The 288358-nt window shown below is 35.3% G+C and overlaps 11 protein-coding genes across 14 annotated transcripts in view; 9 read left to right on the plus strand and 2 right to left on the minus strand.

Moving 5' to 3' along the window:
• Nucleotides 1-55666, minus strand: part of LOC142335430 (uncharacterized) — a 59787-nt gene extending 4121 nt beyond the window's left edge. The window contains exons 1-3 of the mRNA XM_075383911.1: nt 55626-55666; nt 19986-20329; nt 937-1329 (exon numbers count right to left, since the gene is read on the minus strand). Of these exons, the coding sequence (XP_075240026.1) occupies nt 937-1329; nt 19986-20284 (692 nt within the window). The 5' untranslated portion in view covers nt 20285-20329; nt 55626-55666. The remainder of the gene's footprint in view (nt 1-936; nt 1330-19985; nt 20330-55625) is intronic.
• Nucleotides 55667-84219: 28553 nt separating this feature from the next.
• Nucleotides 84220-104829, plus strand: LOC142334667 (uncharacterized). 2 transcript variants are annotated; one of them, XM_075382881.1, is made up of 4 exons: nt 84237-84595; nt 84989-85095; nt 103824-103910; nt 104164-104829. In XM_075382881.1, the coding sequence occupies exons 1-4, from the start codon at nt 84550-84552 to the stop codon at nt 104677-104679; spliced, it is 756 nt and encodes a 251-aa protein (XP_075238996.1). In that variant the 5' UTR covers nt 84237-84549; the 3' UTR covers nt 104680-104829. The 2 variants fall into 2 exon arrangements, with proteins under 2 accessions (XP_075238997.1, XP_075238996.1); XM_075382882.1 differs by lacking the exon at nt 84989-85095 and having other exon boundaries at nt 84220-84595.
• On the plus strand, nt 86503-147325 carry LOC142334666 (ubiquitin carboxyl-terminal hydrolase isozyme L5-like). Its single transcript, XM_075382880.1, has 7 exons — nt 86503-86513; nt 132329-132565; nt 132901-133028; nt 133204-133378; nt 139254-139414; nt 139746-139799; nt 146980-147325. Exons 2-7 carry the CDS (start codon nt 132339-132341, stop codon nt 147216-147218), a joined length of 984 nt encoding a protein of 327 aa, XP_075238995.1. The 5' UTR covers nt 86503-86513; nt 132329-132338; the 3' UTR covers nt 147219-147325.
• Nucleotides 120995-122918, plus strand: LOC142334664 (integrator complex subunit 11-like). The gene has a single exon (XM_075382877.1). It carries the CDS (start codon nt 121060-121062, stop codon nt 122881-122883), a length of 1824 nt encoding a protein of 607 aa, XP_075238992.1. The 5' UTR covers nt 120995-121059; the 3' UTR covers nt 122884-122918.
• Nucleotides 123727-131919, plus strand: LOC142334665 (methyl-CpG-binding domain protein 2-like). The gene is made up of 4 exons (XM_075382878.1): nt 123727-124046; nt 124976-125237; nt 125748-125884; nt 131244-131919. The coding sequence occupies exons 1-4, from the start codon at nt 123771-123773 to the stop codon at nt 131382-131384; spliced, it is 816 nt and encodes a 271-aa protein (XP_075238993.1). The 5' UTR covers nt 123727-123770; the 3' UTR covers nt 131385-131919.
• A 283-nt stretch (nt 147326-147608) lies between the features above and the next one.
• On the plus strand, nt 147609-170682 carry LOC142334668 (uncharacterized). Of its 2 annotated transcripts, XM_075382883.1 has the most exons (7): nt 147609-148436; nt 149212-149453; nt 150290-150371; nt 159682-159883; nt 163723-163826; nt 164120-164392; nt 170631-170682. In XM_075382883.1, the coding sequence occupies exons 1-7, from the start codon at nt 147789-147791 to the stop codon at nt 170646-170648; spliced, it is 1569 nt and encodes a 522-aa protein (XP_075238998.1). In that variant the 5' UTR covers nt 147609-147788; the 3' UTR covers nt 170649-170682. The 2 variants fall into 2 exon arrangements, with proteins under 2 accessions (XP_075238998.1, XP_075238999.1); XM_075382884.1 differs by lacking the exon at nt 170631-170682 and having other exon boundaries at nt 164120-164554.
• A 1594-nt stretch (nt 170683-172276) lies between these two features.
• Nucleotides 172277-207861, plus strand: LOC142334669 (crooked neck-like protein 1). Its single transcript, XM_075382885.1, has 11 exons — nt 172277-172734; nt 175642-175886; nt 181494-181669; nt 184014-184175; nt 184543-184746; nt 184904-185044; nt 189576-189722; nt 190016-190252; nt 202608-202748; nt 206280-206740; nt 207483-207861. The coding sequence occupies exons 1-11, from the start codon at nt 172340-172342 to the stop codon at nt 207517-207519; spliced, it is 2346 nt and encodes a 781-aa protein (XP_075239000.1). The 5' UTR covers nt 172277-172339; the 3' UTR covers nt 207520-207861.
• LOC142334670 (membrane progestin receptor beta-like) lies at nt 207530-219728 on the plus strand. Of its 2 annotated transcripts, none has more exons than XM_075382887.1 (4): nt 207530-207553; nt 216657-216979; nt 218565-218878; nt 219141-219728. In XM_075382887.1, the coding sequence occupies exons 2-4, from the start codon at nt 216732-216734 to the stop codon at nt 219641-219643; spliced, it is 1065 nt and encodes a 354-aa protein (XP_075239002.1). In that variant the 5' UTR covers nt 207530-207553; nt 216657-216731; the 3' UTR covers nt 219644-219728. The 2 variants fall into 2 exon arrangements, with proteins under 2 accessions (XP_075239002.1, XP_075239001.1); XM_075382886.1 differs by lacking the exon at nt 207530-207553 and adding an exon at nt 207786-207899.
• An 8872-nt stretch (nt 219729-228600) lies between these two features.
• LOC142335431 (dihydroxyacetone phosphate acyltransferase-like) lies at nt 228601-245010 on the plus strand. Its single transcript, XM_075383912.1, has 5 exons — nt 228601-229051; nt 229531-229743; nt 232226-232369; nt 232763-233101; nt 243966-245010. Exons 1-5 carry the CDS (start codon nt 228620-228622, stop codon nt 244917-244919), a joined length of 2082 nt encoding a protein of 693 aa, XP_075240027.1. The 5' UTR covers nt 228601-228619; the 3' UTR covers nt 244920-245010.
• A 1496-nt stretch (nt 245011-246506) lies between these two features.
• On the plus strand, nt 246507-258965 carry LOC142335432 (large ribosomal subunit protein uL16m-like). The gene is made up of 2 exons (XM_075383914.1): nt 246507-247147; nt 258762-258965. The coding sequence occupies exons 1-2, from the start codon at nt 246547-246549 to the stop codon at nt 258938-258940; spliced, it is 780 nt and encodes a 259-aa protein (XP_075240029.1). The 5' UTR covers nt 246507-246546; the 3' UTR covers nt 258941-258965.
• An 18054-nt stretch (nt 258966-277019) lies between these two features.
• The window catches only part of LOC142335433 (uncharacterized), a 58883-nt gene continuing 47544 nt past the window's right edge, over nt 277020-288358 (minus strand). Inside the window, exon 6 of the mRNA XM_075383915.1 lies at nt 277020-277733. Within this exon, the coding sequence (XP_075240030.1) occupies nt 277536-277733 (198 nt within the window). The 3' untranslated portion in view covers nt 277020-277535. The remainder of the gene's footprint in view (nt 277734-288358) is intronic.

Below are 288358 nucleotides of genomic sequence, written 5' to 3' on the forward strand. Positions count from 1 at the left end.
GGGGGGGGGGGGGGGGGGGGGGGGGGGGGGTGTGGTCAACTGTGAGAGACTATTTGGGGGAGAGATCAAAATTTCTCGAAATCACTTTTGAACCTTTTGTAATACCAACAGCTCTTAATTACTATAGATTACAATCTCTGCTAATTAATAACCTGTAGATTCTAAATACTCCTCTTGGCGTCGTAAACACAACTGTAGAATCTCAATACTCCTCTTCGAGTTGTGAAAAGTGTTTGAGCTGGGCTGTGATATTATGTTCAAACACAAATTAACGAGCCTCCTTGTCTGTTAAACGTTTTATTATTGCTTCACTCATCGATTGAAAAATTGTCTGTGATTCTAGACTTGTTAAGCACTTGTTAAAAAGCAACAACAAAATTCCGTTGCATTTGCAGAAAAGACGGCAGTCCGATATAATCAAAATAAGGCTCCTTGAATTTTTGTAAAGCAAATCTAAGATTTTTTGTACAGCTTCTCTTGGCATTAAATGGTTTGTATAATAGAGCTCGAGATTTAGGAAAACAATTTTAAAAAATTTAAGAACTGTAAATTAATTGACTCTGCCTGCCTCATACACAATATAGCTTATTGAGGCAATGCTCTAAAAGTTGGGAGATAAAATAATGAAATTATTGTACAATTTTATACACTACTATTGGGTTGGCCTAACATTGGGAAAAAATATTGAAAAAAAAAAATTATATCAGTAATAAAAACTTTTATTACTGCTGTTAAAAATGATCTATTAACAGAAATTCTAATAGATTATTTCAATGCATTCTTACAATTGAAAGTATAAATGCATAATTTGGGTCGAGGACTTCATCCTGGGTCTCCCAGGCATGTTTTTTCTGAGTTCATCAAATTAAAATTTTAATTTCAGTTGGTTTTCAACTTTATTGGACACGCTTTTTAGTAAATTGTGTGAGATCCTACCTGAGTTTGTATGCGACGTAAATATTGGCAGGAATTATGACGAGAAATGGCACAGCAACATAAAAGACAGCCCAGACGCCCAGAACTGGCAAAAGTACGCGAGACACTGTTGTAGCGCCCTGAATTAGGCATCTTTCCAGACTTTGATCGTAGCTGTGAAGAAAGAAAAAGGGTATATTCAAAAGTGTTGATAGAACAACATTGAACAGGAATAGAATTCCGCACATGCCAGTGTTGTGCATGATGTTGTCTGTGTACCACTGGAATCGAGATACAGCCAGAACTCGGTCGACGTTGAAGATGGCCGTCTGGTTTTGAGTCAGATGGGTGGCGATAAACACCAGCAAGCTGATGAATTTGCAACTGAAGTTGGTACCAGTGGCACTTTTCACGCTGAAACTCCAGTTAGACAGTAAAACATAGTCGTCTGCATTTATGTAGAGCAGTGACACTTAGCTATTCCACGAAGTGACAAAGCAGCCTACTTCCTAGGAAAGTTGGGAGCTTTCTGTCTACGGTCTTCAAAATGCACATTTTTGATCATATCTTGAACTTAAGAAGAGCCAATGTCCAATTAAATTGGGGAGGGGGCGTGCTTATTGATGAGTGGATTCATAGTTTGCAATAATTACGGGAGAATATAGCAAAATGTCAATTTTGGTCCTAATTTGAACGTGTGATTCAAAGCTATAAAAAGTACCGTTAGAATATTTATCAATCAGTCTGTCAATGAGAAAAAATCAGAGACTGAATCAGGCTCTGAATCATTTGAAATCAGAGCGAAAGGTAGCCTTAATCACAGTCTGATTAGAACTGATCGTTTCTGAATTTTATTCCGATTCAGTACTGAATTTGCTTTCGAGTTAGGTACGGGTACAGTTAGGATCGGTTCAGCACTTAATTCAAAGAAAAGTGCAAACGAGATTCAGCATTCTCCGAGAAAATTGCGTTTTTCTTTCGACTTTTTCAAATCTTTAAAAATCAGAAGACATTAAGGAGTTTTAAAACAGATAAAACTTTGCAACTAAACGTTTAAACCTTGTAAGGAAAAAGGACAATATCATTCAGTTCTTTTAAACAATTTAGAAGGTAAAATCCTACACAAACTTTACCAGATTTGCTCAAGACATATTTTCATCACGTGAGGTGACGTAGGGGACTGTGTCTTCGACAAAAATTATATCCGTCTTTCGTGGTGGCTATGAGAGAAATTGAACAAAATTTGAATAACATGTTCAAAATTTGTTCTACTTTACAAATAGGTAGCGCGAAAGAGCACCAAACGCCACGGATTGAAAGTGAGTAAAAAATTTTTAAAAAATTTACCAAATGCAATGTTTTCACCGACTGAAAACAATGCGAAAGTTTTTGTATACCTTAAAATACTTTTTCAATTTTTTTGGGGAAAAATTAATTTTGAGAAATGTATTTTCTTCAAGAGTTGATTGGAATAAAAATTGCTATGGGCTTGTCTCAAATCTTTTTAAGCAAATCTCATTTTTTCATTTTTTAGAGAAATAATCTGTTGTGAAAAAATGAGATTCCGATAAAAAATTGTGATAGTTTAATCATTGATTCAACATCTGTAGAACCAATTTAGAACACTGATCAGAAACATATTTCAACTCATTTTCTATTCGTAATTCGAAAATGAATAATGAGGCTTGATAATGTGCGATTGTACAAAACGTTCGGACCCCGCTTATCCACACTTTTGACATAACTGTGTTCCGAATGAGAAAGAGACTGAGCAGTTTAAAAAATTTACGTTTTTGGATGTTAAGAGGTGTACAAATAAAAAAACTTTTTAAACTCAAACCATTAAGCGAAGTGAACACATCTGGTTTCAAATACCAATTCCATATGCCACAAAAGAGACAAGGCAAACAAGAAAACCAAATAACAAAAATTAGGACCAAATCTAATTGTCCATTTTTTAAAATAAAAACACTGAACAATGTCAGACTAGCATCAGATAAAACCTTAAATTAACAAATAAACTTGTATTTCACTGAAACAGATATGGGATCTTTCTTTATTACTACAGGTAGCAAGTTAAAAATGAAGACAAAAATGGGCAAAGTTAAAATAAAACTTAATTTGAAAAAAGATTTTAATAACATGAAAAACATTAGCTATCAGGGAAAACAATAAATAAGTTCAATTATAACTGCAAAGGAAGCCAATGAGAATGGTGTTTATCCAAGTGATATCATACTACTACCGAAAACGACAAACATATGCAATAGTGAAAAAAAATCCAGCAAACTTTTCTAGATAACGGTGTTAAAGCCGTTAAAAATAATATCTAATCATCGAGATACTTAGATAGGTTCACTGGTGCGTTTTTTGAAGGCCTCTATTCTAATTTTGACCTGTCACAAACGGATACAAACAAAAAGTGATCCTCAAAATGCACAAATTTTGAAAAACAGAAAAAACTGTATGAAAAATCAAAGTCAAAAAATTTTCTTAAGATATGAACAAAAAAGTTGACAAAAACAATAATCTTTCAACAACAAACAATACTATTTTTAGTTTCAATGGATTAGATTGAAATTTGTCATCAGCGAGAATAAGTAATAAGAAATAAGAACAATTAAAATAACCAGATTTTCAAAACAAATTTACATAAACAAAGATAAAACCATAAAAATCATGAGCTTTAAACAGGGTATACAATATATGTCTATTGGGCATGAATTGCCCCTAAATTGGAACTATCGATAATTGAAAAATCCTCTCCGCTCTGAAAATGTTTCTGTAGTTCCACTCAGAAGAAACATGAAGACAAAATAAATTTTAATCACATCGCAGTAAGAAACTCAGAGAATTATTTCTTGTAAAAACCCATAAACTGTCTTAATTTAGCCCTGATAAGGCTGCTCAGTTTTAAGAAAATGGCAATTGCTCCATTGACTTTTGAAAAAATATAATTTGAAAAAAATCGATACATCAGAAACAAATTATGAACTTTGGATAATTTTGAGTTAGATAATTTGAAGCAGGCAGATTTCTAAATCCAGAACACTTTCATACGATGTGATAGCAGTATAAATCAGTATAGAGAGTTTTGGATAAAATTGTTTTGGTTGTTTCCTCTGCTCTGTTTTTACGGCATATTCGAATGGTGCTAATTGTAAAAAGTTAGCCAATTTTTGCCAAAATTTACTCAAAACATTTCATCAACACTTTTTTGTCTTTAAACAGAAAGCAGAGGCGGCAAAAGTTTGGAATAACTGTCTCATAAATTTGGTTTCCGTCTAGAAAAGAGAGAAAGAGAAACAGATATAAGTTAAAGTTATTATCCAAGCCATTCAAAAAGCTATATAAAAAAATCGACGATGAAATCATAAAGCTCAAAATGACTAAAAATAGATTTATTCTGATGACGTTTTTTAAGGTTCTGATATTATACGTAATTGTTTTGTCATTAAATTTGAATTATACTTAATTTATAAAATGCAATTTAATTTTTTTGAGTGAAATTAGTCACGCATGATCAAAATATAATCACGAAAATCACCTCTAAAAATGAGCTAAGGAAAGAGCTAGAAATGACATTACGCTCACAAGCGCTGCTAGCGACATAAACAAGTCAAACAAAATTAGGACTTTTTCTGCTTTGCTCTGTGAAAAAATGTACAACGGAAAAGAGCACGACGGAATAAAAGAAAAAAACAGATCAACTGAATTACCATTCCAAAAACTGAATAGACTGATAGCCTGCAAATTAATAACATTACAACAACATCAAATTAGACACTGTACAGAGTCTTTAGACGTATATGTACAATAAATAACACAAAATCTGTAAACAATGAGAAAAATTATTTTTTTTCCATGATTTAGTGTTTTAAGAATTACTAAAAATAATTACTTTATCAATTATATTACATTCATTAATTAAAATAAATATTTTTCATTTTTTTTAAAATTTACTCTTAGCATAAACACCACACCGTACTATATGATTTTTTTTGTCTAGAGACAGAGCAAAAAGACCGCAAGGAAAAGAAACAAAACGTACAGAACTAAAAAAAATCTTGATTTTTTGTAATTAGAGGATGAAAACAACTTCTATGAAATGCAGCTACAAACTAATTTCCGTTATTCAATTTTATCAAGCGACGAGATCTGTGACTATTGGCATTAAGGTTTAAGACAAAAGGGATTAAGCAATAAGTTCAACAAAAACAGGAAAAATTCAGTTTAGCTTAATTTAAAGCAAAATTGACATTGTGTAGAAATACGGAAAGTGTGACCAAAAATAACTGAAATCAGTCAAATAATCTCAAAACTACAATCCTCGTTAACTCCGTGGAAAAAAAACGAAAATCTTTTTAATTCTTTTTTTTTCTACGCTGGACGGCTTTTCTAATGATAGCAATCACAGCTCTCTACGATAAATATATCGATCGGCCAAAATTGACTGAACAAAGAAACCCCAGTTGAGCATGTTGTTCCTCCCCCACCAAAATGATTCGGACCAAACACTTGGCTTGAAAGAAAGTGATACATTATTTAGAAGTTTTATGTGAAACTGGCTATATGCTTCAGGACTTGTGAATTTTAACTTGATTTCCACAAACAAACGCGAGAAAGAAAAGATCTCCTACGTTTGCACGCAAACATGGAGAATAATTTACAATCGAAAATTGGGACAGGGTGCAGAACTTTATTGACACCATGACGGAATTTCTTTTTAAAGATCAGACCTTTTTTCTAAATTGTTCAATTTCAACGCCAGTTGAAGCAAACTCTTTTGTGGTTGTGTCAAACGGTAATGAACTAAAGGTCACCAACTAAAACAATTTTAATCCTTTTCCCGCCTAATAGCTTACAATAACAAAGTTTTTGGGTTTCCATGAAAACATATCTGGATGAACCCACAACCGTTTTTCGAAAGGTTTACCCGAGGCTTAGTTTATTGCATTGAACAACAAAGACAAACAAAAATGCAATTTCAAAGTTTTATCAATCCGGGAACTGCGATAACCCGAATTTGACAGTGACCAAAAAAAATTTCTTTGATTTCAATAAAAAAAATGCCAGTTTACATTTAAAAAGGTCTTTTTGATACAATAACTTCATTTTTTGCTTTTTTTTACCTTGAAATGTTGATAGTTCATCTTTGAACGGTGATCATAGTAGAAATTTCTTTGAGCTGCCACATATATGACAGTTTATTTTAAAAATAACTACTTTTCTTCAAATTTTGAAAAAAAGGTCTTTTTAATTAGGTTTCAATCATTTTTCGAGATGTTAGAGAAATAAGGATGCTAGGTAATGTGCGTACGCACATAATGTTGCGACACCGCTCATCAACATAAATGCCTTAATTGGCTATCAAATGATGAAGAAATAGAAAACTTTCAAAATTTTACTTGGTCGATAAACCACTAATGGAAAACAATAAAGCCACGCTAGGGGGTCGATGTAATTTATTGTTAATAGGATTACCAGAAAAGGAAAAATCAAAAAACAAACATTAATTACGACCAAGACTCGAGGTCTACGTTAAAAAAAAGTCTTGACGAAATCAAACTTGCTTCAGATAAAACCTAAACAAAACAAATTGACCTACACATTGTCACAAAATCTATTGGAACTGTCCCCAATGCGACAGAGCAACAGGTCCACAAAAAAGAACAAAAAGGAGGCAAAAATCAAAAACACGTTTCTTTTTTCAAAAACAAATAATTTAGAGTGATTAATATATGTTTGTATTATTTAAAATCAATAATATCTCCATATATATCTCCAAAGAAAGCAATTGAGACCTCTCATTTTATTGGCGCTACTTCAAAATTACCTACAAAAGCCATCAGACAGCAAAAAAATGAATATTGAAACTCCCCTTTTAGGATTTGTACAACCCCCCTTTTAGGAAGGAAAAAACCTGAGAAACCAACTCACAGTCATAGCACACGAACAGGGTAACCTGTAATCTATTCATGGACCCAATGAACGTTATGGCATCAGACACACAAGTGTGGCTATTAGCACTTATATGGTGCAAAATTAGCCTTTTTCGATATTTTATTATATATTGTTAAACTACTTCAATTGTTTTTTCTATGATACTTTAGATGTTCAATGAAGGTTCAACACCCTACATTGGAGAACTTCAGAGCTGGGTAATGAACATCCGTGCTCATGTCAACAGAAGCAAATATTGAAGTAATTTGACATTTACTATGTAAATAATGACCTAAATCATTTTACTTAATTAACCAATCAGAAGCAAGTAACAAGATGTTATAAACTATATTTGTTTGGTTATTCAATTTAACCCCATTGTTTTTATGGTTGAAACGAATTGTATTTAGAACCAATAGAAACTGTTATAAAGAGCAGGTGGCTCTCAGATTGGACTAAAATTTGATTCTTCAACAACTTTAGTCTTTTTTTGCTAAATTTTGCTAGATTTTAAATTCTTATGAGTTTTAAGTTTGTTGAGCTTTCTTGACAAAGAGTTAGCAAACATTACTAACACTGACTGAAGCTTTAAAAAGTCAGCAAGAGATTGATTATAGATTGTCACTAAGGATTTTCTTAACTTCTATCAAGAAAAAATTAAATAGTCAATCAAACCCTGTGAAAAACCAGGCCGGTGTAGAACTCAAGAACCAGGCTGTGAAATTTTGATTTCGCTGCGATTCTATAGCAGCCACAGCTTTTGGTCCGCGGACACGGAAAACAACCCGAGCAGAAACGAATCTCGGAGTCAATTTAGTTGATCATTACGAAATCCTCATGATGGCTGGAAAAAGTCCCAGTAGACAGTGATATACAATTCATTTGAAGTCAAGCGGTCAACTCAAGAAGAAAGTGAGAGCAAATTGCCCTACACAAGTTATTCTCCAGATACCTCACCCACCAAGAATGCCACCTGACTTAAAACAAAACAATGACAGCCGAGAGTGCTTATCGATGCTTCTTCGAGACCTACGACAACTTTGAAGACAACAAACAGCAGCAGAGGTTACTATTAAAAGCAATATTTTCCGAAGCTATTGATGATGACATCAAGCGTATGTTAGAAGAAAAGAGTAACGTTATGAGATGGGTAGTTGACAAAGTGCCGGTCATCCGAAACAATGAAAGTTTCCGCACATAACTCGCTTTTGTTGGAAAAAAACGTTTCGAGCATACAATATAGTGAAAACTGCTTATCAAAACTTGAATTAACTATCAAATTTGGAGAAGACGTTGAAAACAGAAAACTTAAGCGACTCCAAAAAGCAGACAATGTGTAATACGGTGAAAGAGTTAGTGGGAAAATCTGATGAATTCTACGCAGAATCGATTCGAACAATAAAACACGAGTATTGCACACGTGAGTTTGTGTAGGTCAGTATTCGTAAGAATTACAATGAGGACCTGATGAAGCAGTACGGGCACGGCAAGGATTGGTGAAACCTAACATCTATAGTGTAATCCCTATCGGCTTGTGATAAGGACCCAAAGGAGACTGTAATTGATATAGGAATTGGAGCAACAGCAAACGTCGAAGGGAAATTTGAGATCTTTTCCAAGCATTCCGCGTCATACCGCAGCAGCAAAAATCCAGTATTGCAAATTCGCGATCATCGAGAAGGCGAGAGATTGATGAAATGGAGCTCGCAAATCATTATAGCTAAAAAAAAGGCAGAGCAACAACTACAAGAACGGCAGTTGGAGTAAAAGTAGGTGCGCGAGGAAATATAACTTTGTCGACCAAAAGTAGAATGGCATTAACAAGAAGACGAATTACATTTGCGACAGCATGAACGAGAGCTCGAAAACAAAAGGAAGAAAGCGGAGGCTGATGAAAAGCAAAGACAGCTGGTGTTTTTGCTGACAAACGGAAACTCATGGGCATCTGATTTGCTGACATACGTATTGAAGAAGTGTTGGATCAAGACGCAAGCTAGAGGGAACGGCAGGCTCGGCAAAATCAGCGGCACAACAGTCTGGCCCTTGTCGATCACTATCTCCTAATCTTGAGATCGACCCTCCAATAAATGTCATACAGGACAGAGCTGACAAACACTTCAGCGACTACCCTAAAATTACCGCGATGTTCACACCGGGCGTAGGCTTTTTCTCAATGCACCTGCAAGGTTCGAGTATTCTCAAGAAACCAGAAATCGCTAAATCAATTAGGTTGACAGAACCACAGACGCTTTTGCCAAAAACGACGTTCCAACAGCAAGGAATGTCAGCATTTCAAAACAAGCAGAAAATCCACTGTCCCAAGCGCAACCCTGGCAACAGATCGTTGGAGAGCCAAAACTAGTCAACAATGAGCAGAACTACCCCACAATTTACCAACCCAGAGGTGACCCAAGAGGTTTATCCAAACTCAAGTTGACGGAATTTTTCGGAGACCACTTGGCGTGGCCCGATTGGGCAGAACTCTTAGATGTTGTTGTGCATCAAAATTAACTGAGCCTTACTGAGAAGATGCAATATTCGGAGATTAGCCGAACTACTCAGGCGAAAGCTGCAATTTCTGGATTAGGTTTCAGCTCACAGGCACATTATCAAGCCTGGGACATTTTATGCAAAAAGTTCGGCAGACCGAGTGCCGTAGTTGAATCTGAACTCAAGAAGACATACACACATCATCCAGTGAGACACGACTACTCCAGTGGCATTATTCGTTTTGAAAATTTAGTCACAAACAAAGTTAACGGTTTGAATCGACTTGGGTTTTTGCTTGACATGGATTTGGAAGTTCTGAGTTCAGCAACCGAAAAACTTCTCCTCAGCTTAAACAGCAGTTGCTATGGCACCGACAAGATCACAGACTAATAGCAGCAAACTTTATTGTCTTCAGAAACTTGTTAGGATCAACAACTTCGATTCAACACGACTTTAAATACTTTCAAAAAGTTTCAAAGCCGCGAAAAGCTTCAAAGTTGTGAAAATCAAAATCAAGTACTTTTGTATCCAATGCTGATGATTCTACCAAGGCAAAGACTTGAGAACGCCCCCTCAAACATGGACAGCACGCCTTTTGGAGTTGCGAGAAATTGAAATCAATGAGGCTGAATGAGCAACAAGAACATGTGCAGAAGCTCAGTCTGTGTTTCAATGGCCTGAGACCTGGATATCGGTCGAAGTATTGAAAAAGTAGAAACTGCAGAATTGATTCGAACAATAAAGCAAGAGTATTGCACACGTGAGTTTGTGTAGGTCAGTATTCGTAAGAATTACAATGAGGACCTGATGAAGCAGTACGGACACGGCAAGGATTGGTGAAACCTAACATCTATAGTGTAATCCCTATCGGCTTGTGATATGGACCCAAAGGAGACTGTAATTGATATAGGAATTGGAGCAGCAGCAAACGTAGAAGGAAAATTTGAAATCCTTTCCAAGCATTCGGCATCATATCGCAGCAGAAAAAAATCCATTATTGCTCATTTGCGTTCATCGAGAAGGTGAGAGATTGATGAAATGGAGCTCGCAAAACATTATAGCTAAAAAAGCAGAGCAACAAATACAGAACGGCAGTTGGAGTAAAAGTAGGTGCGCGGGGAAATATAGCTTTATCGACCAAAAGTAGAATGGCACTAACAAGAACACGAATTACATTTGCGACAGCTTGAACGATAGCTCGAAAACAAAAGGAAGAAAGCGGAGGCTGATGAAAAGCAAAGACAGCTGGTGTTTGTGCTGACAAATGGAAACTCATGGGCATCTGATTTGCTGAAATACGCATTGAAGAAGTGTTGGATCAAAACGCAGGCTAGAGGGAACGGCAGAAGCGGCAAATTCAGCGGCCCAACAGTCTGGCCCTTGTCGATCACTATCTCCTAATCTTGAGATCGACCCTCCAATAGATGTCATACAGGACAGAGCTGACAAACACTTCAGCGACTACTCTAAAATAACCGCGATGTTCACACCGGGCGTAGGTTTTTTCTCAATGCACCTGCAAGATTCGAGTATTCTCAAGAAACCAGAAATCGCTAAATCTATTAGGTTGACAGAACCACAGACGCTTTTGCCAAAAACGACGTTCCAACAGCAAGGAATGTCAGTTTTTCAAAACAAGCAGAAAATCCACTGTTCCAAGCGCAACCCTGGCAACAGATCGTTGGAGAGCCAAAACTCGTCAACATTGAGCAGAACTACCCCACAATTTACCAACCCAGAGGTGACCCAAGAGATTTATCCAAACTCAAGTTGACGGAATTTTTCGGAGACCACTTGGAGTGGCCCAATTGGGCAGAACTCTTAGATGTTTTTGTGCATCAAAATTGGCTGAGCCATACTGAGAAGATGCAATATTCGAAGATTAGCCTAACTACTCAGGCGAAAGCTGCAATTTCTGGATTAGGTTTCAGCTCGCAGGCACATTATCAAGCCTGAGACATTTTATGCAAAAAGTTCGGCAGACCGAGAGCCGTAGTCGAATCTGAACTCATGAAGACATACACACGTCATCCAGTTAGACGCGACTACTCCAGTGACATTGTTCGTTTTGAAAATTTAGTCACAAACAAAGTTAACGGTTTGAATCGACTTGGGTTTTTGCATGATATGGAATTGGAAGTTCTGAGTTCAGCAACCGAAAAACTTCTCCTCAGCTTAAACAGCAGTTGCTACGGCACCGACAAGATCACGGACTAATAGCAGCAAACTTGAGTGTCTTCAGAAACTTGTTAGAATCAACAGCTTCGATTCAACAAGACTTTAAAATCTTTCAAAAAGTTTCAAAGCCGCGAAAAGCTTCAAAGTTGTGAAAATCAAAATCAAGTACTTTTGTATCCAATGCTGATGATTCTACCAAAGCAAAGACTTGAGGACGTCCCCTCAAATATGAAGAGAAGGCCATCTGGAAATGCGAGAAATTCAAATCAATGAGGCTGAATAAACATCAAGAACATGTGCAGAAGCTCAGTCTGTGTTTCAATGGCCTGAGACCTGGATATCGGGCGAAGTATTGAAAAAGTAGAAACTGCAGTCTGCCCAATTTTGGAAGACGACCCAAAAAATCTTCTGCATAGTGACTTCTCAAAGAAGAAATTTACATATGGTGAACTCACTGTAGTACGAATTAAACTGGAAAATGGAAAACACAGCCTGGGCGTACTGGCAATGTGTGGTACAAGATCATCAACTTCGATCTTGGATAAGTCTATTGTATCTACACAGCACACGCAAGCGTCTTTGTTTCTTTGTTAGAGGCAAGAATCCACGGATCACAAGATGTTAAGACAGAAATAATGCCAATAGTGTTTCAGCACACGAAAAGTCTCGACAATTGACAACACTGCAGTTTTAAGTTCCTGAAAGTCTGTATTTGGGTAATCATTTTGTAGATCTGCAAGGGTTGAAAGATCGCGACTCACAATTGAAGGATTTGCCAAACCAGAGCTACAACCTAAACGAAGTTTAAGTAATCCTTGGACACGACTGCTACGACATCCGTTACCCAATAAAATTTAGGAAGTCCGACAATATAAATGCAACGTGGGCAGTGAAATTGAACATAAGATGAGCCATAAGTGGTCCCCTACCTGCGAAGCAAGCAGCACTTCTTGCTACTATAGCAACTTCATCATCAGAGGACAAGTTAGCCAACCAGTTGTGTAAGTAATAGTTCATCGAATCCTAAGCCTCAAAATGTGATGTAACCGGTCAATTAAAAACCGATCAGAGAGCAAAAAACACTGGAGCAAACAATTCGATTCACCGGTAAAAGATACGAAATAGTACTTCTGCTGCGAGAAGATGAAGTGAAGTTACCAAATAACTTCTACTCTGCTATGGGGCAGCTCAAATCCCTAGAACGACGCCTACAGAAAAATGCTACGTTAACAAAGCGTTAGCAGTAAGCTATTGACACTGACGTCAAAAGTGGTACAGTTCGCAAAATCAAATACGTAGATCTGAACGAAACCAGAGATCAGTTTCAATGATATTTGCCTCATCATACTGTCATCAAATCTCATAAACCCGAGAAGGTCAGAGGAGTATGCAATGGAAGAGCATGGTAGGGCCCTGACTGGAAATTTGCTATCTGGACAAGACCTGTTTCAGAGTCTAATCGGTATTATTTTTCGCTTTCAAGAACAACGAATAGCACTTTCAGCCGACATAGAAGCAATGTTTCTTCAAGTTGCTATCCTAAACAATGACAGCGGATAAATAAAATTTTTCTGGCAAAAGCATCCAAACTAGAAGATAGGAGTCTGCGAGTATACACGACACGTTTTTGGTGCAAAAAGGTTGCCGAATTGTCCAACTTTAAGCGCGAAAGACGATGAAAACCTTGTCAAAGCTGTCCAGCTCAACTTCTACATGGACGATTTCCATAACTCTTCATCAAATTTCAATTCAACTTGACAAAATGGATAACGAGTGACAAAGAAGCCTAGTCACAGATCCCAGCGGCAGACAAATCATTGAAGGTTATAAAAAGTTTTCATGTCAAGCCACAATCATTCTCAAAACTTGGACTGAACTGGAAGGTAGATACGGGCAATCCCAAAATCTGTCGTGGAACTGCGCAGGATATTCCAGCAAAAAACTTTAACTTGCTGAGAATTGTGCTTTTTTTGTCTCAACAGTGTTCGTCCCATTTGGGATAAGTTCACCCTTCAATATAGGGATGCGTTTACTATTCAAAAGCATTTGAGCAGCAATGGGACAAGCATGGGACAAAGATTTTTTAGTCGAACACTCAAAAGTATTTAGTGATTGGTGCTCTGAGTTGAGAAGAAAAAAGACGATGTCGATAAATCAACTTTATTTGGAAAACGGATTTAAAAACTTGAGACTCCACGTTTTCACAGATGCATCAGAGGAAGCAATGTGCATCTTGGCATATCTGCAAGATGAGGCCGCGTTAAAACTTATCTATGTGGTATGAAATTGCCTTCTAGCACCTATCAGACACAGGACGTTTATGAAGTAAGAGTTTCAAGCCCCAACCTACAATTCGTCTCAGAATTCAAATATTGGGAGAACATGATGCGAAAAATGACAAAATCTATCTTTGGACAGACTTTTTTACCGTGTTAAAGTCAGCCCACAAAAAACAACAAGTGTTTGTTGCCAACAGGGCAGCAAAAATACTGGAAAACTCCTCCATGGATCAATGGAGACATCTCAAACGCATTGAAAACCCTGCAGATATCGGCAAAAAAGGATGTTCACTGAAGACATCTCTCCAAGTAGTTAAGCGGACCGGCATAGCTCCAGACAAATGAAGAAGAGTGAACAAAGCCGTGGTGCCAAGTGAACGAAGCTTAAGCTAAGCAAGCTACTCTAGCCACAGAAACTGAACTAGAGCAAAAATTCGACTAAAAACAGAGTAGCTTCAACGAAATTACAATCTTTAATACCTACTGCATGACGTTCAAGACGAAGCAGATGGAACCTCTCAGAGCAGCCTGAGACCCACCTCGCAGAACAAATTTTGTTTCGGTTTATTCAAAACAAAGCTTCGAATGTTTCGAACTTGATAACAAGCAGCAAAGAAATCTCAAAAACTCTTATCATAGCCAAATTGTCACCCTTCATAGACAATGATAGAACAATTTGAGCAAAAATTGACTGAAACATTCGAACCTTGATTACAATGCAAAAATCCAATACTACTGACAGCAAAACATACAGACGTACAATTTTCGTTGGAGAGAGCGCATCGTGACAACTTAAAATAAGTCACAGATTACTTAAGAAACATGCTCCAACAACTGTACTGGATCATCGAAAAAAAATGCGTTAATGAAAATCAAGTCCAAATGTTTCAAACGCAGACACAGGAACGCCAACCCAATCCATACACCGATTGCAGATCTACCCCGAGAACGACTTGATGAACATGTTTTCCCATTTACGCATACAAGAGTTGATTACTTCGCATCGCTGAAAACAGTTTACTACGACGTACCTTGAAGAGATGGTGCGGTCACTTCACTTGTCTAACAACCAGAGCAGTACAAATCAAAGTGGCACAATCATGGCACAACAATTCTTGTCTAGCTGCAATGAGAAGATTTATTGCAAGACGTCGCTACCCAAACACCATGTTCGGCAACAACGGAACGGAACGGAGTGGGACAAAGCTAAGATTGAATGTGAGTTAGCTCAGAAACAGATTGTTTGGAAGAAATTCAATCCACCTTGAGCTCTACACTTTGGTGCAATCGGGTAGTGCTCAATGTTGCAAGAAAGTCAAGATTGCTATCTTGGACAATCGAAGCCTCACTGATTAGGTATTCAGCTGCGCAAGGTGTCTTGTAGAGCAAACACTCAACGCAAGACATTTGAAATCAGTAAGTGACGACACCGAAGACCTGTCAGCATTCCCGCCAAATCATTTCCCGCTAGGACGAGAAACGCGACTGCTGGAATCATGCCATCCAGTGAAATCTACCATGACCTGATAAAATTGTTCAAAACGGCTCTAGCAATTGCTCACATGATCTGGAAAAGAAGTGCTCGCGAATACCTTCCACAATGAAACCAAATATCGAAGTGGTTAAACAAACATGTGTGACACCTGAAAGAAGGTGAAATTGTTCGCCTAATAGATGACTCTGTGAAACGCTGAGAGTAAACTCCAAAATTTTGAGATCTTCACTGGGAGGTGCGGTTTTGTGCGCTCAGTGGGAGTCAAAATTGCGGATAGAGAACAAAACCGGCCAGCCGTGAAGTTAGCGCCAGTATATAACGATGGTGCTTCCGAGATCTAAAACAGGGCTGGCAATGTTGGCGCCACTTCAATTCAGCTACAAACCCCATAAGACATCAAAAAAAAAGAAACTCAAAAAACTAAGAACTTGTAAAAACTAAAAAATGGTCAAAAGTAAAAAAAATTTAATATGGGACCGAAAAATTGTATAACACCCCCCCCCCCAACACTCGATGATAGGAACGGAAAACCAGAGGGACCCGAAGTTCACGCACACTGTTAGGAAAACTTCAAAGCTATTCATGGAGCCAATGAACGTTATGGCATCAAGCACACAAGTGTGGCTATTAAAACTTGTATGCTGCAAAGTTGACATTTTTCGTTACTTGGTCTCTTTTGTCAAATTACCTGAATTGTTTGTTCTATGATACTTTAGGAGTTCATTAAAAGTTAATTACCTTTCATTTGAGGCAATTAGAGCTACGTAACGACCATCCGTGCTTATGTCAACAAAAGCAATTACTGCAGTAATTTGACATTTATTATGTAAGTAATGACCTATATCACTTTACTTGATTAGCCGATCAGAAACAAGTAACAAAGATGTTATAAAAGATCTTTCTTTGACCGTTTACTTTAACCAATTGTTCCAGTAATGGATACGGATCGTATTTAGAACCATTAGAAAAGATTATAAGGAGTAGTTAACTCTCAGATTGGACTAAAATTTATTTCTTCAGCAAATATAGTCTTTTTGCTAAGTTTAGGTAGGTCTTGAGATCTTGTGAATTTTAAGTTAGTTGTACTTTCTTGACAAGGAGGTAGCAATACTACTAACACTAGCTGAAGCTTGGCAAATTTCAACAGGAGATTGAAGATAGATTGTCACTAAAGGTTTTGTTAACTTCAATCAACAAAACTAAAATTACGGTCCTCTAATACGTCTGAGCGACTTATTGTTTCGACGAGATTATTAGTCAATCGAACCCTGTGAAGATCCAGGTCGTAACCAGGCAACCTGAAAACCCGAGAACCAGGCTGTGATATTTGGTTCTGCTGAGACTCTTGAGCAGCTGCAACACATTATCCAGTGTAAGTCATACGATTACAAAAAGAAGGACAAATACCAACAAAATTTAAAAAAGTCATTTGAACTATATTGATAAAGCCGTTAAAAACATAAACTTTTTGCTTAGAACATCAAAAAATGTTCAATCGCGCAATGCTCCAAAGCTTATGGGACCAAACTGTAATCTTCTAATTTTGAAAAAAAAACATCCTTCAAAGTTTAAAAATGTTTGAAAATTTCAAAAACATTAAATGAAGTCTCGTAGTAAAGGTAAAAAGAAAGCCGAGGAACAAAGGAATTGATTGAAACCGAAAAATTCTATAAAGATTTAATTAGAGCTCACAGGAAACTCATTATTACCTTTTTTTGCAAAGACCAAGCGACAAATCGACCGAAAAACGATTTGGAATAAGGCAGAGCTCGGAAAATAGAATATGTTTTTAAAACTACAAATTTTGAAAAATCATAAAAGAAAAAACATTTCAAGAAAAAGACAATTAATAGTGGTAGCACCTAAGGAAACCGATTTTGCCTGTTTTTAATGAAACTAAGTCACAAGACTACAAAATAACAAATACAGGCAGAAGCCAAAATTTACAATGGAATTTACATGAGCAGAGGGTTCAAGGGACTACATTTATCAAACATTTTTTGAAAGAATTGTAAATTGTCACTTGCTTTTCAACTGAATATCAACGAATCTTTTTTTTAAACAGACTACGTACAAATGACGACAAAAAACCGAAAATTGAACATTATAGAAATCTCGAGATTTTTGTATGAAACCAAAAGTTCGAAGCCATTAGTCAAAACATATTACCGACCGAGAAAGTACTGTTTGCATCAACAGAAATAGCTAAGACCTCTTATTTTTGAGATTGAGTTCAGAGACAGGCTTATCATTATCAGGTTTATGTCGTAAAACAACAAAGAGAAGACAAGAAGATTGTAACTCTAATTGGGCCCAAAATCATATAATATTCTTAAAAAACAATCAACACATTCACATTCGCATTTTCCAAACGCTGTTTATTTTTTCAACTATGCTGTCTTTCAACTATGCGTTTTCTATCGTGATAAATCGACAAAGAATCAAATTGACCTTAAAAAATGTCCTTTTTTCCTCAAAAATAAAAAACGTTTGAAAACAGGATTCAAAACTATGCACCCTTTATCAAAACATGAACCAAAATTTAAGACCAAGCACCAAGAATCCAGAAGTTGAGAGGAATAAGATAAAACAGTGGTAAAAATTTTAAATGTCAGCGACATTTTCTTTAAAGAAATAAATTAAAAGCAATCAGAGCCATTAGATAACAATGAAAGCACTAGCTAGGTTCTCTTATACCACCTAAAAAACCGATTGAATCTTTGATTGTGGAGACTAAGTCATTGGACTACAAATTGTAACAAATGAAAACAAGTCCGTAAAGATATACGAATTGGTCAGAGCCATAAAAAACATGAGCTTAACAATAAAACCACCTGAAGCCATTAAAAAAAGGTTGTTGAGCTTCATTTTTGTAAATTTTTTTTGTCAATAATTTGAAATCCGCGTCAGCAATTTACATAAAAAATATGAATTCGGAAACGTTTTCAAAAAGGCCGCGCCCATGAAGTTTTTTTACCTTCAGATTCCATTGTGAGTTCAAGATCAGCCCTAATATTTCTGCGTAGCTAAAAAAGACTCAATTTATTAATTGGTTGCAAAATAAACATCAATTTTTAAACAAAAATTTTTCAGTATATTGTAAAAAATTTGTGCTTTTTTATAATTATTGAGTTCAAATTTGCATAAAACTTGCAAAATTAAAATTCCAGAAGACTGTTAGAGCCAGCAGAAGTAAAATTATCTATCTTCCTAAGCTTACAAAGTCTACGATTGCAGAAGTTGTGCTAAAAAAGCATATTTGGACACATTTTTAACGAGAAAAGTGAGTTTTGAAAAATTTAGCATAAATTCTAGCCGAAAAATTCAACTAGAACATTTTAACAACGCTCTTCTATCTTTATAAAATATCAGTAACACTATCGTTTGCAAATTTTACATTTTTCAGCAGAATTGACGAAAATTTGGTCAAAAATTTAAAAAATGTGAATAAATACAACGGAATATCGTCTGCTGTTCACAAAACTGATAACTCCCTGTGAAAAGCGAAAATCAAAAAAACTCTTAATTCCATATTCTACGCTGCACGGGCTTTCCAATGATACCACTCACAACTCTCTACGATGGATGATTGTATCGATCGGCCAAAATTGACCGTACAAAAAAAAACAAAAACAAAATATTGATCGGCCAAAACTGAGTATACAGTTCCTCGCCCCACTAAAGTGGGTGTACAAAAAAGTCATTTTGTTCTGTCAAAGAATTGATTATCAGTTTTCCCGAGAAAAGGGCAAAAATGCAACTTGAACGTTAGATATAATGCTCAAACGTTTGATGATGATATGTTCTATCAGCTGAAAGCTCTCAAAGCGCTATTGTGACCTTGAATATTAAATCGTCCAATTTTATTCAAGAGCTTCTGCAACTAAAAAAGTCTGCTGTTATTACGATGAAACTTATAGCGTCAAAGTTAAAAATTAAAACAAGCAGAAAAAATTAATGAATAGAAGCTAAATGGAAAAAACGTAGACATTCAAATGACCACTTACTTTGATGCTCAATTTCCTGTTTTGAAGTTTTCAAACGTTTGCTTATTTCAACTTTATGGGACAGACTATAAATGAGGCCTCAGAAGGCCACATGAAGAAAATATTTTTGGATTACTAAGCAATAAAAATGAAAAAACATAGCAGGACAAGTCCTGACGTACAATTCAAAAAATTTTCATTGATTAAACAAAAAACTAGACCTAGAATGGACTATGAGTGAATTGTTAAAATCATTTAGAAAAAAACCGATCCAAAAAAATCGAAAAAACAGTAAAAACCAAACTGAAATTGCCGCATGTGAACAAAAAACCACTAGCGAGAAAGCGAAGTTTTGTTGAAACACCGTTTTCTCACTCTACTTTAAATTTAGAGCAAAAGAAATTACGCCGCAAAACCACTCGCTTTTTCGCTTTACTTCCTGTTTCGGCGTGACCGAAATCACCACTCCAATTTGACTTCAAAAATGATGAAAATGTGTGAACAGATCTTAAAAAAAAAGACAGCGCCCCAATACAATTCAAATTCTTTGAATTGTAATAAAGCCGGCAGAGTTCAAATCTGTTAATATTCGCTTGTTGTCAGAAAATCAGTGTATAATTTTAAAACAATTGACAAAAATTTGACCACGTTGGACAAAAATACATTTTCCTTGAAAACTGATGTTTGCTCTTTTCTCACAGTATTAATGTGATGAGTTGAATGAAGTCCGTGAGGGCAACGCACCCCATTAGCACTTTGCAAGCCCTGTCAAACCCCAAGTCAAATACAGTGAACATGATGAAGTAGTTGCAGGATGTAGCCCCGAACACCACCAATGGGAACACTACCCACCTCAGGATTTTATTGGTCATCTCCAGCCAATGGTAGTCATCCTGTTGATCTGATTGTCCATGGCCAGATCTGCGGACTGTAGTGGATACTGTCGCAATCAGTGTGATCAAAAGTGTCAGTGTTGTCACTCTTAGCTTTAGAGCCATTTTTCCATTTTTTAAATCAGGTACAGGCACGGTTTAAGCCATATTCTAAAAAGATGTCCTTGTTTAAAGCAGTATATAAGCAATTTTATTTTTTCTGGCCAATTTTTGATATTTCATGAGTAGATTTGCTTTTCAGCTGAGCACCATTTTCTGTATCAACTACTCCGTTACTATATATTTTTTCCTTTTCTTCTTTCATACCACTGCTTGTTGCTTGTCCAACATCAATTTACGATTAACCTCCGTATTTTCAGGGGCCGAGAAACTCATGCTACCCTGGCTTTCTTGGTCAATTTATTTATGTCAAATATCCTTTCTTTAGAAAATACGTACAAAATGTTTATGAAGCTGAACAGCTCCTCAAAACAGTTTGAAATTACATCACTAAATAGAAATTCTACAGATAAGAAGTAGCTGATAAATTAGATTGAGGAACTGGGTCACGGTATCAGTGCTGAACAACGCAAAAATGTGTACGATTGGCGATGAGTTAATTGAATTTTCGCAAAATCTACGCCAAATAGGTTGAGATAAAATCACCGTTTTTAAACATTGACCTTGCAAAATTTAGCGCTTCCAAGCGTAAAACCTATATAAATTTGGCGTTCATAGTCGCAGATCTTACATAATTTTTGCGTTTCTAAGTAAAGATCTTATACAATTGAGATCTTCTACGCGTATATCTTACTATCTTTCAGCGTTTCGGGGTGTAGATCTTACATAAATTTAGGTTTTCTGAACGTTTGATACAAAACTAAATAAAAGCAATTTAATTAAGGCGATAAATTCAAAGATTTCACTGCATAAATCTGCCACGAATAGGTCTTAAATTTTCGAACTTGACGCAGCTAATTACCATTCATCTTACATACTTTCGCCAAAAAATTTTGTCACAGAGAATATCAAGCAATTTGAAAACATCAGACAGCCCGGATAATAGCAAAATCTAAAACGTGTATCGAGAACTTGCGTTAATATTCGTTCTTTTAAGTACAATTTTTTCAAGCATTGAATAACTTTTTCAGATGATTTCATAAGACATTTTTGTACCACTGATAACAACATAAAATTATTTATACCTCGCTTATTTGTTTGAATTTTGTTCATCAGCCAAATTGTTTTTTCATCATAAAATAGGAAATTTTCTTTTTGTCACGAATTCATCACAAAACATTAAAATTTCTTCTGAGGGAACTTTTACTTGCTAAGGGCCACAGAGGAAAAGATTTTTCAATGACTATGAACTGTGGAGGACAAAAGCTCATCAGACTGCTTTTGTTTCGTTTTTTTCGGAAATCTTTGCAACAACTACAAAATCATTATGCATGTTCTCATAAGTAAACTGTTTCTATAGTATTTTCAAGAGAACTGTGAATACTGCAAAAAAATTTACAAAATGTTGAAATATGTTTTTCTATATAAAATTATTTTTAACTGAAATCTGTACTCGTTATCCAATATTGATGATCAGCACTTTGATCAGACCGGAATAAGACAATTTTCCAGATATTTGTGCGCCTGAAATAGCCTATGATCAAATCATTCCAGACCGAAATTGCCACTGATCAGACCATTTGCTGCATTGCCATACATTGAGGCTCAAACATTTTCATGCTCATTGTCCAGACGTTTGTTCGTTTGAAATTAACTCTGATCAAGCTCTTCTGGGCTCCAGAGTCACTCCTGATCACAAATTTTACTGCATATGTCTGGAATGGATATGCTGTAATTCTTTTCATTTGACAAAGCTAGTTGCCATTTATTTTTCATAGTTTTGCCAAAACTCGTTGTCACCACGGAAAACATCAAGCAGAATAAAAACTTTAGACAGCCAAGAAGATAGCAAAATCAAACCAGAGCTACTTTTCGTTTTTATATCGAGAATTGCAGTAATTTTGGATTTTTTCAGCGTAGATTCTTTTTCAAACAATTAATAAATTTTCCATATAATATCACCAGACATTGAATCAATCTGGAGAATTTTTTGCCAGTGATTATAACATTAAATAATTTTTGCATCGCTTATTTTTTTTTAAAGTTTTCATCAAGTTCGTTAGCCAAAGTGTCCTTTTAACAGAGAAAAATTCTTTTCGTTCGATTCATCAGAGAACATTGACGGTTCTTCAGAGACTATTGTCACATGCTAAGGCGTACAGAGAAAAAATTTTTTCAATGACTATCAGCGGTGGGGGAAAAAACGTTCATCAAGCTGCTTTTGTTTGGTTCTTTATTCAATTTGAGGATAAAAATTTGCAGTTTTGTAGATTAACATGAGGGTGAAATTAAAGTTTTAAGGTGAAAATTGGCTCTTAGCTACTTTATATTAAAGTGTTTTCTTTAGTGTGACAGTCATTTGGTTAATGGTCCAGATTTTTATGCTCTTGAAATGGCCTCTCATCAGATTATTCCAGTCGAAAACTGGCACTAATCAGGCCAATTTCTACATAGTCATAACTTGAGGCTCAAATTTTTTCCTGACTATAGTCCAGGTCTTTGTACGTTCGAAATTAACTCTGATAAGGCTGTCCTGGGATCAAAAGTCACACCTGATCAGACAAAAGTCCTCTAGAAGTTCCTTTTCATAAGACCCAATTGTGCTCCAAATTGCATCTGATCAGATTCAAGCGCGCTCAAAATTATATTATCAGACATCGCATTTAGTTATGAAGAAAACCCCTAATATCACTTTAATATATTCATTTCGAAAAATTCAATGTTTGCAGTTTTTTATTCAATTAAAGAAAAACATATTCTAAAAGTTTCGTAATTGAAAAAATCTTTTTAAAAAAAGTAACTCATTTAGTATGCCATTGGTGTATGATTGTGAATCAAAAAATGAAATAAGACAATTCTCTGCAAAAAAAAGCTTGATCTGCTGTTATTCATGATTATTTTAAAGGGGACTGCAACTTCTATCAACTAGGACCCTTTGTTCTGATTAAAGCCATCAGACTCCTAGATAAGTGTGTGACTAGAACGCCGCTTTATTGTTGCCTCCTGTTGGAGCCACTATCTCTATTCAACATTTTACAAAAGAAAAAACAAGCTCAATTTAGTTTCTGATCATACGAAGTTCCGTTCAAAAGTTTCCTGGTCAACTTATTATGCGGTTAATGTGACCGCGTATCAGACCATTCCAGACGGAAATTACCTAGCTGATCAGACCAAAATGAGAGCCTTTTTCAAAACTTTGTGCGCTCGAGCCAATTCCCAGACAATATAATTCTGGTCTGTAAAGTCAGAGGTCACTTCGGTCTTTGATATGCCCATTTGCTAAAGTCGGTTATTTCTTAATTTTACAATTAATTCAACCTGTAACACAAACAAAAGGAAGTGATACTCTGTATGATTTTTAATACATTAGTCTCTTTGATTGAACTATTTGAGTTTTTGAGAGAGCTTTTAGGGTAAACGGCGCCGAGGTGTCAACGGTGTAAATGCAATATTATGTAAGATTGTTGGTGAATGCGTTGGAGTTATGTGCGATCAACGCTAGAAAATAAATTTTTGAGATTTTTAAATTAGTTTAGCGTTGATCTTACATAATTTTTTTTGAAATCAGCGTAGATCTTACTTTATTTTGCATTTCTAAGTGTAAATCTAATATAAATTTTTGCTTGAAAGTGTAGATTTACACATTTTAGACCAGATGTTACCATTGATCGTAATAATGTTGCATTGAATTTAGCGTAGATCTTACATTTTTTGCGTTGAGTTTAGCGTTGATATTAGCCTAATTTGGGTTCCAAAGCGTAGACTTTACAGATGTTTTCGTTTCTAAGAGCACGTATTCAACACATTTTAGCCCAATTTTCAGCAGTGATGTTGCATGATCTAGCGTTGAATTAGAGATCTTTAGTTTTTGAGAGAGCTTTTAGGGTAAACGGCGCCGAGGTGTCAACGGTGTAAATGCAATATTATGTAAGATTGTTGGTGAATGCGTTGGAGTTATGTGCGATCAACGCAAGAAAATAAATTTTTGAGATTTTTAAATTAGTTTAGCGTTGATCTTACATAATTTTTTTTGAAATCAGCGTAGATCTTACTTTATTTTGCATTTCTTAGTGTAAATCTAATATAAATTTTTGCTTGAAAGTGTAGATTTACACATTTTAGACCAGATGTTACCATTGATTGTAATAATGTTGCATTGAATTTAGCGTAGATCTTACATTTTTTGCGTTGAGTTTAGCGTTGATATTAGCCTAATTTGGGTTCCAAAGCGTAGACTTTACAGATGTTTTCGTTTCTAAGAGCACGTATTCAACACATTTTAGCCCGATTTTCAGCGCTGATGTTGCATGATCTAGCGTTGAATTAGAGATCTTTAGTTTTTGAGAGAGCTTTTAGGGTAAACGGCGCCGAGGTGTCAACGGTGTAAATGCAATATTATGTAAGATTGTTGGTGAATGCGTTGGAGTTATGTGCGATCAACGCTAGAAAATAAATTTTTGAGATTTTTAAATTAGTTTAGCGTTGATCTTACATAATTTTTTTTTTGAAATCAGCGTAGATCTTACTTTATTTTGCATTTCTAAGTGTAAATCTAATATAAATTTTTGCTTGAAAATGTAGATTTACACATTTTAGACCAGATGTTACCATTGATCGTAATAATGTTGCATTGAATTTAGCGTAGATCTTACATTTTTTGCGTTGAGTTTAATGTTGATATTAGCCTAATTTGGGTTCCAAAGCGTAGACTTTACAGATGTTTTCGTTTCTAAGAGCACGTATTCAACACATTTTAGCCCAATTTTCAGCGCTGATGTTGCATGATCTAGCGTTGAATTAGAGATCTTTAGTTTTTGAGAGAGCTTTTAGGGTAAACGGCGCCGAGGTGTCAACGGTGTAAATGCAATATTATGTAAGATTGTTGGTGAATGCGTTGGAGTTATGTGCGATCAACGCTAGAAAATAAATTTTTGAGATTTTTAAATTAGTTTAGCGTTGATCTTACATAATTTTTTTTGAAATCAGCGTAGATCTTACTTTATTTTGCATTTCTAAGTGTAAATCTAATATAAATTTTTGCTTGAAAGTGTAGATTTACACATTTTAGACCAGATGTTACCATTGATCGTAATAATGTTGCATTGAATTTAGCGTAGATCTTACATTTTTTGCGTTGAGTTTAGCGTTGATATTAGCCTAATTTGGGTTCCAAAGCGTAGACTTTACAGATGTTTTCGTTTCTAAGAGCACGTATTCAACACATTTTAGCCCGATTTTCAGCGCTGATGTTGCATGATCTAGTGTTGAATTAGAGATCTTTAGTTTTTGAGAGAGCTTTTAGGGTAAACGGCGCCGAGGTGTCAACGGTGTAAATGCAATATTATGTAAGATTGTTGGTGAATGCGTTGGAGTTATGTGCGATCAACAATAGAAAATAAATTTTTGAGATTTTTAAATTAGTTTAGCGTTGATCTTACATAATTTTTTTTGAAATCATCGTAGATCTTACTTTATTTTGCATTTCTAAGTGTAAATTTAATATAAATTTTTGCTTGAAAGTGTAGATTTACACATTTTAGACCAGATGTTACCATTGATCGTAATAATGTTGCATTGAATTTAGCGTAAATCTTACATTTTCTGCGTTGAGTTCAGCGTTGATATTAGCCTAATTTGAGAGCCAAAGCGTAGACTTTACAGATATTTTCGTTTCTAAGAGCACGTATTCAACACATTTTAGCCCGATTTTCAGCGCTGATGTTGCATGATCTAGCGTTGAATTAGGCGTAAATATTACAAAAATCTTTATTCAAATGAGCGTTGATTGTACATAAGTTTCCGTGAATTAACCGTTGTTTTCACAGAGCAAAGTTGTGAAGAATGTGATTCTTAAGAACACTGTGGTACAAAACCAGCAAGATGTCAGTGGTTCAAGTCCCACAAACACAGCGTCAAACCCTATGTTTTTAAAGTCTACGCTAGAATCAACGCAAATATTTGCAAACTCATCGCCGACTTCCGCGCAATTTTATACAACATCAGTTTTAATATCAACGCACACTTACGTAAAATCTACTCTGATTTACCTTGATCTTACAGAATTTTTCTCTGAAATCAGCGTAGATCTTAGTTTATTTTGCGTTTCTGAGCCTAAATCTAATATAACTTTGCGCTTATCAGTGTAGATCTTACACATTTTAGCCCAAATACTAGCGTTAATCTTACTTGATTTTGCGTTGAGTTTAGCGAAGATCTTAAATAATTCTTTGTTCAGTTGAGCATTGGTCGTACAATGTTTTGCAGTGGTTATAGCGTAGATCTTACACACCTTGGCATTGGAATTAGCGTTGAGATTTTGAGCAGAGATCTTATCTAAATTTTTGTTTCTAAGGCACGTATACTACGCATTTCAACCCAAATTTTAGCGTTGATCTTATATTATATTGCGTTAATAGCCATGTGGTAGAAGCCTACAGGATGTCAGAACATTTACGCTATATTCAGCGCAAAAATATGTAAGATTTACGTTACTACCAACGCAAATTGAAATCGACGCTAATTTCAACAAAAATTTTTGTAAGATATACGCTTGCAAACTCAAAATTATATGAGATTGGCCGTCAATGCGTTGAAATTTTGAAAGATCTAAGCAAAATTCAAAGCATAAATTTGAAAGATCTGCGCTAAAATCAACGCAAATACCAATTAGTTCAACGCAATAGAGCGCAACTTTGTACAAGATCAAGTTTAAACTCAACACAAATTAATAAATAATCTACGCTGATCTACGTTGATCTTAAATAGTTTTTCCATGAAATCAGCTTTGATCTTTTTTTTCTTTGGAGCTTCTAAGCGTAGATCTAATACAAACTGGAGCTAATCAGTTTAGATCTTACAAATGTTAGACCAAGTTTTCCCGTTGATCTTAATTCATTTTGCACTGAATTTAGCCTAGATCTTACATAATTTTTCGCTGAATTTATTGTTAGTTTTAGATTTTTTCGAGTTTTAAATTATAGATCTTACATAAATTTGCGTTTCTAAGACCACGTGTCTTACATATTTTAGCCCGGGTTTTAGCATTGATCTTTAATGATTGTGCATTGAATTTAGAGTATATCTTAAATAATTCTGTGTTTAATCGAGCGTTGATCGTACAAATAGTTCACTTGAATTTAGCTTAGATCTCACAAAAATTTGCCTTAAGTTTAGCATAGAACTTACCTTTTTTGAGTTTCAAAGAGCAGAGCCTTCATAAGTTTTTGTTCCTAAGAGCAAGTAAAAACACATTAACAAAAACATAAAAGCACATTTTAGCCCGAGTTTTAGCGTTGATCTGGCATGATATAGGGTTGAACTCAGCGTAAATTTTACACAATTCCGTGTTCAATTGAGCGTTGATCGTACATAAATTTGCGTGAATTTATAGTTGTTTGTGAAGAATGTGATTCTTAAGAACACTGTGGTACAAAACCAGCAGGAGGTCAGTGGTCCGAGTCTCACAAACAGGGCCTCAAGCCCTAAATTTTTAGGATCTACGCTAAATTCGACGCAAATATTTATAAGCTCAACGCCGAATTCCGAGCAATTTTATACCAGATCAAGGTTAATATCAACGCACAATTAAATAAATTCGACACTGATCTACGTTGATCCTCCATAATTTTTTTTGAAATCACAGTAAGTCTTACTTTATTTTGCGTTTCTAAGCGTAGATCTAATATAACTTTGTGCTTATATGTATAGATCTTACACAATTTAGCCCAAATGTTAGCCTTTGTTCAATTGAACGTGGTTCTTGCATAAGTTTGCGTTGAATTTAACGTTAATTTCTTAAAAGATTTGTGATCCCTTAGAACACTGTGGCAGAAACTCTCAGGAGGTCAGTGTTTGGACTCTCACAAACATCGCCTCTTACGCCGAGTTTTGAAAAAATCTACGCTAAGTTCAATGCAAAGTTATGTAAGATCTACGCAATATTCAATACAAAATTTTGTTAGAATGGCGGTGAATCCGTTGCGTTTTTGTAAGATCTACGCTGAATTTGAAAAAAATGTATGTCAAGTGTACGCTAGAATGAATGCAAAATTAATTGAGACCTATGCTAATTTCAACGCAAACTTATTTAAGATCTAAGTGTAAATTTCAAAATTATGTGAGATGGGAAGTGAATTAAAAGCTAATCCAAAAGCAAAAATTTGTATGATCTACGCTTAAATCAACGCAAAAACAAAAAAAGTTCAAGGCCAGATAGCTCGAATTTATACAAGAACGAGGTTAAATTCAACGCAAACTTATGTAAAATCTACGCTGATCTACGTTGGTCTTAAATAGTTTTTCCTTGAAATCAGCGCAGATCAATCTTCTTTGGAGCTTCTAAGCGTAGATCTATAAATTGAAGCTTATAAGTTTAGATCTTTTGGCCCAAAGTTTTGTTTTGATCTTAAATCATTTGGCGTTGAATTTAGCGTAGATTTTGCTTAATTTTGCGCTGAATTTAGCGTTAACTTTTGATTGTTTTGGGTTTCAAATTGTAGATCTTTCAGAAAATTGCGTTTCTATGAGCACGTGTCTTACACATTTTAGCCCAAATTTTAGTGTTGATTTTTTATGATTATGCGTTGAATTTATAGTATATCTTCGATTATTGTGTTTTTAATCGAGCGTTGATCGTAAAAAGAAATGCGTTGAACTCAGCGGAATTTTTACATAAATTTGCGGTAAGCTTAGTGTAGACCTTACTTCAAATTGAGTTTCAAAGAGTAGATCTTAATTAAATTTCCGTTTAAGAGAACCTGTCCAAAACTTTTTAGACCAAGTTTTAGCGATGGTCTTACATGATTTAGCGTTGATTTAAGCGGATATCTTATATGATTCTGTGTTCAACTGAGCAATGATCTTATAACATTTAGCGTTAAATTTACCTTTGATTTCATAAAAGTTATGAAAAAATGTGACTCTTAATAACACTTTGGTAAAACCCTGCAGGAGGTCAGAAGGTCTAAGCTATATTCAGCGTAAAATTATGTAAGGTTTACGCTAAAATCAACGCAATTTTATGTAGGATCTCGGCTTAGAAACTCAAAATTACACAATATTGTCGATGACTGCGTTGAAATTTTGAAAAATCTCTGCTGAATTAAAAGAAAAAATATTAGGATCTAAGCTCAATTCAACGCAAACACAAATAAGTTCAAATCCATATAGCGCAATTTTATACAAGATTGAGTTTAAATAGAACGCAAACCTATATATAATCTACGCTGGTCTATGTTGATCGTACAAAGTTTTCTTTGAAATCAACGTAGGTTTTCTTTCTTTTTCTTTGGAGCTTCTAATCTTAAATCTAATATAAACTGGAGCTAATAAATATACATTTAAACACATTTTAGCCCAAAATTTTGCGTTGATCTTAATTCAATTTGCATTGAGTTTAGCGTAAATCTTACATAATTTTGCCCTGAATTTCGCGTTAAATTTAGCCTATTTCTAGTTTTAAATTATTGATCTCACATAGATTTGCCCTGAATTTAGCGTTAAATTTAGCCTATTTCTAGATTTAAATTGCTGATCTTAAATAAATTGCCGTTCCTAATAGCACTTGTCTTACACTTTTTAGCCCAAGTTTTTGCGTTAATCTTTTATGATTATGCAATGAATTTAGCGTATATCTTTTTTATTTTTGTGTTTAATCGAGCGTTGATCGTACAAAATTTTGCATTGAATTTAGAATAGATCTTACATAATTTTTTGTTGAGTTTAGCGTAGCTCTTACTTTATTTTGAGTTTCTAAGAGTAGATCTTACTTAAGTTTTCGTTTTTAAAAGAACCTATCCGGAACATTTTAGCCCGAACTTTAGCAATGATCTTACATGATTTAGGGTTGAATTAAGTGGATATCTTACATAATTCTAAGTTCAATTGAGTAATGATCTTAAACCGAAGAATTTACCGTCGATTTCACAACAGTTATGAAAAGTGTGACTCTTAATAACACTGTGGCAGACGCCCGCAGGAGGGAGGTCAGAAAATCTACGCCATATTCAACGCAAAATTATTTAAAGTTTACGCTAAATTCAACGCAAAATTTTGTTAGATCTACGCTATTTTCAAAGCAATTTTATACAAGATCAAGACTAAAGTCATCGAAAACTTAAGTAAAATCTATGCTCAATTCCTTGCAAAATTCCTTGAGACCAACGCTGGAAAAACCCCAAAAGAGGTAAGATCTACGCTTAGTTCATGCATATTTATGTAAATTCTTTGGAACGCTTCGAAACGCAAAATTAACTACCATCAGCGCTATATTCAACGCAAATTCGGGTAAGGTCTACTCTTAATTCGACAAAAAAAAATTATAAATTATCCATGCTAAATTCAACGCAAAATTATGGCAGATTTAGGTTAAATTCAGCGGAAAACTGTGTAAGATCAGTGCTGAGTTCAAAGACAAATTCTGTTAGATCTACACATTAATTTATCTCATTCACCGTTTACATATTGTGCAATTTCACAAAACTTTGCATTTTTTAGCAGTGATAACTCGATTTGGGTAATAATATAAGTTTTGTCACGACATGGTCGAATTTCAAGGGTATATTTGATTTTCATTAACTGCTATGGGTTTGTGATGGTAGTGTTCAATTTTTGACTAGCTATCTCACTTAGAGAAATATTATTTAAATTAGACAGTTTAAAGAACAAGAAAAGGTGCAGGGAGTGGGAAAAAATACTATCCAAACGTTGTGATGGAAATCAAGTGTTGATACGGTGTGTTGCGTTTTCACCTGCGCAGAAAAATAGATTGTGTCAAAACATCAACGCAAACTGTCTTTTCTCTTTCACGACGTCTAAATACAGAACTGAACCATGCTAATGAGTGTTTGAAACTTAGATCTTTTCAAAACTCTAGCACAATAAATATCATTCAAAAACCTAGTTGACTCCTATGATATCGAAAAAAAGCTACTGAAGCCTCAGCTCATCAAATTACCAACCAAAAATTAAATCATTTTAAAAACCTCAACCTTAGAAATACCAAAATTTTTCATACCTTACACAGAACTTAATGATACTCCTGAATTATCCTGAAATTTTCTAAATTTTCTAAAAGTTTTCTGATCTCAAACTTCACTTAAAGCAAGAGAAAAATAGATGTAATATTTCTGGCTAAATCGATTACTCAGTTTGCAAGTTTTGTTCTCCAGTTTACTGAAGTGGATACTAAAAATGATAACTTTTGTTTCATTTTGTGAGGTCGCTGTTCAAATGATAAAAAAAATAATCAGCTACAACAGCTACAGTCGCCTAATTTAACAACAGGAAACACTTTTTTCACTTCATGTTGTTTTGAGTTTATTGCATCATGCAGTTTGGTCTGAATCAGGCCATTGATTAAATTATTCGAGGCTTAAAGTACATCTAAACCCAACTAAGAACCTTTACTTTTTTATTGAGATAAATTTTTGTCCACTTACAAAGCTTTTGTTGATTTGGGAGATATTCCCGAAGACATCAGTTATCAAAAATGTTGAACCAAGTTTTCTGAATCTCTTCGAGACTTCGAGGTTTAATAAATATACTGAAAAACACGAGGTAAAAAATTGGCAGAAGTTCAGCCTAAATGAGAATATTTGGGACAATAGGTAAGATCGCATCATTACTGTCAGTCGAAGGAAGTGTTTGTGAGAGGTGGAGGTTCATATTCACTTTTATTTTGCATGTAAAACTTGAGAATGGATGGCTTGTTTCATGTTCTTAGTCAAATGACTTTTTATGGAGAGAATTTGGAAACTCCTCTAATTGAACTTTCCAATTACCACCAAAAAATGTTTCAAGAGCAGCATCGAATTTTCTTTCAATTTTATTTTGAATGAAATGGAAATGTGACACAAACTTTGTTTTGATACGCGTTGAGATTCAACAACTAAAACACACGGTTGTCCGGAAATTTTGCTTGTCACGGCAATTAATGAATCTGCATATGCAAATCCTTGATGAGATAGTAAACAGAATTTCTGCTAGCTCAAAAAGAACTGCTCTTAACGCTGAGCTTTTGAACAGAAGTACGAAGTTTGGGCATTTTCTGCCGCAATGAGAGACGGAGAAAAGGCACATGAAGTTTTGTCCTGTTGCAGCAGACAAAAGCTCAGTAAGTTGATCAGACATCTGCACTGACAACCTTCATTTTTTACGACAAACTTGAATTTTCAAAATCGAGTGGTTCTGAAAAAGGAGGCAAACCGTTTGCTCAACTGCTGAGCGACCATTGACGAAATGAAATTTTCCGAACAGCAGCTGAAACTTGGAGTATTGTCATCTGGAATTATTTGGAATGCTAGAATGATTGCGTGTTGGGCAGTTTCGTCAAGAATTTTCACCAGTCTGTTGGCAAAACAAATTTGATAACGTATTTAGCATGTTTTCATCTTATGGAGTAATGTTGTACTATCGAACCCTAACAGTTTTCATTTCCAAATCAAGCTGTTTTTCGATTAACAAGCAAGCCTCAGTTCGCCCCAATCACTGCAAACCGAAACTGCAGGTTTGGAATGATCATCTACTTGACCAGAGCAAACCTAGCTCTGGGCTTCACGAACACTGCATCAATAGTTTTGTCCTCATACTCAAATCGTAGTAAAGTAACTGCAACACTTACGAACTCTGAGGCGTCTGCGAAACTATGAAGTATTGTTAGCTGAATTTCTGCCTTCCTAAGTAAAAAACTCTTGGAATGGTGACGGAAGCTCATCCTCAGATGCATGCTCATTTTAATCGAGCAGAGCTTCTTAACATCTAGAGTTGGGTCCAGATTTTCGACCCTGATTCCAAACCCCTCTGAATGTCTTCCTCAAACTGATTCTTTCAGGGGTATAACACCAAGGTGATCAAAAATTCAAGCAACAAATTGCCAAAGTTTCCTCCATATTGTGAAACTGAAATTCGGAAAATTTCCGAAAAGCTTCTTTTCAATATTATATTCTTCAGTTGTGGCCTTAAGCGCTATAACTAGTAGTTTTTGAGGTTGAAAGTTTTGCAGATTGCGCCTCAGAAAATTTCAAGTGTTAATTTCGCACAGTTATTGATTGATTTTTTTAATTAAAGAAGTTATTGCATTTTCTTCTTGAATGAGGCGATATTTCAAAGTGAAAACAGTTTTCTATGCTTACGAAAGATCAACAGTTTGAGCTAATGAAAATTAGATCATGATCATCTGGAATTGGCTGGAGTGATTGCGTGTTTGTCAGTTTTGTCGAGAGTCTTTGCCAGTTTGTTGGCAAGAACAATTTGATTACATATCGTGGGCGTTTTCAACCATTGAAGTACTGGTGTAATATCCAATCACAAAATATTTGGTTTCCAAATCCTTGCTGCTTTTTGATAAACTCTGTGCGCTCTGTGCGCCTCATAAACTGCAACTTAAAAGTGCAGGTTTCGAATAGTCATCTACTTGAGCAGAGCAGATATAGCTTTGCCCATCAATAGTTTTGTCTACATACTCAAATCTCAACAAAAAACTGATAAATATGATTGCGTCTGTGAAACTCCTTCTGTTAACTCAGTCTATGCGTTCTAAGAAAAAAACTCGCGGAACGCTGACGAAAGCTCATCCTAAGATGGAAGCTCATTTCTAAATCGAGCGGAGCTTCTGAACATCCAGAATTGGGTCAAATGTTGAAAGTTATTTCCAGAAATTTTCTACGTTTTCCTCAACCTTATTCCTTGAGGGGTTACAACTAATGTCAAAATACAGGTACCAAATTGCGAAAGTTTCCTCGAATGTTGCGAACTCGACATTCGTGAATTTTGTGGTAAAGCTCCTTTTCAATAATGAATTCTTCAGTGGTGACCTTTTTTGGTGAACCTGGTAATTATTGAGGTTTAAAGTATTGCAGATCACGCATCAAATAAATTTTTCAATCAATAAATTTCACAGTTTTCAATATTTTTATTAAACAGTGTTTGTTTTGTTTCTATATAAAATGAAGCATTAATTTTTAGTAAAAAACAGTTTTCTATGCTTAAGAAGGATCGCAATTTTGAGTATTGCAGAATTTTATTTTTCAGTATAGATGGCAGCTGAATTTTTTTTAATTTTCCTTTTTTGAAGCTAATTAAAAATTTTGTTTTTGAATTTCATAATAATAATAAATCAAAAATTTTGATTTCATTATCATTAATATTATTATTATTATTAATATATTTTTTTATTATTATTATTATTTTTTATTATTATTATTATTATCATTATTATTATTATTATTGTTATTATTATTATTATTATTATAATTATTATTATTATTATTGTTATTATTATTATTATTATTATTATTATTATTATTATTATTATTATTATTATTATTATTATTATTATTATTATTATTATTATTATTGAAATTAGTATTATTATTATTATTATTATTATTATTATTATTATTATTTTTATTATTATTATTATTGTTATTATTATTATTATTAATATTATAATTATTATTATTATTATTATTATTATTATTATTATTATTATTATTATTATTATTATTATTATTATTATTTTTATTATTATTATTGTTATTATTATTATTATTATTATTATTATTATTATTATTATTATTATTATTTTAGCAGGGGACCCAATATGGAGCCCTGCGGGACTCCCAAATTAACAGCTGATGGCTCTGAATAATAATAATAATAATAATAATAATAATAATAATAATAATAATAATAATAATAATAATAATCTTGGTCGAAAACGAACTTTTTTTTCGTTTGGGAACTTTCAATGAGATTCAAGAGTTGTGCACCTATCCCTATTTTTGATTGCTTGAAGAGGAGCAAACCGTTGTCTATCCTTTCGAAAGCATCAGAAAAGTCAAAAAAGAAAACAGAGACCTCCAAAGTTGTTTTTAATAGCTTGAGAAAAATCACAGAGATAAAACACTAGTTGTAGGATAACGGAACTCTGTTCTCTGAATTTAATTTGAGCTTTGTTAATATGATTTTTGAAGAGTGACGATAGATTAAAATAAATATCTTCTTCCAGCTTTTTCGATGATATGATACATATCACCGGCAATCAGTTATGCACATCAGCTTTTGATCCTTTCTTCTTAAATATTGGACTAACGGCTCCTATTTTCAATTCTTAGGAAGAACTAAAAGACGCCAAATATTTCTGAATAATTTATTAATGGAGGTAGCTAACTCAGAATTTCATTTTAAGTAAATGCAGCTGGTAGATTATCCTGACCGCAAATTTTCTTTTGCAACAACTTTGCAAAGTTCTTAAAACATTTTATCCTCCCAAACATTAAAACTATTTAGACACGATGGAAAGTCAATTGCCTTATATTTTGAAGACTAAAAAAGGAACCGTGAAGTATTTTTGAGCTTTGCTTTTTCTTTGTGTGATGACGCCTCAGTAGATCGTCATCTCATTTTTGGTGCCAGCGTATGATCTTTTTCAAAGTTTTTAAAACAACGATACATCAATTATGTGTTTCCTGTTTGGAAAAATGTTGACTGGTATAATTGCTGGTCTTCTTCAAATGACTATGCAAAATATTTTGCTGCATCTTTTCAAACTTCGCTTCTGACGCCATTAAGTGGTCCATGTTGCGGCTGCTCATAAATTTCAGCGGAAACAATTTATCACAGCCAGGTTTTGGGTTTTACGCCTGCCTGGTTCTTCACAGGGTTCAAATGACGAACAATCTCGTCGAAATACATAATCGCTCGGATGTTTTAAGGGACTGTACCTTCAATTTTGTTGATTGAAGTTAAGAAAATCCTCACTGATAATCTACGTTCCATCTCGTTCTGCAGCTTGCAAGTCTTTTGCCGTTAGCTAGTTTTGCTGCTAACTTCTTATAGGAGAACTCAATCAACTTAGAGATCCCAGCACCTTAAGATCTACCAAAACTTAGCAAAAAGACTAAAGTTGTTAAAGAATCAAATTTTAGTCAATCTTGAAGCCAACTTCACTGTATAGGAGTTTCCACTGGTTCTAAATACAATTCGATTTCACTATTCAAACAATTGAGTTAAAGTAAATAATCAAATATTTATCGTTCATAACATCATTGCTAATTGTTTCTGATTGGTTAATCAAGAAAGTGATTTAGGTTGTTGTTTACATGGCAAATGTCAAACTACTGCAATATTTACATTTATTGACATAAGTACGGATGGTGATTACGGGGCTCTAAATCTTTCGATTTTACGGTTTTTGGTTTTTAATGAACACCTATATTATCATACAATAAACAACTTAGGAAATTCAACAATAAATAACGAAATATCAAAAAAGGCCAATTTTGCACCATATAAGTGCTATTAGCCACACTTGTGGGTCTGATACCATATTGTTCAATGAGTCCATGAGTATCTTAGTGGGAACCCTAACTGTGAGCCATAACATCAGGTTGCTCAAGTTTTCCCTCCCAAAAATCGGGGGGTGTACAAAATTTCGGTTCCAAGTTGTAAAAATTTTCAGTTTTGACCTTTTTGAGATTTGACAAATTCTATTTTTTTTCAAATGTTATTTCTTGCTGTCTGAGGGCTTTTGTATCTGTTTACAAGTGGCGCCAGCAACGTCGGCCCTGTTTTCCATCTCGGAAACACCATCGCAGAATACTGGCGCTAACTTCACGACTGGCCGGTTCAGCTCTTCATGTGCCATTTTGACTATCGCTGATCTCACAACACCATCGTTGCCAAATAAAATCTCAAGGATTTGTCCCATTGGAACTCACAGCATTTAACACAGTCATCTAGCAGCCAAACAGGCTCACCTTCTTTCAGATTTCGCACGTGTTCTTTTGAACACTTCGATCTCTCTTCCATTGTTGAAGGTATTCGCGAGTCCAGCTTTTCCAGATCATGTCGGCATATGCTTGAGTCGTTTTGAATAATTTTCTCAGGTCATAGAAGCGTTCATCAGATTGCACTCGCGTTCTCTCGTCCCAACAGGAAGTGACTTGTTGTGAGTACTGTCAAATCTTCTGGATCGTCGCTTTTTGCTGTCAGGAGTCTCGCGTTGAGAGTCTGCTCTACAAGACACAATGTTGTGCTCAATAACTTGTCAGTAAGGCTTCGGTTATCCAGGATTGCAATCTTGACCATCTTGCAACTCTGAACATGTGTCTCCCAGATTCCACCAAAATGTGAAGCTCCAGTTGTATTGATTCTCCAAACGATCTTTTTGTGTGCTAAGTCACTCTGTCTTAGCTTTGTCCAACTCGTTCATGAAGGCATTCAAATTGTTGGCTGCCTCAGCGAAATTTTTTTCATTGTGACTGATGATGGTGTTCGGGTAGCCACGTCTTGAAATGAATCTTGTCACTGCAGCTGGACATGACTAGGTGTCCCATTACTGTGCCACTTGATTGTTACGAAAATGAAGAGGCAGCACCATCCTTTCACAGTGCGTCGCAGCAATTTTAATTCGAAGGGTACGAAATAATCGACTCCGGTATGGATGAATGGGAACACATGTTCATCAAGTCGTTCTCGAAGTTGGTCTGCCATTGGTGGGTTGTTTGGGCTGGCGTTCATGTGCCTGCATTTGATACATCTCGACTGGATTTTTCTTATTGCGTTTCGCAATCTAACAATACCGAACTCTTGTTGAATAATGTTTCTCACATACACTGTGCCTTTATGTAGGTTGTCTCGATGTGCTTTCTCCAACAGAAGATGTAAAACTGGATGTTTCGCTGTTAACAATATTGGGTGTTTCATAGTGTAATCAAAGTTTGAATGCTTCAGTTGACCTTTTACTCTACTTGTTTCATTTTTCTCTATGAAGGCTGACAATTTGGCGATGTTTATTTTTTCAAGAGATTTATCTGCTGTATGCTATTGACTTTGAAACATTCGGGAACAAGTCGAAACAGTATTTGCTCTGCTTGATTAATTTTGCCTGCTTTTAGGGGTTCCCTCAGCGTCCTCTTGAACCTCACGCAGTAGGCAATGAAGTTTATAATTCGGTTAAAGGTACGGCTACGTCTCCATTCAAATAGCTGGTCTAAACTAGTTTCAAGGGCTACAGTACTGATAACTTTCTCGGGTTCGAGTTCGTTCTCTTGGCACCATGGCTTTGGCCAGTTATCATCGCTCCGTTGTAGTCATGCCAGCCCGTTTAGCCACACGGACTCCTCGAGTTCTTTGATGCACATTCCTCGTCTTGCAATGTCATCAAAGTTTTCGAAACCTCTGGCGTGTCTCTTTTGATCCATCGATGAGTTTTCCAGTATTTCCGTTGCTCTTTTTGCAACGAACACTTGCTATTTCATGTCCGCTGCTTGTAGCCAATGCTATTCCGTTGATTAGTTGGTCTAATGATAGATTTTGTCAGTTCTGATGTCAGGTTTGCTGAGGATCTGCTTTCTGAGACGAACTCCGTAGGCTGCGGCTTGGAGTTCTAACTTTGGTATTGTCATGTGTCTGATGGGTGCCACACGACATTTCCCTTTTACATAGGTCAGCCCTAACGTCTCATCATTTTACAGATATTCCACGATGCACATTTCCCCTGTGAAAATGTTAAGTCTGAGGTTTGAACATCCATTTGGAAATAAAGTCGATTTATTGGCATCGTCTTTATTTCACTCAACTCAGAGCACCAATCAATGAACAGTTTCAAGTGGTCTGCTCACAATTCTTTGTCCCATGCTTGCTCCATTGCTGCCCGGATACTTTTAAGTAGAAACTGCATTCTAATGGTGAAGGGTGAACATATCCCAAGTGGGTCGAACACTGGAGAGACAAAGGATAAGACAATTCTCTGATTTATGTTTGCTGGAACTTCTTGCTCAGTTCCACGACAGACTATGAGATTTTCCGTGCCTACATTCCAATTTAGTCCAAGGACTGGAATTGAATTTGGTTTTGCTTCGAAATTTTTTACAACATTCATTGACCTGTCTGTCTCTGGGATCTGTGACTTGACTTCATCGTCACTTTTTATCCATTTCGTCAAGTTAAATCCAACTTTGCTAGAGAGATTTTGAACCTTCTGGTAGATTTAGACTGCTTCTTGAGGGTTTCTGACTGACTTGAGGAGGCCGTCCATGTAGAAGCTTTGCTGAACCGCTCTGACGAGACTTTCATCGTTGACTGCATTATCTTTTGCCACTTGGCGAAAAGCAAAATTTGCACAAGTCGGCCAGCTTTTTGCCCCAAAAACGTGTAATGTGTACTCGTAAAGTTCCATTTTTTTGCTGTGCGTCTTCCCGCCAGAGAATTTGGAGACATCGTTTGACATCGCTTGGGACAGCGACTTGAAGAAACAACGCTTTTATGTCGGCTGATAAAACTATTTGGTGTTCTCGGAAGCGAAAAATAATTCCGATCAGACTCTGCAGCAGATATGGTCCACATAGAAGTTTCTCGTTTGGGCTATGCCTTGATACTTTGATGCTGCGTTGCATACTTTTCTGACCTTTTCAGGTTTATGGGGGTTAATGACAAGATGATGTGGCAAATACCATTGCACTTTGTCTTGGTTTCTTTCAGTTCCGTTTGATTAAATTTCTGAATGTATCCAGCATTGACGTCCATGTCAATGGTTTCTTGGTAGCGACTCATTAGAGTTTAATTTTTCTGCAGGCGCTATTCTTGAGACTTGAGCTTCCCCAAAACAGAGTAGAAGTTGTTTGGCAACTTCACTTCGTCTTCTCGCCACAGAAGTTCAACTTCGGATCCTTCACCGTTGAATCGCGTTTTGATTGCTCGTTGTTCTTATTTCGAGTGTCCGGTGACATTACAAATTGAGGCGTAGAACTGGTTTGCCGTTTTATCATCTGCAATTGATGTGCTGTTGTGGCAAGGGTTGCCGCCTGCTTCACTGGTGGCGGAACACTTACAGCCCGGCCAATCTTTGGTTTTACTGCCCATGATGCAACTTTTTCTTCTGATTTCTTGAATTCGAATGCGTGATGAGCATCGTAACAGTTCTGTTCAAGAATTACCTGAATCTCGTTCAGATTGTAGTTCTGATTTGGCAAAACACTCAGATGAGGTGAACGGTCTTTCAATTCTTGGAGCTCCACAATCTGGTCACCTAACGTCAGTCTCTCGTGCACATAAAACTGGTCGCTTGTCAATGGTCGATACTTCTCATGCGCTGAAACAGCTACCGCCACTTAATCAGTCTTGACATCTTGTGAGCCATGGATCCCTGCTACTGATAAGGACGCTTTTCAGCCCTGAAGTTGAAGTTTAGACACCACTGACTTGTCTACAAATGAATTCGAGGAGAGGATCCTGAATCACACATTGCTAGTACATTTAGGCTTAAGTTTTTGTTTATCAGCCTGTTTCGCACCACTGGGAGTCCTCTTTGAGTGATGTTAGTTGCTACTGCACCGTTGTAGCATCTGAGATATTCTTTGTAGTGTCATTTTCTGTAAAAGACTTTTATGTCGCCATCCACAGCTGAGTACACTACATGTCCTGTTTTTAAAGTCCTTCGAAATGTGACCTGGTCTCGAAAAATTGAAACAAAGCCGGAACTTCTGGACATGGTCTCGTCGATCATTAACTTGCATTGATTTGAGTTTTTCACACGTCCAAATAATGTGTTGTCCATCATTGAAGGGACATTCAATGTTCTTGGGTTTGCTTGACTCTTCAGCGTTTGAAGCACAGTTACTCTTCTTTAGATTATCACGGCTTTGAATCCTATTTCTCTCAAACGAGTTTGACTGTGCTAACATGTTCTCATGAATTACTGCTTTGAAGGCAAGTCTTTCTTTGAAAACAATCAGGTTGCCTCTCAGTAGTTGAAGTTCTATCATATACTGCAACCACTGTTATCTCAGTTGCGGCAAATAGCCCTGCTTCTGCTTCTAGTTCTGATGTGTATCCAAGTTGAATCAAGGTATTCGACACATTTGTAACCACATTTGCAAATTTGACAATGCTTGTAGAATTGTCCTGCCAAATTGGAGGATGAGTATGTACTTTCTTGAATTGCACGTTGACTATGACATCTGATCTGTCATACTTCTCACAAAGTATATTCCAAGCATAATAGTATGATTGTGAGTTGAAGCCCATTCCTTATATTGCCGCTTTCGCTTGACCCGTGAGACTGGTCTTCAGATATTGGATCTTTTCCGTGTTGCTGATTGGCTTTTGATAACAACAACTTCCAATAGACCTGACCACTCTGTCCACTCCCGTGGAGCTCCTAAAGACTCAGTTTTACTTTTGGCAAGCCATTGGCACCACTGTTCGTTACTGGTTGATAAATGACTTGGGGAGTGGTTTGGTTCAGTGGGTGCCTGTTTCTGATCTCGGCAGACCTGTTTTAAGAGTTAATAATGAGACTCTGACTCGTGTTTCTGTCTTGATCTGCTGACGTTCCCTGCTGCTGGAACGACGGCCTTGTCAACGGCGCCTTCATTTTCTTGTTGTTGCATTATTAGGCGTAACTCCTGTTCATGTTGTTGCTGTTGGTGTTGCTGTGGTTGTTGTTGTTGTTGTTGTTGAAGTTGTTGTTGTTTTTGTGGTTGTTGTTGTAAACGTAATTTTTCTTGCTAGCGTCAAAATTCTATTTCCTCACGCTCCTGCTCTAACTCCAACTGTCACTCTCGCTTTTGTTTCTCTGTTTTTTTCCTGGCTTTTAAGTTTTCGAGCTCCATTTCATCAATCTGTCGCCTTCTCGATGATCGCGCGTTGGCGATACTGGGTTGTTTTCTGCTTCGTGTGTAGAGGAATGCCTGGGAGAGACCTCAACGTTCTCTTCAGCGTTCTCTATTGCTCCATTTTCTGTATCAATTAGAGTTTTGTTTGGGTCTTTATCACCAACCGATGTGGATGGCACTAACGATTTTTAATTTCAACAATCCTTGCTGTGACGGTGTAGCTTGATCAGGTCTCGATAGTGACTCCTAATATCGCTGAAATCCACAAACTCTTGGATGCGATATTCAAGCTTTATCAGTCAATTCGATTCTGCGTAAATTTCATCTAGTTTTTCTACTAATCGTACCATCTGATCACACATTTTTAGGAGTCGCTTGAGTTTTCTGTTTTCACCTTCTTCTCCGGATTTGTTAGTTGATTCACAATTGGGCAAGCAACTTTCACTGTCAATAACCGACGAATTCTGTGCGGAAAACTTTGATGTCTCGGAGAAATGGTACTTTGTCAACTACCCATCTAAAAACTTTGCTCTCTTCTTCTAACATACGTTTGGTGCTTGGTGTCATTGTCGAAAGCTTCTAAATACTTTGGTTTCAATGCCGCTTTTTGTTGTGTTCTGCAATGTCACACGTCTCGAAGAATAATTGTTAGGCACTTTTGGCTGTCATTGTTTTGTTGTGTGTCAGGTAGCCTTCTACCTTGCTGAGGGGTCTGGAGAACAATTTGAGTAGGTCAGATTGCTCTTTCTTTAGCGTTCACCACTTGTTCTTCAACCAACTATTTTCCGGTGTCTGATGGGACTCTTGCTGGCCAGCGTTACTGGTTTTGCTTTGGTCCACCTAATTGAAATGAAGACTCCTCGTTGTTTGTATCACTGTTGTTGTTGTTGTGTGTCCAGATCGGCGGACCAAATGTGGCGGCTGCTCAATAATCTCAGCAAAACCGATATATCACAACCTGGTCCTCGAGTATTATTCCGGCCTGGTTCATCAAAGGGTTCGATTGACTTACAATCTCGTCGAAATAATAAGTCGCTCGGACGTATTAATGGACTCTAACTTTAGATTTGTTGATTGAAAAAAATCCTTAGTAATAATCTATGTTCGATCTCGTGATGAAGTTTTTAAGGCTCCAGCCAGTAGCTAGTATTGTTGCTAACTTCTCATAAGAACGAACGCTCCACTAAGTTAGAATTCGCAAGATCTTAAGATCTGGCAAAAAAGATTTAAGTTGTTAAAGATTCAATTTTTAGTCTAATCTGCGAACCAACTGCTCAAAATAACAGTTTCTACTGTTTCTAAATACCATTCGGTTTCACTATTTAAACAATTGGATTAAAGTAAATAATCAAATATTTATCATTTATTTTATCATTTCTACTTATTTCTGATTGGTTAAGTAAATGTCAAATTACTGCAATGTTTACATTTACTGACCTAAGTACGGATGGTTAATACTTGGCTCTAAATGCCTCTAATGTACGATAATTAGCCTATAAAGAACACTCAAAAGATTCATTAAAAGCAACATCAGAAATTTATCAAAAATAACAAAATATCAAAAACTGCCAATTTTGCACCATATAAGTGCTAATAGCCACACTTTTGGGTCTGATGCATTATTGTTCGTTGGGTCCATGAATAGCTTAGAGGTAAAACCCGTGTGCCATAACCTCGGGTTGCTGAGATTTTCTCTTCCGTTTACAAGAATTCGTTCCAACTTGTAAAAATTCTCAGTTATGATTATTTTTATGTTTTGATGAAATCTAATCTTTTTCAGTTTCAAAAGTTAATTCTTGCTGTTTGATGGCTTTTCTAGCTGAGTTGAAGTGTTAGCAACATTCCGGTACACACAAAAATTTTTGCAACGTTTTGAGCTGTTTATTTTATGGGATGTTGATCTTGAAACACAAAACGGAAGCTCACTTTATTTCCCTTCGAATGGGCGTGAAATTTTTGATTAAACTGAAGACAGATTCGTACAACCCATCAGTCATTCGATCCACGTTACTGTAGAAGAGCGGGACTAAACGGCTTGGCCATAATCTCTTCTCTCAGTGCTTTGTAATTGCTTCCACAGAAACTGAATTTTCAATTTTAGTTATTGAACGCTCATAATGAGATAAATTCGTTTCTATTGCGTTTGGTGAATGGTCGCGGCCAAGTGAAACGTGACAAAAAGTTCTGCTCAATTTTTATGTCAGCAACAACACTTTCATCTAGGGTTAAAACTTAACCAAGGATATTTTGCAGCAGGTGTGTACAAAAACCACCGGAGCTAAATAGCTAAAGACAAACATTTCAATTAAATCATTCTCATGATCATCATTTGGATTCATTGGAGTCGAATTAGTGTTTGGCAAATGTAGGCATCAATGGAGATGAAATTTTTTTAACAGTTCAGTTGATGTCCAATGCTTTTCTATATTCGAATTTAATCGTTTTCAAGAACTCTAAACCTATGTTTTAACTTACTCTACCTATATTTTAACTATAACTATATTTTAACCTATATTTTAACTATATTCTACTGTCATGTAAAAATTTTCAGTTTTGACCTTTTTTTATGTTTTGAAATATTCTAATCTTTTTTCAATTTGAAAATTATTTCTTGCTGTCTGATGGTTTTTGTAGTTGATTTGAAGTGGCGCCATCATTCCGGTTCACACGAAAAAGTTTTGCAACGTTTTGGGCTGTTTATTTATGGGATGTTGATCTTGAAACTCAAAACGGAAGCTCATTTTATTTCCCTTCGAATGGGCGTGAAATTTTTGATTAAACTGAAGACACAGTCGTACAACCCATCAGTCATTCGATCCACGTTACTGTAGAAGAGCGGGACTAAACGGCTTGGCCATAATCTCTTCTCTCAGTGCTTTGTAATTGCTTCCACAGAAACTGAATTTTCAATTTTAGTTATTGAACGCTCATAATGAGATAAATTCGTTTCTATTGCGTTTGGTGAATGGTCGCGGCCAAGTGAAACGTGACAAAAAGTTCTGCTCAATTTTTATGTCAGCAACAACACTTTCATCTAGGGTTAAAACTTAACCAAGGATATTTTGCAGCAGGTGTGTACAAAAACCACCGGAGCTAAATAGCTAAAGACAAACATTTCAATTAAATCATTCTCATGATCATCATTTGGATTCATTGGAGTCGAATTAGTGTTTGGCAAATGTAGGCATCAATGGAGATGAAATTTTTTTAACAGTTCAGTTGATGTCCAATGCTTTTCTATATTCGAATTTAATCGTTTTCAAGAACTCTAAACCTATATTTTAACTTACTCTACCTATATTTTAACTATAACTATATTTTAACCTATATTTTAACTATATTCTACTGTCATGTAAAAATTTTCAGTTTTGACCTTTTTTTATGTTTTGAAATATTCTAATCTTTTTTCAATTTGAAAAGTTTTTTCTTGCTGTCTGATGGTTTCTGTAGCTGATTTGAAGTGGCGCCAACATTCCGGTTCACACAAAAAATTTTTGCAACGTTTTGGACTGTTTATTTATGGGATGTTGATCTTGAAACACAAAACGGAAGCTCACTTTATTTCCCTTCGAATGGGCGTGAAATTTTTGATTAAACTGAAGACACAGTCGTACAACCCATCAGTCATTCGATCCACGTTACTGTAGAAGAGCGGGACTAAACGGCTTGGCCATAATCTCTTCTCTCAGTGCTTTGTAATTGCTTCCACAGAAACTGAATTTTCAATTTTAGTTATTGAACGCTCATAATGAGATAAATTCGTTTCTATTGCGTTTGGTGAATGGTCGCGGCCAAGTGAAACGTGACAAAAAGTTCTGCTCAATTTTTATGTCAGCAACAACACTTTCATCTAGGGTTAAAACTTAACCAAGGATATTTTGCAGCAGGTGTGTACAAAAACCACCGGAGCTAAATAGCTAAAGACAAACATTTCAATTAAATCATTCTCATGATCATCATTTGGATTCATTGGAGTCGAATTAGTGTTTGGCAAATGTAGGCATCAATGGAGATGAAATTTTTTTAACAGTTCAGTTGATGTCCAATGCTTTTCTATATTCGAATTTAATCGTTTTCAAGAACTCTAAACCTATATTTTAACTTACTCTACCTATATTTTAACTATAACTATATTTTAACCTATATTTTAACTATATTCTACTGTCATGTAAAAATTTTCAGTTTTGACCTTTTTTTATGTTTTGAAATATTCTAATCTTTTTCTATTTGAAAAGTTTTTTCTTGCTGTCTGATGGTTTCTGTAGCTGATTTGAAGTGGCGCCAACATTCCGGTTCACACAAAAAATTTTTGCAACGTTTTGGACTGTTTATTTATGGGATGTTGATCTTGAAACCAAAAACGGAAGTTCACATATTTTTCCCGTTGGAGTGGGCGTGAATTTTTTGATTAAACTGAAGACACAGTCGTACCACTCATCAGACATGCGATCCACGTTACTGTAGAATAGCGGGATTAAAATATCTGGCTATAATCTCTTCTCTGAGTGCTTTGTAATTACATCCACATAAACTAATTTTTCAATTTTAGTTATTTAACGTTCATATTGAGATAGATTCATTTCTATTTCGTTTGGTGAATGGTCGCGGACAAGTGGAAATGCCACAAAAAATTTTGCCCGATTTTGATGTCAGCAACACACTTTCATCCAGGGTTAAAACTTGATTTAGGATGTTTTGTAGCAGGTGTTTTAAAAGACCACAGTAGCTAAATAGCTAAAACCAAACACTTTAAATAAATCATTCTCATAATCATAATTTGAATTCATTGGAGCCGAGTTAGTGTTTGGCAAATATAGGTATCAATGGAGATGAAATTATTTAAACATTTCAGTTGATGTCTAATGATTTTCTATATTTGAAAATAATAGTTCTCAAGAACTATAAACCTATATTATAACTTTGCCGCCACTTCATTTTTGACCTTTTTTATGTTTTGAAGTATTCTAATCTTTTTCAATTTGAAAAATTATTTCTTGCTTTCTGATGATTTCTGTAGCTGATTTGAAGTGGTGCCAACATTCCGGTTCTCACAAAAAATTTTTGCAACATTTTGGGCTGTTTATTTATGGGATGTTGATCTTGAAACCCAATATGGAAGTTCACATCTTTTTCCCGCTCGAGTGGGCGTAAATCTTTCTATTAAACTGAAGACACAGTCGTACCACTCATCAGTCATGCGATCCACGTTACTGTAGAATAGGGATTAAAACATCTGGCCATAATCTCTTCTCTGAGTGCTGTGTAATTACATCCACATAAACTGACTTTTCAATTTTAGTTATTTAACGCTCATATTGAGATAAATTCATTTCTATTTCGTTTGGTGAATGGTCGCGGACAAGTGGAAATGCCACAAAACATTTTGCCCGATTTTGATGTCAGCAACACACTTTCATCCAGGGTTAAAACTTGATTTAGGATGTTTCGTAGCAGGTGTTTTAAAAGACCACAGTAGCTAAATAGCTAAAACCAAAAACTTCAATTAAATCATTCTCATAATCATAATTTAAATTCATTGGAGCCTAGTTAGTGTTTGGCAAATATAGGTATCAATGGAGATGAAATTATTTAATAATTTCAGTTGATGTCTGATGATTTTCTATATTTGGAAATAATAGTTTTCAAGAACTATAAACCTATATTATAACTTTGCAGCTTTTCTACTTTTTTTCTATCCGTTGGCGAGTCTCAATAAGGACTGGTCCAATGTTTTTGTAGTAAAGAAAAACTTTTTTTGAATTTGGATTTTTTGACGCTGTTTTGACGTTGTTACTATGTGTTTTTTTTCAAAAAAGTTCCGGATGTATATAATGTTTGCTGTTGTAATTTGATTTTGTTTTTGTGTTGTCTCGTAACCTTTATAATGGCAGATATCATCGGTCAATAATTTTAAAAAATATTTGAGGTTTATACAGTTTTCGCTCTTGTCATGTAAAAATTTTCAGTTTTGACCTTTTTTTTATGTTTTGAAATAATCTAATCTTTTTCAATTTGAAAAGTTGTTTCTTGCTATCTGATGGTTTCCGTAGCTGATTTGAAGTGGCGCCAACATTCCGCTTCACACAAAAAATTTTTGCAACGTTTTGGGCTGTTGATTTATGGGATGTTGATCTTGAAACCCAAAACGGAAGTTCACATCTTTTTCCCGTTGGAGTGGGCGTGAATTTTTTTATTAAACTGTAGACACAGTCGTACCACTCATCAGTCATGCGATCCACGTTACTGTAGAATAGGGATTAAAACATCTGGCCATAATCTCTTCTCTGAGTGCTGTGTAATTACATCCACATAAACTGACTTTTCAATTTTAGTTATTTAACGCTCATATTGAGATAAATTCATTTCTATTTCGTTTGGTGAATGGTCGCGGACAAGTGGAAATGCCACAAAAAATTTTGCCCGATTTTGATGTCAGCAACACACTTTCATCCAGGGTTAAAACGTGATTTAGGATGTTTTGTAGCAGGTGTTTTAAAAGACCACAGTAGCTAAATAGCTAAAACCAAAAACTTCAAATAAATCATTCTCATAATCATAATTTAAATTCATTGGAGCCTAGTTAGTGTTTGGCAAATATAGGTATCAATGGAGATGAAATTATTTAATAATTTCAGTTGATGTCTGATGATTTTCTATATTTGGAAATAATAGTTTTCAAGAACTATAAACCTATATTATAACTTTGCAGCTTTTCTACTTTTTTTCTATCCGTTGGCGAGTCTCAATAAGGACTGGTCCAATGTTTTTGTAGTAAAGAAAAACTTTTTTTGAATTTGGATTTTTTGACGCTGTTTTGACGTTGTTACTATGTGTTTTTTTCAAAAAAGTTCCGGATGTATATAATGTTTGCTGTTGTAATTTGATTTTGTTTTTGTGTTGTCTCGTAACCTTTATAATGGCAGATATCATCGGTCAATAATTTTAAAAAATATTTGAGGTTTATACAGTTTTCGCTCTTGTCATGTAAAAATTTTCAGTTTTGACCTTTTTTTTATGTTTTGAAATAATCTAATCTTTTTCAATTTGAAAAGTTGTTTCTTGCTGTCTGATGGTTTCTGTAGCTGATTTGAAGTGGCGCCAACATTCCGGTTCACACAAAAAATTTTTGCAACGTTTTTGGCTGTTTATTTATGGGATGTTGATCTTGAAACCCAAAACGGAAGTTCACATCTTTTTCCCGTTGGAGTGGGCGTGAATTTTTTTATTAAACTGTAGACACAGTCGTACCACTCATCAGTCATGTGATCCACGTTACTGTAGAATAGCGGGATTAAAACATCTAGCCATAATCTCATCTCTGAGTGCTTTGTTATTAAATCAACATAAACTGATTTTTCAATTTTAGTTATTTAACGCTCATATTGAGATAGATTCATTTCTCTTTCGTTTGGTGAATGGTCGCGGACAAGTGGAAATGCGACAAAAAATTTTGCTCAATTTTGATGTCAGCAACACACTTTCATCCACGGTTAAAACCTGATTTAGGATGTTTTGTAGCAGGTGTTTTCAAAGACCACAGGAGCTAAATAGCTAAAACCAAGCATTTTAAATAAATCTTTCTCATAATCATAATTTGAATTCATTGGAGCCGAGTTAGTGTTTGGCAAATATAGGTATCAATGGAGATGAAATTATTTAAACATTTCAGTTGATGTCTAATGATTTTCTATATTTGAAAATAATAGTTTTCATGAACTATAAACCTATATTATAACTTTGCCGCCACTTCAGTTTTGACCTTTTTTTATGTTTTGAAGTATTCTAATCTTTTTCAATTTGAAAAATTATTTCTTGCTGTCTGATGATTTCTGTAGCTGATTTGAAGTGGCGCCAATATTCCGGTTCACACAAAAAAATTTTGCAACGTTTTGGGCTGTTTATTTATGGGTGGGATGTTGATCTTGAAACCCAAAATGGAAGTTCACATCTTTTTCCCTTTCGAGTGGGCGTGAGTTTTTTGATTAAACTGAAGACACAGTCGTACCACTCATCAGTCATGCGATCCACGTTACTGTAGAATAGCGGGATTAAAATATCTGGCCATAATCTTTTCTCTGAGTGCTTTGTAATTACATCCACATAAACTGATTTTTCAATTTTAGTTATTTAACGCTCATATTGATATAGATTCATTTCTATTTCGTTTGGTGAATGGTCGCGGACAAGTGGAAATGCGACAAAAAATTTTGCTTGATTTTGATGTCAGCAACACACTTTCATCCACGGTTAAAACCTGATTTAGGATGTTTTGTAGCAGGTGTTTTCAAAGACCACAGGAGCTAAATAGCTAAAACCAAACACTTCAAATAAATCATTCTCATAATCATAATTTGAATTCATTGGAGCCGAATTAGTGTTTGGAAAATATAGGTATCAATGGAGATGAAATTATTTAAACATTTCAGTTGATGTCTAATGATTTTCTATGTTTGAAAATAATAGTTTTCAAGAACTATAAACCTATATTATAACTTTGCCGCAACTTCAGTTTTGACCTTTTTTAAGTTTTGAAATATTCTAATCTTTTTTAATTTGAAAAGTTATGTCTTGCTGTCTGATGGTTTCTGTAGCTGATTTGAAGTGGCGCCAACATTCCGGTTCACACAAAAATTTTTGCAACGTTTTGGGCTGTTTATTTATGGGATGTTGATCTTGAAACTCGAAACGGAAGCTCATTTTGTTTCCCTTCGAGTGGGCATGAACTTTTTGATTAAACTTTGTATACTATAACTTTGCAGCTTTTCTACTTTTTTCTACCCGTTGGCGAGTCTCAATAAGGACTGGTCCAATGTTTTTGTAGTAAAGAAAAACTATTTTTGAATTTGGATTTTTTGACGCTGTTCTGACGTTGTTACTATGTGTTTTTTTTTCAAAAAGTTCCGGATGTATATAATGTTTGTTGTTGTAATTTGATTTTGTTTTTGTGTTGTCTCGTAACCTTTATAATGGCACATATCATCGGTGATTACTTTTTAAAAAATATTTGAGGTTTGTACAGTTTTCGCTCTTGTCATGTAAAAACTTTCAGTTTTGACCTTTTTTTATGTTTCGAAATATTCTAACCTTTTTCAGTTTGAAAATTATTTCTTGCTGTCTGATGGTTTTTGTAGTTGATTTGAAGTGGCGCCATCATTCCGGTTCACACGAAAAAGTTTTGCAACGTTTTGGGCTGTTTATTTATGGGATGTTGATCTTGAAACTCAAAACGGAAGCTCATTTTATTTCCCTTCGTGTGGGCGTGAATTTTTTTATTAAACTGGAGACACAGTCGTACCACTCATCAGTCATGTGATCCACGCACGTCTGGCCATAATCTTTTCTCTGAGTGCTTTGTTATTACATCAACATAAACTGATTTTTCAATTTTAGTTATTTAACGCTCATATTGATATAGATTCATTTCTATTTCGTTTGGTGAATGGTCGCGGACAAGTGGAAATGCGACAAAAAATTTTGCTCGATTTTGATGTCAGCAACACACTTTCATCCACAGTTAAAACCTGATTTAGGATGTTTTGTAGCAGGTGTTTTCAAAAACCACAGGAGCTAAATAGCTAAAACCAAACACTTTAAATAAATCATTCTCATAATCATAATTTGAATTCATTGGAGCCGAGTTAGTGTTTGGCAAATATAGGTATCAATGGAGATGAAATTATTTAAACATTTCAGTTGATGTCTAATGATTTTCTATATTTGAAAATAATAGTTCTCAAGAACTATAAACCTATATTATAACTTTGCCGCCACTTCAGTTTTGACCTTTTTTATGTTTTGAATTATTCTAATCTTTTTCAATTTGAAAAATTATTTCTTGCTTTCTGATGATTTCTGTAGCTGATTTGAAGTGGTGCCAACATTCCGGTTAACACAAAAAATTTTTGCAACGTTTTGGGCTGTTTATTTATGGGATGTTGATCTTGAAACCCAAAATGGAAGTTCACATCTTTTTCCCGTTCGAGTGGGCGTGAATTTGTTGATTAAACGGAAGACACAGTCATACCACTCATCAGTCATGCGATCCACGTTACTGTAGAATAGGGATTAAAACATCTGGCCATAATCTCTTCTCTGAGTGCTGTGTAATTACATCCACATAAACTGACTTTTCAGTTTTAGTTATTTAACGCTCATTTTGAGATAGACTCATTTCTATTTCGTTTGGTGAATGGTCGCGGACAAGTGGAAATGCAACAAAAAATTCTGCTCGATTTTGATGTCAGCAACACACTTTCATCTAGGGTTAAAACTTGATTGATTTAGGATGTTTTGTAGCAGGTGTTTTCAAAGACCACAGAAGCTAAATAGCTAAAACCAAACACTTCAAATAAATCATTCTCATAATCATAATTTGAATTCATTGGAGCCTAGTTAGTGTTTGACAAATATAGGTATCAATGGAGACGAAATTATTTAAACATTTCAGTTGATGTCTAATGACTTTCTATATTTGAAGATAATAGTTTTCAAGAACTATAAACCTATAATATAACTTTGCAGCTTTTCTACTTTTTGCTACCCGTTGGCGAGTAAAAATAAGGACTGGTCCAAGGTTTTTGTTTTAGGGAAAAAATTATTTTTTAATTTAGATATTTTGACGCTGTTTTGACGTTGTTACTATGTGTTCTTAATTCAAAAAATTTTCGGATGTGAATAATGTTTGTTGTTGTTATTTGATTTTGTTTTTGTGTTGTCTTGTAACCTTAATAATGGCAGGTATCATCGGTGAATAATTTTGAACAATGTTTGAACTTCATAAAATTTTTGCTCTTTTCATATTTTGGTAGACTATTGGAACTGAAGAAAAAAACTGACTCCTTTTGAAGATCATTTTTTTTGAAAATTTGGTAGCATAGTTACCGAACCGAATTTGATGCGTTAAAAATAGAACTCTCGAAACAAAACTCTCAACGATATAACTTTTGTTTTTTCCCAAAAAACATGATATTAATAGCAGGCAGAATTTTAAACCAATATTGTTTTTGGTCTGGCGAAGCATAAATTCGTCTCATATGGTTTTAGAACTCCTGTAGTTTCAAATAATATTCAAGAAATTCATAAATTTCACCCGGAAAAAGCAATTAAGCGGACAAAATAATTTCTACAAAATTATATGATGAATGAAGAGTTCGAAAAATTATATACCAAGGGCTGAAATTCAAACTAATATAAAACTGAGAATATGATGGATTGCAATGCAAGCAAATGTTCCGGCTAGATTTTGTTATTATTTGTTCCATTCTAGTAAACATTAGGTTCCCCTCCTTCAGAAAACTTACCAAACTCGCGTCAGGAACTGAGAGTTCAAAAGTATTTCACCAATAGAACAAAATCATTAAATTCTATAATAATATGAGTAAAAAAAATGAAAAATTTTCGTTGTCAATTACATTAGGCAGTGTCAACATCCCACTATCTGTGAAAAAACTAGCAAACGAACAATCTAGCTTCATTTCGTCAACAATAAAAAGGTGTTATTGAAACAGAAAAAAAAGGCAGTTTCAATTAAATCATTCTCATAATCATCATTTGAATTCATTGGAGCCGAATTAGTGTTTGGCAATGTAGCTATATCAAAAGAGATGAAATTATTTAAACATTTCAGTTGAAGTCTAATGTTTTTCTATATTTGAAATTAATCGATATCAAGAACTATAAACCTATATTTTAACTTTGCAGCTTTTCCACTTTTTTCTACCCGTTGGCGAGTCTCAATAAGGACTGGTCCAAAGTTTTTGTATTAGGGAAAAATTATTTTTTAATTTAGATATCTTGACGCGATATTTTTATTTCAAAAAAATTTTCGGATGTAAGGAGTGTTTGTTGTTGTTATTTGATTTTGTTTTTGTGCTGTCTCGTAACCTTAATAATGGCAGAGATCATCGGCGATTAATTCTGATGAATGTTTGAGTTTTATAAAGTTTTCGCTCTTAACATATTTTGGTAGACTATTGTGCTAAAATCATGGATGGGCGGGGGTCAAAAAATTATGCACGAAAGCATCTATTGGCCCTCCATTTTTAATCTATTACCATCTGAACGTGGGCGGTCTGAACGATATATGTGTACATCCAAAAGATATTTCGGTTGCAAACATAAATTTTATGTTGCTTGGAAAATAAATTAATGCCATATGGTTGACAGTTTTGTTTGAATAGTTCTTTGTTTATATCATAAAATTCTGGGAATAGTAGAGAAGTTTCTATTAAAACTGCAGAAAAAAACTTACTCCTACTCAAGATACCTCTTTTTTTGAAAATTTGTAATCGTAGACTCTGAACCGAATTTTATGAGTTAAATATAGAACTCTTGAAACGAAACTCTCAACGATATAACTTTTATTTTTTCCCAAGCAACACGAAATTAATAGCCGGCAGAAATTTAAACCAAAAATGTTTTTAGTCACGCGAAGCATAAATTCTCATATGGTTTTAGCTCCTGTAGCTTCAAAAAAATTTCAACCAATTCATAAATCTCACCCGAAAAAAGCAATTAAGCGGACAAAATAATTTCTACAAAATTGTATGATGAATGAAGAGTTCGATTAATTATATACCAAAGGCTGAGACTCAAACAAATATGAAATTGAGAATATGATGGATTGTAGTCCAAGCAAATGTTCCGGCTAGATTTTGTTATTATTTGTTCCATTCTAGTAAACATTAGGTTCCCCTCCTTCAGAAAACTTACCAAACTCGCGTCAGGAACTGAGAGTTCAAAAGTATTTCACCAATAGAACAAAATCACTAAATTCTATAATAATATGAGTAAAAAAAATGAAAAATTTTCGTTGTCAATTACATTAGGCAGTGTCAACATCCCACTATCCGTGAAAAAACTAGCAAACGAACAATCTAGCTTCATTTCGTCAACAATAAAAAGGTGTTATTGAAACAGAAAAAAGAAAGGCAGTTTCAATTAAATCATTCTCATAATCATCATTTGAATTCATTGGAGAGTAAAAATAAGGACTGGTCCAAGGTTTTTGTTTTAGGGAAAAATTATTTTTTAATTTTGATATTTTGACGCTGTTTTGACGTTGTTACTATGTGTTTTTATTTCAAAAAAGTTTCGGACGTGAATAATGTTTGTTGTTGTTATTTGATTTTGTTTTTGTGTTGTCTTGTAACCTTAATAATGGAAGGTATCATCGGTGATTAATTTTGAACAATGTTTGAACTTCATAAAATTTTTGCTCTTTTCATATTTTGGTAGACTATTGAAACTGAAGAAAAAAACTGACTCCTTCTGAAGATCATTTTTTTGAAAATTTGGTAGCATAGTTACCGAACCGAATTTGATGCGTTAAAAATAGAACTCTCGAAACGAAACTCTCAACGATATAACTTTTGTTTTTTCCCAAAAAACATGATATTAATAGCCGGCAGAATTTTAAACCAATATTGTTTTTGGTCTGGCGAAGCATAAATTCGTCTCATATGGTTTTAGAACTCCTGTAGTTTCAAATAATATTCAAGCAATTCATAAATTTCACCCGGAAAAAGCAATTAAGCGGACAAAATAATTTCTACAAAATTATATGATGAATGAAGAGTTCGAAAAATTATATACCAAAGGCTGAAATTCAAACTAATATAAAACTGAGAATATGATGGATTGCAATGCAAGCAAATGTTCCGGCTAGATTTTGTTATTATTTGTTCCATTCTAGTAAAAAATTAAGTTCCCCTCGTCTGGGGAAAACTTACCGAATTCGCGTTAGCAACTGAGAGTTCAAAAAAATTTCACCGATGGAAAAAAATCACTAAATTCTATAATAATATGAATAATTGAAATGGAAAAAGTTTCGTTGTCAATTACATTAGGCAGATACAAGATCCCACCATCCGTGAAAAAACTAGCAGACAATCAATCTAAATTCATTTCCTCAATAATAAAAAGGTTTCGTTGAAACAAAAAGCAAAGTAGCTAATGCCATATTAAACTTTCCCAAACCAATTAGCTAAATTTTGTATTATAAACGAAATCAGTCGTATGACACAGATCACGGGAGCCTGCATTCTAGCCAAAGCTTGTAATAAAACTAATTGAAGTAGCTGAAAGGGTAAGAAATAACGGAAAGTGTTTTACTTATTATCATAAGTATTTTACTTAAAAAATAAACACTGATTTGAAACAGACAAAACTTTGTCGTTTTGAACTAATTTAGATCCTCATCGGAGGAATTTTCAGCCTGTAGAAAAGGTAGCACAAAAGAGCAATTGAAAGCATTTCGATGGATAAAATCCTTTTCCTAGCCCAAATAAAATCCCAAGTCACTTTCAGGAGTATGGACGATCTCGGGTTGAATTTGATCAAACAATTTGCAGATCGGGTCAAGAAATGCTATGGGTCAAGAAACGCGCTAAATTTTCCATCACAGTTTAAGCTCAGTAGCTCTCAGAAAAATTGAATAGCAGCTCAATTTGATTTTCTCTTTTCATTTAACATCTTCAGTTCAAGTTTAAGAAAAAAAATTCAATTTTATGAGAAACAAATAATGTTTAACAAAAAAGAGTAAGAATGTCTCACTTCATCAGGGCTAATAAGTTTTAATTGCAAGTTTTCTTAAGACCATCCGGAAAGACTAACACCAATTGCGTATAAATAGGCAAAAAATGAATATAAAGAAACCTGTGAAGGCTGGTCTCCTAAAGATGACAACGAAAGCTTTAGACCACCCAACTCGTTTCAGCGGCTTCAGATCTCTCCGGGAATTATGTTTTTGCAATTGACTTATGTCAACTGTTGTATCCGTTGTACGCTAGATTACCTTCGCAATACTTGGTACTCATTTAGTCTCAAAGATTAATCGTTCAGCCTTTTTTGAAAACAAATTTGATTTCCTTGAATTAATCAAATAGTTCTAATCAAATAATGAACAATGTTTTTTGAGTTTTGTTAGTAACCAGATTGTTTCCTTAACAACGTAAAACAGTCCTAATCTCAGAAGCTCTATGTGAAAATCTGAAAATTCGTTTTGGGAACTATGTTTTGGTCTTCAATTGGTTTTATAAACACCAATAAAAAAACAAGCCTCGGTTATCTTAAACAAGTAAGACACATTTCGTTCTTCAGATATAGTTCCTCTTACTTAGGATTATTGTTCCACAGAACGAAAAGTTGATAATATAAAATTAAATTATTTTTTCAACAGGTCATGATAAGTTTAAAGTGCTTTGTAGTGCATAATTTTTAGTGCATAATTATAGTGCACTGTATGTTGAATTATTTTTTATAAAAACTGCCAATTTCAACTATTTTTTGGTGTATTTGTTCGAGATTTCGATAAAAATGCTGACAGAGAGTGATAAATAGCGTCAAAAGGAATTTGATAATAAAATTAAACAATGGTCAAAAATTATGAAAAAACAAGATAAGATAATTACAAAGAATTATTGAGATGCTAATTTTTGAAAGTTTTGTAAGCCGTTCATAGATCACAATACTGATGCGGGGGTTGTTCAAGTTTGGGTTTCAATCCATGTTTGATATTCGCAAACCAATAATAGCTTCGAAGCAAATGTGTTGACAAGCGTGAACGAATCGATTGGGCTTTGGTAGAAGGTCGCTTTAAATTGCACAATCTTTACATTATTTTCTACTGTTTATTTGCTCTTGAACTTTCTGGACAATGTTTTGAGTCCAACAAAAAAATCGCCGATCTCGTTTTCTGTCGAGAAAACATATTTTCCCTTTGATAGCACAGGAGGGAGCTTCACCACTGGTCTTTTGTAAACTACATCACTGGACTGAATTCACACTTTTACTAACTAGCGAATCACACAGTCGGATTTTTGGTAGTCTTTGTTATTGAAACCCTATTATTGTATCTTCTCTAAATTATCTTTGATCAAACACAAAAGATCACCTCTTTTATTTTTATTTTTCTTTGGTTTGCCTTTTTGGCCAGTTAATCTAAATTGGCAAAAATTTGTTACGAAATCTATACCAATTTAATTTTGCATAAAATTGATTTTGTCAAAAGAGTTTTCGCTGTTCAACAATTGTATCCGTGAATAAATTGCAGGGTATAAAAAACAATATTTGTTCCATAAAAACAAACCTTATTTGAAAGAACTTCCTCAGTGACTGATCTGTTCCCCAACGTTGCATTTGTTGCTTTCCTGCAACCTCTAAACAAATGTTCCTCTAGTCCTCCGTGAATAGGAAACGAGGGTGGTTTAAACTTCCATCGTTGCTAAATCGGACGTTCTTTGATCCCCTCTGTTTTCCAGACCTGTAGATAACAAGCAAATTTTAGCTAGCACAACATGATACCCGTTCTCATGTTCGTTGCATGTGGCTTGCATCTTTGTCTAATTTATTGGATTTTTTCATTGATACATTTCTGTCTGTCTAAATTTGGTACTACTCCAGCATAAATTGCTCTAACAGTAGAGAGTGGTCAACTCTAGCAGTAGCAAGGGCTTTTGAACATCGAATTGCTCTTCTGCCATAACTGAGGTAACTGTTCGAGTCTTTTCTTTATTTGACACATTGTTCATGATTGCTAGTAAGATATTTTGAATGCCTCGTTTCCATTTACTTCTCTAAAAAAATTTACTACATGGCCACTTCCTTCTTGATAATTTTTTGATGTTCATTTCACCAAACAAAATTCAGCTCCAAGATGATTCCACTATAGGAGAATCGATTGTTTTGTATTGCAATCCATTTGATTTTTGTCTGCTCTGCCTTTTGCAAGAATTATTCGTTTTCCGTCATGAAAGAGTTAAAAATCGTTTGATTTTTTTTCTATTTGAGAATTTTCTCTTAACTCCAAGAGTCTTGGCCTATACAGTAAACTGTTTATGCTGCATCGATTACATTTCATGTAGCTCCAAGAATGCCGGTCCATTTATAACCTCGGAGTGCCTCAATGTTGCTTAATTTGTGTCGATTTTCCGCTGGGTTGTTGATACAGCTGCCACAACTAATGCTTGGACTTTTTAATAACTACTTTTTTAATAACAAAAGCTAATTGAGCTGCGAATTCTTTTGTTTCAGATCGTACACAGTGCACTTTAAACTTGAGAATTTTCAAGAAATCTATCAAAAAAATTTTTTTTTCTTTTGCTTTATTACAGATTTTTCGCAGCATGCTGTTTTCCGCTACAATTGGATGCTGTATATCTTTTTTCGGGGTTCCGATCTCTCACTAAGTTCAACTTCGTCGTCCAAAAGTTGTCCATTCTTTGTTCGAATAATTTTCAGAAGTTGGCTCATATGAAATTTCAACGAAGCAAACAATCCAATCGGTTCTCAGCCCGAAGAATCCAGTAACAGAATCATTCCCTTCGTTATTTGAGTTCCAAAACTTTTGTTGGATCTTCTTCTTAATTGAAGATAATTGGCAGTAAAAGCCCCTTGTAGTCCAAGCATCAAAGAACCACCCTCCATATTGTGTTCGACCTTGACTTGCTTTGTTTTCCTATTTTTTCTTCAAGTTCTCCTGTATGCTTTGGTCAACGCATCATTGCTGATCACTCATTTTTTCTGTGCCAAGCCAGGTTTTGAGAAAAGATCTTGCAAATAATAGAAAATTTTTGGTTGGGCCTTCGGAATTGCCATCCTGTTTGCTAAAATTATATAAGTGTTGTTTATTTTGTGTTGATTTTGCTGTGATTAGACAAATGTCTTCATTATTTAGTTCCAATTTCATGAAAGTTTTTTCTACCAATTGTAGAAAACATTAAGCTGCGGAGTCCTGACGTTGATATTAAAATATTTTTAATTTATTTGCTACTTCTTCGACGCCACAGAAATTTCAAGCAACTTCTATCCAACTGAAGAACTTGAGGTATCAACTGAAGAACTCAGCAGCGGTATTAACTTAGGAACTCACTAACACTGAAAACCGTTTTAAGCAACCCATGATATGGATCAAGTCTTTTTAATTGACTGTCATAGAAGCATGCGTTTTTGTTCTTGAAAAATCTTGCAAGAACCGTCAAAGATACTACATTTTTAGGGAGTAGCCTGAATTATTGTGGGAAAAATATTAAATTTTAAGCAAGTTTCTATCGCTACGATTGCACCCAGTATCTGAACAAATCTTTTATCACCATCTGCTTCCTTTAAATGTTGATTTTAGGTCCCTTTGTCGTTGTTGCTTTAATTAGTAAAGATAAACCAAGGCTGATCTCTAGTGGAACTGTAGGTTCAGCTCTTGTTTGCTCCATTGACTTCTTATTTTATAGTCCTCTCATGCAGATTTATTGTTCTTTTCTAGAGTTGTTTGCTTCCAGTTCTTTCTTTTATTGACTGGTGATGCTGGATTTAGAGGCTTAGTTTTCTTTTTTCCAAAAAATTGGAGTGTTGTTGGCCGCTTTCAGAATTCGGTAGACAAAAAATGAAAAAAAAATGTCCACCATTCCCGTCATGGGTCCTATTCGAGTACCAGCTTGTGTTTGTTAAAAATAAAATGTAATTCACAATTTGATTAAAGACGTTGACATTGAGGAGCAAAATTTTGTCGAGGAACCTTCTCAGCGAAAAGCTGATGAGATTCACAAAAAAAACCTAAATCTAATTTGCTACAAAAAACAAAATTGCTTTGCGGACTCGTTTCAACAGTCACGTGAAAAGATATAGTACAAAACAATTTTCCGACAGGGCAAAAAACTTGATGTGAATTTTCCACCGATGAATTTGATCAACTTCATAGTACCTATGCGAAAGTTAAAAACTCCTTCAAAACTTGGCTACTTATGATTTTCAATCCATCTACATTGCCTTTAAGTAGTTGAAAGACAGAAACGCAACATTTTGAATTGGAGAACATGAATCAATCACTGTGTGATTTCTTTTAATTAAATTCAAGAACGCAATATCTTATATGACAAAACTACCAAAATAAGGATTGTACTTTTTCTTAAAACACTAGAGGAACTACATAGCAAAAGTGAAGCAGAACTGTTCAACAAGTTTTCATCTATTAGAAAAACAATAAAAATACAGTGAATTTTACTTCCGAAAAATAAATTAATGCAAAAATCAGAGTACACCAACGTTTGAATACAAAAAAGCATTTTTGACAAAGAAGAGGACTATAATTTGTCAACACATTTTCGCAAGAGCGGAAGAAAAGCTTCTTAAATAAAAACTATATTTTGAACGCTATGTTAGCACTTTGACCGTTTTTGGACTGAACACTGGGAAATACGATTATACGATTTCAATTTTCTTCTGTGGTAATTTTTACCGTATCTCATCTATTAGCGATGGATTTGGCCAGCTGTTGTAAAAAACTAACAAATTGTTTCCCTTTCAAATTTGTCGTTTTATTTTTTCTCTTGATACACTGAACTACATCTTTAGATTCAATCTCAAGAACATCAACAAGGGAAGCCAATTAATATTTCCGCTGTGAACTATTTTTTTCTCATTACAAATTAAACGCAATTCCCCCTTACAAATGCTTCTCTAGAAAATTGAGGGATCGCCAATCTCTGAAAAATAATTGTGATTTCACAAGATTGTTGAATAACGTACTTTTACAACAGGAAGACATGAAAATTCTCAGATTGGAGGAACATCTTCCCTCAGGAGCTGAAAACTGCAATTATTTGAAAGCTGTCCTAGATCAGAAACAATAGACAATGTTTCGATATTTTCGTGGGTTGTATAATAATAAGGATGTTGTTCCCTCATTGGAGGCAATACAGAAAAGGACGGATTTCTACAACTACAGAGGGAATGATATGCCAGAAAGTAAATACACTCTGTCCATTTAGCAATGATTTGTCTACAATAGGCTGCCAATCGCAAACTTCTCTTTTTTGTTGAAACAGACATAATTTACTTGATAAAACAAGGGAGGAGATTACTTGTGGCCCAAATTAGCCAGAAATTAGAACTATCCCAAAATTGTTCCTTTTGTTCTACAAATACTCTTATACTTGTCTTAAAGGTTGACGAACTGTTTAGTCTTGACGGGTTTTGTGTTTACAGTAAAACCGTAATTGGAGCAATTGCCTTGCACGTTTATTAATGTCCATTTCAGGAAGCTAGATCAAGCATGCAATCATTCGAGTCACCAGGAAAGAATAACACGACTGCTGAGACCCCAATATTTCAAAAACTACTTTCAAAAACAAGAATATCCTCTTTTCGAGACAATTTGGTTATGCGCATTGCGATCTTGATTTTCCAGAGTTGAAGTTTAAGTTTCCCCTTGCCTGCCAACGTTTCAAGATTTCATTGTTAGCCGAGTTGATATTAATGATAATATGAGGCACTAGTCAAAGAATAAAGATTAACTCAAACAACCGCAAGGCAAAATGATTTCAAGCTTCAGGTTAGAGAATGGAACAGTCATACTTTTTTTTACTTTGGTCTATTCAGTCATATTTTTTTTACTTTGGTCTTGGACTCAAACGTAAATAAAATATCGATTCATTCAATACGCAATTGGAAACTCTTCAAAACCTTCGTCGGGTTTTCATTTTTCAGTACAGAAACTTATTCGTGTTGGAAATCAATTATATATGTTTCTGAGAGATTTTACGATATGGACGGCTTAGAGAATTTAGAAACAAGCACTGACTGCTTGTTTTTAGTTATTGCACCCGAGATTTCAAGCCATAACATTTCAACCATAACATGACTTTCCAACTAAAAAGTGGAGTGCGGAGCATTGAGACATCAGAGTTGTGACATTTGCAGAGTTGATGCTGTACGAATTTTCGTTAGCAGATTTTGCTGCTAAAAACATAAAACGCGACAAGCATGAACCAGGCTTGCTTAACGAAGTCTCTTTTTTGAAACGATTTGTAGTTAAAGCAGAACCTATTTTGTTATGATGCTACTCAGACAAGTTAAAATCCAGCAACAGAAAATCATATAAATGAGCCTGGCAAGCAATTGAGGTAGTCTATTTGAAAAATATATACTGGTGATGGACAAATTTGTCATTCTTTTTTGCAACAAACAAATTACGTTTGTAAGCTTATTGTTGATGACACTTGAATCGAAAACACTTCAAATCTTTCAGACAAAATGATAAATATTAACCAATTTTCCCAAAGAATCTCAGTATATTTTCCTCCGTTTGTTCTCTTCCTAAAAACACAAATAATTTACAAAAATAACTTATAAAAACTCCTACGTTGTTTTTCAAAGAATTTTTCCGGTTGTTAGAGTAAAATTTCATTCGACGTTTTCTTAAAACAGTTTTTTTGCCAACCGAAGCCACCGTTTTATCTTATTCCATTTTTTACGCATTTACGAACAACCGAATCCATTTCTAAGTTGGATTTGAAATTCGGTCTAATTTTGAATTGATTTGTTCTTGTGTTTTGATATATGTTCAGATTCCCGTGTAAATTTTGCAGAATTTTCTGGTGTGGTTATATCTTAATTAAATTTGGTTGGCGACTTTTTTGCAATTTGTAGCCGAATTGGTAGGATCTTTTTCTGAATTAGCGGATCTCTCGCTTTCTCGTAATTTTTCCGTAGAATGCACACTTTTGTAACCCAGTTAATCTGTCGAATATAGCCTTTTTGTTTTTTTTTGCAGATGAATTTTCAAATAAACTTGCCAAAAACGATTAGTCTGAAAACATAAGTGATTTCGAAATAAGAATGTGCGCGTTCAAGAGAATTTGATGTCTTATTAAGTATACTGATCATATAGCATAAGCCATCTTTTTAAGATTTTATTCAGCTGCTCATCAATATTAAGTGTCCTGTCAAACTGAAACGCAACTTTTATATTTTGCGAGAACTTCGTTTTTGTTTAAAAAAACACATCCAAAATCAGATTTTTCTGCGCGAGAAAAAGATTAATTCGGTTTTGGTTTGTATTCAATGATAGTTTGTTCATCTCTACATATTCTTCTGTTTTTTGCAAAGTGTCTTTGACTTTTTCATATCAGCTACTTTCTTTTCCACAACAGACAATACTTGTGTCATCTGCAAATTGAATTACCCTCTCCGTTTTCTTTATATTAGATGAGAAAAATGAGAAAAATGTATAGAAAAATGAGTGGTCCTAATACAGTTCCCTGTTGCACACTGTGATTCACTTTTTCCCTATTAGAAAACATGCCATTAAATGTTGCCTTTTCTCTGCAGTTGAACGGAAATGAAAAGAGCTATTCTTTTGCTTGCTTCGAAAAATCATACGTTTCAATTTTTAAGAAAAATGTTACGCAAAATGGAATTAAAAGCTCTTTCAAGATCTAGAAAATCAGCAACAGATTCTTTGCTTTGATCTAAGTTAGACGAAACCGTTTTTAGCCAGTCGCAAAACTGCATCAGTCATTGACTTTTTTTTGAAATTCGAATTGCTCTTTTTTTAACTTTAGGCCTATCAATCAAATCCGTCATCTGAATCAGAACCAGGCGCTCAAAAAGTTTTGCAAAGCTCAGAGTGTCAGAAAATGGTCGATTGTTGTGCTATCGCATTTATCACCTGTCTCAAAAAATTGGATTTACATAGACTAATTTTTTTTAGTTGGGACAAATTTCCTCCTAAATGCACTCATTTAAGGCTAACAGTAGATGTACGACTACAGGTAATTTGCAATTTTTTAGAGACAATTTGGTTTTTCACCAGGTTCTTTTAGTTCGTTATCGTCCAGCGAGTCAATGACTAAATAAATATCATTTTCAGTTCTGACTGTGAAATTAGATATATTAAGTTGATCACGTAACTTACAAGCAAAATCTGAACCTTTGAAAACACCTATATTAGCAAATTATCTGTTTAGACAACTAACAAGTTTTAAAACCTTTGAGATTTTACCACTATCAAATCTGATATCATCAATTTTTCACATTTTGTACTCGGACTGATCTTCTGTTTGGTTTAGTTTTTTTGTTTCTTACTTGTTGGCGGTTTTCGGAAGAAATTGAAGCAAAAATTGTTGCGCGCCTCCCTTAAACTTCTATTAACTAAGTTTCTGTCACGCCTAAATTCTTTGTACGTCTCACTGTCAGGAGTTTTTTTCCAATTGTTGAACAGAAAAAGTGTTTGCGTACTCAAAAATTTCACTTTTGGTGTTAACCAGGGCTTACGATTCCTAAAAGTTATACCCCCTTTTTTCATTAGTCTGAATCGGTGCGTGTTTTTCAACAATTTTCTCGAAAGTACCGATGAATTGATCAAACTCATCGTTGCCGTTCTCATATTGGTACATTTCCACCGTTCTGCAAGGGCAAGATTTCTCTTAACTCTAGATCAAGAGAAAAATTAAAAATTTTCTTGTCGTTATCACGTTGCCACTCTTAGTTTTCAATGAGAGGTTTTACTCAAAGATAACAAGAAACTGGTATGATTTAAAAGGGGTTGTCGTGACATTGTAGGCAATTATCTGATCTTTCAAAACGAAACACTGATCAAAAAGTTTAAATGTTTTATCAGCACATCTGGTTGCATCCCTTGAGTGAACAATTTCTAATCTCCTGAATTAGACGCAAAAATGTCTCCTTTGTTTTTTTTGTTTTACTATTATCTGTTATACTATATGCCCCGATAGTTCGGTATCTAATTGATCAAAATAGTGCTCCCCAAATGTTTTTTCGGGTAACAGGAAACGTTAATAGGTATTTTTTCATTCAGAGGGTTGCTTATTAATTGGAAACAATTCTGCTAGTAACTGGAATACAAAATCAAAGATTCAGATGAGGCCCTGGGTTCAACTCAATGTCACCTGACGGCATGAGACGTAAAAGTCAATAAAAAACTAACAGCTTTAGGAAGAAAACTAATTGTATGAATCAACTGTTTTTTTAAAAAAACAAACATTATCGCAAACATATTTTGAGGAAATAATGCTTTTCAAATGTTGGTCTATGAACTTCAGTATGATTTTCTTTTCCCATAAGTATACTGAAGTTTAAAAATATCAAGAAAAGCCGCATTGTTCTATATATCAACAAACCATCAGCCAAATTTTTAATGAGTTTGAAGTAAAAATGGTTGTTCTAGTTGGAAACCAAAAAAAATTGTCATCATAATGATTAATTTTTTTTGAAAAATTGTGGCTGAAAAATCTCAGATGTTAGTAACACTGTAAGCCCATGATGTACGTAGAAATTTCATAAATTTCTCATATGTTTAGGTATGCCATGACTGACTGATGGGTACACTCCACGAAAGCTGATATCTTTCGTTTCCAGTATCTGCAATAACTGCAATGCTCAATAAGAGCAAAATAAAGAACTTTCATTCTTTATTGTAGACTACAAGTGCTATACCATGGAAACAATAATGTGCCATTGAACTTCTAAGCCTCTTAAATGCTCTTTGTACATTATTAATATTATTTTTTTAAAAATATAAATAATGCATTTATATTATCCTGTGTCTGCTGTTCTGAAACTTTAAAAATTAAACAGTTTTAAAAGTGTTTAGCATTTTTCCCAAACTTTTTAGACCGAGCAAATGAACAGTCTATCAACCCATTAACTATTCTGTACCTCTCATATAACTTCATGGTACATACTTAACCAACAAAATAACACTACAATTTCAGCTTAATCATTGAGTCAAAGATAGCCTTTTCACAGAAATAATTTTTTTTTATCCCTCCAATCTTGCTCACATATTATTATTGAGACGGTTTAGCCAAAAAATGCACTTTTATGTTATTTACGCACATTAATAATTATATCTATTTACTGCTCATCAGTACACCAGCAGAGATCCCTAAAATGCAGAAAACCACATTTTGGCAGAAAACACAAATTCAACAATAGATAGTTTTTCTAATTCTGGGAGCAACTATTATTAATCATACGTCGGAAGAACTGAATCCTTTAGGAACACATAAAAAACACTAACCTAAAGTTAAAATGTGTTGACAACTACAACCAACCCTTACATTGAACTAAGCTGACTTAATTTGTAGTTATTTTTGTTGGGGCTGTTGTTGTTATTGGTGAGGATTTCCAGCGAGCTAGTGGGATAACTTCAAATACAGTGCATAGGGTTAAAGATTTCTGAAATTATTTGCCGTCGCAGGCTTATATAACCATGTTGGCAAGTTGTCTCCCTTACATTTAGACATGCCCAATTGCCAAAAGAAATCCGTTATTCAATTGTTAATTCCCAGGGGCTGGAAATTTTTTTTTGTTCTAGTAGATTATTCATAACTCTGTAAGTTCTAAATCAAAAAACCATGAGCTGGTTTTTAATTCTGCGACTTTCGCCAGTTCAATTTTACAGACCAATGCCCTTTATTGTGCAAGACATCCTATATCCTTGGAGTTTATGTATGTTTTCGATAGATCTTTGGCAGTTGTAGAAATTCTGCGGTTTGGCAGTTGAGCGACATTGAAGGCAGGTTGGATGTAACAAAATTAACGGTTATGTGGATTTGTTATTTACTAACGTCCAATTCAGGACTCTGTTTTGGAAGGTTTTGAGTTGAGTTTGTTTATAGATTGCTTTGTTAGGTAACGTGGTGACGCGTGAACTACATGGGACAGAACTATCGAATAGTATGAACGCATTTTCGTTTTATTGCCTATAGAAAAGTGTTTTGTTTTATGAAGTCTAGAGTTTTGAAGTTATGCTCGTTTTTCATTAATGTGCGCTTCCCAAATGACATCATGACTTTCATTCTTTTCCCAATTCCGTTTTTCGAAACGTTTAAGATCCAGGTTGATTATGACTTATTTTTATTTCTTGTTGTGAATCTCAAACATCAGCTGTAAAAGATGGAGATGTTCATCAATTTTTACAACTGATTACTGAAACAGAATAAACAGTTGTAAAAATTGATGAATATCTCCGGCAGGTTAATGACGAAGAATAAAAAGTGTGGGGCTAATTATCGAGCATTGTAGGACACCACATGTTATACCGAATTCAAACAGTTTTCTGCTACCAAGACAGATGTCAGCTATTCTGTCTGTAAAGTGCCCTGTTAACAATTCGAGGACCCAGCCGTGAATACAATAGCTATTTCCATAACAGTTCACTTTTACTTTTTTTTTCAAGTTTTTAATACAATCTGTATAGAACAAGAGATTTTCAGAATGCGGGGGTCCTTATCTAAAGCTTCATTCACCAGTTTGAGGTAACTTGAGCAGGTTTGTGAGTTCCTATCTGTCCTTGATATTTTTGTGTCAAATTTTTGGGGTCATTTTTTAAATAATATCCTACAGTCTAATATTCTTAGATTTGTCGAGTAAGGTGAAACTTAATAAAATTAATAATTTAATATTTTGTGGTTTTCTACTAATAATTTAATAATTTGTGGTTGTTATTGCATTCAATTGGTATGTGTGACACTACATCATGTATCCATTAATCTTATAAATTTTTTAGACTTTTAATTTTTTTTTACAAATGGTATTCGATGCAAGTCTTAGAATTTTTGCTCTCAATTTGGTCGCATCAAATTCTTCCCAAAACGCTCTCTGCAATTTATGGAGATAGAAAAGTTTGTTAGAATTAAAATTTTCTTGGAAGAACTTCTTCTCTAGAGGGTTTCGAAGGTCAGTAGAATGCTTTGAGGAACTTTTTCACGCCACCGAGTTTCTCTTGCAAACTTAGCGAGGTTTTTCATAAAGTTTTATGGTCTCTAATGTTATATTTTTTGACGTGAAATGTCTGAGGATTTTCTTCATCTGGGACAAGAAAAATTCATTTTCGTAATCCGCTTTGTCCGTCTCTGATTCTTTGATCAAATATTTTTCCATTTTGAGTAATTATGCTTGCAATAGAGGGTCAGGCTATTTGAAACTGTAAATTTACCTCTGATTTTCAAATTGTTAGAAAGTTGCTACAGAACAACCTAGACAAGATCAAGATCAACTATACGCCCGCCAGTTCTTGATGATCTACCTAAAAAATATAACCAAAATGGATAAGGGAAAAATACAAAACGTTAGTGCACTTTAAAATGTTTTTGGCAACGCTTTTGACAACGTAGATCACATTAAATTCCTCCTAACGAAACTTGGTTGCTTCGCAATTGGCGAAAACTGAATTCATTTGCGGGCAAGTGTCTCAGTGGAAAAATTCGAATTGGGGAAGTCAAGAAGTCGTAGCCGTTAACGGTCACAGGTGGTGTCCCACAGGGATTCATCCTGGTAACCCTCTTTTCTTAGTTTACTTGAACTAACTGCCTGCGTTTACGTGGAAAACAGTCATACGGCTGCGCAGACGGTTTTAAAATAATTATCATTGACAGCAGAGAATCAGATTCGCTACCCAACAAAATCAGCAAGTGGATTCTGGGTGGCCTCTTACCACTTTATAAGGACAAAAGCAAGTACCTATGCATCAAATATGAAATTCAAGGGCACATGTAACATTCACTCAAAAAAATGACATGGCGAAACGACGTCAGATTAACAATCTCAAAACTGTCCTGACTCTAGCATCGAAGGCCTGGTACCCAGGAAAAGTGAAAAACGTAGGCACTAGAACAGGTACAAAAAAAACAACTCGGTTGCCATGCAACAGTAGGAAACAGTATGAAGAACGCTTGTTAGAAAAGAAGCTGCTTCCCATCAACATGTACATGGAACTGCATGATGTTCTTTTTCTTTATGGCGGTAAAACAAGACGTTTATTATGCCATCATAGAAGTACTACCTAAAACAAGTCAAAATGGATTTCGTCAAAACAGGGAATTTGAAGTCTCGAAACATCGACTCAAGATATCAGACGAACTATTTTGGTATCGAACAGCTAAGCTTATCAATATCATGCTGCGACACACCACAATTGGACTGAACAAACAGAAACTCAAAGACATGTACAGCCAGTTCTTCAACAGAAGCCACCAAATGTTTGCAAGTGTTTGTAGGATTTTATGTTCTTGTACTATAAATACTACTACTACTACTACTACTACTACTACTACTACTACTACTACTACTACTACTACTACTACTACTACTACTACTACTACTACTACTACTACTACTACTACTACTACTTCTACTACTACTACTACTACTACTACTACTACTACTACTACTACTACTACTACTACTACTACTACTACTACTACTACTACTACTACTACTACTACTACTACTACTACTACTACTTGATAGCAAGGCCAAATGAAAATAAAATTCTACTATCTCAGGCCACTTGAAAAAATTTTTTTCGTCAAAAATCCGTTTTACAATTGGTAGTAAACTCGGTAGTAGTAACTTTCAAATGGCTTTTGAAATTAATTTTTGTCAAGTGGCATTGAGATATTTTTTCTGCAAAAATTAGTCAAATTTTTGCAACTTTTTGACATTCTCTCCAAAAGAAACATTTTTGTATTTTTATCTTCTCTGAGGCCATTCATTATATTTTTGAGTTAAAAATGGTTTCTATTCTACGAATAGTTTTGCATATTTTCTGCTTCCAGTGTTAAATCAACCACAATTAGACGGAGGGTTAGAGCTGTAGATTAAAAGGAATGTCATTATTTGTCATTCTAGATGAGTATATGGATGTGTTTAAGAATCAGATACACATTTTTTAGTCAAAAGTGCTAACTATTCAAGTAACGGATTTGTTGCATAACTGCTGCCTCTAGTGTTTAAAAAATTATAGTGACAAACGATTACGGCTTATTGCTCAAAGGCCTTGACGACCTAGATTTAAATTGTTTAGAAAAAACAAAATTCACAATAAGCAATTTGTTGCATATTTGCTGCATTCGCGCCACAAAATCTGTTTCTAAACCAGATCTTTCATTCGGGCCGCAAACTCTGTATCTAAATAAGATCAGTCATTTCGAGATTTGACGAAAAGTTACTCGAGTTCTCCGATTAAAACAGTAAATGCAATAGGATCAGGCGAGAGTCGGGGATTGAACACGCGACCTCTTGCGCCCCTACCGAGAGTCATACCACTAGACCACTGTCGCGGTTAACATGGCATGTGGTTATTGTTATTATAAGAAGACGTATTGTTATTAAGTTTGCTCTTAGACACATTAATAAAGCTTGAAACGACAATGGTGCAGTATTTTATTTATTTACAAGTTTGAATTAGGATTCAATTTGGCGTGTTGGTGCGGAAAGTGTTGTTCCCACCGCTGTGCTTCTCCAAAGAGGACGGGTAGCTGTGGAATGACGACCCCTCGAGTACATTCGGGTCAAGAAACCAATCAAGCAGCAGTTGGAGCTTGTCATTCTCTCTATCGTCGGATATGTCCCACAGAACAAATCACAGGAGTTCTAGAAGGAGATACTTGCGATAGTGGACTCTCTGACAGAGTTAAAAACAACAATATTGAACACGTTAATTTAAGTGTATTGTGCATTTTACAGCCGTTTCTTAATCAGAACTGTCGCAGCGATTAAGCAGAGGTGATCTTTTTCATTTATAACCCTCCCGAACGTTATGCAGCCAATATTTACGGACCATGTACCATTAGATTCTAAAACACTATGTAATTATATGGCGAGTGCGTCTCTGTGGTGCAAATAATATGCCCCAACGGGGGGAGGGGGCACAAACGAAAAAGAAACAAAAACATTCACTTTTTCAACTATCCAAGTTAGATGCGGATTTTGTCTCTAAGACCAATAATTGGACCATTCGGTCTAATCGCACTTCTTGATACAACCGCCATTTCTGGCGTATTCAATTTATTGGAATGACTTAAATGATTTTGTAATTACGTTAAATCCAACTTTACAATAAAAAATTTATGCAGATTTCAAAATGCTTTTTTGATAGTGTGACTTATGAAATTCACAAAAATTTTCCGCCAGATTTTAAAAACAAACACATAGTAGTATCATGACAAATTTCAATAAAATAAATTAATTTTTAGCGAAGGGAGCTGAGAAACATTTTTTATATCTAATCAAATGATAGAAAATAAAAATATTTAAAATGATAGAAATTTATAATGTTTTAATGCAAAGTTTAAAAGTTTTTTTTGATGGTCTCACTTCTGAATTTCACAATTCTTTTTGCGCCAGATTTTAGAGGAAAGCACGTAATAATATTATGACTAGTCTCAACGAAATAGAATAATTTTTAGAGAAGGGAGCTGAGAAACCCTTTTTTATATCTTTTAAAATGATAGAAATTAAAAATACTTAAAATGATAGAAATTTATAATAATTTAATGCACAAGTTAAAAGTTTTTTGATGGTCTCACTTCTGAAATTCACAATTTTTTTTCCGCCAGATTTCAGAGAAAAGCACGTAATGATATCATGGCTAGTCTCAACGAAATAGAATAATTTTTAGAGAAGGGAGCTGAGAAACTTTTTTATACATTTAGATTTAAAATCATAGAAATAAGATATTAGATTAACATATTAGAAGAAATAATATCTTTTTAGAAGTTATATTCTAACAAAAGGGTCTTACCAAGCAGTATTAGAAACAAGAAAAGGACTCCCGAGCTGGCATTTTGAAAATTAACTGAATTCAAGAGACAAATTGTAAATCTTCGGCAGGAATGTCACACCGGCTGGTTCGTTGGTATCCGTTGAGGTAGTTTGCTCAAAGGTATTGTCCCATTTATGACAAGTGTAGCATACACGAACGAATATTTATCACTGAGTGTATTAGTAAGTCCCCTAATGCTTCTATATGGTATTTCCTCTAATGTTTGAATATGAGTTTAGAAGTCAGCAGCGAATTCTGTTTGAACATTCTAGCACATGCTCATTTAGTGCGTTGTGCATGGTTAGTCACTGCAAAGAAACAAAGAATGTGTTCACTTTTCATTCAAACAAGAAAGACTCTAATCGGATTAAATTAAGACTCAATTGCATAGTTATTGCCGTATATGGTAGATTTCATTTCAATTACAGTAGAACACATTCAGCGAAACCTTACGTTATCTGATTCATTGAAATTGAATTGAATCAAACTTTAAACATTGAATCAACTGCAAAACATCTAATTCATGATGTTCAAGTAGTCAAAACAACAAAACAATTCGATAGCAAAGTTATTTGGCGTTTCTTTAGTTCACTTCATTCATATTTGCATAAACATGAACCGCGCTCAATCAGCGTTATGCAATACAGCAACATTCTTTTTGCCGAGTGGTATTTTGTACGTAACAATGGTAGTTTGAAAATTTTCAGTTAAAATAATAATAATTTCCATGTTATTCAGTAATTCTCAAAACTCTCAATTTTTTTCACTTCCCACAATGTCACGTTATCTTAATGGAAACAAGTATTTGGATCTATTCTGTTTTGACCAACCCCCCCTCCCCAAGCCTTGTTGGTTTATATCTCTAACACCCCCGGGCGAACGTTTGGCATATATCTACCTCAGAAAATTGGCAGTCAAATATCGGTGGTTCAGATGTAGAATTGTCGCCTGCCACGCGATCGATCCGCGTTCGATTGCTATAGGGGATCTTTTGGCCCCCACATTAGTATGTCAACAAGCCTCTTTCTAAAATTTTACATGTGCTTTTAAAATAATTGGAGATATAACTTGTTGGACACCTAACTAGTTACACAACCGGCTTTCTTCTTCTCTAATTTATTTTATATAGTATTTATAAATTAGAAGTCAGTCAATAATTATAAATCAATGGCAACCAAAATTTGAATATGCGACAGAAATAATGGCAATGTTTGCTTAGTAACCAGTCGATTTATTTCCCCAAAACCCACACCTCCTTCGCTGAGCGTTGGAAAACAAGAGCTTTGTACAAAATTTATACGCAGTTGAATTGAGTTGAATAGTCGAACTTGAGGATAAAAAGAGCTCTACCTGTCGTTTTTTTAACTCCCCCCTTAGAGTTTTACGCTCCCCGTTACTAATTATATGTTGTTATAACCACGATACTATGTAACGATTAACAGGTTACTAAGCTCACTAAGCAACTTTCTATAATCAAATAGATTAGATCCTGATATGCCGAACTTCGGGTAGCTCAGTCGGTAGAGCATGGGACTTTTAAACACACGGTTGCGGGTTCGAGCCTCATGTTGGGCGTACATTTTGCTCATTACATAGTTTTATATGTTAAGCGAAGAAAATTTTACACATTTTAGGTTCATACTTCAAAGTTCATAAGACAAGATGTATCAAGTTAGAAAAAATTGATGCATCTGGTATATTCTCTGCACTATATATATATATATATATATATATATATATATATATATATATATACATCAACTTATTATAACAACAATTTATTATATATAACAACTAATTGATTATGGTTGTTAATCTTTTAATCCTAGCATAATGAATCTTTTAATCTTACATAAAGAATTTGTAATATTTGATTCTTGATTCCCTGATATTAGTCCTTTTGCATCGTTAAATTTAACATTTGACAAATCTGATAGAAAAATTGACGTCAACCTTGCTGATAGTCAGTACTGTGCAATAACGACAAGCCATTTCTCAGAATTTGTTTTTGAGCCCCGAAACGAAGTTAAGCGGATACATTTCTACGGCCAAAACTTTACATAGGAGTACCTTATTCAAACTGATTGGCATATATCTACCTCAGAAAACGAAAATTGCTCTATTGGACTAAACATTTGAGAAAATTGTCAATTTTGAAAAATCAAAAAAATTATTACTACCGAAAAAATTTGATGCCATTTAAAAATCAGAAATTGTAAAATGGAGATTTCACCAAAATTTTTTTTCTTTGAGGCCAAAATAATCATATTACTACTTTTCCAAAAAAGTTCGGGAACCAGATTTTTTTTTGCTCAATGGGCCCAAAAAGTTCCCATTTTTCCTTTCCGGGTGAAGAAATTTTATTTTGGCCTCTAGAAAAAATTTTATGGCGATGTCCATTTTAAAAGCCATTTTACATGTAAGTAATTTCCCAAATGGCCTGAGATTAATTTTTTTCTTACTGCAAAATTGCCTTGCGCTCAATACTACTACTACTACTACTACTACTACTACTACTACTACTACTACTACTACTACTGTTTCAACACTTTAATTCCAAATATGAAATAAAGGCACGGTTGGCAACAAATACAAATACAAATACAAATACAAACAAAACAAGAAGAGTTATTTGTTTGGTTATTCTGTGAAGTGCTGTACGACGAAATTGTTGAAGGCATTCTTTGACCCGGTTGCTGCTTTCTCCTGCAATCTGGTGAACGATACTTTGTTTCGTACACAGTCTCCTTCGATTTGACTCATCCACGTTTTCCGTTGCCCCCCAGGAGCGCGTCTGGCATGGGCGTATTGATCGGGCGGGTCCCAATCGAAGGCACTGCGGGCTAATCTTCCTGGTTCCATTCTCTGGATGTGACCGTACCATTTTATCCGTTTGAGCATGATCATCGTGGATAGTTGGGGCATTCGCGATCTTGACATAATTTCATCGTTCGTTGCTTTCTCCAGATATGACACACGTAGAATTCTCCGAAGACAACCACAGTGGAAACTCTCAAGTTTTCTCTCCATTAATTTCGAAAGAGTCCAAGTCTCTGAGCTGTACAGCACGGCTGATAAAACGAGTGCTTTGTACAAATTGCACTTGAGGTGCACGCTGAGCTGCTTGCTCTTCCAGAGATTTTGGAAGTTAGCAAACCGTTGTCTACCTTCTGCAAGTTTGCAATTGACTTCCTGGAGGTCTCCATGCTTGAGGCTGACATATGATCCGAGATACTTGAACGCTTCTATGTTTTCAAACTCGTTTCCGATAACATCTTGTACTTTGCAGGAAAACACGCGTGTGGCAGCTGCTTTAGGTTTGCCACAGTATCTCGATTGGTGAACTTTTCGGCCATTGACTGTTTTGAACTTCCTTTCACACTTGTCACAGGTGAGGCTCGCCTCTAGTTGCTCGAACTTTGACTTGTCGACGACATTCTTTGACGAACCGGCTTTGCAGAATCTTGTTTGGTGCACTTTGCGTCCGGTAACTGTACTGAATTGCCGCTGACAGTTCTGACATCTTAAAGACTCTTGATCAGCCACCGCTGACCCACTCTCATTTTCTAGCGACTCTAAATCCGCTACTGCAGATTGTTGTTGTGAAGCTACCAACGCTGGCTTAGCCTCCGCTAAGCTTTTCAATCTGAGCTTCCGGCCATCTTGTGTTTCGAACCAGCCCGCTTTCTTTTTCGTTCCCAGCAGCACCTCCGTGCCGATGGTTAGTCGTGACTGGCTAGATGTCTCTGCCAGGAGTCCTAGTTTGCCTTTATGTGTTCCAGTGAGTATCTCCACGTTCTGTTGGATACTAGGCACTGCAACAACATTTGGGTTGTCGCATTTTACGCCCATATTCTTTGTTTTGGCCACATTAATCTTCAGACCAGCGGCTTCCGCTAGGGCCTCGATTCGATGTAGGTTTTCTTGCACCTCACTGTCTGAGACCCCCACGAGAGCAACATCATCAGCAAAATCTAAGTCAGCCACCAATCTCCCAAGTTCTAATCCTCCATGCACCAAGTTAGCTAAAATGTAGTTGATGACAAGGCCGAATAGGATTGGGGACCACACATCACCCTGCCTAACGCCTGTTCTGACATCAAATAAGCGTCCCTTCTCACCTTCGGCTTTGACTCGACATTTGAATCCATCATAGCTGTTTCTTATGATGTTTATCACTTTTTGCGGCAGACCATAGTGTTTCATTATCTGGTACATCTGCTCACGATCGACAGAATCGAATGCCGCTCGAAAGTCTATGAAACAAAAGCTAATATCCAATTGAAACGCCATTGATTTCTCTATTATTTGACGCAGGGCAAAGAGTTGATCGGCGCATCCTCTGCTTTTTCTGAAGCCACACTGCTCTTCCCTTAAGACGCGATCCACTGAATCTTTGCATCGATTGAGAGTAACGGAAGCGAACACTTTGCCTGGTACTGACAATAGAGAGATCCCTCGGTGGTTCGAACACTCTGACCTCTTTCCTTTACTCTTGTATAATGGGACAATTTCTGCTACCTTCCAGTCATCGGGCAGAACTTCCGTCGACCAACATTTATCTATGATGTCCCAGAGCCACTCGACAATACCCTTGTGTGCTTTCATCATCTCACAGGAAATGTTATCGGGTCCACTTGCCTTGCCATTCTTCAACCTGCGGACAGCTTCAAGCACTTCTTCAAATCGAATTGGGCTCAGGTCAATCGGCAAGCTTTCAGCTGCTTCTTCGGGATCCAATCTCGTACTGCAACTGAATGTTGAGGGATTCAGGAGTTGACTAAAATGTTCCGTCCAGCGTTCAAGTCGTTCCTCTTTCGTCCGTAAGTTGACGCCAGTGCTTGAAACTAATTTGGTCAACTGGGGCCTCCAGTTTCGGCAAATCTGCTGTGATGCCCCAAAAACCTCCTTTAAGTTGCCTCTGTCCGCGAAGCTCTGCACTTCTTGGCCTTTGCGTTCAAGCCATGCCCGTTTGTCTGCACGTAGAGCTTTTCTGACTTCCTTACAGCAGTTTGTGAACTCTAACAGCACCTCCGCGCTGCTGTGTTTCTTTAACTGTAGATCGGCTCGTTTCCGGATAAGTTCCAGAGAATCTGGAGAAATCCAAGGTTTGTTCACTCGCTTGTCCGGAAGGAGGCATTTCACTGCTGCTTGGTTCAGGGCTTTTCGAAAATTGTCCCAAGACTGCTCTGTATTCTCGAAATCGCCGCTCTTATCAAGATGTAACTTGACCTCCTGCGTGAATAAGTCACGCGTTGTTTCATCTTGCAGCTTTGCAGAACTGATTCTGGGCGTGAAGCATGACTTTTTAGACAAAAGTTTCATAGATACTTCCGCAATGACCAGTTCGTGATCGGTAATTGTGGTTTTCCCTCTTCTGGACCTCACATTCGTCAGACATCCTCTGTATCTCTCTGCAAACAGAATGTGATCCAGCATCTTTTTTCGACAACTCGGATCGGGAGGGTTGAAGGTGTACCGATGCACTTGTCGATGCTGGAACCATGTACCACCTACGAGCAATTTGTGTGAAGTGCAAAATGATAACAACTTTTCAGAGTTTTCATTTTCTTCACCCATTCCAAACGGGCCTCTGCAGCTCATGGTGTCATTCAACTGGTGTCCAGGCTCTGCATTGAGGTCACCGATGACACAAATACGCTCCCTATGTTTGAAACTGGAAACTAGGTCTGAAAGTTGACTCCAAAACAAATCCTTCTCTTGGAGACTAGCTTCATTCGTAGGTGCGTAGCAGACAACAACAGCTAGATTGGCTCTCCTCTGAGCCGCGAACTTGACGTAGCAAATACGTTCACTTAGAGCCACTTGTTCTACGATGCTGTTTATCAATGACTTCTTTACAGCAACGCCCACTCCTCCTTGTCTCGACTTTACACCAGACAACCACGAGTCAGACAGGTAGAGCTTGTGGTCTCCGAGATCAATTTCTTGCTCCTGCAATCTCGTCTCCTGCACTCCCAGAATATCCAACTTGTATCGCGCCAGATCCATTTTCAAAGCCTCTAGAGATCCGGCTTGGGTCAGTGTTCTGACGTTTAAAGTTGCAATTCTGAGTTGGTTCCTCGGGAGATTTTTAGCACCCCTTACCCGGGACTCGGGGCCATGGTTGATTGTACTACTACTACTACTACTACTACTACTACTACTACTACTACTACTACTACTACTACTACTACTACTACTACTACTACTACTACTACTACTACTACTACTACTACTACTACTACTACTACTACTACTACTACTACTACTACTACTACTACTACTACTACTACTACTACTACTACTACTACTACTACTACTACTACTACTACTACTACTACTACTACTACTACTACTACAACTACTACTACTTCTACTACTACTACTACCACTACTACTACTACTACTACTACTACTACTACTACTACTACTACTACTACTACTACTACTACTACTACTACTACTACTACTATTACTACTACTACTACTACTACTACTACTACTACTACTACTACTACTACTACTACTACTACTACTGCCGCTACTACTACTACTACTACTTCTACTATTACTACTACTACTACTACTACTACTACTACTACTACTACTACTACTACTACTACTACTACTACTACTACTACTACAACTACTACTACTACTACTACTACTACTACTACTACTACTACCACTACTACTACTACTACTACTACTACTACTACTACTACTACTACTACTACTACTACTACTACTACTACTACTACTACTACTACTACTACTACTACTACTAATACTACTGCTGCTGCTGCTGCTGCTACTACTACTACATGGGCTCCTCTTACTTGCCAATCCAAGTGTTTTTAAGCTCCCAGTTAGAAAGCGTGTATTGCTATAAACTATGTTACCATGTGAAAAATTTTTGCAGCGGACAGAGTAATAGATATATGCGCACTAAGGTTCAGGGACAAAATATATCTAAGGAATCGTTAAATGTAGCTCTCCATCTAATTTGTCTAATTGGAAGTTTTGTCTGTAATAGGTACACTAATATACGAGTATCACTTGCCAACCCGATATCAATAAAAAAAATACTACACACAAGCATCAAGTGAGAAAAATGTGAAAGAAAAGATAGAGAGCACTATATCGAAAACAACTAATGAAGAAAGTAAAAGAGTCAAACTAATAGACTCCTTTCTTCAACAACAATTCTTCTTAAAAGATCAACAATTTCTCACATCCCAAAATGTCCTTGAGGCTCGAATTTGGAGGATGGAAATCCTGGGGAGAGCGAAGTTGATCTTTCTCCTTCGATGTGACATAAGGTCTGTGTAGCTGTCTTATTTTCGAGCAGCTTTGACGCCAGTTGTTGCAGAGCTTTTGATGCTGATGGGACGGCTCCACCAGTGCAAGCAATTTTTTGTTCATTTTTGTTCTTTTTGTTAGATTCAAGATAGTTGTAGGCTTCGGTAGTGCTTTGAGTGCAATTTTTTTTACCGATTTGAGATATTTTAAATCAAAGCATGTTATTTTGCCGTCAGTCCGTTGCCCTTGATATCTAATCTTGTATTATCATCACCACAAATTATTGTTGATTTGATAGCAAAAGTTAATCTTTGATCAAAAAGATATCACTTCAGCGGTACAGCTTTTAACCATTTTAAAGCCTTTTCCTGCAGATAAGTAATCTGAGCCGTTCTCGTTCTTATTCAGTTTCATGTCATTTATGATATAAAGCCTTTTTACCTTCTTTTTTTTCATGCTGCTTTGTTGCTTTAATTCGGTTTCGGACAGATTCATAGAGCCAGACGGAAGTAGCCGGCTTCGTGAAAAATATTTAGTTAGAGCAGAACAAGCAAAACAAAAGAATTTATCTTTAAATGATCTTTTCCGTTTTTGCCTCTGCAGATTATTGTGTGCTTATTATTTGCAATGCCACTTTTTTTTACTTGATGTTTTACTTTGTAATGGAAAATTATCTTCAACTGGTGGCAGCATAACGTTCCTGGGCACAAACGGAACAGATCCATTTTGAATCTTATTTTATTGGTATGAAAGCATAATCATATTAAGTACATTCCCCCGTTTGAATAAATTTCTCCAGTTCAGAATTTTTGAATGAAAACAATCTAATTTTCTGAGGCATAATTGCACTTTACAATTGTGGAAGGTGTATGGAAGTATAACTCTCATTTCAGCAATTACTGCAGATTTTTTTAAATAACAATATCTGAATTTCTCCGGTGCTTAACAAAAGTTTTACAAAATATAAAACATAGCGCCGAAATAGGCCCTCCAAAGCCAAAGTGCTGCATGGGAGTGCCCATGGAGCAAACCGTGAATAATTAACATGTAACTTAATAAAAATTATGGTTACATGAACAGTCTCTCAAAAATTGTTTCGTTTAAAATTGTTATATTCATTATACGGTCTGTTACTTTTTAAGTGCAATTCAGATAATTGAATTTAAGGGGCGATAATGAATTTTAATCTGACAACAAATTGAACAGATCCAGACGTCTGTACGTAGGTGAGTTTTTTAGCACTATTTTTAATTTTAGGTACTTTATGTTTACCTTGTGTGCTTGATCTTGAGAAACACAAGGTATCATTGCTAGAACTTTTTTCGGTGATTTGCTAGTCTGAATATAGATAAAAATACACTTTAGGAGTTTTTCGTAATTTTTTTTTCTGAAATAAATATAATCGTTTCAATTTTTTTTGTAAGGTGCAACCATACAGTAACAAACCATACGACATGATAATCTGTATATAGGTTTATAATAAACAATCAAAAATTGATTGATGACAAAATTTCTCAATCAAATTATAACAAAAATTTGAAACAAAATCATTATAATCATTTACTTTATATGACAATCAAATTTGAATTTATGCTCAAGATAAATACTCAGGTATTTTTTCACATTTAGATTCACGTAAAGTTTCACTGCTCAGAGTGACATCAAGGCTAATATTAGAAAAATTTAATAGTTGTGTCTTAGAAGAATTCAAACACAGCTAATTTTCTTCGAACCTTCATGCATTTTTATTGAGCTCATCATTCAAAGCATCAGAATGTACCGATTTGGATTCAAAAAAAAAATTTCGGTCATCTGTGAACGTATACGGACCCAACTGTTCACTATAGATGGGCAAATGATTTATATAAAGGGAAAACAACAGTGGTTCTAAAACAGAACGACGTGGTACACCAAATATAATGACATCTACCTGAGATAAGCATTTGCCTAATTTAACGCAATTGATTTTGTTTTTCAAGTAAGATTTAAACCATTCCAATGAAAATCCTCTAACACCATAATCAGGACATTTTCGAAGAAGTTTTTAACGATCAATTTTGTCAAAAGCTTTTCTTAATTTCAAGTGAAATGCAGCAGGTAAAAGATTTTGCAACATACAAATGATCTTTGTATTTGGAATCCGAGCGTCAGTTGTAGAGCGTTTGGGTTGGAAACCAAACTGCTTTTTATACAACGCTTTATTATTATTTAGAAAGTTATAGAGACGGTTGAACAATGCCCTCTCAAAAATATGTGTCGATAATTTCCAACTTTCGTTTTCGATCCGGCTTTATACATTGGATTAAACTTTGCATGTTTCAAGTAGTCAGAACTTTTGTGATCGACAGACTAAATAGGTATGGGACAAGATACGCAAGAACATTAGTGTTAGAACTTTAGCAGGAAATGTATCCAACCCAGTTAAATATTTAAATCAAGATTTTTGCAAAAATTGAAAACCTCTGAATATGAACACTAGGCAAGATAAATTGATTTTTATTGATTGGTTTTTCAATTGAGTGATTGTTTTTCATACCAATGGAACAAAAATATATAAATATATATTAGAGCAATCAGCGGCGTCGTGATCATTTTCAATGGCGTTTCCGTCTTCACTTTCTATAAATATTGTATCATCTTTGCTACTCCCTCCACAAATTGAGCTTAATTGAGCTTAATTGAGCTTAATAAACTGATCGCTTTGAACTTAATAGGTATATGAGTTGTTCACTAAGATAAAATTTTTTGTTCAGGCAAAGATTATTGTTTACTTTTTTCAATATTTTACATATTTTGCTCGTTTTTTAAAATTTGGACGCTTGACTGGGTTTTCAATGGCGTTGTTTTTTGCCATAAAACTTCTCAATTTAATATTTACCCACGAACACTTTTAAGGTTTATTTTTACTTGTTATAATTACCCAACTTTTGTCTGTAATTTCTTTTATAGTTCTGTTTAGGTTTTTTTGTAAATTCCAAAAGAGTCATCGTACACTAACTTGTCATTATAGATGCTAGTTGGTTGTGCAAATTACTTAGGGCATTGTCCTTGTTCAGAACTGGATACAATCTGATTGTCATGTTTTCGGCTTTAATTTTAGTTGATGAATCAACACATGTATTATTTGGATAACGATCAGTAATGCTTGGAAAACTAAGATGACATTAAACGGAGTTAGTGCTCGTTTTATAAGGCCCGGGATCAATTAACGTTGTGATGGTACCTGTTACTCCCATTGAAAATTCTAGAAAATGAGTAAAACCATTTTGTGCAATCATTGCATAGTATTCGTCAACAGATATAGAAATTTGAAGTAAAGCTATGTTGAAATCACTAAGTATTATACATTTCAGGTCATGTTATTGTAGGAATATAAGTATTGTTTCAAAATAGTGGAAAGTAAGTTTTAGATACAGCAAAGTATTAGGTTATATGTAATAGAGCGTCTAATAGTTAACGAAGTTATACAGAGAATTTTTTTGTCGGTATTAATTCATATGCTACTTTTTATTCAATATAATTATGCTACCATTTCAGGGAATTTATTCGTGTTATCTGGAATAATCATATTTTATCCGGATAATTCATAGAGATTGAAAAGATATCAGATATCGGTATTACTTCATATGCTACCTTTTAATTAATATAAATATGCTACCATTTAGGCAATTTTATTCGTGCGATCTGAGTTTATCATATTTTATCCGGATAATTCATAGAGGTCGAAAACAAATCAGACATTAGCCAGGTTTCCGAGGGATATAGTGGTTTGTATTCTTTATCTTTTATGGTTTGTTATACTTCATCAAAATTTTTATTTTGTAATCTTTTGTTAGTATAAAGGACAGTAGCATTTTGTTCGAAACACATTGCACATTTTGGCGGTCTAACTTCAAAAAGGGAACGATTCCATCCATATAGTTCACACAAGTTATTCAAGTCTAATGAATGTAAATATTTAGGACTAACAATTGGTAGCAGTGTCATATTCATGAATCGTGTAAAACAAACGTTAAAGAAGATGGCTCAGGAGACTATAGTCTCAATCGGAATTCTACTCCCTACATCAAGCTTTGAATTTCTACTTCATTCAATTGTTTTGTCACATCTCAATCATTCCGCTTTATTTATTCAACACATTAGAAAACCTACGATGCTTTCTCTAGAAAAGCAGCTGAACTGGGGTCTTAAAAAGGTTTTTTTCCGCTCAAATTGTAAATCGTCCCGGCGTTTAAGAATTAAAAATAGGTGATCGGGATTAAACAGAGAATTGATCAACTTTCTATTTTTTATCGCAGAAAATATATCAGGCGTTATAAAAAAGCATTCAATACGACACTGATTTTACCAGGGGCAAAATACTCCATTAATGAACCTACTCGAAAATTATTTTTCTATGACCAGAGATCAACTTCTTTGCTAGACAAATCTGTTTTCCATGCTACGTCAAAAAAATGGAATTCACTACCAAATCAACTCAGAGATTTCGAAACTAACCAAAGTGTGTTCAAAAAATTGTTAATAAAGGACTACAAAGATCAAATTTATGATGGCGTGAAAAATTCTGAATGTCTTTCGTGGCGTGAGTTTCGACTAGTTTAATCTTTAAAACCTCACTGTGGAATTTTGCAACAACTTTTTAACGTAATTTTGTGATTTTTACTTTTAATTGTACCTTTAGCATTGATAGCGTCCCTCTTCAACAATTACAGTGCTAAACAATAAAGTGCCTGCTTCTTCAAATGGTTTTGCAATAAATTTGTCTATACAAGATTATCGTCGGAGATTCCGGAGCCTCTTGGACTACCCGATGGATTGATTAAAGTTTGAGTCATCGAAGTCGAAAAATAGTTCATGTAATTCAAGTCACTCATAACTAATGCCCCAAATCTTTATCGTTTCAGGAGCTTTTTATGAGTGTGTCCAGGAAGATCAATTTGGATCATTCGTGACAGAAGGTTGCAGAAACAAAAAATTTTTTTAATGCTTGAGAAGCCCAAACAAGTATGATTGCCACCAAAGAAGTGAAAAGAAAAAGCAATCACAATGAAAGTGAGTTAACTACTTATAAGCCTGAAGCTCTGGAATCATCGTTACATTTCTTAATGTGCCTCTTAGTTTTCTGGGAAATTATGACAGTTTATATTTGTGACCTCCACTCGTTTGGATACTGATATAGCCTGCGATTTGGGTTGTGGTACAATTTATGATTACTAAGCTATGTAGAGATAAAAAGGAGGATCTTTTCTTGTATCCCGTCTAGCTAAGTGAGCATTTTACTTTAACCACTCCCAGACGTACGTGCTAATTCTTTTTACATAGTAGCGTAGTGTGCTATAAAACAATACATAATTTGTTAGTCGTGGCATAAAAACAAGGAGGTCGAAACAGAATATATGCAAGGGAAAGATCCTGTCTATGAAGCGTGAACAATAATTTTTTCAGTCGAAAGGAGGCGGAGATCGAGAATCAACTCCTCAATGAAAAATTTGGCCGAGATAGTGCCAGCATCGTCTTCCACTATGATATCCGGGGGAAATTCTGCAACTCATGTTAGTTTAGCTATCGCGTACCTAAATAGTATTAATTCTGTGAAAATGATCAGTTGAGGTTGATTAAGTCGGGAATGCGTTTGCTGGACAATACTTTTCGCGAAAATAAGAAACGGAGACACTGTTCGAGCAAGGTTCGCTGTCGTTATAAACAACAAAAAGGGTGATATGTGGCATAACAATGTCTAAAAGCACCATGTTAAGAAAATCCAAATTGTAGATTTGAGACTTGCAAGCAGAAACGATAAAGGTCACTTAAAAATTATCGTTAATAATTGATTTGTTTCGATCAAGAAATCCCTTGATTCATCTGTTTCCTGAATCAATTGAGAACGTAGATAACTACTCACATTTAAAAAGACCTTTCTGTTTTAAAAGACAACTCAATGTAAGGCAGTTAACATATATTTTTGTAAACAATTATCTGGTTGCTCAAAAAGTTTGATTTAATTAATACAAACGACTGCAAAATACATTCCTTGAGCGTTTTTTACAGAGGAACATTTTCAAAACGGGACGGCATTCCGTTACTTTACATTTAACAGGAACAAGAGTGGGAGCAAGACAAGAGAATAGAAAGACCACGCACACTTAATATTTTTTGTTTGTATATATTTTGGAAAATCAGTTACTAGCTGAAAAAGCAATATCTGTGCGAGCTTTTATTGTCCATCTCTTGGTTTTATTGTTCCGACCCCCACTTAAGGAATTATATACCGAAATAGGTTTTTTTGTTCAGTCAGTTTTGGCCGATCGATATATTCATCATAGAGAGTTGTGAGTGTTATCATTAAAAAGCACGTTCATCCTAGAGTGTGGAATTCTTTTTTTCGAATTTCGTTTGTTACAGGAAGTTATCGAGGTGTAAAGTTCTGTGAATATTCGACAGTTTTTACGTTTTCGTAATTTTTGCTAAAATTTGGCTCCATTTTGCTGATATTATTTAATATAAGTCAGTTTTTAACGGTAGAGTGTTATTGTTACCATTAGAGATCGAAGAGAGCGTTGCTGAATTGTTTGATTGGAGTTTTTGGCTAAAAATTTTGTTAACATTTTAAAAATTCGGACTTTTTTCGTCGAAAATTGCACAAAGTATGCTTTTTTGGTCCACTGTTTAAGTTTGCCGAAAATGGAGACCTACAAACCGCTGACACAATCACCGTAATCTCCTAATTGAAATTCGGCGCCCTGTAAGTGTCTTCTGGAAGCAAAATTTCGGCGGTTTTTTCCAAACTTAACTCGAAAATTATACAAAATGCATCATTGTTTTTTCGATTTTGGAAATATTTCACTTGACAATTGGTCCAATGCGCAAACATTTAGAACACCTGTTTGGTTTACTGGCCTGCGGCAAAATCAGGGATAGGTTTGATATCATAATGGATTCCTATTTTTTAAATTAATTTTTCTTATTAAATAGAAATTTTTTATTTTGGTGCTGCCTTTTTAAAAATTTTTTTGCTTTTATTGTCTTAATGTTAATTCCTGACAGAATTTTCAATTCGTTGCTCCATTAATGACAGCTCCCATTAACGTAAAAGTGAGTCCAAATGTAGATATTGTATGTTTTCAGACAACCTAATTGTTTTATGGCTTTGAAGAAGAGTTTCAGTGAACTTTAACTGAATTCTTGTGTTTTATCTTCATTTGTTGTTCTTTTTGCATTATGAATACTAAGTCTAAACAATCAAACACCCAAATGGCTCCTTCAAGAGGTTGTTGTTATTGGTTGTTATCTAATGTCTCTTATGACACTGAATATATTTGTTTTAAGAAAATTTCAGTGAACTATTGAATATGTCAGTTTTCCATCTTTTTTCTGTCAATATGCAGCTTATTCTCAGTAAATACAGTTCAAACTTTCTGTCATTTAAGATCAAAACTAATCCCTGTGGCGCATTTTTGCTTGTTGGTTTTAGTACTACGAGTTTTCATACAAAAATTTGTAATTTTTTGCATAATTCCTCATTTGTGCTCTTCAGGCTTCTTCGGTAAATTGTCACATTACTGAACAATCTAACGAAAAAGGCGTAACAAAAGTCGTAAATGAACATATTTTTTGTTTTCTTAACTTATGATGATCATAACCTATGCTGATAAAGGGCTGCGACACCGTTCTCTTGCAAAATTTGGTAGTTTTTTGCACTGTACTTGTTAATTTTTTGTCGTATGACAAATATTGGGCAGTAATTGGCCTCAATAGCCATTTGTATATTTTTTAATGATTTTAGTAACTGATATAGGTATAAAGCTGATGATTTTGATTGACTTTCAATTTTGATTTTTTCAAAAATATTAAAAGTGTTCACTTATTTTTGTTCTGGTTTTGTCTTATCGTATTTTAGAATTAGGTATGATTTTCGTAACTTAGCCTCTTTTCTGAGAGATCGAATTACTTTTTATTTGAACCAAAAGATATTTTTTTCTGTTGGTTAAACGTTTTGACTGATGTCTTGGCATTGGTCCTAGTTTTTTTTAAATTGCTTGCGATTTTTAAATGTTTTTGAGATCTTTTTTGTTTGCATGACAATTTATCACATTGATGACAGATCCGATTGGCGTCTAAAAAATCAGAAATGAAACATTTTAATGCTTTTGGTGTTTTCTTGTTTTTAACGGCTGCGACATTGCTCTTCTGCAAAACTTTTTTTTCATTTTTCCCATTAGTTGTCATTTACGTAGTTCAACATAATCAGGCTAATGAAAAGTCGCCATGCCTTCCTCTATTTTTAAAAGGCAATTATTTAATGAATTCAGTTTTTTGCTCAAGGTTTTATTAAGTTATTCGAAAGTTTAAAAAAGCAATTCTGAAACTACCTTTTTTGCTCGACCTTGTCATTATGTTACTTAGTCTTATGTTTGACAGGTCTTCTCAACTTATTGCTAAGCGATTCAACAGTTTTCTAATGGTTGTTTTTTTGGAATGTATATAATACCTCATTGTTTTCATGGTTTCAATGCTGTAGTTTCGTAAATTGTTTGTGAAATTATGAGGTCCGTCTATAATTTTTCAAACCCTTCTGAGTTGGTCCCACTACTTACGCGCCCAGTTGGCATCCTAAGGAATTGCAAGCTGATCCGTTTTAGTTTTTAGTTGAAAGATTTGTTTTCTAGCTAGTATCTATAATGACAGATCGCATCCTCTCTCTAACCAGCTGAAAGTCTATCTTTATAATTGTTTTGTTTTCAACTGCTAGTGGGTTGACTTCGATACTACGCATTTTCAGTTGAACAATGGAAAAAATCATTTAAAAACAGTTTCTGGATACCCCCCATTTTTGAGCTTGGTTTTTGTTTCCTTGCAACAATATCACTCTAATGGGGAGGTCCTTCTCGCGTTGAAAGAATAGGAAATCGGTACTGAACCTATTCACTCTTCTCGGTGAATTGCTTATAGTTTTAACTGCCTTGACAAGGCAGTTGTTTTTTTAAAATTTTGTTTTTTTTAATCTTTTCGTAGTATGACATCATATGAATAATGAGATGTCTCAAGCGCTTCTTCAATAGGTATAAATGAAGAGGTCTCTATCGTTCCTACAATTATACTTCAAGAGGAATATTTTAACATTTTTAATGATTTCATTTCATACCTAATGTTTTTAATCATTTAGAAAATAATGGTTTTCAAAAATTGAATTGTTTTTTTGAACTTTGATCTTTCTGTTGTTATGCCCGAATTGTTACAGATTCTCATTAAGGCCGGGTTACACGACTTTTTTGTTCAGCACTGTTAAATTTTATGTTTTATCTGATGCCATTTTAATTTTGTTTTTGTTTTAAAATATAGACATCGAGACTTTTGGGAGCAATTAATGTTTGTTGTTATTTGAAATTCAAGTTTGGGTAGTCTAACGTTCGCGTTAATGGCAGTTCCTCAAGGACATCTAATGCGGCATTGTTTTATTCCTTTAGCGGTTTGCTGAACAATATGTGATTTTTTGAAAGTTTTCTATCTCTTCCTCATTGGGTATACAATTAAGTCAAAAATGTGGATGAGCGGTATCGGAACTTTGTGCGAACGCACTTTACCGAGCCTCCTTGTTACTTCTAATTTTTGGCGAGGCTCAGATCAGTTCAAATCCGTTTGTTTCCTTTCATGAAATTGCCGACTGAGTTGAGTGATTGACGTCATTTCTAACTTACATCAAAATTAAGTTTTTGCTGTTTCGCGTGAATTGTCTTGCATGACTTTTCTCAGTCTCAAATTTAGTTTGGCAATCTATCTGCTATGTTTGTTTTTTTTTGGTTTGTTTCAATAAGATACCCGATATTGTTTTGTAGATTTATGTTTACTCCAACAAAGCAATTATTGTAAAACTATGACTTTTTAATGCCAAATTTTCCTTAGATAGTTTTTTGCGCTTGTGTTCAAGAACATTCTTTGGTCTAAGTTGACCTATTGACTCATTCACGCCTGACTTCTTAATTTTTGCGTGATATAAACTAGGTCTTTCCGAAACTAGGTTTTCTGCTAACATAAAGGCGACTGTAAGTAATGAAGAAGCAAGGTCGGTTCAGACTGCTATCCAGGAGATGAAACACAAATCTTCGGTCTCTCAAAGTGAACTAATTTTTAGCGAACAATAATGCTCACACAAAATATAAAAGGTTTCGAAAAAGTTTTTCACGTTTGAAAGTTATTGCACACGTGGACAACCCTTCAAAACAAAACGCAGGTGTTAAATACTTTTTGATTGCTGATGACTCTTTCACGTTATATACGCGCTGAACCACTCAAATCAAAATATGCAACGACAACAGCTGAAGTCTTCAGACAACAGCCAGCCTTAAAAACTTTTTAATGAAGAGATCAGTCTGGAAGGTGATTTGGGGTAGCTTTGAGTGAAATTATGTTTCTATCTAGAAGCAACCAGGATAATGGCAATCGAATCATTAAGTATTCCTCTGAAGGTAACAAAAACCATCAGAGAAGTGATCCATCTGGTGCTGTCTGAAAACCATACAATGGGGAGACCGCCTTTATCAATGGTGGAAGCTATGAAAACTTGGAACACTTGATAAAAGCCATGAAAACAGCGACTGGTCTAACTAAATTCAGTCATCAGTTCAATAAAACCACAGGTGTTCTGGTCTTCTTCTTTGGCAAAAATGAAGGAATATCTTTTCCTGACGAAGGAATTTCGAGCATTTTTTTCTTTAGAGGAATCAAAGATGGCTCTGGAACTCGTATTGGCCATAAGATGGTTTCGTTTGACAATTTGGTGACGGAAAAGCGAAAGCTTTTGTTACCGATTACCCTTTTGTTCTGCTTTCTGGAAAACAACTGATATTCGTCGGTGGCAACATAATTGAGTATCAGCACACGAGACACAAAAGCTCCGTTGATTCGTGTCATTGATTCAAAACCACACCTGAAAAACGGTAGTCCTTGTAAATTTGAACCAATCCATAGAATAGTTTTAGCAATTTGGAATTTAAGAAATTGTTGTCAAGCCATTTTCAGTGTATGGAGGTTCAGTTGAAAACCGAAACTTACTAATTAGTCCCATTTATGGGAGCATGAAAACTTGTTCTAACGTTAAACTTCGAAAGTTTTAATTAAATGGAAGCATACTATCAACAACAATCAGTCACCATACTATGCAGGACACTATTGTCAACGAGGTAGTGGGTTCCGCACTTTGGCAGCTGGAATTGGTAGGCATCATACCAAAAGCTAAGAAGTATTTTGACCTATTGCTAAAAAGATTGGAAAAGAACTGTTTGTACTGGCGGCACCAGAGATTGTTGACGTTTTCGCCAAAAAGAAGAGTACTTAAGAAGCACTCAATTCAACTCTCCAGAAGCAACTCAGTGGCTCACGAGCTCGAATTGGATGTGGTCGTGGTGGAAATGTTCATAAAAACCAGAAACGGAGCAGTCCTGTCAAATCCTGAAAAATCATTTAGAGAAAACAACCGTTACGGGGAAGTCGGTCAGGATTCTTTTCCAAATTGAAAATTGAATACTTATTTACTGTCAGCTGAGGCAACACAGAACTTTAGACTTGTTTGAAAAGCAGCCTCTTTGGCATCCTATTTTAGCAGTAACGCTCTGCACTCTCCGTTTTCAGACTGTACAGTCTCAGCAAATGGTGATGAATTGTCAAATACAAACGTCAACTACGCGCACAAGGCTTTCATAGAAACATAGTTTTTATCCGGAAAATTATCCAAGAACATTTGGTTAGTTTGTCGAGGCTATTCTTATGATGACGAACTGGCTAAAATTGGAGCTGAAAACAGGGTTACTGTTGTTGCTGCACGAAAAGCTTCAGTTGGTGACTCTGGAATGTTTTCTCCTTGGAAAATTGCCTGTGATATATTGACCTGTGACAAACGCCTTCTCTGTGTTGTAGCCCTACGCATCTTCAGAAAGTCTCCAAACAATTTTACCGTCATATCCGAATCTATTAAACATTACAGAGTAAAAATTGTGGAAGCGAATCTTTACGTGCGCAAAATGACCGTGACTGGTAATGTGTTGTCTGCAATTAAAAAAAACTAGCTTAAATCAACAGCGGTTTATCGGTACACAGAGGTGCTGCCAAGAACTTTGCCACTGCTGGCATCCGGCGTTGGAGTCTCGAAGACACCGCCAAAGAACCTGTTCGAAGAATGATTATTGCGTTTTCAACAAATCAATCATAGTAAGGAAGTGACAGAACGAACCCTTTCCATCACCAGAAGTTCAATTTGAATGGAATAGTGATTTATCGAAATGGATCACCGGTTGTTGGGACGCCTTTTTCAACAACTTTAGATCAACGTGTCTACTTCAACACGCTTGAAGCTTTAAATTTTCTGGTTAAGGTGGTCATGGCATTCCACTAGCCGATTATCCAAGTCACTTCGTTTTGGCCTTTGACCTTACTTCAACACAGGAGGCTCCATACGATTTCGTTCACCCTGAATTAACAAATTTTTTTATTTCAGTGGAGCTCTTTGGGAACTGTCAGACAATTGCTTTGCTGCCGTTAATGCCTCAACATCAGCATCATCGGGCAGCCATTGGCTACTGATTTGTAATTATAACAAAAATCAATTTATTTTGCTGATCCACTTGAGCAAGAACTGGATTGCTACCATTTTGCATACATCGACTGCTGCAGTTCTACATGGAAGTTGTTCAATTCCTCAGATTACAGCCAATTCAGAAACCTAACTCAAAACTTTGTGGACTCGTTTGTAATTGTATTACTCATATTATTTTCTGATATAGCTATCCATATGTACACTACATGAACGATGATGATTTACTACGGTTTGGTAGGCATATGATGTAAGATAAATCAAATAATTAAAACTTTTGTTTTCAGTAACAATTGTTTTTTTTATAAATAAGTTGCTTTTTTCCTTTGAAGCTAGATGGCTCGGTTTTCTGTTGAAAAAAAAAGTATTTTTAAAATTCAAATCGAAAATTAATTTGTACGCTATCGTTATCAATATTCATGGAGTCATATCAACTAATAATATCAATAATTTTTGAAAGTTCTGCATAAGAACTGTTCTGATAGATACATAAAACCGGTTGAGAGTACAAGCTGGTAGTAAATCAGTTTGAACATAAATATTCTCTCTGACAGTTTCCAGTTCTAAAATATTTGGAAGCTTTCTTTTAGAGCTATATAAATTTTGCTGATAATGGTGATTGTAAATGACTGCATGCTCCAAATTCTCCAAAGTTTTACCGTGAAAAGTGGTGTTTACAGATTGTGTTTGGTGGGGTAGAAGTCTGAAGCATGTGTTTTGGCAAAGAATTGAATAGGATTTCAAAGGAAATTTTGAAAGTCTCTTTTACTTGATCCAAAGCCGCAATATGATAATGTTTTTGTTTTTTTCTACAAACGTTATTCTCATGCAAACTGTAAGCAAAATTGTTGTGGATTCCTTTAGTATCAAATATTGGCTCAGTTTTGCAGATGAAATAGTGAAATCTGTGAAACTGCCAAAAAAACTCAGTTGTTCGTTCAAACATAGCCTCAATCAGTACTAATACTGTGTGTCACTCTCAGACTTTCTCTTCGCTTTCTTCTTTGATCGATCAGCAACCTGAGTTGATTTAATGCTCTTCGTCTCCGATGGGAACGCAAGATGATAAGGCCGTCGTCTCTCCGTTGTCTTTTTCCGTTTTTTTGATAGATTACTCTGAATGTCCAGTCTAGCTTTTCACAGAATGAATTGTAGCTTTGAGTTAGTTATACAAACTCAGAATGAATCAAACTCAGCTAAAGTTAGTTTAATTCCCTGGTTGAACTTGAAACCACTTCTATCGCGACTGCTATTATTCTTATTGTCTTGGATTTAATTAAGGAATTTATCCTTTTTGAAAAATTTTATCGTTATGTATGCTGCAGTAGAGACGTAAGTTTTTACACAGGCCACTACATAACGTTTTTGTGTACAGAAAATATCGTGAGAAAGGTAAAAGAAGGAAAAATTGTCAACCACTGACATAGTTTGTTTTTCAAATCAAACTCCAACTGAAACTCAAACAAATTCTGTCTGCTCTACATGAATACTGTGTTCATCTATAATAACAACACTCGCCAATGCAGACAGTTGAACATGTAAACTTATTCAGAAATATTTCATTGACTATGTCGTTCGACCAATCACAGTCGAATGCGACAACTACTCGTGTGGAATGACTTTCAGTAACGACTATAGTAGTTATAGTATACAGTTAATTCTAAAGTTAGATGATGACTCAGATAGTTCTAACAACAGCAACCACTTACCTCCCTAATTATTACCATATTTTGTTTTCATGTTTGATCAAGTTAAATTTCACAAAATTTTTCCAAGTGTTATTTTATGAGGTTCGCCAGGTAAGATGAGGTCCACAAAGAGTCTTAACGTTCAGAACCAAAACCCGGTGCAAAATGCAATTCCGACAATTTCTTTACTTCAATTTTTTTTAATTTATATTTTTATAAGTTTCGGTAGATGATGAGGCTCATCAGGTAATACGAGGTCAACAAAAAATCGTCTTTCAGACCCGAAACCCAGCTGCAATTCCATTTCAATCGCAATTTTAATACTTTATTTTTTTAATTTTCCCAAAACTTTTCAAGGCTGCTTTTGATGATGAGTCTCACTAGGTAACATGAGGTCCTCAATAAATCGTCTCTGAGGCCCGAAAACCAGCTCAAATTGCATTTCACCCAATTTTAATGCTTCAAATTTTTTTATTTTCCCAAAACTTTCTGCTTCTTTTGATGATGAGTCTCACTAGGTAAAATGAAGTCAACAAAAAATTCGCTTCAATTTTTACTGTCTTTTTTGATTTTTTGATGGAATTTTTCTCTAAATCTTTTTCACAATCCAGTCATAGTCCATTCTTGTTCTAGTGTTGTTTAGTCAATGCAAATTCTTTGAATTGTGGGTCAGGACTTGTCCTGCTATGTTTTTTAAAAATTTGGTTGACCTTTTGATCACCTTTTTTTTGTTTTACAAGTCACGATTTTCACGCTTGACTTCTGACTTACCTCACTCACTGTTTCAACTGAATTGATTTTAAACTCTTTCACGCATTGAATTACGCAGTGTAGTGAATACTGTCAAAGTCAAAAGAGGAAAATCAAAGTAAACGGGATAAACCGGTAAAGCCCGGTCATTCAGCAACCACTTACCTCCCTAATTTTTAACATATTTTGTTTTCATGTTTGATCAAGTTAAATTTCCCAAAATTTTTCTAAGTTTTTTTTATGAGGTTCACCAGGTAAGATGAGGTCCACAAAGAACGTTAACGTTCAGAACCGAAACCCGGTGCAAAATACAATTCCGACAATTTCTTTACTTCAATTTTTTTCTAATTTATATTTTTATAAGTTTCGGTAGATGATGAGGCTCACCAGGTAATACGAGGTCAACAAAAAATCGTTTTTCAGACCCGAAACCCAGCTGCAATTCCATTTCAATCGCAATTTTAATACTTCATTTTTTTAATTTTCCCAAAACTTTTTAAGGCTGCTTTTGATGATGAGTCTCACTAGGTAAAATGAGGTCATCAATAAATCGTCTCTGAGGCCCGAAAACCAACTTAAATAGCATTTCACCCAATTTTAATGCTTCAAATTTTTTTATTTTTCCAAAACTTTTTGCTTCTTTTGATGATGAGGCTCACTAGGTAAAATGAAGTCAACAAAAAATTCGCTTCAATTTTTACTGTCTTTTTGATTTTTTGATGGAATTTTTCTCTAAATCTTTTTCACAATCCAGTCATAGTCCATTCTTGTTCTAGTGTTGTTTAGTCAATGCAAATTCTTTGAATTGTGGGTCAGGACTTGTCCTGCTATGTTTTTTAAAAATTTGTTGACCTTTTGATCACCTTTTTTTTGTTTTACAAGTCACGATTTTCACGCTTGACTTCTGACTTACCTCACTCACTGTTTCAACTGAATTGATTTTAAACTCTTTCACGCATTGAATTACGCAGTGTAGTGAATACTGTCAAAGTCAAAAGAGGAAAATCAAAGTACACGAAATAAACGGGTAAAGCCCGGTCATTCAGCAACCACTTACCTCCCTAATTATTAACATATTTTGTTTTCATGTTTGATCAAGTTAAATTTCCCAAAATTTTTCCAAGTTTTATTTTATTAGGTTCACCAGGTAAGATGAGGTCCACAAAGAACGTTAACGTTCAGAACCGAAACCCGGTGCAAAATACAATTCCGACAATTTCTTTACTTCAATTTTTTTTTAATTTATATTTTTATAAGTTTCGGTAGATGATGAGGCTCACCAGGTAATACGAGGTCAACAAAAAATCGTTTTTCAGACCCGAAACCCAGCTGCAATTCCATTTCAATCGCAATTTTAATACTTCATTTTTTTAATTTTCCCAAAAGTTTTTAAGGCTGCTTTTGATGATGAGTCTCACTAGGTAAAATGAGGTCATCAATAAATCGTCTCTGAGGCCCGAAAACCAACTTAAATAGCATTTCACCCAATTTTAATGCTTCAAATTTTTTTATTTTTCCAAAACTTTTTGCTTCTTTTGATGATGAGGCTCACTAGGTAAAATGAAGTCAACAAAAAATTTGCTTCAATTTTTACTGTCTTTTTTGATTTTTTGATGGAATTTTTCTCTAAATCTTTTTCACAATCCAGTCATAGTCCATTCTTGTTCTAGTGTTGTTTAGTCAATGCAAATTCTTTGAATTGTGGGTCAGGACTTGTCCTGCTATGTTTTTTAAAAATTTGTTGACCTTTTGATCACCTTTTTTTTGTTTTACAAGTCACGATTTTCACGCTTGACTTCTGACTTACCTCACTCACTGTTTCAACTGAATTGATTTTAAACTCTTTCACGCATTGAATTACACAGTGTAGTGAATACTGTCAAAGTCAAAAGAGGAAAATCAAAGTACACGAAATAAACGGGTAAAGCCCGGTCATTCAGCAACCACTTACCTCCCTAATTAGTAACATATTTTGTTTTCATGTTTGATCAAGTTAAATTTCCCAAAAATTTTCCAAGTTTTATTTTATGAGGTTCACCAGGTAAGATGAGGTCCACAAAGAACGTTAACGTTCAGAACCGAAACCCGGTGCAAAATACAATTCCGACAATTTCTTTACTTCAATTTTTTTTTAATTTATATTTTTATAAGTTTCGGTAGATGATGAGGCTCACCAGGTAATACGAGGTCAACAAAAAATCGTTTTTCAGACCCGAAACCCAGCTGCAATTCCATTTCAATCGCAATTTTAATACTTCATTTTAATTTTCCCAAAACTTTTTTAAGGCTGCTTTTGATGATGAGTCTCACTAGGTAAAATGAGGTCATCAATAAATCGTCTCTGAGGCCCGAAAACCAACTTAAATAGCATTTCACCCAATTTTAATGCTTCAAATTTTTTTATTTTTCCAAAACTTTTTGCTTCTTTTGATGATGAGGCTCACTAGGTAAAATGAAGTCAACAAAAAATTCGCTTCAATTTTTACTGTCTTTTTTGATTTTTTGATGGAATTTTTCTCTAAATCTTTTTCACAATCCAGTCATAGTCCATTCTTGTTCTAGTGTTGTTTAGTCAATGCAAATTCTTTGAATTGTGGGTCAGGACTTGTCCTGCTATGTTTTTTAAAAATTTGACCTTTTGATCACCTTTTTTTGTTTTACAAGTCACGATTTTCACGCTTGACTTCTGACTTACCTCACTCACTGTTTCAACTGAATTGATTTTAAACTCTTTCACGCATTGAATTACGCAGTGTAGTGAATACTGTCAAAGTCAAAAGAGGAAAATCAAAGTACACGAAATAAACGGGTAAAGCCCGGTCATTCAGCAACCACTTACCTCCCTAATTATTAACATATTTTGTTTTCATGTTTGATCAAGTTAAATTTCCCAAAATTTTTCCAAATTTTATTTTATGAGGTTCACCAGGTAAGATTAGGTCCACAAAGAACGTTAACGTTCAGAACCGAAACCCGGTGCAAAATGCAATTCCGACAATTACTTTACTTCAATTTTTTTTAATTTATAATTTTATAAGTTTCGGTAGATGATGAGGCTCACCAGGTAATACGAGGTCAACAAAAAATCGTTTTTCAGACCCGAAACCCAGCTGCAATTCCATTTCCATAGCAATTTTAATACTTCATTTTAATTTTCCCAAAACTTTTATAAGGCTGCTTTTGATGATGAGTCTCACTAGGTAAAATGAGGTCATCAATAAATCGTCTCTGAGGCCCGAAAACCAACTCAAATAGCATTTCACCCAATTTTAATGCTTCAAATTTTTTTATTTTCCCAAAACTTTTTGCTTCTTTTGATGATGAGGCTCACTAGGTAAAATGAAGTCAACAAAAAATTCGCTTCAATTTTTACTGTCTTTTTTGATTTTTTGATGGAATTTTTCTCTAAATCTTTTTCACAATCCAGTCATAGTCCATTCTTGTTCTAGTGTTGTTTAGTCAATGCAAATTCTTTGAATTGTGGGTCAGGACTTGTCCTGCTATGTTTTTTAAAAATTTGGTTGACCTTTTGATCACCTTTTTTTGTTTTACAAGTCACGATTTTCACGCTTGACTTCTGACTTACCTCACTCACTGTTTCAGCTGAATGGATTTTAAACTCTTTCACGCATTGAATTACGCAGTGTAGTGAATACTGTCAAAGTCAAAAGAGGAAAATCAAAGTACACGAAATAAACGGGTAAAGCCCGGTCATTCAGCAACCACTTACCTCCCTAATTATTAACATATTTTGTTTTCATGTTTGATCAAGTTAAATTTCCCAAAATTTTTCTAAGTTTTTTTATGAGGTTCACCAGGTAAGATGAGGTCCACAAAGAACGTTAACGTTCAGAACCGAAACCCGGTGCAAAATACAATTCCGACAATTTCTTTACTTCAATTTTTTTCTAATTTATATTTTTATAAGTTTCGGTAGATGATGAGGCTCACCAGGTAATACGAGGTCAACAAAAAATCGTTTTTCAGACCCGAAACCCAGCTGCAATTCCATTTCAATCGCAATTTTAATACTTCATTTTAATTTTCCCAAAACTTTTTTAAGGCTGCTTTTGATGATGAGTCTCACTAGGTAAAATGAGGTCATCAATAAATCGTCTCTGAGGCCCGAAAACCAACTCAAATAGCATTTCACCCAATTTTAATGCTTCAAGTTTTTTTATTTTCCCAAAACTTTTTGCTTCTTTTGATGATGAGGCTCACTAGGTAAAATGAAGTCAACAAAAAATTCGCTTCAATTTTTACTGTCTTTTTTGATTTTTTGATGGAATTTTTCTCTAAATCTTTTTCACAATCCAGTCATAGTCCATTCTTGTTCTAGTGTTGTTTAGTCAATGCAAATTCTTTGAATTGTGGGTCAGGACTTGTCCTGCTAAGTTTTTTAAAAATTTGGTTGACCTTTTGATCACCCTTTTTTGTTTTACAAGTCACGATTTTCACGCTTGACTTCTGACTTACCTCACTCACTGTTTCAACTGAATGGATTTTAAACTCTTTCACGCATTGAATTACGCAGTGTAGTGGATACTGTCAAAGTCAAGAGGAAAATCAAAGTAAACGAGATAAACCGGTAAAGCCCGGTCATTCAGCAACCACTTACCTCCCTAATTATTAACATATTTTGTTTTCATGTTTGATCAAGTTAAATTTCCCAAAATTTTTCCAAATTTTATTTTATGAGGTTCACCAGGTAAGATTAGGTCCACAAAGAACGTTAACGTTCAGAACCGAAACCCGGTGCAAAATGCAATTCCGACAATTACTTTACTTCAATTTTTTTTAATTTATAATTTTATAAGTTTCGGTAGATGATGAGGCTCACCAGGTAATACGAGGTCAACAAAAAATTGTTTTTCAGACCCGAAACCCAGCTGCAATTCCATTTCAATCGCAATTTTAATACTTCATTTTTTTAATTTTCCCAAAACTTTTTTAAGGCTGCTTTTGATGATGAGTCTCACTAGGTAAAATGAGGTCATCAATAAATCGTCTCTGAGGCCCGAAAACCAACTCAAAAGCATTTCACCCAATTTTAATGCTTCAAATTTTTTTATTTTCCCAAAACTTTTTGCTTCTTTTGATGATGAGGCTCACTAGGTAAAATGAAGTCAACAAAAAATTCGCTTCAATTTTTACTGTCTTTTTTGATTTTTTGATGGAATTTTTCTCTAAATCTTTTTCACAATCCAGTCGTAGTCCATTCTTGTTCTAGTGTTGTTTAGTCAATGCAAATTCTTTGAATTGTGGGTCAGGACTTGTCCTGCTATGTTTTTTAAAAATTTGGTTGACCTTTTGATCACCTTTTTTTGTTTTACAAGTCACGATTTTCACGCTTGACTTCTGACTTACCTCACTCACTGTTTCAACTGAATGGATTTTAAACTCTTTCACGCATTGAATTACGCAGTGTAGTGAATACTGTCAAAGTCAAAAGAGGAAAATCAAAGTAAACGAGATAAACCGGTAAAGCCCGGTCATTCAGCAACCACTTACCTCCCTAATTATTAACATATTTTGTTTTCATGTTTGATCAAGTTAAATTTCCCAAAATTTTTCCAAATTTTATTTTATGAGGTTCACCAGGTAAGATTAGGTCCACAAAGAACGTTAACGTTCAGAACCGAAACCCGGTGCAAAATGCAATTCCGACAATTACTTTACTTCAATTTTTTTTAATTTATAATTTTATAAGTTTCGGTAGATGATGAGGCTCACCAGGTAATAGGAGGTCAACAAAAAATCGTCTTTCAGACCCGAAACCCAGCTGCAATTCCATTTCAATCGCAATTTTAATACTTCATTTTTTTTAATTTTCCCAAAATTTTTTAAGGCTGTTTTTGATGATGAGTCTCACTAGGTAAAATGATGTCATCAATAAATCGTCTCTGAGGCCCGAAAACCAGCTCAAATTGCATTTCACCCAATTTTAATGCTTTAAATTTTTTTATTTTCCCCAAACTTTTTGCTTCTTTTTGATGATGAGTCTCAATAGGTAAAATGAAGTCAACAAAAAATTCGCTTCAATTTTTACTATTTTTTGATTTTTCGATGGAATTTTTCTAAAAATCTTTTTCTCAATCCAGTCATAGGCCATTCTTGTTCTAGTTTTGTTTAGTCAATGCAAATTCTTTAAATTGTGGGTCAGGACTTGTCCTGCTATGTTTTTTAAAAGTTTGGTTGACCTTTTGATCACCTTTTTTTGTTTTACAAGTCACGATTTTCACGCTTGACTTCTGACTTACCTCACTCACTGTTTCAACTGAATGGATTTGAAACTTTTTCACGCATTGAATTACGCAGTGTAGAGAATACTGTCAAAGTCAAAAGAGGAAAATCAAAGTAAACGAGATGAACCGGTAAAGCCCGGTCATTCAGCAACCACTTACCTCCCTAATTATTAACATATTTTGTTTTCATGTTTGATCAAGTTAAATTTCCCAAAATTTTTCCAAGTTTTATTTTATGAGGTTCACCAGGTAAGATAGGTCCACAAAGAACGTTAACGTTCAGAACCGAAACCCGGTGCAAAATACAATTCCGACAATTTCTTTACTTCAATTTTTTTTAATTTATATTTTTATAAATTTCGGTAGATGATGAGGCTCACCAGGTAATACTAGGTCAACAAAAAATCGTCTTTCAGACCCGAAACCCAGCTGCAATTCCATTTCAATCGCAATTTTATTACTTCATTTTTTTTTAATTTTCCCAAAACTTTTTAAGGCTGCTTTTGATGATGAGTCTCACTAGGTAAAATGAGGTCATCAATAAATCGTCTCTGAGGCCGGAAACCCAGCTCAAATTGCGTTTCACGCAATTTTAATACTTCAGTTTTTTTGATTTTACCATTTTTTTAAAATTTTCTGTCGATCATAACGCTAACCAGGTAATATGAAGTCACCAAAAAATCGTCTTTGAGACCCGAAACCCAGCTCAAATTGCATTTCACGCAATTTTAAAACTTCAAAATGTTCTATTTTTCACTTTTTTACACCTGGGCTAATGACAAAAGAACAACCACTAAGACAGCACTGCTACTTCTTAACTATCATCCGAAACAATCCATTTACACCAGAAACGTCAGAAACTAACAAAATTTACCAAAAATGTCTCCCCGCGTCTCGCGCAGCATTTTTGCCAAAACGCCAAAAACTACTTAAAGTTCGAAAAATTTTTGTGTCCCCCCCCGTTGCAAACACAGGGTCTCCCAAATGTCCCCACCCCTGTTGCGTGCCCAGGAAGACATTATACTATTGACTTTGCTACTAAATGTTTTTTCAAAGAAATCTTGGGTTTAGTCCGTAATTTTTTGCTCTTTTTGTGATTTTAATAGCCACCGTCGGCCTCTCAAAGCCTAATTTTTTCGCGCTCTCCTTTTTTTACAGTTCAAAGAATTTGAAATCTATTGCGGCCCTGTCTCTTTTAAGATCTGTTCACACATGAATTTTGAAGGCGAACTGAAGCGATGATTTTTGCCAAAACAGGAAGTGGAGCTAAAAATGGAGTGGTTTTGCGGTGTGAACTTTTTTCATTCTAAATTATATCATTCTAATTTTTTGGTGGATCTATTCTGCTTCGCCTCCCCGCAGTGTTTTCTATGAACCCCAGCTAAAAATTATGAGTTGTTATATAGCACTTTGCTATGTAAAACTAATGCACGTGCGCTTGGGGGTCATAAAAAATGGATTCCCACTAAGCTGGGGGGGGGGGGGCAGAAGAGTTCCTTTTAAGAAGAGTGAAAAACGGTAAATGAACAAAAATTCACTCTCTGCTAATATTTTTTGCGGCATTTTCGCTTCAATTTTTACTGTCTTTTTTGATTTTTTGATGGAATTTTTCTCTAAATCTTTTTCACAATCCAGCCATAGTCTATTCTTGTTCTGGTTTTGTTTAGTCGATGCAAATTCTTTGAATTGTGAGTCAGGACTTGTCCTGCTATGTTTTTTTTAAAAATTTGGTTGACCTTTTGGTCACCTTTTTTTGTTTTACAAGTCACGATTTTCACGCTTGACTTCTGACTTACCTCACTCACTGTTTCAACTGAATGGATTTTAAATTTTTCCACGCATTGAATTACGCAGTGTAGTGAATACTGTCAAATTAAAAAGAGGAAAATCAAAATAAACGGGATAAACCGATAAAGCCCGGTCATTAAGTCATAGTGCATTAAGTTATCAAAGTTCAGAGCAATTGCTAGCTTACTTTATTATTAAGCTTGTTAGCATTCAGTTTAGAATCTGAATGAAGTATAGCTTTAGAATTTAACTGAAACTGCACACCGAATAAGAAGACATTTTTTGAAACTGAGGAAAAATTGTGTCAATTTTTATCGCTTTCTTTCTTTTTCTGTTGCAATCCCGATGTGCTTCAACGGCGGCTCTTTTCCGGCAATTTACCAGCCATGTTTTTGTCTTGTAGTCTCATTAATGGCAGGTCTCAACGGTCTTCTAATGTGTCATTATTTAATTCATTTGGAGGTTTGAGTTTGACAATTGTGTTACTCATACACCAACTGTTTTCGAACAGCATGCGGGTTTTGACTGTTCCCTATCTCTCTCAGTTGGTAGACAATTATGACAAAGTGTGGATGAGTGGGGCTAGAACTTTATGGGCGAATCATTACCTAAAAAGATGTTTTGAGCAGTTTACTCTGAGTCGTACAAGCTTCGCACCTAGTTGCAGGGTTGCGTTTTTGTTGACAGTTTTTCTTTAGAATGTTCAATCCTTATTTGCGTTTGTGCCTGTTACCAAATATTTGTTTAACGCTTAAAGTCTAACTATTTTCCTTTTGTTTGTGAAGTGATGTCTCATATCTGAGTTCGCAAATGGTTTTGGATTTAACCTCTGCGCCCAAAGAGTTATTGGGTTTTTTTTGAGTTTCTAAATGTTTGGCTTTTGACTTAAGCTGATTTAAAAAATTATTTCTAGCTTGAGTTTATAACTGAGTATTTTTTAAGTATTTGGAATTAATATTCGGAGGGCCTTGACAGTAGCTACAATAATCTATGATACGATTTAAGAATCCGAAGAAATATTGCTTGAGACACAACAAAGAATCGAGGTTTAATTTCAAGCAGAATTCGAAGAACACTGGAAATTTGTTTTCACCTCATTCATTGATTTTCTATGCATATTTAATTATCAATCAGGTAATTAATTCAAGTATCTGAGTTCTTAATTGTTTGGCATGTCCAATCTCTGATTACAATGTGCTTAGGTTCGTAATGAAAAGTTTGTTTAGAATATGTGCAAGAGTATTCTCCTGGAACGCGCTGTTGACTACATAAAGGAACTTCAATCTCAACTACCCGATTTTAGGACGGCAGAGGTAAAAAAAATTTCTTGTTATGAAGTATTTCAAGTTTGGTTTCGAATTACTCGAATGTATTATTTGTATTGTGCACGTGTACATCCTAGCCATCTCGAAAAGAGTGCATACTATATCATAAGAATTACAATAGTTTAGGAATGCATCAAAAGCCAAATTGTTTTATGGCCAACGCTTTAGTTTTTTTTTATAAGTTAGAACCAGTTGTCATAATCGAAGTCTTTTTTTAAAGTTTAAATGTCAACAATTGCAGGCCTCCGAGGCGCCACTATACAAAGAGATAATCAATTTGAGAATAATGAACGAGGAGCTGAAGCGACAACTGACTCAGGTTCTCAACCGAAACGAACAGCCGCCACCCATGTGCGCTGCTTGTGCCACACAGCTGCTCTGTCTTAAGTGCAGCGGACTCTTAGGTCAGTGTTTAGTTGCACCCACGTATTCACCTACCGATATAAAAGAGGAATCGCAGACAACAGACGTTGCTGGTATGAAAACATTGCCGATCGTTGCCTCGACCGATATCAGTCCGACGGTTATGATATCCACGAGTAGTCTGGGCGCTGTTCTGTCACCGACGCCTTCGAGGATTCTTTCAACAGGCTCACCCACAATGGTGCACGTGGACGAATCGACGATATCGTTTAGTAATGGAATCGGAAGTGTCATCGACCTGAATTGTTCCATTCCAGAATGTGCCCTAAGCGACGCATCTAACGAGGTGGAAATGATAAATCGGAATGCTTCCGTTCCGGACATCAATTCTTAAAGAATCAATTTTTACCACTAACGGTTGTGACGAATGAGCGTGATTTTGCTCGGTGCTTATTTCTACTTGTACAGTTTTTACTGTTATGTCTTCTATTGTAAATTTGTCTTCTGATTTTTAAGTTTAAAAAATATACGTTTTCATACTCTCCTTATTTTGTGAGTAGCAAGCCCTAATTGATTGACTCAGGATTTGTAAGGGGCTTTAGTTGCGTTTCTAAAGCTGTAAGCTGAGCGGAGCTCTTGATTTTGTGTTACAATTCAAAGAGTGAGCGAATGGTGTATGAACAAAAATTCGCTTTCTCGTTTGTGGTTTTTATTTGTTTACATGCGGCATTTTTGCTTTGATTTTTACTGGTTTTTTTTTCATTTCTGATAGGATTTTTTTCTAAATGGTTTTCCCAATCATGTCATAGACCTTTATAGTTCTGGATCTTTGTTTAGTCAATAAAAATTCTTTGAATTGTAGGTCAGGATTTGTTCTACTTTGTTTTTTGTTTCGTCGTCTGCTGCGTTTTACATTTGTTCACAAAGAAAGCTGAAAACGTCAATTTTCTAAATTACTTCTTCCTCCCGCTACGAAGGAGTATTGGGCTTTTTGAATCTTGAGTTAAAATTGGGACAATAGATCGAATATTGATCTCGGCATAGTACCGTATCTGGCCATGCCCTGCGAGCCATGGCCATGCCTTAGCTGGCTGGGGGACTTGATGAATCTATCAAAACGGAACAAAATATTTCGACCGAATATTTTACGCGCTGTATTAAATCTGATTGGCCGTTAGAAGAATTTAATTTTCGATCTATTGTCCCAATTTTCGCTTTTGATCTGTTCTTCGATCTATTGTCCTAGCACCATTGAACGTATCTAGTTTGAAGTGTCGTGTAAGTCAGATGATATATTATAAATTGTGCTGATATACCAGCGTATGCAATTTATTTTCTATAAACAATTGTTAATGATCTCAATTTTTATTGCTGGTGCGTGTCTCTCAAGTGTAATTTCTTTTCTTTTCTACTTTTTTTGTCTTTGGGCTTTGCTTGATGTAAATTACTCACGGACTTAATTTTCGCAGCTAATCTCAATTGAACACCTAAGTCAAATGAACGGTGCGCCAGAAGTTTCTTTCTAATCGCAGCTGAAGTCAATTGGCGGCAATTTAATACTAAAAGTCAAATGAAAAATGCGCCGAAACTGGTTAATAGTGGTATATGTTAACCGCTAATGTGGTTCTTTGAAGCCCTCTATTGAACTTCTTAGTCCCATTTAGGCTCCCCCCCCCCCCCCCCGACTCAAGCAGGCTGCAATTCATTAGAGCTCCCACTAGTCGTTCGAGAGCAATTCCGACGTTTAGTCGGTTATGTTTTGTTTTTATCGTGTGCTCAGACGACAATTTAGTGACTGTTTTGTAGTACGTATGCAAACTTATTGTAGTTCATGCACCGCAGCATTGTCATGCATGTTTTGGGGTACTTGTTCTTTTTAGCTTGGCTTTTTTTGGCCATTTTTTTACAGTTTGATTTTTGAGTTATTTTTTGGTGGTACAGGTTTTCATCGGAACTAGCTCGGTAATTATTAGGATGATAAATATAGGACTTATTTGGTGGTTGTTTTGTCTTTGATTAATTTAATATAGTTTTAACGAGTAGTTTTTTTGAATTTAGGGAAAGAACCTAACGCCAATTCAATACGAATCCTACGCAAATCTAATTCACGGTCTCATCAGTACTGATTGAAAACGGTGAATGTTACTTTTTACGCTTGTCAGTTATCTGCACGTCTTGGCCAAGGCTTTTATGTCTAAAAGCAAATAATGGACTAGACTCGGAAAGCATTAATTTAGTTTTCGGCAGCTAAAAAACGTCCAAATCTTCCAACAGAGGTCAGGAAACGCCTAAAATAGCCATTGGCAAGAATGAAATGAAATTCATCAAAATAAAGTTGGGAAGCATGAAAGTCAGATCGGGAAAATTCTAACAGGAGCCGGGAAGTTGGAAAAACGTCGGGGAAGTCCCGAAAATTGACGGGAAATTGTCATTGTGAGGTCAGAAAAACCTACGCTTTTGCTTTCTTCAAATTATTATGTGACTCAAGTCTTTTGCAGTATCAAATTTTAGTGGCATAAGCATCATCTATTAACTCAGTGTAGGTAGCGGCATTGCATCCGTTGATCTGCAGGCCATGTACAAGTGCTGGAAATGTTTTTAGTGTCAGTTGACTCATTCTTGTTTTAACTGAATCGAATTTAGAGTATACTGCTAACTGCTTTCAGTAATACGCTTTCTCTCTCAAATCAGCACATTTATCGAATGTAATGAAACTGAGGACCAAAATAGAACATTTTTGACTCGTGGAAAAAATTGGCTCTCGTCAATTTTTCTATGAATTTTCCCTAGCTTTCAATCCAAAGTTCTAGTTGTTTTAGTGGAATCGCAAAAAAATCATTATAGTGCCTTCCTGAAGTTATCTGTGTCTAGAATTGAAATAAATCGAATTTTGCAAAAAAGGCTAACTTTGGCAGCATGTCATCTAAGTTTAGAATAAAATGTAATCCTTTTGTTCTGAAATTACTTCTTGTTTTAATCAACTCAGATAACTGGCAACTGTTTTGAGGGTAACTTAGAACAGCAAAGACTGTTGCTATCGAGATTTCTAAGACTTTTGCTATCGAGATTTCAAAAACATTAAAAACGGTTTTGAGCAAAAATCATAGATGAACTTTTATCTCAGTTTGTCATATTAAAAATTCTTTGCACGTTTTTTTTAGGTTTTAAGAAACAAGAAAAAGTTTTCATTCAAAAACGATGACGATTAATTTTCATGGATTTCAAAAATTTCACAAAAGTAAGGGAAGATAACTCTAATCGGAGTTTAAAAAAGACTTGAAAATTTTTTCAGACATCCTTTCATCCACAAGCAAAAAACATGATTAAAATCACCAAAAAGCTATGGTTCTGCATCAAGTAATTCTAAACTTAGAGATTTAAGAGTACCTGAGATAAGTTTTTGAGATTTTAAGTTTTATCCTACTTTTCTAAAATTGAATTTCTTTCATCTTCAAAGTAGACTCTCCTCGTTTACTCCGCTTCTAATAATAAGCTTGTTTATTAAGCTTCTAATTTTTATAGAGTTTGGATCTTACTTGAGCGTAGTGTTTTTGTAGGATCTGCTCGCACATTTTTTTGAATAGTACAAGCATCGTGTCGTTTTAGAGCGCTAATTGTTACTTTGCAACTGAGAGATGAAACGGATTATTGACTGCTTTTAATGGGTGCTTTTCAATTGCTTTTAATACTAGAATTTTATAATGCCTTTGATGAAATTTTTGTTTTCGTTGTTTTTTTTAAATTCCGAATTTTGTTCGGATTTGATTTGGTCCGTTTTACAGACAGATCGTTGTATTGCTGGAAGTTTCTTAGAAGTTGCTCTTAAGATTTTTGTTGGTTTGTTATAAAATTGCTCCACTAAATAAAAGGTAGAATGAAAAGTTAGCATCTGCTGCTTCTTTTTTGTATTTGTTTCTTTTGTTCTTATGTAGAAAAATGGCCTCTCTATTTTTTACTGAATCTTTGTTATTTTGCTATTGTTTTAGACAAACTTTTATTCCCTGCGGAAAACACATTGAGATTGTCGGAGCATTTAACTCTGAAGTGGTAGGAAAGTTAATGATGCATTGTAAAGTGGGAATTTTCTTCTTGCACAGTCATATCAGCCTTTTGACCTTCTCATTTTATTCAAGTCTCAACAAGATTGCGCTCAGGACATTAGCACTAATATACGTCCAGTGATAGTTTTTAGAAGTTTGTGACTTGCTCGAATGAAACTATAGGCTTCGCGTTTTAATAAAAGGTTTCTTAAAGCTCCGCTTGCTTATTGTGTTTTGTTCACTTTTACCTATTCTTCCAATGCTGGACTTCTGATGCTGCAACTCAACGAAAGTTTTATAAATATCTTTGTATATTGACGGTTCCTTGTTTTTTTTCTGTTTTTTACCGCTGTTCCGATAAGTTTTCACTCCTGTAGTTGTCACTTTGATTTTGCAAGCTATCGCCGTCCATCAATCAATTCACCCCATTTAAATAGTAGTAGTGGCCAAGGCTTTTATTGGCAACTGAGAGATGAAACGGATTATTGACTGCTTTTAATGGGTGCTTCATCTTTTCAATTTCTTTTAATACTAGAATCTTATAATGCCTTTGATGAAATTTTTGTTTTCGTTTTTGAATTTCCGAATTTTGTTCGGATTTGATTTGGTCCGTTCCACAGACAAATCATTGTATTTTTGAAAGTTTCTTAGAAGTTGCTCTTAAGATTTTTGTTGGTTTGTTATGAAATTGCTCCACTAAATAAAAGGTAGAATGAAAAGTTAGCATCTGCTGCTTCTTTTTTGTATTTGTTTCTTTAGTTCTTATGTAGAAAAATTGCCTCTCTATTATTTACTGAATCTTTGTTATTTTGCTATTGTTTTAGACAAACTTTTATTCCCTGCGGAAAACACATTCAGATTGTCAGAGCATTTAACTCAAGTGGTAGGAAAATTCATCATGCATTGTAAAGTGGGAATTTTCTTCCTGCACATAATCATGTCAGCCTTTTGACCTTCTCATTTTGTTCAAGTCTCAACAAGATTGCGCTCAGGACATTTGCACTAATATACGTCCAGTGATAGTTTTTGAAGCTTGTGACTTGCTGGAATGAAACTATAGGCTTCGCGTTTTTATAAAAGGTTTCTTATAGCTCTGCTTGCTTATTGTGTTTTGTTCACTTTTACCTATTCTTCCAATGCTGGACTTCTGATGCTGTAACTCAACTAAAGTTTTTATAAATATCTTGTATATTGACGGTTCCTGGTTTTTTCTGTTTTTACCCGCTGTTCGTTAAGTTTTCACTCCTGTAGTTGTCACTTTGATTTTGCAAGCTATCGCCGTCCATCAATCAATTCACCCCATTTAAATAGTAGTAGTGGCCAAGGCTTTTATTGGCAACTGAGAGATGAAACGGATTATTGACTGCTTTTAATGGGTGCTTCATCTTTTCAATTTCTTTTAATACTAGAATCTTATAATGCCTTTGATGAAATTTTTGTTTTCGTTTTTGAATTTCCGAATTTTGTTCGGATTTGATTTGGTCCGTTCCACAGACAAATCATTGTATTTTTGAAAGTTTCTTAGAAGTTGCTCTTAAGATTTTTGTTGGTTTGTTATGAAATTGCTCCACTAAATAAAAGGTAGAATGAAAAGTTAGCATCTGCTGCTTCTTTTTTGTATTTGTTTCTTTAGTTCTTATGTAGAAAAATTGCCTCTCTATTATTTACTGAATCTTTGTTATTTTGCTATTGTTTTAGACAAACTTTTATTCCCTGCGGAAAACACATTCAGATTGTCAGAGCATTTAACTCAAGTGGTAGGAAAATTCATCATGCATTGTAAAGTGGGAATTTTCTTCCTGCACATAATCATGTCAGCCTTTTGACCTTCTCATTTTGTTCAAGTCTCAACAAGATTGCGCTCAGGACATTTGCACTAATATACGTCCAGTGATAGTTTTTGAAGCTTGTGACTTGCTGGAATGAAACTATAGGCTTCGCGTTTTTATAAAAGGTTTCTTATAGCTCTGCTTGCTTATTGTGTTTTGTTCACTTTTACCTATTCTTCCAATGCTGGACTTCTGATGCTGTAACTCAACTAAAGTTTTTATAAATATCTTGTATATTGACGGTTCCTGGTTTTTTCTGTTTTTACCCGCTGTTCGTTAAGTTTTCACTCCTGTAGTTGTCACTTTGATTTTGCAAGCTATCGCCGTCCATCAATCAATTCACCCCATTTAAATAGTAGTAGTGGCCAAGGCTTTTATTGGCAACTGAGAGATGAAACGGATTATTGACTGCTTTTAATGGGTGCTTCATCTTTTCAATTTCTTTTAATACTAGAATCTTATAATGCCTTTGATGAAATTTTTGTTTTCGTTTTTGAATTTCCGAATTTTGTTCGGATTTGATTTGGTCCGTTCCACAGACAAATCATTGTATTTTTGAAAGTTTCTTAGAAGTTGCTCTTAAGATTTTTGTTGGTTTGTTATGAAATTGCTCCACTAAATAAAAGGTAGAATGAAAAGTTAGCATCTGCTGCTTCTTTTTTGTATTTGTTTCTTTAGTTCTTATGTAGAAAAATTGCCTCTCTATTATTTACTGAATCTTTGTTATTTTGCTATTGTTTTAGACAAACTTTTATTCCCTGCGGAAAACACATTCAGATTGTCAGAGCATTTAACTCAAGTGGTAGGAAAATTCATCATGCATTGTAAAGTGGGAATTTTCTTCCTGCACATAATCATGTCAGCCTTTTGACCTTCTCATTTTGTTCAAGTCTCAACAAGATTGCGCTCAGGACATTTGCACTAATATACGTCCAGTGATAGTTTTTGAAGCTTGTGACTTGCTGGAATGAAACTATAGGCTTCGCGTTTTTATAAAAGGTTTCTTATAGCTCTGCTTGCTTATTGTGTTTTGTTCACTTTTACCTATTCTTCCAATGCTGGACTTCTGATGCTGTAACTCAACTAAAGTTTTTATAAATATCTTGTATATTGACGGTTCCTGGTTTTTTCTGTTTTTACCCGCTGTTCGTTAAGTTTTCACTCCTGTAGTTGTCACTTTGATTTTGCAAGCTATCGCCGTCCATCAATCAATTCACCCCATTTAAATAGTAGTAGTGGCCAAGGCTTTTATTGGCAACTGAGAGATGAAACGGATTATTGACTGCTTTTAATGGGTGCTTCATCTTTTCAATTTCTTTTAATACTAGAATCTTATAATGCCTTTGATGAAATTTTTGTTTTCGTTTTTGAATTTCCGAATTTTGTTCGGATTTGATTTGGTCCGTTCCACAGACAAATCATTGTATTTTTGAAAGTTTCTTAGAAGTTGCTCTTAAGATTTTTGTTGGTTTGTTATGAAATTGCTCCACTAAATAAAAGGTAGAATGAAAAGTTAGCATCTGCTGCTTCTTTTTTGTATTTGTTTCTTTAGTTCTTATGTAGAAAAATTGCCTCTCTATTATTTACTGAATCTTTGTTATTTTGCTATTGTTTTAGACAAACTTTTATTCCCTGCGGAAAACACATTCAGATTGTCAGAGCATTTAACTCAAGTGGTAGGAAAATTCATCATGCATTGTAAAGTGGGAATTTTCTTCCTGCACATAATCATGTCAGCCTTTTGACCTTCTCATTTTGTTCAAGTCTCAACAAGATTGCGCTCAGGACATTTGCACTAATATACGTCCAGTGATAGTTTTTGAAGCTTGTGACTTGCTGGAATGAAACTATAGGCTTCGCGTTTTTATAAAAGGTTTCTTATAGCTCTGCTTGCTTATTGTGTTTTGTTCACTTTTACCTATTCTTCCAATGCTGGACTTCTGATGCTGTAACTCAACTAAAGTTTTTATAAATATCTTGTATATTGACGGTTCCTGGTTTTTTCTGTTTTTACCCGCTGTTCGTTAAGTTTTCACTCCTGTAGTTGTCACTTTGATTTTGCAAGCTATCGCCGTCCATCAATCAATTCACCCCATTTAAATAGTAGTAGTGGCCAAGGCTTTTATTGGCAACTGAGAGATGAAACGGATTATTGACTGCTTTTAATGGGTGCTTCATCTTTTCAATTTCTTTTAATACTAGAATCTTATAATGCCTTTGATGAAATTTTTGTTTTTGTTTTTGAATTTCCGAATTTTGTTCGGATTTGATTTGGTCCGTTCTACAGACAAATCATTGTATTTTTGAAAGTTTCTTAGAAGTTGCTCTTAAGATTTTTGTTGGTTTGTTATGAAATTGCTCCACTAAATAAAAGGTAGAATGAAAAGTTAGCATCTGCTGCTTCTTTTTTGTATTTGTTTCTTTAGTTCTTATGTAGAAAAATTGCCTCTCTATTATTTACTGAATCTTTGTTATTTTGCTATTGTTTTAGACAAACTTTTATTCCCTGCGGAAAACACATTCAGATTGTCAGAGCATTAAACTCAAGTGGTAGGAAAGTTCATCATGCATTGTACAGTGGGAATTTTCTTCTTGCACATAATCATGTCAGCCTTTTGACCTTCTCATTTTAGTCAAGTCTCAACAAGATTGCGCTCAGGACATTTGCACTAATATACGTCCAGTGATAGTTTTTGAAGCTTGTGACTTGCTGGAATGAAACTATAGGCTTCGCGTTTTCATAAAAGGTTTCTTAAAGCTTCGCTTGCTTATTGTGTTTTGTTCACTTTTACCTATTCTTCCAATGCTGGACTTCTGATGCTGTAACTCAACTAAAGTTTTTATAAATATCTTGTATATTGACGGTTCCTGGTTTTTTCTGTTTTTACCCGCTGTTCGTTAAGTTTTCACTCCTGTAGTTGTCACTTTGATTTTGCAAGCTATCGCCGTCCATCAATCAATTCACCCCATTTAAATAATGGTAGTGGCCAAGGCTTTTATTGGCAACTGAGAGATGAAACGGATTATTGACTGCTTTTAATGGATGATTCATCTTTTCAATTGCTTTTAATACTAGAATCTTATAATGCCTTTTATGAAATTTTTGTTTTCGTTTTTTTTTTGAAATTCTGAATTTTGTTCGGATTTGATTTGGTCCGTTTTACAGACAAATCGTTGTATTGTTGAAAGTTTCGTAGAAGTTGTTCTTAAGATTTTTGTTGGTTTGTTATGAAATTGCTCCACTAAATAAAAGGTAGAATGAAAAGTTAGCATCTGCTGCTTCTTTTTTGTATTTGTTTCTTTAGTTCTTATGTAGAAAAATTGCCTCTCTATTATTTACTGAATCTTTGTTATTTTGCTATTGTTTTAGACAAATTTTTTTTCCCTGCGGAAAACACATTCAGATTGTCAGAGCATTTAACTCAAGTGGTAGGAAAATTCATCATGCATTGTAAAGTGGGAATTTTCTTCTTGCACATAATCATGTCAGCCTTTGACCTTCTCATTTTGTTCAAGTCTCAACAAGATTGCGCTCAGGACATTTGCACTAATATACGTCCAGTGATAGTTTTTGAAGCTTGTGACTTGCTGGAATGAAACTATAGGCTTCGCGTTTTTATAAAAGGTTTCTTATAGCTCTGCTTGCTTATTGTGTTTTGTTCACTTTTACCTATTCTTCCAATGCTGGACTTCTGATGCTGTAACTCAACTAAAATTTTTATAAATATCTTGTATATTGACGGTTCCTGGTTTTTTCTGTTTTTACCCGCTGTTCGTTAAGTTTTCACTCCTGTAGTTGCCACTTTGATTTTGCAAGCTATCGCCGTCCATCAATCAATTCACCCCATTTAAATAATAGTAGTGGCCAAGGCTTTATTGGCAACTGAGAGATGAAACGGATTATTGACTGCTTTTAATGGATGATTCGTCTTTTCAATTGCTTTTAATACTAGAATCTTATAATGCCTTTGATGAAATTTTTGTTTTCGTTTTTTTTTTGAAATTCTGAATTTTGTTCGGATTTGATTTGGTCCTTTTTACAGACAAATCGTTGTATTGTTGAAAGTTTCTCAGAAGTTGTTCTTGAGATTTTTGTTGGTTTGTTATGAAATTGCTCCACTAAATAAAGGCTAGAATGAAAAGTTGGCATCTGCTGCTTCTTCTTTGTATTTGTTTCTTTAGTTCTTATGTAGAAAAATTGCCTCTTTTATTTACTGAATGTTTGTTATTTTGCTATTGTTTTAGACAAACTTTTATTCCCTGCGGAAAACACATTCAGATTGTCAGAGCATTTAACTCAAGGGGTAGGAAATTTCATCATGCATTGTAAAGTGGGAATTTTCTTCTTGCACAATCATGTCAGCCTTTTGACCTTCTCATTTTATTCAAGTCTCAACAAGATTGCGCTCAGGACATTTGCACTAATATACGTCCAGTGATAGTTTTTGAAGCTCGTGACTTGCTCGAATGAAACTATAGGCTTTGCGTTTTAATAAAAGGTTTCTTAAAGCTCCGCTTGCTTATTGTGTTTTGTTCACTTTTACCTATTCTTCCAATGCTGGACTTCTGATGCTGTAACTCAACTAAAATTTTTATAAATATCTTGTATATTGACGGTTCCTGGTTTTTTCTGTTTTTACCCGCTGTTCGTTAAGTTTTCACTCCTGTAGTTGCCACTTTGATTTTGCAAGCTATCGCCGTCCATCAATCAGTTCACCCCATTTAAATAATAGTAGTGGCCAAGGCTTTTATTGGCAACTGAGAGATGAAACGGATTATTGACTGCTTTTAATGGATGATTCATCTTTTCAATTGCTTTTAATACTAGAATCTTATAATGCCTTTGATGATATTTTTGTTTTCGTTTTTTTTTGAAATTCTGAATTTTGTTCGGATTTGATTTGGTCCGTTTTACAGACAAATCGTTGTATTGTTGAAAGTTTCTTAGAAGTTGTTCTTAAGATTTTTGTTGGTTTGTTATTAAGTTGCTCCACTAAATAAAGGCTAGAATGAAAAGTTGGCATCTGCTGCTTCTTTTTTGTATTTGTTTCTTTAGTTCTTATGTAGAAAAATTGCCTCTTTTATTTACTGAATGTTTGTTATTTTGCTATTGTTTTAGACAAACTTTTATTCCCTGCGGAAAACACATTCAGATTGTCAGAGCATTTAACTCAAGGGGTAGGAAATTTCATCATGCATTGTAAAGTGGGAATTTTCTTCTTGCACAATCATGTCAGCTTTTTGACCTTCTCATTTTATTCAAGTCTCACAAGATTGCGCTCAGGACATTTGCACTAATATACGTCCAGTGATAGTTTTTGAAGCTCGTGACTTGCTCGAATGAAACTATAGGCTTTGCGTTTTAATAAAAGGTTTCTTAAAGCTCCGCTTGCTTATTGTGTTTTGTTCACTTTTACCTATTCTTCCAATGCTGGACTTCTGATGCTGTAACTCAACTAAAGTTTTTATAAATATCTTGTATAATGACGGTTCCTGTTTTTTTTTCTGTTTTTACCCGCTATTCGTTAAGTTTTCACTCCTGTAGTTGTCAATTCGATTTTGCAAGCTATCGCCGTCCATCAATCAATTCACCCCATTTAAATAGTAGTAGTGGCCAAGGCTTTTATTGGCAACTGAGAGATGAAACGGATTATTGACTGCTTTTAATGGATGATTCATCTTTTCAATTGCTTTTAATACTAGAATCTTATAATGCCTTTGATGATATTTTTGTTTTCGTTTTTTTTTTGAAATTCTGAATTTTGTTCGGATTTGATTTGGTCCGTTTTACAGACAAATCGTTGTATTGTTGAAAGTTTCTTAGAAGTTGCTCTTAAGATTTTTGTTGGTTTGTTATGGAATTGCTCCACTAAATAAAGGGTAGAATGAAAAGTTGGCATCTGCTGCTTCTTTTTTGTATTTGTTTCTTTTGTTCTTATGTAGAAAAATTGCCTCTCTATTATTCACTGAATCTTTGTTATTTTGCTATTGTTTTAGACAAACTTTTATTCCCTGCGGAAAACACATTGAGATTGTCGGAGCATTTAACTCTAAAGTGGTAGGAAAGTTCATCATGCATTGTAAAGTGGGAATTTTCTTCTTGCACAATCATGTCAGCTTTTTGACCTTCTCATTTTATTCAAGTCTCACAAGATTGCGCTCAGGACATTTGCACTAATATACGTCCAGTGATAGTTTTTGAAGCTCGTGACTTGCTCGAATGAAACTATAGGCTTTGCGTTTTAATAAAAGGTTTCTTAAAGCTCCGCTTGCTTATTGTGTTTTGTTCACTTTTACCTATTCTTCCAATGCTGGACTTCTGATGCTGTAACTCAACTAAAATTTTTATAAATATCTTGTATATTGACGGTTCCTGGTTTTTTCTGTTTTTACCCGCTGTTCGTTAAGTTTTCACTCCTGTAGTTGCCACTTTGATTTTGCAAGCTATCGCCGTCCATCAATCAGTTCACCCCATTTAAATAATAGTAGTGGCCAAGGCTTTTATTGGCAACTGAGAGATGAAACGGATTATTGACTGCTTTTAATGGATGATTCATCTTTTCAATTGCTTTTAATACTAGAATCTTATAATGCCTTTGATGATATTTTTGTTTTCGTTTTTTTTTGAAATTCTGAATTTTGTTCGGATTTGATTTGGTCCGTTTTACAGACAAATCGTTGTATTGTTGAAAGTTTCTTAGAAGTTGTTCTTAAGATTTTTGTTGGTTTGTTATGAAGTTGCTCCACTAAATAAAGGCTAGAATGAAAAGTTGGCATCTGCTGCTTCTTTTTTGTATTTGTTTCTTTAGTTCTTATGTAGAAAAATTGCCTCTTTTATTTACTGAATGTTTGTTATTTTGCTATTGTTTTAGACAAACTTTTATTCCCTGCGGAAAACACATTCAGATTGTCAGAGCATTTAACTCAAGGGGTAGGAAATTTCATCATGCATTATAAAGTGGGAATTTTCTTCTTGCACAATCATGTCAGCTTTTTGACCTTCTCATTTTATTCAAGTCTCACAAGATTGCGCTCAGGACATTTGCACTAATATACGTCCAGTGATAGTTTTTGAAGCTCGTGACTTGCTCGAATGAAACTATAGGCTTTGCGTTTTAATAAAAGGTTTCTTAAAGCTCCGCTTGCTTATTGTGTTTTGTTCACTTTTACCTATTCTTCCAATGCTGGACTTCTGATGCTGTAACTCAACTAAAGTTTTTATAAATATCTTGTATAATGACGGTTCCTGTTTTTTTTCTGTTTTTACCCGCTATTCGTTAAGTTTTCACTCCTGTAGTTGTCAATTCGATTTTGCAAGCTATCGCCGTCCATCAATCAATTCACCCCATTTAAATAGTAGTAGTGGCCAAGGCTTTTATTGGCAACTGAGAGATGAAACGGATTATTGACTGCTTTTAATGGATGCTTCATCTTTTCAATTGCTTTTAATACTGGAGTCTTATAATACCTTTGATGAAATTTTTGTTTTCGCTTTTTTTTTGAAATTCCGAATTTTGTTTGGATTTGATTTGGTCGGTTTTACAGACAAATCGTTGTATTGTTGAAAGTTTCTTAGAAGTTGCTCTTAAGATTTTTGTTGGTTTGTTATGAAATTGCTCAACTAAATAAAGGGTAGAATGAAAAGTTAGCATCTGCTGCTTCTTTTTTGTATGTCTCTTTTGTTCTTATGTAGAAAAATTGCCTCTCTATTATTCACTGAATCTTTTTTATTTTGCTATTGTTTTAGACAAATTTTTATTCCCTGCGGAAAACACATTGAGATTGTCGGAGCATTTAACTCTAAAGTGGTAGGAAAGTTCATGATGCATTGTAAAGTGGGAATTTTTTTCTTGCACATAATCATATCAGCCTTTTGACCTTCTCATTTTATTCAAGTCTCAACAAGATTCCGCTCAGGACATTAGCACTAATATACGTCCAGTGATAGTTTTTAGAAGTTTGTGACTTGCTCGAATGAAACTATAGGCTTCGCGTTTTAATAAAATGTTTCTTAAAGCTGCGCTTGCTTATTGTGTTTTGTTCACTTTTACCTATTCTTCCAATGCTGTAACTCAACTAAAGTTTTTTATAAATATCTTGTATATTGACAGTTCCTGGTTTTTTTCTGTTTTTACCCGCTGTTCGTTAAGTTTTCACTCCTGTAGTTGTCACTTTGATTTTGCAAGCTATCGCCGTCCATCAATCAGTTCACCCCATTTAAATAGTAGTAGTGGCCAAGGCTTTTATTGGCAACTGAGAGATGAAACGGATTATTGACTGCCTTTAATGGATGATTCATCCTTTCAATTGCTTTTAATACTAGAATCTTATAATGCCTTTGATGATATTTTTGTGTTCGTTTTTTTTTGAAATTCTGAATTTTGTTTGGATTTGATTTGGTCCGTTTTACAGACAAATCGTTGTATTGTTGAAAGTTTCTTAGAAGTTGTTCTTAAGATTTTTGTTGGTTTGTTATGAAATTGCTCCACTAAATAAAGGCTAGAATGAAAAGTTGGCATCTGCTGCTTCTTTTTTGTATTTGTTTCTTTAGTTCTTATGTAGAAAAATTGCCTCTTTTATTTACTGAATGTTTGTTATTTTGCTATTGTTTTAGACAAACTTTTATTCCCTGCGGAAAACTCATTCAGATTGTCAGAGCATTTAACTCAAGGGGTAGGAAATTTCATCATGCATTGTAAAGTGGGAATTTTCTTCTTGCACATAATCATGTCAGCCTTTTGACCTTCTCATTTTATTCAAGTCTCAACAAGATTGCGCTCAGGACATTTGCACTTATATACGTCCAGTGATAGTTTTTGAAGCTCGTGACTTGCTCGAATGAAACTATAGGCTTTGCGTTTTAATAAAAGGTTTCTTAAAGCTCCGCTTGCTTATTGTGTTTTGTTCACTTACCTATTCTTCCAATGCTGGACTTCTGATGCTATAACTCAACTAAAGTTTTTATAAATATCTTGTATATTGACGGTTCCTGGTTTTTTCTGTTTTTACCCGCTGTTCGTTAAGTTTTAACTCGTGTAGTTGCCACTTTGATTTTGCAAGCTATCGCCGTCCATCAATCAGTTCACCCCATTTAAATAATAGTAGTGGCCAAGGCTTTTATTGGCAACTGAGAGATGGAACGGATTATTGACTGCTTTTAATGGATGATTCATCTTTTCAATTGCTTTTAATACTAGAATCTTATAATGCCTTTGATGATATTTTTGTTTTCGTTTTTTTTTGAAATTCTGAATTTTGTTCGGATTTGATTCGGTCCGTTTTACAGACAAATCGTTGTATTGTTGAAAGTTTCTTAGAAGTTGTTCTTAAGATTTTTGTTGGTTTGTTATGAAATTGCTCCACTAAATAAAGGGTAGAATGAAAAGTTGGCATCTGCTGCTTCTTTTTTTGTATTTGTTTCTTTAGTTCTTATGTAGAAAAATTGCCTCTTTTATTTACTGAATCTTTGATAGTTTTTGAAGCTTGTGACTTGCTCGAATGAAACTATAGGCTTCGCGTTTTAGTAAAAGGTTTCTTAAAGCTGCGCTTGCTTATTGTGTTTTGTTCACTTTTACCTATTCTTCCAATGCTGTAACTCAACTAAAGTTTTTTATAAATATCTTGTATATTGACAGTTCCTGGTTTTTTCTGTTTTTACCCGCTGTTCGTTAAGTTTTCACTCCTGTAGTTGTCACTTTGATTTTGCAAGCTATCGCCGTCCATCAATCAGTTCACCCCATTTAAATAATAGTAGTGGCCAAGGCTTTTATTGGCAACTGAGAGATGAAACGGATTATTGACTGCTTTTAATGGATGATTCATCCTTTCAATTGCTTTTAATACTAGAATCCTATAATGCTTTTGATGAAATTTTTGTTTTCTTTTTTTTTTGAAATTCCGAATTTTGTTTGGATTTGATTTGGTCCGTTTTACAGACAAATCGTTGTATTGTTGAAAGTTTCTTAGAAGTTGCTCTTAAGATTTTTGTTGGTTTGTTATGGAATTGCTCCACTAAATAAAGGGTAGAATGAAAAGTTGGCATCTGCTGCTTCTTTTTTGTATTTGTTTCTTTTGTTCTTATGTAGAAAAATTGCCTCTCTATTATTCACTGAATCTTTGTTATTTTGCTATTGTTTTAGACAAACTTTTATTCCCTGCGGAAAACACATTGAGATTGTCGGAGCATTTAACTCTAAAGTGGTAGGAAAGTTCATGATGCATTGTAAAGTGGGAATTTTCTTCTTGCACATAATCATATCAGCCTTTTGACCTTCTCATTTTATTCAAGTCTCAACAAGATTGCGCTCAGCACATTAGCACTAATATACGTCCAGTGATAGTTTTTAGAAGTTTGTGACTTGCTCGAATGAAACTATAGGCTTCGCGTTTTAATAAAAGGTTTCTTTAAGCTCCGCTTGCGTATTGTGTTTTGTTCACTTTTACCTATTCTTCCAATGCTGGACTTCTGATGCTGTAACTCAACTAAAGTTTTTATAAATATCTTGTATATTGACGGTTCCTGGTTTTTTCTGTTTTTACCCGCTGTTCGTTAAGTTTTCACTCCTGTAGTTGTCACTTTGATTTTGCAAGCTATCGCTGTCCATCAATCAATTCACCCCATTTAAATAGTAATGGTTGGTATTCTTTTTTACAAGAAATTGACAAATTTGGGCCGATGGACTAGTTGGACAAGATTTTAGGCCTACGCATTTTACTGATTTTCAGGCATCCAAGTTTCCCTTTAAAATTTCCGAAACGTGATATGTTCTGTTCATTCCGTGAGCAATATCCTGGTATTTGTGGCGCGGTCGATGGTAAACCCATTGATAATCTGAATCATTTCATTAAGTTCGTTTCAGATCTTGCCATTATCCTGAATTGATGTTGACTAGGTGACTTTCAAATATGCCAAACATTGAGGTTACGCCTTTGGGGGCGGGCCAGGATGTTGGGAAGAGTTGTATTCTAGTCACGATTAATGGGAAGAACATAATGCTAGATTGTGGAATGCACATGGGTTTCGACGATGAAAGACGATTCCCCGATTTTAAATACATCACGGACACAAATTTGAACGGGTACCTCGACTGTGTATTAATATCACATTTTCATTTGGACCATTGTGGATCATTGCCTTTCATGTCTGAGGTTGTGGGATTTGATGGGCCTATTTTCATGACGCATCCAACCAAAGCTATCTGCCCTATATTGTTGGAGGACTACAGAAAAGTGACTATGGACAAACAAGACAAGCGTGTGAAACCAATCGACCCTGAAAAGTTTTTCACGTCACAAAATATCAAGGATTGTATTAAAAAAGTGAAAGTCATTGGCCTGCATCAAACCATAAAAGTGGACGATGAATTAGAAATTAAGGCTTACTATGCTGGACATGTGTTGGGAGCTTGCATGTTTCTTATAACAGTTGGCTCAGATAGTGTTCTCTACACTGGCGACTACAATATGACAGCTGACAGACATTTAGGAGCTGCATGGGTTGATAAATGCAGACCTACTGTTTTGATAACTGAGTCGACGTATGCCACCACAATTAGAGATTCCAAACGAGCCAGAGAGCAAGACTTTTTGAAAAAAGTGCATGAAGTTGTCGACCGAAATGGGAAAATTTTGATCCCCGTTTTTGCATTGGGTAGAGCCCAAGAGTTGTGTATTCTTTTGGAGAGCTACTGGGATAGAATGAATATAAAAGCTCCTATCTATTTCTCATTGGGTCTTGTTGAAAAGGCCAACCACTATTACAAGTTGTTCATTCCGTGGACTAGCCAGAAAATCAAAAGCACCTTTGTGGAGCGGAATCTGTTCGAGTTCAAATATATTAAGCCATTTGACCGTTCGTACACTGACAATCCTGGACCAATGGTTGTTTTTGCATCTCCAGGCATGCTCCACGCGGGGCAATCTCTGAATATTTTTAAAAATTGGGCTCATGATGCGAACAACATGGTTATAATGCCCGGATACTGTGTAGCTGGCACTATAGGTCATCAGATATTGAATAATGCTAAACAAGTGACAATCGATGGAAAGCGGATCAATGTCAATATTAAAGTTGAATACATGTCATTTAGTGCTCACGCTGATGCGAAAGGTATAATGCAGCTCATTTCTAACACAGAGCCAAAAAATGTCCTTCTAGTACACGGCGAAAACGACAAAATGAATTTCTTGAAGCGTCAAATTGAAAAAGAGTTCAAAATCAACTGCTTCAAACCTGCAAACGGTGAATCGGCCTCCATCGAAACGTTCCCCGATTTGAGTGTCAATATGAGTTGTGAAACATATCGACAAGAATGTCTTGAATATACAAAATTTGGGGCTAAAAAGCCAAGAATTTTTCGGGGTGCAATTGCTGTTCGGGAAGACGGTGCCCTTGAACTCCAAGACACAAAGCAATTTGCAGAAGAGAAAGGACTGAAAGGTCACAAGGTCAGATTCACGTCATCAGTTGGACTGAATGAAGATTTTGATTCAATTACGAATTTGGAAACCCAAGTATACGATCTGTTAAAAAGCTCCCTAGCTGATTTCGACTCTTCAATTATCTTTTCAAACTCAACTCTTGATAGGTCAATATCACTGAATAGTCATCTGGTAGTTAAAATTTCTTCAGTACGAGAATTGATTGTGTCTTGGCCTTTTGAAATGGATGACTTAGGCCAGGAAGTTGTGAAAATATTGAATACTATTGATGAAGATGGAATTGTTTGATTGCTTTCGGCTAAAAGTTTATTTTTTCACAATGACGTTTCTCGGTTTCTTTCCTTGATTTAAGAGCAATTCCAGACTCAACGCAATTCAATGTACCTGTTGCAAAAAAGTTTGAAGTTTACAATGACTGAAGTTCGCTTCATGTTTCATAGAGCGGACTTTAAGATCTCACTAAGGGGAGACAGCATAAATCATTCATTTTGCTTTGTTTCTGCATCGAAGGCCTGCATTTTGTTAGTCAATGTCTTTTCTCATAAATGATTTTTGCTAAGGTTCTGCTGATCACTATGGTTTCCGATCTTTGATATTTGCTGACAGCCCAAGTAGATCGTGGTTTCTTTCTGAGCTCACCAAATGCAGCGCACATTTTACTATAATTGTCCTCTTATAGCGGAATTCCTGCTATGGATGAAATGGGATCAGTTTTATCTTTCTGAGTTGATTTATTGGATACGTACTTCTTTTCCTTCATTTTCCCCATACAAGCTGAAGGTTGGCGTAATTGGGCTAATCTTTTTGCAGAGATCGGGTTTAGTTTTATCCGTTGTATCTCATTTATTGGAGCCTATTATGACTAAAGGGAAAGCGAAACACTTGGGTACGCAACCCGACTAGCCGTTCATCATAAGTTATGCTTAACGTCAGTTACACCGATGCAGATAGCAGTGTTAGTCCGCTATTTGTTTGTTTTGTTCCTAGTTTACATTGAAAACTATGCTATTATTCCTAACTATTCGGTATTTTGAAACTGAATCAGTTAAATTCAAATTGGACTTCAATTTTGTAGTGATATAAGCGATTTTTTGGTTTCAGTTACTCAATACTGCTTCAATGGAAGCTTTTCTTCCCCCGGAAGAATGCTATACAAGATGTAATTTTAGTTTAAAATGTCACAAAAAGGAGTCTTAAATACAGGAGGAGCAACAAGTAGCATTGACCTGCCTACAGGTTGGAAGAGGGAAGAGAGACCACAAAAGACAGGAATCATGGGATCCAAAACAGAGGTTGTCTACATATCTCCTGAAAATGCAGAAGCCAAATCCTTAGGTAGCTTGCAAAAGCTCCTGCCAAACTTTGATTTTGCCTACTTTGACTTCAAGAGTGGAAGGTCACTAAGACCCGAAGCAAGGAAGCTTCGGCAGAAGCAGAGAGAGATTGTCAAGGTTAGTGTCTGAAATTATGACCGGATTGAGAACTTTTAGATATCTTAGCAATCCGATTTTGTGAACCATCATTGGAAAACAATTAGGAAAATGATGTTTTTCATCATTTGGAAGACAATTAGAAATAATGAGATTTGCTTGCCTTCCCTTTTATCAAAGAAATTAGCTCTTGCAGCTATTCAAAAATAAAGGCCGAGTAATCTCTAATCATATAATCGCTGGCTGCGAATCAATTGAATCATGTGTGCTGTGTCCAAAAGGGTCGAGTTTATAGGCTTTTTAGGGTTTTTCCAATAGGTTCCAATAGAGTTTTTCCAATTACTTGGAGCCAAATTTTTTCACTTGTTTTGGTAAAAGTTTTCAACGTTTGAACTTCTCCCATATTTTCGCTAATTGGTGCGGAGAACTCAAAACTCTGCGGTCTATAGTCAAAATTTTCCATTGCAAATGTCATTCAAAATAGCTGAAATCTGTGGGCACCGTATTGGTACAGAAGATCGAAGCAGACTTTCTAAAAATTAATTGACCCAATGGTTGATACCTTTCCTAAATATCACTGCTCAAAGGCTGGCACAGCTTACCACAGGAACTCAAAACTGATAACCGAATCTTATTCAAAAAGAAATATATGTTTACAGATAAATTTAAACGAGCAGTTTTCCGTTTGTGTCTGCGTAAATATATATGACCACTGTTCAAAGTTTGATTTTAGCTGTTTCTAAGGCTAAAAAACTAAAATTTTTAACAGTTATTGGTTTTCTCATTTGTTTTCGTACGCCACATAGTAAAGGAATAACCCACAGATGTAAGAGCAAGTCGCGCGACAATGGAATTAAGATTCAGCTCATATCTGCTATTTCGCAAGATCGTTTTCTCTTGCTTGAGCATTCGAATTGATTTAAGGTAACATAATTAAATGTGTTATATAGGAAGGTGTTTCTTTTCCCAAACGCACCATATCTAGTGGAAGCATCCTGAACAAAGTCAGCCAATCTGTCACCTATCTCGGTGATCATGAGACCTCCGAAGTAAGAGTCACAGCGGGCCAGAAGACATACCGTCGCAAACCGAGACAGATATTTTGGAGTAAAAGGTTATCCAGGCAACAGCCTCGACCTGTGAAAAGCTGTGCTGAAATTGACAACAACAACTCCACCTCATGTACAACCACTCAAGTCGACTGCAATTTAAGTGAGTAATTGGAAAATTTTCCGAGCATCTGATTGTGTGGTATTTAATGGCTCATTTGACTCAAGTGAAACCACGAAACATTTTAAGAGGTTTACAGCGCTTTTCTGGGCGGATTTTTCTTTACTAAAGATGAAATAACCTCAAGAGTGAATTAAAGATGCCCCGTGTCTAATTTTGCCACCTCACTCAAAACTGCATGTAAGATGGGGGCTATTTTCGTATCCAATTGAATGAATACGAGTGTTGTTACTTGGTTATAAATGTCGGCTTTACTAAACTATTATAGATAGGATTAGTTTTAAAATTAATCCCTTCATACTGTTGCTCTCTGCTCCCTTTGCCGATCAAGATTTAGAAGTTTACCTTTTTATTCCCAATAAGTCCTTCTTCTGTAACCCTGATTATACGAACATTACGGTAATGGAGGCAGAGAAATTTTTTGACCGCTAAGTTTTACACGACGATATAGATTGAATATTTATTGTATTGGGAAAGAAATGTGCATTTCAGACTACGAGCTGCCAGAGGCAATCAAGCCTCTACTGGAGACGCCAGCTGATGTTGTCCTGTCAAGTACAGTGGGTTGTCTCCACTACACCAGTCAGCAAGAGCTACACATTGTTGGGCAACAGCCCAACCATTTTAAGGTCACTCAATCTATCTTCATAATATTGCTACTCTTATCATCAGAAAAAGCAGTATTTATAAAGTCCCGGTTGATTACCGACGCGTAGTTACAGCAATCATAATTAGGCTGTAATATTCGTAGTATCACGAATTTTATAATAGTGCATTATGACGACGTCGGCTACATCTATGCCGAACATCACAAATTGTGGGTAAAAGCGGTAAGTAACCGAAGCTATTTAGCTGTTGTAGAGGTTTTTGGCCCGTCTCTTCACATTATTGCGCAGTTAAGAACTTTACGCCAGCCAGGTTTTCGTTCTATATGCCCTGTAAAGTATTTTGTACACAGATGCAAAAGAATTATGAACAAGCACTTGAATAACAGCCAGTCCCTGATAAGGCTATCAATTTTTTTGTATCTTGTAAAAAAATGTTGGTTTGTTGTTTTAAAACTATTTCAGTTTTTCAACTTAGGTACCCGAAGCTATAGGTATATTGAATGGAACTTCTAATAGATAAATGCAACTTTATTTAGTGTTTTGTCTGGCTTTTCAACGGCGGGCTCAAAGAGCGCCAAAATTTGATCTTCATCGTTCAAAAGAGAGATTCTTCATTGTTTTCAACTTTTCTTCCTTGAATTCTTTTTAACGGCCAAGGTGCTCATGTTCTGTATGAAAGATACCTTAGTTTGCAAATTCTTCCGATGATTATCTGAGACTGGATTCTTATTCTATCAAACAGTTTGATGAGCTTCGGATTGTTTCGGTAGGTGTTGTCTTGATTGCTCTCAACTTTTTGGTTGAGAGAGAACAACCTAATGTAATTTGTCCTCGATATTAGCCTGAGATAGCTGGACAAGAAGCTTTACTTGCTCAACGTATACTTGGCTGGAGAAATGAAGACATGGGGAAAGGAAAAGAACGAGATAATGGGTTGTAAGTGATGCCCAAGTTCGAGACCAGTTGGTGTAATGGTTAAGCACACAAGGCTTGCAAGTAAGAGATAACTGGTTCAAATCCAGTACTGGCCCGTTTTCACTCTAGGTGCACCTGCTGAGATAAACATAATATCAAACGACGTTAATAGCATTTATTATAGCTGCGAAGCTGTAAGCTGAGCGTAGCTATATTGCGGTGCTCTTGGTTTTTTACAATTCAAAGAATTTGAATTGTATTGGGGCGCTGTCTTTTTTTTTAAGATCTGTTCACACATTTTCATGATTTTTGAAGTCAAATTGGAGTAGTGATTTTGGTCACGCCGAAACAGGAAGTGGAGCGAAAAAGCGAGTGGTTTTGCGGCGTGAAATTTTTTCGCTCTAAATTTAAAGTAGAGTCAGAAAACGCTGTTTGAACAAAAATTCGCTTTCTAGTTAGTGGATTTTTGTTCACTTTGATTTTTACTGTTTTTTCAATTTTTTGGATCGGACTTTTTTCTAAATGGTTTTCCCAATCCATTCATAGTCCGTTCTAGGTCTAGTTTCTGTTTAGTCAATGAAAATTCTTTGAATTGTACGTCAGGACTTGTCCTTCTATGTTTTTTTTGTTTCGTCGTCTGACGCTCTTTTTTCGTTTTACATTTGTTCACACAGCAAAGCTGAAAAGTCAAATTTTCTGAATGACTTCTTCCTCTCACTAACAGCATTTGCGCGCGTGTCGTCATTTCTCACTCGCTTTAGCGAAGGTTTTTAGGTTATTTGCGTGATTAGATTTTGATCATACGTGACTTACCTCACTCAATAAAATGACTTTTGCACTTTAAAACTTGTTTAATTTGAATTTGTGTAAGGTCAAAGGAACTCATATATGCAGTAAAGGTCCCGAATAAGAAGCTTCTGTGGAATGAATTTTAACAAGCTTTATTAATTTATCGCTGAATGTTTTTTAGCCTAATTTTTTGAGCGGCGTCGATTTTTTCAATTTAGATCTGTATTTGTTTCTATCTCTATTATATGGCACGCAGGTCTTTTCGCAGCTATTCCGGCAATTTTGCCGGCTATGTTATTAGTCCTGCTGATTCTCCTGCAATTTTTTGTACATCTGACGTTTCGTCTGAGTTTTTTCTGACCATTTGACTTTTGTCATTAGATACAAGATAAGCAGGTTAACAGGCGTTAATTCGCTGAGGTGCTCTCTCTGAGATTTACTAGTCTCGAATGTTACACTCACCGAACCTACTGAGACGAAAAACCCATCTCATTCCTGTCCTAACAGCACTCGACCCTTCTTGAAACAGCGCTTGTCTGATTTGGCTATTGAGTGACTGAATTTCAAATAAAATTTAGTTTACTTTTCAATTTAAGTTGTAATGAGTTTTATAATATGCTCGCCAAGATAAAATTTGAGGCAGCCTGATTAATTGCTCCTAATGAAGTTTGAATCAATTATTGTAAACGTGTCTTTTTGATTTTGGGTGCAATTTTTTTGTTTGGCCGGTGTTGCGCTTTTGTTCTAGAACATTTTTCGACTTCTTGAATGGCTTTTGAATCAATGGATGTTAAATTCGCGTCTGAGTTCTTCATTTTTGAGTGATCTAAGATGCTCTTTTTGATGTAAATTTTGTTGCTAATTTAGAAGCGATTGTTAGCGAAAGAGAATCAACGCCCGTGTAGGTTAATGATTAAGATGTCGAACTGGCATCCTGGAGGTCCGGGGTTTGAAACCCTGGCGTTTTTTGCACCCATAAAACTTTTCTAAGCTACTTCCACTCTAATTTCAATTTCCCTCGCATGTCGTTCGAGGTTAGTTAGCTCAGTTCCTCTGACGTTATGTTTTACATTTACCCACGCTTTGAATTCTCTTAAGATCTCTCGCTCGACCCAGATTGTATGACGTCAGTGTGTTTTATGGGTTGTTCCGATGATTTGCGACAAAAGAAAGATGTGTTTCTGTGGTTAATAGAAAATGCTTAAACTTTTGACAAGTGAATTGGAGTCACTTTGTTTAAATTATGAGTGTTTAATAGCTGCCCTCATCTTCTCAGCCGGCTATTATAGCGCTCCTATTTTTTTTTACTTCGTCGAAATTTTTTTTCGCTTTACCCATTTTGCCGCTTTTTCGACATTTTGCGTGAAATCTTTTTGACTTCTCTGGGCTAGTTTCACTCTTCTGTCATTCTGCTCAAAGTCCTTTTAAACAGCAGCTGCTCAGCAAAGCAATTCAAAATGAAGAGAGTCGATACAAAAAAAAATCAAAGTCAGAAATAGAAACGGGATAAACCCTTAAAGCCCATTTTTAGATGCCCGGTACTTGAACTTTGTTCTCATAAGTTTTAGTTACTATCTATTATGCTTATTGGTATTGATACTAGACCTGTAGCCTCTCACTGAGACGGGAGTATGTTCAATTACGAAATGACATCAAATTAAATCGCACTTAAAAATTTTTTCATACAAAAATCAGTTTTTGTTGATATTTTCTTTTCGTTCAATCCCAATAGAGTTATGGGAATCAACGGCGGCTATTTTCCGGCAATCTGCCGGGTATGTTTTCATTGGTCAAACTTTAAAGTTGATCCTCATTAATTGCTCTTGAACGAATTTCATAGCAATTATTGTAACCGTGTTAATCTTTTTTATGCAAATTTTTTGCCTGACCATTTTTGCGCTTTTCTTGAACATTCTTTGATTTCTCAAGTGACTTTTTCACGCTTTGGTTCTTCATTTTTGACTGATCTCTATTGCTCTCACTCCGAAGTAAAGCTGGTTGATAATATAAAATCGGTTGCAGCATAGCATTAAGAAGGGTTTGATAGCTGAGTGGGCAGTGCTTGTGGTTAGGGATCGGGAGGTCAATGGTTCGAATTCCGGCGTGGTGAAATGTTTTTCCACCCGCCTGTCGTTCGAGTGCAATTCTTCCGATATTAGTCGGTTCATGTTTTAATTTCTCTATAGTTTCAAGAAATTTGAAAGTTGGATGCCAGTTATAATTGTTTCCGCTTTTCTGCTAATCGTCGAAGTTTTTTGTTTTATTTGCTAAATCTTTAATTGATTAAAATCTATATGATTTTGCAATGCTTTTTTGCTAGCTTTTGAATGTTTTTATATAGTTAAGACCTTCTGAGCTCCTTGAGCGTCTTTCTTTGCGCGTTTTGAACGCAATCGTAGGTTTTGTTCTGTTTTCCGATCTTCCTCTCAAAGAGGGTATTACAAATTGACTATAAATGCTGATATTTTAATGCTGGCATAAAGGTTTAAGAGAAAAGTAATTACAACAGTAGCGATAAACCAAAGCGCTGGAAGGAAAATATTGAATCGAATTATAAGCAACATAATGAGCTGACAGCGGGGCAAGAGATGTGTGAGTTTGGACCAAATATAACTATTTTAGGAACTAGGTTCTGAAAGAAATAATGTAACCGAGAAAACAAAACTTGTCCTCTACCCTCACTCTGAGTATTTAGAAACAGCTTCTACTTTTGATAGTAGTGTTCGTTTTGAAGTTTTTCTTCGGCACAAATTTATCGTGTTGGCTGAGTACTAATTTCTTCAATATCTTAAGAGTTCTTAAATAAGCAGTTTACAGAGTCTAAATTAGCACTATCAGAAAAAGAATATTCTCTTAATCTTCACAGATGCGTTAATGTATTCGGTAAAAATAGATGCCGAAGTTTAAAACCTTTGTAGTACATCACTGTCAGATATTTCATGTCACATCATCTATCTCTCAGCTAGACGCACTTCTTTCTTGTACTTGTGCAAGGATTGCACCAGGTAAGATAATAAAACACTTGGAGCCAGTTTAGCTGGAAAATTTGAGGAGCTCGTTTTGCATTTTTGATGTAATTTCTGAAAAATGTAACATTAATGGGATCTTTTCAACAATTGCCCCCCCCCCCCCCCCTTGGTACCTAGTAGAGAATTGCCACCCCTTTTGTGCTATACTTTACCACAATATTATTTGGCCTACAGTTTAGATAACCGAATATCAGTTTAAGCGCAATTGCGGACCGCTGTCTACGGCCATGCCTCCCACGCGCTGTGGGATGTAATCCGGAAATCGCGGGTCGGTTATCGCGGCGACGCGCGCCCACCGACCCGCCAGTCGGAAATTCTTTTCGCTTTGTATTCCAATTCGGCTAATTGCCCTAGCATAATAAATAAATTAGCTAATTGCCCTAGCTAATTGCCCTAGTTAATAAATCGCTCGCTTAAATTCTATTCAAGAACAGGGCCCCCTTTTGCAAAAGATCCCATTAATGAAATAGCAAAAAAGGAATTTAAAGAAAAAACACGCTTGATTTGGTAAATGTTTTTTGGCTTATGTTGTACTTTGTTCATATTCATTATTATTTTTAATCATGGTACATAATTTACATAATAAATAAGAATAATCGCGTCTTGTGTCTTCGGTCTACAATAGAATAATTTGTAATTGTCTTCAGGCAATACAGAATAACCCTGCTGTTTGGGTGAACTATAGTCAGCCGATGTTCGAGAAGTACCTGGTCACAGAAGAGGACATCAAGAAGCAAGAGGACAAGATTGTGCAATTGAGAACAAAACTGTTACAGCTGCAGGAGTAAGAGTGCGAGCAGCACGTTTCAGAAACGTCTTATGAGTTCCTTAGTCTGTGCTTGTTAGCTAAACAGTTAAGCCTTCCATAAAGCGTAAATTGTGAGTTTGTTAGATCTCATCATATTAAATTAATAGGAATACGACCTTTCTGGGACAGATAATTGCTTCGTATGCTGTTGCTTATGGCATTAGAGTTATTAATGGGCGGAAGCATGACCTTTCGGACCGCAGATATTTGTCAATGGGTTGCGGAAAAAACGGCTATATTCTGTGTCTACAAGTGTTTTGTTTTTGTCAATTTGTGCGTTAATACAGCCATCAATGATCTTCATATGGAGTGTGTTATCAGTATTGACTAAATAAGCTAAATGGAAAAGGGCATTTTATAACTATTCAAATGTCCAAAGTTTTTTCTTGGATTCTGTAACTTCTGTTCCAGATATCATGTTGTATTCCATTTATTCTGGTTTCCTTCCTACTGAAATTTGTCCTATCAGATATGTAGAATAATTGTAATTGATAAATAAATTTTGTTCGTCCTTATTTCTTTTCTCAGGCTGCTGAAGTGTGTTTCAAAATGGTCTCATCTATGTTTACTTAGATTTAATTGAGAAGTTGATTTAAACAACGCAAAAATCTAGCCTGTGGGACTAAAAAAGCATTTTTTTACACTAAAGCGTGCGAGGCCTTGTTTCCCATGCTTCCGAAGAGAGTTCTTGCAATATCAGATCATTTATGGCAAACCCGAGGAGATGGCTGCGGCGATTAAAATTTACTTTGGTATAATTATGAGAAGATCTTCTGGTAATTTTAATTTTAAGTCAAAATAATTGGAATTTCAGAAGCTGGGGATTTTTTGCATTGAATTTTTCGTCAGGACATCGGTTATCGGTTCTAGCAACGACATTGCAGTCTTTGTAAATATCGCAGCTTTATTAGGAGTTAAAACTTCAGATTTGAGTATGGGAGATGTGGGTGCTGGAAATTGGTGTCTGATTGAGTCAGACCCTGGAGTTTTCTCTGAACTGATCCGAGGTTTTGGGGCGACAGGGGTGCAAGTGGAAGAGATCTACTCCCTGGACGACGAGTCCTTCACTCCTCTGAAGCCCGTTTTGGGCTTAATTTTCCTCTTCAAGATCGACAAAGCTGCTGAGACTAAGAGTGAAGGTGCTCTGGTTCAAGATAGTAGGTTAGAAGCTGTTTATGCTTTATACCTCGAACAGTTGGTCTCGAACAAAGGTTGAATCAGTTATTTCGTTATTTTAGTCATCTTCGGTGAAATTCAACTTGCAGATCTGTCCTGACTTTTTCGTTGCCTTTCCACCTTTCATGTCTTTGTCTGGTGAATATTGTGGGGGGGGGGGGGGGGGGGGAGAAGGGGGATTGGGGAGGGTGGGGGAGCTTGCATAGAGTTCCTTCCCTCATTGAATAATGTCGAAATAGCTGTTCCGTCAATTTTTCAACTCTCCCGAGGTAAAATTTCAATCCCACTAGTTAATGCCCTCGCTTTTGATGATGTTTTAGACTAGATGAGATGTTCTTTGCCAAACAAGTTATTCACAATGCATGTGCTACTCAGGCCATCATCAACATCCTGCTCAATGTATCCAACGATGGGTTGGATTTGGGCGACAATTTGAAGGCTTTCAAAGGTAATTTTTGCTCACTGCAAACCATTTGAATCTTTGATGCCTGTGACGTTGATTGTGACCTTCGAATTATAGTTTTGAATTGTTTATAGTGGAGTTCTATTTGATACTATATTTTGTCCTTCTTATCACATATACAGATGTCGAAGCTCACATTTATCTCTCGTACTTTGTTCAGATTTTACGAAGTCCTTCGATGGACAGACGGCAGGATTGGCCATTAGCAACCAGGAACAACTGAGATCAGTGCACAACAGCTTTGCAAGGCACCAGGTATTTGAGATAGAGGAACAAACTCAGGCCAAAGATGAGGATCTGTTCCACTTTGTTGGCTATGTACCATTCAATGGAAGGTTATTGCAAATTCATATATGTATATATCTATATGATATATAGATATATACGTTTCTTTGATAATACTTTTCTTTGATATATACGTTTCTAGATATATACGTTTCTTTGATATATACGTTTCTTTGATAATCAACGTTTCTTTGATAATACCTGAATTGGATGTCTCTTTTTGACGTGAGGTATTTTTTGTCCAAGTTTTCTAAGTTTTTTTTGTATTTTGAGTTTAATTACCATAAAAAGTCTTTTGGTGCGCCCTTGTTTTTGCTTTTGTTTTGTTGCCAATTGAATTGTTTTTGGCGATAACTCTTTGCAATTCAGTGAAAATTTTCTTTGAACATTTTTTTTTCGATCTGTTTTATTTTTCAGCTGTTTTCACTTACTGAAACAAGAAGATGGCTGTGTAATTTTTTTAAACCTAGATCGATTAATAACGAAAGTTCCATGTTTTTACAGTTTTCTGTTTTCTTTTTGAATTTTAATTTGTTTTCCAATTAAGTTAATTTAATCAAGTTTTCAATTTAATTTTTGATTTGGTTTCTCAATTTGCGTATTAGTTTTATAATCTTTTTCACAATGTCTGTATTCTCCACGCTCTAGCATGCTTCTCTCCAGCATTCTCCCAAGTCCTATATTTTTATTTGCCCTGCCTTTATTAGATTGAAAATTATCGTTTTGATCTAATAATTTTTCTTTTTCCTTAATTTTTTGTTTGATTTTATTGTTATATGGCACTGAGATTCCGCTAGCTTCACTTTTCAAAAATTTTGAACGACCCTCTTTTTCTGCGAGGTTTCTTAGGACTAGGTTTTAGTAATATACGATTTTAGTATTTTCTTTTTAATATTGTTCTGTCTCTTTAGTCTTTTTCATGATTAATTTCAATTTGATTTATTTTTTGGCTATCGTTTAGAATTATCGAGTTCATTTCAATATAAAGCGACAATTAATGTGCAGAGCTTAATTGGTTACCAAGTGATTACTGTTTTTATAGTGTAAAATAGTGTTTCCTTTGAGGGAACTTTCGGAAATTGATAAATTTTGTATTAATTCTTGCTGTATTCAAATTTCTCTCTAAATTAAGACGTTTTGGGAGTCCAACATGGCTTGACTTTTGTGGATCGATTATTTTCAGGTTTTCAGTTACGTACAAAATTTTGGCGTGTTTTATATATATAGGAGTAATGTAATATTTTAGTTAGTTGGTTTTATGGGAAGTTTTTCATTTTTGGTTGAATTTTTCGGTTTTAGTAGTCATTTTAGTCGGTACCAGTTGATTTTAAAGGCAATTTTGTTACGACCATTGTTACGATTTTTGTTACGACCAAATGACGTCACAATCACTTCTGCTTTTTGTTCACTCGTTCATGCAATTTCAACTGAACTGCCTCTGTGAAGTCATCTTCACTCCTAATGGAGAGATTTTTGTTCGTTCCCGTGATTAAGTTTTTGGTCACGTGATTTACCTCACTCTCTAAAATGACTTCCTCATAACAAAACTGACTTTTCTTCATTTCAGAGAGGTATGGTCAAGTGAGTGTGTGTTACGCTAATTGAAGGTTGTTTAAGAGCAGCTAACAGATTCTTTAAAAAAGATTAACGTATCAGCATTTAATGAAAAGATTTTTTCTTTTTTATATTTTGTATTTGAGCTGCAGGTCTACGAAGCTATTGCGGGTGCTTTTTGGCAATCTTCCAGTTCTTTATCCTCAAAATACGGACTTGGAAAAACGTTTTTGTTGATCGCCAATTTAATGTTGCAATATTCCAGGGCTAGTACCCGCAAAGTTTTTTGAACCTCATAAAGAAGAAGTCATTTTCTATTCAGTTTTATCACTGTACAAGGCGCCTATTTATTAAGTTTCTTTTAGTGTATTTTGGTGACTAACAAATTCCAAATTCTTGAGGAGAGACGTGAACTGCCAAGAACAAGCTTATTGTTTTCTTGATAGCTGTTTTGTTTGTTTCGTTTGCTAGCTCTGATATTTTTTAGTGTTCCGTTCTGCTTTATAACGTTTCACGCAGCAGTAGTTTGATCGAAAAATGAGTCAGAGCATATTGCAATTTGAATCTTGTTTTTTCTAATGTTTGGGGGTTTAGTATTCTGCTTTCCATCGTCCTTTTACCAAATTTTTTACTCGTTTATTTTCGCTTCTTTCAATTATTCAAGAACTTGACTCGGATATATTCACCTTTGAAGCCTCCACCATCATTATCATAAGGTTTTTCACGACATGAATTTATGCCATCCTATTTCCTTCAATATATGAATATAGATGTCTGGTCCAAATTGCCTTTGAAATTTGATTAACATTCTCAGTACTGAACATATACGCTGGTGCAGCTCGCCTCTTGAGATGTGAGATCAATTCTTTTTTAAAATAGTTTTTTTGTGATTCGCACCTTTTGCACCTAATATATTTGATGTCAACTTTGTTTCTCTGCAATCTGCGATTTTTATTTTAGCTGGGCAATTTCTTATTTGCGTTTTCGGGCATAGAAATTTGCATGGATTGCGTGAATATCATCACATGACCTATTTTGTTGCCCACTTGTGTGTTCAGCTTCCCGTTTTACGGAGTTCCTTTGAATGAGGTTTTGTAAGTTGTGCATGTCTCACTGCATCCACATTTTATATTTCAAATTGCTCTCAAACGATTGTTATTTTTATATTATATAACGATTATATTATATAACGACATATTACTTAACGATTGTTTTATATAAAGAGAGCAATTATGTTAGTCCTGTGGTCTTTTTTATGTGATTTTTCGCTGGACCAATTTTTTGTTGGACCCCTTTGATTTTTGTCCCCAAAACGGGATAAACGAAGTCCTGAGGGCATTAAGTGCCTGAGCTGTACTAGTCTATTTTGAGGAGACAATTTCATGGTTTGAAGGGTGGTTTTTAACATAAAAGTTTGATCCCCTTCGTCTGACCGATTTTTCTTCAAGCTAGCCTTCCTAAACAATTTGCGATGAATTCCCAGCTAGGTGAATTTACTTATCTTTACGTATCAATCAGCATTTACTATAATAAATTTTGATAACTAATTTTACCTAAACTAAATTTTATTACCGGTCTTTATCGTTTTATTCCGTTACTTCTCACCTTGAGCGTTTTCACATTATTGTGCAAATTGAATGACCGAACTCTGAATTCCATTCAGATCAAACAGTAAGTGCGTTGCGTCAGAAGTAAAACGTGAAACATAACCAAGTAACGTCGGGTGAATTGCTCTCAAAAGAGTAGTGATTGGTTGGTCAGTATCTGGCTATGGTTTAGGTTGGGCTCGCTTAAGCTTATTGCAGGGGTTGTGACGAAAAGTCGAAAAGATCAGATGAAAAATCGGTCAAGTGGTGAAACTTTTAATGTTAAGAACCGCCCTTTGTAATAAGCTTATTTCACTTTGATTTAGAGGTTCAGCATTTTCACCTTATTCAATGGAACTGTGAATTCATTCGAACACTTTGAACAGTGTGAAAAGATTGTTCCATTTTTTTTACGAATCCGGTGGTATCTTTATTTGCACCTAAGAGGTATTGTCGGCGTTCCTTGAGGGGTGTATGTTTAACGCATATGACAAGCTATGTGCTTTCTAGTGCTTTGCCTGAGAAGCCATGAGCCCAGGAAGTTGTTTATCGGTTATTTCTATCTCAAGGACTAGCCTGAACTCTTTTAGCCAACCTTTTAGCATAAGTGTCAAACACCTGGTTATTTTTACTTCTGCTTTCATTTTTCTGCGCTCAATCCTTTAAATATTTTGGTTTTTTTGTTTACAGCTTTGCCAGTAATATTTAGTCAATTGAGTGTTCATTATAATATTAATCTATCTTCTATATATTAATCGCGTGAACACTTAAGGCGGCATGATTTAGAGGCATCACTGAGCAGAGTGTTTAAACAGTACTACCGAAGAGCATGGTTAAGTGGTTGCTTAATTGTGGTTAATGACCGAAAAAGTGTGCTTTAAGGTCATTGACCGATTAAAATTTCTAAAAGGTCGTTGACCGAAAAATGATACAAAAAGGTCATTGACCGAAAAGTGTTGCCAAAAGGTCATTGATATCTTCGAAAAAAGGTTTCGCGAGAAAACTCGTTGCCGAAATTTCTTTGTTAAAAAAAAAGACAATAATCCTTGTTTCAATAAACAAAAACAGTAGTGTCGAAAAAATCATTGGCGGATTAGTTGTTAAGAAAAGGGTCTGTAACCAAAAACTGCTGGAAAAAACGGTCCATGACTGAAAAACTTTGATTCTGAAACGGTAAATTATCAAAATTGTGTCAAGACAAAAGGGTTCATGGTATTGTTGTTGATGAAAAAGGTTGTCTGTGAAGAAAATTTGTGAAGAAAAGTCACTCACCGAAAACGTCAAGGAATAAAAGGTGGATAATGCAAATTTGTTTTGTCAAAGTTTCACTGTACGGAAGTTTTATAAGACAGATGTATTCAGCGAACAAAATTTGTGAAGCGTAAAAGACCCAAAAGGTACAGATGCAAAAACCAAAGTTAGGTGCCAAAAAATTATATAACACAAAACTGAGGTCTTGAAATAAATACTTTTTTTCAGCGCTCAGTAGAAGGATTTTTCTTCTTAAGGGTTGTTACTAATAAATTATTGCATACAAAACATGATAGGTATATAATTTTCCTTCTTTAAGTTTTTCGAAGAAAATTTTGTTGGTGGCCTTAGCCAGCCCCTAAACTCAGTTCTGTGTTTGTCGACTTCTTAAAAGCTTTCGCAAAGGCTTGCCAGCTATTCTTTTTTACCAGCACATTCTTCGCCTTTGCCGGATCCATCGTGTTCTCAATAGCAAATTCATCCTGTTTATAAGAACTGGAATTCATTGTTTCACCCAGGATCTGTTTTCTCCTTTCTTTTCAACTGTTGCATCTCTCCCTCTTTTCAGTTTCTTTCTTTATCTTTTTCTTTGGTGCGATCTTCTATTTTTTCTGCTCTTCAACCGTTTTTAACTGTGATGTTTTCTTTTTGCGCTTGCTCACTATCTCGCTGTTCTTGTACTTTCTCTCTCTCCCTCATGAATATGGCTTTTCTTTTTGCTTACCATTTGCCTTCATTCTATCGCTCTCGTTTTTCCTTGCGTTCGTTCTCTCGCTCACTTTTCCTTTCCTCCTGTCTCTTTCTTTTTCTTTTCTTGGTTTTTTTGCTAACTTCTTTTCTTTTCATTGGTCTGTTTTTGATTCAATTTTTTGTTTGCTATTGTGTTTCTTACGGTGGGGTTCTCATGTTCTTATGGTTTTTGATGCATTGTATTCTTTATGTTCTTTCCTGTCTCATCAATTTTACTTTTACCTTCTCTTTTTCTCGTTAGTTCTTTTTTTCCGCTTTTCGCTACCGTTGGCTTTCTTCCACTCTTAATTTTTTTGTTCTCCTTCTCTCTCCTTCTCCTGCGTTGAACCTTTTTTTGCTCTCCGATTCTTTATATATTTCTCCTGCTATCGCTATCTCTTTTTGTCCTTCTTCATACCTCATTCTATCTTTTTTGATTTTGTAATGCTCTGTGAGAACGTCTATTACTCCTAACTCGCTTAAAACTTTTCTTTGACATATTAGGCTCACTTCATTTTTTGTTGCTGTGTCTAAAGCAGTTTTGCAGAAAAATTCTATGAAACGATTGCATGTACACCAGTTATCACGAATAAGTTTTCAATGAGAATATCAATTGTTTTAAGTTTCAAGATAAGATGCATTCAGATACCCTTTACGGACCTGCTAGTTTAATTTAATTTTCATTGTAATAGTCCATGTTTATATTGCGGTCATGTGAAATTTTGTGCAAAAGGATTTATCGTCAGTGAGTTAAACTTTTCATTTCAATTACCATTTGATGCAAATTCTATTTTCTTTACCTTAGATTATATGAGCTGGATGGTCTACAAGAAGGGCCTCTGGACCACGGAGCAGTAGACAACGATAAAGGGGACTGGTTGACTCTAGCGAGAGAGGTGCTCCAGAAAAGAATCGAGAAGTATGCTTCTTCCGAGATCAGATTCAACCTCATGGCTCTCATCACAGGTGAATTTTGAGTACACATTCCGTCTTTGAATTAGCTCATGTCAACATATCCTAAGCTCCGTTGCGTGCAATTGGTGGGTTGCTAATTTTGTGTGTATTGATTCATTATTCCTCTGATAGTTCGCGAAGACATAAAAGTTTGTCTACTTGTTCCAGTCACCAAAATTATTCTTCTTGCCGAATACTTAAATTTTGAGTGCTTAACGTATAAAAAACGCTATGCCAGACTTATGTTGCTATTATGTTGTTAACTAAATTTGTTTTGTAGTGATTGCAGGCTTTCTGGGCAAAATGGTTCTTCATGCATTTAAATTGTGTTATTAATTTTTAGATCGCAGAGCCAAATACGAGAAGGAGATTGAGGAGCTCAGGCAGAAGACAGGAGGTATGCTATATATACACAAATTTTGAATTTTTCAATCGAAGGTTGTAGCAATTATTGCAGTCGTGTGCTTCTCTTGTATATGCTACGTTTTCGCTCATTATACCCAATTCACATTGATATTTTCGTTCCATAATCCGAGTACTAATTAGCAGAAAATAGCTTTTACACGTATGATTTAACAAGCGGATAATTTAATCCCATGTTCGGTTGTGATAGTTTCATATCAAGTCCCACGGGCCGCTGAGTCATGGCCATGGCCATTAAGTATGTTAAAACATAAGGGTAATAGCGTCTGCTAATTTGTTGTCGGATGGTTTTAGGAATTTGGCTTAAAATCACTACAAGCTGTTGCCCAAGTGGGAGTCCGACATAGATAACGAAATTTTTTCTTCAATGTGGGTCAAAATTAACGAATCGTTGCAAAAAAGAGTCTGATAAATGTTTCCAGCAACCCAAGCAAAATGCCTGTTAACTCCTTGCTGAATTAACTGGGCAAATTTTTCTAGCGCATGATCTGCAGTAGACATTATTTCTTTTTATTTGCTAATTATAATAGTTTATCGAATAGTTCTGGGAAAGACCTGCTCTTCAATTTGTCATCAGGCGAGAGTTTTAACTAACCAATGTAGACACTCCCACACACATTAGTAAAACTGGCCATTGAATTATCGATCACTGTTTGATGGCAAGAAACTAGATAACAGAATGACAGATTTCTTTGCCGCCTTTTGAGAACGATCGTAATCTTGTGCCATATCATATGAACTTTAAAAAAAATCACGTGGAATATTTGTTATAGGAAGAAAGGCAAATCTTAATAGAGACTGAGCATTTGTTGATTGGCAGACAATGAATCAAATTGTTACGAGATGTTCTCGGAGTTTGCTTCTTGTTCTCTGAGGAACATAAGTTTATACTCGAATAGCATAGCAATTTTGATCAAAAATTACTCTTTTCTCAAAGGAAAGGAAAAATAATCAACATATAATGCTGAGCTAAATTTTATTTTCTTATTTACTTCTGCGATTTTCTGTGGTTTCAGCGGTTTTTTTTGTGTTGAACTCCAGTAACCATCGGTTTGTGCAGTTTCAAAACCATCAAAAATCCTAATTTTGGATAACGAATAAAATTAAGGAACTGATAGTAAAGAACACCATCTGTTCAATGAATTCAAACTAACTAAAAATTGAGAAAGTAATTAACTACGAAAAATTTCAAAGACTTGAATACAGACGTGCAAGCTGCTCAGTTTGTCTAAAAGTTGTGATTCGTCATTCTTAAAGTTGTGAAGTTTCATTCGTAAAAATGGATAGATATGGATGCAAATTAAGTGATCAGAAATCCATCAGTAATGCCTGAAGAAAAGTTTTTTTATTGATATAGTTGCTTTCAATGAAGAGATAATTTCCTTTGATAACACAAACATTGATTACAGTTTTAATGATTAAGAGCCGCCCTCATCTTCTCAGCCGGCTATTATTGCGCTCGTATTACGACTCGAAGAGGAGTATTGGAGAAGTCCTTTTTTTAATCAATTTTATCGGAATGAATTTTTAAGCGGGAAATGAAACGCGTGAAAAAATTTGGAGTGATTTGGTTGCTGAACAAAAGTGAAGAGCGGAGCGAAAAAAGAGTGTTTTTTTGTTCATACCGCTGTTTTTGAGAGAGCGAGAAATTGATGTGTGAAAAAATTTTCTCTGAGCGAGCGAAATTTTTTTGTTCACGTGCGGCTTTTAAAAGCAGTTTCTTGCAATTTTTCTTGTTTATGAGGTCTGATTATGATATTGTATTGGATTTGGGCTCGTTCTGAAAGGAATTGAAGGTTTCAAGTAGTTAATTGGAGTTTTATGCAAATTTGGAGGTTTTTGATCAGTTTTGCTGATTTTTCGACGAAATTTAATGTATTTTGGCCTTTTGTTTTGTTTTACTGCTTTAAATGCAATTTGCATAGAAGCTCGTTACTCAAAGATTATCAAGGATATACATTGACTATAATTTTGTTGGTATAAAACATTTTTTTCTGAAGAAAAATGACAGAAAAATAGAGCATTTTTTAACCACTTTAATTTTTTGCTTTTTTTCGTTTTTTTTTCAATCGTAGACAATTTTTTTAGCTTGTTATGACTTGCCCATTATTTCTTGAGCAATTCTTTGCTCTATTTGCTCAAAGTAACTTTATTTGGCTTTATTTTTTCTTGTAAAATTTAAAAAAAAACACCATACTTTTTCTCGTTTTTTTTTGTTCAATTTGGTTTTAAATGTCGTTTCTATTCTTCCTCAACCTTTGATAGCATTTGGGGAGTTTTCTAGTGGAATTCAGTTGTTGTAGTTTTTTTGGATGTCTCTCATTTTGATTGATAATAGTTATGAGTTGTTTTTTTACAAATTTTGGCCACTTTTTGTCTTTTTGCTAAGTTTTTTTGCCTATTTCTTCCAATTTAATGTTTTTTTGTTTTTAACTTTTTCTCAAACAGGAGCATTTTTGTAGGTATTGATTCTATGAGTTTGCACTTGAAGGCTTAGCAGGGCAGTTTTCATTTAAACAAATTATACAAAACTCTAATTCGTTAAAGAGTTTTTCTTAGTCTTTTTTTAGTTTGTTGTTCAACGTTTCTCTGCAAGTACTAGGTGGGCGATTGATCAAGCCAAATATATAACTAATTGATTTCTATGAGTTATGGACGGGAAGCTGCATGTTATCTTTTTGTAGAGAATTTTGTTTGGATTTTTAGAGAATATTATTTTTTGCTTCTGTTCTTTGTCAAGTTTCCACTTCTCCAGTCTTTTATTTGTGAATTGGTTACAATGTCTGTCGATTGGTAATGTGCTGGTGATGCATCTGCTTAGTGAGAATAGTCAGATTTCTGCTTCGAGTCGTTTCCGGAATTCTTCCGGCTATGTTTTTTTTTTACTTCGTCAAACTTTTTTTCGCTTTACCATTTTGCCGCTTTTTCGACGTTTTGCGTGAAATCTTTTTGACTTCTCTAGGCTAGTTTATCTCTTCTCTCATTCTGCTAAAAGTGAATTTGAACATCAGTTGCTAAGCAAAGCAATTCAAAATGAACAGAGTCGGTATAAGAAATTGAAGTCAGAAATAGAAACGGGATAACCCATAAAGCCCAATTTTAGATGCCCGCTATTTGAACGTCGTTCCTTTAAGTCTTAGTTACCACCTCTAATGCTTATTGGTGTTGATAGTAGCCCCTGTAGCCTCTCTCTAAGAAACAGAAGTATGTTCAACTACAAAATGCCATCAAAATAAATCGGACTCAAAAAATATTTTTGTACAAAAATCTTTTTTTTTTCAATATATTCTCTTCGTTCAATCCCAATCATGCGTATTGGAATCAACGGCGGCTATTTTCCGGCAATCTGTCGGGTATGTTTTCGTTTTAGGTTTTGCCACATTTGAAATTTATCTGTAAAACTGTATGACCTGGATAATAAAAAATTGCCAAGACCGGGGTTTTTAAAATGCTTGAGCTATTAAAGCTAAGCTAAGGAGCGTACAAATAATATTCATAATTATTAATAATTATTAATAGCCGCGTCAGCAATTCCAGGCGGCTATTATTGCGCCCCAATTTTTTTACAATTCAAACAATTTGAATTGCACTGGGGCGCTGTCTTTTTTTTAAGATCTGTTCGCACATTTTCATTATTTTTGAAGTCAAATTGGAGAAGTCATTTTGGTCACGCCGAAACAGGAAGTGGAGCGAAAAAGCGAGTGGTTTTGCGGCGTGAATTTTTTTGCTATAATTTTGAAGTAGAGATTTTTTTCTAAATGGTTTTCCCAATCCATTCATCGTTTATTCTAGACCTATGTTTTTGTTTGAACCAAATTTCAATTTATCGCTATTGGTTTTTTTTGTTCACATGCGGCTTTTTGACATTGATTTCCTGTTTTTTTTTAATTTTTCGATCTGATTTTTTTCGAAATGGTTTTCCCAATTCACTCATATTCCGTTCTAGGTCTAAGTTTTCGTTTAGTCATTGAAAATTCTATGAATTGTATATCAGGACTTGTCCCGCTGTGTTTTTTTACTTCGTCTAACAGATTTTTGTTTCGTCTTAACCTGGCTTTTGGAATTGACTTTTCCAATCTCTTCAGTGACTTCTACTGCTTTGCATTTAAAATTTGTGTTCGTGACGTCATTTCCGCTTTCAGGTCAATTGCGTGACTTATCTCACTCAAAAAAATGACTTCTGAACTCGCTTATGGAACTTCAAATTTTATGAACATTTACTAAATTAAAGGTCAATAGTGTGCATCTAAGTAGTGCCAAACTTAGTTGCCCTAACTCGTGAGTAATAGAGTCTTGAGTTTTAATATGAAATTTTAATTTTTAAAAAGCTCCACTAGGGCTGTTTAATTGCTCTCAAACAAAGTTTGTAGCAATTATATTAGTCCTGTTGGTCTTTTTTTAATGCGATTTTTCGCTTGACCGATTTTTCGTCTGACGCTTTTGACTTTTCGTCCTCAAAAACGGGATAAACAGGTAGCGCCCAGCGGGCATTAAGTGCTCTTAGAGCCTTTCAGCTCTGTTTTGGAGACTTATACTTATACTTATGGTGTGAAGGGCGGTTCTGAGAGGTTGAGAAACCCCCCCCCCCCCGTTGACCCCCATCCCCACCGTGCTGTTGCCCCCAACCCAATGTTGCCCCCATCAGCCCCCAGTGCACCCCCCCCCCCCCCCCCCCCCCGTGGCTAGCTACTGACGAAGCCAACCGCTCGCCGGTCGTTTGAGAGCAATTCGCCCGACGTTAGTCGGTTATGTTTATTTGTAGAGCAAATGCTTCTCATAAAATTGACAGTCAAAATCTAACCCCAAAATTCTAGTGGTCTATTAAAAAGCTGGTGGTCGATCTGTCAATCTTATTTCGTTTGATGTTTCAATTCATGGTGGGCCACGCTATCGCGGCTATTTTCCCGCAATCTGCCGGCTATGTTTCATATGTTACAGTCAAAAGAGGACCAACAACTTGTTAATAGATACAATAATAGAAAATGCGGAATACGGTTTCCATTTAAAAACACCTTCAATTTTTCGGAAACAGTAATTGCTGTTTTAGTGTCTGTTCTAAAAGATTAAATGCAATCTGTAATAATCGGTATTACACAATCTGTTTTTGAATTCAAATTACCATTTTTTAGAACTCATTGAAAATGTTGGAATGCAGATAGCTACTTGAATAAAATCTCACTCGTTTTGAATGCGGATCTCCTACATTTCTGTATTAGAAATGAAATTGACTAAACATCCATTTTAAAGGAAACGTTCTAAAACTTTCGCAAAGCTACCGACATCTCGGAATTGTGGAGCATTTGGAAATCATTTGATCATATTTTCGAGCAACTTGACAACCGCTATTCGCGCGATAAGTTTTGTTAGGGATCAAATAGCTTTAGAATTGAGTACTAATTTTTAAGTCAATTGTTTTGTTTCTGTGGAATTTTCACATTTTTCTCTGCAAGGATTGTGGCGCATCAATCGCAAGATTAACTGGGGTATCAGGTCTTATATGCGGCAAACGCATGACAACTGCTGAGATCTAATGATCAACTCAAATTCTTTTTCGTCTAGTCTGCTTATTTCAAAAGCTAGCAATGGAGAACACCAGAGGCGTTAATAAAATGAGCAAAACGATTTACAAATACAACGAAACAAAAGGACCAAACTAATAATACTACAAAAACGTAAGCTGAGCAAATGGTGCAGCCAATTACTGACATTAAAAAGCTTTCAGAAATCAACCAAATTACCGATCGCAGGGTTGCGGGAAACAGTTTAACATTTAAACTGAACGGTGTTTCAGTTAGCCGGAACCACGATTTGGTGACATGTACCAAAATTCTAAGATGCATGATACGCACAAATGCTAATCTGCTGTTTAGTTGCCATTAAACAGAGTTTTTAGCAGTCCGATTAATTGTCTTTGTTTCCTAATGCATTTTTCGTCAAAGTCTAATTACAAAATTTTCGTTGTTTTTTCGCCTTTAGAAACAGGATAAACTGGTAAACCTCATGACAATAGGTTGCTGAGGAGCTTCTCTGTTTTAGCTGCTGGAAATGCTAATCTACTGTTTAATGACTTGCAAGGGAATTTTTATTAAAAGCCGCGTGCTCAATTCCTGGCTGCTATTATAGCGCTCCTAATTTTTTTACTTCGTCTAACAGACTTTTGTTTCGTCTTACCCTGACTTCTTGGAATTGACTTTTTCAATCACTTCAGTGACTTCTACGGCTTTGCATTTAAAATTTGTGTTCGTGACGTCATTTCCGCTTTCAGGTCAATTGCGTGACTTACCTCACTCAAAAAATTGACTTCTGAACTCACTTATGGAACTTTAAATTTTATGAACATTTACTTATCAAAGGTCAATAGTGTGCATCTAAGTAGTGCCAAACATATATGCCCTAATTCTTGATTGTAAGAGTCTTGAGTTTCTGATTTCGAATATTAATTTTGGGATCTTCTCCGTTTGTGCCCCCCCCCCCCCCCCCCCAGTACGTTATGCGCCCCCCCCCCCCAGTACGTTATGCGCCCCCCATTTACAGAGCAGGTGCCGTTACATAGTAAGTCACCATGTAAAAAATATTGCACGTGCATCTGAGGGGTGCAAATAATATGCGCCCACTAAGCTGAGGGGACACAAACTTCAAAAGATCCTAATTTTGAAAAGCCCTGTTAGGGCTTTCTCCTTATAGAGCTTATGTGTCTCATAAAAATGACAGTCCAAAGCTAACCCAAAAAGTCTAGTGGTCTATTAAAGGACTGGTGGTCAATCTGTCTATCTAATCTCTTTAGTTGTTTCAATTCATGGAAGGCCCCAAGCGTCTATCGCGGCTATTTTCCGGCAATCTGTCGGCTATGTTTCAAATTGATCTTTTTATGCAATTTTTCGTTATGTACTACTGACTTTTCGTCTGGTCATTTGACTTTTTGTCCTCAAATCGGGATGAGGGCTTCCGCACTCAGAGTCCGCACCTTACTACAAACTCCCCCATTACAAACATAGTTTTCAAGAGTTTATAAGTTTTTCTGTAGAACTCGAAATGCAGTTTTTACCTGTGCAGTTTTTACGAAGAATTTAAAAAGTATCAAATACGAGCTTTTTTTAGATCGAGTCAATTGAAAATACTGAAGTAGCTTCATCCATCTATATGTTTCAATTCAGGTATTGAAGATAACGATGAAACTATGATTGAAATGGCAAGATTACAATCTTTATTGGACGCCGAAAATTCCAAACTGAAGCAGTACAAAACGGACAACGTGCGGAGACGTCATAACTATATACCTCTTATTGTCAACCTTCTGCAAGTGTTAGCAGAACAAGGCAAACTGGATGAGTTTTACGAGACAGCTAAAAAGCGGACTGAAGAATTAAAGAAAGCTGAGATGAAATTGAAGTGAAAAATGGATCAAATAATGTGATAGGTTAATGTGGATTATTTTGTAAACTGTAATTTGAGCATCTTTTTGAAAATTGATATTCCCGTTGATAAATTTTTGTTAAGTAATACGTTTTAAGTAATTAAACTAGCTTTGAATTAGTTTAGGCTGAATACGTGAACAGCCTTGTATTATCATTAAAAAGAGGCTTGTAATAAAATAATGATAGTCAGCAAAAAATGAAGAGTTAGTACTTCGCGCCCTCGTGATTCTCTTTTACCGTCAGTATACAGATAAACTGTTGTATAGTGATGAACTTCAAGCGAGGCTCAAATAAATTAAGTTTTAAAGGTTTTTCGGATTGAAATTGGATATAGAAAACAGGATTCAATTTTGTTAACGTTGAGAACACAATCTTTGCCTAAATTGCTCTGTGATCTTCAAAAGTGAACTAATGAACGGTCAATGATCTTAAATCACGAACCGCAAGAAATTGTTTGCAAAGGAAAAGAAAATATGTGCCAGACCCTCAATTGCTTTCAGATTTTTGTACATATGTTAAATATGTAAATACAAAATTAATTCTTATCCATGGCCAGGCCTGACAGCGGAAAAGTTTCCGAAGCACCGACAGAAGTTGACGTTGTGACAGTTGATGACGTCACCTGCCTCAGTCGAGAACAGCTGGAAGTTGAGCTGGTCAAAGTGCGAACAGATTATCAGCAACTTTACTCACTTGTGTCTCGGGTCTTCAACTCAGACACGGACGCTTTGGAGGAACTTCGGGTCAAGTTCAACCCACAATCGGAACCTATAAGGGTTACTGGAAAGACTGTGAAAAGTGGCCTGGGTTCAAGGAAGGACAGAACGTCTCCAAATAGAGCCGTAACATTCAGCTCAGTTCAGACTCGTTTCGTGGAACGACCTGACGACCATTTGAAACTTCGGAGGGAAGCAACTTTTGTTAATTTTGATAGAACTTCGTCAAGAAATGTGGAGACGGACAATGCGTTGTCGAATAGACTATGTAAGTTGGATTCTTATATGAACATGCAAAGAGGCATTACCGAGGCGAGTTCGAGTACCTCCAGTGTAAGTGACCATCGTATGTTGAGGATGGTGAGTATATCTGATAGCAACAATGGAACCAGGCCCAACAGTTCAGTCGGAAACGGGACTATTAGCAGACCCAAATCAGCATCGCAAACAAGAAATGCATTTCACAGCTACAGAAATGAGGTAAATTTGTGATATAAATCGAGAAAATGAAAATAAATTTGACAATGTACATATGACACCATTGTTAGAGTATTATTTTCGTAATCAAATTTTTGCATCTGAATGCAAGTGGATGGAGCTTGCTGAGCTAGCTTTGAGTAAAAGGAAAGTTTTGTAACGACAGCGAGAAATTAACAAGTTCACAACTTGAGATCGAACTTGCCAAGTTAATTTGCCTTTTTTGATGAAAAGTATTGTTCTAGAGTGGAGCAGTGTATCCCCAACGGTGAGTTAAGTCTATGACATTGCTGTGAGTGGTGTGCTATGCTGTTGTCTTTTGAGTGCCTGCAATCAAATTTTAATCCGATTTATTGCAAAAAATCTGATTTTTAAAAGCCAACACTTTAATTCCAAAGTCACAGGGCAATGGGAGTGTATTGAGACATCTTCTTGGTTTCTGTCCATGCAAAATTTCATGCACAATTTATGAGCTGAAATCATTTGAATTAGGATAAACGAATGACATGGTTCTGCTTCATTAAAGAATTTTTGTCTATCAGAATTATTTTTTTTGTCCAAATCTACGCTTACAGTAAACTCGGAAGGTTTTTCGCACCTTACAATAAGGGTAGGGAAACCGATCTTTATAATCGCACAACAGTTTGTGATTGTTTGTTCACTAACGCGCTTGGATGCAATAAGTTGCATTTTTATCATAAAAGTTCTAATGGAAAAATTTGTTGAATTGATGCTATCTGTGCTCTGACTAGAATTTATCAATTTTGCTCTGTAACAGGTGTACAATCCGAACAAGTTCACACAGCCTGTTCCGAAGCACTCTTTCGACGAGATTAACTCTTTTCTGAATGGAAATAAGTCTCTTCCAACTCCTGGCAATCCAAATACTGAATTCAACTTCACTACAGATGGAGATGTATATTACGATGACAGTGTGAGTCAAGAAACCAGAAGTAAGCGCAGTATGGCTTACACGAACTTGCGATATACAACCAAAACATCATTGGTTCCTCCAAGAAGGTTAAAATGGTTTCTTATCTTTGTCTTCTGAGTTTCCTGGCCTGATTTACCGAAAAAAATTGACGACAACATTTTTACAGTTTCCTGAGAGACCTTTACGGATTTGGACTCTAGCCTCATCGGTTGAAGAGAATTGCTTAAATTTATAGGCTCTACACACAGCTATAGCTGTAAACGTGTTCGTGCTTTTTTTTTCAATCAGAAAAATATAGATGAACATGCACTGAGAAAACATATTTTCTGAGTGCATATGTTCGTCTATTATTTTTCTGATTGAAAAAAGCATAAACACTTTGTACAGCTATAGCTGTGTGTAGGGCCTATAAATTTGAGTAGTTCTCTTCAACCGATGAGGCTAGAGTCCAAATGTGTACAGGTCTCTCAGGAAACAGAAACTGTTGCCAAATTTTTTGGCAAGCTTGGGCAGGAAACTGTTAAACATAGCCCATTAAAATCGAGGAAAAATTGCTGAACCAATTGATTTAAAATTAACTATTCAGCTAGTGTCGAAAAATAATTGAGCTAGTTTTTATTTTACTTGGTAATCAAATTAAATGTGTTTAACAAGTATTATAAAAACCCACAGCATACGTGTACGTTCTGTGACGATTTATTTTTAATCATTACATGGCAGATTAACACTTCCATATTGAGCTAGCTACTCTTGTGATTGAATTGTGCGATTGAAATTTAGTTGACCGCCGTAAAATTGGATATTCTTATCCGTATTGATTGGTCTCATGGAGTGTATATTTTATTGCGGCTATTTTGGTACGCTAGTGGTAAAAGTTATGAAAAGTAGTTACAAGGAGGGTGTACGACTAAATTGTGTTTAGAGATCAAATGCAATCAGATGAAGAGAAGGATGGGAGCAGTCGTAAAACACCTCTTACAAGTCAAAAAACTCCGCTTAAATGGGTATGTACCAATGATAAAATACTCCTCGCGTAGCTCCTCGCGTTCAACTGTGTATGAACATTTTTCGTCAAATGCTTTTGGTCAATGTTTTAAAATTGGAAATTTTCTTCACGTTTAATTAATTGCTCTCATACGAAGTTTGTAGCAATTATATTAGTCCTATCGGTCTTTTTTGCGATTTTTCGCTTGACCAATTTTTCATCTGACGCTTTTGACTTTTCGTCCTCAAAAACGGGATAAACAGGTAGCGCCCAGCGGGCATTAAATGCTCTTAGAGCCTTTCAGCTCACTAGTCTTCAAGTATGCGATTCACAGAATCTGTTTTGGAGACATACTTATGGTGCGAAGGGCGGTTCTTGGGGATTGACCCCCCCCCCCCCCACTGTTGCGACCCCACCAGCCCCCCGGTGCACCCCCCCCCCCCGCTGCGCTCACTTACGCTCCTTCAATTAAGCTAAAGCTAGCCTCACTAAACCGTGCCTAGCTACTAAAGAGGGCAACCGCCCGTCAGTTGTTTGAGAGCAGTTCGCCCGACGTTAGTCGGTTATGTTTTTGTCCTTTGTGGCAAATGAATAGGTGAGTGAGATGAATTATTCATTGGTGAAGTATAAGAAATTTTTATGCAACAACCTCTTGATAATCTATAATTTGGTGGGGTTAGTAATTCAAATCTATTTTTGGGGTGAATAGTATTTTAACAATCTGGTAATTGATAGTCTAATTTATTCTGTTCAGTGCACCGGTTTTACCGATATTAAGTGCTCTCAAGCAACTATGTTAGTCCTGTGATCTTTTTTATGTAATTTCTTGCTTGACCAATTTTTCATCTAACCATATTGAATTTTTGTCCTAAAATGCGATAAACCGGTATCGCTCGGAAGGCATCAAGTATCCTTATAGCCCTTCGACTTACTAGACGCAAAGAATGCTAAACTGTATTTAACGTTTGATCTTGTTTGAATTCAATTGAACCCATGGAATCAATTACTTCTATTTTGTGTTGTCAGCTTGGGTTCCTTAGAACCAAACATTTGTCCAATTTAATTTATAAATAGATGAGAAAATTAAAATACAATCCAAAAAATTAAATATAAGTGCACGCAAGAGGAGAGGATGGCTAACGCAATACGCAGGTCTTCAAAGCACCACCCAAGACAACTTCTAAATAGTTATATATAACTCGAACGCATGAGGATAGAAAATTGAAATAAGTTTTCTAAGTGAAGCTGGTGGAAAACGGAATGTTGATGCTGTTTTTGAAGTCCGGAGTCCTACGTAGTAGGGACAGCGATTTTTCCATGCAGCATTGAAATCTTATTAATCTTCTTGGAAACGAATTTTAATTTGCCATAATAACACTTCCTAATCCAACCAGCCGAAGAACTTTTTTTCAACTTTTTCGATGAGTTCAATTATTCTCATAGATGAGGTTAACTGGCTCCTCATTGACCTAAAGTTGGCCTTTAAGGAGTAAGCTTAGTAGGTTACCATTTGTGCATTGAGTTCAAGAATATTTCTTGGTAGATTTCCATATTTTGATAACCTATTAAAGCGTACGGTGCTTCTGGAAATTATCTGGTGACGTTATATTTCTACCTTCAATTGTTTTTAGCTAAATATTGTTTCCGATTGCCTTGTTGCAGAAAATTTCTTTTCGATCGCCAAAGTTTTTTCAGATAGCTTTCGCTATGAAGTTTGTTAATTGATTTGAACACGATTTTCAATTGTTCTTAGTTATTTAACACATATACCGTTAAAATGCATTTTTCAACAATCTTACTTTCGAACAATAAACGAGCAAGAATTGCGCCCTGTGGAAAAATGCAGTGCAAATTGTTCGAATTTGACTTTGTTTCATTTATTTCAACACAAATCTATTTGAAAGAAATCACTAACCAACCTTGACATTTTCCTCTTATTCTGCATCTTAATAGTTTTTCTTTTAGTTCGGTATGTTTGATGTTATCAAAAGCTTTACGTAGGCGTGAGAAAAAAGCGACAACTTGAGAATTTTGATCGAACGACTTCTTTCTGTCAGCTCTGCAACGGCATCATTGTTGTAATGTTTTATTTTTCTGAATCCATATTCTGTTTTCAATAGCAAAAATTTTCCAAAGTAATAAATGCAATTGAGTATTATTTTTTTCAAATACTTTTTTCCACATAGTTAACAAAAAAATCGGTTTGTTTTTATTTTCTAGTGTTTTAGACCCATTTTTATACAGAGGTGTTACTTTGCCCCTTCTTAGTTCGTGAGGGAAAATTAGCTCATAGAACGATTTCTTGATTATAATGGCGAGTTTGCTGCAGTAATTTGAGCAGTTTCTTTTACAAAAGTTACTAAGAAAATCATAGCCAGTTGAATGCTAATTTTTGAAAAAAAGATATTGTTTCAATAATATCTGTTTCATTAGTTGGACAGAGGTAGATAGATTGTTCTATCACTAGTTCAGGATTAGTATTTTTTTTGTATTTCCATACCTATGCTAAGAAAATTATTATTATTAAGAGCATCAAGAATAGCTGGAGGGCCCTCGTTCTCGAACGATTCTAATATGCCATAGTTGTTGTTGACTTTTCTTTGCCGTTAAGTTCATTCGGAAGCTGATACGATTTTCTTGTTTTGCCTAAACAGTTCTTAACTTTTTCAATGTTAAATCCTTTTTTGGCACGTGCTACTGCAGTTTCAAATTTATCTCTGAGAAGTTTCAACCGTTCAAGGTTGTCGGCATGTTTCCTTTTTCCATTTTCAATTAGCATTATGGCTTTTACATCTAAGATTTTAAAGGAGATGTCAAATTACTTCGGTTGATTTTTTCCGAGAACTCGAATTTTTAATCGGTGCATTCTTATCACTTATTTGAAGAAGAACCTTATTAAGCGTATTGAAAGCATCATTACATTCCAACTCCTTATACTTCATTAAAATTAATGCGCGAATTTGACTCATCTAGATAACTCTCTATAATTTTGGTTTTTTCAGAATCTTACAATCCAAATACTCCGCGGATTTTGATTCCGCGTTCTTTTTTGTGAAACATAGTTTTTATACTATGAAATGATCCGAAAATGATTTTTCTACTGGGAAATGATCAGAACTGCAAGCCTTCAAATTATCATTGAATGTTATACTTCTGTATCGTGTGGTGGCGCTTTAATTATTTGAGAAAAACCGTTTAAACTTAAATCTCATATTTTTCATTCGTAGGACACTTTCGTAAAACTTTTCTTTTGATGTTGCCGCATTTAACAGTGGAGAGCTTTTCCCGAGCCTTTTCTCGAATAGTTCGTCAAACTCTTCTAGAAATTCGGGTTTATTGGTGCGAGGGGCGTTGTAAATAACGCTATCAAATTTTCCCATTTAAAAATGCTAGAAAAAGAGAATCCTTCGAATGAACTATTTGTCATTTCATTTAAAACTTGTATTTGAATTCTTGTATTTGAATCATAACTCCACCTCCTTTATTTTTCCTAGGTTTGTTAGTGCCACTTTTATAGCCGTGGACTTAAAAATTCTTTGTGTTCATCAGTAGTGTGTAGGCAGATCCCGGTTATACAAATGACATGTGGTTCTATTTTCATGTAAAGTATCAAAGCATCAAGATCAGCTAAGTGTTTCGCCAAAGAGGGAACATTTGCATGTAGCACTTTGAATTGATCATCAGACGTAAATTAGGTTTGTTAGTGCCACTTTTATAGCCGTGGACTTAAAAATTCTTTGTGTTCATCAGTAGTGTGTAGGCACATCCCGGTTATACAAATGACATGTGGTTCTATTTTCATGTAAAGTATCAAAGCATCAAGATCAGCTAAGTGTTTCGCCAAAGAGGGAACATTTGCATGTAGCACTTTGAATTGATCATCAGACGTAAATTTGGAAATATTTAGGAATTGCCGACGATTTTAGTAAAGTGTGGATCCCCTTTCGGGATATCTTGATCTTTGATTAGCCGATCGGATGGCGCTAGACATTCTTCACTCAAAATAGGCTTTCTGAGGCTTTTTGTTGCTCCCATTAGCTATGTTTTTCATCTCCAGACTAGATCACGCTCTTATTGATGAAGAAACTTTACAATAACGGGCGCAATTTTCCGGCGAGAAAGTGGTTAGCACTCTGCAATTTGCATCTTGGCACGCTCCTCAGTTATTCGAAAAACATTTTTTCTAGCTATTAGGTTGTAATAATTAGTTCTGTAAATGGTTCAAATAGTTAGAAAAAAAATAGGTAAAAAAAAGGTAAAAGATACATCTGAGAAAGTATAAGGCGGTAGATAAACATTTTTGAAAAGAACTATGCATGAAGGAAAATTTTGAATTAAAAAATTCTATCTTTTCCTAATTTTTCTTTTTCCTGCTATGTATTTATGCTCAATAGAAAACGTGTACGCTGTCGTGAACTTCTGTTGAATTGTTTCAAGAATATGCATATCAAAATAAGGCATTTTGAATTTGTATAAAATTTAAATAGGGATTTTACGAAGAAACATCTTTTCGTTTTAAGTAAACAATTGAATACCCTTTCTTTTTACCATTTTCACTTGATAAATTTTTCTGGGTTCATTTGGCAAATACGTTGGAAATTTGACTTTGTTTTAACCGGTTCCAGCCTTTACAGCAGGTATAAGTCTGCTTTATCACTATTATGTTTACTTCAATCCAACATTTTAAGCTCTGCAAGCTGGATATCTTAGCAAGAAAGATTTTGGAATTTTTCTATGTCCCAGGTTCTTTCAAGGGCGGATGAACAAAAATTACGTGTTCAGTCTGATAATTAAATCATCTCATTGATTCAATGTCATATCGACTTTAAAGAATGTTTTCAATTTCATTTTTGATCAGTGCTCCTGAAATTCCATTTTTTCAGTTCCAGGAGAACAAAAAAAGATGTAAATTTTTGTTCAGATTTTTCTGTTCAATTTCCTCTCTCTCACTTTTCTCGTTTTTCGTTTTTGCAACAGTTCGTCTTTGAGTCTGCGTGTTTTGTGAAACCGATAGATGTTCAAAATTAAGTTGTTTTTTTTTTAAAAAAGTAGGTGTGATTTGATTTTTTTTTTCATGTAACATACTTTCTGCGTTATTGCCCCATATCCCGAAGCAATGTTTAGATAGTTTTTTAAAGATTTTGTTTAATGTTTACATAGAACAAAAGCCTGATGGTACATTGGACCCCCTTTTGTCAAACTATCTTCTTCAATTTAGAGAGTAAAGTGATGATGGTAAAATCAGATAATTATCTTGGGATATTGTACGTATGCATCTAGGTTCAACCCATTATACATTTTCGACGTATGACGGATTGAAACATGTGTGAAACTCTACTAGTTTATGCTTTTCAGTTTCTTTATTTTCGAATTTCCATCCAACGGAAGCACGTTTATGTGATATCCAAAGAGTGACTTCCATGCTTGCAAACAATATGTTGGTCATTATTCTATATGAGAAACATCAGAGGGCCTAAAACAACACCATGAAACAATTAGGCTTGCCTTAAATCCTTTATGAAAATGTGATAAACAGGGGTAAAATCATTTGAGATCTGTCTATTAATGGTTAATTAGTAAAATTTTTTTGAAGATTTTCATACCGAACTTAAAAAGCTGAGTGAAATTTTATTTTCAAGTGATAGCTTGCACTTTGTTTGCATTAGCTTGCACTTTGTATACATGCATAATTGACTGAACACTAATCAACAATGACTCATTTCTGCATTTGTACTTTTTTGAACCAAACTGTAATTTAAAAAAGAAAGCAGATACATTTTGCCATTAAAATTTTGTTCACCTTTTGTGCCGCTAATGTATTTTTTTTATATTTGTGTCATTCAATAAAACAACAACGACAACTAATATGGGTTTTTAGTATGAACTTTACGTACTCAGTCAGCTATTATTGAGTTCCGGTTTCATAAAATTTAGACTGTTTTTGGGTGCAGTCTTTTTTTTAAAGAACTCTTCTTAAATTTTGGTGATTTTGAGGTCAATTAAAAGTCAAATTTGAGGAGGCAAATCAGGTGGCAGAACGGGTAATCACGCTGAGGCAGCACAGGTCACAAAAATAACTAGAAAAGAGAGAAATCAGATTTCCGCGAGTTTTTTAATGAGTTGATGTGCTTCGACTGGTGCTTTTAGTGGTATCCACTTTTCAGTATTAGAGGTCTTCACGACTGTTACTAAAAGCAAAAAGTGAATTCCATTAGTGTTTTGCTTCAACTGTTTGAATCACTTTTTATGATTTGTGATATTTTGACTGGAAAAATAATTGTTTTGAAAAAACTGTCAACGTTATCTAATTCTAGATCTATTCAGTCCTTTTTTTCGGACTGCCTGATTATCATTAATGGTTAAAACAATTGCATGGAAGAGGCACTATTAGTGCCTCCAGTCCCACTTATGCTCATGGAGATTACCTGCTTTTTAAACAACACGTTTTTCAAGTTTTGTAACCCCTTCCGCTTTATCGTTAGCAGAACACGTCTGTAGTCATCAAATCAACTAGATAGTCAGAGTTGCATATTCTGTTGATTTTCTTTGCTTGAATTTTATTCGAGGACTTGTACTACCGTGATAATAAATTTCTCAACTAGATTGATTCGTTTAACTGTTTTTGCCGCTTGTGTATACAACTGCCTAAAATGATTTTGACCTCTAGATGTTGTTTAATTCTTTCCTTTTATCAAAACAACGTTTAGTGGGATCTTACAAGAATTAACTAAGAAAAATTGAGAAAATTCTGTTCCGTTTATAATGTAAGGCACAAAATCGAATTAATTGTGACAATTTTATTTTAAAATGTGTTTCTGTTTTCAGTGTTTTGCATTTCTGGAACAAAGTGTTACGGCTGGGAATAGCTTGAAATGAGAATGGTTTCATTGAACGAATGTGACGTTGAGCTGCTATTTCCGTAGTGGTTTTTGTTGGTTCGCATTCGATTGTCTAGATAAAACATGAAAACATCTTTTTTATTAGAACTTTTGTAACCTCCATAGCAAGTTACCAATAGCACAGTTACCAATGTTTTTGACCAATAGTTTCTTGTTGAGAAAATTAGATAGTATGAAACACCTAAAATCAGAAGTCATCAATTTGAATTTTAGATAAAAACTGATGAAGCTCAGTCAAAATTCTTTAAAATGCAGGATTGAAATTTTATAGGTTTCGTATTTAGTTACAACACATTTTGGAAAATTCTTTCGATTTGATAATATCATAAATTAAGTTCAAATTATTTCGTATATAAATGTTACTCAGGTTTTTTGGTTCCTCTGAAAATTCAATTGTTGTTCCTGTTCTCTTTCAAACTAAATAATTTCAGCTTTTTTGCAGCAGCTTGATAAAAACAATGTTTTTTGCTAAAAGGAACGTTTCTGAAGTATCATTTTCAATATATTGACTTGATATTTGTTATGCTTTCATATACAAATGTGGGAACATTCTATGCCATGCACAGATCATGCTAGCCTTTTTGCTATATTTTCATGTTTCATTCGGTCTGTTTCCGTTAGTTCAACAAAAGCAGCGATGTTACTATACCTACTTCTAATTTTGGTTATTAATAGCCTCACAGCGATAGCTGGGGCTATTATTGGCCTTCTCGTTGTTTTTTTTAATTCGTCGTCAAGATTTTTGTTACTATCATATGACGTAACAACCACTTCAAATCTGCTTTTTGATCATTCGTTCATGCAATTTCAACTGAAGTGTGTGACGTCAATTTTTGCTCTTGTTGGAGCAAGTTTTTTTGCACATTCGCGTAAATTTTTGGTCACACGTGACTTACCTCACTCAAAAATTACTTCCTCTATTTGAAATTGACTTTTATTTACTTTAATTCAACGGCATGAGGCCAAGTGAATGTGCGTCACTCTAAATGAAGGTTATTTGAGAGCAGCTAGTAGAGGCAGCAATAACTTAAACAGATTCTTAATCAAAATATGACATTCTTAGCCTTCAATGAAAAGACTATTTTTTAGTCTGTCTTTTTTACTGTTTTTTTAGACTGCAGATCTACGAAACTTTTGCGGCTATTTTCTGGCAATCTGCCAGCTATGTTAATAGATAGCAGTTAAACGAGGTTTCTGAAAATAAGTCATTAAGAAAAGTCGAATTTCAAATTCTATTGAGACAGACACTATTGCTTTTCTGACAATCATTACTTTATAATGGTGGATGTATTACTGAGAAACTGTGAAAATAGGTATGAGAGAAAATTTTATGTACAAAAATTGATATGTTTCTGGTTCTGGCTCCAGACAATGCGAAGGGGGCTAAGTCCGCAAATGGTATTTTTTGCAAGCCAATTCGATTCTTTCCCATTATAGACCGCCACGAATTTATAGCCCCCATTACAGTATGTTTGTCATGATTAGTTGCTCTCGAACGAAATTCGACGCATTTATTTTAAACGTTTTTGTCGTTTTACGAGTTGAAGAACAGTTTTGCTGTTCTTCAGATTTTCTTTTGGCAGAAGTTCATTAGTTGAGAAATTCATTTGGAGTCTTCCTTTTCGACTATAGACTTCTGTTTTGGAACATTGATATCTGTTTTTGAACATCGAAATTCAAAATTTAACAGCAGCAGGTAAATGAAAAGATGAATGCTTGGCCGTAACGTCATGTGTTACGCCTTAGTAGTCTCTAAGTAAGCGATTCACCAAAACTGTTTTGAGGAGATAGTTTTATTGTGTGAAGGGGTGGTCTTAATCTTAAAGTTTGACCATTCCCTCACCCTCCCCACCCACGCAATACCCCTCCCCTCTCCCTCCTCCCCGAACACTGCCCGTTCACTTCTGGTCCAGCCCTCCTGAAACACCCCCCCACGCTTACACCCCCACCCTGTCCCTAATGCTAGCATCCCTAAGCACCAGCTGGCTACTGCTGAAGCCAACCGGTCGTGTCATTCGCCCGACGTTAGTCGGTTATGTTTTAATTTTTAAAATCAGTTCGGTTAAATCACGTGAAATCACTTTTTGCTCAAAGAAAAAACTTCAAAGTTTTGGAGCGTAATTGTTTGTTAGTAAACTTAATTGTCATCAACGAGCGTTTGACTTTCTAAAAGTCTTTCAAATATAGCTTATTTTTTAAGCAAAAGATATCGTTGGGCCTTTGAATGAACAAAAGCAGCTGGCTTTCTTTGGTAGAAACACTAAATTTAATCTCAAAAAAAATATCAAGTATCTATTTTGCTTTATAGGCATTGTCCGTAGCTTAATGATTCACGCCAACTTCAAAGCGGAATCTGGAGATTTCAGAAATCCTTGCTTGAGAAGTCATCAGCGCAGTTAATGTTCATTGAGAAATCTTATTATTATTTAGAATCGGAGCGAAATTGCAGCAGGACATGCGTACGACTCAGGGTTTTTGGACGAGACAACAGATTTAAACTGCCGCTCGAATAACAGTTCTCATGTTCCTCCTAAAAAGCAGCAAGGAAGTCTGAAGAAGGGATTCACGACTAGTCGCTCAAAAAACGAAAGCTCGCGTGCTGGCGAGAGGGTTCCGAGACCTAAAAGTGCAGGTGAGCAAAAATCTTCGGAGGCTTTCTTAATATTCGATGAGCTTCGATGGCTGAAGGTAGCGTGGTTAAAAGGGAACATTACGAGCCAGCGCCCTTATCAAATAAAGTGGAGCATTTGGTCCATTTTCTCCGATTATACTAATTGGTGTAAACTACTAAACGATAGATTATTGCAAATTATACGATAATAAAACATTATAATTGGTATTAAACTTTATAAGGCCTTTGTCTCAAAGTTACACAGATTGGCGTTATATTAATGAAGATCTATTGGTAGGGGCATTGGCTCGTAATGATTACGCAAACGGGGAATAAGGCCTAAAATATGCCGAAGCCAACAAATAAATGGCTAGAGTTGAACCATTGGCTTTGAATTGATCAGTACAAGAACTAAGCTATTGGCTTTGTGCATTTGATTGCACGGAACAGGTTGCCGTAGCTGCATGTTATTCGAAGGAGGAGAATCTAAAATGAATTAACTGTCTTCTCTGTGCGGTCTTTTGCCTTCAGTTAATATTGAATGTGTGGTGTTTGTGTTTTGTGTTGTTGAAATGTTGACTGTGTTGGGGGTCGTTGTTGTCCGGTGGGGGTCTTGGTCTTTTAGGTTGGTTCGTGGTCTTTGTCATTGCTTTTGCCTTGAGGTTGCGTGTTCGAGCTTGGTTAAGGTGGGGGGGGGGGGGTCACCAGAAAAAAACTGTGCGGTGTTCCGCCTTCAGTTAATATTGAATGTGCGGAGTTGGTGGTGCTGCAGCGCAGCCAGACGTCAGAGAATCAAGCTAATCAGCTTGCTTCACGGACGCCAGTGTTGTCGGTGTTTCGAAAAAGACCCTTGAGTTATTTTTCCTTTGTCACGATATGCCTGGGCTACCCTTTACCCACTGTTGCTCCTTGCCAACAGTTGAAACTTTCTTGATATTTGCTTGGCCTGACGCTTTTAAGGTCTGACGCTTTTATCCCCCACCAGACCCCCTGTCCACTCTCCACCTGCCGGTATAGACCCCTACCCATTCCATTTCGTGACCCCCCTCCCCCTCAGGAGATGGAGGGAATGGAGCGAAAAAGCGAGTGGTTTTGCGGCGTGAATTTTTTCGCTCTAATTTTAAAGTAGAGTGCGAAAATGGTGTTTGAACAAAAATTCGGTTTCTCGGTAGTGGTTTTTTGTTCACATGCGGCAATTTCACTCTGATTTTTACTGTTTTTTCGATTTTTTGGATCGGATTTTTTTCTAAATGGTTTTCCCAATCCGTTCACAGCTCATTCTAGGCCTAGATTTTTGTTTGAATTAAATTTTCATTTCTCGCTAGTGGTTTTTTTGTTCACATGCGGCATTTTGACATGACTTTTTTGTTTTTTTATTTTTTGATCTGATTTTTTTGAAATGATTTTCTCAATTCACTCATAACCCATTCTAGGTCTAGTTTTTCTGTTTAGTCAATGAAAATTCTTTGAATTTTACGTCAGGACTTGTCCTGCTATGTTTTTTTACTTCGTCGAATAAAAAAAATGTTTCGCTTTACCTCATTTTGCCGCTTTTTCAACATTTTGCGTGATATCTTTTTGACTTCTCTAAGCTAGTTTCTCTCTTCTCTCATTCTGCTAAAAGTGATTTTGAACATCAGTTGCTCAGCAAAGCAATTCAAAATGAACAGAGTCAGTATAAAAATTGAAGTCAGAAGTAGAAACGGGACAAACCCATAAAGCCCAATTTTAGATGCCCGCTATTTGAACGTCGTTCCTATAAGTCTTAGTTACCATCTGTAATGCTTATTGGTATTGATAGTAGCCCCTGTAGCCTCTCTCTAAGAAACAGAAGTACGTTATGTTCAACTGCGAAATGCCATCAAAATAAATCGGACTTAAAAAATGTTTTTGTTCAAAAATCTTTTATTTTTTCAATATCTTCTATTCTTTCAATCCCAATCATGCTTATTGGAATCAACGGCGGCTATTTTTCGGCAATCTGCCGGGTATGTTTGTCATTTTTTTCTGAAAATAAAACCTCCCTTTAACTAGACTGTCTACAGTTGCCTTAAATTCATAAGTTTGGATGAGTCAGGCTGTTTTACACAATTTTGAGGCTATTTTTGGATTCAGCTTTTACGTTAGTCGTTTGTTTTTAAATTTGGTTCTGTTTTGATTACAGGATAATATGAATACTTTATTTGATATTGGATTTGTATATACAAATGAAAAATTTTCAAACGGTTGTTGCGGTTTTTTTCCGGCTCTTTTCAAAACGAATTTTTTTATCCTTGTAGTTTTTCACAAATTGTTTGTGCGTGACTTGAATTTTTCTGTTCGTTGGGAATTAATTGTCTTTTTTATCGAAGAGAAATTATTATGAACGTGTGCGTCTTTTTACGACTCGACGAGGAGAAATGGTATTCTACAGCTTTTTTATAAACTAGCCCCCTACACACATCTACCCTACACCACAGCCACCCCCCTACTACCTACCCTTATTTCTCACTAATAATTGTTTTTTTCACGCTATACACAGCTTTTTGTTTTCTTTATTTCTTAAATAGGTAGGGTTAGATAAGAGTTTATATTGCACGACTCAGTCGTTCCCGTATTCTACCGGCTGTTTTTAACTAAGCTAGAGCAAGTTTGTTCATGGCTCGTTTTTTGACTTCTTTGGTTTCGAACATTAACCTCTGTTTTTAATTGTTGAATCCTGTTTTCAAACCTTGGACTTTAACCTTAGCTTAGTTTCTAACGTATAGTTATTAGGACCTGCTGGTAATATTCAAGGTGAAAAGGTCATTTTGAGATTTTTTTTATCCTGTTCAAGTCACCCCTACTTATCTAACCCCCACCCCCCCCCCCCACCTACCCTCAACCCCTCCGCCTCCTAACCACACCACTGAACTGAAAAAGTTGAAATACTTTGTGTTCTATTGGGCTACTTTTCGTTTGTACTGATGTTTCTACCATTCTGACGGTTCATATGTTTTTGTTTTAATGTTCTCAGTTCCGTAAGGTTAGGTTAGAAATTACAATGTACGACCCTTCTTTCGTTTCCGGTATTGTACCGGCTATGTTTCTATGAAAAGTTCTCGCTTCACCGTTTTTTGACTTTTGAAGTGATTTTTGCGCCCTCAACTTTTTGAGTGATCTTAAGTTTTCTCTCATTCAAAATTTCATGCAGCTGAACTCAGTTGGCGACAATTTAATACTAAAAGTCAAATGATAAGTGAGCCGAAATTGGTTTCATTTTTCTTCTTAAATCTTAATAGTGGCATTTAGGATATTTGAAGCACCTAGTGAATTTCTTATTCCCATTCAGGCTACACCCCTCCCCTTCTGAAGCAGGCTATAATTGATTACAGCTCTCACTAGTCGTTTGAGAGCATTTTTCCGACGTAAGTCGGTTAGGTTTTTTATCTAAATTTAAAATCTGTTTTCCCTCAACTAAACCAAAATGGTATTTTACCCCTATTACTCTTTCTTGGCCTTGTAGTATCATACAAGCTTTCTCAATTGTGTTTATTCTACTATCATCCCTCACCGCCTTCAATTTGTAGATTTTTTGCTACTCTGATTTTGACATAGTTGACGTTCTTTATTATTTGAAAGTTTAAATATTTTAAATCCCTATATATTATTGGTTCAATTAACATCTAAAATAAGGGATTTGTACGGTTTGGGTGGAATTTAGTGTTTAGCATGCAAAAATACATTCGGAGGATTTGGGAAAGGGCTTTGGGATAAAAATTTCGGAGAAAAGGTACGATGGTAAAATATGAATCGGATCAGAAGAGACAGCATGTAGTTCGAAAGTATTTTTTTGGTTTTGGAGTAAATTTTGCTTTGTGACGAGAGGACTTAAATTTTAGTTGCCTGTTACACTGAATTCGTCTATTCGGTTCCGACCCCAATTGTAGTGAACGCGACAGCCGAGGGTACCGAAGCCGCAAAGGTATCCAGAACATATCTGAGGGTAAGTTTGTTTCACCTATTTGCGTAACATTGTTTGTTATGCCATTGATCTTTTTTTCAGTTCTCTATGGTAAACATTTGAATATTTGAATGCTGTCGCCGACTAAAACTTTACTGGACTTTACTGGAAATTTTGGAAAAAAATGTACGTCATCTATCGAATATACAAAAGCTGAAAATTATATTTCCGTAGAGCTACTCATTTGACTTTGAAAGAGAATTGTGAATATCCTATTGAGCGAAATTGGGATTTATTTGTAACCTGATTATTAAATCTTTTAACTTTTTACATAGCCTCCAAGAGGACCTTCTGCAACAACTCGAAGCAATTCTGACCTCACAGAATTGAGACAGAAGGCGACGATTGTCTCGGAGGGCAACAGAGGACACGATATAATTGACGGAGGATCGGCAACTGAAGAACAACGTAGCAAAACAGCTGGTGGGATTATCTCTGAAGCACAGATTGAGATGCGAATGTCCAAACACATGGAAGGCTTGTCCCATCAGTACAAAAAGTCAACTGTAGCTCTACAGAAAAAAATTGGAGTGGCAATTGATGGAATTGTTAAGTGATCAATGAAAAGTTTTCTTTGCAATCAACATGAATTTAATGCCATAAAATGACCTTGTAATTCGTGCAATATATACCTTTTTCGGAAATAATCTGTGAAGCAATTATAATGGTTTGAAGGCTGTGAACTTTACTGAAAAGATTTTCTGTAAATACGGTTTTTTTTAATAAATAACATAGTTATTTGAATCATTTCATTAATAACCGCCTCGGCTTCTGAGCCGGCTATTATAGCGCTTCTAATTTTTTAGTACAATTCAAAGACTTTGAATTGTATTGGGGTGCTGTCATTTTTAAGATCTATTCAAATTTCATGATTTTTGAAGTCAAATTGGAGTCATGAAACAGGAAGTGGAGCGAAAAAGCGAGTGGTTTTTTCATGGAATTTTTTCACTCTGAGTTTAAAACAGAGTGAGAAAACGGTGTTTTAACAATAATTCGCTTTCTCGGTAGTGGTTTTTTTGTTCACATGCGGCAATTTCGCTTTGATTTTTATTGTTTTTTTAATAGCCGCACAGCGATAACTGGGGCTATTATTGGCCTTCTCTTGGTTTTTTACAATTCAAAGAATTTGAATTGTATTGGGGCGCTGTCTTTTTTTTAAGATCTGTTCACACATTTTCATGATTTTTGAAGTCAAATTGGAGTAGTGATTTTGGTCACGCCGAAACAGGAAATGGAGCGATAAAGCGAGTGGTTTTGGCGGCGTGAATTTTTTTTCGCTCTAATTTTAAAGTAGAGTGAGAAAACGGTGTTTGAACAAAAATTCGGTTTCTCGGTAGTGGTTTTTTGTTCACATGCGGCAATTTCACTCTGATTTTTACTGTTTTTTCGATTTTTTGGATCGGAGTTTTTTTTAAATGGTTTTCCCAATCCATTCACAGCTCTTTCTAGGCCTAGTTTTTTTGTTTGAATTAAATTTTCATTTCTCGCTAGTGGTTTTTTGTTCACATGCGGCATTTTGACATTGATTTTCTGTTTTTTCTTATTTTTTTGTTCTGATTTTTTTTAAATGGTTTTCTCAATTCACTCATAGTCCATTCCAGGTCTAATTTTTCTGTTTAGTCAATGAAAATTCTTTGAATTGTACGTCAGGACTTGTCCTGCTATGTTTTTTTATTTCGTCGTCATGATTTTTGTTACGACCGTATGACGTCACAGCCACTTTTTGTTCATTCGTTCATGCAATTTTAAATGAATTGCATGTGTGACGCCATTTTTCGCTCTTAGTGAAGCGAGTTTTTTTCATGCGCGTGATTAAATTTTTGGTCACGCTTGACTTACCTCACTCTCAAAAATGACTTCCTCACTTTGAAATTGACTTTTTATTTACTTTAATTCAAAGAGATAAGGTCAAATGGGTGTGTGTCACTCTAAATGAAGGTTATTTGAGATCAGCTAATAGAGGCAGCAATAACTTATACAGATTTTTAATCAAAATATAACAGATCAGCCTTCAATGAAAAGACGAATTTTTTTGGTCTGTCTTTTTTTACTGTTTTTTTTAGACTGCCGATCTACGAATCTATTGCGGCTATTTTCTGGCAATCTGCCAGCTATGTTTTTATTTTTTGTGCCATTCATAGTTCATCCTAGGCCTAGTTTTAGTTCATCCTAGGCCTAGTTTTTGTTCATCCTAGGCCTAGTTTTTGTTGGCCTAGTTTCTCTTTCTTGCTAGTGATTTTATGTTCACTTGCGATAATTTCACACTAATTTTCTTTTTTTTTGGTTTTTTTGAAATGTTTTTTAGAAATGATTTTCCTGCTCCACTCATAATCCGTTCTAGGTCTACTTTTTTTTAGTCATTGGAAATTCTTTGAATTGTACGCCAGGACTTGTCCTGCTGTTTTTTTTCTCTACTTCGTCGTACTAAATTGCTTTCGCTTTACCTTATTTAACAGCTTGTTCAACATTTTGCGTGATTTTTTCTCTAGGCTAGTTTCACTCTTCTGTCATTCTGCTAAAAGTGTCTTTTGAGAGCAGTTACTCAGAAATTCAAAGTGAGTTGGTATCAAAAACAAAATCAGAAATAGAAACTGGATAAACCCATAAAGCCAAATATTAGATGCCCGTTACTCAACTTCTTAGTTACCATCTCTAATGCTTATTGGTATTGATACTAGCCCTGTGTCGTCTCACTTTGAAACAGGAGTGCTCCAGCTCCAAAATGACAACAAAATAGTTCGCACTTAAAATAGTTTTTTGTGTACAAAAATTATTTTATTCATTAGTTTTTCCCTTCTTTCAATCCCAATCCTGGTTATGGGAGTCAATGGCGGCTATTTTCCGGCACTCTGTCGGTTATGTTGTTTAATAGTCGCCCTCATCTTCTCAGCTGACTATTATAACGCCCCGACTCCAAGAGATGTATTGGTGGAGCGTCCTTTTACGACTCGAAGAGGAGTGTTGGATAAGTGACTTTTTAAAGTGAATTTTGAAGGCAGGAAAAAAAAATTTGGAGTGGGTTCTGTGCTGAACAAATTTGAAGAGTGAAGCGGAAAGAGTGTTTTTTTTTCATACCGCTGTTTTCCAGAAAGCGAAAAATTGAGGCGTGAAAAAAAATTTGTAAGCGAGCAAAATTTTTTGTGCACATGTTCAATTTTTTGTTTGAGTAGTTTTAATATGATATTGTTTTATTTTAGGCTGCCTTTGGTAGTGGCTGGAATGTTTCTAGTAATTAATATGAGTTATGCTATTTTGGAGGTTTTTCATCTATTTTGCTGTTTTTTAGTCGAATGTTAGTCGCCTATCGTTTTGCTTTAAGTGGGATCGTTTTGCTTTAACGCTTAATACCTAAGGTGTGCTTAGATACCAATTGATTACAATTTTGTTGGTGTATAATACTTTTTCTGAGAAATTTGACCAGAGATTTTTAAATTTTTAGCTTATTATGCAGTTTTCGTTTTTTTTAAACCTCGAAAATTTCTGATCGTATTATGACTTATCAAATGGATTGCTAGCGTTCCAATACTCTTGTTGGCTCAAAAGAATTTTTCGATGGCTTTATGTGCCCTTCTATAAAGAATGCATTAATGTTTTCTAGTTTTTTTTAGTTCGGTTTGTTTTCAAAAGCTTTTTATAGTGGGCCTATTTGTTACTTGTTCTAATAAATATTTGTTTCACTTTACCTTAGTTCATCCTGTGCAAAATTTTCCATGAAGTGTTTTTGATTGCTCCAATTTCCTTCTTCTCCCGTTCTGCTAAAAGTGTTTTTAGATAGCAGTTGCTCAGCAAAATAATTTAAAATGCACAGATTCAATACCGAAAAACAAAATAGAAACAATGATGCCCGATTTTAGATGCTCGGAAAACATGGAAATGCTTTTATAAGTTTTACCATATATCATGACTTTTAGAATTGATTCTAGCCCCTGTGTCCTCGTCTTTTTAATCAATACCATTTGTAACTTCAAAATGAATTCAAAAAGTTTTGCACTTCTAAAATTTTTTGTACAAAAATCAACCTTTTACATTTTTTTGTTCTTTCAATCCAAATCGGGGATATGAGAATCTATGTTGACTATTTTCCGGTAATCTGCGGAGCGTGTTTTTTTCTCTCGTTTCCAAATAGAATTTGCTACTCTGGAAATAAGAGCAAAAATTTGTGAGATTGTACATGTTTTTTATTTTTTGACCATTTTTTTCCACTTTCGAAATGTCTCCTAAATTACTTAATCATCTCTAATTTATGACTTATCTATGCGAGTTCCATTCTTCGCTCATTCTGCTCGAACTGTCTGAAGCATCAGTTGCTTAGAAAAGCAATCTAAAATGAAGGGACTCAAAAAAACCAGAAACAGAAACGGGATCACCCCATAAAGCCCAATTTTAAATGCCGGCTAATTTAACTGTTCTTATATGTCCTAGTTGCCATCTTTAATGCTTATAGGTTTTTATAAGGTCCTCTATATCCGCTGAAAAGGGAACAGAAATTTGCTCTGCTACGAAATGACAAAATTTTATTTTACAATTTGTTATTGTACAAAAATCAATTTTTGTTTCTTTTTCATTTTCTTTCAAAGCGAATGGGAGTTTTGGGAATCAACAGTGGCTATGATCCGGTAATCTGCTGGGTATGTGTAGTTTCTCAATTCCAAATAAAATTTTGATTTTGTCAGAACGTCTTCTTTTTTCAAGATTTGCTTCAACATCGATTTTTTCAAATCAATGTATCGTGCGCTTAGTCATGCCTCCCTTGTACAGTTACGCTTTGAGGCCTCATTAGCTACTCTGGAAATGAGAGTAATTTTTTTGTGAAATTTTATATATATTCTATTTTCTGGCCATTGTTTGCAGTTTCTAATTGTCTTCTAATTTACTGCACTTTTTTCAAAAAAAAAAAATTTGAAGTTAATGGATTGCAATTTACAACCTTGGGAATCAGTTTCTGAGGCTCTCATAATTCTGATCATTTTGACGCCATTTGCATTGGTAAGACTGCAAGTTTTAAAAAAAAGTTTTTCGCTTTACTTAGTTTTTTTGGCTGAAATGTCTTATCGGTAATGACAGGTCTTACAAGCTTTCTAGCGAGAGAAGGCGTCTTGGATACCTGGATTTCATGTTGAGATTTACTTATACAAAATTTCCTCTCAACAAAATTCAAAATATTTAACTTTTTCCGGACTTGTTTTCTATTTTCGTTCGTTCTCGGTTGTGGAATATACCATTATCTTTTTGAACTATGGTAATAATGAAAAATGAAGGTGTCGATTGTGACGTCTTCTCGTGAATGTTGATACTTCTTCCGAAATTATACTGGCATTTGTTAAAAAACATACGAGTATTTAAACTTCCCGGATGTGCTGTTTTTGAATGTTGTCTTGCAACCAAATGAGGGTCAGATATCACGTGCCGTAGTTTAGCACTTTTTTAGTGTATATTTGTTTTAAAATATTGGCGAATCTTTTGGGTATGCTCCCAGATTCTTATCATTTCCTCACTTTGCCCCAAAATAGGATATTATTGGATTAATATCCATTTTTATATGCAGTTTGTGGTGAATGTAAACTACGGATGTGTTTGAAAGTTTGACGCCAAGTTTGAACCCTCGTTCAAATTTTTATTTTTCTCTTTATGTCCCTTAACGTTACTCTTTTGATGCTTCTTTTGTAGCCTTTGGTTTGTTCTTTTTTAGGCCGCTCATATTTCGACTATTTTCCACTATCCGATGATGTGGACATCAACAAAGCTCAAAATTTTGAGGCATTTTTTATTGGGTTTTCTCTGCCAAAATGTTGCAGTTTATATGCTTTTTTTGCAAAACAGAAACTACTCAAATTTTCAAATCAGCCAGAAAGTCAGGACTGTAGTTTCTGTGTATTATTGTAGCTCAAAGGATGTGCAGCATGTTTTTAATTTTCGTCAAACGGGTTTCGGCGCTGTTAACTTTGTTTCGCACTCTGTGCAACATTTTGCTCTACCCATTATCCTGTTGAAAGGCTACTTTTTTTCCCTTTATTCTTATTTGCATGCAAACAAAGAATCGGTGATCACCAATCATGCAATTGGATAAATTCGGTGTAAGGCTGCATTTTTTAGCTATACATAACGAAATTCTATACTTAAGAAATGCCTATATTTTGGCTATACTTACGAAATACTTAACATAATTTTTAGTGTATAGTAGGGCTGCATGTTGGAAACAATTTCTCAAGCCTTGGAATAGATTGTATAAAAGATTTTTTGGGGCTTCTTTATAATTATCAAGAGAGCATGACATTAAGTTTTCGACAAAAATTATTGAAATTTTTACAGCCAAAATTGCTATTGCTCTCTACCAAAGTTCACTGCCTCTGGAGATCAATGAGTATCAAAAGACATTTCTCCCTGTATCGTGAACCAATCTATGTTTACAACTTTTACTTTTTCACAAATTCTCTCGAATTTTGATTTTTTTTTGTTATATTTGTTGCTTTATTCTCAATTTTTTCACGGTATTTTTTAGTTTTTTTTTTAAATTCGTCTGATGATTTTCTCATTTTAGAAATTTCTCATGTAGAAAGATTTAGAAGTTCAGTCGTGTTTTATTAAATTGAGGCAGCTCATTTTCAAATATCGAATTAAGTTTCAGCTTTGCCCTCATTTCTTGTGTAGTAAGTGCTTCCTTACGAAGCGAATGTTTGATCATTTTGCTATTATTGCGTTTTCTTAAAAAAAATTCAGAATTACCCAATACTAGTGTTCGAAAATAGGACAATTTTTATTCGATATCTCGTACTCTTTTATTTTTAGGCCCATTTGCTTCTTTGACGACGGCGAAACCACTTCTAATCAAATCAACCAGGTATTTAAGTCTGTATTTTCGTCAATTAGTTGAATTCTAATTCTTGACTTCTGAATTATGATTTTTGTCGAGAATATTTTTTTTTCGATTCCATTTTGTATTCGATCATTAACAAAAAGCTGAAAATCGTTATAGTTCTAATAAATTTACTGAAATTTTTGTAGTGTTTTTGAAGTGTTTTTACTACAAGGTAATTCCTTGGAAAAGAACAATATCAATTGAAGATAAGTGAATCAAATTGACGACAAGTTTCTCAATGTCTGTTTAAAGTTAAGGGACCGGATGAACTGTGGAATAAAAATCAAAACCGACTATTACACAAAAGGCTTTTTAAGAAACTTGCTAAAACTTTTATCGACCTTTTCGATAGGTTTGCTCATTCAATATTTTCCTACATGTTACCTTCCATTTTAAACTATTCTTCAGCTCATTGACTCTCTGATTTCGAAAACCAATTGTTGTACATGATTGACAATGCGTGTATTGAATATATCGATGAACGAAAGATTAAAAAAAGTTTGGCGAGACGAAGAATGGCTACAGAACGTTCTGAGCAAGTTGCCTTAAAGATTCTTAAGTAAAATCGCCCAATGATTAACTATGTCGTCAGAATTCGCTTTAATTATTGCATAGAATACTGAAACGTGGATTGCAGTATTGTGAAAACGAACTTTTTCAGCTTTTTTAGCTCGTTTTGTTTTCATCGAATTGAAAAATATCAATGGTAACTTAATCCCCTTATGTGTTTTCCGTTTGCTTTGGTCCTTTGATACTACAGATTAACTTTGAGAATTTAGGCAAGCTGAGAATATAAATGCTGATCGTCTAAGTAATTTCCAGTATTCATTGTAGCCTAAGCTTGATTTCGTGCTTCAGAACCTTGAAATGCCGACTAGCGATTACAGTAACCAAGGTGATGTCATCAATTCTGGGTCTGATTCGGAGTCAATGCCAGATGAGGTACCCATTCTAAAAGACACATCTTTTCAACCGACATCGTCAACAATTGAGAAACGGAAGAAAAAATCGATCACTAAAAAGCCTTTTCGCATATTCGGCACTGAAGAAAATAGTGACATTAAAATTCAACGAAACCAGGGTTCAACTGCAGAAGTTCCAAACCAGAAGGCTGTACAAAATCATACTGTAGATGATTATTATGGAGTGTACAAAATGAGCCACGGTATAAAAGCAGTCAGTATTAAAAGTATGGAGAAATCGAGAGCTAATGCAAGTAGTTGTGCATTCGTCAATGCGTTGGCATCAAAGTACGATGGGGTTACTCGGAAACAAAAAAAGAAATTCTTGAGTAATTTGTCAATGTCTGGAAAAGTTGACTCGCGTGCCGTTATGAAAGCAGATTTGAAAAAACTAAGACAGGACAATGGCTCTGAAATTGATGGAGAGAGAAGTGCTAGAAGGATTCCTACTAGTGCAAATTGTCCTAAATTTGTCTAGATTTTGATGCAATCTGTGAAAGGTGCTGAATAGATTTAGGAAATTGTTGTTGCTGGTTTGCTTTTTATGATTTATTTCGCATTAAATAAATTTCATCAACCTATGTCTTGATGTGATCATTAGTAGTTTTGTATTTAACCTGTCACGACCGTTTCAGATCTGTTGTTTTTATCTGTCCAAATAACAAATTGTCTGCAGCATGAGCCACCAAATATCAGCGGAGCCAGTAATGGCAGGTGGCAAGCGGGCGCCCAAAAGTGCAGCTGTGAAGAATAAAATGCCGGCAGAGCAGCAAATAACCGCTGAACAGTTGATGAGAGAAGCGAAGGAACGTGAACTTGAAGTGTTGCCACCGCCTCCTAAACAGAAGATCCAAGATCCAGAGGAGCTGAAGTCTTATCAGTTGAGGAAAAGGAAAGAGTGTGAGGATAACATCAGGAAGAATAGAAGTAACATTATCAACTATCTCAAATATGCCAAGTGGGAAGAGTCCATGGGGGAGATACAAAGAGCAAGGAGTGTGTATGAGAGGGGCCTGGATATGGACCATCGCACAGTCACCACATGGCTCAAATATGCGGAGATGGAAATGAAGTACGTATCGGGCTATGCTATTATAAATATTGCACATAGTTTCGCTGATGGCTTAATTAACTGCGAAAATGACAGCTGAGCATTGAGCTATTATAAAAGTGCTCTTCAATTTTTTCCGATATGAAGACGACTAATGGTGATCTAATTTCTGTGACCTTAGGAGTGCGTTTGAAATAGCTAGTTGTTAGCAGAAAATCAACGCCATTTTTAAATTTGCAAACAGTTCAAATACAACTTATGCAATTTTTCAAATAAGAAATGCGCTTTGGGCGTGCTGATAACTGTAAAACTGGCCAAACTGTGTTTCGAATAGCTTTCAAACTGAACTAGCTCCTTTTGTTTGGCATAAATTGGAGATGTTTGGTAATGTTTTTAATAGCCGCAGCGATAGCTGGAGCTATTATTGGCCTTCTCTTGGTTTTTTACAATTCAAAGAATTTGAATTGTATTGGGGCGCTGTCTTTTTTACGACTCGAAGAGGAGTACTGGAGAAGTCCTTTTTTTAATCAATTTTATTGGAGTGATTTTTGAAGCGGGAAATGAAACGCGTGAAAAAATTTGGAGTGATTTTGGGGCTGAACAAAAGTTAAGAGCGGAGCGAAAAGAGAGTGGTTTTTGTTCATACCGCTGTTTTTGAGAGAGCGAGAAATTGATGTGTGAAAAACTTTTTTCTAAGCGAGCGAAAATTTTTTTGTTCACGTGCGGCTTTTAAAAGCAGTTTTTTTGCAACTTTTGATGGTTATGAGGTTTGATTATGATATTGTATTAGTTTTAGGTGTGTTTTGATAGGAATTGAAGGTTTCAAGTAGTTAATTTGATTTTTATTGCTAATTTTGAGGTTTTTGATCAGTTTTGCTGATTTTTAGACGAAATTTAGTGATTTTTTACCTGTTTTTTTTTGTTTTACTGCTTTAGGTGGGATTTGAATAGAAGCTTGTTACTTAAGGAATTGTCAGATACCGATTGACTAACTTTTTGTTGGTATAAATCATTTTTTCCTAAGGAAAAATGACCGAAAAATTGAGAAATTTTAACCATTTTCTCATTTTTTGCAGTTTTTCTTTTTTTAATCTTACACAAGTGTCTTACCCACTCTAATATAACTTGCCCATTGTTTTGCGAGTTTTTCATTGCTCTAATTGCAAAGGAACCTTATTTGGCTTTATGTTTCCTTGTACTATTAAAAAAAACTCATTTAGTTTTTATAGTTTTTTGTTGAATTTGTTTTTGAATGCCGTTTCTATTCCTTAATTTTTTTATGGCATTTGTGGAGGTTTAGGGTTCATAATAGTTGTTCTAGATGTTTAGTAATAAGTATGGGCAATTTTGGATATGAATCATTTTTTTGCTGAGAAATATGACAAAAAATGGCGAACATTGGAGCTATTTTTCTTAATTTTTTTTTGCAGTTTTTCGGTTTTTCTGTTTTTTGAGACAAGTTTCATAGACTATTATGACTTGTCTTTTGTTTTGCGAGCATCTCGATGCCCTATTGGCTGAAAAGAATTTATCTTTGGATTTATATGCTTTTGTAATATTAAATTTACTAACTTTTTCCAGTTTTTTAGTGCAAGTTGTTTTTAAGAGCTTTTTTTTCATAATTTGGCCTCAAGTTTTTTTAAAACATCAACATAAGTGGTTTTGGTAAGTACTAGTTGTTTTGATGAAGTAATTATTTCAGAGATAGTTATTTCGGGATCTCAAGTTATGACAAAATTTGATCAGATTTATCATTTTTTAACAGACTTGATTTTTTTGTTTTTACTTTTTTGTTTTATGGTTTGGTTTCAAGAAAATCATAAATTAGTGGAGGCAAATTTTTTCTGATGAGTAGTTGGATTGCGGTTAAATATATTTTCACTTCGAATCGTTTCCGGAACTCTTCCGGCTATATTTTTAAGATCTGTTCACTTATTTTCATGATTTTTGAAGTCAAATTGGAGTAGTGATTTTGGTCACGCCGAAACAGGAAATGGAGCGAAAAAGCGAGTGGTTTTGCGGCGGGAAATTTTTTCACTCTAATTTTGAAGTAGTGAGAAAACGGTGTTTGATGTTTGAACAAAAATTGGACTTCTCGGTTGTGATTTTTTGTTCACATGCGGCAATTTCAATTTAAGTTTAACTGTTTTTTTCGATTTTTTCGATCGGATTTTTTTTGAATGATTTTCCCTATTCATTCATAGTTCATTCTAGGCCTAGTTTTTTGTTTGAACCAAATTTCTTTTTCTCGCTAGTGGTTTTTTTTGAATAACATGCGGCATTTTAACTTTGGTTTTCTGTTTCTTTTTGTTTTTTTATCTGATTTTTTGGAAATGATTTTCCCAATTCAGTCATAGTCCCTTCTAGTTCTAGTCTTGTGTTTATTCAATGGAAATTCTTTGAATTGTACGTCAGGGTTTGTCCTGCTATGTTTTTTTATTTCGTCGTCGCGATTTTTGTTACGACCATATGACGTCACAACCACTTGAAAACTGCTTTTTGTTCATTCGTTCATGCAATTTCGACTGAAGTGCGTGCGTGACGTCATTTTTCGCTCTTAGTGGAGCCAGTTTTTTGTTCATTCGCGTGATTAAATTTCTGGTCACACTTGACTTACCTCACTCTCAAAAATGACTTCCTCACTTTGAATTTGACTTTTATTTACTTTAATTCAAAGAGATGAGGTCAAATGGGTGTGTGTCACTCTAAATGAAGGTTATTTGAGAGCAGCTAATAGAGACAGCAAAAACTTAAACAGCTTTTTAATCAAAATATAACATATCAGCCTTCAATGAAAAGACAAATTTTTTCGGTCTGTCTTTTTTACTGTTTTTTTGAGAATGCAGATCTACAAAGCTATTGCGGCTAGTTTCTGGCAATATTCCAGCTGTTTATATTTTGGACCTGTGACATATTTTTGTTGTTCAGGCAGAAGCAGATAAATCATGCAAGGAACATTTGGGACCGTGCAGTATCCATTCTGCCGCGTGTGAACCAGTTTTGGCTAAAGCATACCTACATGGAGGAGATGTTGGGTAATGTGACTGGAGCCAGGCAGATATTTGAACGGTGGATGAAGTGGCTGCCTGAAGAACAGAATTGGTACACATACATCAACTTTGAACTCAGATACAAAGAGTTTGAGAATGTCCGAGCCATTTATGAACGACTTGGTGAGAATTTATTAATTGTGCAGATAATGATTTCTTGATTATAACTGTGGAATGCTATTAAAGATGAAACGGCGAGAAATGATTTTTTAATGTTTTAAAAAGTAAGCTAAGGACGATTCGTCTGTATGAGAATATATGAAGCGCTTTTTCGACTTCGGTTGCCCGTACTATATCAAATTCATCTAGATAATACTGATCTTTTCAACAAATTCCCCCTTGGGTACAGAATCCCCCCTTCTCTGCAATACTTTACCACATTATTACTTGGCCTACTCTTTAGATAGCCGAATATCAGTTTGAACGCATTTGCGGCCATGCCTTCCACGCGCTATGGGTTGTAATCCGGGAGTCGAGGGTCATTTGTCGCGGCGAAGCGCGCCTACCTACCCGCCAGTTAGAAATTCTTTTCGTTTTGTATTCCAATTCTGCTAATTGGCATAGCATGGCGTATTTTATTCTATTCAATTTAACATAGTATGTACATACGTGGAAACTTATTAGTCGTCTCTGATTGGTTAATAAATCGTTAGCTAAAATTGTTTGGCAAAAGGGGGGAGGTAATTGTTGAAAAGATCCGATAATACGTATTGTCATTTTTTTGTTAAATTGCTCTCAAACAAATTTTGTAGCAATTTTATTAGTCCAATGATCTTTTTATAGCTGCGATGCTGTAAGCTGAGCGTAGCTATATTGCGGTGCTCTTGGTTTTTACGACTCGAAGAGGAGTATTGGTTTTCTCTCGGTTTTTTTTACAGGAAGTAGATTTCTTCACGCGGCATTTTGACCTAAAAGCGAAAGTAAGAAAAGCTGTCTTGATGAACAGATTTTTGCTAAGCGAGAGAAATTTTTTGATCATGTGCTGCGTTTAGTGAATGACTTTTTGACTTTGAAAAGTAGTTTTTGACTGAATTGCACATATAGATAACCGTTTTTAGCCGTTTTTTCGTCCAAGTGGCCCAATTTTTTTTTGCTTTTAATTTGGTTTCTTGTAGAAATAAGTTTTATTCGATTTTATATTGAAATGTCAACCTCGGCAGTTGATGCCACAGTGTTTTGCAGAGCCTGAAAATGCGTCTCAAGTTGAAAATTGGCACATAATTCTTGATTTTTTAGTTAATTTTTGACTTTTTTTCTATTAATTTCTTCATTTTTGGATCTTTTAACCGCCTTTTTGTCAAAAATCAGTTAATATGGCAATTTCTCTTTGATAATTCTTATACTCGGGCCTCTTTCAACCTCGATGTTATTTTGTTTCATAAATTTGTACATATGCTTATCCGATTTTGGTAGTTTTTTTCAGATTTTCGTCAGTTTTTTTGTTTGTATTTTGGTTGTAATTGCTAGAAATAGTTTTTTTGTGCAACATAAGGGACTTTATTTTCGTTTCAATAACAATTCGATCATTTTTCGGCGTTAAGTTTTGAAAAAACAGTTGACATTTTTTCATAAATGCAGTCTGAACTTAAAAGTTCTTTGACCATTTTTTTTGAAAATGTTTCAATATTTCGTATTTATGAATTTTGCTTTTTCCTATTTTTTTGTTCTCTTCAGGAGGATAGATCTTTGTATCGGATGACTAGTTATCTTTTCTAGGTCTTGAATGGTGAACAATGAAATGTATTCGTTTTTCTTAAATTTTTAAAATTGATTTTTAACTTTCAAAAATCAAGAATGTCATTTTGTTTCGGTGTTCCTTACATTGTGCCCATACTCTTCACATTCTAGCTAGTATCATTCTAGCTTTGTCCTGGTGCCTACATTTATTTTCGGTATATTGATTTTTTCAGTTGTAAAAAATGAGTGATTTCAGCTTTTTCTTAGATTTTCGTCATTTCTTTGTTTGCAATTGATTTCATTCAACAGAAGGCAGTACTGAGAGTTTGATAGCAAGCTTTTCCAAAATTTGCTCTTATTACTATTTACTGCAGCTTTCTTCCGGACTGGTGTTAATTTAAAGGATTTTTTGCCTTTGATTATTCTTCTGCTTATGTCTTTTCTATGATCAATGGTTTTTTTAGTATGAAATCATGTGGTGTAGCATATGTACAACAAGGAACAGGTGTGTGTTGTGTTTTGTCCTAATGGCAGTGATTAGAAATGTAACTATAGGTGTTTTCTGATTCTCAAATTTGAGCTTTCTTAAAAGATTTAACTTAGTTTTAATTTTATTATCTGCCGTTTGCTTTCGCGATCTTTTTCAGATTAGAATCATGAATTATTTTAGGGCTATTGATAACCTTGTCAACGTTACCAAACGTTGTTTTTTACGAGTTTAACGAGTTTTCAACGTTACCAAACGTTTTAATAATATAAAATTTTATTGCATTTTGTTTCTTTGTTGACAGTTGTTTAAGTTTCACCAATTCTTAGAGCAGACCTGGAGATTCAGCGAGCTAATGGTTCAATACAAAAAGTAGTGGCTTCCGCTGCAATTACAGTTTTGTTAGTGAAGTTTTGACGCTTCGAGTCGCTTCCGGAATTCTTCCGGCTATGTTTTTTTTTGTTTCGTCGTCTGACGCTTCATTTTCGTTTTACATTTGTTCTAGAACATTCTGTATCGTTGTTCTAGAACATTCTGTCTCGTCACTAGAACATTCTGTCTCGTCATTCTGTCTCGTCATTCTGTCTCGTCGTTTCTAGAACATTCTGTCTCGTCACAAAATCTGTTCCTAAAACAAAGTTGATTGTAAGAAAACAGATTGTATGGTCCGACAGCCGAGTGGTTAAGGCGACTGGCTGTTAATCCGGAGATCGCCGGTTCGAGACGCGACAGGGAAAATTTTTTGCACCCAAAAACAACCTCCTTTGAAATAAACTTGTAAGTTTTATAGGCGGCGGCGATAACTATTATCAACTCACTTCTGTATCTTTTTCCATCTGTATTTTACGGCACGCAAGTCTATTTCGCAGCTATTCCGGCAATCTGCCGGCTATGTTTATACTATTTTTGCCTAACCAATTTTTCATGTGACCCTTTTGACTTTACTGCTCAAAAACGGTATAAACAGGTAGCGCCCGATGAGCTTCAATTGATTGAGCTCTTAGAGCCGTACTTTGTCTCTAAGTATACGATTCACCTAAACTGTTTTTAAAGACAATTTCATGGTGTGAAGGGCGATTCTTGATCTCATTATCTTGAACCCCTCAGTCCATCTTCCTCCAGCTGTCGGTTTGAACCTCACGTGACTTGCCTTCCCAACCCTACACCAAAAGTCAAATGAGAATTGCACCAAAATTGTGTAATTTTTTCACTTAAAATCTTTTGAGTGGTTTTAGTGTAATATATTAACCTCTAAGGGTTGCAGTAAATTTGAGTTCCCACTAGTTGTTTGAGAGCAATTCTGCAGTTAGTTGGTAATGTTTAATTTTGTTTGCATTAAATGATAATCGGCTCGCAAATAATGATTGATTGAAATTTTCAGTTCAGTCTCTGTAATTGTCAATCGCTTTCCGACAGTTATTCGACTGCATTTGGTCCTGCTATTTCAGCTGGAAAATTTTTGCGTATAGAATATTGAGCATTTACGTTTTGGAACCAGCCTTCTCCATATTTTTTCAAAGCGTAAGTGGAGTATGTTTTCGTTTTCTCTGAATACCCCGAAAACCATTTTTTTTGGCTTCAGAGATTTTATTTTGGCATCTTTTATATTTTTAGTGCAGACGTTTTCTAAGACAGTTACTCGCTTGTAAACACATCAAGAAGCCGATGAGTGCTCGTGAAAAATGGACAATTTTTATCGAAGTTTTTATCAAGGATTATTCATCTAACAGACCTATTTTTAAACCCTTAACGGAACGTTCTGACTTAGTTTGCCGTTAAAAAGCACCAAGGTCAAGTGAAACTACTATTTGCGTTTTATACAACATGTATTCTTGAACTGTTTGTTACGTTTTTTGTTTTAGATGTGTCTTTTTGTTGAAATAGATATCACTGTTTTGAGCAATATTTGATCATAATTGAGCCTTTTTTTTTGCAGATTTTGGACCAATTTTGCATTGTATATTATAACAAAGTATTTGTTAACTTCTTTGTCGCACGTTGGTTAACCTGGCTGCCAGAAAAAGAGATTGAGACGTGGCTTTAATATTGAAGTCTAATTTTTTAATAGTATTTGGTGTTTTGGCGTCAAAACAGTTTTTTAAAAACAGATTATGCCATTTTCTACTTCTTTCTTTACGTCATTTGAAGTTGTATGTAATATTTGGTTGCGATGAATAACAATTAGTTATTTCTGAAGTTCGCGGTTATTTTTTTAACCTTGCCTGATATTTTTGTTAATTTGACCGCAGTCTGGACGCTTATTAGAAGATTTTCAAGTTTAATTGAGTTCAAGTTAAAAATAGTGTTATTTAAAAATAAAATAGTTAAATTAATTCGCAAGCGTTTTTTGTCGAAGTATTCAACTTGATTTACGATTGAGGAGCACATTAGACAGTCACAAATACATCACAAATACATCGGGCACATTCAGTTTTTAGTTACAATTAGGAGAAAATGTGACATTTGTTTGACCAGAAAAGAACTTGAACAAAAGTGGTACAATTAGGATGGAACTTGAACAAAAGTGGCACAAAGATGAGATATTTGCTGAATATAATATTTTGTCGAATAATAAAGCTAAGAAACAAAAATAAGTCCATATTGTTCATAGTTTCTTCTGAATGTTTTCGATTGTTATGAGATTGAGATTCCGGAAACAGCGAAAAAGTACAATGATTTCAATTATTTACAACTTGTCTGTATGTATATTTTTTACACTTCATTTTTGTTAATGTTTACACTTTTTGAGAAAACAAAGGGTAGTTATTTCCGCACCTTCATTTTAAAACTTTTTTATCAGTTTCTCTAGTTGTCTCACTTTTTAATTTTTTTCTCTTTCTCGCTCGCTGTCTGTCTTTGCTAGCTGACAACAACTTGACCAAAGATTGGGAATGGGAGTGGTCGGAATTAATGTATGCATGTCACTCACGTTTTTTAACCGATTATTATTGCTGTTTGGTCTTTTTATGAAATAGATTTGGACCATGGTTTCCAATACTCATTTTGAGAATTCATTGAGAGAGAAATGTATAACTTTTTCAAAACCATGAGTCAATTTATCTTGATTCATGAAAAAAATTTCCGTAATTTGATTCATGAAAAAAATTTTCCGTAATTTTGCCAGTTATGTTCAAATAGCGCTTAGATGGTCAAAAAATTTTAATTTTCTTTGTGTTTTTCATTCTACAAAATGTGGCTTGCTATGAGAAGAGCTAAAAATTTCGAATACCGCCTGTTTTCTATGCGCTATTACTCGAACTTTGAAATGTGTTGGCACTATGTTTCGTCCTTTTGCGTCAGTTATCTGGAATTATACCGGCTTTTTATAGATACTCATCTTTTCCGTTCGTTTTTCAAATTTAATCGTGGTTTTATCAATTTTGTTTATCCGGTGTGTTGGCTTCAATGTGTCTGATAAAAGTACGATGCATTTAATTTCAGCAATTAGTTTTTATCTATTTGGCTATGAACCATTGCGATGATTGTTGAAAACTTGTTCACGTTTTGGTATCCAGTTCGCGAAATTGTTGATTCCTCGGAATTTTTTTGATGGACGATTATTTTAGTTGTTCATCTCTTTGACGTCAAGCACTGGATCAAGTATGGCAAATTTGAGGAGAGGCATGGATACATCAATAGAGCGAGAGCAGTCTACGAACGAGCTGTTGAATTTTTTGGAGAAGTGGAACTCGAGGAATCGCTATTTGTAGCATTTGCACAATTTGAGGAACGCCAGAAAGAGGTTTGTTTCCAGTTTAGGCCAAATGTTCACTTATGTTGGAAATTAGCAATATCATGAATGATTATTGGAGAACATAATCGATCAAAAATTGAAAAGAATACTTAAAGATCCGTTTTCTTGATATTATTTAATTATATGGCTCTCACTTTTAATTTTATTTCCCATGATTTGAACAGAAAAAGTGCCAAAGTCAGGCATACCTTGCCCCTCTTAAATTAAATTCAGATGATGTTAATCGGAGTTTAAAAATTCATCGGAAAAAGTAGCGGTTGATAGACATGAAGTAGGTTTTTGTACTCATTTACGCATTTATGCCAAGAATGCAGATGAGCGGGGTCGGAACTTTATGTGCGAACGCACATTACCGAGCCTCCTTGTATAGATACTCCTCTTTTCCGTTCGTTTTGCGATTTTAGCTGTTTTATCCATTTTATCTATCCGGTGTGCTGCCTTCAATGTGTCTCATAGAAGTACGCTGCATTGAATTCATCGGAAAAACAGTACTTAAAGATCCTTTTTCCTGATATTTCTCAAATGTGCGGCTCTCACTTTTAATTTTATTTCCCATGATTTGAACAGAAAAGGTGCCAAAGTCAGGCTTGAGTTAAAAAGTTCATCGGAAAAAGTAGGGGTTGAAAGAAATGAATTAAGTTTTTGTACGCATTTACGCACCACAAAATTAGCAATAGATATCTGATTTGTTAGTACTGTTGAGTAGGGCATGAATGCGTTGTTTTTAATAACTGGAATAATTAAATATTTGTTTTTTCTGTAAATATTTGTCTTCGTCGTGTAAATATTTGTCTTCGTCGTCTTCTGTAAATATTTGTCTTTTTAAATATTTGTCTTCGTCGTTTTTTTTTGTAAGAGAAATACAAAAGTTATTTAACTCTTATTAATAGCCGCCGACTGCTTCTGAAACGGCTATTATTTAGGCGCTGTCTTTTTTTTAAAGATCTGTTCACACATTTTCTTGATTTTTGGAGTCAAATTGGAGTAGTGATTTTGGTGACGCCGAAACAGGAAGTGGAGCGAAACCGAGTGGTTTCGTGGCGTGGAATTTTTTCACTCTAATTTTAAATAAGAGCGAGAAAACGGTGTTTGAACAAAAATGCGCTTTCCCGCTAAAGGTTTTTTGTTCACGTGCGTCAATTTCAGTTTTTGATTTTTTGCTGTTTTTCCAATTTTTTGGATTGGATTTTTTCTGAATGGTTTTTGCAACCCATTCATAGTTCATTCTAGGCATAGTTTTTTTGTTTGAACCAAATTTTCATTTCTGGCTATTGCTTTATTGTTCACATGCGGCATTTTGACATTGATTTTCTGTTTTTTTTTTCATCTGATTTTTTTTTAAGAAATCGTTTTCCCAATTCACTCATAATCCGTTCTATGTCTAGTTGTTTGTTTAGTCATTGAAAATTCTTTGAATCGTACGTCAGGACTTGTTCTATGTTTTTTTTTCGCTTTACTTTTTGATCATGTTTTTCGGTTTACATAAGTTTACGATTTTCAGGTTTAACTTCTGACTTACTTCACTCACTGTTTCAACTGAATGGATTTCAAATTCTTTCCTGTATTGCATTACGCAATATATTGAATACGGTCAAAGTCAAAAGAGCGAATCAATAGAGACGGGATAAATAGCCGGTCATTAAGTCCTTGAGAATTAGGTTATCAAAGTTCAGAGTTATCAGAGTGTTTGCTAGCTGATATCGGCATTAAGCTTATTAGTTTTCAGTTTTGAAGCTTTTTATGTTAAATTTTAGAATCTAGCTAAAACTGCACGCCAAATTAGAACTCTTTATGACGCTGGAAAAAAACAGGAAAAAAAATGTTTTTTTTTCCTGTTTCAATCCCGATGTGCATCGAGCGCCTCTGCGGCGGCTATTTTACGGCAATCTGCCGACTATGATTGAGAGTTTGTACCTGCAATGATCTCTCGGTATTTAAGATTCAAAAGCAGAGATATATTAATTTTTTTAAAAACCGGATTGATGTTGTTCCTGGTGGAAATGGACTTTCAGAACGTCGGCTTGTTATCATTTATTACGTACTGAACATAATAACAGGTATGGATGTTATCCAAGCCTTTTGCTTATCTTTTCTGTTACTAAAGTTAATATTTCAATTTCCCTACGAATTTTTGGCGGGTTCTTTAGTTGATAGTTTTCGACGGGAACAACAGTTGAATTTGTTGCAAGTACAATTGGAAAAATGGCGTCTTTGGTCAAAATTCTGATTGATTTTTAGTAATGTGCTTTTTGGTTACTTGCGTGAGTGGCTGTTTACGCACCTTATCATTCATCGTAGTAATGAGGATTTTGCAAGTGAACTTTGGTTTCAGCATGAGCGGGCACGTATAATTTACAAGTACGCATTGGACCGTATTCCGAAAGAGGAGTGTGTTCAGCTATTTAAGAACCACACGATTCACGAAAAGAAGTTTGGATCACGAGACAGCGTAGAGAACGTCATCATCAGCAAGCGCAAATTTCAATACCAGTCTGTAAGTAACGCGAGAAAATTTAATACCAAGTTTTGTGCATACAATCTCCCATACAAAACCAACGAACAATGCACCGCTCTTCTGATATCGTTGATATATTTTAGAAAGCACTATTAGAAAAACCTCAACGAGCTAAGACAAGCTTTTCGATTAAAGAATCTTTTCGGTAAACATCTCTTAGATGTTTGGAATGATTCTCGCTCCTACAGTACGTTCTTGCCTATAATCGAATAATAAGCGGAAGTCCAATTTAAAAAATACTTATTACTTTTTGATAATGCGAATGTGGTGGGAAAAGGACGGTAATTTTTATTCAGAGACGTATTTTGTGGGTAGTTTTTTCTCATGCCAGTCCCTTTTGTTTCAGGAGATCGATGCGAATCCGTTGAACTACGATGCTTGGTTTGATTTTCTCCGCCTTATGGAAACTGAGTGTGACTCACTTGATGAGATTCGTGACTCATATGAGCGAGCAATTGCCAATGTGCCCCCTTTGGCTGAGAAGCGTAGTTGGCGCAGATATATTTACCTCTGGATCAACTATGCAATATTCGAAGAACTACAAGCTAAGGTCGAGTTTTATTTTATCCTGTTCGGAAGAACCGGTGGGATCAAAAATCATCCATTCAATGTATTTACTCATAATTAGTTACTTAATAAAAAGTACTTGCAAGAATAAATCAAGAAGAAAACTTAAGTTTGAAAAAATGAAAGCATATTTGTTTCAGGATATTGATAGATGTCGTGAAGTGTACAAAACATGCCTGGAAATAATCCCTCATAAGAAGTTTACGTTCGCCAAAATTTGGATTATGTTTGCACACTTTGAAGTCAGACAGAAGCAACTGACCACTGCCAGAAAAATAATGGTAAGTAGGCAATCAAATTCGCGTATTTTTAAAGTAATTTTTCATTATGCATCTATAGTGGAGCTGACGAAAATAATACATCCAATTTTTCGTAGTATACTCTGCTTGCATAGGGTGATAAAATATCGAAGATCTTTGAGCTGTGAATGAATTTTGAAAACAACGAGTTGAGAAATTCTCCATAACTGTAAATTTTGCATGGGGTTATAATAGAGTTTTCTTGGTTTTTGAGTGGTTTGAAATTGAGGTCAGCGTAGCCTATTGGCGATGTGATAACGTTGGTTCTGTTGAAGCTTCTTTCAATGGTGTTTTCGTTGCAGCTCCGTTGATCAATTCATGATGTAATTACGTAGAGAATTTGATGGGAACTAAAATGGTGGATATAAGTGTCCTCCAACTTTTCTTACAGTGTCTCTATCTCCAGCTTATTCAGTTCAATCGTTTTTGATGTAAAAATATCCGAAAGCGCAAATGTTGTAAACTTATCACTGTCGCTCTAATGGAAGAGGTTTTGGAATATTTTTTGCAAGAAATAGGAGGCCATCAAACCTTAAATTTTGGATAGAAAAGCACGTAAACCTAAGTTTTGATTTTTTGTTCTTCCAATAAGCCGGTGAATTTGCATTTTGAAAATAATTACTCCTAGTAAAAAGAAGGAACAATAATTTTTATCGATATCAGTCAAGGTTTTTCTTTGCCATTTAAATGCGAGCAGACAAAGTTGTGCAATTATTTCTACCCTGTTATGCGAATTTTAATTGCTCTCAAAAGTAGTTTGTGGCAATTATATGCAATGTCTTTGTAATGCAATTTTTCACTTGACCGAGTTTTCGTTTGACGCTTTTGACTTTTCGGCCTCCACAAACGGATAAACATGTAAAGCCCGGATGGCATTAAGTTCTACTAGGCTAACTAGTCTAAGTAACAGGTATGCGATTCAACGAAGCGTTTTAAGAGACATAAATTCATGAGACATAAATAAGATATAAACTATTCCTCCCACTACCCCCAACACGACTCCACCTCATTCCAATCTTGAACCCGCACAATCGCCCTACCCGCGGCCGCCAGTAAATTGAAAGCAGTTTTGTTTTGCTTGTTTTATTTTGTCTCGCCAATTGCTAATAAAATAATCTACAATTAAAAAAATTTCTAATGTTATCTCTAAAGCCCCCTACTGAAATGATAAACCGTTGTGTTTTGGGTTGTATCTGAAAAGCCAATCGATGATTGAGCTGATAGAAAAACTTGTGGTTAAAGTTAACGTTTTTTTCTGAAATAACGTTCGTTTGCATTTCCTGAGTTTGTGAAAAGTTATAATTAATAGCTGTGATAGATGAGAAGAGCTCTCAGTGGAGTCATTTTATTTTTCATAACCCTAAAGCGACGGCTATGGTTATTTTAGGCCCTCCTGTTTCATCGTTTAAGATTTTTTTACGACCATATGGCGTCACAATCACTTCAGATCTGCTTTTTTATTTATTTAGGCATTTTTAACCCATTTACATGCCTAGCTCTATGTTTTTGCTCCTAGAGGAGCAAATAGTTTGCCCATTTGTGTGATTGCTTTTTGTTCAGACTTGATTTACCTCACTCAAAACAAGACTTTCCTCACTTTGAAAATAACTTTACTTTGGTTCACAGAGTTAAGGTCAACTGAGTGTGTTTGTCACTCCTAAGAAAATTACTTGAGAGCAAAGCAGTAAATCAAGCAGCAATAAGTAAGCAGATTCTTAGTCGGAATATAACATGTCTGCAATTAATTAAAGGCAGAGAAATTTTTTCCATTCGGGTTTTTTTTCGTTTGAGACTACATATCTGCAAAGCTATTGCGGCTAATTTACTGCAATCTGCTTGCTATAGTTTATTTTGTCGTAATGGTCTATTGAAAACGCTCACTTGTGTTTTAACAGTTTTTTTTAATTATGAAAATTTTGACTGAGTTGTGAGTTATGACATCATTTTCCATTTTTATTTGTGCGTTCCATTTTTCGTGCGTTCGTGTGAATATTTTTTGGCCTCAAATGACTTCCAATATTCTCAAATTTGCTCAGTTCCTTGAATTGGAGGCGTTGAAGTCAACTGAGTATATTTCTCCCTAATTGAAAGTTAATGCAGGGCATCGTCTTAAGGTTAAAAAATTTTACACCTAATTCTGACATCACCGCAATTAATGAATGATTTTGTTTTTCAGCCTCATTTCAATCGGCTTGTTGATACCACAGGCCTGTAAAACATTCGCAGCTCTTTAGGGCCAGCTATGTTTCTTGGGTGTCTCGTCTTATTAAACCAAATAATTTCAACCCTCCCCAAATGTTTCACCCTTAGCGATTTTTTTTAAAAAAACTTTTTTAAGGTATAAGTTGTGCATAGGTATGAAAAATATTTTGATATTTGGGTTTGTTTTTATAGTTTCCTTAACTAAATTACAAAAACATATTTTTGAACATTCCTTGTTAAAATAAAAGAAGGTTAAAATAAAAGAATACATTCTTGAAGGTAAAAGATTAGATTGGTTTGTTTCAATAGGCTCAGTGGTAACAGTGGCCAATATTAGCATCACCTTATATTTTACGACTTGAAGGCCAATATTAACATCACCTTATATTTTACGGTCTTTTTCTTTTGTTTTTTATTTAATCAATTTATTTTTCAAGTTATGGCCATAAAACGAAAGGTTTAAAAAAGCCATAAAGAACAAAATAACGTTGAGAGCAAGAATTTTCGGTTGATGCTCCGCGTTCAGCTGTTTAACCTAATATTTTTAACAGCTAGTATACTTTAATAGTAGCTAATGCTTAGCTAATACTTGATATCTAGGAAATGTTTTGACGGCTAGGATATAGTTATTCATTTCTGCCTATATGATTTTTTGCTTGCAGCTATTTTTTTAATTGCTCTGAGATTGGTTTTTTGTAAGTTAAGATTGGTTTTGTAAGTTTATTTTTCAAGTTATGGCCGTAAAACGAAAGGTTTAAAAAAGCCATAAAGAACAAAATAACGTTGAGAGCAAGAATTTTCGGTTGATGCTCCGCGTTCAGCTGTTTAACCTAATATTTTTAACAGCTAGTATACTTTAATAGTAGCTAATGCTTAGCTAATACTTGATATCTAGGAAATGTTTTGACGGCTAGGATATGGTTATTCATTTCTGCCTATATGATTTTTTACTTGCAGCTATTTTTTTAATTGCTCTGAGATTGGTTTTTTGTAAGTTTTGGTACTATAGACTTCGACTTTTTGACTGATAGTTTTTTGTCCGACCATTTTATTTCGCATTCTCAAGAAAACAATAAACAAGTAAAGCCCATAGGACATTAAGTCAATGTGCAGTTTTTTTTCGAGCTTTACTAGTTTCTAAGTGTTCAAATCGCCAAAAGACATGAAATCATGGTTGGGTTGGCGCTTCAGACCCAACTCACTCCTACCCCCCCCCCCCCACCACCACCACCGGGTGGAGTCTTGAGGTTCTTCATTAAAATAAAAATAAATGATAAATGAACAAAATGTTATAGCTAAGCTCGCTTTTAAGTCAACTAAATTTGGTTCATGGTGTGAATGAGATTTTAAGAAGATCAATTTCAATTTTTTTTCTGTGATGTAGTGAGTTAGTTTACAGATAACACGTATTTTCTATTCGTTCCTTAAACGCCTTCCCGTTGTGTTGTTTAGCCTCTTGGTCTCATTAGCGAATCCTCTATAAACGAAATAAAAACTTCGTTGTCCACAGTTTTAGTACGACCATATCAATCTTCTCAAGATTAAAAAGCCATTTGGCATGAAGGCTTATATTGCTCTGCGAATGAATGACGTTGCGTTAGTGACAACATTTTTTATATTAATCAGCTTAATTGTTGGGGCAGATATATAATGAACCTCTTTAAAAGGGCTTTTGTCTCATTCATGAATACAAATTAGCAATAAAATTCTGTTTAACGGTGTGATTTATCTCCTTATTTTATTTTCCTGGCTGCTTGTGTAAAGGAATCTCAAGTGACATTTATAAAGCTATTTGAATTTTTACTAATTTTCATTTTATGCGTCTGAATTCCTTCAATTTTGTTTAATTCCTCTTAAGCGAAGTCTAGCAATTTTCTGAGTACTATTCGTCTTTTATTAATTTTTTCTTTGCTTGTTCGATTTTTCGTGTGATCTATTTGACTTTTCGTCCTCAAAAGCAGGATAAACTGACAGAGCCTGACAGAGGATACTACATCCCTGTGAGCTTTATTAGGCGTTAGTCGTTTGAGATTAATTCCTCCGATGTTATTCGGTCATTTTCTGTGTCAGTTATACATCTATGTTACTCTCAGTGCCTCTTTTGAAAGTCACAGCTATATTTATCAATGTTTTGGTTATTTTAATTTTGCCTTCATGCTTATTTAAAATGGAATTTTAATTGCAACAGAGGCGAGGCATAGCTTAAAGAACTGAACATGGTTTGGTAAGGTGAAGGAGAAGTTAAGGAGTGCATTAAGGGAAGGTTGCTCGATACGAGAAGATTGGATGGATGCGTTGCTCGTGTTTGAAGGGGCAATCGATTGGGAGATGTCCAAAAGAGAAGCTTTTCAATGCGTACATTGAGATGGAGCAACAGTTGAGGGAATTCGACAGATGCAGGATACTCTATCAGAAGTTCCTCGAGTTTGCTCCTGAAAATTGTAACACTTGGAAAAAGGTAACTGTTTGTACACTCAATCACTTTAATCAAAAGTAGTACTCAATCAGAATTTAAAAATTATCTATAGTTAAACAGAAGTGAAAATCATTTGTAAATCGGAACTAAGTTTACAGCCAAAAGTTGCTATTACTCTCTCCGAATTACGAATTGATTCTAACAACGCTACTGTTTACCGTTTTTTTCCAGCTGATGAAAGATGCGTCTAATGCCTTCATACGTATTTTTTGAGATGGTAGATACTCCAATGGAGTCAGTTCGGCCAAAATTGTAATCATAATCCATTGTTTCAGTTCGCAGAGCTTGAAAGTGTATTAGGCGACACTGACAGAGCAAGAGCCCTTTACCAGCTAGCAGTTAAACAGCCGATCTTAGACATGCCTGAACTTGTATGGAAAGCTTTTATAGACTTCGAGATAGAGCAGGAGGAATATGAGAGGGCACGGCAGCTGTACCGAATCTTACTAACCAGGACCAAACACGTCAAAGTGTGGATAAGTCTGGCACGATTTGAGGCGAGCCTGGAAGAGGTATGGCGACTCCGCAATGTAAACTATGAGAACTGATGTTATTAGCGCTTCTCTAGTGGAGGCGTTTTTGAATTGCTCTCAATTGATGTTTGTAGCAATTATATTAATTGCTGTTTCTAATTTCTCGTAAAGAAGCAATTATTTATTGTAAACGTGTGTGTCTTTTTTTATGCAAAATTTTCGCTTGACCGTTTTGACTTTTCCAGTAACTGACTTTTCCGCCTTTGACTTTTTGCATTATCTAAAATTCCATTTCAATCAAAATTTCAAGCAGCTGAAATCAATTGGCGGCAATTTAGTACTCAAAGTCAAATGAAAAATGCGCCAAAATTGGTGCCATTTTTCACTTTTAATCTTTATAGTGGTATATATAAACCTCTAATGTGGATATTTGAAGCACACTATTGAACTTCTTAGTCCCATTTCGGCTCCCCTCCCCCCGACTGAAGTAGGCTGCAATTGATTAGAGCTCCCACTAGTCGTTCGAGAGCAATTCTTCCGGTGATTAGTCGGTTATGTTCTAATGCAATTTTTCGACTGTTACAAAAGCTTTGAGACTTGCCGTATTAAGAAACTGTAATTGAACTTTTTAAGCCTGAAGGCATGAAGTCCCCTAAATTCCAAGTTTGGCGATCCCTAAGTTAGATCCGACGCTTGACCGATTTTTCATCTGACCCATTTGACTTTTCGTCCTCAAAAACTGGATAAACAGGTAGCGCCCAGCGAGCTGTTGCCTTCCACTCCATGGTTCCCCCCATCAACCACCCGGTGCAAACCGTGGCTACTGTCGAACTACCGATCGCTAAAAACACGCAATTTCATACTAATTTTCACAATTTTCTTCAAGCTTTTTTGAAATTTTTTTTCCTATTTTAAGTTTTTTCAGCCCTCCCTAGGTGTCAAGGAACTTCCACTAGGGTTTTATATTCGGTTACTACATAGTTTCTAATGGTATTGGAATGGTTTTCGACATTTAAACATTACGAAATTTTGCATTTTTTTGACAAAGTGTGAAATTTTTGTAAAAATTTTTTTTGACATTAAGTTTTCATTATACTTTTTTTCCAGATGCAGGGGCCAGAAAAGGTCCTTAAGGGTTTGATAATAAGTTACGGAAAAAATTTCTTTTGCCATGGAATAGCTTTCAGTTTTAAAATGACAAAATTTAGGCAATTTTTTTGAAAAATTCTGCAATTTCAAATTTTTAAAGTTTTTGTTGGTTTTTAATCTTTTCCTGCCTCAAGAGCGGAGGAACAATAGGTTGCTTTATAGTTTCTAAATTTAAGGTTTGGAATGTATGGAATGTTTTTGAAGATTTTAGATTAGCAATTTTTAAAAATATTTGCAATTTTTTTAAGTTTTAATCTTTTTGAATTTTTGATCATTTTTTTGCGGCACCAGGGTTCTTTTTTTTCAAAATTTCGGAAATTTATTATGTTTAAGGATCTTTATGATCTTTATTATGTTTCAAGTTTATGGATCTTTATGAGCGAGTGAACCTATTTGAGGCTTGAAGTAGGGATACTGGATAGTCTCTTGAGACAATGAAATGGTTTTGAAGATTTTAATATCTTGAATATTGCCAATTTTTTCTTTATCGGTTTTTTTTATTTCTAACTAACAAGGCTAGGAAACTAATAGTTGAAGAGTTGAATCAAGCTAAAGCTAGCCTCACTAAACCGTGGCTAGCTACTGATGAAGCCAATCGCTTGCCGGTCGTTTTAGAGCAATTCGCCCCAATTTAGTGGGTTATGTTTTGTTTTATCAGCCCTAGGTGTCAAGGAACCTCCTCAAGGGTTTGATAATATGTACCTCTATAGTTTCTAGTGGTAATGGAATGGTTTGAACTTTTTAACATCACAAAATTAAGTTTTTTTACGAAACTTGCAATTTTTAATACTTTTTTGATATTTATATTTCATTATTCACTTCTTTCCCGATGCAAGGGCCAGAAAACCTCCTAATGGGTTTGGCAATAAGTTACTGAAAAATTTTTATTGGCCATGGAGTAGTTTTGAACTTTTTGATATCGCAATTTTATTATAAAACTTGCTTTTTTTCAAGTGTTTGAAACCGTTTGTCGTTTTATATTTTTCTCTAGCCTCAAGAGCCAAGAAACCTGCTCTAGGGTTTGACAATAGGTAACTGTATAGTTCCTAGATGTAATGGAGTGTTTTTAAAGATTTTAACATCACGAATTTCAGCATTTTGAAATTTCTAGTCATTATTCACGTTTTTTCGACCTCAGGGGTCAGAAAACCTCCGTCAGGGTTTGATAATTATTTACTGGATGTTTTTTTGGCCATTGATTAGTTTTCAACTTTTTAAAATCACAAATTGTAGCGATTTTTTTTTAAAACTTGCAAAATTTTTTGATATTTTTGTCTTTTTTGGCTTCACCATCAAGAACCACGGAAACTGCTTTGGGTTTGATAGAATGTTACTGCATTGTTTCTAAATTTAATGGAATGTTTTTCAAGGTTTTATTATTACGACTTTAAGCAATTTTTTAAAAACCTTTGCAATTTGTTTCAAGTTTTTTGAATGTTTTCAACTTTTTTCCCGCATCAAGGGCCAGGGAACCCCTGCAAGGTTTGATAATAAGCTGCTGGTTAAATTCTATAGTTAATGGAATGGTTATAAATGTTTTAATGACTCAAGTTTCAGTAATTTTTTGATTAAATTTCATTTTTTCCAAGTTTTCGGAAATTTATTTTGTTCCAAGTTTATAGATCTTTGAGCCAGTGAACTTTTTTAAGGCTTGAAACAGGGATATTAGATGGTCTCTTGAAACAATGAAACGGTTTTGAAGATATTAATATCACAAGTTTTAGCAATATTTCGATAAAATTTGCTATTTTTCCAACTTTTTGGCAATTGTTTTAATCCCCCTACTGTTGCGCCCCTTCCCCCACCTCAGCGTTGCACCCTCCCGCCCCTTTGTGCTTACCTCACCGCCCTTGAATTAACCTAGCCTCACTAAACGGTGGCTAACTACTGACAAAGCCAATCGCTCGACGATCGTTTGAGAGCAATTCACCCGACGTTCGTCGGTTATGCTTATTAGTTTGCTGGTTTAGAGTTGTTTCAGGTGCTCGCAACCAATTTAAAGCTACTGATTTGCTAAGTATCAATATGTGTTTCAACATGGAAAATATTCAAATGAAAATCTTAACTTAAAAAGAATCAAGATTTCTATGAAATTGTTGATCTAATAAAACCGAAGTATATCGCGTAGTAGGTGGAATTATTGGCAAGTTCCCGAGAGAATGTGTCAGTCAATTGATTCTCCGGGTGATTGCTGTTTCTATTCGGTTATCCCCAGTTCTGATCGGTTGTTCCGTAGATCTGTCCCTCGAGTTGTATTGGGCTTTCGTAATTGATCGCTGATCTCTCAAGCGCGCCCTTTTCCATTTGGCAAATTTCTTGTTTTTGTTTGAGTACATATACAAACGAATATTGGCAACTGCGTTATCAGTATCATTACTTCAACAAGTGTTTTGTCAGTATGAACCAATTATACAATTATCAGGACACTCTCCAAATTTTGGAGTATTTTAGGTAAATACTACAAGCTGCTATGTGTAAGTTGTCATCCTGTTGTTTTGGCTTTACATAAACAAAATAGGGGTTCTATTTCTAGGAGAAAATAAGGTCCAAATTTACCCTTGAAAATAATTAAGAAAAATCAGCCTTGAAAATAATTAAGGACAATTAAAGCAGCTTTTTAAGGAAATAAATGTTAAGGGTAAAGTTCAAAAATAAAAATGGGTTATGTTAACAAATGTTTTGCTCCCCTCATTCACTTGTTACATCTGTCAATCTTTTCGTCTAAAGACCTGAAGTGTACCAACTAATTTCACTGAGTTGATAATCTTTGGAGGCTGATGTTATGAGCCAAATGGCATAGCCTTGTTATGGGCTCGTTCCGGTTATGATAATGACTTCATGTCTTTGTCACGAGAAATTTTCATTCCACTTAAGTTATGAAATTATTCTGGTAATTTCTGGTAACTTGCATGCAATCACGGCTTTTGTGTGTGTGGGTGCAGAACTTTGGGTATAAACTCTTATGGGTTTAAACTCCAATCCTTTTCCGTTTTACGGTTGCCTAGTATTATAGGGGTTGTAACAACTAGAATGTTTTCAGTGTACAATTGATTGCCTGTGTTGATTTGCGTTGCTTGTATTGGTTGGTCTATTATGACTATGTTGCCTTTGGCCATTTTCACCATGTAATTTGTTTTTATCTGCATCTGCTATACTGTTCATGCTTTTTATTCATTTTCTATTTACTTTGGTAATTACGTTTGGTAAAGCTACTATATCAATTAATGCGCGTCTGGCCTATTCGGATTTCGATTTAACTTTGACATAAGATGACTTTCTGTCTAGTATTGGGACAACACTGACTAAATGCAGCGCTTTTGTTGTTTGTATCTTTGGATGTGTTCCTATAACTTTTGGGGGAAACTTTTTATTGCTGCTTTTCATTGCTGTTTATTTCGTTTTAACTTTCTACGTATTGAAATATTCCGCTTTATTTTCCTTGATTTCTATTTTATTAAACGTTAGCTTTTTGCTTTTTAAATTTTGTTTAAGATTGTTTTGCTGGTTATTACTTGTACAGTTATTTTTGGTTGCTGGTCTTTCTAATTGTTTTGGTGTTAACCAGTTTGCAATGTACCAGTTTGCCTATGTACCAGATAAATGAGCCGAACGAAATGTTTTTAAAATTTATCGAAATTTTTGAAAATATACTGAGTTGTCATGCACCCTTGAAGTTGGTAGAAAGTAGTACCAAAAAACAACAAAAGCAATGGTTGATAAAAGAATTACGTGGTCTCATAAATGAAAGACACCGTCTCTTTAATGCGTGGAAGAAAAACCCAAAATCAGAGATTTATAACATTTACAAATCTTTACGCAATTCAGTGAATAGAAAACTGAAAAAAGCTGCAGATGATTACACAAAGAATTTTTTCCAGCAGCTACCAACTTCAAGAGAACAATGGAAATTCATCAAAAACAGGATCAATTCCAACAGCCAAATAGAAAAAATTGACAAATTAAGGGAAGATAGTCATTTTGTTGAGGATGACAGAGAGATTGCCAATGTTCTTAATAATTGTTTTTCGAGACTAGGATTATACAAAGGCAAAGACGTTGCTCCAAATTGTTCTTCCCTAACATTTGATGGACCGGAATTTAGCTTCCGACCAGTCACCAGAAAAGAATTGTATAATGTTATTGATAATCTACCTAAGCATAAATCTCCCGGACCGGGCTATATACCAGCATGGGCGCTAAAAGATAGTAAACTGTCTATTGGAACTCATTTAAAATTTGTCGTCAATGAATGTATAAACAAAAACACGTTTCCTAATATTTTGAAAACAGCGCATGTTACACCTGTCTATAAGAAGGGAGACCGACTAGAACCAGAAAACTATCGACCCATATCAGTCACACCAACTCTAGCAAAAATTTTTGATCGATTACTACTTGAACAACTAACTCACCACCTAACTCTTAATGGTCTGATTAACAAGAATCAATTCGGCTTTCAAAAGCAAAAGTCCTGTCTCGATACTATCATTTCATTAACTGAAAAGATAAACCAATGCGTTGACGAAAACGAAATTGTTGTCACACTCTTTTTAGACTTAGCAAAGGCTTTCAACTCAATATCTATAGATGTTTTTATGAACAAAATAAAAAGGTATGGAATTGGAGAAAATGCAAGAATCTTATTAAACTCTTTCCTTTGTGATAGAAAACAGTGTGTAAAAAATGGGATAGCAAAATCAGATTGGGTTGTCATAAATCACGGTGTTCCTCAGGGAACTGTCCTAGGGCCTCTAATTTTTATACTTTATGTCAACGATTTCAGTGAAGCTGTATCAACGAATTGTGATGTATTACAGTTTGCCGATGATACAGCAATTCTATGTCATGCAAAGAATGAAGCAAATTTTTGAAACAAAACAGGTTAATTTTGAATGAGAAAAAAACGGAGTTAATGGTGTTCAGGAATGAAAAATTGCCGATCTTTGAAACTGTCGATTTCAAGGGACACCGATTGGAAGCATCTGAAAAATGTAGATATTTAGGTGTAATAATTGATAGGGAACTGACATACCAAAATCAACTAAATAAGGTTATCAGTAAAATGGCTTCAGCAATCAGATCATTATATTTGGTTCGTTATCAGGTACCGCTAAAAACAAGAATAAATCTTTTTAAATCACTAGTTTTGTCTCATTTAGATTTTAGCGCAATTTTTTTTCAAAATTTACCATCTTACTCTATTGACAGAATTAACAAACAGATAAACTGGGGAATAAAAGTTTGCTTTATGAAAACCAAATACGATACTGCCAGAGATCTACTTCTGGAGACTAAAATTCTTCCAGCAGAGCTCCAAATAACACGGGTGTCTTTAAATAGGTTTTTCAATATTCTCCAACAAACAAGAGATCGCTCTAATAAACATTTCAGATTTTTAGAAAACGTGCCTATTATTGTAAACAAACGAACCCATAACCTTTTAGAACAAAAATGTAAGTCAAAATGGAGTAATGGTTCAATTGTTCGTAACTTTATTCGAAAATGGAACACACTTCCAATTACAATTAGAAAAGAAACGTCGAAGACCAAATTTAAACAAAAAGTTACAGCGGAAATGCTTAAACGACACGAAAGAGTTCCAATAGACAGAAGGGTTGCAGGATTTAAACATATTTTTTATTAAATTATTTTACGAAAACCGAACCTTAGTTTGTTATAAATTAGAAAAAAATAATGTTTGATTAATAAATTTCTAACATGTAACATTAACCAAGTGGTTAGTTTAATTTACATGTTTGCAGATTAAAAAAAAAGAAAACAATGGCTTCAGTAATGTTTTGCTTAGTTGTCTGATTCTTATGCTCTTCCGAGATCTCTAAGGAGGCATATCTTGCTTATTATTTCGCTTTCAAATCTGAGGTCGTCAGCTGGTATTCCCTCACTAGGGTCAACATGAGCTACTGGGTTGAGTAAGCTACTAGTGCTTTAGTGCTTCTGTTAGTAGCCTAACTTGGAAATTCTTAGCAGTGTCCGAAAATGAGATAAATTTTGGCTTTTGGAAGTTATTTTTACCTCTTAAGTTGTTTGTGAATCTATCTCGCAGTGCAGTTTTGCTATCGTCAAATAATGTTCAAGTTCTTTAGAATCCTCTTTTTCGAGTCCAAGGTACGTCGTAATTTTCGTTGCGTCAGAGATTTCTAGTTCTAAGAGATTGTTTGCTTTTCCTTTTATTTTTTAAAAACCTGTTTTTGTTACGCCTGGATTTAAACGCTATTAGTAGGGCTAATGAAATAAACTTAGTGAGAGTATAGCACAATTGAAAAGCTTTTAATAAACTACTCCGTTTTAGTCAGTTATATAATTATCTAATTTAGCATCTGAGGACTATGGAATGTGTTCTTTTATAGCGAGTTACTAAGTTACAAGCTTGTTCATAATTAACGATTTCCCAGTTTTATACAGCAAGTTATCGAGTTGCAATTTATTTTGATTGGCGCTTTTTTGAGTGCGATCCGAAGGCACAAATTGCAATTGTAGATATTGTAACATCTTCATTTTCCTCAAGAGAGGTGTAATGAACAAATTTTCAGACATACTTTGACCGCCAAGACTAAATTTGTAATTTTGTAATTACGATACTATTTTTGTCACATTTTAGAAGACGGAAATTGATCAAGAAACTCAGAGCCAAACAAGTTTTCGTTATCGTTGTGTCTCCTTCATATGCCGATGTGGTTTGAAATAATGAAAGAAACAAGACATCAGACTGGAAAACTGACCTATTTGTTTAATTTATAAACTTGGATCTTCCTCATTATTAGTTTGATCAATCATAATGAATGTAATTTTATTTCAAATTTGGGTCCACTAAAGTGGTTGAGGAATGTGAACTGCTGTCACGATGTTACGCACTGAGGTTATGATTTATGTTTAGGTGAGATATTAGTCGTTTAAGGCATAATAGAGGCAATTAACAGTCAGCTATTTCGAGGTTCTAAAGCGCAGTTTTAAGTGCATTGTATTGTAGTTATTAATTGGGCTGTTTAGAGCGGTTTCGCGCTATCCCATTTATAGATACTTCTTTGTTCAGTATTAATCTGCGTTTTAGCAAAGAAAATATGCATACAATCTTAACTTAGAAAGAAACAGTTTCTACGAAGTTGTGGTTTCGTATAACTATGCCGACGTATAAGAGTGCCGAAACAGAAAAAAGATTTCAAGAGTGCTGAAAAAATAATTGATTTCAAGAGTGCCGAAAATTTTTCTTTTCAATAAATATCCATAAGTTCACACAGAGTTCCCCAATAGTTTTCAAGAGTTCTATTCCCACAGGAGTAAGAATTTGTGACTGTTTTCGTTTGTATTTGGCTCTTTGACAAGGTGGCTGCTCTTCTCTCAGATTTGATTTGGGCGATAATTTAGCTATTTTCTCTTCTTAGTCGTTTTCTGGAACATCTTGAATAACATTTTCATAATTTTCCGCAATAGTTTCTATAGGCTCTTTCTTAACCGATTGAATAATTTTTTGCTTCTCCTTTAGTGTCTCTCGTTTTGATTCACTTTCCTTAGGAGGATGATTATGATTTGTAGATAAATTAACCAAGCTAGTTAATTGTAAATTAGTTTTAACCGCGGAGAAACGTTCATTTTCAACGCATTTCCAGAATTTTTTTGATTGCTCTGATTTATTCTTTCTAAATCGATAGCCTTCAATTTTTAAATTTTTGCAGCCCGCCTTGAGCGATTCAACAAGTTTTAGCATTCTTTATTAGCAGGTTTCTACGTAATTGGCTGAGAAAGTGGTTAATTTCTTGTGGTCAATTAATTTAATTGGCTGAGACGCTTTACTATTTTACCCGCCATTTTGTTTGAATAAATTTGCTGCACTCTTTTACTCGACATAGTATTACATCGGCATAGTTGAACATCACCTGAAGTTAGGCTATTATTGCGCTCCCTTTTCACTTCGTCGTATAAAAATTTGTTCCGCTTTACCTCATTTCTCCATTTTTCGACAGTTTACGTGAAATCTTGACTTCTTCTGGCTATTTTCATTCCTTGCTCATTCTGCTCAAAGTGCTTTCAAACAAAAGTTGCTCAGCAAAGCAATCTAATGTGAACAGAATCATTATCAAGAAACGGAATCAAAATAGAAACCGGATAAATCCATAAAGCCCAATTTTAGATGCCTGCTACTTGACGTTTGTTCTTATAAGTTACACTTACAGTCTCTAATGCTTATTTTTGTTGATACTAGCCACTGTATCCTCTCATTAATTAACATGAGTATGTCTAACAACAAAAAGAAATCAAAATATTTTGCACTTTTTAAAACGTTTTCTTACTTCAATCAGTTTTTTTCTCTATTTTCTGTTCTTTAAATCGCAATCGGTGTAATGGGAATTCATGGCGGATATTTTCGGCAATCTGTTGTGTTTGTTTTAATTAAAATGAAAATTTGGTATTTTGAAGTAGAAAGTAAGTGTCAGAAAGTGTCCAAGAATCAAGAGAATGTTTTGCTCAACGCAATCTCGTGGTGAGTCTACGCTGTTCTGTTAATCAGTTGTTCCTTACATCTGTGCCTCGGGTTGCATTGGTCCTTCGTAAGTATTTGGTGATCTCTCAGGCGGGTCCATATCGGGTTTGCACTTTTCTCGCTGTTATTTGAGTACATATACTAAAGAATACTGACTTTTGCTTTATCAATATAATTATTTTCAATATATTTTTCAATATAATAATTATTAGCCGCACAGCGATAGCTCGGGCTATTATTGGCCTGGCCTTCTCTTGGTTTTTTACAATTCAAAGATTTTGAATTGTATTGGGGCGTTGTCTTTTTTTAAAGATCTGTTCACACTTTTTCATGATTTTTGAAGTCAAATTGGAACTGTGATTTTGGTCACGCCGAAACAGGAAGTGGAGCGAAAAAGCGAGTGGTTTTCCGGCGTGAAATATTTTCGCTCTAAATTTAAATTAGAGTGAGAAAACGGTGTTTGAACAAAATTTCGCTTTCTCGCTAGTGGTATTTTGTTCACATGCGGCAATTTCACTTTGATTTTTACTGTTTTTTCGATTTTTTAGATCGGATTTTTTTTTCCTAAATGGTTTTCCCAATCCATTCACAGTCCGCTCTAGGTCTAGTTTTCTGTTTAGTCAATGAAAATTCCTTGATTTGTACGTCAGGACTTGTCCTGCTATGTTTTTACAATTCAAAGAATTTGAATTGTATTGGGGCGCTGTGTTTTTTTTAAGATCTGTTCACACGTTTTCATGATTTTCGAAGTCAAATTGGAGTAGTGATTTTGGTCACGCCGAAACAGGAAATGCAGCGAAAAAGCAAGTGATTTTGCGGCGTGAAATTGTGTCGCTCTAATTTTAAAGTAGAGTGAGAAAATGGTATTTGAACAAAAATTCGCTTTCTCGCTAGTGGTTTTTTGTTCACATGTGGCAATTTCACTTTGATTTTTACTGTTTTTTCGATTTTTTAGATCGGATTTTTTTTTTCTAAATGGTTTTCCCAATCCATTCATAGTCCGTTCTAGGTCTAGTTTTCTGTTTAGTCAATGAAAATTCCTTGATTTGTACGTCAGGACTTGTCCTGCTATGTTTTTACAATTCAAAGAATTTGAATTGTATTGGGGCGCTGTCTTTTTATTAAGATCTGTTCACACATTTTCATGATTTTTGAAGTCAAATTGGAGTAGTGATTTTGGTCACGCCGAAACAGGAAATGCAGCGAAAAAGCGAGTGATTTTGTGGCATGAAATTTTGTCGCTCTAATTTTAAAGTAGAGTGAGAAAATGGTGTTTGAACAAAAATTCGCTTTCTCGCTAGTGGTTTTTTGTTCACATGCGGCAATTTCACTTTGATGTTTACTGTTTTTTTTTCGATTTTTTAGATCGGGTTTTCTCTAAATGGTTTTCCCAATCCATTTATAGCTCATTCTAGGCCTAGTTTTTTTGTGTGAACCAAATTTTCATTTCTGGCTAGTGGTGTTTTGTTCACATGCGGCATTTTGACGCCAATTTTTTTTTTAAACTTTTTATCTGGTTTTTTTTTAGAAATGGTTTTCCCAATTCACTCATAGGCCGTTATAAGTCGTTTATTGTTTAGTTAATGAAAATTCTTTGAATTGTACGTCAGGACTTGTCCTGCTATGTTTTTCATTTCGTTGTCATGATTTTTGTTACGACCATATGACGTCACAGCCACTTTGTTCATTCGTTCATGCAATTTCAACTGAAGAAACAGAAGAACGTTATGTTCAACTACGAAACGCCATCAAAATAAATCGGACTTAAAAAATGTTTTTGTACAAATTTTTTTTTTCAATATCTTCTATTTTTTCAATCCCAATCATGCCTATTGGAATCAATGTCGGCTATTTTCCGGCAATCTGCCGGGTATGTTTTTTGTTTTTTAATAGCCACACAGCGATAGCTGGGGCTATTATTGGCCTTCTCTTGGTTTATTTTTTATTTCGTCGTCGCGATTTTTGTGACGACCATATGATGTCACAACCACTTCAAATCTGCTTTTTGTTCATTCGTTCATGCTATTTCCTCTGGAGTGCGTGCGTGACGTCATTTTTTGCTCTTAGTGGAGCGAGTTTTTTTGTTCATGCGCGTGATTAAATTTTTGGTCACACTTGACTTACCTCACTCTGAAAAATGACTTCCTCACTTTGAAATTGACTTTTTTTTTACTTTACTTCAAAGAGATAAGGTCAAATGGGTGTGTGTCAATCTAAATGAAGGTTATTTGAGAGCAGCTAATAGAGGCAGCAATAACTTATACAGATTCTTAATCAAAATATGACATTCTTAGCCTTCAATGAAAAGACTATTTTTTAGTCTTTCTTTTTTACTTTTTTTTAGACTGCCGGTCTTCGAATATATTGCGGCTATTTTCTGGCAATCTGCCAGCTATGTTTTTCAATATTTTCAATATAACTATCAATAATACCAAGTTCTTCATTTTTTACAGTGTCTACCAAGTTTACAAGTTTATCATTAGGAAACTTAAAAGGGCGATTTTTCTAGTACTTTAGGTCCAAACTAGAGGCCCCGTTGTGTAAGATTTTAGTTGTCATCCGATTGTTTTTGAATAAACTTGAACAAAATAGGGATTCTGTTCCTAGATGGAAATAAGAACAAAATATGGCCTTTAAACTAATTAATAAAGAGTTAAATGACGGCAACTCTTTACGGAACAATTAAGTGTTAAGGAGCGAATTAGCCACATGGCAAGTTGTTATGATTGTGTCATCCTTCACTTATAGGTAGATGAGGCAGAAGTGGGAGGGAGAAGGGCAGTGGAGAGGGCTAGAGATGTGTTCAAAGAAGCCAACAAGTGTCTCAGGATGGAAGATGCAGAGAGCGAACAGAGACTCATGTTGTTGCAGCACTGGAGACAGTTTGAGGTCAGCTACCTCTTATTCCATTTCTGTAAACCATCTGGTTTATATTATTTGGAGCATTATTCGGATTTTTTTAATGCAAGCACCACGTATCCTTACAATTTCTGCGAACGGTCTTGTCTTCCAGCTTTTCTAAAAGAAATTGACCTTTTTTGAAATTGCTGAAATATTACTGGTCTAGTTTTTACCTATCAAATTCCTAAGAGATATATCCAAACTCGTTTGCATCTTTTCGCAAACTGTGAGTAGGCTACTAAGCCAGTGGTTGCTGTGCTGCTATTTTTCCACAATTTAAAGTTAAACTGCAAAATTTTGACTTCTCTGAGCATTTTAATCGTTTTGTGTTTCGACGAGTATCTGATTAGTGCTTTGTATTAGATCGGTAATCTTATTGGATTGTCACTGAACGAGATGCTGCATGTGAAAGAGTGTTTTTTGACAATATGCTGAAGAAAATTTGTCCTTGAAACAATTTTCTATTCATCCTTGATTTTTCTAGAGGTACTGAGAAAAATGGCTGTGTAATTTTTTCCGGAAGTTTGCCGGCTATGTTTTAGTTGCACAGTGCTGAGTCGTTAATGGCAGATTTAAAAAAAATTTCCCTTTCAACAAAAATTTGTAATTTAAGCTGATGCAAAAATAATCATCTTAAACCAGACGGACATTTTTTCAACTGAGTCCTCTTGTAAAAGAATGGAATCCAGGTGACGGTTCTCAAGGCTGTCACAGTATACCAATGCAATTTGAACTTTAAAACTTTGATTTTAAGTCATTTTTTGGAAAGTTCAATTTTCTGATGAAGTCTGAGAAATTTCAATATTTGATTCCCTCACTGTTTAAAAACTGATTTCAACTCTCCCTGGCGTGGAAAAATAATGAGAGCTATTTTTTGTATTTAATTAACAGCCGCCCTCATTTTTTCAGCCGGCTATTATAGCGCTCCTTTTTTTACTTGTCGAATAAAAAAATGTTTCGCTTTACCTCATTTTGCCGCTTTTTCAACATTTTGCGTGATATCTTTTTGACTTCTCTAGGCTAGTTTCTCTCTTCTCTCATTCTGCTAAAAGTGATTTTGAACATCAGTTGCTCAGCAAAGCAATTCAAAATGAACAGAGTCAGTATAAAAAATTGAAGTCAAAAGTAGAAACTGGATAAACCCATAAAGCCCAATTTTAGATGCCCGCTATTTGAACGTCGTTCCTATAAGTCTTAGTTACCATCTCTAATGCTTATTGGTATTGATAGTAGCCTCTGTAGCCTCTCTCTAAGAAACAGAAGAACGTTATGTTCAACTACGAAATGCCATCAAAATAAATCGGACTTAAAAAATGTTTTTGTACAAATTTTTTTTTCAATATCTTCTATTTTTTCAATCCCAATCATGCCTATTGGAATCAATGTCGGCTATTTTCCGGCAATCTGCCGGGTATGTTTTTTGTTTTTTAATAGCCACACAGCGATAGCTGGGGCTTTTATTGGCCTTCTCTTGGTTTATTTTTTATTTCGTCGTCGCGATTTTTGTGACGACCATATGATGTCACAACCACTTCAAATCTGCTTTTTGTTCATTCTTTCATGCAATTTCCTCTGGAGTGCGTGCGTGACGTCATTTTTTGCTCTTAGTGGAGCGAGTTTTTTTGTTCATTCGCGTGATTAAATTTTTGGTCACACTTGACTTACCTCACTCTCAAAAATGACTTCCTCACTTTGAAATGGACTTTCATTTACTTAAATTCAAAGAGATAAGGTCAAATGGGTGTTTGTCACTCTAAATGAAGGTTATTAGAGAGCAGCTAATAGAGGCAGCAAAAACTTTTTTAATCAAAATAGAACATATCAGCCTTCAATAAAAAGACGAATTTTTTTGGTATATCTTTTACTCTTTTTTGAGACTGCCGATCTACAAAGCTATTGCGGCTATTTTCTGGCAATCTGCGAGCCATGTTCTCAGCTGTTTTATTACACCGAATAGTAAGCATTTTTGTCCTTTTCACCTATCAGCGGGTTTTGAATAAACTGAATCTTTTGATGAAAATCTTATTTTTTTTATTACTTTTCAGGAAAATTGTTAGCGGAGCTATCTAATAGACAGTATAGATATCGTTTGGTTGGCATTTTTCAGTGCTTTTTTGGGCTAAAATGTCTCAAATACAAAAAATTGCGGGCAAACTTTTCATCGGTCTGTTTAGGGTTTAACGCGCTATATTTTTTGTTGGGTTTGCTGTGCTTTGTGTTCCTAGCGCTAAATTGTGAATGAGTTACATTTTTGGAAACTTTGATTCACACTCCGGTGTGGGCTGGACTTTCAGCTTGTTCTTTAATTGTTTTTTTTCAATAGGTTTTTTTAATTGATACTTTGTCCTTCATCTTTCTAGCTTAAATTTATTTCTTGAGAGAAATAAACTTTGCTGAACTTTATTGGTGCGGCAAGTTATTTTAGTTCGTTTTAATCAGGTTTCTTATGTCACGCCATTTTGTTTGTTTCTTTTCAGAATTTTTGCTGTTTTTTGTTTTTAATGTAAGTCAGTGCTTCAATTAAAGTGGTTATTTTTTTCTCTTTAGAACTTACGCCTTTGTATATCTCGTATCTGTATTCATGTGTTTTTTTATTAATAGTTGCCAATTGATAACTGGCGCTATTTTTGGCCTTGTCTTTATTTTTATAAATCAAAGAATTTGAATTGTATGGGAGCACTGTCTTTTTTAAAGATAAGTCAACTCATTTTTTTTAAAATCCAATTGGAGTGGTTATTTTTTTTCTAAGCTCATTTTTGTTCTTTTCTTGGTGTAGCTTTTTTTGTTCATTCAATGAAAATCCTTAGAATTGTTGTTTAGGACTTGTCCTGCTATGTTTCTTTAATTTGTCAAGATTTTGTGTTAGCACCATATGACGTCATCATCACTTCAAATGTTTTGGTTCATTCATGCATCTTCAGCTGTAATGCATTGGTGACGTCATTGTTCACTCTTAGTGGAACGAGTTTTTGTTCATTTGCATGATAAGTCTTAAGCCGCACGTGACTTACCCCACTGTCAAAAAAGGACTTTCCTCGCTATCAAAATGACTGCTGTTTACTTAATTCAAAGCGGTAAGGTCAACTGAGTGTTTGTCACTATAATTGAATATTTGCGACCAATTAATAAAGCAGCAGTAAGCAAGCAGATTCTTAATCAAAATATAACTTGTCAGCAATTAGTAAAAAGAAAAATATATCTTTTTCGGTCTTTTTTATTCGGCTTTTTGACACTGCACATCTACAAAGTTATCGGGGCTATTTTCTGTCAATCTACAAGTCATGTTGCCTATAGCCGCTACGTTGCACCAACCTGCCGGCTATGTTTTGTAAAATTGAATTCAACTCAGAAAACAAGAAATTTTGCGAAGTAATTATTGTTCGTTTGATACCACTCTGCGTATTTCCTGTATTAACTAAAACCTAAATAATGTGAGGTGATATTTTTTGCTTTTTAATATAATGTTGGGTAGGTTAAGGTTGAGGATTGGAAGATTTGAATTTGGTTACTTCTCTTTAGGAGGAGAAAGGTGACGAGGAATCTCTCTCAACTGTGAATGATCTGATGCCAAAGAGAATCAAAAAGCGACGAAAGATGCTAACTGAAGATGGTGTAGACGCGGGCTGGGAGGAATACTTTGACTACATTTTCCCTGACTCGTCAGGATCCAGAAGTCTTCAGAGCAATATTCGGCTCCTGGAAATGGCTAAAAAGTGGTCAAATTTGAACAAAGGAAAGACAACCACAGACGACGGTGTGGATGAGGAGGAAAAAGATGACGACGATGATGAAAGTGTAAGTGGTGACGAAAAGACAGATAATAATCAAAATGATGACTCGGATTCGGATCTCAGTTACGAAGAGGATCAAGCCGGTAGCAGTGATAATGATGTAGACGATGATGATGATTCACCTACACCTGCGAAAAAATTAAAACTGAACAACAGTGACAAATCGCAAGCAGTGGAAAATTTGGAGAGGTAAGTTGTTTCATTGTTGTTTAATAGATTTTTATTGGAGCCGAGTTAGACCAGACCTAAAATAGGAGACAACAGGTATCTTAATTATTGAGATGAATAGCCTTCGGAAAGAACGCAACATTCGCGTCTGGAATTTTTTCAAATTTCCACTTATAAATAGCCGCCGTCAGCCCTCTCAAAAGGTTATTATTTAGTCTTTTTTAATCTTTTTTACTGTATGTTTGAATTGTATTGGGGCGCTGTTTTTTTAAGACTCAGACTCCAGTGGATCTTTTTTGATAGGTAATTTTATTGGAGTGTACTTGAAACACGAAATGAAATGCGTGAAAACAAACTGTATCTGCCAAATTGCTAAAGAACAGAGAGAAGACCGTGATTTCATGCCGCATTTTTGAATTTTTGAGACAGCGATTTAAAGCAGTTGAGAAAAAAAACCGCTGAGTAATTTTTTTGATCACGTGTGACATTTTCACAATTATCTAAACTAGTAATAGTGCTTTTGGGGACATCTCTGACCATCCGAAGGAAATAATTAACTTGAGAGTCGATTTTGAGCTTTGTAAAACCATTTTTTCATGTTGGACACTTTCTTAGCAGTTTTGTTTTCCTCTTCAAATTTTGTACTTTTGCTGCCTTGGATGTAAGAGCAATATTTTTTCTTGATGCTGTTCAATCAATTCGCACTTTATGCATTAATTCCCTGTAATTTTGGATGTTTTCAGTTTACAGTTGCTTGTTTCAGAATTGCGGCTGATAAACAGGATGCAGGAAAGACATAAATGAGAGGAGATGAGACAACAGGATGATAGCAAGGTGGCGATGTTGAAGCTATTCTTTCTTTGTGTATTCTCTTGTTTGCCGATGCGACAAGCGGCAACACGATTTGGTCCCAAGGCAACAAGAGGAAAGACAGAATTAGAAACTATTGAAAAAAATTGTGCTGAAGAGCTTTGTTTCCGTTTGTTTCAAAGTGAACGGAGTGAGTCAGTCGCCTGATTAATTTTTATAGAGAGCAACATTTTTCCCGGTTGCTTGGTGTAGCTAATGCAGTGCTATTCTGTCTCTATTTTAAAGACGTATTTTTTTCTCCAATTGTAGTATTAATTGAAGGTGCATTAAAACTTGTTTTCAATCAATGCTACTGCTGTAACAGCAAAAGGTATGTTGGTTTTTGTTAATTACACTCAAAAAAATTTCGAAGCTCAGTTGTGGACTAGTTTTGTTCTTTACCTTTCTCGGCTATTTCTTCTACTGCTTTTTTCAACCAACAGGAAAGTCTATTTTAGTCGCAACTTTTCCCGCGTTAGTTATATCTTTGGTTTTGAGATCAATAAAACCATTATTTGTTTATAGCTGCGAAGCTGTAAGCTGAGCGTAGCTATATTGCGGTGCTCTTGGTTTTTACGACTTGAAGAGGAGTATTGGTTTTTACGACTCGAAGAGGAGTATTGGTTTTCTTAAGGTTTTTTTTACCGGAAGTACTATTCGTTCAGACGATGTTTTGACCTAAAAGCGAAAGCGAGTAAAATTGCAGTGTGAACTAATTTTTTCTGAGCGAGAGAAGTTTTTTGATAATGCGCTGCGTTTAGTGAATGACTTTTTGACATTGAAAAGTAGTTTTTGACTGAATGGCACATATAGATAACCGTTTTTAGCCGTTTTTTCGTCTAAGTGGCCTAGTTTTTTGCTTGTAATTTGGTTTTTTGTAGAAATAATTTTTAATCGATGCTATGTTGAAATGTAAACCCAGGAAATTAATAGCACAGTATTTTGCATAGTCTGAAATTGCGTTTCAAATGCGAAATTGGCACATATTTCTTGATTTTTTTGTTAATTTTTGGTTTTTTTTTCTATTAATTTCTTCATTTTTGGATCTTTTAGCTGTTTTTTGTCAAAAATCAGTTAACATGGCAACTTCCTTTTGATAATTCATCTACTCAATGCCTCTTTCTACCTCGATGTAATTTTGTTTCATAAAATTGTACATTTGCTAATCCGATTTTCGTAGTTTTTTGCCTTTTTTTTCAGTTTTTTGTTTATATTTTGCTTTTAATTACTAGAAATAGTATTTTGGGGAACATGAGGGACTTTAATTTCGTTTCAATAAAAATTCAATAATTTTTTGGTGTTAAGTTTTTGTTTGAAAAAACAGATAAATTGTTTTCATAAATGCAGTCTTAATTATTTTTGACCACTTTTTTGCAAAATGTTTCATTGTTTCGCATGTCTGAATTCTGCTTTTTCTTGTTTTATTCTCTTCAGCAAGTTGGAGTTTTGTCTCGAATGACTCGTTGTCTTTTCTATGTCTCGAATGCTGGTCAATGAAATGTACTCGTTTTTCTTGATTTTTTTAAATTTGATTTTTAACTTTCAAAAATCAAGAATTGGTCTTTTTGTTCCGGTGTTCCTAACATTGTGTCCATATTCTTCCCATTCTCGTTTGTATCGTTCTAGTTTTGTCCTGGCACCTACTTTTATATTCGTTATATTGATTTTTTCAGTTGTTAAAAAATTGAATGAATTCAGCTTTTTCTTAGATCTTGGTTCCTTCGGTTTGCAATTGATATAATTCAAAATAAGGCAGTACTGGGAGTTTGCTAGAAAGTCTTTTCCAACATTTCTACTTATTACTATTCATTGCAATTTTCTTCCGGGCTTGATATTGTTTTTAGACGATTTTTTGCCTTTGAATATTATTCTGTTGCTTTTGTTTTTCTATGATTAATTTAATTTTTGAATTAGTATGAAATCATGTTGTCTAGCATATATACAACAAGGAAGAAGCATGTTTTATTTTTATCTTAATTGCCGTGATTAGAAATCTAATTGTAGTGGTTCTCTGATTCTTAAGTTTGAGCACTCTTTTTTGAATAATTTTGACTTTCCTGTCTTTTTTGAAAAGTTTTTATCTGCCGTTTGCTTTCGCGATCTTTTTGAGATTAGAATCAATAATTATCTGAGGGCAATTGATGGCCCTGTCAGCTTTGTCAGGCTATCAGTTTTCCGACCATCCTAAAGATTTCAGACTTTTTTAACGTTACCAAACGTTTTCAAGAATAAAATTTTGCTGCATTTTCTTTCTCTTGGTGATAGTGGTTTAAATTTCACCGATTTTTATATCAGACCCGGGGAGGTAATGATTTAATGGTTTAGTACAAAAGGTAATGGCTTCAGCTTTTTATGAAGTTTTGGTGCTTCGAGTCGCTTCCGGAATTCTTCCGGCTATGTTCTTAAGGTTTTTTTTTACCGGAAGTACTATTCGTTCAGACGATGTTTTGACCTAAAAGCGAAAGCGAGTAAAATTGCAGTGTGAACTAATTTTTTCTGAGCGAGAGAAGTTTTTCGATCATGCGCTGCGTTTAGTGAATGACTTTTTGACATTGAAAAGTAGTTTTTGACTGAATGGCACATATAGATAACCGTTTTTAGCCGTTTTTTCGTCTAAGTGGCCTAGTTTTTTGCTTGTAATTTGGTTTTTTGTAGAAATAATTTTTAATCGATGCTATGTTGAAATGTAAACCCAGGAAATTAATAGCACAGTATTTTGCATAGTCTGAAATTGCGTTTCAAATGCGAAATTGGCACATATTTCTTGATTTTTTAGTTAATTTTTGGCTTTTTTTTCTATTAATTTCTTCATTTTTTGGATCTTTTAGCTGTTTTGTCAAAAATCAGTTAATATGGCAACTTCCCTTTGATAATTCATATACTCAATGCCTCTTTCTACCTCGATGTAATTTTGTTTCATAAAATTGTACATTTGCTAATCCGATTTTCGTAGTTTTTTGCCAATTTTTTTTCTGTTTTTTTGTTTTGTCTTTAATTACTAGAAATAGTATTTTGGGGAACATGAGGGACTATAATTATGTTTCAATAAAAATTCAATCATTTTTTGGTGCTAAGTTTTTGAAAAAACAGAAATTCTTTTCATAAATGCAGTCTTAAATATTTTTTGACCACTTTTTTTGCACAATGTTTCATTGTTTGGTATGTCTGAATTCTGCTTTTTCTTGTTTTATTCTGTTCAGCAAGTTGGATTTTTGTCTCGAATGACTTGTTGTCTTTTCTGTGTCTCGAATGCTGATCATTGTACTCGTTTTTCTTGATTTTTTTAAATTTGATTTTTAACTTTCAAGAATTGGTCTTTTTGTTACGGTGTTCCTGACATTGTGTCAATATTCTTCACATTCTCGTTTGTACCATTCTAGTTTTGTCCTGGCACCTAATTTTATATTCGTTATATTGATTTTTTCAGTTGTTAAAAAATTGAATGAATTCAGCTTTTTCTTGGATCTTGGTTTCTTCGGTTTGCAATTTATTTAATTTAAAATAAGGCAGTACTGGGAGTTTGCTAGAAAGTCTTTTCCAACAATTTTACTTATTACTATTCATTGCAATTTTCTTCCGGGCTTGGTATTGTTTTTAGACGATTTTTTGCCTTTGAATATTATTCTGTTGCTTTTGTTTTTCTATGATTAATTTAATTTTTGAGTTAGTATGAAATGTTGTCTAGCATATATACAACAAGGAAGAATCATGTATTATTTTTGTCTGAATTGCCGTGATTAGAAATCTAATTGTAGTGGTTCTCTGATTCTTAAGTTTGAGCACTCTTTTTTGAATAATTTTGACTTTCCTGTCTTTTTTGAAAAGTTTTTATCTGCCGTTTGCTTTCGATCTTTTTGAGATTAGAATCATTAATTATCTGAGGGCAATTGATGGCTCTGTCAGCTTTGTCAGGCTATCAGTTTTTTTACCATCCTAAAATTTTCAGACTATTTTAACGTTACCAAACGTTTTCAATAAAATTCTGCTGCATTTTCTTTCTCTTGGTGAGTGGTTTAAATTTCACCGATTTTTAGATCAGACCCGCGGAGGTTATGAGTTAATGGTTTAATACAAAAGGTAATGGCTTCAGCTTTTTGTGAAGTTTTGGTGCTTCGAGTCGCTTCCGGAATTCTTCCGGCTATGTTGTTAAGGTTTTTTTTACCGGAAGTACTATTCAATCAGACGCTGCTTTGACCTAAAAGCGAAAGTCAGAAAAATTGCCGTGTGAACTAATTTTTTGTGAGCGAGAGAAGTTTTTTGATCATGCGCTGCGTTATTGAATGACTTTTTGACTTTGAAAGGTATTTTTTGACTGAATGGCACATATAGATAACTGTTTTTAGCAGTTTTTTCGTCTAAGTGGCTCATTTTTTTGCTTGTAATATGGTTTTTTGTAGAAATGATTTTTATTCGATGCTATATTGAAATGTAAATCTTGGAAATTAATAGCACAGTGTTTTACAGAGCTCGAAAACGCGTTTCAAGTTCAAAATTGGCATAAATTTCTTGATTTTTAAATTAATTTTTGGCTTTTTTCCTATTATTTTCATTTTTGGATCTTTTAGTTGTCTTTTTGACAAAAATCAGTCAATATGACAACTTCCCGTTGACAATTATATACTCGATGCCTCTTTTTACCTCGATGTAATTTTGTTTTATAAAATTGTACATATGCTAATCCGATTTTTGTAGTTTTTTCCTATTTTTCTCTGTTTTTTGTCTGTATTTTGGTTTTAATTACTAGAAATATTCTTTTTGTGCAACATGAGGGGCTTTAATTTCGTTTCAATAAAAACGTTTTGCAAAATGTTTCAATGTTTCGCATGTTTGATTTCTGCTTTTTCTTTTTTTGATCTGTTCAGGAGGATAGATTTTTGTCTCGGATGTATCGTTGTATTATCTATGTTTCGAAGCTGAAAAATGAAATGGCGTTAGTTTTTCTTGTTTTTTTAAACTTGATTTTTAAACTTTCAAAACTTTTAAACTTTGATTTGAACTTTCAAAAATCAAGAATTAGTCTTTGTTAGGGTGTTACTTACATTGTGTCCATATTGTTCACATTCTAGCTTGTATCATTCTAGCTCTGTCTGGCACCTACATTTATACTGGTTTTATTAATTTTCAGTTATTATCAAATTGAATGGTTTCGGCTTTTTCTGAGATTTTCGTCATTTCTTTGGGTTGCAATTGTTTTCATTCAACATAAGGCAGTACTAAGAGTTTACTAGAAAGCCTTTCCCAGAATTGCTACCTATTACTTTTTATTGTATTTTTTCAGACCTTGGTATTGTTCTTAAACATTTTTTTTGCCTTTAAATACTACTCGGTTGCTTTTCTATGATTATTTTAATTTTTGAGTTAGTTTGGAATCATGTTGTCTAGCATATATACAAGAGTCGCTTCCGGAATTCTTCCGGCTATGTTTTTTTTTTCGTCGTCTGACGCTCTTTTTTCGTTTTACATTTGTTCACACAGCAAAGCTGAAAAAGTCTGAATGAAATTTTCTGAATGACTTCTTCCTCTCACCAACGGCATTTGCGCGCGTGACGTCATTTCTCACTCGTTTTAGCGAAAGTTTTTAGGTTATTTGCGTGATTAGATTTCGATCATACGTGACTTACCTCACTCAATAAAATGACTTTTGCACTTTAAAACGTAAGTTTAATTTGAATTTGTTTAAGGTCAAAGGAACTCCTATGTGCAGTAAAGGTCCCTAATAAGAGGCTTCTGTGGAATGAATTTTAACAAGCTTTATTAATTTATCGCTGAATATTTTTTAGCCTAGTTTTTTGAGCGGCGTCGATTTTTTTGGCACGCAGGTCTATTCTTTCGCAGCTATTCCGGCAATCTGCCGGCTATGTTTTAGAATTACGCAAAAATTGCGGACCCCTGAAAACTATTGCCTTTTGCAATTATATAGAGCTAGCATAACACCGTGATGGATGCTATAAGTTGACAGCGTGGAATTTTTCATTCGTTCAAATGTTTCGTTGAGTGGAATTGAACTAAAATTATTCGTAGCTGTATTCCATATATGTTATCAATTCGAAATCAGTGTTCTATGATATCACTTAGAATTGAAAAGCTTATCTCTCACTATATAGACTATGAAAGAGAATTTGGAAGGAAATCGAATGATTGTTTCGAAGTAGCTTACTGGTTTTTGTAATGTCCGAGATTTTAAATTTTTGATCATTGCTTATTGTTCTTATTCTGTTCGTTTTCCTCAGAGGGTTAGATTTTATATTTACCATCAGTAGCTTTGTTAGTTTTAAGCTCTTTGCCATAGGTGCTGTTTTGTGCTGATTAATAGTGCTTATAAATTGCTCTTGAACGAATTTTGAGGCAATTATTGTAAACGTTTTTGTTTTAGAGAAATCTTTGACCTCTCACGTCACTTTTTCGCTTTTTTTTTCTTCATTTTTGAGTGATCTCAGTTGCTCTCACACGAAGTAACGTTTGTTGCTAACATAAAAGCTCTTGTAAGATAGAAAAGCATAAGGGACTGATAGCCGTGTGGTTAGTGCTTCTGTCACGAAAGCCTGTTGTCGGGGTTTCGAATTTCGTACTGGTTAGTTTTTGCAACCATAAAGAAGAATTTATCTAGGCGACGATTCCTGAATTAAATTGCGCCATCTGTCGTTCGAGAGCAATTTGTCCGTCGTTAGTCGGTTTTGTCTCTTCTGCATATTGCAACATTAAGTGATCGGCTAGTTCAGTTTTCTGTTTTATCAACCTAATGATGTCTTTAATGGAGATGTTCTTAAAGTTTAAAGTTTACGATTCATCTAAGTTTCTGCATATAGCATAGTTCTTTCTGGAGATCCAGACAACAAATATGAATGCAGTGGGATAAAGTTTGTTCGTTGACCAGAAGTATTGCTTAAATCTTTTATTGTTCATTGCCATTGACATAACCACAGACTAGACAAAAACTGGCAGGGTTTATATGCGTCGTTTCAATGAAAGAGTCAAAGTGTATGAGCTTACTTGTATGAGTTTTAAACATTGAGACGCGTTGATACTTTTTCCACTTTATTGCTTTATAGTGTTTTCCGTTTTCAAATGATGTCAGATGTAGTGATGCTAATTTAAAAATTTTTGAAATATTTTTCGTATTTCGACGCTAAGTAAGCAACTGCTTTTAGTAAGTGATTGGGTATTTAGAACCTATGTAGTTTTTGTTGCACCAACTTTGGCTAGTGATATCAACTTTGAGTAAAATGCCTTGAATACATGATTGCCCCGTTTGTTTATTAATTTCCTTATTAAGTGTGTATCTGAGCTCTTTTTGATGAAACGAATCTGTTTTCTGGTGATGACTGTCGTTTTTTTTTACTTTTTATTTTTTTAGTCATTTTAATTGCGAGCATTTTGAAGTTGATTCTGCTAAAATAAAACCGATTGTAAGAGAAGAGATTTATAGCGCGTGTAGCTTAATGATAACAGTCCAGGACTCTCATCCGGGAGTTCTCGGGTCATAAAAGTTTCTCTAGCCTATGTCCCCTTCTGAATCGGTTACCTCGCCAGTCATTTAAGAGCAAATCGTCCGGCGTTAGTCGGTTTATGCTTTTATTGCTGTACGAAGTGAAGATGTGGCGATGGGGTTTGATATTAAAAAAAAACAATATCCGGTTGATAGCCTTATCAGTCAAAGACGAAAGAAATAGTTCTAATTAAGGTTTCTATATTTTCTAGGAAGTGTTAAATTAAATAGCTTTTGCTGGATGCAGCGCGATCTTTTCGTCAGAATGGTTTCATTTTGGTTGCTTTTGCCACATCCCAAGCCACTTTTTACAAGGAACAATTCCCGTTCCTGTGAATTTTTGATAAAAAGTTTTCAGTAACAGTTTTGATGTCATTCTTGTGGGAACTTACGTTATGTTCTGCTTACATATTGTCTATTGCTGTTTCTTGTTGAAGAATTCTCTTAATGTTTATTGTCGTTATTGAGTACTCTCAAACGAAGTTTGTAGCAATTATATTAGTCCTGTGGTTTTTATGCGATTTTTTGAGTGATCAATTTTTCATCTGACCGATATGACTTTTCGTCCTCAAAAACGGGATAAACAGGTAGCGCTCGGTGGGCATTAAATTCTCTTAGAGCCCTAAGCCTTACTGTACTCTAAGTATGCGATTAACCAAAACTTTTGAGAAAATTTTAAAGGTGTGTAGGGCGGTTCTTTCAGGCTTAAAAGTTTGAACTTTGACCCCCCCCCCCTCTGTTACCCCCCATCCAGTCACCCCTCCCACCACACCCCCCAAACCCCACCCCGTTCATCCTCCTCCAACCCGGCCATATAGATGCCACCTCGTCCAGCTCCCACAACCCTACCCCCCATCACTTCAAGCCCTCCCCTTACTCCGCTCACACGTAGACCGCGAAGACAGCCCGTCGTTTGAGAGCAATTCGCCCGACAGTAGTTGGTTATGTTCTTAATATTGGCATGTAAGATAGGGTTAAGCATTACAATTAACACGACCGATAAAAATAGAAATAGAGTAGAATAGAATAGAATAGAAAGAGACAGAAGAGAATAGAAATAGCACGCAATTATATTACAGGGAAAATAAATAGTTCCATTTAAGACCGAGCTTGTCTACCGATGAACCGGTTCTACCTCCGAAAAGGGGTGAACACAGTTTTGTTCGTGGACGTAGCAGAAATTTTTGCAGAAACTGCCGTGGTGTAGTTAACTAAAATTTGTCATCGGAGTTCTTGTAATACTTGTTTAATTGCTCTTGAACGAAGTGGGGTTCGAAAGTGGGGGTTCGAATCCCGCCGTGGTTAACTGTTTTTGCACCCATAAAGAAAAATTTATCTAGGCTACAGCCCCTGAATTAAATTACCTCACCTGTCGTTCAAGAGCAGTTCTTCCGACATCAGTCAGTTTATGTTTTGTCGCGGAAAGAATTTTTCGTGATTTGTTTTTTAAGGCTAATTGGGTTGAGATGTCTGCATGATACTGCTGACGTATGACAATTAATATCTGGCGTCAAAAATCAAGTACTTAAAAAGATCAGCCATCAAAAATAGCTGTCTTTTAAAGGAAATGCCCGAAAATTGTTTGATTGTCACAACTTTCAGGGTGCATGAGGTAGGATCTGTGCTAGGAGTTGAGGGTAACAATAACCGAGAATCAGGAGGCTTTTGGTGCTAGTGATGAAGAAAGTGAAAGGCGAGGGGGCATTTGAGACCCTATCGAGGCACGAGGTGCCCAAAGAGTTCCAGGAGGAGCATGTGATGATGGGGTTCAGACCAGTGAACAGACCTCTTTCCTACTATCTCTGCACCATGTTCACAATGCACAACGAGGTGGTGAATGTGTGGACCCACCTCATACCATTCGCTCTCATGCTCAAGTACTTCGTATCCATTGTCAGGGAAGATAGTCAGACATCGTCCGAGGCGTTAGTATATTGATTGAATGGCTAACATCTATATATTAATTCAAACTCGAATGCTCTACCACCATGTTTAAGCTCCAATCCTCACATGTTTTAACGGTCCTTAAGCATGCAGCCTAGTGTAATGCATGCGTTTTGAGACGAGCTAATTTGCCATATTTAAGCTCCTAATTTGATCATTTTTCACGCATAAAGCATGCCACATAGTAAAAACAAGCGAGCCAAATAGCCACAAACGAAAATTTGCTATTAAAAAGGTCAATAGGCGTAAGCAATAGGCATGGTTAGCGGAGAAAATAAGACCAATGACTGTCAAGCGAGGGGCAGGGGTTCGAGTCTAATTAAAGGTGGAAAAAGACGCATATTTTCCTGGACCACAAATTTGAGAACTTGGGTCTCATTTTTCCTTCCTTTTATCTCGTTTCTTTTCGTTTTTCTTTTTCCTTCCAAGCTTTCTCTTTTGTCTTATTTTGGCTCCTAATCTGCTCATCTTTTGCGCTCATTAAGCTTGCCAAAACAGGTGAGCCATTAAAGTCATTGGCCAAAATTTTGTTGATTCAGAAATAGGAATAGACAAATGCAACACGCCTCAGTAGCGTAGGCGAGGGGCGCGGGTTCGAGCCCGAGTTGGCGCCGAAAATGGTTTGTTTTTGGCCTAATTTCTTTTAAACCTTCTCTTCCGTTAAAAGGATTTTCATTCTGATGCGTTTGCGGGCCTGCTAGTTATCCATAAAATTGCTATGAAACTAAGTTTTGAGCGGTTTTAGTTGTATTGTCTACTTTTCTCCTATTTTATTGAATATCAGTCGCAATTCACCAGAATGGTTAACAGCGCTACTATCGTAACATATTTTAGGTTTTAGGTGTCCTTAATTATGCAACCTAGCATAATATATGCTTTTTGAGACGCGCTTTACCATCACATTTCAGCTCCTAATATGCACATTTTTTGTGCTCATTATGCATGCGGTGTAGCAAAAACAAGTGAGTCACAAACGCCATTGTCCACAAATCTGCTGTAGAAACAGCAAGTGCAATACGCATAGTTAGCGTAATTGGTGAGACTATGGCTGTTAAACGAGGGGCATGGGTTCGAGTCCGAGTCGGTGCGAAACAGAAACCTTAACTTCTTTTAAACCTCCTATTCGTGTAAATGATTTTCTTGATATGGTTTTGCGGGCCTGCTAGTATTATATTAATAAGTTGTCTCAAGTATCAGTATCTCAAAAACTACTGGGTTCAGTGAGCTCACTTTTTTACACAAGAAAGAACTATATGTAGCGGGCTTTTCAACTCCTAGAATTTTAAAATGTACGTCTAGTTCATATTTATTCAAAATTTAATAATCCCTAAATTTTGGTTGTAAGCTGGTTTTTGTAAATGATATTTCAGAAAAATTGTTTGCTCTTTATACAGCTTAGCAAAAAAAACCTGATCGCAAAGCAATCTAGTTTTTTTTTACAAAACGTCAAAATCGTTCCTCGTCTTTTATCTGGCCTTTGAAGAAGTACGCCTGCAAATTACTGTGTTTCATAGATTTGGTAGAAGTTTTTGCAGTTCTTTTAAAAGCGATGTAACCATGTCTTAGGAACAATCTGGAGGAAATGAACACATTAACTGATGTACCCTCAGAATTACACCACGACAACCTGCGAACCTTCCACTTGTTCATGTGCACAGTTCTCGCTTACCTGTTTGTGAGTTCGGCTGCCCATTTAATGCACAGTGCCTCTAAGACTCTCCACTACTTGGCCTTCTACTGTGACTTTGCAACCATAGCCTCTTACTCCTTCCTCAGTGCAGTTACCTTCTTTGTGTACTCTAGCACCCACACATTTTATTTCACACATCGCCGCATCTACATACCGGTTGCCTGCTGTCTAGCTCTTGCCATTTCCTACGGTCAGTTCGTCTCACACATTTTAAGTCCCTCACTAGAGGGATAATTTCTAGGTGCAATCTCGAGGCTTGCTCAGTTTGAATCATTTGGCAGCATTTCTTGCTGCTAATTTTTTTCCTAGAACATGTTGAAATAAATTTTAGAAAAAATGGTACCCTACCTAGTATTTAACCCGAATAAGCTTATTGAAAGCACATTATATCCCTTGAATAATGCATTTGTGATTATCCATTTACACCCATGAATAAAATTTATTCGTTTCAGCCTGTTGCTACGCGAAGTTCAAGTTCACCCGACCATACCCTCCTGTGAAGAAACTCTACATCTGCGGAACTATTGGCTCTCTCTACTTGTGGAATATTTACCCAGTCGTCAATCGCATGCTAAGTCACGATTTGCAAGGCAACAATTATCATTACATACATATTTGTACCTTCCTGGCCTCTGTTTTCTTCTACTCCAGTGGTTGGCCGCAAAAATGGTTTCCAGGAGCTTGCGACAATTTTTTCCATGGTCATCAGATATTCCATGTGCTAATTGCTATAACCACTTTTTACCAAGTGCAGTCTGTAAGATACGACATCAGCAACTATTTTCTAAGTGAACATTCTAATGGCTTGAGAGACGCAAAGCGTTTTAATGAACGTAATGACTGTTGGTCTGAAATATGTGGGATGTTTGTGCTACATGTTTTCTTCACTATGTTTGTCATTAGACATTTTTACAAGAGGATACAGCTGGTGCTTCTTGAGAGAAAGGTGCAGTAACTACGCAATTCAAAGTTCAAAATCTTTTGCAAGGTCTTGCTGAACAATAACCCAAATATCATTACGTAACATTACAAGGGTCGCATTGAATCCTTGGGGTTACGAGGGTCGCATTGGATCGGCGTTCAAATATACAGGTTAAATGAATAGTGTGAAGAGCTAGAACCCATATAGATATTTAATTGCTCTCAAACGAAGTTTGTAGCAATTATATTAGTCCTGTTGGTCTTTTTTTTATGCGATTTTTCGCTTGACCGATTTTTCGTCTGACGCTTTTGACTTTTCGTCCTCAAAAACGGGATAAACAGGTAGCGCCCAGCGGGCATTAAGTGCTCTTAGAGCCTTTCAGCTCTGTTTCAGCTCAAACTGTTTTGGAGACTTATACTTTTATGGTGTGAAGGGCGGTTCTGAGAGGTTGAGAACCCCCCCCCCCCCCCCCCGTTGACCCCCCATCCCCATCGCGCTGTTGCCCCCCCCCCAACCCAGTGTTGCCCCCATCAGCCGCCAGTGCACCCCCCCCCCCCCCCCCCCGTGGCTAGCTACTGACGAAGCCAACCGCTCGCCGGTCGTTTGAGAGCAATTCGCCCGACGTTAGTCGGTTATGTTTGAATTTGTTAAGCCAAATAGTTTTTAACTGCCTTAACTCCCGTATCGCTTGGATTTCCATTACATAATACGTACTAGCAAAATTTTCTGTAAAGTAATAATTGCTTTGCGTAAGCGAAATTCGATTTGAAATTCTAAAGTACATTTACCAAGGTTGAAATGTAACACAAAATCATTTGTCAATGCCTCAGCGGCCCGTGTGACTTGATTTGATGGGCTGCAATAGGAGTCATTATCAAATTTACCCCTCATTCAACCGAAAGCACAGGTTGTGTGTTTACATATAGTAACCTGCTCTGTCTCTTAAAAATTTAAGCTGGGGTTTAGGGTGAGGAAGTGGAGACATGAAACGCAGTCCTTAAATGGTACAGACTTTAAAGGAATCATTCAAGGTCCTTGCAAGACCTTGAAAATATGCAGTGAATTGGTGACTAAAACAACCATGCTAAAATATCCATGAATATATATCCATTTACTTCTAGCGAGCTTTTTCAAAAGTTCTCAGCCTCAACTGAATCAAAACGTGTTTAGTTGCTCTCGAACGACGTTTGAAGCAATTATTGCAAACGTGTTGACCTTTCTTTTTGCTTGACTGTGTTTGCGATTTTGTTCTAGAACATTCTTTGACTTCTCAAGGAACTTTTTCACGCTTGAGTTCTTCCTTTTGAATGATCTAAACTGCTCTTATCCTGAAAGTTTGTTGCTAAAATAAACGCGATTGTAAGATTGAAGTACACAAGGGCCTGATAGGCGAGTGGTTAATGCTCCTGCCGAGAACTCTGGAGGTTGGGGGTTTCGAATCTCTCCTTAGTAAGAATGCTTTTGCAACAATAAAGAAAAATTTATCTAGGCTACACCCTGAACTAAAATCCTCGCCCGACGTTCGAGAGCAATTTATCCGACGTTAGTCGGTTTGTTTGTAATTGGTTCGAAGAACCTCCAAAGCTTGTTCAGTGAGTGAGAAGCTGATCATTACTTATTTAAAAGCCTTCTTTTGATACAAACAGTCAGGGGTGTACTTTCAAGTTGTTTTGTTGTTTAAAAAACATATTGGGCTCTGTAAATTCACTTAGAAACTGTTCTCACTTAGAAACTTAATTTGCAAGTTTTGCAGCGATATTGGTCTCTATATTATGATAGAGGCAGGTTCTCTCCTACTAGTGATTACTATTCGAACATATTGTTAACAAAGTTTCAAAAGTATTTTCAACTCTCAGTCGGCGCCTTCCTCGTGCATTTCTGAATATCGTCTTGAGAAATTGGGTCTTTCCTATTACAACCTTCATGAAATTTTAATTCTTCATTATGACACTGTTTTAGTAATAAGGGGTTAAAGGCGCTTTACCCTTTTCTAAACTGGGGGTAGGAGAGAGGTATAATGGGAGAGACTTGGTAAGTAGAGGCACAGGGACACTTAGCAAGTCAATTATACTATAATTGTGTTATATTATCTTTAAAATCATTGAATATATTATCCATTGAGTTTGATTGTTTGTTACTACCCTCATGCTGTTCATAATTTTCAATTTTTCAAATCTTATTTAAAAAATAAATTAATTCATTTTTACCAAATCTGTTCATCTGTTGTAACCATCTAAATGTTTTATCTGCTAGCCTGGCAAAAAAACTTGGAGAACAGCATTGTACATCCAAATTCCATGTTGGAAGGTCTTCCATGCTGTAGCTGCAAGAGCATCGGTCGTTTATTGTTCCGAGCACCCTTGTGGGGGGAGGAACTATATACTCAAATGGGTTTTTTTTGTTCAGTCAATTTTGGCCGATCGATATATTCATCGTAGAGAAATGTGAGTGGTATCATTAAAAAGCTCGTCCAGCGTACAATTCAAAATTAAAATTTTTTTTTGAATTTCGTGTTTTTCGAAGACTTAAAGTTTGTGAACACGCGATATTTGCTTTATTTTGTTAACTTTTAGCAAAATTTTTGTTCAAATTAAGGCCTTATTATTATTTCAAAATTACATTTCACACAACAAATTGAAGCAATTTCGTGTTACCGATAGACTGATAAAAAGGCTAGTTCTGGTCTCTTGAAGAAGTTTACTATCAAAAAAATGTCGAATTCAATTTGAGAGCTGTTTTTTTAAGAAAAATATCCTATTTATTATTGTTTTTTATTCACTTAGAGACTAGTCACTTTTCATATCAAGGTTCTGTAAAGATCAGACTTATTTTATAGTCAACTGATACCCAATGAACAAAATATTCGTTTTCAGAGGAATCACTCGTGTTTTTTTTTACTTCGAATCTGTGTTTTCGAAATTTTTAACGAAATTTTGATTTTCTTTCAAGATTTCACTATATTTTGGGAGTCCTATGGCATAGACTCGCTAACTAAAAGTGCCATCGACTTCCTACTGTGCATTAAGTAAACCTGTATAGTGCTTTGAGTGGACAGCTATTGGCTGCTAAGACTATAAAAATCAATTTTTTGATTTTTTTTATAGCTGCGAAGCTGTAAGCTGAGCGTAGCTATATTGCGGTGATCTTGGTTTTTTTTTGTTTCGTCGTCTGACGCTTTTTTTCGTTTTACATTTGTTCACGCAGCAAAGCTGAAAAAGTCAAATTTTCTGAATGACTTCCTCCTCTCACTAACGGCATTTGCGCGCGTGACGTCATTTCTCACTCGCTTTAGCGAAAGTTTTTAGGTTATTTGCGTGATTAGATTTTGATCATACATGACTTACCTCACTCGATAAAATGACTTTTGCACTTTAAAACTTAAGTTTAATTTGAATTTGTTTAAGGTCAAAGGAACTCATATGTGCAGTAAAGGTCCCTAATAAGAGGCTTCTGTGGAATGAATTTTAACAAGCTTTATTAATTTATCGCTGAATGTTTTTTAGCCTAGATTTTTGAGCGGCGTCAATTTTTTTTCAATTTAGATCTGTATCTGTTTCTATCTCTATTATATGGCACGCAGGTCTATTCTTTCGCAGCTATTCCGGCAATCTGCCGGCGGCTATGTTTTTTTTATAGCTGCGATGCTCTAAGCTGAGCGTAGCTATATTGCGGTGCTCTTGGTTTTTTTTTGTTTCGTCGTCTGACGCTCTTTTTTCGTTTTACATTTGTTCACACAGCAAAGCTGAAAAAGTCAAATATTCTGAATGACTTCTTCCTCTCACTAACAACATTTGCGCGCGTGACGTCATTTCTCACTCGCTTTACCGGAGGTTTTTAGGTTATTTGCGTGATTAGATTTTGATCATACGTGACTTACCTCACTCAATAAAATGACTTCTGCACTTTAAAATTTGAGTTTAATTTGAATTTGTTTAAGGTCAAAGGAACTTATATATGCAGTTAAGGTCCCTAATAAGAGGCTTCTGTGGAATGAATGTAACAAGCTTTATTAATTAATCGCTGAAAGTTTTTTAGCCTAGTTTTTTGAGCGGAGTCGATTTTTTTTCAATTTAGATCTGTATCGGTTTCTATCTCTATTATATGGCACACAAGTCTATTCTTTTGCAGCTATTCCGGCAATCTGCCGGCTATGTTAATCGTTATTAAACTTATTTTTATGAACAGTAAGTCAGTGTCAGCAATGACAAGACCACCTTTCTTTTTAATGCAACCATATTTAATATCGTAGGTGGTTTTATTTGAAAACTATTAGTTTTCGGACTTCAATAACACGAGTTTTCATAATTTAAAAAAATTAGGATTTTTTTAATAATTTTAATTGCTTTTGAAATATTTTCCCATCATCCTTATATTGATAGTTCCCATTGGCTTAAAAATACGGCGAATGGATCAGAGATAATGTTTTCAGAGCAAAGATTATGGTTTAATTGGCTTCGACACTTTCTTCTGGAAAATTTGGCTGAATTTTTGTTGGTTTTTGCCTGTATTTGTCGTTGTCTTCATAATCATAGGACTTATTGTGATGTGTTATCGATAATATATTGATTGAAAATATCCCACTCTTCCCATCGAGGCATAAGGTAGCATATTTTTTGGAGTTCCTTGAAAGCTCTTGAGTTTAGTGGCTGTTAAGACTTCAAAAATAATTTTTAACCTTTTTTGACATTAAGCAAAATTAAACTTATTTTCGTGAACTGTAAGTCAATCGCAGTAATAAAATGGCCTCTTTTTTGCAACTGCACTTAAAACGAATCTGGTTAGCTGTTTTATCTTCTAACTATTGGTTTTATGAATTCGATGCCACGAGTTCTCATAATTTTTTTTAAAAATTTTTGGATACATTTTGTAATTTTGATTACCTTTCATTTTTTTATCACAGTATTCTAATATTGATAATTCCCAGTGGCTTAGAGAAGATTTTCAGTTAATCATAGATGAAGTTCGCAGAGAAAAGTATATGATTCAAATGGCTCTGACACTTTCTTACACTTTCCTACTGAATTTTTTGGGTTTTGCATGCTTTTTTTTCATTATCATAAGACTTATTGTGATGTCTTTTTGACGACTTAAGATTGACAAACGTCCTTATTTTCCTATCTGGGAATAATTTTGCGTTTTTATGGACTTCCGCTGAGAGCTACTGAATTGAGTGGCTGTTAACACTTTCTAAAAAAATTTTCGAAATTTTTGTGAACGCTAATCTCTATTAAGCCATTGCTATTAAAAATTGTGAAAGAAAATTTTTTACCGAAAGTTAATAGGGTTTACACTTTCTCGCTCAATTTCTGAAATTCTTCATGTAGTCTTGAATTGCTGACTGGTCTTATAGGCTTCTAAGTAAGGATTAAATGAATGATGTTACTCAATGCAGTCAGTTTATAGCGAATGGTTTTAAAGTTCATGATATTATTCGTTTTCGAAGACTTTTTTTAATTTTCAGTTTTTGTTCTTTTCGTCAACTTGTAATTTATTCTCATCACTGAGAGATTCCGTCCGATTCATTGTAATTGAAAAACCACTTTTCCATTGAAATCTTGCCGTAACTGATGTTTTGTTTGTTGGACAATATGCGTTGTCATATAAGTTTTGTGATTGGTCAATATTTGTGTTTCTTTTTGTCTTCTTTTAGCAGATTCGCTAAAAAAATTTGTGTTTTTGCTAACTTTGTCTTTTTTTTCTCGTAGTCTTTCTAAAGGCAGTTCTTCTGAGCGCTGTAATGAGGCGTAGTGTTGTGTATTTCAATTAGTAGTTCGGTTGTGTAACGATTTTTTTAAACTCAAACATCTATTTTTAGGTCTGTTTTTTTTTCTCGTAGTCTTTTTAATGGCAGAACTCGCGAGTGTTAATGGGGCATGGCATTATGTAATTCAATAGATAGTTAGGTTTTGTAACGTTGTTTTATTTCAAACATCTGTTTTTGTTATCTCTTCATTAGGTTGACAATTATGTCAAAAATGTAGATGAGCTCAGGTCGGAACATCATGTGCGAACGCACATTAACGAGCATCCTTGTTGATTCAAAAATTGTTTAAAAAAGTTGGCGTAATTTCAAAACTATAGGCTATAATCTGGTTGTATTAATTTTAACAAACTGAAGATGGGTTTTGGTTAACTATCCGCTTTTCACAACCTAATAGCTAGTTTGTATTGTTGATCTTTTTGGCAAATCTAATAGGACATTTTGAGTTATTGCTCTCAAACGAAGTTCTATTAATTATATTAGCCCTCTCAGTCTTTTTAGTGATTTCTCGCATAAATTTTTCTCTCTGGCTCTTAATATGCAATTTATCTCGGTATGCACAGATTATCAACAAATAATCATTTGTTTGCATAGCATATAATCTTGACCATTCATAAACTTTTGTTCACTTCCTAAGTTTTTTCAAAATCACAGAATAATTTACATCAATAAGCTTGTTTCTGAATAAGATAACTTTTATGAGCGATTTCCTAAAGTATATAAAACAAGAGGTCAGTTCAATGTCCTTTACGCACTGCTGAAATTTAAATCAAGAGTGCTCATTTAGTGCAATTATTGGTACATCTTGGTGCTGGAGTTTTTTTACCAGTTTGGTTTATTGCCCAGTTTTAATCACAATGCTGAAATAACGTTAAACAATTATAATTTACTATTTCATAACAACGGAGTAATAAACCAAACTGGTAAAACAATACTCCAGCAACAAGATGTACCAATAATTGAACTAAATGAGCACAGCTGGTGGTTCAGTTGTTTAGGAAGCTTTCATTGATATCATATGCAATAAAATTGTATAAACTTTAACTTCAAAAATATCGAGATACCATACAACTGCCCAAATCTCTGAAATTATCCCGACAGCGAAGAGTTGCCTAACATTTGAATAATTTATTTCATTTTTGAAAGTTATTTCAGTTTTTGATAAATTTCAATTTTTATTGTGAAGTGAAAGCTCCGTGAAAGCGTGTAACAGAAGCAGAAGCAACGTTGTGAACATTGAGATCTCAATTTTGAGCATACCTTTATTTGGTTTGCTTGGTTTGAAAAAGTAGACAACATTTTCTTGATGATATTATCATTGTTTCCTGGTAATAACACGGAAGATTTTTTTGCTCAGAGATCGTTTTATTAGAAGGAAGGCATTGATATAATAAGAGTGCTGCTATGATTGATCGCAGGAAGTTTGATAATAGCTGAATAAATGTTTATATCAATTCGTCAGATATGGAGCAGTGTTTTGATATTTGGTAAAAGTCCAATCGTCGTCCTGCTCTCTCTGTGATAGCATCTTGAACACTCTTAACATGGTCTCACCATTGCCAACTTGAAGTTGCTCTTTAATGTAATACTGTATTTCTGGTGGCGCGTTTTTGTATGAATTGTGTGTCGTAATGCTTGTCATTTCGCGATTATCTGAGTTGAGTAATGCGTTTGGGAATGGTGGGCCAATTAATGCATACAGAAGAACGGCTGAAAAATCAAGAATTTGTAAAGTCTTACGAAAGTCGCATTATTGTAATTCTTAAACTACATTTAGAAAAATTTAATAACTACATTTAGAGAAAGCTTTTACATGCGGAAAAATAATGTTTCGTTTGTAAAAAACTGTAAAGAAAAATTTACCTTTTGCAAGTTGGTTCATTGAACGTTATGCGTAGTTATTCCCATCCACAGTTTCTAAATGTTGCATATACTCTACAAAAAGACAGGAAATAATGAAAGATAATAGTTGAGACATCCATTATTTTCGCTTCTAAATGTGGAGTCAATTTTCAGCAGCAGTGAAAGCTTCAAATTGGAAGAGGTATATGTATCAGCGAATGTGATATGGTAATAGCTGCGTAATTAAGAGACTTTTATAGTTTTTTGCTTTAGTTTCTTTTAATAGTTATTTCCGAGTAAGGCTGTGAAATTGATTAATTGCTTGTCTTGTGGTTGCCTAATTCTAAGCTAAGAATTCAGACCTCAAATAAGACTTTGTACTCAATTTGCAAAAAAAACATTGTGTTATTTTCAAATGTAAGTGAACAGATTTAAATTTTTATAGAAATTATTTTAACTTCAGCTTTCTTCCACTTTGCAACAAGAGTAAAAAAAACTATTGTCATTTTTTTCATCAAAAAATTCATTCAAACCACTGCATAACCCAAAACGAAAGGGCAGGCGAAAAGAAGTTTGTCTGCAGTAAAATCTGCTGCATTTAGAGACCTTGAATCCCTACGAAAGCATTGGAGACTCGATCTTTTAACACTTCTAAGTTACATCCATCTTTGTTACCCATTAGATAGATCGGTTTACAATTTTTTCGAAAATTGTCAAAAAGATCTTCATCAAAGTTTCAAAATTAAGAATTGTTATTTTCACCCCGAAAACGGTGATGACTAATTGATAAGGTGATATCAAAAAGACCCAGAGATGGTTGAAAGGTTAAGAAATCTAGCGTTGTCTCTGATCCAATTTGATCTATTTTTCATTGAGATTTCCCTTTTTTTTATCAGGCTGAAAACGAATTACTAAGAAGGCCACAACTTGATGTTGATTGATTTCGTTAGAAATCTTTGAAGATTAAGTCCAGCATGCCAAAAACAGAAAATTGGCTCTGGTTTTCAAATTGTAATACTTACAGAAAACACACTTTTATTACATAAAACTTTTATTTTTGAAGGTTGCAATATCAGTTGAATATTACGCTTTCAGATATCTGTGCACGTGCATATGTAAATTTTGAATGTTTCATATTTTGTTTGAGGTAACACTGAATAAAGATTTTGGCCTTTTCAAAACACACTGTTATTAATTGTTACCGAATGAAGTTTGTAGCAATTTTTGTAAACATGTTGATCTTTTTTTATGCAAAATTTTTGATAAGATGTTGAGCGAAGCTTTTGAACGAGGGAAGTTGGAACATTGAGAATCAGCACATTATCGGTCCTCCTTGCTTATGGATATGCATTTTAATTTTGTGTTGATGAGGGCTGATTTTTAGGTTTGAATGACTGTTGTTGAGAATGAACAGCGAAGCGTTTCTCGAATTCGAGGACTTCTTGAAACTGCACAGCTTCAAATTTGACTTCCAGTTTGCCTTCAAATCATACGATCCGTGGAAATTTTTTGCGATACCAACTAAGGATGCATGCTCCGAAAATGCAACACCCCAGGCTGAGCATTGTAATAGTTCGTCACATAGCGTCAATGCGCCTTCGGGTGGCAGTATCAAACAAATGGTGCTTAAATCGGCTGCTTTGGAACATACGATAAGAAGCTTAAAATTGGAGAGTGGAGAATCGGAACAACAGCTGAGGAAACGAGCTGCCGAAATTTTGGACTTGATGGGACACAACCAGACTGTATCATGGGCTAGAATCATCGGTGGAGCTGTCTATTGCATCATTAAAAGAACATTCGATAACATTTACGTGAATGCTCGTTCCTTTCAACAGGTACCATTTTCAATAGGCTAAAAATATATGCATTGTACCAAAGTTTTTTGGAGCAAATTTTCACTTTAGTGCCTTGTAAACAATAGGACAGATTCAGAAAACTGCCTTTTCATATCCTGTAGATCTTTGTTTTTCAATCGCTTATTTTGGTAAATTTTTAAGAATGGATAGTGCCCCCGATACTATTATCATTGCTTAGAATGGAAACAGACGTTTTATGTTTGCGGGTAAGGAAACAGTTCCAATTCCCTTCAAATTAGGATAGATCTCGATTTGTAAGAGATCTTTATTCTTCGATAATTTAGTAAGACTGAAGTATTTACAGAACTCCATTGTTCGGGACGTACATTTACTACTAAGGAGAAGATCATTAACTGTAAAGTGCTTAGCGGCAGTTCCCATGCGATGGCTATGTTCGTTTAATATTCTGTCATATAAAAATTAAGCCAGCTAACCAAGGAGATGTGAAATACATTTAGATTCAGGAGTTACTGAAGAAAGGGCCTGTTGTGTTCCTCCCGTCGCATAGAAGCTACATGGACTTTTTACTGGTCTCGATTGTGCTATTTGCCCATGACATGCCAATTCCAGTCATAGCAGCAGCGATCGACTTCCTAGGAATGAAATTTGTAGGTGAACTGCTAAGACGTTGTGGAGCTTTCTTCATCCGACGGAGTTTCAAAACTGATAAGGTAAGTTCCACAAATGGTTATGATATCGTTTCTAGATTGAGTGATGCGTTAATATGTTCCTCTTTAATTCTATTATCTATGCCTTTTTGAAAAAAAAACAGCTTTTTCGTAAATATGAACTCCTCATACTATCAAAGATGCCTTCATTCAGCTCTTCGTGCTTCTATTTGTTGAATACTGCTTGACTAATGTTAACCATCAACGCTGATTGGTTCAGCGTCGACACAAATAAGTGCCTTTTCTTTGCTTGATATGTGACATCAATTGCATCGTTATTAATAGCTGATATAGCGAGCTGTTATTGGCCTTCTCTTGGTTTTTACAATTCAAAGAGTTTGAATTGAATTACTGCGGTCTCTTTTTAGGATTCGAAGAGGTGTCATGCAAATTCTTTCAATCACATGCGGCGTTTTCAAAGCAGTTCGTTAGTGTTACTTTTCTTGCAAAATGGGTTTTCTCGCGAATCTTGGCAAGCAATTGTACGCTTGGGACCTTTTAAAACATTTTTTAAACTTTAAATTTTGATTGGTTTGTTGTCATTCTTTTACGCTGTTTAGCAGTTTTTCTATTGTTGTCAGTTTATCATCATTTCTCTGCTTAAACTTCGGGTTCAAGCAAAATGAAAATAAATTTTGAGAATTTGCTAGTAAAGTTCCTTTTTATTTAGCCTTCAATTTTTATCAGTGGTCTTCCAATAAAACAAATCGACAAAAAAACTGTGCTTTTTTCGGATATAATATTTAGTTCTCTAGAAGTTCTATGCCGGTCTTAATAGTTTGCGTGAGTTTTTCAATATTTAGCTTGATATATTCTAAAGGTCAACAGAGTGTATCAGAATGTTGATGAAATTGAGGTTAAAAACGCCGCATTCCCGACACTTACAATTACGAGGATTTTAGGGGGCTTTGGCGCACAACGTTAATGATGCTTTCTCACATTTTTTACACTGCATCAGTGTTTCTCACCGTACCTCAACCGTGGATATCGGTTACAAAGATTGCATGATTTTGATTGCTCTCGAAGCAATTAATTTCGTTTGAATCAATGGATCTTCTGAGTTTGTGCCCCCCCCCCAGTACGTTATGCAACCCCCCAGTTACAGAGCACGTGCCATTACATAGTAAATCATTATGTAAAAATATGGCACGTGCGTCTGGGAATTTAAATAATATACAGCCACTAAGCTGGGGGTCGTACAAACGGAAAAGATCTAAAGCAGCTATTGTAAACGTGTCTTTTATGCAAAATTCGTTGCTTATATGAAAGCAATTTTGCGCGAAAGAAGCAGAGCTCTTGTAGCTTTGTGGTTGAGAAGTCTGCCTGAAATCCAGGACATCTGGGACTGGATCCCCTGTTGTGGCGTGTTTTGCACCCATAAATCATTTCTTAGCTGCTCCTCCCAGTAAATTAAATTGGCGCGCATGTAGTTCGAGAGCAATTCATCCGACGGTAGTCACCGATAAACGTTTCCTTCATTTTGGTCTTTGTAATTCGCCATAAAACTATTCAATTATTCTGAAGCGTTTTTTCTCGAATTTATTTGAGTCCAAATTCGTGACAATCTTTCATCGGAGCCGTGTTCTTGGTAGTTGAAAAAGTGCTAATTTGGTTCTTAATCCGCACTTTTTTGTTGTTAATATTGAATTGGTGTTTTCGTTTGGTTAGGAGAATTAGAAATCAAAATAGATAATTTTGAGATTGCATTAGATTAGTGACAGTATGTCGAATTTTTAATTTTGCTCAAAAAGTCATTGATGACCAATTTGATTACTATTTTCAATTTCTTTTGCAAACTTCAACTAGCTTTCCCAAATGGCACTGTTGTCCACACACGTAATCAACCCTAATAAGACCTGGTTCTAAAAATGCTTATACTTTTTTTGTAGATTTAATCTGTTAAAGGATATGAAGTGCGGAGTTATGCGAAGTTGTGTATCCCTACCGTGGATGGACAACAGGTTTGTAACTCGGACGTGTTCAGACTGTAATTCTCTAATATTAACTCAAGCATTAAAATATCTTCGAAAGCATACGTGTTGCTAGTGGATTGCTCTTTTCTGGTCAAAAAAGATTGCTGCACCTATTATGATGCTGAACCACTAGAACGAAAAAAAAAACAATCATGTAGTGTATGAAACATTCTTTGTATACAAATTTACAAAATGGATTGAAAAATTGTTTTTTAAAAGGATGTTGGAAGTATGACTTGGTACTGCATATCAAAAAGCAGCAGCAACAACTTTGACTTTCATCGCGAAAAAAAAATTGACTAGTAAATTATGAATATATTGTTCTTTACTCTGAATAGTAGTCTGATTGACTAAATGGCTTTGTTTGAGTAAAAGTTTAAAATGCGAAGGTTTAGTTTTGTTAATCCTGATTAAAAAGAGTATTGTACTAATACGTGGAGACGAATATCGAGCCCTGGCTATGTGACAATTTTATCGTTTTAGTTACCTATAAATTGATTGTTTGTCTTTAGCTGTACTGGACAATCTTCTACGAGTATGTGCAGGCACACTTGCATGCAGCCAGATTTCCAATCGAGTTTTTCATCGAGGGTACACGAAGTAGAACAGGGAACTTCCTCTATCCCAAATCGGGAATGCTCAACGTCGTCTGCCAGGTTCCAACTTACTCACCTATAATATTAACGGACTCTTATCTTAAAACTTTATATTTGGCAGTAGTAATTGCTATCGCTTGAGAGCGGTAGTGCTCATTCAGCTCCAATTTCACGCATATTTTTGTTTTAAACATTATTCTTTAACTGAGTTACTGAGTTAAACGGAGATATATATGGTTTTATCACGTCCATTGTTCTCAAAGCTCGGAAATTTAATTGTATCGATGTGTTATGAAAAGTTATCATCCATAAGACTACGGTGAAGGGAATAATATCACCACCTCATTTTGATTGTTTTCGAAATTTGTCCTGACCATTAGTCACCTTGAATGTGCTAGAGAAAACTCTCAGAGGATCAACACTGAAATTCTCAATCACTAAGTGTTGTTTCAGGATTTCTTCAAAGGGCGAGTGACAGATGTCTACTTCGTTCCTGTTAGCATCAGTTACGAGCGTCTCTTCGAGGAAACTTTATATGCTTTCGAGCTGGCAACTGGACTGCCAAAGCCGAAGGAGTCCACTTCTGCTATGCTGAAAGCGCGAAAAGTTCTAGACGAGAGTTTCGGAAATATCTACATCAATTTTGGGCAGCCGTTTTCTTTACGTGAGGCTGCGTATGGTCGAGTAGACAGATCAGTGTTCTCCTGCACTCCAATCTTTGAGCAATTTGTGTCACCTCAAAGTGAATCATTCGTGCAAGAGCTTTCTCTGTATGCGATTGGCAGAATTCAGGTAAAATGATTTCCTGAGCACTACAAAATTCAGAGAGCACAACGGTGATAATAGATTTATTTGTGCAGCTCACTGCCAAAGACATCAATAGATTTTCATGGATTTTACCTTCATAGATTTTAACTAATAGATTTTACCTTGTTTTTACTTTGCACTCTCATAGATTTTACCTTGTTTCGTCCAATTTTGTTTTTATCGTTTTACTCCGTTTTTTTAGTGACTTGTCTGAGTTCTAAGATCAATTCAACGATTGCACTAAACTTCAAACGCTTCAGGAAAACTGGTTTTAGCTGACATTTAGAACCTCAAGGTTAATTGTTCCGTTATTATTTACAACAGATATCTGAGCGGAGCTATTGTTTACTATGCTTTTTCTTACGATTCATAGGAATTCTTAAAATTTAGAGAATCTGGAGCTCGATATCGGCTCTGCTTGTCACATGAAATGACTACAAATTTAAATTACTAAGATAAAAAGTAAACACGGAACCAGAATGGCCTGGTGAAACCAATTTTTTGAAGTATTTGACAACTTTTCCAAGCATATTTAGTTGCTCGCAAACGAAGTTGGTAACAATATTTGTCCTGTGGTCTGTTTTAATGCAATTTTTCGCTTGACTGATTTTTTTCTGATACTTTGAACTTTTTGTCTTCAAAATTGGTATAAATAGGTAACGCCCGGCGGAGATCAAGTTCTGTTAGGGACTTTCGGCTTACAAGACTCTATCGGATTTACCGAAACTCTTCTGGAGACTTAAATTTATGGCGTGAAGAGAGGTTCTTAGCGCTTGACCCCCCTCCCTTATCCCCACCCCTAACCTACTAGCGCCCTCGACCACGTGAGTTTCCCCAATATTTAAAGGATACATATGACATTGTTGTTAAGGCAACGTGGTGGGGGGATTTATCTTGTGGAAAAAAATGTTCCAGCCCAGCGAGAATTGAACCTAGACATGTGGTCTAACATCCTGAGGAAATACCGTTTAGCCGCCTAAAGGGTACGGAAAGAGTTCGACTGGGCTATTTATCCGGGGACTATTTATCCGGATGTCTCCTTCTGCGCTTCTTTCTGAAAACAATCAGATTATTTCAAACCACCTTTATTTCGCTTCGCTTGTTTTAGCTTAGTGTTTATTTCTGAGTAAGAGCGTTCTGCTGTCATATAGTAGCCCACATATAAGTGGTCATTAAACTTTAGCCCTCCCCCGCAATCGCCGTAATGTAGCCATGGTGTTTATAATTTTGTGGGAGGCTGTAATTGGAAAGACACCGGTGGAGGAGGGTGGGGTGGTGCGGGAGTGATTCCCTACCAGATCGAATAGATTTGATAAGAGATTTGATGGTGTTCTGGCTCTATACGTTCGTTCTTTGCTTTATTGCTATTTTGTGGCAATTTAATTTGAATTTAGATTGGTATCTGCTGCAGGGCACATTTTGTATGAATCACTTCGTACTGGCGTCCAGTGTCCACCTTTACGAACTTTGCTTTGACCCACAGGACTCTTTAGGTCTTCTTTCAGGGCCGAATTGCTACTCCTGTTTTTGCTTGAATCTTTATCTCCAATTTTTTTCTGAGGAGCGGTTGCGTCTTGATGATCATGGCTTATCAGACCGCAGTTCGCATGTCAAAATTTGCTTGACCGATTTGGCTCTTAGCGTGACTTTTACGCCCCTTCGCTTTTTTGTTTCGCGTGATCTAAATTTCTTTCATTAATAGCCGCGAAGCGATAGCGGCTATTATTGGGAACACTGTGTTTTTTACAATCCAAAGAATTTGAATTGTTTTGGTGCGCTGTCTTTTTTTTAGATCTGTTCACGCTTTTTTTTTGGCTTTTTCACGTCAGTGAGAAGTCAAATTAGATTGGTGATTTTGATTACACTGAGATGACAAAGGGAGCAAAAAATCGAGTAGGTTTGAGGCGTGACTTTTTTCATAAAACCTTTAAAGTGGAGTGAGAAATTGGTGTTTGGACAATTTGGCGGTTTTTGAGATAGATTTTTTTTCAGGTGCGTCAATTTGACTTCTGTTTGCAGAGTTTCCTCTCCTTCAGTCCTTTTAAGACTTTTACATATGTTCTATTTGTGCCTATTTGCCGTTGCTTGAATTCAGGTAGGGGCAGCTAAAACTTTTTATGACTTTGCCACTATTTGTTGTCATAAAATATTAGTGAATTTTAGATTTTGCCCCTTTTTGAATGTATCAGTTGTCTTATCTCTTAGTTTCATCAATGACAGGTCCGATTGGTTAGTGATGAGTCATAAAAGAGCCTAATTAATAGCTAGAGTTAATAGTTAGTTGTTTTCATGACTTTGACACTACTTTGAGTGAATTTTTGAGTTCTGCAAGTATTTATTGTACTTTTTGATGTCTTATCATTTAATTTCACTGGGGACAAGTCTGATGCTGCTAATAGGGGTTACGTTTATCGATTTAATTGTTTTTGTTCAAAGCTAGTGCTTTCCATGACTTTGGCACTAATTGATTTCAATAAGAATTATCAATTTTTATTTACTTTTGCGAGTTTTTTTCACCTTTGTCGTCTTAACTCGTAATTTCATTGTTCTGAGGTCTCATTGGTTGCTAAAAAGGCTTCAATAAAAGCAGTTGATTTCAGTTCATAGCTATTGCTTTTTTGGCTTATACGCGTGTTCGTTTTTTTAAAAAAATCCTAGTGTTTTTTTTTAATTTTGCTTGAATTTATTGTGCTTATTGCTGTCTTATCACTAAATCTCATTGATTACTGGTCTCAACAGTGGTCATTGAGGACTGAATTAATTGATGTAATTGCATCCTTCAGTAACTGTTGTGTTCTGTGAGTTTTATACTAAGTGTTTTTAAAAAGTTTCAGCGAGTTTTATTGCGATTTTTGTCTTATGATATATTATTAGTGAGAGGACTCATCGACATTTAATGACAGTTGCTAATGAGAAATAGAGGAATATAGTCACCAGTTTGATTTCATCGCAGTTGCTTTCTGATGTTGATCAAGTCTTATCAAAAAATAAAAGTTGATATTTTAATCTTGCTTGTTTTTGTTGTTCTTGTGTTGTTTTACTGCTTAGTCTCATTACTAACAGCTCTCGTTTGCCTTTTCAAGCAGAGTTAATGATTGTCAGCTCATAATTTAATACAACTCTTTAAATTGTATTTCAGACTTGTGCTCCTATGTTTTTTTAGTTTGTCGTCTCCACCGATGATTCTTGTGACATGACTTCTTGGAATTTAATTTTTCAATTTGTGATTTCTAATGGTTTGCACTTAAAAGTGTGTGCGTGACGTGATTTGTTTTTCTTTTGAGTCAACTGCGTGACTTACCTCACTCAAAAAATTACTTCTGAACTCGCTCAATGAAATTTGAATTTTAACTTTACTATTTAAAGGTCAATAGTGTGCATCTAAGTAGTGCCAAACGTATATGCCCTAATTCTGGAATATTAGAGCCTTTATTTTTGATTTCGAATAATAATTTCAAAAAGCTCCCTTAGGGTTTTTTTCCTTATAGAGCGTATGTGTCTAAAAAAATGACGGTCCGAATCTAACCAAAAAGTCTAGTGGTCTCTTAAAGGACTGGTGGTCAATCTGTCTATCTTATGTCTTTGGTTGTTTCAATTCATGGACAGCCACAAGCGTCTATCACGGCCATTTTCCAGAAATCTGCCGGCTTTGTTCTATTTTTTTAAAATCCCAATTGTGATTAATCGCGGCTATTGTCCGGCTGACTGCGGTTTGTTTTATTTTTGGAAAAATTTGTTACCGTCTCCATTACTGGCTATCTGAGGCGGCTATCTTATCTTCCCCCTTGCTTCCTTCTCTATTTTTCTAAAATTCAATGATCAAGAAAACCAATTGAGCGTTTTTAAACCCGCCATGAAACGAGCAGAGGTCCTGCCAAAAAGTCAAACAGCTGTTGCTGTCCTCCGCATGATACCCACAGTTTGAGTTTAGTTTTATGGCTGTTGATTTGCGGTTCTATTACCATTATCCATAAAATCGCTGTGAAACTAAGTAATAAATATTTGGTTGTGCTATCAGTTTTTGTCGTGCTATCAGCAAGTGTTTTTTTAAATAAGCCTTTTTGCGATTATTTCATTCGGTGGCTACTGACAATTAGCACCAACGCTGATGGGTTTGCGTGAAAACTTGTGTAAGTGAGTGTGCTCATCTTCCTCTGTGTGTTTTTGTGTTAGTGTTTGTTTTTGTGTGTGTTGAATGAGCATTGAATTACGAAAGACTTTGGGTTTTCACAACTTTGCTTTTTAGTTGGTGATATTTGCGGTCTTTTTGGGGCCGAATATTTCAGTACTAGTTTTGAGGGGGAAATCAGAACTGTACATCAGAGCTTCGTTTGATGTGTATTTATTCCCTGTGGTACTTTTTCACTGCATGTCTTATAATCAGTCAATTTATCAGACTCTTCTATTATGCAAAACTCTGAGGCTATTTGTTCTGTTTTACGTTTATTATGAAACTGGGGGATCAAGAAAGATATTAGCTTTAATAGACATGTGTGTAATATATCCTATATATTGAACGCGCCAGCTCTAAATGGGACAAAATTTTTGCAAGTTTTAGGGGCCTCTCGAAGCGTATGTTTAAGAGCCGAATTGAGCAGCATATTTAAGCGAACATATTGAAAAGGGTCAATGACCTAAACTGCTCAAAGTAGATGGGTGAGAACTGAACCTGGGACAAAAGAGTATTTGTCAGGTGCAGTTACCACGAGGCTATGACGGCATGAAATTATGCTTGACCAGAGGGAGGATTCATGGTCCTGGGTACTACGTGTTTCTTAATGGTCCACGAACGAAGCTTGGAGCATTTATTGTAAACTTTTGTTTTTTTGCAAAGTTCCATTATACAGAGTCTGAGCTATTCTAAAACACTTAGCTTTCAACTAAGTTTTTCACGCTATATTGTTTGATTTTTGCGTGATCTCAAATGCTCTCAATCTGAAATACGTCTATTAATAAAAACAAAAGCGACTGTGAGAAACGGTGGCTTGTAGTGGTTATAGCGCGGTTGGTAGAATGGAGGACTACTATTCTGAGGGTCGAGGGTTCGAAACCGTGTCGGGTACCTTCCCTTTTGTAGGCCTTTAAACGTTTAATAAACATCATGCCGCATGGCGGCTGAGAGCAACTCTTGCGACGCGAGTCGGTTTATACTCCTGTGTGTGTTTGGGGATGAAAAATGGTAATCCTATATATTGAACCCCTGAGCTCTAAAGTGGGAAAAAACTTTTGCATGTTTAAGAGGCCTCTTGAAGGGCATGTTAAAGAACCGCATTGAGAAGCATGGCTATGCAAACATAGCGAGAGAGGTCAATGGTCTAAAAGGCTCAAAGTAGATGCGTGAGAACCGAACGTGGGACAAAAGACTGTTAATCAAGTGCAGTGACAGTCCTGGGTACTACGTGTTTTTTAATAGTCCCCGAACGAAGTTTGAAGCATTTCTTGTAACTTTTGTATTTTGCAAAGTTTCAGCTTTACAGATTCTGAGCTATTCTAAAACACTCTTCGCTTTCAACTTAGTTTTTCGCGGTTTACTTTCTTCTTTTAGCGTCATCTCAAATGCTCTCAATCTGAAGTATGTTTATTGATACGTGAGAAACGTTGCTTTGTATTCGTGATATCGAAGTTGGGAAGATGGAGAAGTGCTATCTGAGGGTCGAGGGTTCGAACACGTGTCGAGTACCTTCGTTTTTGCAGACATGAAAATTTCTTATCAAGACCATGTCACCTGGCGTTCGGGAGCAGTTTTTGCGACGCGAGTCGGTTTATGTTCCTGTATGTGTGTTTGCGGGATGAAAGTGGTAATTGTTTTCTTTTTTAACAATTCTTCTTTCCGGTCTCTTGGTATTCTCTTTGCTTTTCATTTCAATTTTTTGAACGGTGTTTTTCGTAAAAATTGGTCGAATTTTCCCTTTAATATTGTTGGCCCCAAACGAATTTTTGAGCAATCATTTTTCACACTCTATCTTTCTTCTCTGCTTCTCGCTCTCTCCTTCAATCCTTTTTCCATTTTTTCCCGTTATATCTCCCTCTAACGCCTATCTTTTTTTTCTCTGTCTTTTCTCGCTTTTGTTCAATTCTTTCTTTTTTGCTTTCTTTCTCTCTTTCTCTTTCTTTGTTTTTTTTGTCTCTCTCTATCTCTCTCTCTCTCTCTGTGTGTGTGTGTCTGTGTGTGTGTGTGTTTCTTCCTCTCTTTTTCTTTCTTTCGTTCCGTTTCTCTATCTCTCTTCTCTTTCCTTTTTTCCGTCTCTCTCTCTCTCTCTCTCTCTCTCTCTCTCTCTCTCTCTTTCCGCTTGCTTCCTTCTCTTTTTTTCTGAAATTCAATGATCAATAAAACCAGTTGAGCATATAGACCCGCCATGAAACGAGCATATAGTCCCGCCAAAAAATCAAACAGCTGTTGCTGTCCTAATGTGCACATTTTGCTGTTGCTTTTAAGCTCCTAATGTGCACATTTTTTTGCGCTCATGCATGCGATTTAGAAGAAACAAGCGATTCACAAACGACAATGTGCATAATTTGGCTGTAGAAGGAGCAAAAGACCAGTTCAACACGCATAGTTAGCGTAATTGGTGCGACATGTTTGCTAAACAAGGGGCATGGGTTCGAGGCCGAGTCGGTGCGAAACATAAACCCTAACGTCTTTTAAACCTTCTATTCGTTTAAATAACTTTCTTGTTATGGTTTTGCGGGCCTACTAGTTTTTGGATAAACGCATTGAAACGCGCCAGCTCTAAATGGGACAAAATTTTTGCAAGTTTTAGGGGCCTCTCGAAGCGTATGTTTAAGAGCCGAATTGAGCAGCATATTTAAGCGAACATATTGAAAAGGGTCAATGACCTAAACTGCTCAAAGTAGATGGGTGAGAACTGAACCTGGGACAAAAGAGTATTTGTCAGGTGCAGTTACCACGAGGCTATGACGGCATGAAATTATGCTTGACCAGAGGGAGGATTCATGGTCCTGGGTACTACGTGTTTCTTAATGGTCCACGAACGAAGCTTGGAGCATTTATTGTAAACTTTTGTTTTTTTGCAAAGTTCCATTATACAGAGTCTGAGCTATTCTAAAACACTTAGCTTTCAACTAAGTTTTTCACGCTATATTGTTTGATTTTTGCGTGATCTCAAATGCTCTCAATCTGAAATACGTCTATTAATAAAAACAAAAGCGACTGTGAGAAACGGTGGCTTGTAGTGGTTATAGCGCGGTTGGTAGAATGGAGGACTACTATTCTGAGGGTCGAGGGTTCGAAACCGTGTCGGGTACCTTCCCTTTTGTAGGCCTTTAAACGTTTAATAAACATCATGCCGCATGGCGGCTGAGAGCAACTCTTGCGACGCGAGTCGGTTTATACTCCTGTGTGTGTTTGGGGATGAAAAATGGTAATCCTATATATTGAACCCCTGAGCTCTAAAGTGGGAAAAAACTTTTGCATGTTTAAGAGGCCTCTTGAAGGGCATGTTAAAGAACCGCATTGAGAAGCATGGCTATGCAAACATAGCGAGAGAGGTCAATGGTCTAAAAGGCTCAAAGTAGATGCGTGAGAACCGAACGTGGGACAAAAGACTGTTAATCAAGTGCAGTGACAGTCCTGGGTACTACGTGTTTTTTAATAGTCCCCGAACGAAGTTTGAAGCATTTCTTGTAACTTTTGTATTTTGCAAAGTTTCAGCTTTACAGATTCTGAGCTATTCTAAAACACTCTTCGCTTTCAACTTAGTTTTTCGCGGTTTACTTTCTTCTTTTAGCGTCATCTCAAATGCTCTCAATCTGAAGTATGTTTATTGATACGTGAGAAACGTTGCTTTGTATTCGTGATATCGAAGTTGGGAAGATGGAGAAGTGCTATCTTAGGGTCGAGGGTTCGAACACGTGTCGAGTACCTTCGTTTTTGCAGACATGAAAATTTCTTATCAAGACCATGTCACCTGGCGTTCGGGAGCAGTTTTTGCGACGCGAGTCGGTTTATGTTCCTGTATGTGTGTTTGCGGGATGAAAGTGGTAATTGTTTTCTTTTTTAACAATTCTTCTTTCCGGTCTCTTGGTATTCTCTTTGCTTTTCATTTCAATTTTTTGAACGGTGTTTTTCGTAAAAATTGGTCGAATTTTCCCTTTAATATTGTTGGCCCCAAACGAATTTTTGAGCAATCATTTTTCACACTCTATCTTTCTTCTCTGCTTCTCGCTCTCTCCTTCAATCCTTTTTCCATTTTTTCCCGTTATATCTCCCTCTAACGCCTATCTTTTTTTTCTCTGTCTTTTCTCGCTTTTGTTCAATTCTTTCTTTTTTGCTTTCTTTCTCTCTTTCTCTTTCTTTGTTTTTTTTGTCTCTCTCTATCTCTCTCTCTCTCTCTCTGTGTGTGTGTGTCTGTGTGTGTGTGTGTTTCTTCCTCTCTTTTTCTTTCTTTCGTTCCGTTTCTCTATCTCTCTTCTCTTTCCTTTTTTCCGTCTCTCTCTCTCTCTCTCTCTCTCTCTCTCTCTCTCTCTCTTCCGCTTGCTTCCTTCTCTTTTTTTCTGAAATTCAATGATCAATAAAACCAGTTGAGCATATAGACCCGCCATGAAACGAGCATATAGTCCCGCCAAAAAATCAAACAGCTGTTGCTGTCCTAATGTGCACATTTTGCTGTTGCTTTTAAGCTCCTAATGTGCACATTTTTTTGCGCTCATGCATGCGATTTAGAAGAAACAAGCGATTCACAAACGACAATGTGCATAATTTGGCTGTAGAAGGAGCAAAAGACCAGTTCAACACGCATAGTTAGCGTAATTGGTGCGACATGTTTGCTAAACAAGGGGCATGGGTTCGAGGCCGAGTCGGTGCGAAACATAAACCCTAACGTCTTTTAAACCTTCTATTCGTTTAAATAACTTTCTTGTTATGGTTTTGCGGGCCTACTAGTTTTTGGATAAACGCATTGAATATTTGGTTTTTGATTGCTTTCTAACGACGTTTCAAGCAATTTGTAAAAATGTGTGTTCATTTTTTATGCAAAGTTTTTGCTCGACCGTTTTCTTCTGGAACATTCTCTATTTCACTTCTTGAATGACCATTTCACGCTTGGCTATTTGATTTCGATGAATCATTCCAATTGCTAGCATTCAGAGTTTAAATCTGTTGTCAAAAAGAAACTGATTGTTAGCAAATAAGGTACGTAGCCCGTGGAGCGTAGTGGCGAATGTCGTGGACTCTCAAGCTAGAGGCCGCCGGTTGGAAGAGCACCGTAGTTAGAGGTTTTTGCACCACAAACATTCCTCGTCAGTCCTTCGAGAGCAAATTCTCCTACGTTAGTTGTTTTTTCATTCTCTTATTATGGGAAACATTAAAATCGCGTAAATAAATAATTGCTCTGAGTTTGTTCATTCGCCAATTATTTTGAGAGAGTAAGATCAATTAGCGATGACATAATTTGACGGGAGAACGCCTTTTTGATGCTAAGCTACCCAGTGCACCGGTAAATTCTGTAAAGTTTGTTTGAACCTTTTTTTGGTAAATATATTTCTACACTATGGTACCAAAAAGCTACTTAGCAAAATTTGTGCTCTTTAAAGGTTACTTAAAGCGTGAAATCTTGAAGTTTTAAACGAGATTTCATTTTAATTCTCGCCGCTTACACAGAAAAAAAGGTTAAGATGCTTCATTTTGTACACTGTTTGTCACCCTGTTGCGATTCAAAAATGTTCGCTTTTCGTGGACAAAACCCAAAGTAGTTCAGCTTAAAATCACGATCTAGCAAACAGCATGCATAAAAAAACAATATCAAAAAAAGTAACATGCTCTAGGCGTCTCCAGCGAAGGAATTGTGCGAATAAATGGAACAAGGCCTCTTAACAAAAACGCAGAAAACTCAAGCTGCGAGAAGCGATCGCTGATATTTTCGGGTACATTACAATCAGATGGGTGGAACGTATTTATGAACTGAACAAACAAGCTGCGGTTCTAGTTTAATTGGGAATGCCTGTTCAGAACCTGCCGTTTTCAACAAGTTGATTTTCCTGTGAATAAATCAAAGATCGTCAGCACTGTTTTCAACGAAAACGAGCGGGAGGTACCAGAATGGTCAGAAGTAGTCTTGATCTGAATCCAATTTAAACATTATGGTCGATTTGGAAGCAACAATTATAAAATAGACAGTTTTTTGGGATAATTTGTAAAAAAAAGTGTCCGAAAGTTAACTCAGATGTCGTCAGAAGGTTGTGTGAAAACCATACCAGCCGTCTAGCTGATGTTTTGACAGTTGATAACGTAGTGTCTCGTTACTAGAGAACTGATTTAAACTCAAGTTGTATTTTTTGACGTCTGTAGCGCTTTTTAACATTTGTTAGGTGTAAGTTGCTTTTTGGTACCATAGTGTATATGTACATCATGTAGTAGTACCCCCACCCACCCACTCATGAATAAGGCTTGAAGAATTAAAATGCGCTTCCGTCCAGAGCAATTCGTCCGGTGTTAGTCGGCTTATCTTGATATTTTTTGAAATAATCTGTCTTGAATAATACACTTGCGCTACATAACTACGCTAAAACAGTATTTTGCCATTAAGATTTTACTGAATTTTGCGGAATAAATGTGAATATTCTTCTGATTATTCTTTCGGAGCTGACTGTAAAAATGTACAGACGGGCGAGTCTATTCGTATACCCCAGCTTCCTTCTATCACGGGGATAAGTTGACTGTTTTCCGACAGTATGTAGGCTTTCATCTATTTTTCTACTAGAAGTAACTTATATGATACATGTCTCTGACCACGGCCTACGACGAGACTTGTGATCACGTCATGTTACTGATTTTTACCTCTGATCAGACTCTTGTGAGACCGTTGTCAATATTTCTGTGCAACATGTTTAGGAGAATCTGTACATTCAACCTTGGCATCTAATATCATCTGTTCTGCTCAACTACGCTTTCTCTTCCCGCAGTAGAGCAGTGCCTGCAATGCTGTTAGTTGAAAAACTAAACCTTCTAGCTCAAATTCTTACAACTGCCAGCTGTAAGCAGGTCATGACATCATATTCACTCTCTGACGTCATCAAGGCCCTTCAGTGTCATGTGAAGACTGTTCACTTCTGTGCCTTCTCAAAGATGTTCCTCCTCGCGCCAGAAGAGCTCAACTTCAACAAAGAGGGAAAAGTTGTGCCCATAATTCCCGTTCAGCTATTGATGTATCAGAATATGTTTGTCAATCATTTAGCTCCATTGTTCATAGCTTTGAAGATTATTGAGAAACGAAATGGTTTTATTTCATTCTGGGAGTTTGAACAGAAGTTGGCAAAGGCTCTGGATATTTTCTGCCAGGAGTTCGTAGCTGTTGAAGGCAATGCAAATTTTGTCTTGAAAATGTTGGAGTCGCTGAAAGTGATTCACTGGAATAATGCTTCAGAAATTGATTTACACAGTCTGGAGAATAGTGAAATACAAGATGTGTTAAATAAAATATCGCGCCCATATTTCACAGTCCTCTGTTTAACCATGATCAATATCGAAATGTACGCAGAAATATCAGAGAAGACAGGAAAATACATCTCCTTATCAGCATTGAACAGTTTAGTGAGGTCCAAAATCAGTCAGTGTTATGACTCTGGTAAACTGTCTGGCGCTTGTGCTGTGACAACTACTGCAGTAAACAATGTGTTCAACCTGTGCAAAATGAGAGGAGTTATGAAGATCCGACCAGTCGCGGGGGCTTCACCCGTTGTTCAAATTGAGAAACATAAGCTTTCAGAGCTGATGGATGAAATTCGCCAATTGTTTCCATGTGATCACCTGTTGTTCGCAATCACATCTATAAAATCGAAGCTGTAAGCTTTATTGTTAAATTTATCCAAAGTTTATACTGTTTGTAGAAATTTATTTGCAGCAAGTTTTGTAGTCTAGAAGTCAATTTTTAAAGCACTGTGTTTTCTTGAAAAAGTTTATAGTTCTCCAACTCAGTGTTCAAAAATTATTTGTGATGGTTGAATTTTGATTAATCCAATATTTTCTGCAAGAATTTGTTAAATTTGTTCATCTCATAGAAAAATAATTAGGGGATTAAGCCCACCCCCCAGAATCCATATCTGAAATGGGGTCAGTTCTATAAGCCCGCCTAAAATTTATGGCAACTATCTTTCGCAAAACGAGAAATTTATACTAGATTTAACATTCTAGTACATATTTTATACCAATAAGGGAAGTGTTTTCCACATAAAATGTTTCTACATAAAAAGCTATTGTGTTTAGAATAGTAATTGAGAATAATGATTAATTGCAAAATAGTGCCTCATTTCTAATAAGCGTTATTTTAAGCGTTATAAGTTTTAATTTCAGATATCAATTGGCCGACATACAAATTAGCCGACACACCTTTTAGCCGACACTTAAGCAAATATAGTTACTCGACAACCACAGTTCATGATAATTACCCGCGCATTAATTGGGTAAAGTAGAGTCCCTTAGTTTTAAAACAATCAATATTTGGCTAACTACTGACTAATTTGGCCTTGCCTCAGCGGCCGTGGGACGTGATATGAATCTATCACAACCGAACAAATTATCACGACCGAACAATTAAGTCGAAGCTTCTAATAACACTACTTAAATTATACAGTTCCGATTTCGGTCATTTCCACGTGGTCTTGATGAAATCTGTCGGCCAATTGGCCTGTCTTCTAATTTATGTGGCGGCTAATACCCCTAGTCCCTAATTGCAGATTGTTCTCTCAAGTTGATAGTCAGTTTTCAAAAGTTGTCTAAAATTCGATTCTAATCAATTAACAAATTTGTATTTTTCTTAAGGTGCAGTTAATGTGCTGCCCAATTTATGTTCCTCTGTTTGTTCCCGTCTTATCTTAAGCTTTCATGTTTTTTGGATTATGCTTTCCTTGTTTGGTCAATTATTCGGTGCTACTTTGTCAAATCTAGTAATATTTTGGGGTATTATAGGCGTACTCACTTAAAAGCGAATGCGGCCTCTTTTAAAAGTGATTTTTGCTTCCAGTTCTTAAAAGCGCGAATTGGTGTCCTAAATTATGTGAAATCTAATTATTAAGCGAAATTTGGCGAATGGCGCTTCTGTCAAGCATATTTTGTGGTGAAAGGCAGTTTAAAAGTGAAAAACACTGACCGGAATTTCCATATGGGGCACCGCCTTTTAGTCCGCGAAGTTTGTATGTTTCACACGCACAATGTATTAACATAGGAAAAGTGAAATCTGGCAGTAAAAGCGAGTAAATGTACTCGAAAAAGGTACCGGTAGACGCTTGTAATGAATGTCATTATACCCAGCATGTCATTTTACCCATACCTTTTTTATCGGTATCCGTGCAATTTAACAATTTTTCAACTATCTGTACATGTCTATTTTTGACAAGAAATATTGTGATCGAATCAATCTGTAGATCGGTGCAGCTGCTAGTTTTCCGTTTTTGTTGAACTTTTCAGATATGGTGAAATGATAAAATCGGCGTGCTTGCGAGCAGTTTGTGTCCGGTGCTACGGCCGTCTGCCGCCAATAAATCCAAAGGACTTTCAGCTGCCCAAATTTAAAGATCCTCGAGAGACAGGGCTTAAACACGGGCTAACCTTGGATGACATACAGCCACCTCCCACGTACGACAATATCTCAATTCCACAGGAACGCAAACTCACATATGTGCCTTCGCAGCCAATTTTGGTAAAAGAGGAAAAAGTTAAGAAGCAATTACATCACATCATTGGAGTTGAAGAGGATGTGAAGAGAAATACAATATTGAACAAACAGTTTGGAGTTGTTGCATTGAGTGGAGGCTACTTTAGACACGAGCATTTTGAGCATGTAAGAAGTGCAGTAAATGCGCAGATTGAGGAGAACATGTATGCTCAGTGGGTGATTCCTCCTCCGTGGAAACCAGTGACTAAGAAGAGCCAGGGTGCTAGAATGGGTGCTGGAAAAGGAGATATCCATCACTATGTGACCCCTGTAAAAAAATTCAATGTCATTTTTGTTGTTGGCGGAAAATTTCAGTATGTCTACATTAAACGCTGGATTGAATCTCTTGCTAAAACGATGCCCGGTTAGTAGTATAGTTTAAAAAAAATAATAATTTGGAGGAACTTGTTTGCATTCATTCCTAACTCATAATGTAAGGACTTCATTTCAATGGTCATGAGTCCTTTTTTTCAATTAATTATTACAGGTTTTTATTCTTTTTTATAGCTGCGAAGCTGTAAACTGAGCGTAGCTATATTGCGGTGCTCTTGGTTTTTTTTTAAAATTCAAAGAATTTGATTTGTATTGGGGCGCTGATTTTTTTACGACTCGAAGAGGAGTATTGGAGAAGTCCTTTTTTAAAATCAATTTTATTGGAGTGATTTTTGAAGCGGGAAATGAAACGCGTGAAAAAATTTGGAGTGATTTTGGTGATGAACGAAAGTGAAGAGCGGAGCGAAAAGAGAGTGGTTTTTGTTCATACCGCTGTTTTTGAGAGAGCGAGAAATTGATGTGTGAAAAAATTTCTCTAAGCGAGCAAAATTTTTGTTCACCTGCGGCATTTAAAAGCAGTTTTTTCCGAATTTTGATGGTTATGAGGTTTGATTATGATATTGTATTAGTTTTAGGCTTGTTTTTTGAGGAATTGAAAGTTTCTTGTAGTTAGTTAGAGTTTAATGATAATTTGTAGGTTTTTGATCAGTTTTGCTGATTTTTAGACGAAATTTAATTTTTTGCTTATTTTTTCGTTTTAATGCTTTAAGTGGGATTTTAATAGAAGCTTATTACTTAAGGAATATTCAGATACCAATTGACTCAAGTTTTCTTGGTATAAAATATTTTTTTTTAGTAAAACTGACAGAAAAATTGAGAAATTTTGAACCAATTTTCTTATTTTTTTTGCAGTTTTTCCTTTTTTTAAGTCTTAGACAAATTTCTTAGCCCATTACGACTTGCTCATTATGTTGCGAGGTTTTCATTGCTCTAATTGTAAAGGAGCTTTACTCTGCTCTATGTTTCCTTATACTATTTAAAAAAAACTCATTTAGTTTTTCTAGTTTTTTTGTTCAATTTGTTTTTGAATGCGGTTTCTATTTTTCCCGATTTTTTAATGGCCTTTGTGGAGGTTCAGGGTTCACAATAGTTTTTTTATTTGTTTAGTCATAAGTATGGAAAAAATTTTCCTTCGAGTCGTTTCCGAAATTCTTCCGGCTATGTTTTTTTTTAAGATCTGTTCACAGTTTTTCATGATTTTTGAAGTCAAATTAGAGTAGTGATTTTGGTCACGACGAAACAGGAAGTGGAGCGAAAAAGCGTGAAACTATGCGGCGTGAAATTTTTTTGCTCTAATTTTAAAATAGAGTGAGAAAACGGTGTTTGAACAAAAATTCGGTTTCTCTGTAGTGGTTTTTTGTTCACATGCGGCAATTTCACTCTGATTTTTACTGTTTTTCGATTTTTTGGATCAGATTTTTTTCTAAATGGTTTTCCCAATCCTTTCACAGCTCATTCTAGACCTAGTTTTTTGTTTGAATTAAATTTTCATTTCTCGCTAGTGGTTTTTTTGTTCACATGCGGCATTTTGACATTGATTTTTTGTTTTTTTTTTCTTATTTTTTGATCTGGTTTTTTTAAAATGGTTATCTCAATTCACTTATAGTCCATTCTAGGTCTGGGTTTTCTGTTTAGTCAAGGAAAATTCTTTGAATTGTATGTTTTTTTTGTTTCGTCGTCTGACGCTCTTTTTTCGTTTTACATTTGTTCACACAGCAAAGCTGAAAAAGTCAATATTTCTGACTGACTTCTTCCTCTCACTAACGGCATTTGCGCGCGTGACGTCATTTCTCACTTGCTTTAGCAAAAGTTTTTAGGTTATTTGCGTGGTTATATTTTGGTCATACGTGACTTACCTCACTCAATAAAATGACTTCTGCACTTTAAAACTTAAGTTTAATTTGAATTTGTTTAAGGTCAAAGGAACTCGTATGTGCAGTAAAGGTCCCTAATAAGAGGCTTCTGTGGAATCAATTTTACCAAGCTTTATTAATTTATCGCTGAATGTTTTTTACCTAGTTTTTTGAGCGGCGTCGATTTTTTTTTTCAATCTAGATCTGTTTCTGTCTCTATTATATGGCACGCAGGTCTATTCTTTCGCAGCTATTCTGGCAATATGGCGGCTATGTTGCAATTTTTTCTCGCGAGACTTGTTAATTTTTTGTGAAAGGTATACTTCTGCCCGTCAATAATTTCGTTTGATTTTTTTTAATGACAAATAAACGGAAGGTACTAACTGACGCTTAGAATTGAGGAAGCTCGACATTTTTTATTCTACTTTTTCTAGTCTTTCAGATTCTTACCCATTCTTTATGGCATGGTGATACAAAAAACATCACATTGAAATGCGCAAGACGGCTCGTGCGAGTCTGTGCGTAACATAGAATGTTCCTACATACTTGTCAAGGTTGCAAAAATAACTTTTAATTTCTGCCAGAGAAACCTATAGGTAAATCCGAAAGCAACTTGTATGCATTAGGATAAAATATACTCTTTTAGCAAAAAATTGCCGTTTTTTTCAAAAGAACAAACTGTAGAAAGATCAGTATATTACAATTTGAAAGACACAGAAAAACCATACAAGCACACACAGCACACATTAATCAAACAAGCACCAACACACAAATACAAAGCACAACACCAAAAAAACGTTTTGAAAAAAATTTTGTTGTCAATTGTCACTACTTAAAGTTCGCCAGTGTTCATTTAGGTCCTCTTTGTCTTTTTTTCGAAGAAAAACTATGTGCGGACTTTTTGAGGCAATTGTATCTGTTCTGAAATTTTGACGCTAAACTTTGAAACATAAATTATTAAAGTTTTTTGAAAATTTCATTTTTGATATTTCATGAGCACAACGGGACAATAAAATCTTCGAAGTCTCGCAAGAGTGTCATCAGAGACATTTTAAAATAGTTTTTTGTATTGGGCACATTTGAAGCCGGCTTTTGTACCAAATTTCAAGTAGTGTTTCTTTTTTCTTTTCAGATAGTTTTTGCACTCAGCCTTTATTTGTGTCTCACATCTCTAAACATCTCAAAATCTCGCAGACGTGTAATCAGAGATTCAAAAACACAAAGCCTTGGCATTCGACATATTTAAATCCGCCGTTTGTAGATTATTTTAAGTATTTTCTGATTTGTCATGAGTTCAGTTTTTGCTCTCTGCCTCTATTTGTGACTAATTTTGAAGGAACCATTTGTCTCACACTATTTTCTTTCTCTATCTATCTCTCTCTCTATTCTCTCTTTCTCTTACACACAAACCACATCCATTGAAATTACGCATAGTCATGCATACACCCCCAAAGACGCGCATGAATAGCAAAACAAACAAATAAAAACCTTGCCACCCAAAAAAATTTTAAAATTTTAAGTTTTCGTTTTGGCATCTGATCATTACAAAATTTCCGTCATTTTTCATTTTTCTTGATGGTTTTTTTCAGAAAAACTATATGTGTACTTCTTAGAAAAATACAATCAAGACACAACTGAACAATGACGACAATTTTTAATGAATAGATGCCAAAAATAAAATTGGGCTGATTGTGCTCATGAAGCATCAGAAAGGGCAAAATTTTTCTAAATAATTCAAAAAGTTCATCTCCGATCTGTGGGTCAATTTTGCGATTACCGCTTAAAAAATCAAAAATGATTGTTTTGATTTATTTGGAAATTTTGTAATATTTGATGTTTCATGAGCACAATCTGCCCATTCGTTTTTTTTTCAAAAATGACGCAGATGTTAGAAGTTATATTTAATAAGGACAGTTTGCGTTGTTAAAATAAAAACCGCAATTTTAAGCAAAATTTTCCAACCTAAGTAATTTTCTAATTTTTTAATACTTTTGACAGTTTCTGCACTCTAGCTCTAGTTGTTTTCAACATGCAATGGATCAGAAAAATTAAAGTTTTGGCCTTTTCACTCTTTTAAGTAAGAGTTATTGGAAAAGAATTAGGAAAACTAATGAGTTTGTTGAACTGAAAGAATTTTTTTTTCGTTCGGATCACATTTTGTTTTTCATATGAGGATTTTCGCAGTCAATTAAGGATTTGTTTTTTTCAGGTTACAGAAACGCTCAAAGACTGGGAAAGATCGGTTCAAAGAGCAATTTCAAAACAGGAATGTTAATTTCTCATTTTCAAAGAAATTGTGAACATGTATTCAGTTTTTCAACCTAACAAAATTTATACCTTCTAGTTCTCAATTTCATTTGTTTTTTATTACTAGAGAAGAATAGCCCGCACTATCAGCTCTGACATTAGAAAGAATATAAATAAAAAATGAAAAGGAATGAGTTTTTTTTCAAAATGAATTTGGTTGATTTGATGTTCATTTAGTGATGCTGGTTTTGGAAATACACAAATGAATAATTTTGGTTAAATGGACAGAAGTTTTTTGCGAAAACAGCTCTAGATTTTAGAAACAAAATTTTTTTGCTTTTATTTGTGCATTTTCGAAGTTGATTTTTGCTATTTTGAGAGCTCTAAATTTTCTAACGTCTTCAATTTCCCAAAAACCTTCTTGATACAGAACAAAAATGGTTCTTAAACCATCTGAAAACAGAGAGATGGATATAAATGTTTTTAAACAAAATTTTTAATCAAAAAAGTTTCCGTTATGTAATTTGAATTGTTAATTTTTAGGCTTGAAATTACTATTATCGTAAAGTCATCGTTTAACCCAACTAAATTGACTACAGTTTTTATCCTTTTTTTCAATCTTAACTTTCAATGCGATCTGTCATCCCCCCTCCTACCTTCACCCGAACTATCGTTCTTTTTTCGTTCTTAATTTTTTTCTTCAAAGTTTTCAGAGTTCTCCCTTTTTTTCAAATTTCTGATAATTTTTTTTGTATTCATGAAAAATCTTGAGGACTACAAAATGCTGTCTTTCTTTTTTCTCTACGATGCGTAGGCAAAAAGTGAAATTTTGACAGAAGAAAAAGCCAGTCTTACATATATGTTTCCCCACTTTTGAAAAAATACTTTTTGGTCGATGTTTTTCTTTTGGAAAACTAATGTAGATGAAAAAATTAGGGACGCTGTTCGCCTGAAACCTAATTGTGCTCCAAAAATAAATTGGTCTTCCGCTATTAAAAGTATCCATTGATTTTACTGGAAGTGTAGTTTAAAAGCTTTTTAGTTTGTGTTGGATAACAGCTAATTTTAACAGTCCACTTGGGTATAATCTGGAAGCAACAACTGCCCCATTATTAATTTTTGGACTGTGTCATCGATTTGTGCGAAAAAATTTACGCCAAAATTGAGCAAAATATAACAGTTGACGATACATCTTCAATATGCAGATGAAGGCTTAATTATCAATTTTCTTTCAGAGCTCAATTACAAGTCCTATTTGCGTGATAGTAGAAGCCCCATTAGCCATCTCATTTTTTTACTTGGATTCTATCAGCAGTTTCTTTGGGCACAGTATGTGTTGAAATGGACTAAATAATCTCAAAACCGCTGATTTCACGCCAACTCGTGTAGTTAAAATTGCACCAGTAGCTTTTGAGATAGATTTTTAGTTTAGATATTTTTCAAGTGAAAAGGTGAGGAAAGTCAAATAAATTGAAAATGTTTCAAACCTTACCTCAATATCGGCTCGAGAAAAAATTGACAATGCCTGTTCAAGTGTTGATTGAATTTTTGAGGACTCTTTAACGGTACCAGTTTTGTAAATCTGACGCGAAAGGTTTCGATCAACAGATGTAAAAGATGACTGAACAAAAGACAGGCTTGAATTAGGTTATTAATTGGATAATGCGGTTGAGTGGAAAGATTCCTAAACACTTGATTGAATTTATGAATAGTTTTAAGATGCTCATAAATGCTCTTCTCCAATTTTTGAAATAGATTAATTAAACCCGCCATTTAACCAACTGGCAAATTCAAGTTCATATCCTCGAGTGTCTTTAATCAAATAAAACTGTTTTTATTCAAATATCTTTCAATTGACAACCATAATCCAGAATTAGATGCAAAAAGATGATGATCCAGATTTGAAGGTAGAAATTAGCAAAGAGAAAAGTAGCAGGCCGATGTTAAATCGGTTTGTGATAATGTAACAGAGCTAATAAAATTATTGAAATTACGCATAGTCATGCATACACCCCCAAAGACGCGCATGGATAGCAAAACACACAAATGAAAACCTTGCCACCCAAAAAAAAATTGAAAAAATTTTAAGTTTTTCTTTTTGGCATCTGATCATTACAAAATTTCCGTCATTTTTCATTTTTCTTGATAGTTTTTTTCGGAAAAACTATGTGTACTTCTTAGAAAAATACAAACAAGACACAACTGAACAATGACGACAATTTTTAATGAATAGATGCCAAAAGTAAAATTAGGCTGATTGTGCTCATGAAGCATCAGAAAGGGCAAAATTTTTCGAAATAATTCAAAGTTCATCTCCAATTTTCGGGTCATTTTTGCGATTACCGCTAAAAAAAAATCGAAAATGAATGTTTTGATTAGTTTGGAAATTTGGTACTTTTTGATGTTTCATGAGCACAATCTGCCCATTCGTTTTTTTATTCAAAAATGACGCAGATGTTAGAAGTTATATTTAATAAGGACAGTTTGCGTTGTTAAAATAAAAACCACACTTTTAAGCAAATTTTTCCAACCTAAGTAATTTTCTAATTTTTTAATACTTTTGACAGTTTCTGCACTCTAGCTTTAGTTGTTTTTAACATGCAAAGATCAGTGAAGTTGAAGTTTTGGCCTTTTCACTCTTTTAAGTAAGAGTTATTGGAAAAGATTTAGGAAAACTAATAAGTTTGTTCAACTGAAAGAATTTTTTTTCGTCCGAATCACCTTTTGTTTTTCATATGAGGATTTTCGCAGTCAATTAAGGATTTTGTTTTTTCTCAGAGTACAGAAACGCTCAAGGACTGGGAAAGATCGGTTCAAAGAGCAATTTCAAAACAGAGGTGTTAATTTCTCATTTTCAAAGAAATTGTGAACATGTATTCAGTTTTTCAACCTAACAAAATTTATACCTTCTAGTTCTCAATTTCATTTGTTTTTTATTACTAGAGAAGAATAGCCCGCACTATCAGCTCTGACATTAGAAAGAATATAAATAAAAAATGAAAAGGAATGAGTTTTTTTTCAAAATGAATTTGGTTGATTTGATGTTCATTTAGTGATGCTGGTTTTGGAAATACACAAATGAATAATTTTGGTTAAATGGACAGAAGTTTTTTGCGAAAACAGCTCTAGATTTTAGAAACAAAATTTTTTTGCTTTTATTTGTGCATTTTCGAAGTTGATTTTTGCTATTTTGAGAGCTCTAAATTTTCTAACGTCTTCAATTTCCCAAAAACCTTCTTGATACAGAACAAAAATGGTTCTTAAACCATCTGAAAACAGAGAGATGGATATAAATGTTTTTAAACAAAATTTTTAATCAAAAAAGTTTCGGTTATGTATTTGGAATTGTTAGTGTTTAGACTTGAAGTTACTATTATCGTAAAGTCACCGTTTAACCCAACTAAATTGACTACAGTATTTATCCTTTTTATCTTAACTTTCAATGCGATCTGTCATCCCCCCTCCTACCTGCACCCGAACGATCGTTCTTTTTTCCTTCTAAATTTTTCCTTCAAAGTTTTCAGAGTTCTCCCTTTTTTGGCAAGTTTCTGATAATTTTTTTGTATAAATGAAAAATCTTGAGGACTACCAAATGGTGTCTTTCCTTTTCTCTACGATGCGTAGGCAAAAAATAAAATTTTGACAGAAGAAAAAGCCAATCTCACATATATATTTCCCCACTTTTGAAAAAATACTTTTTGTTTTTTTTTTGATTTTTTTCTTTTGGAAAACTAATGTAGATGGAAAAATTTGGGACGTTGTTCGCCTGAAACCTAATTGTGCTCCAAAAATCAGTTGGTCATCCGCTATTAAAAGCATCCATTGATTTTACTGGAAGTGTAGTTTAAAAGCTGTTTAGTTTGTTGGATAACAGCTAGTTTTAACAGGCCACTTGGGTAGAATCTGGAAGAAACAACTGCCGCATCATTTTAATTTTTGGATTGTGTCATCGATTTGTGCGGAAAAATTTACGCCAAAAATGAGCAAAATATAACAGTTGACGATACATCGCCAATATGCAGATGAAGGCTTAATTATCAATTTTCTTACAGAGCTCAATTACCAGTCTATTTTGCGTGATAGTAGAAGCCCCATTAGCCATCTCAATTTTTTTACTTGGATTATATCAGCAGTTTCTTTGGGCACAGTATATTTTGAAATGGACTAAATAATCTCAAAACCGCTGATTTAACGCCTACTCGTGTAGTTAAAATTGCACCAGTAGCTTTTGAGATAGATTTTTAATTTAGATATTTTTCAAGTGAAAAGGTGGGAAAGTCAAAGAAATTGAAAATGTTTCAAACCTTACCTCAACATCGGCTCGAGAAAAAATTGACAATGCCTGTACAAGTGTTGATTGAATTTTTGAGGACTCTTTAACGGTACCAGTTTTGTATATCTGCGCGAAAGGTTTCGATCAACAGATGTAAAAGATGACTGAACAAAAGACAGGCTTGAATTAGGTTATTAATTGGATAATGCGGTTGAGTGGAAAGATTCCTAAACACTTGATTGAATTTATGAATAGTTTTAAGATGCTCATAAATGCTCTTCTCCAATTTTTGAAATAGATTAATTAAACCCGCCATTTAACCAACTGGCAAATTCAAGTTCATATCCTCGAGTGTCTTTAATCAAATAAAACTGTTTTTATTCAAATATCTTTCAATTGACAACCATAATCCAGAATTAGATGCAAAAAGATGATGATCCAGAATTGAAGGTAGAAATTAGCAAGGAGAAAAGTAGCAGGCCGATGTTAAATCGGTTTGTGATAATGTAACAGCTAATAAAATTATTGAAATTACGCATAGTCATGCATACACCCCCAAAGACGCGCATGAATAGCAAAACAAACAAATAAAAACCTTGCCACCCAAAAAAATTTTAAAATTTTAAGTTTTTTTGGCATCTGATCATTACAAAATTTCCGTCATTGTTCATTTGTCTTGATTGTTTTTTTCCGAAAAACTATGTGTGGACTTCCTATGTGTGGTTTCCGAAAAACTATGTGTGGGCAAAATTTTTCTAAATAATTCAAAAGGTTCATCTCCGATCTGTGGGTCAATTTTGCGATTACCGCTAAAAAAATCAAAAATGATTGTTTTGATTTATTTGGAAATTTTGTAATATTTGATGTTTCATGAGCACAATCTGCCCATTCGTTTTTTTTTTCAAAAATGACGCAGATGTTAGAAGTTATATTTAATAAGGACAGTTTGCGTTGTTAAAATAAAAACCGCAATTTTAAGCAAAATTTTGAACCTAAGTAATTTTCTAATTTTTTAATACTTTTGACAATTTCTGCACTCTAGCTCTAGTTGTTTTTAACATGCAAAGGATCAGAAAAATTAAAGTTTTGGCCTTTTCACTCTTTTAAGTAAGAGTTATTGGAAAAGAATTAGGAAAACTAATGAGTTTGTTGAACTGAAAGAATTTTTTTTCGTTCGGATCACATTTTGTTTTTCATATGAGGATTTTCGCAGTCAATTAAGGATTTGTTTTTTTCAGGTTACAGAAACGCTCAAAGACTGGGAAAGTTCGGTTCAAAGAGCAATTTCAAAACAGGAATGTTAATTTCTCATTTTCAAATAAATTGTGAACATGTATTCAATTTTTCAACCTAACAAAATTAATACCTTCTAATTCTCAATTTCATTTGTTTTTTAATACTAGAGAAGAATAGTCCGCACTATCTGCTCTCACATTACAAAGAATATAAATAAAAAAGGAATGAGTTTTCTTTTCTAAATGAATTTGGTTGATTTGATGTTCATTTAGTGATGCTGGTTTTGAAAATACACAAATGAATAATTCTGGTTAATTGGGCAGAAGTTTTTTTGCAAAAATAGCTCTAGATTTTAGAAAAAAAATTTTTGCTTTTATTTGTGCATTTTCGAAGTTGATTTTTGCTATTTTGAGAGCTCTAAATTTTCTAACGTCTTCAATTTCCCAAAAACCTTCTTGATACAGAACAAAAATGGTTCTTAAACCATCTGAAAACAGAGAGACGGATCAAAATGTTTTTAAACAAAATTTTTAATCAAAAAAGTTTCGGTTATGTATTTGGAATTGTTAGTGTTTAGACTTGAAATTACTATTATCGTAAAGTCACCGTTTAACCCAACTAAATTGACTACAGTATTTATCCTTTTTATCTTAACTTTCAATGCGATCTGTCATCCCCCCTCCTACCTGCACCCGAACTATCGTTCTTTTTTCCTTCTAAATTTTTCCTTCAAAGTTTTCAGAGTTCTCCCTTTTTTTGCAAATATCTGATAATTTTTTTGTATAAATGAAAAATCTTGAGGACTACAAAATGCTGTCTTTCTTTTTTCTCTACGATGCGTAGGCAAAAAGTGAAATTTTGACAGAAGAAAAAGCCAGTCTTACATATATGTTTCCCCACTTTTGAAAAAATACTTTTTGGTCGATGTTTTTCTTTTGGAAAACTAATGTAGATGAAAAAATTAGGGACGCTGTTCGCCTGAAACCTAATTGTGCTCCAAAAATAAATTGGTCTTCCGCTATTAAAAGTATCCATTGATTTTACTGGAAGTGTAGTTTAAAAGCTGTTTAGTTTGTGTTGGATAAAAGCTAATTTTAACAGGCCACTTGGGTAGAATCTGGAAGCAACAACTGCCCCATTATTAATTTTTGGATTGTGTCATTGATTTGTGCGGAAAAATTTACGCCAAAAATGAGCAAAATATAACAGTTGACGATACATCGCCAATATGCAGATCAAGGCTTAATTATCAATTTTCTTTCTTTCAGAGCTCAATTACCAGTCCTATTTGCGTGATAGTAGAAGCCCCATTAGCCATCTCATTTTTTACTAGGATTCTATCAGCAGTTATTTTGGGCACAGTATATGTTGAAATGGACTAAATAATCTCAAAACCGCTGATTTCACGCCAACTCGTGTAGTCAAAATTGCAGCAATAGCTTTTTAGATAGATTTTTACTTTAGATATTTTTCAAGTGAAAAGGTAGGGGAAGTCAAAAGAAATTGAAAACGTTTCAAATCTTACCTCAATATCGGCTCGAGAAAAAAAAATGACTATGCCTGTTCAGGTGTTGATTGAATTTTTTGAGGACTCTTTAACGGTACCAGTTTTGTATATCTGCCGCGAAAGGTTTCGATCAACAGATGTAAAAGATGACTGAACAAAAGACAGGCTTGCTTTAGGTTATTAATTGGATAATGCGGTGGAGTGGAAAGATTCCTAAACAAATCTTGATTGAATTTATGAATAGTTTTAAGATGCTCATAAATGCTCTTCTCCAATTTTTTAAATGGACTGATTAAACCCGCCATTTAACCAACTGGCAATTTCAAGCTCATATCCTCGAGTGTCTTTAATCAAATAAAACTGTTTTTATTCAAAAATATTTTAATTGACAACCATAATCCAGAATTAGATGCAAACAAAGATGATCCAGAATTGAAGGTAGAAATTAGCAAAGAGAAAAGTAGCAGGCCGATGTTAAATCGGTTTGTGTTAATGTAACAGAGCTAATAAAATTTTTGTGTTATTTCAGTGCCATGTGTGGCTGTGTCGTACGATCAGTTGGAAGCAATGAAACATGAATACTTCAGTTCGAAGAAACCATCGGGTAACCCTTTCACAGCCAAGAATATTATCGATTATAACATGGGAGGTCTCAGAACCAACAAGTTTGGACCCATTCAGATTAAACATTACCTGGAGTTCACTTGATGTTCAATTGAATGTTTTAAAATTATTGACTTTTATTAAGAGAATTAATGTTCCATTTTGAAGAACTGAAGGAATATTTGTGCCAGACCAAATTATTTCACCAGACCAAATCTGAAATGGTTTTAAGCATCCCAGAGACTTACAAGTGGTACAATATAAAACTGCTCCAACGACATGAATCTCTTCTCAAACATTTCATTTTTTTCAAAAATTTAATTCTCAATTATTAGGAGCAAACACCTTTTTGGAAATACATATACTCTGATGAGCGCAACAAGGGGCGATTAGATGCATAAAAAATATAGCAAGCATGTGTAAGATTTTAATTGCTCTCAAACAAATTTTGGAGCAATTATATTAGTCCTGTCGGTCTTTCTTTTATGCTTGACCAATATTTCTCTTGAGCAATCTGAATTTCGTCGGACTTTTCGTCCTCAAAAACGGGATAAACAGGTAGCGCCCAGCGGGCATTAAGTGCTCTTAGAGCCTTTCAGCTCACTAGTCTTCAAGTATGTCATTCACAGAATCTGTTTTGGAGACTTATACTTATGGTGTCAAGGGCGGTTATTAGAGATTGACTCCCCCACCACTGTTGCCCCCCCCCCCCACTATTGCCACCCCATCAGCCCCCCGGTGTACCCCCCCCCGCTGCGCTCACTTACGCTACGCCCCTTCAATTAAGCTAAAGCTAGCCTCACTAAACCGTGCCTAGCTACTGACGAAGCCAACCGCTCGCCGGTGGTTTGAGAGCAATTCGCCGGACGTTAGTCGGTTATGTTTAATAGCCGCCCTCATCTTCTCAGCCGGCTATTATAGCGCTCCTATTTTTTTACTTCGTCGAACTTCTTTTCGCTTTACCCATTTTCGACATTTTAGGCTAGTTTCACTCTTTTGTCATTCTGCTCAAAGTCCTTTTAAACAGCAGCTGCTCAGCAAAGGAATTCAAAATAAAGAGAGTCAGTATTAAAAAATCAAAGAAATAGAAACGGGATAAACCCATAAAGCCCATTTTTAGATGCCCGGTACTTGAACTTTGTTCTCATAAGTTTTAGTTACTATCTATAATGCTTATTGGTATTGATACTAGACCCTGTAGCCTCTCACTGAGAGACAGGAGTCGCACTTAAAAATATTTTTATACAAAAATTAATTTTTGTTGATATTTTCTTTTCTTTCAATCCCAATAGAGTTATGGGAATCAACGGCGGCTATTTTCCGGCAATTTGCCGGGTATGTTTAATTTTTTTTGTCTTGTCTTTGAAATCATGACTTCTGAATTTTGAAATCAGAGCAGAAATTTCAATTTATTGGTACTTTTAAGGTAGAGCAAGCATTGACTTGGGTTACACTTATATATATTCTTCTACCTTCTATATATCTTTCTACCAGTTCCACCTTCTATATCTGACTGATTTCAGAAAAAATGTCGCTAATGTGTTTAGGCAAAAAATTTAATCAGGACAAATATGGTGGAAAAATTTTACACTATGGTAGCAAAAAGTATATACACTATTGTACGGCACAATTTCTGCTCTTTAAGAGTTATTTTTGCTCAAATCTTTTGTTAGAAACCTTTTCGAAAACTGTACAAGCCGTCGTCTATTGGATGTTAAGAACGCTAAAAGCGTACTGACCCGTCAGGAGATCCGATTTGAACTCCAAATGTATTATTTGATGTTTTCGGCACTTTTTAAAAATTCTGTAGGCGTACGTAGTTTTTTGGTACCATAGTGTAACAATATTATGTAAAAAATTAGACAACACTTCTTTAAATACCCAATGCTTTAAAGTTTTGCTAATTCGAGCTTGCTGAAATGTATTCTGAAAACAAATCGGCGGCCGCTAATTCTAGTTTCTCTGATTATTTCGTTGAAATATTTGATAGGTTGGTGAAGCTTTTTTTGTTCTTCGAGCAAGTTTTGGTTGTTCGCAATGCAATTTTTCGGAAACGTTTTGGAGATTATTACTGACATTCAACAATGTTCGCTTTTCAGATGTAGGATGGCATTTGTTATTGCGAGTGGTCCATACTCCAGAACATTAACAGAAGCAGTTATTAACTTGTTGCTCATTGCGATGGTTATTATCTCATGGTCGTACACAATCTATGGTGGTAGATATCTATCCAAGCTAGTGCAAGAAAACGGCGGAGAACCACTAACCAAAAACTTTCTCTCGGACGAGGAGGTCCGATCTATAGCTTCGTCGGAATTTTAGTTAACATTGAACTCCTCCTATGGAAGCTACCTGTTTCATTTCAAACATTCTGACCATAAACGTTTTGTTCTAATGTAAATATGTTCACAATTGTGCATTGTAAATTTGTATTGTAACAATAGATTTTTGAGCAATGAAATTGATTGTCTTGGAAAGCAAACTCAATCGAAGCGATATAAGTGAACGCTTCTGCGAGGTTTTGTAAAAAGATAGCAGGACATGTTTCGGTAACCGTTCAAAAGTAGTTCAAATTGAATTGCCTGACTCTTAATGCTGAACAACTGTTTGGAATTATTAAATAGGAATCCCGTCAAATGTTTTTTTTTATTATATAGGAGAGGACGATCAGGCTGTGTCGTACGATCAGTTGGAAGCAATGAAACATGAATACTTCAGTTCGAAGAAACCATCGGGTAACCCTTTCACAGCCAAGAATATTATCGATTATAACATGGGAGGTCTCAGAACCAACAAGTTTGGACCCATTCAGATTAAACATTACCTGAAGTTCACTTGATGTTCAATTGAATGTTTTAAAATTATTGACTTTTGTTAAGAGAATTAATGTTCCATTTTGAAGAACTGAAGGAATATTTGTGCCAGATCAAATTATTTCACCAGAGCAAATCTGAAATGGTTTTAAGCATCCCAGAGACTTACAAGTGGTACAATATAAAACTGCTCCAACGACATGAATCTCTTCTCAAACATTTCATTTTTTTTCAAAAATTTAATTCTCAATTATTAGGAGCAAACACCTTTTTGGAAATACATATACTCTGATGAGCGCAACAAGGGGCGATTAGATGCATAAAAAATATAGCAAGCATTTGTAAGATTTTAATTGCTCTCAAACAAATTTTGGAGCAATTATATTAGTCCTGTTGGTCTTTCTTTTATGCTTGACCAATATTTCTCTTGAGCAATCTGAATTTCGTCGGACTTTTCGTCCTCAAAAACGGGATAAACAGGTAGCGCCCAGCGGGCATTAAGTGCTCTTAGAGCCTTTCAGCTCACTAGTCTTCAAGTATGTCATTCACAGAATCTGTTTTGGAGACTTATACTTATGGTGTCAAGGGCGGTTATTAGAGATTGACTCCCCCACCACTGTTGCCCCCCCCCACTATTGCCACCCCATCAGCCCCCCGGTGTACCCCCCCCCCCCGCTGCGCTCACTTACGCTACGCCCCTTCAATTAAGCTAAAGCTAGCCTCACTAAACCGTGCCTAGCTACTGACGAAGCCAACCGCTCGCCGGTGGTTTGAGAGCAATTCGCCGGACGTTAGTCGGTTATGTTTAATAGCCGCCCTCATCTTCTCAGCCGGCTATTATAGCGCTCCTATTTTTTTACTTCGTCGAACTTCTTTTCGCTTTACCCATTTTGCCGCTTTTTCGACATTTTAGGCTAGTTTCACTCTTTTGTCATTCTGCTCAAAGTCCTTTTAAACAGCAGCTGCTCAGCAAAGGAATTCAAAATAAAGAGAGTCAGTATAAAAAATCAAAGAAATAGAAACGGGATAAACCCATAAAGCCCATTTTTAGATGCCCGGTACTTGAACTTTGTTCTCATAAGTTTTAGTTACTATCTATAATGCTTATTGGTATTGATACTAGACCCTGTAGCCTCTCACTGAGAGACAGGAGTCGCACTTAAAAATATTTTTATACAAAAATTAATTTTTGTTGATATTTTCTTTTCTTTCAATCCCAATAGAGTTATGGGAATCAACGGCGGCTATTTTCCGGCAATTTGCCGGGTATGTTTAATTTTTTTTGTCTTGTCTTTGAAATCATGACTTCTGAATTTTGAAATCAGAGCAGAAATTTCAATTTATTGGTACTTTTAAGATAGAGCAAGCATTGACTTGGGTTACACTTATATATATTCTTCTACCTTCTATATATCTTTCTACCAGTTCCACCTTCTATATCTGACTGATTTCAGAAAAAATGTCGCTAATGTATTTAGGCAAAAAATTTAATCAGGACAAATATGGTGGAAAAATTTTACACTATGGTAGCAAAAAGTATATACACTATTGTACGGCACAATTTCTGCTCTTTAAGAGTTATTTTTGCTCAAATCTTTTGTTAGAAACCTTTTCGAAAACTGTACAAGCCGTCGTCTATTGGATGTTAAGAACGCTAAAAGCGTACTGACCCGTCAGGAGATCCGATTTGAACTCCAAATGTATTATTTGATGTTTTCGGCAGTTTTTAAAAATTCTGTAGGCGTACGTAGTTTTTTGGTACCATAGTGTAACAATATTATGTAAAAAATTAGACAACACTTCTTTAAATGCCCAATGCTTTAAAGTTTTGCTAATTCGAGCTTGCTGAAATGTATTCTGAAAACAAATCGGCGGCCGCTAATTCTAGTTTCTCTGATTATTTCGTTGAAATATTTGATAGGTTGGTGAAGCTTTTTTTGTTCTTCGAGCAAGTTTTGGTTGTTCGCAATGCAATTTTTCGGAAACGTTTTGGAGATTATTACTGACATTCAACAATGTTCGCTTTTCAGATGTAGGATGGCATTTGTTATTGCGAGTGGTCCATACTCCAGAACATTAACAGAAGCAGTTATTAACTTGTTGCTCATTGCGATGGTTATTATCTCATGGTCGTACACAATCTATGGTGGTAGATATCTATCCAAGCTAGTGCAAGAAAACGGCGGAGAACCACTAACCAAAAACTTTCTCTCGGACGAGGAGGTCCGATCTATAGCTTCGTCGGAATTTTAGTTAACATTGAACTCCTCCTATGGAAGCTACCTGTTTTATTTCAAACATTCTGACCATAAACGTTTTGTTCTAATGTAAATAGGTTCACAATTGTGCATTGTAAATTTGTATTGTAACAATAGATTTTTGAGCAATGAAATTGATTGTCTTGGAAAGCAAACTCAATCGAAGCGATATAAGTGAACGCTTCTGCGAGGTTTTGTAAAAAGATAGCAGGACATGTTTCGGTAACCGTTCAAAAGTAGTTCAAATTGAATTGCCTGACTCTTAATGCTGAACAACTGTTTGGAATTATTAAATAGGAATCCCGTCAAATGTTTTTTTTTATTATATAGGAGAGGAGTGATTAATTGCATGCCAAATATATTGTCAAAAATTAGAAATAACGTGAGTAAATTTTTCGAACTGCGAAAACGGGAATGTATAAACCATGGTTTGACAATGTGTTCGTTTTTCAATGTGTTATTTGTGGTGTACATTGTTTGTCTAATTGCTTAAAACATTTGTCATGCTCATGCAGCTACGCCTCATGATCATGAGGTTATCGTGACCTGTCATTAGAGCTATTACCCTTTTAAGAGGTTACTTGATTATCATTGAACTGTAAATATTTAGTTTAAATATTGAAGTGAGGTGCTATTAAAACTAATCTTTGTCAGGACAAGCTAGAATTGGATAGCTAAAGTTAAGCAGCTCTAATAGTGCCTGTATTTTCTCTGACTCTTTGAATTAAAGCAAACATCTAGATCAAACCTTTCTTTTAGTTTAAGTTGAGAAACACCAAAGAAACCCAATTTTCGCATTCGTAGAAAATGAAAATTACAAAACCCCAGGCGAACCGCTAATCGCAGCGCAATAACTTTGGCACCATTCGAACCGCGACTATTTGTTTCGTGTTTTAAACTACTGTCCGGGCCGCTCGTGACATGGTGACAGGAGTCATTTGGTGTTTCTGAACAGAATTTTGAGGTTTTTGAAAATATTCATTCAAAATGGCACAACCTATCCAACCTTTTTTGAATTTGCAAACTTTTTCTGGAGCAGAAACTGAAAACATTGACCAATTTGAGAGGCAATTAAGAAGTTGCATTGGTTTGGCTCAAATTGATGCAGCAAATCAACATTTGTACCTACATCTTCACCTGAAAGGTAACGCTTTAACTTTCTATGATCAACTTGCACAAGCTACAAGAGAAGATTTGGATCTAGCTTTGACAGCTTTACGTGAAAGGTATGTAGGTCCCGAACGCGTTGAATTTTATAAACTGCAGTTTCAGAATCGTAAGTTTAATAAATCAAAAGAAACAATACAAGACTACCTGACTGAGTTACAAAGATTGGCAAATTTAGCTTTTCCAAATATAGCAGCACGAGCTGCCGCTGGTGGTTTACCTGCAATAGCTGCAGAAGACAGAGCAAATGATAGAACTAGAAGAGTTAAAGAAGCTTTTATAAACGGTATGCCAAACAAACTTAAAAAATATCTGTTAACTCTACAAGAAGCGACCCCCGTCGAACAACATTGCGAAAAAGCCTCAAAAAGGTTAATGTTAGATGATCAGTTCCCTGAGGATGATTCCGAGTCAGCCTTTAATGAAATATCAACCTCACAGTTTGAAACAATTGTTGCTAGTATTTCAGCTATTAACAAAAGCCAAAAAGAACTGAAAGAGTCTAATGAAAAACTTAATCAAAAATTATCAAAATTAGAAAACAAAGCACAAGCACAAGATGTGAGTTCTAGTAACTGGAACACAGGACGATACGGACAAAACTATCAAGGAATCGCCCACGCAGCAGCAAACGACCCTCCTTTCGACTGGCAAGGCATGATGCAGCAAATGATAGCAATGCACCATGGTGTTCAGCCTAACAACAACGGAGGAAACTTTCAGTCACAAGGTGGATCTGGAAATGGAAACTTCAACAGATCTAATGGTAGAGGAAACCGCAGAAGGTTCTTTTGTGACATTTGTGGAAAGTATGGACACACACCGAAGTATTGCTGGTATCGTGAACAAGCTGAGCGTGACCAGAAGCTACCTTTCGACAAACAACCAAAAAACTAGGTAAGCCACAATTACAGCGCAAAGTCCCTCATCTTAATTCAGTAATACCCCCTTGTGCTAAACTATTTTATGTCCCTTTATCTTTTCAATCATTCTCAACATCATTTTTAGTCGATTCTGGAGCTTTTTCTAGTGCTATTTCTCCTTTAATTATTGATAAAATCAAGAAAGTATCGCCAACAAGCATCGAAAACTTACCATCTAATCCATTCCCTGTTGTAAAAGTGGCTAACGGATCCTATGCAAAAACTTTAGGCCTAGTTAATATTTCTTTTACTCTAGCTAATCAACCATTCACTGAGAAATTTTTAATTTTGCCAAAAATGAACAAACCAATTCTAGGTTTACCCTTTTTTGAACGAAATGATATTTTAATTGATCTTAAATCCCGTAAGCTCCTTTTGCCCGATATTACTTTGCAAATTAACTCTGTGGCCAAAGCCAACGGCTCTAAGAAAACTATTCATCATAAGAACAAATTTGCGCTAAAAAGTGCTCAAAAGATTACTGTTCAACCACACAGTCAGGAAGTATTGAAGTGCGCAATAGATAAAAAATTCTCCGAAGAAATCATAGGAATAGTCGAGCCTAATGCTGGTTTTGAAAAGAGTTCGGGGTTATGCTTAACAAGTTCCCTGTCCAAACTGAAGAATTCTGAAACAGAAATTGCCCTTCTTAATGTTACTCCAATAGCAATTACTGTAGCCAAAGACACAGCCATTGCCAAATTTACAATTTTAACCGCAAAACAAGCCGAATATATTCAGCCAATTGATCCTAGTTTGTTTAGTTTAGACAATTTTCAACTTAATGAGCTAGTAACAATTCATGAAAAAGTTGATCCCTTTCCCAAAAATGAGTTTTGGTTCCCTACACCCGAAACCTGTTCGTCATCGCAAAACTTGACAGGAATTCATAAAAGAATTTTCGAAACTTTGGTAGAACTGAAACAACTTGAAAAACTTGATCCTTTACAAAGTCAAGAAGAAAAACTTAAATTTTTAAGTAATTTTAATTGGAATAAATCTGTACTGAATGTTGAGCAAAAATCCAAAGTCGAGGATCTTTTAGTCGAATTTAATGATATTTTTGCCAGACATCGTTTCGATGTTGGTGGAAACGACGAGTTCAAAATCAAACTTACGCCGGAAAAACCCAAACCTGTTTACACGCAAAGTCCCCCAACTCCAATTCATCTGCGTGAAGAAATTTTAGTCGATCTTGCAATAATGCAATATTTTGGAATTATTACAACTTTGCCGTATTCAAAATATTCAAGTCCTCTTTTTGCGCAACGCAAACCATCCGGCAAACTCCGTTTGCTTGTCGACCTTAGACGTGTTAACCATTTAATTCGCCATGATTATAATTCGAATAATTTTCCAATTTCAACGCTCGAGGATGTTGGTATCCATTTAGCCGGTAAAAGCCTTTTTGCAAAATTAGATTGTAGCCAAGCGTACTATGCTGTAAAAATGGCAGACCCCCTTTCCGTTCAACTACTTGCCTTCAATTTTGCATCGAGAACTTTTGCCTACACACGATTAGCGCAAGGATTAAGTCGCTCTGTAAGTGCATTTAGTTCCTTTATGCGTAAGTATCTTGACACATGTATTGCAAATGACCAATGTTTTCAATACGTTGACGATCTTGGCACCGCTGCTCACAATTTTGACGAATTGTGTTCCAATCTAGAAAGCATTTTTCATTGTATTCGCCGTTCAGGTTTGAAACTTTCGATGGAAAAATGTGAAATAGGAGTACCAAACATTACATTTTTAGGTCGTTCAATAAGTTCCGAAGGAACAATGCCTAACAAAAGTAAGGTTGATAAGTTCCTGTCAACGATTAAAATGCCTAAAAATGTAAAACAAACAAAACGTTTGATTGGATTTTTCCAGTATTTCCGCCACTATATGCCTAAATTAGCTGACAAGCTTTTGCCATTTTATCAATTGACAAAAAACGATACGCCTTTTGAAATTACCAACGAACATCACACTTGTTTGAAAGACTTGACTAAAATGTTGGAAAACTCGTGTAAAATTACTCTTCGACTACCAAAACCAGATTTGCAGTACGTTATTTTAGCAGACGCTAGCTATTATTCGGCTGGATATGTTCTTATGGTTGAAGATTATGTTCAAAAAGGTGATGTTGAGCACAAACTTTATGCACCAGTAGCCTTTGGTTCGAAGATTTTTAACGCTACTCAGCTAAAACTGTCTATTTATGCTAAGGAATTTCTAGGCGTTCATTTTGCTTTTGACACCTTTGCCCATATCTTATGGGGAGCGACGAAACCGATTTTAGTTTTAACCGATAACAAAAGCTTAACGTCATTTTTCCAAGCTAAAACAATTCCAGCGGCACTTTGGAACGCAGTTGACCATGTTTTGAATTTCAATTTTGTTCTTGGACATGTCCCTGGCCGCGCCAATACCGCAGCTGACTTTTTATCTCAAATTCACATTAACCCGTCAACGAAATTGAGTCTCAAAATATCAACCAAGATGCCAATTCATGGAGTAGAAGTGGAAATGAAACCTTCCGTACCGGATAATAGCCTGACAGCCCTCCAATGTTACGAAGATGATGACTTTCAAATATATGACCTGGACGTGGAAATCAGTGAAATCTTGTGCGACCTCGAATTGAATTCTTTGGCAGAACGGAACCCCTTGGATGAGTTTGAGTTTCACGATGACAATCAGCCATTGAACCTCATAGAAGAGCAGCACAAAGATCTGAACATCCGAATTGTCATTGACTGGATCCAACAATCAAAGAAACCGGACTATCCATACTTTAATGATGAGCTACAAAAGTATCGTAAGCATTTACATCGCCTACTTGTCAAAAATGGTATTCTTTATAGAAAGTTTTATGATCATACGGGAAAAGTTTTGAGGTTCCCAAGCAATTGCGTAAAGAATTATTGTATAGGATTCACAATAGCAGGTTCAGTGGTCATTTAGGTATCAAAGCGACAGCTTCTGAATTCCGTAAAAGGTTTTATTTTCCTAACTTCACTGAAATGCTATTAGATTATATCAAAAACTGTTCCTCATGCCTGCAAACAAAAGCTGTTAAAAATAGTGACCTTAGATCACAAATGCTTTCTGTTGCGTCTCAGCAGTGCTATCCTGGCGATTTACTTGAAGTTGATCTTGTAGGAAAATTGAAACAATCTCAAGGATATACTCATATTCTAACAGCAATGGACGTTTTTAGTCGTTATTTGTTTGCCATTCCTATCCGAAATGCTAGTGCTGAAACCGTTGCAAGTCAATTGTTTCATTTATTTATGCAACACTCATACTTGCCAACCACTATTTTATGTGACTTAGGAACTGTTTTCACTTCTAAAATGATGCAAGAATTGTGTTCATTACTTGAAATCAACCTTAAATTTGCAACTGTCAAGCATCCACAAACTATTGGTGCTATTGAGCGCAGCCACGCAACTGTGAAGCGAATTATGAGTATTTATGAGGATTCATTAGCTAAAGACTGGCATAAATATGTTGATATTGCAACGTTTGTCTTTAACACATCATATCACTCATCTCTGGGTTGTACACCATCCCTGTTATTTCATGGCAGAGATCCATTCAAACCAATTGACTATCGCTACAACAATGTTGCTCTCAAAAACTTGACACCTACACATGATTTTCTCGCCGACACCCAAGAGAACCTGAATAGATCTTTCGCAACTGCACGTGATAATTCATTACTTGCATATCAAAAATATCGCAAAATCTATGACAAAAAGGCAAATGCTAAGCCACTATCAGTCCATAGTTATTGTCTTTTACTGAATCCAAAACTTGTGACCACTAGTGATTTTGCTGGTAAGTCAATCACTAAATGGTTGCCTTTGTATCGTGTAGAAAATGTTTTAACAAACTCCAACTATATAGTGCGTAAAGTTAATTCTAATCATACTCAATGTGTTAATCGAATGCGCCTGCGTCCTATTTCACCTAAGTACGAAATCATTGATCTACCTAATGTCGATTCAAAAAATTTTGTCCCTGATCCATCAACTCAGCGAATGTCTGAACCTGAAATAACTGATAGCGTGCTTGATCAAATGATTGCTTACGAACCAATTGTTGGTTATCCAGCAATACCAGGCCATACAGTGGTCTTTGGCTTTCAATGTCCCAATCGAGCAGCAGCTCCCATAGCACCCCCAGTAGCTGTTGCCCCAGCTGTTCAACCTGCAGCCGAATTACCTGCTGTTGAATTAAATGAACCAGCAGCAGCTGAAATACAAAATCAAGATCCTAATTTTCATGCTCAGTTTCTGCCTCAACCTGATGACCCAGACGCATTCATTGTAGAAGGCACTACAGCCCCTGATGAACCTTTACAACCGGATGTCATAGATGTTGGAGCCAATATCTTCATTGACCCTCCAGCTCAACCTGGTGGAATATTTGCCAATGCTCGAATGTTACCAGTTCAACAAACACAACCGAAAAAGAGACGACGCCCTTTGCCGTTTTCACCACAAAGTGATCCCCGCTCAGGAACAAACAGAGCATATGAACTTCGCAGGAATGTCAATCTTGTCAGGAGATTTCAATCGAGTTCAAAGTAAGTAAACATGAACTCTTAGATTAAATGTTACACTTCATAACGCCCCCTTTAACTTTATTGTTGATTAAACTCCCCTTTTATCAACTGTCCTTTTGTTTGGTGAAACCAAAGTCCAAATGTGTTTGTTCAACATTTGCTCTCTAACTATATTCATTATAATTTGAACCTCAGTCAATATCAGTTGATCTTCTTAATCAGTATTTTTTGTCAAACTCCAAAGTGGAAACTTCTTTTGATTTTAAGTCGACAAATTTCAAATGGGAGTATTCAACTTCTTTTGGCTTTTACTGTTTTTATTGCACAACATAAGTGCAGTACCTGATTCAAATCACAATGGTGTTGTTTTTAACTATCATCGAAAAATTCTCTAAGCCGAAAATTTTGAAAAACTACAATTTGTTTTGCCTTTTCCTGTTTTTGATTCTCAAATTGACAAATTCGTTCACAAAATTGCTAATAAAATGGACGAGTTATGGAACACTCCCAACTATGGTTGCAAATTGGACTACAGTAACATCACTTCATTGAACTTCACTTCAAACTGGATACTACAAGAAGTTTTGGCTGAACAGATACGAGTGAAACAGGATTTGGAACTTCTCCGTCTTGAGGTAAGCTCTCTTTAATGGCTGGTGCTGGTGCTGGAATTTTTGGTCTTGGTCTTGGACTCAAAGATAAGTTGTCATGTACCCTTGGGAGGATCTTTGGTGGATGCAATGAGTTGGCTAAGCAAAATAGAAAGGCAATCAAAGAATCAATTGAATATATCAATGCAGCGCAAGAGCAATGGACCGCAGTTCAGAACATCACGAATGAAAAGTTTTTCATTGTTGGTAAGGAAATTCATGAACTTCGTAAAGCTTCTGAACATTTAATGGATATTCAATCACAAAATGCTAAGACTTTGCAGAAACAGTTTCAAGTGTTGACCGAGAGCATTCATTTAATGAGAAACTGTGACCAACTTCTGTATGTTAGAGGTGAAACTAATCATCACCTTTCTCTCCTAAACTCTATTTTAGGATCTGTTTACACTAACTTAAGATCTTATCGGAATTCCTTGTATGCTTTTAAGATGAATCTTTTTACAGCTTCACCTGCTATTGCTGAAGGAATGCTACCTTTATCACTGATACCCAAACGTGTTCTTGCCGAGATCTTGCAAAGCTTTGTAATACGTTCTCAGTTTACAGCTAGCCGGTTAACTTTGTCAATTCCGATAGCAAACATCATGTCTTATTACGAAACTAAGCTGGTTTCAAATGTTATTTCAACTGATTTTGGTTTAATGTTCACACTATCAATTCCTTTTTCTTCAGGCGAAACAGTTTTAGATGTTTTTCACGCTATTCCTCTGCCGATGCCGACGACTGATTCGATCCGAGCAACAATGTGGGACTTGGAAACAGAGTATATAGCGGTAACCGAAAACCAAAATGAAGCAGCATTGCTTACTGCTTTTGATTTAGAAGAGTGTATAGGATCTAAGTCTTATTCAATCTGTTTTTCGTCTTTTCCTATGGAAAAATCTAAGGATTCTTGCTTGGCGACTTTGCTTTTTAAAGATTCTTTGTCTGCTTTAGAAGTTTGCCGAATCCGCAATGTTCAACTTCCGCTAAAAGAAAAGGCTCAATCCTTGGGTCATGGTCGGTGGTTGATCACAAGTGCCTCGGAAGACTTCATAATGTCAACAACTGCCTCCAATTCAACACATCCACTTAACAAGGAGCACAGAAGTGGTTGCAAAGTCTGCATTGTCATCCTTAGTTGTGGTCTAGAACTGGAGGGTCCCAACATTCATCTGCGCGCTGACTGCTCAACATGTGAGAATACTGAGCCAACAGTTCTAGAACTTGCCTTGCCAATTCCTCTTGCCTTTCTCTTCAACAAACTACCACCCATTGATGACATGCCACAAATCAAAGATGTGGATATGGCCAGAACTCATCTCATTGAACAAGTACAACTGCAACTCGTACAGGTACCACAACACAAAAAACGAAGCCTAGACGCCATTGAAGACATAACTCAACCTATCCTTACTAACATGAAAAAGTTTCATCCTCAACTTGATGCCAAATTTGATAATACAGTAAGCTGGACACCATATTTAGTTTTTGGAGCTGTTATGTTTGTAACTTCCTTCCTTTTGCATCTTCTTATGAGCTATTTATTCCACAGATATCAAGAAGTTCATAAACGTTTCCCCTTTCGCCTTCAAATTGACAAAACGACTATTAAATCGAAACCAATTATTATCGTTTCTGACGCAGATTTTGAATATTTACAAAATCATCAAGACCATCGCCTATTGAAAAAAGGTGTTGTTATAGCACTTTCTCAATTACAAACGCAGTTACTAAGTTTAAACCCCAATGACCCCAGTGCCAACAATAATATTCCTAAAGTGTCTCCCGAAAAACTTGGTGGGATTTATCCTACCCTAGGTGATTCACACTTGTGATCACCAAATTTTTTTTGACGATGCTCTCTATGTAGTCTAGAATAAAACATTTGTGCTGTATCTTAAAATGTATTTCAATCTAAAATCTTATAACAAAGTTTTAAAACGGAGCTATAAAAAAGTCTCAATCTGTTTGACAGTAATTAAAATTTGCTAAAAGTCTCTGATGTATAGTTTCTAAAAGTATCTAACACAACGCACAAAGTTCAAAGAGCTACAGTCTATAAAACAAATGCAGTAAACAACATCATCAACAACAGCGCTTTATTTGGCTTTCCAATAACTTTCTGACTGTGAAAACAGTCTCCATTTTCTGCCATCAAATTTCCACCTAAGTATAACAACTCCTTCCCTTCGCAACATTTCCATTCTAAGTGCTGTCTGTGCTCCCATAGCTCTTCCAACAGTTCGCATTTTTCATTCGCGCAGTAAATCAACCCACAAAAAAGCAAAACACCCAAGAACAATCGAAACATTTTGCAATCTGGAATTAATTTGTTGAATTTACTAACTTTACATAAAGGGCCCTATGTAATGTTATTGTTAATGTTTAACATGATTGCAACAACAAGCTAAGGTGCTGAACTTCGTTCTCAGAACATTCAAACTTTCATTCCTTTTGTCTTTGAAAAAACATGTTTCAATTGAATCTTAATTTAACATAAATAGCACCAATAGGAGGAAGCAAGAATAATTTATAAGGCACTGTATATAATTGCGATAAATACAAACACAACTACAGAATGATTTCAAGCATCTGTAAACAAAAGACTGATTCCATCAACGCAGTTGTCGATTACTGGCTGTTTTCATATAGTTGACAGATTTGATGACTTGACAAGCTCAGAAAAAGAAAATCAAAATTTTAAAACTTACAAAAAAGTGTATCCATTCTATCTTTCTGTTTATCATTAACATAATATCCAAGCGCGTTCGTATTAGCTAATAATAAAATTAAATAAATAAAAAAATTTTTTTTGATAATTACATATTTGATGCTAATTTTCGAGGTATCAATTGCAAATTACAAAACCCCTGAGCTTTGAGGAATTGTTGTAATTTCATCGATAGTGATCTGAATTCTCCTAGGTCTGCTGATTGTCATGAGCTATTTTCCATGGTGAATGAATTATTACTTTCAAAGTTATATGCTTTTGAAATTTCATAACACCGATTTTCACGAAAATGCAGTGACTTTAAATTTATAAATTACAAAACCCCTGCTCTTTGGAAAAACTTGAATTCTCAATGACATGCTTATCTATCTCTCCTCGTTGTGCAGATTGTTATGATCATTTTTGCCAGGTGGTTCACAAACTTTGCAACATTTTACACACATTTTTTCCTTAATACTACACTATATACCGTGGATTAGCAAAATGTAACCTTAATATTTTAATAAAACTAGTGTTTGTTTTACCTATTCATAGTCAGTGCGGTGCTAACTAATTTCTCACATCACAAGAGAGTGCAGTAAAATAATTTCTTACTTAGTCATCGGCTCCCTTTTCGCCCAAATGTCGACTTCCTTTTCTTCTTGTACTTCTTCGACTCAGCAGTCGCCTGCCATGTCCGATGGCCAGGAGCGAAGTACCAAGACTTCTGCAGGGTGGGCTCGTCACCGTCCGTCCGGGAGCTCACTACGCAAGAGGATAGGAGCACTGCGCCGACATCCTCGGTCCTGAAGTCCTTGAACTCCCGAGGAATGCCGCTCACCGTCAGGACACAGTGACCAACTGCCTTCTCCATGAAAACCGTCTCACCAGGACGCTGCACACAAAAGGAGAAGCGAGCTGCGCCATCACCCTTCACAACATGCAAAATACAGCCACAGGACAAACAAGCGGATTAGTATTCATGCGGGTTAATCACTCATTATTTGGTTGAAATACACACAATTATTACCTGCAGGAACGCGAACATCGAGTGCAGATCAAACTCCTGGTTGACCCAAAACTTCGTTGTTGTGCGGTTGGTAGAGGAGAAGATCCACAGCTTGAGACCCCTGAGAAGCACAGCCAACGTCGGGACCAAGTCAGGGATCTCATCAAGATGAGGACCTCTCCATGATGGGCCATCAGCAACCAGGAGCGATGCATCAGGAAGTCGATCCCCCCAAACACCTCGAACTCATACAGCTGCGGAGCGTTGCTAGGTTTCTTCCTCAACAGAGGGTACACGCCCTCGTAGATGGTCGTCCGCCCAAACGCCCAGTCTGGCCGAGGATCCTCCACACTGCCCAACAATTGTCGGTAGCTCCCTCGACCAGTCGTCGCCACCGCAGCTGCCTGTAACAAAAATAGTTATTTTTATTCTAACAACAAGTTTTGATTTCATGTGCTCAAGCCAACAACAACAAGGAGAAAAACAAAGAGGAACAATCAAGGAGGAAGTAGAATAACAAACCTGAGCTTCTTCCGAGGCAAGCTTCATCATTGGGGCCGGCACCTTCCCAAGCCGCACCCTCTCTTGCTCCACATCTTCTTTGGTGATGAGCGGCGCCTCCTCAAACTTGCCCGACTCGACCACCAACTCCCAGATTTGAGCTGCAACTCCGTAATTATAGCAAGTGTCGTCGTCTGATAGCCTTTCAACTACCGACGAACGAGCACACTTAGCAGAAGACATAATAAAAACTGAAAATATCAAAATTCATGAAAGATGCAATTATTTTTTTCTCTCTCAACGTGCGGGTGTGTCAAGCTCATGCAGCTACGCCTCATGATCATGAGGTTATCGTGACCTGTCATTAGAGCTATTACCCTTTTAAGAGGTTACTTGATTATCATTGAACTGTAAATATTTAGTTTAAATATTGAAGTGAGGTGCTATTAAAACTAATCTTTGTCAGGACAAGCTAGAATTGGATAGCTAAAGTTAAGCAGCTCTAATAGTGCCTGTATTTTCTCTGACTCTTTGAATTAAAGCAAACATCTAGATCAAACCTTTCTTTTAGTTTAAGTTGAGAAACACAAAAGTAACCCAATTTTCGCATTCGTAGAAAATGAAAATTACAAAACCCCAGGCGAACCGCTAATCGCAGCGCAATAACTTTGGCACCATTCGAACCGCGACTATTTGTTTCGTGTTTTAAACTACTGTCCGGGCCGCTCGTGACAACATTTCATAAAACATCAACCAAACATTGACAAAAATGAAATGCATACTTCAAATTTATCGGCAACAAAATGAATGCCAATTTAATTATGTTCTGAGGTTTTTTTTCAGTGTCTAAGGTCAATTTCTTGAAGAAATTGGCAAACGGCTTGGAGGCTCGGGTGTCAGGAGAAATGGAAAGGGTTGCTAAATTCGTGCAAAATTTAGCAAAATCTTAGGGATAAATTGGAATTCTAAAAGTAAACAGCTTTCTACTAATTGAAAGAGACGAACAATCTGGTAGAATAGCCCTGTGCCTTTTTGTAAAGTACCAACAATTTAGTAAAGTTGAATTGGCCATTTATTTAAACAACTTTGTGCTGTTGCAACTCAATGAAAGACTTTTGAGCAGAACTAAAATGCATCATTTTACAATTAGTTGTTTACTTTTTAATTCTCGCCGGAAAGGCGGACTGAACCAGCACAAAAAAGGCAATGCACCATTACAAACCATTTTTTGGGTTGTACAGAGGATTTATTTTCGTTGTCAAACAGAAATCTGGCGAGTTCTGAAACTGGAAACTCCGCCCATGGGCTTGTTCTAGTGCATTCGAAGTCCTATGACATCGATGAAAGCATTTCATGGTTTCCTCTTAGACGAAGAATCGGAATATTTAGCCTTAGATTGTGGAACTTAAAAGGGCCTTCATTAATTGCTCTTGAACAAAGTTCATAGCAATTATTGTAAACGTGTTGGTCTTTTTTATGCAAATGTTTTTCCACCCACCTGGCGTTTGAGAGCAATTCCGAAATTAGTCGGCTTATGTTCAAAGATCTTCTTCCGATTTTGGATGATCTGTATTGAGTTCATTAAAACATTCAGGATTATGATACAGTTAATTTAGTCGAATAGTAATTAATAGTAATTGAGTAAACAACAACACCAATTTGAGGAAATTAGTTGACAGTTCTGAGTGAAAAATGTAATGTTTAATCTGTAGCGAGTTTAAGTTGCATTAAGTTTTACATTAAGTTCTCTCTCTGAAAAATAATTGTCAGTCGGAAGTTTTGAGGTACGTACAAGTAACATTACACTCTGGTTAGGAAAATAGTTCTTTGTCTTGTGAGTTCATGCGTATATGAGTGTTCCATTAACTCATGGAATCTAAAACAGCTAAATCGCATCAAAAAGACGAGATGAGAAATCTAAAGGGGTTCCAATCAAGTTCTCAAAGCCAATTTCGCCTAACTGGCATTCAAAGAAACGGTAAGGAATGATTCTACATCAAATATTTATGATGAGCAAAGGTGTGTTTAAGCTATGGCAATTTCAAGGGGAAAAGTAGCGCAAAAACCGAATTTTTGACTGATTACAACTTCGCTGTCTACCAGACTCAGTTGATGATGAGTTCGTAAATGCAGAATGTGTAGAGTCCCAACTCCATATCTGAATCAGACGAAGAAGATGAGGAGTGGTAGTCGATGGGTAGCATGAATTCCTCTTGGTGACCTCCCATACAGTGATCATGGGTCTCCACGTAATCTTGGAACATCCGGTACATCTTAGAGTCCTCATAGCAGTACCCGCCCGTCTGAACAAATAAGAATTATCAATTTTTGATAAAAACGAAGAAATTTTTTATGCTTTGAAAGATCACTCAGTTTAAAGATCAAAATGTTTTGTCTATGCTTAAAGCGGTGGGACAAGAAATTTTACGAGAAAAATTATAACTAAGAATGTCACCGAATGGAACTGCTAAATAAATTTAGTTTAAATCCTGCATGGCGGATCGAAGCACGCTATACCAGCAAATAAGGTCCAATCCAGGTGGGTGTAATTTTGAGTCTCCATCAGGTTGTTGACTTTTTATGAGATAACAATGTGCGTGTAATTCTGTGACATTAAGCAACCAGACATTAGGATGTTTGCAGAGTTAGAAAAATGTGATTCCGTGTTCAGCTCTCAAAAAATATTCTTACAACACGGCACGTTTTTTTACTAAATCAAAAATTTTCGGATAAAAGTTTTAACCCAATTACAAGTTCCTATGATATTATTTTATGAAAAATTCAACAAAATATAAATTGCGTAAAATCATTTAAGCAAAATCATTTTTTTTATCAAGCTGAAAGTATCTCGTGTTATATATCATCAAGTGAACAGCACAAGCGAATCAGGCTATTGGATGACTATTGAGAGCCCAAATCTTAAGCAAAATGTAAATATAAGCAATAATATTAAACCGGCAAATTTTTTTGGCACTTATACCGTAAATTTAATTTCGTTTTTTATTGTATTAATTTAATAATAGTTAGAATATAAGTTGGTTAAATATGTAATTGAATGCATTACACCGCAGAGGTTTACTCAAATCGTGACGGGCAAATATGCCCCATCCTTGTTTCTCGTGTTCGTTCTTCCTATGTAAATATAATGAAAGTGCAACAATATTGAGGAAAATAGCTACTTTAGCATAAACCGGCAAAATTTAAGGGAAATTAGCAACCCGTGTTCGCAATTGTCCTAATCTTAGCCGCGAAATAAAATTACAAGCTAAGTATCCTGTTTTTCGTGGATTTTGTATCACGCATCTGCTCCGTTTATGTATCGCCTTTTCGAACGCAACGTAACTCAATTTAGCACTATAATCCACAATTAAGCCTAATTTAATGCGCGTTTTTGAGCATAAAAGTGATTATTAAAGCTTTATTACTACTAATAGCACTTACTACTACTTTATACTACTTATCAAAGGGTCCTAGCCAGTTCATTGAATCTACACCAGTCCCACATTGACAAACAAATCCTTTTTGAGCGAGGGATTTTTCGGAAAAAATCAAACTTTTTGGCACTGGAACGTACCTCATATAGTTCACAAAATAGATTCGACCAGTGAAATTAGATTAGGCCAATGAACATAGATTTGGCCAGTGAAAATAGATTTGGCCAGTCCCACATTAACAAACAAAACCTTTTTTGAGCGAGGGATTTTTCGGAAGAAAAACCAGTTTTTGAGGCACTGGGACCTACATCATATAATGTACCAATTTTCTAAGTATTAACTTAAAAAGAAAATATTTTTGTTTAATTAAATTCATGTGAATAAGAGATGCCACGCAAATAGTATGAGCATGATTCAACAATTCTTTGACCCATGGGGTTACATCATAATTTTGAAATACGAAACGACTTTAGAGAAAAATTTGACGAAATTGCACAACTTGACTTTATATAGCACTAATCTTTACATCATAGCCAAAAGTAGCATGACACACGTTTTTCTTATCACTTTGAACCACCTAGACCCAATAGTCGAGAAATAGGAAGGCATTTAACATAAAAAACGGACGAATTTTTTGCATTTCCGAATTTTACCTTTCTAATGTACCAATTTTTCAAGTATTGACCTCAAAGCAAAACCTTTTGGTTTTATACAATCCATATGAATAGGCGATACTACGAAAATAGTTTTAACAACATTCTGCAACTCCTTGACCCATAGGGTCACATCATACTTTTTAAATAAGAGACGAATTTTGGGAAACATTGGACGAAAATGGAAAACTTGACTTTTCTTATTACTAATCTAAAATTTCTTTACATCATAGCTAAATTTAGCCTGAGACACGTTTCTCTTATCACTTTGAACCTCCTAGACGCAATAGTCGAGAAATAAAAAGGCATTTAACATAAAAACAGAGGAATTTTTTTGCCTTTCCGAATTTTACCTTTCTAATGAACCAATTTTTCAAGTATTGACCCCAAAGCAGAATTTTTTGGTTTAATACAATTCATGTGAATGGGGGCTACTACTAAAATTCTTTGAGCAACAGTTTACAACTCCTTGGCCATTAGGGTCACATCAAATTATTTAAATGAGAGACGAATTTAGAGAAACATTGAACGAAAATGCAAAACTTGACTCTCTATATTACTAATCTTAAATTTCTTTACATCATAGCCAATTTAGCTTCAAGCACGTTTTTTTTATCAATTTGAACCACCTAGACCCAATAGTTGAAAAATAAGAAGGCACTCAATATAAAAAAACAGAGGAATTTTTTTGCCTTTCCGAATTTTACCTTTCTAATGAACCAATTTTTCATGTATTGACCGCAAAAGCAAAAGTTTTTTGTTTATAAATCCATAAAAAAGATACTACAAAAAAGTTTGAGCAACATGCAACAAATCTTTGAACCAGGGGTTTAAATCATTTTTTTGAAATACGAAACGACTTTAGAGAAACATTTAACGAAATCGCAAAACTTGACTTTTTATGTAGCTAATCTTAAGTTTCTTTAAATCATAGCCAAATGTAACTTGAAACAATTTTCTCTTATCACTTTGGACCACCTCGACACAACAGTCGAGATATAAGAAAGCTTTTTACATTAAAAACAGACGAATTTTTTGCGTTTCCGAACTTTACTTTTCTAATGAACCAATTTTTCAAGTTTTGACCCCAAAAGCAAAAATTTATTGTTTAATACAATCCATATAAAAACGAGATATTAAAAAATAAGGCAACATTCAACAAATCTTTGAATCAGGGGTTTACATCATTTTTTTGAAATACGAAACGACTTTAGAGAAACATTTGACGAAATCGCAAAACTTGACTTTATATGTAGCTAATCTTAAATTTCTTTAAATCATAGCCAAATGTAACTTGAAACAAATTTCTCTTATCACTTTGGACCACCTAGACCCAATAGTCGAGAAATTAGAAGGCATTTAACATAAAAAAACAGACAAATTTTTTTGCACTTCCGAATTTTACATTTCGAATGTACCAATTTTTCAAGTATGGGCCCCAAAGCAGAAGTTTTTGGTTTAATACAATCCATATGAACAGGAGATATTACGAAAATAGTTTCAGCAACATTCTACAACTGCTTTAGCCATAGGTTCACATCATATTTTTAGAGACAAATTTTGAGAAAAATGTCATGAGACAAATTTTGGACGAAAATGCAAAACTTGACTTTGGCTTTCAGAATTGAAGACATGTAATTCGCTCACCGAATTACAACCGAATAAACGTTTCCATTAGTTTGAAAACAATTTTTTTGTTCAATGAATTAAAAACAGAAAAAAAATAAATTTGGTTTTTTGTGAAAAATCATTCAATATTTTTTGATGATATTTGTCGGATTATCAAGTCGATTTTCCCTTCCTGGTGAGCAAAAACCGCTTGGTTTCTAGTCAGTGCCCATTAATATAGTGCCCCTGAGTTTGCCAGTCCAACATTGATATACAAGCCATTTTGAGTGAGGGATTTCTCGGAAAAAAACCGGTGGCTCGGCATTTTGACTTTGTCTTTGAAGTTTTTTTTTGTTTAAATCGCTTTAAAGCTTTAAAAGCTTCAATTAAACCTGTAATAAAGTGTTTATTGCAAAGTATTAAATCACTTTGCATGCTCAAAAAGCGCGCGTTTAATTGGGCTCAATTGCGGATTAGAGATAATTTTAATGCGAATAATAGATACCTAAAATGAGCGGAAACGTGCTACAAGACTTGTAGCCTATTTTACGATTTGAAAGTTCTTTTACTCATTAAAGTTGGGGAAACCCCTTTTCCAAAAAGAAAGATACAAAGGATGTCTCCTAATTTCGTTCATTTTATGTATCTAAGTTTTGAGCGAATTTTACTAAGGCGGAAATTTTGGGGTATACCTCTGTGGTGTAATGTGGGAGCGATTAAGGTCCAACTAAGTGCTGAAGACAGCAGTCTTTTTTCTCGGCAGCTTGGATAAGAGGAAAATCTTCTTTCACTTTTCCACGCCCGTCTCTTAACACTTAAGGTAGAGTTGAATGTAACTCGGTGGCTGATGGGAATTACTTCAATTTACCTCACAGATAGAAAAACTAATTGCATTTAAATTACGTTATCAGTTTGTTTTTGTCAAAAAAAAAAACAAGTAAGCGTCATACTAGGCATTGAGCAATAATTTTATTTCAATATTGACGAATGAAAATTTGATTGAAATTTGTCTTTGTTTTGTCATTTTAATTTTAACCACTAAACAGAAACTACGTTTTTTTTGTCTAGCACCTTCATTTCAACGATTTTTGTTCAACTTGCTCTTTCTGTTTTGGAATGGAAAACTCAAAAAGAGTTTTCATATTAGCTGAACCAACTGCGCACTTGATGTTTAAAAATTTTGGGGCTACTTAAGTAGTTAAACGTTCCTTATATTTAAGAATTTTTTTGTAATTTATACGCAAATTCGCCATTTTAAATTGGCGTCAATGATTAAATTGATCAAGTTTTTTTGACCAAGAATTTTCTGACCGAACATTTCTGCTTGGCTATTTTCAAGCAAGTTTTCAGAATCCTTTCAAACATTTGACAATCAATCAGTCACGAAGCCGACGTAAAATTACATATTTATTTGTGAACCTGGTCTCACAACAGTATATCTCTAAAACCGTAGATATAAAAATCTATGTAATCAGTACTAAAAGTCCAATTTTTGCCTTGATCGGTGGAAGATTTTTTTTAGATTGTGAAGCTGATATTAAGACTGACGATGATTTTAAGATCAAAAACTTTGCCTCTTTCCGCTTTTATATGCTTTGAAAAACAAACTGCGGTCGAATCTTTGTAGACAGCAGTCGGTTTTTCAAAGCACAAGCAGAAAGAGTCAAATTATTTAGATTATTTTCAGTCTTGAAATCAACTCTACAATCTAAAAAATGATTTATGCAGTAACAGCAGTATTAGATGACATGAAAACTGAGGATCCTTTATCAAAAATTGTTGCAGTATAAAAGTAGTCACAGCGATGTTTGAAAATACCTTTCGTTGCCATTTACTTCATTTTTGAAGCTGTATTCTTCGAAATTAACGCATACTCAAAGTTGACATATTGTACTGAAGTGTGCTACACTCAGTAACACTATTTGATAATCTTAGTGCTATTTTGAGAATTTACGTTATAGTGCGTGAAGCACAAACTTGATTTGGACAAAGTCCATTTTAACGTGTGAACAAATTACTAAGTAGTTTTGAATAAGCTACTATTTTAAGATCACTAACTAAAACTGAGAATACTATGACGTGATATTGTCACGCCACACAGAGAACACCAACTTAACCTTGGTAACTCTGTCGACACTGTTATCTCTATCCAATAGGATACTAGAGAACCACGTGCCCGCAAGTATAAGAGGAGCTTGCACGCTCAACTACCAACACTTTTTGGTCCCTGATAACTTCTGATTTAAAATCATACTCCCGTATTGCTCCCTTGCTCAATCTCAGCTTACTTGAGATATTTTTCTAACTTAGAATATTTTGTGACTTGTTCTTAACTAAGAACTCTCTAAGTTATAAAATATTAACTTAGCACAAATTTGGAAATCAGGTAAGTTCAGCTTAACTTCTCTAAGTTATAAATTAACATCTCTTAAATTCTATCTAAGTTACAAGTTAACCTAGAATATTTCAATCTGAGCTAACTTGTGCTTTCTCAGTCTTAATAACCTTAACTATTCTATCCCTTCATGCTCGGTTCATATTTGATGCTGTTTAACATAACTTATTAATTCATATTTGCATTTAACCTTCTTTAATACTTAACTATATACCAAGAGTAGAACTAGGGGTTGAACTCTCAAGTTATACATGTGGTCCCGCTATTAACCCCGTCGTTTAAGTATCTAATGTACGGACCAGCAGTATAAATGGTGGTCCCAGAGAGGCAACTTTAATTTAACTTGTTCATTTAATATAGAAAAGGCAATCTCAATTTAACTTGTTCATTTAAACTATCAGAGAAGCTTGCCTAAATTTAACTTGTTCACTTATTATAGAGAAGCCATTAAAATAACTTGTGTAGTTTAACTATTCAAAGGGCTTCTCACTTAAATTCTTATTTGAATTTGATTTAAACTATTTCTCTGTTTTAATACAATAACTTCAGTCCTTTAAACAATGACCAGTCCTGGTGGTAGTACTCCTACACCTGCCGTTACTCCCCCACCTGAAACTCCCATAACACATCCAAATCTTTCACTTGTATCCTTTTCAGGCAATGACCATAATCAGGATGCCACTTCTTTTTGGAACTCTGTAGAAAACAAAATACTCTTTTCACTAGGAACTAGGCCTACAGCACCCGCTGTACAAACTAGCTATGATAAAAGGCAACAATCATTATTCGGCTCACTTTTAACTGATACAGCACTAGAATGGTTTGAAAGTGAAGTCACAGATACTACAGATTGGAATACTTTAAAAGATGAATTTATGAAAAGGTTCACAGACGGTAGATACCAATTTAGATTTAGACTTGAGGTTGAGAACACATTTAGGCAAGAAGGAGAATTAATAAAGAACTATCTACATAGAATAAAGAGTGGAGTTGATAAAGGTTGGCCAGAAAAGATACCATCAAGTATTGCAGGAGATGACAATATAAGGAAAGAGAAAGAAATCCAACAAAGACAATGAAGTCAGAAATACATAGATTTTGCCATAAGAGGACTAAGGCCACTAGGTTTAAAACGCAAAGCGCACGAGAAACTTATTGAGAATCCTTCAATAGCTTGGACACAGTTTGTCGACCACTTAGTCGTAAAAGACTTAACATTTTCTGTAACACAGAATCTAGTGGAGCTACAGGAATAGATAAACTTAAAACACTCGAGAGCAAAATTAACGATTTAACCAGTCTTTTCAAAAGCAACGAAGTGAATGCTATAGATACTTCTAGGCCAAGAGACCCTAATATAAAAGGCAGACCTAACAGTACTAGATTCTGTGATTATTGCAGAAGCAATGGTCATTCCATCTCTAGATGCACAAAGAAACAGATAGATGATAGCGTTAACAAATTGAGAAAGGAACTTGTTGAACCAAGAAGGCCAAATATAACATTCTCTAATGATTACAGAAAGAATAACCGAGGCAATACAAGATTCAATGGTCCTAAAAACCAAGGCTATCAACCAAGAGGTGGCTACTCAAACTATAATCCTAGGTTCAACAAGCCTAACTATCAACAACAAAATACATCTTTTAGCAGTTATGGCAATAGATTCACTCAACCATACGAACAAACCTTCCCTCAGCAAAACACCTATAGAAATAATGAACCAAATCTTGAACAACAATCAACATCACCACAACAACAGCAACAGCCACAACAAAGTGCTAGCTTCTATACACCAAGTAGAAATAACAATCTACAACAAAGACAATCAAAACCCAACAATATTCAACAACAACCAAATCAAATAAGTTTCGTTGAAGGCGACGATGACTACGTAAATGCTATAACGGACTTCTTTCCTTTAAACTTTTGAAGTCTCCGAACGCTACTAAAGAAAGTAGTACTAAGTCAAGAATTTATCTCAAGTTATATCACTTTGCCACCGGAGACATTAAAAATAATAGTGGTTTAGAAGTAGAGTTCATGATTGATCCAGGATCAACTTGCACTATCATCAACCATCCTACATACCTTGCTCTAGTAAACCTTGGACAAAATTTGCATTTACAAAACACAAATTGTGATTCAAAGACATATACTGGTTCATCAATCAGAATGCTTGGCTACACAACTATTCAATCTAGCTTCGAAACTGACGGTAAATATACAGTCCCCCATAAAGTATTCGTTACTAAAGAACAGAGACAGAACATAATAGGTATTGATTTTTGTCATTTGTTTTTAAAAGCACTTCACTTCGATATCCCCGCAGTAGAATTAAAAACTGAGAGAAACCTAATTTGCTACGGCTCACTCAACAATGAGAAAGATTACCCATACATAACTGAGATGACTGCTTTAAACATAGCTCAACCAATCTTTCTATAACCGAAAAGTACACAATTGCACAAGCAAAAGCACCCCAGTCAAGCCTTATTTCCACCAGGAACATATTTCATGCCCCATATTAACGTTGCAAAAACTGACCTAGTCTTTGTGAACACACTTTGTCCACAACCTGAAGAATTTCTACCCATATTTTTGGAGAATCAAAAGAATCACCCAATACAGATAAATAGAGGAATAATAGGTTATGCTATGTGTGATATAACTGACAAACCTATACAAAGATACAATATCAAAAACTGTGCCGAATTTACAAATACAATACTAAACGAAAGTGAGGACTATAACAGTTGCTTCATACTGAACACAGTAGTAAACAATTTACAAGAAGGACAGCAAATTCAAACAAATTCTTGCATTAGATATGTAGATTTTCGTACCCAATATGCCTATAGCGCACACGATATCCTCAGATGCAGAAATGAGAAAAGGTTTTGCTAACACAATCTCCAAAAGAATACCCTTATTAAGGGACTACTGTAAAAGTAGAAACTGTGATATAGGTGACATAATAACTTTCAGAGCAGATAATAACTTAGTATATAATCTCATCACTAAGGCTAATCATTATGAAAAGCCAACAATTGATACAATCAAAACAACGCTACTTGCTATGAGAGATCAAGCACTAGGACTAAATTTACGCTGTATAGCGATGCCAAAAATAGCTTGTGGTTCAGACGGAATGATTTGGAGAGAGATATCTTCTCTAATTGAACAAACCTTTAAGAATTCAGGAATAACTATCTATGTGTACACAAGCAAAGATGATATTGATAAACTACAGAAAGTAGAAACTAATACACTAGAACAGGAAGAGGTGCTCGAAATTATTGAGAGTGAGTTAATAGAAAAATGCAAAGAAGATGAGAGAGAACTAGCCACAGACTTCTCTACCGAAGCAAAAGAGTTATGTAGACCTAAAGTCAACGAACAGTTTCCTAAGTTTAGAGATAAACTACAAAGCAACCGAATCATAAATAAAGCAGTTAGTGATTTTGTAATTAAGCAAAATAGAAATACAGTTCAAGACATAGAGTATCTAGAAAGGTTCTTAGATAACTTTGATTTCACGCAAAGTGATTTGACTGATGATGAATTGTTTGAGTTGATAGAAATAATACTTCAGGATAATGATGTCTATTTACATCATAAGTATGATATGGGCAGAACTAAACATAAGTTCCATTTACCCTTAAAGAAAGACGCAACCTTTAAAAAGCGACGACCAAGCAAAATACCCATTCATCTCAGAGATAAATTAGAAAGACTAATGGATGAATTAATTCAAGCAGGGATAATCAGAGAGCTCAATGAGAACGATGATATGAATAGTTGGTTTGTCAATCCCGTCATCATATTACCTAAGAAGGATTATGTAAAACTAGTCATTGATGCTAGATACCTAAACTCTATAACTGATACAAGTAATTCTAATTGTCCACTCGAACCACTAAATGTTCTAATGACAAGAATAACTGGAACTATATTTACAAGTAGTGATTTATCATCGGCTTATAATCAAGTACCACTAACTGAAGATACACAGAAGGTTACAAGTTTTATTGTAGGAGGCAGACAGTACACCTATCAAGTAGGATTTTATGGTCTTAAGCCATTACCCAGTTTCTTTAGCAAATTAATGCGTTATGCATTCGGACCCCTTATAAAACGTAAACAAGCCATAACATATATAGACGATACTTTACTACAAGCTAAAGACAAACAAGAAATGTTCACAATAGTAAAAGAGTATCACTCTTTGCTTCGAAAGGCAAACCTTAAAGCAGCCCCCGATAAAACAATGTTTTTCTTACGAAAAGTGAGATTTCGAAAAGTGAGATGTTATATCTAAGAACGGACTATCGCCTATTGCTTCGCGCATAGATAATATTAGAAACCTAAAAACTCCAGAATCGAAAGCAGAAGTTTTAAGAGTTTTAGGAATGATGGGTTTCTATCACACCTATATTTTGAACTTTCACATAGATGCAAAATCTCTATATGACTTAACTAAAGATACAACACTATTCAAGTGGTTACCAGAACACGAAAAGGTATTCACAGACCTTAAACAAAGATTCTGTCACGATATTTTAAACGCATTTCCTTCTAATGACTATCCCTTTCATATACATGCTGATTCATCTAATTTAGGAACAGGTTGTGTTCTTATACAAGATTTTCCTGATAGAAAACGTATGATTTCAGCAAACTCGAGAGTATTTGATAAAGCTGAACAAAAGATGTCCCCTCAACATAGAGAGCTATGCGGAATAATATCTGCATTACAAACTTTTGTATTTTATGTTATTGGATCCCTTTTTCCAATTTACCTATATTGTGATCACAGACCAATTCTATTTCTTTGG

This window comes from Convolutriloba macropyga, chromosome 2 (genome assembly GCF_964194025.1).
Source record: "Convolutriloba macropyga chromosome 2, txConMacr16.3, whole genome shotgun sequence".
NCBI classification, from domain to species: domain Eukaryota; kingdom Metazoa; phylum Xenacoelomorpha; order Acoela; family Convolutidae; genus Convolutriloba; species Convolutriloba macropyga.

Excerpts from the sequence above, each read along its gene's own strand:
- LOC142334667 (XM_075382881.1), top strand. The coding sequence starts at position 84,550 with ATGATTGCCACCAAAGAAGTGAAAAGAAAAAGCAATCACAATGAAA. Across the intron at positions 85,096-103,823 it reads GGGGAAATTCTGCAACTCAT|AATATGTGCAAGAGTATTCT; the intron begins GTTAGTTTAGCT and ends AAGTTTGTTTAG. Across the intron at positions 103,911-104,163 it reads CCGATTTTAGGACGGCAGAG|GCCTCCGAGGCGCCACTATA; the intron begins GTAAAAAAAATT and ends CAACAATTGCAG.
- LOC142334664 (XM_075382877.1), top strand. The coding sequence starts at position 121,060 with ATGCCAAACATTGAGGTTACGCCTTTGGGGGCGGGCCAGGATGTTGGG.
- LOC142334665 (XM_075382878.1), top strand. The coding sequence starts at position 123,771 with ATGTCACAAAAAGGAGTCTTAAATACAGGAGGAGCAACAAGTAGCATT. Across the intron at positions 124,047-124,975 it reads AGCAGAGAGAGATTGTCAAG|GAAGGTGTTTCTTTTCCCAA; the intron begins GTTAGTGTCTGA and ends TGTGTTATATAG. Across the intron at positions 125,885-131,243 it reads AACAGCCCAACCATTTTAAG|GCAATACAGAATAACCCTGC; the intron begins GTCACTCAATCT and ends AATTGTCTTCAG.
- LOC142334666 (XM_075382880.1), top strand. The coding sequence starts at position 132,339 with ATGGGAGATGTGGGTGCTGGAAATTGGTGTCTGATTGAGTCAGACCCT. Across the intron at positions 139,415-139,745 it reads CCTCATGGCTCTCATCACAG|ATCGCAGAGCCAAATACGAG; the intron begins GTGAATTTTGAG and ends ATTAATTTTTAG. Across the intron at positions 139,800-146,979 it reads GCTCAGGCAGAAGACAGGAG|GTATTGAAGATAACGATGAA; the intron begins GTATGCTATATA and ends GTTTCAATTCAG.
- LOC142334668 (XM_075382883.1), top strand. The coding sequence starts at position 147,789 with ATGGCCAGGCCTGACAGCGGAAAAGTTTCCGAAGCACCGACAGAAGTT. Across the intron at positions 148,437-149,211 it reads TTCACAGCTACAGAAATGAG|GTGTACAATCCGAACAAGTT; the intron begins GTAAATTTGTGA and ends GCTCTGTAACAG. Across the intron at positions 163,827-164,119 it reads TATCCAGAACATATCTGAGG|CCTCCAAGAGGACCTTCTGC; the intron begins GTAAGTTTGTTT and ends CTTTTTACATAG.
- LOC142334669 (XM_075382885.1), top strand. The coding sequence starts at position 172,340 with ATGAGCCACCAAATATCAGCGGAGCCAGTAATGGCAGGTGGCAAGCGG. Across the intron at positions 184,747-184,903 it reads TCGAAGAACTACAAGCTAAG|GATATTGATAGATGTCGTGA; the intron begins GTCGAGTTTTAT and ends TATTTGTTTCAG. Across the intron at positions 190,253-202,607 it reads TTGAGGCGAGCCTGGAAGAG|GTAGATGAGGCAGAAGTGGG; the intron begins GTATGGCGACTC and ends CTTCACTTATAG.
- LOC142334670 (XM_075382887.1), top strand. The coding sequence starts at position 216,732 with ATGAAGAAAGTGAAAGGCGAGGGGGCATTTGAGACCCTATCGAGGCAC. Across the intron at positions 216,980-218,564 it reads AGTCAGACATCGTCCGAGGC|GAACAATCTGGAGGAAATGA; the intron begins GTTAGTATATTG and ends ACCATGTCTTAG. Across the intron at positions 218,879-219,140 it reads AGCTCTTGCCATTTCCTACG|CCTGTTGCTACGCGAAGTTC; the intron begins GTCAGTTCGTCT and ends TATTCGTTTCAG.
- LOC142335431 (XM_075383912.1), top strand. The coding sequence starts at position 228,620 with ATGAACAGCGAAGCGTTTCTCGAATTCGAGGACTTCTTGAAACTGCAC. Across the intron at positions 229,744-232,225 it reads GGAGTTTCAAAACTGATAAG|CTGTACTGGACAATCTTCTA; the intron begins GTAAGTTCCACA and ends GTTTGTCTTTAG. Across the intron at positions 233,102-243,965 it reads ATGCGATTGGCAGAATTCAG|GAGAATCTGTACATTCAACC; the intron begins GTAAAATGATTT and ends CAACATGTTTAG.
- LOC142335432 (XM_075383914.1), top strand. The coding sequence starts at position 246,547 with ATGATAAAATCGGCGTGCTTGCGAGCAGTTTGTGTCCGGTGCTACGGC. Across the intron at positions 247,148-258,761 it reads TCTTGCTAAAACGATGCCCG|TGCCATGTGTGGCTGTGTCG; the intron begins GTTAGTAGTATA and ends GTGTTATTTCAG.